Here is a 229,771-nt window from a genome sequence, read left to right as displayed (position 1 = left end):
AGGTGTGTGATTTTTCAGATGGCTCTTCTTTCTTCTTCATGATTTTTCTGCTGGTGTGACATGGTAGTTTGTTTAACTTTGATGCTGACAAAACAATCTCAACACATCTATGTAGTAGCTGTTGTGGAGCCATCAATAATTTCCTGCTATCTTCCTGAGCAGATGGAGTTTGCTCAGTTGTCATGGAATTGACTGTTGCTAAGCCCACCCTTAGTTACTGTTGTTATGCTTTTCAGTCTTTCCGTTCCTGTACAGTTTACAATGTTAACAGTGGCAAATACCTCTCAACATTGAAATGTTTTAAACAGCCACATGTCCTTGATTTCAGACAGAATTAAGACAAAAGCAGGTGTCTAGCTGGCAAATAGTGATTTTGTTGGCTGAAATAACAACTGCCTAGGTCAGTGGTTCTCAAACTTTTTCATGTCAAGGACCCCTAAACTGACACATATTAGACCACAGACCCCATCTAAGATTTTTGCTTTTAGATGTTTTATTACATAAAGTGTATCAAACCCATGACCAAAATAGTAATACATTCTGTCATTGTGTTACTTATGGAAGAAATTATAGTGAAACTCAATTATCCCCCTTTTTGCTGGGGACCACCTGGAACCCCCTCAAGGACCCCTGGGGGTCTCCAGACGCCACTTTGAGAACCACTGGTCTAGGTAGCTAACATTACCTTTATGAGTTGGTTGAAAAGTCTGTCTCCTGCTGACTTTTTCATGTTTCATTCTTTTGTCATGACTTGTTTTAAAATAAGAAACTTGTAAAAGGGGCTCATGCACATGATGGTTACGCACATAATGCACACAATTTAATCCAATACTTACACTTATGTTCTTATGCTTTTTTTGGAAAGGTAAGATAAAAGACACACCACCCTCCACAATCTTTAAATGCTGAGTATCTCTTTTACTATTTCCCTGTTGACCACTTCAACATGTGGACAAATGCAAAGCTTGACAGGCCCGCTACACCTTGTTATAGTTGCTAAGCTATGGTTGGACAATCACTGTTATGGGAAGCGATAGCAAACGGTCAACTGCAGATGTTCAAATTACATTTTTCTGAGCATGTTAATGAGCATGTTGGCTTCAAAGTTGAGATTGAAAGTTTATTCTTGACTTTGGAACAGTAGTTGACAAAACGATTTCACCAGAAGGTCCACTTAGTAGCTTCTCTTGAGCTTTCAGTTGAGTGGTAACTGGGTAAACTCCCATCTGCTGAGGAATATAAAAAGCTACTAAATAAACCTTGTAGTGAAACTGTTGTTGTCAACTGTTGTTTTTAAGGTCAAAAATTTAATTTCTATCTCAAAATTCACAATTATTGATTTGGTTCCACTTGAGTTCACATGCTCTGTGATTGGAAGGAATAAAATCTTCTGAATTTTAGTCTTTTTGAGTCCTTTATGTTTAAAATGCACTTCCTAAAAACTAAAAAATGATGTGACATTACTACAGTCTTACTTACTAAAATTATATAGGCCTATTTTCATGTTATGCACACACACATATTAAGATGCATCATTGTAAGACAGTAATGGCCTCAATCTCACCCACTTCCTATCTTCCAGCACACAGATGCATTGTCTCTGTGTAAACCCCATTGGAGAGTTTGGCTATTATCTGGTTTCCATGGTGACGAAATGGGTGCAATTCCCTGACCATCCGAATAGGAGGGTTTTTAAAAAAAAAACTAAAAAAAAAAACTGCCTGGCACCTATTCGGCCTGGCAGGCTGGATGACAGGAAAGTGCTTATGTAAGTCTTAAGTGGCAGTTGGATTGATATTGACAATAGAGGCTCAGGGGGGGCAGGTCAGCCACACTGCAGCACTGGGACATCAAAATATTCGATGGATTCATCTGTCAGTGTGGATGGATGGATGTGTTGCAACATGCAGAGTTAAGGTTTTCTGCTGTATTTTTCCTCAAGTGCAATTTACAACACTTTTTTTCTCACTTGGACTTAGTCTTACTTCAATATCTCTTCTGTCAATATATGAATATACTAAATATCAGCACTTCTCAAGTTAGTTTTCTCTGCTCCTTCTGTTAGACTGACTGATGTGTAATGGCAGAGGACCCGACAGTGAGATTTAACTTGACTGGACTTAAGTTACATAACCATAGAAGAGCAGGTCACAGCCCTCACGCAGGAGAATTTTTGCCATCATTTTCTCCTAAACACAAAACCTTTTCTGTGATTTTTTTTTTTCTTGTTTCTTCAGCTGATCACATGTATTATCTATGTGTCTGAGGTTATGATTTAATATGGAGTGTTTTGTATTTATGTGTGTGTGAGAGAAATAGAAGAGCCAGAATTTTTTTCTCTCTCCTGCTGCTAATTGTCCTCCCTGCTCTGTTGCCCAAGGGCAGCAACAACACTAATCTACTGCATGCTCAATGCCTTTCTCTCTCTTTTGTCTCTCTGTCTGTCTCTCCCTTTCACTCTCTCAATCACTCTTCTTCTCACCACGCCGCCCTCTCTGTCTGCATCGATTGGCTTGAGTGCTTTGTGTGTGTGTGTGTGTGTGTTATGTGAGGGCTCATGCAAGTCAAAAGGTCTACTGCATGCTTTAACCAAACATCTCTGGGTTTTCTCTGCCAGGTTGTCTGTTTGTGTTTAAACTGAATCACGACACAACAGCACTACAGCCTGTTTATATCCCGTTGAACTGAATGTTTACTGCAGCTGCAATTCACAGCTTCTTTAGTGATTCTTAAAGGTTCAATTCTGGTTTCATACGACCGTGCTCCTATTTTTATACCTACACGTTGGCGACAGCTGTGGCCAAATGCATTATGTTTTTGGGTTGTCTGTCCGTCCATTCAATTCTCATGAACACAATATCTCAGGAACTCCTTGAGAGAATTTCTTCAAATTTGAGGTGGTATTTTGGTATTTCTTTTTTTTTTATTTTTTCCATCATTCCTAGTGGTAATAATAATGTTGCACTACTAAGCAAATTAATCACTGAGATCTGGGAATAGACGAGCAGTTAGTTAGCTTAGGTTAGTCAAACTTATTTAGAAAAGAAAACAAATCCAAACTGTCCATTGTAAACATCCCTAAAATGAGAGACTCAAGGGTCAGGTGATCAACTGAGACAGGCTAGTTTTTGGTAGCCTTGCTAGCTTATCTACTTGTACTGTAAGAAGGTCATCAGTGTAGAAGAACGTAACACTACTACTGTCTGTGAAAATTTTGTAAAACTCTACAGCAAAGGGAAAATGCAGTCTTGCCAATCAACTCGCTTTGTTTCTTTATTTATTCATCTCCATTTAGTTCCATAAAATCCTCCATAAACTATGAACGCACACATAGTTTTCTGTGTAATGAGGTTTTATTACCAACATTTCAAGCGCACTCACTTTTGGTTTTTTACTCCAAATGTTTTGATTTCGAGAGAATGAAAAACATATTTCTTATTACACACACATCATGATCATATTTTTTTCTTATAATTGTCCTTTTTAAATACTTTTTATCCTCTCAGGTTTCCAAAAATTAGTCAAATTAAACAATTTGAGAAGGGAAAACAGCTTGTAATAAACTGGAATTTCCCAAACACAACCCTTGTAGCCAGTCGTTATTGACTTGTGTAGATAAGATGGAGGGAACCACCAATGGAAACCAATCTACATTAGATGCAGTGTAGACAGAGAGAGTGCACTGTTGCTGCTATCAACAGCACTCTATATATCTTCCCATCTTCCCTGGGGCAGTATAATGGCAGAATATACTGTGTGGCAGGCTTATGTAACTGCAGGAGGAATATTAATGGACGTCCACTCAGGATGGGGTGAAAGTGGAATCATATCGAAGCTCTCTGTCCAAACTGAGCACACGCTCAGTTAGAGCCTAAAACTGAGAGTTGCTTTTGGCTGTGTGTGAGATAACAGCTGAGGGTACAATGGCACTCAACATGTACAGAGGTCTATCTGTGCTGCTGCTTTAGCATTGTGTTTGTCATGCACACACAAACGTCTGCATGTTTGTCATGCTTGTATTTCCAGTGTCCAGTGGGAAGGCATCTACAGCATGTATGTGTTGACCCCAACATGGCCTGCACTCTCGGCCCATCTGCCAGGTCAACACACAGGAGCCGCAAAGATCCTGGGTTATTTCCACTGCTCCAACTAACAGTCAAATAACCTCTGACCCTCAAAGCTAAAATATGATGACTGAATTTAAGCCTCATTAGAGAGTAGGAGCTCATTAGTTGCTGCCTTAGATGTCCCACTTTACAACTCAAAGGATAAATCTGGCATTGTATTATCTTTTCATTATTATCAACAAATCCTATTAAAAGACCAAACCAACAATAATTTTATTCCACTAAAAGGAATCGTCTGTTGCCAGAGCCTGATGTACCAATGGGTGACACATAAAGGAAAAACCTGAATACATGAATGGAGAAATATGACAAATGCAGACACTTTCAGACAGGAAGGCTTAGATGAGGATGAATAATGATGTGAATCATATGCTATGGCCTTTGCAGTCACCAGATCTACACCCAACTGAGCTCCACCTTCATCAAAACACCAAACGAGGGAATGTCTTTTTAGAAAAATGATGTTCATCACCACAGAAGAGTTCAGAGACGAGGAGAATCTATGAATCTACTGACGTATCACCTATCATTTGCCAGTGTAGTTTTTTTTTTTTTTACATAACTCTTCAAACTGGCAAAGAAGTGGTACCACACAACTGTGCTCTTGAGAATGCTCAGTGAGGTCAATCTGCCATGAAGTTACTCTTCAGAGAGCAGTGGAATGTGTTTGAGATAGAGCCTAACCAATTTTGAGGCGGACAATCAATATTTTAGAGTTTAAAAATGTCATTTTCATTTTCCAATTTTCACTTTTTTACATAAGCACAACACAACAATTTTGATAGAGATCTTCTCTTAATGTTGTTATTAAAGAACTGTACTGAGAGGGACATTTTACAGTTGAAAAATTAACTTGTCAGTTCTCTCAGTGTAATGGAGATGCTGTTTGTAAAGTACCTCAAACCTCTCTGGCATTTCTGAACTGTGATTTCATGTTACTTATCAGCCAACTTACAGTATATGCAGAAACAATATATCTGCAATAAGCTAATATCTACTGATGCAACAGTTATTTGTGTATTTTTAATGTTTTTTGGATGATAATGGCACACAGACACTTTGGCTACACAGACAATACTGATCTGTGGGATAAAGTCATTGTTGGTTTTCATTTCTTTGGGGAATTGGTTGATAAAAAGGAGAAGAAACCCAAAAATCAGTTTTATCTTTTAAGCCTATTGTCTCTCAAATAGTCCAGACATATTCAGGTTTAAAATATTTGGAGGATTTTGCAACCTCAAAAGTGCATAAAACTTATATAACACTCAAAGGAGACCAATAGTGCCACACTATTAGTAGCAGGACTTTAGTGAATTACTCCAAAAGCCACATGTCCACAGTCACACTCATGACAGAGAGAGGGAGGTGTGTGGTAGTGCTGACACAATAAAACATCTGCCCAAATATGTCAATCCGGTTCCGGCTTTCCGGGGCTGCCCATTACTGTGAAATGTGTAATTGTCCATGAATTCAGACAGCTGCACACACACACACACACACACATATACACACACGACATCAACAACAACGTGATCGATAGCACTATGTGTTCATTCAGTGCAGTGCTGATGTTATCAAGACAGTCAATAATCTCACTGATGGGAATGTGGTTGCTTACGCTGATGACGCTTTGTTTATGTTCTCTTATTAGAGTGAAGTGCAATTCAGAGTGAGGATCAGTGTTCATGTATTGTTGTCAGAACATGTAGCTTTTTATAGACACTTCCTCATACTGTACTGTAGATGTTTGTTTTCCAAATAATGAACAAATGAGAGAGAACAATCTGTCACTACTGCAGCAGAATTTACAGGAACATTCGTAGCATAATTACAAGTCATTTTTCTGAGTTATACAGGCTGTACAGTATCTACAGGTCTCTAGAAGAGGGGTGATATCAGCTGACACAATTTCCTGACTGACATGTTTGCAGTACAGTATTCTTCACCTTTTCTTCCAACTGACTGGTTCACCTAATTTCATAGATTTAGGTTTTTCTTGTAGCATCAACTGCAGCGAGTGTTCACATGCCTGTTTTAGACTTTGCGTGAGAGCTGCTGTACTTACTGTAAGACCAGAATTTGATGGATCATGTGGCAAGTTGTGGCTCCCCAGGGGTCTGTGGTTTAATGGATTCACCAGTCTAGGCCAGCACAGAGCTGTTACACAGCTTAACAGATGTATCACTGTTCTTTCCCCACTCTTTAATTAAGGATCAGTATTTACTGTCACTGAGGTGAAGGCTGTGGAAGAGTAGTCCAGCCAAAGCTACACAGAAATACATAGGACGCCCTTGGCTTTCCAGTGCTGCAACCATGTGTTGTGTTTCTTCAAAAGATCTTAAGTTTAAGTTTCATAGTTAATGTGTTGAAGTCATGTGCTCTTATGTTTCAATCAGAAAACAACTCAGAGCCACTCTGATGTTGGACTATTGTTTGTCATTTTCCACTTAATACTTAGTAAGAGTGTCTTGGGACAAAAGCCAAGGAATCACATTTCCATTTTCTTTCACCATTTATTAATTCACCAAATACAGTGAAAATGGCATCATAATATACAATGACTCATTCTTAGAATGTCATGACATTTTTGTTGCTTTTTTGCTTCATAAAACGATGTTTCGTTATTGAAAATATTAAGGTTTCATGCACAACAAACCATATCCAGTTTCTTTAAAATAATGGTACAAAATAAACAAAATTAAAAAACAAAAACTGTAATGTCCAAAATCGGTCAAATAACAACGTGTTATTTGAGGATACTCGTAAACAGTGCAATATACTCTAAAACTGCCATTTTCTAACAAATTCATCAACGAAGCTCAAGTCACAGTATACGATTTCTTAATAATAGTTTAACATTGATGTGTGCAAAAACCCCAGACACATTCAGTTAGTCTTTAAAAAACGTCCAACCTCTGATATAGAATGAGACCAGTCGACCAAAATCTTAGATTCGCCTCTATGAAGCCTAGTCTCATTCTGTATATCCTCTCTGAAGTAGAAATATTTTTGTTGATGAATTGTAAGACGATTGACTAGCATATCATTTAAATAACAAATATTTAGATATAAAAATACAAATATGACTTTTGTTAAAAAGAAGCGTGCCAGGGTAAGAGTGGTGGCACCTGTGTTGGCACCGGAGTGAAAGTTCATGCAAATAGATGGAGAAAAACTTTAATTTATAGAAGACGAAAACACGAATAATCGCAAAAAATGAAAATACCCAAATTATAGAAAGAACATTTTTCCCATCAATTTCATGACTATTATTTTAAACATTTACTATAATCTCCACATCTCCGCTGGCTTCTGTAGATATTAGAGCATTGGAAAATGCAAAACAAAAGAAAAAGAGAGGGGGGAAAAATAAGATATGTGCAGGTGTAAATCAGCTACATGAAGGCGCCAACCTGCACCTTTAACCACTGATGGGTAATAATGCAAGAAGAAGAATGTAACCTGTGGTTCAGTTGGCCTAAATGCTGTTTAAAGTGTAGGGCCAAGACAAATAGGGTTCTACTACAGAAAAATATTAACATTGCACCGTCCTCGGATATATGTTTTTACATACAATGGGTCTCCTCTATTCAGTTGACTCTAGAGTTTGGTTGGTCTGTCTTTAAAAAGCGATAGCAGCAACAGGAATGCATTGGACCAGTGCTGAAAGGACAGCTCCCTTGAATGCACCGTCGCTGACTGAATCAACAAAGCAAAGCCTACGGAAAGGGGGAAGGAGGAGGAGGAGTAGGAGGAGAGGGGATGGGAGGAGGTGGGGGGGGGGGGTTGTCTGAAAGCTTAGCCTACCTACTGTACAACTTATTGAAATAGGGCTGGGATTTAGCTTCAGCCTCCAGTTGCAGTATTTTGTTGCTTACAGCGCTTTTGGAAAGGAAAAAAGAGAGATGGGCGTGAAGTAATGACAAGTTCATCCATCAATAAAGTCAGCAGAGGTTGAGATACAGAGCAGTGTCCGCCATCTCAACATCTTGCTGCGCAGCAGTAGTTAAAATCGGGATTCGTTTGGAGAATTGCCAGCAATCCCATGATAAATCTTGGTCTTTTCCAGAGTCTCTCTCTCTTTCTTCCTTTATACTTCTTTCTTCAGCCTTCTCCATTTTCCCCCCATTCTTTGCCTTTTCATCTTTTCATCATCCACAGCCTCGCTTCGTGCCGTTTTCGTTTTCTCCCGCAATCCTCGAACATGCACAGCCGACAAGTGCTTCAAATCGGTGATCATTAAATTAAAAAGTCTGCAAGGCATCGTTCATATTTTAAACGCCAGGTGAAGACTTGTCTGTCATCCCCTTCAGGACCTCGTCTATTCGGTCGTCCTCGATGACCACTGTGGAGAGAAAAAAAAGGGGGGGGGGGGGGGGATGTTTACTGAAGCCATAACAGCTCAGATACATGATGAGATTTCTATAACATCCCTATAGGAGCTTATTGAGGGGTTCACCACATTTCAATGATGTCCCATAATTGACTCTTATTCATGGCCTGCGGTAGAAAGGGGGTATGGCGCACTTCATAACCAAAGAAAGTGAGGGAAGTCTGTGGCGCGGTTGCAGGTGAATAAATTAATAAATATTAAAAAGAAAAAACACAAATGCAAATGCTCAACCTCTGCGTGCGCGCACTTGGTGAAAACAACACATTTCCCGGTAATGGCGACGAGCCAGGCTTTCTCCTTTACAGTATGTTTAACCCTCATGTTTGACGGGTGCAGCACGGGGTGTGTCCTTGCATGAAGATAATTTCTCGTGCATGCATGTAAACAGATTAAATGCCATTGATAACCACAGAGCTATGTGATAAATAAGTATATTAATCCTGTGGTGCATTTTCAAAGCAACAAATAGCTAGAATATTCTAGAGACGACACAATAAATCAAAAGAGAATCAATGGATTACAATAAAATCATTGAACTCACTACTAAGAGAGTATTCAAGTTCCTGGATACCTTGCAGGCTTATACTATTTATATATTTTGGGGCAGTTTGCGTCACATAAACATTTCTGGTCATGTATGAATTATAGTGAGGATTCTTTGTTTAACCATCCTTTACCTCGCTTGGCTCTGCCGATCTGTCCAAGCTTTGGGGGTCTTTTCGCCTGCGACGCAGCGAAAAAGGCGCTTGTGTCCTGCAGTCCGCAGCTAAAGGACATCTGACTGACCTCGCTGTCCGCCCCGTAGCCGCTCATTTTCCCCTCGTTGTATGGCAGCACCTCGGACATTGTGGCACGAAGGAGTTTAGAGTATCACCAGCGTGTGAAGGTTTAGAAAAAAAGTAGATAAAAGTTTTCCTCAGTGGCTATATCTTCAATACAGCCGTAGATCCCGTTTTGTGCGCAGGTTGCAGTGGTTGGTGTTTCTCCTGCTGGGATCCTTCTCAGAATATATAACTCGGGGTACAGCGTCTAAAGTCCGGGAACTGGTGTTAGTCTCTCTGTGGTCTCTGGATGCGTTGCAGCTGCAAGGAGAGAGTGTGTGTGTGTGTGTGTTTGTATGTGTGTGTGAGGGAGAGAGAGAGAGAGTTGTGTTCGCCTGTGCTGCTGGCTGATGTCTGGTGAGGGAAGTGGGAGATCCCGGGATCATAAAGGAAACCCAGGCAGAACGGTGAAGTCATCCATCCGGGTTTGAGGCGCGAGCTTGTGTGTGTGTGTGTGTGTTTGTGTGTGTGTGTGCGTGTGTGTGTGTGTGTGTGTGTGTGTGCGTGTGTGTGTGTGTGTGTGTGTGTGTGTGGCAGGGGACTCCGAGTGGTAGAGGAGCAAGAGTGACATCAACAGGCGAGGGATGTAATTGCTTTAGTGGAGGAGGATGTGTTGTTTCAAAACTCACATTGAAGCAGCTCTGAGGCTTGAAGATGTAGACTTTTACTTCAGTATAAAAAACCAAAACTCAAATACTGTGTCTGATAAAATGAATGTATACCTCTGCATTATATATTCACATAATATATAGCACATAATAATCATATTACAGGGTGTAATTTCCTTCCATAGTTCACTGTAGGATAATTAAGATTGCTTCTTTTGCCAGCAAGTGTCATAAACAGGCATTTCTTTGCATTGTAGCACAGTATCCTGACATGTACAGACTATAACTGAAAGCGTCTGACACAAAGACTGCATTTATGATCTATTTTTTAAGAAAAGACATGAAAAGATAAAATAAGATGATGCTGATAAGATAACACTTAAATCATCTCACACAGGGAAATTAAAGGGACCCTCTTCTGATCATGCACACACAATAAAAGTCAATTTACTGCTACTCATCCTGTGAAAACAGTTGTACAGTATAATGTATTTTGTGGCTCTGGTGGAGCTGTGTCCAGTCTGAGAAAATAACCCTGATGATGTCATCAGGGTGCGTAACAAACTGGGGTATAGAGTGATGAAAGATGCGGGAGTTTACCAAGGAGGAAGAATCTAACAAAAAATGCAATTCAGTGCATTATGGGAAATGCAGGATCCAGGGGTTTTTTTTAAGGGCTTGACCCAAAACTCATGAATAAGAGAAGTAATCCAAAAAAACTGGAAACCCTAAAATACTAATAAGTCTATACGTTATGAGCATCTACTATGTACAATAAGAAACACAAAAATGAACATAACAGATTTTACATGATGTAATTATACTACATAAACTTCCTATAAGAAATACAAAAGATAAACAGAAATATACATTTATATGTTGGATCATTTCAGCACCATGGACAGCACCATTATTTCTACATTAGCTACAATTTAAATTACGTCATTCTTCACTGCTTTCTTTTTGTCACAGCTTGTGTTACAGTCTGTCTACACAGCATATGGTGTCTCATAAAAAGCTAAAATAATGAACTGACAGAAAGCCTATTATTGGACCAAACCTGTTTTAACAACTCGGGCCAGCTGACCTGTCTATAAACATGTAACAACCTTTCCATTGAAGCCCTCTGATTTAGCAGCCAGTCTGCATAGCTGACCGGTGAAAGTGACCAGCTGACAGACTTGAGATCAGTGGCGTTGGAAAGGTTCTTGAATTTCCTGCGGGGATAAGACAAGGAGCGGCTGCAGAGTCAAAGCAAGCTCCTGCCTGTTGGCTGGCTGTGAGATCTGGCACGAAGTGTGGCCCATATACGCCCCTCTGTAAAACATGTTTCTGAGTCCAGAGAGCATTCCTGTTAGAAAACATGGAGCCAACATCTTTAAAGGTATAGAAACAACCCAAATGTCTATTTCCACAATCTACACAACAATCTAACCAAAGAATTTAACCAAGATGGGAGGGTTAAATTTGATCAGAAAACTGCTACTAATTAGTTTCTCTCTAATGGGATTTTTTTTATATTTGATGAAACATATATCTACGCTCAGCTCACATGGCTTTCAAATTCCATAACTTATAAGGCTACATAATGCACCAGAGATTGTAAATCTGCCACTGTATCCCAGTGTAATTCCCCAGGGATGACACACAAAGCTCCTTCTGCCCAATAAACTGCAACCTCCAGCTGTCAACAAGCAGAGCAGTCGATTCGTGCAGCAGGGTTCAAGCAACGGCCAGGGATTTCACATGTTGTCATCAGTCAGCGATGGAGTTTGAGGCTGTGGGGGGAAAATCCGACCTGCTGCCCCTACATGGTACCAGGTGCTTCCTCATGCTTGCTATTTAGGGCAAAAACATGCATGTGTTTTACCAACTGGGCCCCTTCTTTTTCTCAGTGCACTGCCTCCCTGCATGCTTTCATCACTCGTACATAATGTTGAAGCGAGCATGCTTAAGTGCAATGACTCCTCATTTGTTCTGTCTCTGTTTAGTTCAATTGATCTTTCTCAGTCCACATGCTGTGATCTCTCCTCCTCCGTCTCCCTCTCTTTCTCTTTCTCCCTCTCTGCCTCTTTAGCGGGCAGCAGATCTTTAATGATCAGGCTCACTCAATCAGTCCCATCATCTCTGACAAGGGCACCCACCCTTAAGAAATGTGTGTGTGTGCATATGTGTGTGTGCTCTTGAAGCACTGCCTCCAATTACAAATGAATCAACGTGCTGAGTCACTCACCCCCCTCCCCATCTCTCCCCCTCGAGCAGACCAAGCACCACTGAACTTACACACACAAACATCGTATATACACACTATGTTCCTCCTTCAGGAACACTAGCTGAGGAAAAACACCAATAACAAGGCCAGAGCTCAGAACAAGGACCAGTTCACTAGTATCAGCTCTCAGGATTTGTGTGTGTGAGCAGGTATATATTTCAGGGAAGCTAAAAATGTAAGTGAGCAGAAAAGGAGAAAGAGGAGACACACTATCTGCACTCATGGACCAAATGAAAATACTGTGTGTGTGTGTGTGTGTGTGTGTGTGTGTGTGTGTACACATTTTTCTATCCTAATTGGGACTATTTCTGGTATAAACCGTGACCTTCTTGGGACCAATAGTCCTCATGGGGACCAAAGCCCAGTCCTAATGCAGCAAAACATAATTTCTGAGGTCCTGGTTAGGCTGTACAAAATGAATGGAGTTAATGCAAGGTCCTAACAAGGATAGCTCCACAAACGTGTGTGTGTGTGTGTGTGTGTGTGTGTGTGTGTGTGTACACATTTTTCTATCCTTATTGGGACTATTTCTGGTATAAACCGTGACCTTCTTGGGACCAATAGTCCTCATGGGGACCAAAGCCCAGTCCTAATGCAGCAAACCGTAATTTCCGAGGTCCTGGTTAGGCTGTACAAAATGAATGGAGTTAATGCAAGGTCCTAACAAGGATAGCTCCACAAAACTGTGTGTGTGTGTGTGTGTGTGTGTGTGTGTGTGTGTGTATCTGCTCTCCTCGTCATGAAGATGGATGCTGTTTGTTTTTCAGCATAAACATCCTCCAAAAGACTGTGGGAACATTGGCAGAGCTCCTGCCCTTGGATCAGTGAGCACACAGATGAGATAGAAATGCTCACAGCTGTAGTCTGCAGCATACTGAAGCTACACAGATGCAGCTGTGCGCTCCGCCTTCAGCACCTCGTCCACAGGGGAGGCCAAAGCTGTGATCAAAGGTGTATGTTTCATGTTGTTAAGTAGCATACTGGTTAAAGTTTGTGGAGCAGGTATAATAGCAGCATTTCTTTATTTATTGTACTCAGAATACAGAGCAGATATGTAGATATATGTAGATGTAGATATGTAGCAGATAGTATTAAAGAGTTGCTTCCCCCCACAAAACTATTTTCTCACTTACCTCCTATATAGTGCAGTGATTCCCAAACTTTTTAAATTTCTGACCTCTTAAAATAAAACAATGTCCACTTGCTATCCCTTGACTGCTGTTGCAGTTGTGCACTAAGCAATATTTTTAGTGTGGCTCTATGGATGGTAATGTCAGCCAGTCGACCACTTTGGTCCAGACTGAAATATGTTAACAACTATGGGATGGATTTAAATTTTGTACAGTTATGCATGATCCCCAGAGGATGAATCCTTGTGACTTTGGGGATCTCCTGATTTTTCATCTACCCCCACCATGACATTGACATTTGTGTTTAAGTGAGATACAACAACCTTTTGGTTGGATTGCCATGAAATTTGACATTCATATTCCCCACATGATGAAGTGAGTCAACTTTTTGGCAATTCCTGAGCTTTTCAGCTTTTTCTTTTTAGCTTGATCAGGTCAAAAAATTAATTTCTCCAAAACTCCGGGTTATGATCAAATATCTACAAAATGAATGGCATTCCCATCAGCCTCTGCTGTTCTTTGCGGTCAGTCCTAATTAGCCAATATTAGCATGCTAACACGCTAAACTAAGACTGTGAACATGGAAAACCTTATCTGCTCTATACATCAGCATGTTAGCACCGTCATTGTAACATGCTAGTGAGCTGCAGTCTTGTCAGTGTGTGACCCTTGAAAACAAAACATCTACCTGTGACCTCTCATCTCTGGTTGCCATTTCGACTAATTCAACCAATGAGTGATTTTTTCTTTTTTTTAATTTAAACTGTACTAATGATACTGATATTTTCTATATTAACAATGGATAAAGTTGCTATGTGTAATGTGAAATGTGTTGCTTGCACTGACAAACCCACCAAGAGTAATAAACTGACTCAGCTTCCTGAGGAGCATTTTAGTGTTTTTCAGCTCATTGTTTTGGTTTTATGATTTTACTGTTTTGGTTCCCTTTCACCTCTCACATCAACCTCGTTTTCAGTTGCAGCGAGCAGCTGTGTTCATGAATGAACAGGAATGAATGCAGGATTTAAAAATGTTTTGATATGTAAGTTTTTACTGGTTTTGTCTGCATGGTATCTAGTCATGCAGATAACTGCTTGGTTTTTTGTCCTAGTTTTGAGATGCTTGCACTCCAATACAATGTCTAGTGAATTTCATTTGTGATGCTCAAAGCACTACAAAACAACATTTTTAAAAATTCAGCAGCAACATTTTTGCAGAAATACTCAACAGACCACACGGTCTTGAAAGTACTGAACTTGAAAGTACTGAAAGAAGTAGTCCCTATGAAAACTGTATGTTCTGTGGATTATCCAGAGCAACAAGGACACTGATTCTGGAAAGAAAAATGTAATTTTTCAAAGCTATGGGCACCACAATCGAAATTCCATTCACTTCCATTGTGTTGGGATGGTGACAGAAATCTCGGAGACTCATATGTCAGAATCTAAGCAGATGAAACCAGATAAGTGAGGAAATATGTTGTTTTTTGTTTGTTTATTTTTTGCAATTTGGGGATGTATGCTCATGTATCGGTTGATTTCCAATCAACCGAGTACAAAGTGGGGTAGTAAGTTCTTCTTCATCCATTGGAAATTTGTTATTTGTGCATTCAGAACCCTGTGAGCTGTGCTGTGAGCGCTGTAAAAACATTGCGATCTGCACAAACTGATAGGCCAAATTGAAAAATCTTTGTATCTGACCAGTGTAAATTTCTCTATGATAGCATCGCTGTCTCCCTTTCCTAAGGGAGGGACCACTTGGTTTGTTGACGAGTGGAGAAGCGCTGCAGTCACACTACTGTTCGAAAGTAGGTCACTTATCCCACGTTTCACTGCATGCCCAAAGCAGATGGGTGACAGCGGTAATTGGCATCAGGGACTATAGCATGCTGTGGTGGCTCTCTCTCCTGAGATACCGCATCTCTACCTTTCCTCTGTGAAAGTGTCTGCTAATGCTGCCAAAGTTAAAAAAGACACCTCCTCACACCCCTTCCTGTCAGAAACACAAGCACATAAGGTCATGGTGTGTCAGGATTTCAAAGATTTATTGAGACTTGTACTGCAGAACTGGAGCTATTCCATTTCCAGTTTACACCCCATTGTTTGCTAAATACAGCATTTGGCTTCATCTGCTTTGGTTTGACTGTAATCTGACAAACATTTATGAATCTAATACACACAAATGGTTGAAAGTAATTAAGTACATTTACTGAAAAACTGCATTTGTACAGGTACTTGTACAATACTTTTCACATGATTTTTTATTTTCATTTTATGATACTTTATATTTCTACTCCACTCATTTCAGAGGGAATAATGTACTTTTTAACTCCACATTTATTTGACAACTAGGCCTACTTGTTATTTTTCAAAATCTGACATTTAAATTCAAGATCTACAGATTTACAGATTAAAATTTTACATTAAAAAACATATGTTAAACTCATAAAATACATGTGTTGCATTGTTAAAGATTAAACAGCCATTTTGGCTTGTGTCTGGTTGAGGCCCTTTGCCATGCCTGAGATGTTTATGAGTTGTTAGCATCTGCAACCAGCCCTCAAAACTTCTCAGATGGTTTCATTTTTAAATGTCTGAGACCCAAGGGGAGTAAAATTATCCAATATTTAATAAAAAAGCAAAGATTACACAAAAGTGACCCATTGGAGGAGGCCCGTCCGATAGGTTGAGAACTACTGGACTAAACTACCTCACTGTGTATAAAGTAGTTAAAACAAGCTCCACCTTGACCAGCTCCAGCAGTGAAATGCTGTGTAAAGGATTTGAGTATCCCATCAGGATAATATCATATTATGTAGCACAAAAAAACACAGTGACATGTTAATAATTCCGTTCAATGTGACTTCATAATGTTATTTAGAAGGTATTAAAATTCATTATAATCTCTGACCAAGCTAATGCTGCCATTAAATCCCTGCATTTTAAACCAGTGCCCCTAATAAGTAAAGTTTGAGCCAACTTAACCACTACTATCTGCACCCTCACCATCACAAATCAAGGTCTACACCCGTGAAGCACAGCCCATTAGAGAATAATCATATCATCCAAATTGTTTGTCAGCTATCAGAGTGGATTAAACAGGATTTCACAGCCTACATTAATTGCATGTGACTTGGAAAGCATCCATTGGAGTCACAGTCAGCCAGAACAGTTTGCACCTCACTCTCTCTTGCGAAGAAAGATGGACACCTAGTGGTAGCAGCACCAATGTGTTTTCATAATTCAGATAGGCTTAAATGACTGTTCTGAAGCTTTGATCTGATCTATTTTCTAAAAGTAATCATGGCAATGAACACAGGCATTGAGGACAGAGGGAAAAGTCATTACTTATTTATATTTCAGAGCTTTTATCTCTATATGAACTGTGCATACATAACAGAAAATCTATACAGATTTTAGTCTCATTTTCATAGCATTCAATCTCCCCAGAGAGTATTCCTATCACTCTTTTGCTCTAATGCCTTTTTATCCATTCAATTATTCAACATGAACAAATCAAATACCATAGTTTCTTCCATGCCCTGAGAGGTATGGGGGTGCTTCAGTAAGTCTGTTCCCTGAGAGCCACAGCTGCTGTTCTGCCGTGAGAGCTCATGAAGAATTTGTCAAAGTGAACCCTTATGACCGCTGAGGAAGATTTATGGGATCCTGTGTCGCCCACCTGCTCCTTTTTCACCCCCACTCAGGCCTGATGCTGCACTCTTCACCTTGCCCGCCTCCCCAAACCCATACACACAGTCCTATTAGTTTTCTTTTTCCTGTGATACTGCTGAAAGAAAAAATATATATATGTATATATATATGTGTGTGTGTGTGGAGGTGGCTTTTCATCTATCTGCCATTCTCTACATCTTGTCATCACTTGTTAGAGATGACAGAAATAGTAAGCTTGATGACTCACTACACCCAAGTCTTTTCAGACACCAGGTGCTGTCAACAAGCATTTGTGCCTATGGAAAAAAGAAAAAAGAAAAAAGCCATCATGAATTCATCTCATCTTGAGAATCCTGTGAAACACGTGTATCTATTCAGACTTGAACTACTTTCCTAATGTTTAAAAGGGAGCAGCAACCATTTGATGTAACAGCTGTTGTTCAGAAGTCTGTGGATCATTCAGAGACGCAGGCGGGCAGTACGCCACGTCTTGAAATACATATAAGATGATCTGTACATCCGGAATGAACGTAATACAGTATTACATGTTACTACCCCACAGATCTGTATCCCAAGACGTAATTAAGTTTTATTATCACTCCATTACTCAAATAACTTTGGAAAGTGGTTGAAGGAACAGCAGGAACCATTAGAGTGGACAGTATGAAATAAAATACACCACACAAAATATTTAATGACTGATATTTTATTGAATGAATTGAACAAACCATCATTCTACACAGTCTCACCTGTCTATAATGTGCCTTAACACTAAAGCAGCTGGGTTTCCCTCTAAATATCTTGCCACTGAAAGTGTCTTTATTTCAATAACTTCCAGTGACTCAAATATGTAACTGAAACTAGCTGAAACAAGTTCCTTATGACCAGACTTAAGTTATTCGGATACACTATATAATCACTGTGGGATAGCAGCACTCATATAAATTAACAGAGTAAGGCACAGAATAAACATGTAGGAAAATAAACATCTCTATTGCATAAATTTACACCCCTTCTTTCCAATTACTTTGTTTTTTTTTTTTTGTTATAAAATTTGTCATTTTCCCATATAAAAGTACTCAGTGAACAAAGGGTTTACACAGTATTTTAATATTTCACATTTTGTCAATAAGTACAGTACAGTATGTTCCTCAAAGAAAAAAGTCATCTTTGCCCTCAGACCTTTAAGGTGTAAAGCTGGAACAGTTTGTATGGTGGTTAAGCTCCACTGAGGTCATATGTTCATACAGGTGCTTCAGGCGATGTAGAGAGGCAATACTCTGTTGATGGGCTGTCTGCATATGGGGCACAGGCGTTGTGGAAGGGCCTGGTAGCAGCTGTGGCAGCAGCATACATGTCCACAGTCCAACAGAATACAGTTACGTGGCTGACTGAGGCAAATCAAACAGGCATTCTCTATGTGTTCCTCATCCTCATCCAGAGGGTCCTCGAGGCCCCCTGCTGCATTACGTGTTCTCGGGGCTTCGGCCTGCCGTCTCTCAAATTCTCTCCTCTCTTGCTCCCGCTGCCAGTGAAGTTTTCGGTGTTTGTAGTACCGTCGACCGACCCAGAGGAGAGCCGCTGCTCCTGCTAAAGACAAGACAACAGCCAGTACCTTCCACGTCACAGCTGTGCTCTCCAGCTCTCCTCGCAGGGTGTCAAAGTCTGTGATGCTCAAGAAGTACTTTGATCCATTAGAAGGGGGTTGAAGTTTCAGGGTGCCGTCTGTGTCCAGCACCAGCTCACCTACACCTGTGAGAACTGTACCCACCTGGAAAAAGAGAGATTGGGATCAGTTTATGTTTATATTTGCCGTAGTTGTTAGCAAAAAAATGCTTATGCTTCGTCAACTGAATATGAATTAATTATTGTGTTATAAAATTTAGCAGAGTTAGTATCTCATCTAAGAACTGACTTTGAGCATTTCCTCGGTCTCCAGTTGCCCTTTAAGCTTCTCCCCGCTGAGGAATTGTCCTACGATGTCGCCCAAGCCATAATTAACCTGGTGGAACTTCTCATGGGTGATTTCCATCTGCACTCCAGAGGCCTGCAGAGGGCACATGACTTTGATTGCAGTCTCATCTGATCCCACTAACACAAAGGGCACTGAATTCACTCTTTGATGCAAGAGTCGCTCACTGTCCGTCCTGCAACAGGAAGAGAGAGGAACAATAGGTCTTTACACATATGATGATACAGATGACAAATATCAAATAAACTGGAGGTTCGGGTTTACCTTATTATGGCAAATGCATGTATAACCTCAGATTAGGCTATAAGAGAGTTTGCATTACAAATTGGGGCTGTATAGTTAAAAAGGTGTTTACCAGTCAATAAAGGATCTAATGCTACAGTCATGTTGTAAGGGAGTTACTGTAATTAGCAGTTTCTGACTTGTAAATCCAAGTCACATCAAGTTGTAATTATGACTGAGAATCTCGTACATTTCTGAAAGTTCCAATATATCCGACTTGCCTAAAAAGGCAAACAAATATGAATGCCTTTTGAAGCACTTTTATGTCAACCACAGTGCTTCATTCAAGGTAATTCATCCCAAATTTAATGAATTTAGTGTTATATTGTAAAATCAAGTATTCTTGATTCAAGCAACTCAATTTTGACAATCGTTAAAATTTGTCTCTTGTGAGTCCCTGAACTTTATGGAAGTGTTAACTAAGTCGCAGTTACTTTTTGAGTCCTAAAATGCAGAAAGTGCACAGTGTGTGGAAATTGTCTAGGCATATTTTACACACTACAGCATTGCATCTCCAAACTGCACCAGTGAAAAATGTCTTTAAGAATGGGAATAATAAAAGTATGATTTTACCAGTTTTTGTCTGATTTTGATTTGTTGTTACATGCAGTTATATGCATATAGGTACATATGTTCATCTGACAGCCAGTAGCTCCTCTGTCCTGACTGAAAAGCTCAGTGTAACAACCATCTTGACATAAGGGTAAAAAAATGTAAAGATGCCACAAAACAAAACAAAACATTTCTGATGTATAATAACACAATGCTGCACTGCATTATTGTCTTGACATAGTGCTCACCAAGTGCGTGAAAGGCCGTTCCACACCAGCCTGTGTTCCCTCAAACTGAATTTCTGCAACACTCCGACAGTTTCTTTTTGGAAGTGACTGTTCAGAGACTCCCCTACTGGTTGCACAGCACCTATATATACAAACATACACACACACAGTAATGGAGAATAAAAGGTAAGATCAGAGTACACATTTTTCAGTGAACAAATATGGATCAGCACTTGTCTGCGTCAGAAACAGTGAAACCCTGATTACCTTCAATGACAGCATACTGTAGACACACTCCTGGAGTTACTTTCAAAACGTCTTTGAGTTTTCCATCTATATTGAAGTGTGGAGCATCCTGACAACACAAGAAAGACACCATATGGATGTACAGTATTCATAATGTAGAGGACATGCTTAAACAGCATGAAAAACAAAATGAACATTTGCAAAATATTACAATATAAAGTTATATAAATTATGTTAATAACACATAACCCACAACTAACATTAAGTGTATCTGCTGTCGTCCGACTCTTCCTGTACAGATAGTAGCAGATGCCTGAGAAGGCAAAGCTGGCCCCAAGACACACCGCCTCGGAAACCTTCACAGTAAATCCATCCATTCCCTCTGGATCTCCTGTTACAGCCCTGCAATCAGACCTATAGTGTAGAAGGCAAACATATGAAATGTAATAACGTCAATACATCCGACAGTGTGTTGTGTCACTATGAAACAAAAGGTTCAAGACTTAACCATGACACATACGACAGTCTCAAAAGATAATATGCCTTCTTATTGACTGGACCAGCCGTATAACCACGGTTGTCTGTGGCTGAGTGAGTGATGAAGTTACACCATTGGTCTGCTGGCCGAGTGTTAGAGTTTTGCCATTAGCCGTTGCTCTTTCAAAATGAATCGGCGCGAGATGATGGAAGCAGAAGACAGCAGCATGACGCAGAGTGACTGTGTTTCCTGCTCCGAGCTCTGACGCTCTCAGCTCTGGTTTTAAGTGCAGCAAAGTTGGCTAAACTCCTGTTTAAACGGACGCGTACCAGCGTCTCTACCGTCTCCTCCTCTACCTTCCAGTGTGATCGACTCTCCAGCTGACAGTGCCATCAGCAGCCAGCAGGAGAGACGCTCCGTGCTGCATTTGGATTTTATAACTGAACTAATACCAGGACACAAGCTTTTTATTTCTTGGACGTTTTCACATCACAAACGATGAACAACAGCATTAAAACATGAGTCTTGAAGGTAATATATGAGACTCATGTAGGCAGTTATAACAGTTTAGTGTGGGGCTGCTGCGCTTGATTTGAGTGTAACTGCAGTAATCAGATGGAGATAAGCCTCCGGAATTTGCACCCAAAATGCTGTCGAAGCTTTCATTCTTTCATTTATAATTTCCACCGCAGCCTCCATGATCATCAACTGGGAAAGAGACAGAAAAATGGTGCATAGAGGCATGAGGAAGAGTGGACAGCACCCCAAATAACAATCACTCTGACAAAACAATCAATATAGAGTAAAAAACGAGAGAGTCCACATCTGCAGAGTGAGACAGATGAAAGAGAAGGGGGGTTAACAGATAGGTAATTAGAATAGTTATAATTAGAATTAAAATAAGTTCTCTTTCAAATCAAATATCCCAAGATATGAGAGGAAAGTATTGTTCTTGCAACTGCATTTATAACGTTTTTTTTTACTCAAACGTAGCTTTAGATTTCATATGATATCTTACTTCAGTACACTTTACCAGCAAATATTACTGGGATCACTACAGAAAATTGCAGATGATCAATTGATATCCGGGAATTCACAATTTGGCCACAATTTCACACATTGACCATGCACGGTCCAGCCAAATACTGTAACGTGGCTAGGTTTTGACCTTGTCTTGTTTGTGTTTGCAAAGCCTTGCCAATCTTAAAATACACATTTGGCCATAGAGAAGTTGGCCGTTTCTTGTAAGTTATACATAGAAATAAAATACATAAACAAGCCCAAAAGAAAGACACAAACACGAGAGCAACTCTTAACCACTATGACAGTTTGCATTAGGTAACATTATTAAATGTGAATAACTGCAAACTTGTAACTATTATACTGCAAACTGCAAACCTGTAACATTATAACTTAGCATTTAAGTTCGTGGACAAATAATGATAATACTATCTTTGTTATTTGTGCCATGGGTAACGTGCTAAACAGGTAGCGGTTAAGAATACATGATGCGTGCCACTTGTGTCACAATGTCTTTCACTAAGATTTTTTAAATATTGGTTAACTAAAGTTGGTTGCTAGCTAGCTAACGTTGCTAGGGCCAGCAGTGACCTCTACTAAACGTTTTTTTAAAGCTAACGTTAGCTAACCATATAATAAACAAATATTAATGTATAAAAGTATAAATGTATTAATCGTCAACTACAAACGATAACAAACATGTTTTATTTACCTGTCAGAGAGGAGAAATCTCAAGTTGACATTATTCGGCTGAAGTACTGTTCATGTCACGTGACGTAAGCGATGAATATTTTTGTCACGTGACGAAACACAACGGCGCATGTCCGTTGAGGCCTCTTTCCACGTCGCTGACGCCGCAGAGATGGCAGGAGGAGTGTTGCGGAGAAAACCTCCTGGTCCCTCGTCTCCTCTGTGGGGGACGCTTCATACACTGTGGCAGGACAAACATTTGGTCCTGTTCAAGACGGAATACACGTTACTGGTCGTTTCAGTGTTGTGGTTGCTGGAAATCGGGATCAATGTGTGGGTCATACAGAAAGTAGCGTGTAAGTAGCTGCGTGGCTAGTTAGCATGCTACAGTGCTTCATCATTTTTCTGAACGCCTTTGAACGCTAAATAGCTAGCGTTAGCAAACCCGCTTAATTTAGGCAGCCACCTGTCAAAGGAATTTACTGCCCTTGTATGACACACAGTCGTTCGTTCATTCATAATTTTCAGCAACTGTTAGTCCTAATGTTTTATGCAGCTAAAGGTTAGATGTTTACTAACGTTACTGTAAATCTTCAGAGGCAGGATAGTAACTTCTCACTATAACATCACCGAAACTATTTCAGGCATTGTATGTAATCTGTCATTGGTTATTTTAATCCTCCATCTAATTCAGGGCTGTAGCAGGTACTAATCTTAATTTCACTATGAATTAGTCTATTTATACGATTAATCAATAAAATCCTGAAAGATGATGAAAAAAAGTCCAAGGAGAAGTTTTGAACTTTGTTTGTTTGTCCAGCCAACCGTCCAAAACCCAAAGATTCAAGTTACGGTACGATGACGATATACAAACGAGAAAATCCATAAAACACAACAAAAAGTTGAGTTTGGGGGTTTTGAGTGTTAAGAGTTCGTTTTATGAAAACATTGTCAACTTTGTGAGAATATGTAATGGGCTTTTCTCCTTGTCATGCATAGAAAATGATCAGGAGACTGATTTGAACGCTGATCAGAGCTGCAACAGACGATTATTTTCATTATAGATTAATGTGTTAATTATTTTATCAATTAATCAATTAATCATTTGGTCAGTAAAATGTCAGAAAATGGTGAAAAATATTGTTGCAATGGCTTGGTTTGTCCACAACATAAAGATATTCAATTTACTGTCATAGAAGACTAAAGAAACCAGAAAATACTCACATTTAAAAAGTTGGAATTTGGATTTTTTCTCATAAAAATGACTCAAAAGGATTAATCGATTATCAAAATAGTTTACAATTAAATAGTTGACAGCTAATTGATTAATCGACTAATCATTGCAGCTCTAAAATTGATAATAAAATAGTAACAGTGCTGAGAGTGAAATTTCCAAGGTAACTTCCCACCATGCACGATGATTTATTTATGTCCTGTACTGCAGACACTGAGATAGACTGGAAAGCCTACATGGATGAAGTGGAGGGAGTCATCAACGGTACCTATGATTACACCCAGCTTAAAGGAGACACAGGCCCTTTGGTGTGAGTTTCAAAGGCCTGCAGTTGCTGTAGGTCTCTCCATACAGTGCTTACATACAGTTTTTAGTGCAAGAACTGCAGGATAAATTAGTACCTTTTTGTTGCAGGTATCCGGCTGGCTTTGTCTACATCTTCACAGCTCTATACTACATCACCAATCATGGGGTGAACATCCTTCTGGGCCAGTACCTTTTTGCTGTTTTCTACCTCATCACACTGCTGTTGGTCTTCAGAATATACTACCGCACTAAGAAGGTCAGTTTGTGGTTGTATGAGATGCCTCATTTAGTACACAACATTATAAATTAGCAACAATACACCACCAATCTGCAGAGTTTTGTTATTAGTTCTCATGTAGCTAGTTAAGTCAAAGTCAAACTTTATTATATCCCAATATCACAAAGTATGTCTCAAAGAGCTGTACATATAATAAAATAGTAATGAGCAACATTAGCAAATATATAAAAATGTGTAACAGTGAGATAAACTGCATAAAAAGCATTATAAACTATATATATATATATATATATATATATATATATATATATATATACATACATATAGTTTACTATATTTTAAATATTTAAAAATATATAAAAGAAAAATGTGAAGTAAATGAAAAATATATATGCACATGAGACTCCTGAATATAATTTTGTGTGTGTGTGTATATATATATATATATATATATATATATATATACTTAGATATATTTATGTACATAATATGCTGTTTGGTAGTGATTGACTTGTTAACATCTCAAGAAGCATAATTTCTCTGTAATGTTTCCAGGTTCCTCCCTATGTGTTCTTCTTCGTGTGTTGTGCCTCCTATCGGATCCACTCCATCTTTGTGTTGCGTCTCTTTAATGATCCAGTTGCCATGATGCTGCTGTTTGCAGCTGTCAACCTCTTCATGGATGGATACTGGACACTGGGCTGTGGCCTTTACAGGCAAGTGTTGACTGGAATATGTATGCTGATGTCAAATGTTTCTTGTAAATCTTTATACCATATCACTGTTCATATTAATTATCTGTGACATGATGAAATAACAATTCAATCTTCCTCTCTCTGACAGTTTAGCAGTGTCTGTGAAAATGAACGTGCTTCTTTTTGCACCTGGGCTACTTTTCCTCCTCCTGTCTGAGTTTGGTCTCATCAGGACAATCCCGAAACTTTCTCTGTGTGCGGGCATACAGGTAAATATTCCCTACAACATTTAATCAGGCACAGGTTTTACTGGCATACAAAAATATTTTGGGGCATTGTTCAGTATTGCCAAGCTTCATCTCTAAATTCGTCTGTCTTGATATCACAGCTTCTGCTGGGTCTCCCTTTCCTCCTGGAGAATCCCATTGGTTATGTGAGTCGGGCCTTTGATCTTGGACGTCAGTTTATGTTCAAGTGGACAGTCAACTGGCGCTTCCTACCAGAATGGCTCTTCTTAAACCGCTACTTCCACTTGCTCCTGCTGTCAGCCCACCTGCTCACCCTGCTGCTCTTTGCCCTCCGCCGATGGAAGAGGTGAGACAGACTTTGGCTGTGTTAAGGTCGCTGTTGACATTATAGTTGGCGATGAGCTGGAATAAATCTACGGTTGAAATTGTGCCAGTTTTTGTTCTACCACACCGCATGATAGATAATGGACCCTGGTGCAGTATTTTCAGATATTTAGATGAAATGTAACAACAACAACTTGGGCTGTTGCAAGTGGATATTCAAAAAGTACTTATTATATAAATTGTTGCTACAATTTCAAGGTACTCTTTATCAGTGAGCAAAGGGCAAATTTCACTCAACCATCCCATCAAGTATAATTTATATCAGTATTTTAATTGGCACTAAGCCAGTGAAGTGCTTAATCACAAAAAGTGATGCGAGGGACATTTATATATGTAATGAATAGCAGTTTTCACAAAGGAAAGTGTTAACATGTGCTACGTTGTTTACGTTTTAGTCATTTAGCTTGAAGTAATGATTTTTAAAAATGAAATGTGGCTATTTTTTTTCTATTTTTAGACCTGGAGAAAACATCCTTGAAATCCTCAAGGAACCGAGCAAGAGGAAAATTCCTGCCCAGAAAAACACTGTGGATCATATCCTTCTGATCCGCTTGAATCTATCCCCTGATGATGATAACAGACATAGGTCTGAACAGTTATAGTTACTGCTTGGTGTCAAATATAAATTAGCTAAATATGTCTGCAGGATATTTGTCAGGGAGTAAATGAATAATGTTGCAGGTATCCTCTGGCTTTCATGTGAGACCTTAACGGACAATCACAGATTGTGCTGATTCTGTTTACCTCTAACTTCATTGGCATGTGCTTCAGTCGTTCGTTGCACTACCAATTTTACGTCTGGTACTTCCACACGCTGCCTTACCTGCTCTGGAGTGGGGGAGTTAAAAAGCTGGCCCACCTGCTCAGGTAAGAGGAAAGCTGAGTGCTAAACTGAAAGTTACACTTTTAAATTAGTTTTAAACCAGATCAATCACATATTAATGCTGTATTGTTTTATCTTTGTATTCAGGGTTCTGATCCTTGGTCTTATCGAGCTTTCATGGAACACCTACCCCTCTACTAACAGCAGCTCAGCCGCCCTCCATGTCTGTCACCTCATCATTCTCCTCTGTTTGTGGCTGGCTCCGCCCCTGCCTTCAGCGCCAGCTGAAACACAAAAAGACGCACCTGCCAAGGACAAACGCCAGTGAGCCACAGCCTGAGTGGGCTGTATATCGTATTCGGTCTAATCGGCTGCCAAACAGCCTCCATCCTCCTCTCTTTGATCCCCACAACACCGGCACAGAGGGAGGTCACTGGGATAGACTGTTGTTAAATGAATAAAAGGAGCCATTTGATGCTTCTCATCTCAGCTCAGTGCTTAAAGTGAAGGAAGCTAGCGTGTGGGTGAACACCTACATGATGAAATGGCATGTCCCTTACAGTTGAAGAGATGAAAAGAGAAAGGAAATATGGATTCTCAGGTCATTCGTTTTCAAATACATAATAGGAAGAGTGGAGTACAGTGCTGAGAGGACATTGTGAATGTTATACAGTGTTGACAGAATTTGTTACATCGGCTTTATTTCTACTTATGTTAAAACTGCACTCTGCCCATGATTCATCTGGCCAAAGTTCTCCTAGTTCGATATCTTGATATTATCCAAAACTGTCATACACTGGCGTACAAATGATGATGTACTTTACATTAAGAAAGCAGTATATTGATGAATGTCTTTAATATCCCAAAGTTTTAGATTAATTATGTATCGGAGAGAAGCTTGTGGCATTTCCACTTTCCACAGTAGATACAGTGTTCTCCAGTACAAGGCCAAAACTCTCTTCCACAAACGAGTTAAACTAAGCTGTAGACAATCATAGCTACTTGTCTGTCCGGTTTGTTATGTAATTGATTCATCCTCTGTTCTCCTCTGAGTGGCTCACACCACTCATCAGCACATAAGTAGATTTAATGTGAAAAATATGCAGTTCACTGAAACTGCGAACGTGTGACGTTTTATATTAAACAGATGCCACTTAACCTTGATGTGTTTCTTCTTCTTCTTGCATGCATATCACAACAAATAGCTGAATTCCAACATTATAGTTTATTTTCCCGCACAATATTTCCATTATTTAAAGTAATTTTTCATTAGTTTATCAAATAATCATCAAAATCATCCTTATTTGACACTGACTGTGATTACACATTTGGCAAAGTAAGACATAATACTTGCTACAAGCTAAAATCTAGACTACAAAAAGCCCATTCAGCTGGTCAAGGCATTCTTGTGATTGCATAAAACATATTTATTATAAAAGGCCACTTGGTCTATGTCATGTAAAGGGTATTCCTGTCACGTAAATATAAAGTCTTAGATCAAAGATTTTGTAATGTGCAACTTAATATTAGAATGAACTTGGCACTGGGTTATGGTATTAGTTGACCCTGCAGATAAAATACAGGATTTACTTTTCCATGTAAAGGTGTTGCTTCTTTGGAGTCACTATCATTAGTAACAAGTCAATATGCTAATCAGATCTGGCTCAGTTTCCTCAGAGATGATTGTCTCACATATTATTGGGGTTATAGCACAGCATGTTTAGTTTGATGTTCTCATCCCAGTGGCGCAGCAGCAGGAACAGCTGTCTGGCAGCTCCCTTCAGCCCTGCTAGGTCCACTCCCTCGGGCAGCTCCTGACAGCGCAGCCAGAAGTCTGCTTTTGCTGCCACCAGCTCCCACTCCATGAAGTATCCAGCACAACGGTGCTCGAGCCAGGCTAGAGCCACAGCTGTGGCCCAGCTTGAGCCCTCCAGGTCCTCTTGAGCCAACTGGCTGCTCCCCTGCAGGTCAGCAGGCTCTGCCAAAGAGCTTTCACATACATCTGTCTCTGATCCGCGACCGCTATCAGCCTGGCCGTGGCTCTGGCTCTGAGAGTGGCCAACAGATAGCTCCAGGGAACCTTCCTCGGAGCTGGGGAGATCAGGGGGTGAGGTGACGGGGTCTCGGTCAGAGAGGTGCCTTCGGCGAAGCCTAGGTTCCAGCATCAAGGGAGTGTCATCTGGAGTGTGGTGAAAAGGAGGTGCAGTTGGTTTGGCGAGAGAGCAGGAAGAAGGAGAAAAGGTAACATGGTGAATAGTGGGAGGTTTGGCAGAGGAGGATAAAGTTGGAGCGCTGGGAGATGTGCAGCGGAAGGGTGGACTGAGGCTGCGGCGGTGGAGGCTGTAGGGTGAAGCCCTCTTCAGGCGGTCCAAGGAGATCTGGACACAGTCGGAGTAGATCTCTGTCAGAAGAAAAGCTCCTGACGCCAGCTGCAGGCGCACCTGAGGAGACACCGTGGACATGTGAATTAATTAACGCATGCTTGCTAGATTAGAGCATATGTTGCCAGTGTCTTCACAGCTCACCAGGGGTAGGTAGTCTAGAGCTTCAGTTTCAGGTTGTTTCTCAGTCTCTGCAGACAGACAGTGGGACTTGAGAGGAACCTGCTTTCCGGATGAAATAGAGGACCTGAGTCTGCCAAGTGGGAACCTGGAATATATTCAAAGGGTTTTGGAGGGGATTTGAATAAATATATATCTGGGTGTAGGCCAAATTGGTGCCAATATTGCTTTTCATACAAAAAATTATTCAAATTAAATAATAAATCAGGGGAACAGTATTGAAAATGATGAACACAAAATGAAACTATTCTACTGGGGTATGACGGACACATACTAATTCTGCTAATTGGCATTGCAATGGCCTAATAGGACCCCCATTTTTTGCAGGTTTTTAGTGGTTATTTAGTCACTTAAAGGTTTAAGACCTTTTCTGTTATGTGTTTTAAGTTTTTGGCTATTCACATTATTATGTCAAATTTACTGTTTGACTGTAATGTTTGACTGAGAACATTCTTTTAATGTGTAAGTCTCACCTGGTGCCAAAGAAGCTCTCCATCGACTTGCTCTCTATAGATCGCTGTGATCTAGTGCATGCGGGGCCTGTTATTGCTGGAACTGTAGCAGAGTAAGTGCTGCCCCCCATACCTGAGACAGCAGTGTGGAATAAAACATCAAACAGTATTGTTTCATCAGCACAGGGTTGAGTGAGGTTTCCTAACTGTTTAAAGCCTCAGTTTACCCAAATTACAAAAAATAATACTTTTGTCACACACCTCGCTGCAAACAGTTTTCAGTGGAACTGCTTTTGAAGAGAAATGATTGAAAGTGTTTTATGTGGATTATTCAGAGTACCAATAGAGGTGAGGAAGAAATTATGTTTGGGTTTTTTTGTAATTTGGGTGAACAGACCCTTTAAAAACTACCTCAGATTTTGTTTATGATCAAGTCAGAGGAGAGCAGTTCTGCTTTTTTTCTCCTTCCATACATACTCACCTTGAGTTATGAACCGTCTGTCTGGTCAGAAGCTGCTAACCTTGAGACTACACTGACACTAGAGTGTTTTCACTGAGCGAGTTGACAGCAGTACTTACTAGAGTCCCAGGATGTAAGGCTACAGGGTGAGGCAGGAGTGTCATCTCTGTCTGAGAGATACAAAGATTGTTGATGACCTAAAGTCTTGACAAGAGAAATGGGTGTTGGCATTATTCATTCTGTCTACCTGTAGAGTTCCAGGTGTCCTCCATCTCTTCACTGTCTCTACTTGTGCGCCGTCTGCCCAGACCTACAGAATAGGTCCTCTGCCTGCGGCTACCTGACTGGGAGCTCCGCCTGTTCCCCAAATGTATCCCTACACACACACATACACACAGCATATATACAGAAAAAGTTGTATTCAAGTAACCTGATCCACATAAGTTTACCCATGCTTTATATGAAATCAAATCTGTGTTTTTCCATGTAATTTTGACTATGAATGCTACAGTACGTGTGGTGTTGGTCAATGTTATGAACACCTGTATTTTGGGCGTCCATGCCCTCTGGCAAGCCTTTGTTGGTGTTGCTGTCAGTAGTAGTGAAGGCCGTGTACATACAGATGATGTTACAATGCTTGCTGGTCTGGATAGCCTTCATACGGTATCGCTTAGCTGAACCTAAGAAACCATCAAAAAAAACATCACGCAAATGGTAAGAGGTATACAGTATGTATATTGCTTAAGATAACTGTTAAATCAATCATGTTTGAAGCAGGTAAACCTCACCATGTCCAATATCAGTCTCCTTCTCTGCCATTTTCTCAAAGTCTCTTATAACTGAGCGAGCAGTCAGCTGGTGAATGATCTCCTCCCATGATTCCCCTCCTCCTCCTCCAACTTCCCCCCCTCCTCCACATCCTTCAGCCACTGTTGTCTCCTGGCCCTCAGGGATCCAAAGGTGCTCCAGGTCCACAGTGACCTCCCAGGATACAGGCCTGCCACTCAGCAGGCCGTGAATGAGGGAGCGGCACTGAGCTGGTGGGGCATTCTCAGGGGGAATGGCAGTGAAGAGATACTCTGGGTCTGTGAAGCTGTCCCAATCCAGTGGAGAGGCAGGGAACAGGAGTCCATCTGATGGTCAGATTAAGAAAGAGAGGGGCAGATATTGGATGAAGGGGGAAAAAAGGACAGATAGTACTGCTTTTCTCAACACTATAGCTCACTGGAGTCGGTTAGGCTTCTGCAAGACAGGGTCCCTCTTGATGGGGGCTTCGTCTCCCCATCGCTTTCATCCAGCCTTCCTCCCAGTGCTTGGTCGAAGGAGACTCTCTCCAGAGCTCTTCTCAGGCGATGCATCTCCAGCTCGCCCTGGGGGGAAGAGAAACTCCGTGCTGCCATGGTTGAACGGGCCAGCGCTTTTTGTCTCCTACGAGACTCCTCACCTCCATCCAGACGCCCATTCTGGTTGTATGAGAAGGAAACAAAAGGTAGTCTAGGCAGACAAAGAGCAAACAACATCTGTGAACATTTGTCATATTTTGTGATATCCAGGAGTTACTCTTTAAGGAACTTTTAAATTTTCTTTCACAGTGTACCCTTAACCTGGCTCATCAGGTATGGTTTCAGAACACTTTTCAACAACCCTCAATACTTATAGTCCAGTAAGAGCAAGACAGCTAGAGGTTGCACCCCTTTCTCAGAAAAACCAATATGTCTTATATTCTTGTCTATTTGTGGACAAATTGGTATCTTTCATTTTTCTACAATAGATTTCTCCCGGTATGATTGTTGAAACTTGTCACAAAGTAGTGGAAAGAGAAAAACAGACTGATGAAAACATTTTTTGCTATGAAACTATTGTAGCTGTGCTAGGGGACATCTTTTCATGTCATGTTATAGCAGTCTGTCAGTCATCTGCAGGAATGTAGGAATGTTACCATTACCTTTTTCACCCCATTACCAGGGGCTTCAGCTGAGAGGTTTTGCTGCCATGCTGAGTCTGCCCAGCGAGACAGGGATGATCTCTGTTCTGGAAGGGGCATCTTCTCAAGGCCTTGGGGTAAAGATCCTGTATCCAGCACTGAACCAGAGGAGTGCGGGTCAGGCAGAAAGGCCCTGTCTGCAGAGTCAGAGTTGGACGAGGCGTGTATGTGCGAGTGGGACTGTGTTTGTAGACTCCGCTCACAACTGAGGGAGCAGCGAGTGAGGACGTACTGCTCCTGGATGTAAGAGCTCTCCTGGATCCTCCTCCTCACATCACTGGACCAGTCTAGCTCCACACCTAGAGTGGACAAACACCAAGTGTTAATCACTGTGACATGAGGGGTTCAGGAGGCTAATGTAAGTTTTCCATTAATGTCTGACTGACCTGGGCTGGTGCCAGGGTCTGTGTCTCTGGCACAGGAGAACTCAGAGGAGATTTCTCGGGAGATCTCCCTCAGTGCCTCCTCCAAGTCAGCACCATCTGCACATGTCACCACCGGCATTAGCTCAGAGGCAGGAGGTGGTGAAAGCTCATCATTTGACTGGCAAAAATCTGAACCCGTGGAGCCACGATGTACACCTTTATAGCCCCGTCCCTGAGACAAAAATAAAATGTAAAAAAATATATATGAAAGTTAGATTTATTTTCCTCTGCAGACACAAGCAGAGGTTTACTTAATGAATGCACTGAAGTATACCTCTGTCTTTTTGGCTTTGAAATTTGTCATATCATACAGAGTACAATATCCAATGAGGCGATTTCCAGGGTAGAGTGGAGGGATTTCGTTGGGTGAAAGCAGAGCCTCCATGTTTTCGGGCAGGTACCAGTCAATCCGTACATCAGTCAGCACAGGTTCAAAGGCCTTTTTCAGGGACTTGATTAACTGAGGAGTTAGATTAATCACAATATTTTCAAATTAAAGGCTTTATAATGTATTGTTTTACAAAGGACTAGTGGCTAGTGACATGCAAAAAGTCAAATGCTTTATGTTTTCATCATTCAAAGTCAGATTATGCCTATAATTATTCTGCAAATATTATGTTCTCCAATAGGTGGCATTGCTGTAGTGCTGTAGACCTTGGGCTGGAGTCTCTCCTCATCATCCAAGAACTCTGTAGTACCTCCTGTCAGTTTGGCAACGCCCTGCAGGAGTCTCCTGCAGGCTCGGGGACCCAGGCCCAGGCCAAAGCATCTGCAGAGGTGATAGACATGTTACATTTTCATCACATCCCCTGAGAAAATCAAGGTATTATACCTCAATTATCATGTGAGAATTATCTTTCATCTTCTATTACTGAGTGGTCCTTGATGCTTTGCACTATACATACTGTACAGTGTGTGTTTTTCTGTCATTTGGTTTTACTATCTGAGCAAATCAAGCACCAGTCATTTGCAACATCTCAGATTTACAACAAGCATCTCTTTGTGAAACATAATGGCATACATAGACTTTCTTGTGTCCCAGGAGAGAAAATTTGGAGTCATCACACAGACAGAACTGTTATTTGGGCGCTCAGAGGGATCACAAGCTATTTGGCTAATTGAGAGTTTGAAAAGAGCAGGGGACAGAATAATTAAAAAGGCTGAGATCTTGAGTGTTGTCTCTAAAAACAGCAGATCTTTCTGAATGACTAAATACTGTTAGCGCTACATAAATAAGAAGACAGAAAACTATAATGATATAAAAACAAGACAATAAACCCTATTTTTGGTGCTACGGATAGAGATTGTAGTCAGTTTGCAATGTAATTTACATAATACATAATACGTTAAATTAGATGAATGACATGAGTGACAAAGAAACAACAACCATGTAGATAGTTTGTGCAGGGACAGCCAAATCACAGTGGAGAAAGTCAGTCCAACAGGAGAATACTGATGAGGGATAAATGGAGTTATTGTGCATTGCTGAAGGGCCTTGGGAAAACCAGAGGGGCGTGACTCTTATTGCAGAGGAGAGCACTTAACGGGATTACTGGGCGGGGCTGAAAATTACCTCAGCCCTTTCTTTTCTGTCTTTCACAGTGCTTTGGTCTCAGTTCTACAAGATGGCTGCTTCCTTGTCTCCAACAGTGATGCTTCCCATGTTTCCTATCACATGTCAGTTATAGAATAAATCTTTGTTGTTAAAATGAATAGACTATCCATTTTGTGTGTCTTTGCCTCATATTGGACATCCTACTGGCACCTCTGTGTAGAACACTTATATTTCTAATAGACAGCTTAGTCTCTGTACCTGCCAGCACATGTGTTTCTGCGGACCAGCTCCAGCACTTTAGCCACATTGGTGATGGATCCGTCAGTGACAATGAAGACCTGGCGAGGATATGAGCGCTGCATAGGCTGTTGGTACACCCAGGACAGTGCTCCTAGTAGGTTGGTGCCTCGCATGTCAGCTCTCATCCTCTGGACATACTCATATGCCTGCATTAGAGTGACCTACAGTATATATATATATATATATATATATATATATATATATAGGGAGAGAGAGAGAGAGAGAGGGAGAGAGAGAGAGAGAGGGAGAGAGAGAGAGAGAGAGAGAGAGAGAGAGAGAGATGCTATCAGATCTACTACAAAGATTAGAACATTAGAAGCAAAAATCAGAAAACAACACCTGTCCATGACGTTGCCTGTGCAAACATCATCTATGTTGTCAGGATAAATTCACTGTTTGATATCAGATGCCCCAATTACCCTGCAAGGGCAGGAAAGAATTGAATCGGACCTTCTCTAATAAAGAGAGAGCAAACATACACACACATTAGCACCTGCCTTAAAACCACCTCAAATCACACTGTGGACAAACATGCCTGACGAGAGAGGTGATGGAGGGACATCTCCTGCCTTACTGAAAATGCATGAAAGGTCACCATATGGTCAGGAGTGGTGTGCAAAGGCTGTTTGTCCTTGCAGCCCCTGGTCTGGATAAAACCTGATACTCCGCTACTAAGGCAACCCAAGGAACTGACCTATTGCCTGATTAGAGATGGACAGAGAACAGACAAACTAGAACAGACTGTCCTACATGGTTGACAAACATCTGCTTTCAGGAAACATGATCCAAATGTTCGATGTATTCTCTTTTACTGGTATATAATATATAATTTCTTTCGCTGGAATCTCTCTAAATAAATGCAGATTCAAATTATGTGTGAAACCAACATCAGTGCAGAGCTTGCTGGAGGTGAACAGGGGCTTGATGGTGGTGCCAAAGCCAACAATGTTGAGCATGGTGCCAGAAGGGAGACTCTTCAATGCTACCACCATGGCGTCCTGTAAGAAGAAAGCAACATCAATGCACAAAATTACAGTCCCATATATGTACACTAACCTCCTCTTCATTGGTATGTTTTTTTTTCTGTGCAGCTCACCTTTACACGACGGATGTTGGTTCCACTCATACTGCCACTACGGTCAACAAGGAACAGCAGCTCTCTGGTGGCTTTGTTCAGCTCCAGAGGTTCACACAGCAAGTCAGGACAAAAGTTCAGCATCAAGACGGGGCTACTCAGAATGTCCTTGTGGTACCGCTTCCTCACAAACTCCAGCTGCAGGCCAAGTGGAACATCGGCATGTTAGCTTTTATTACATGCAGTAACAGGGTTAGGACAAATACATATCAAAGAGAATGAGATATCAAAGGCAAATAGAGGTAGTAAAGCAGTGTGGCGATTCACTGACCTTCCTCTCAGGTTCAGAATCTTTGCGGGTGCAGCGAATGAAATCACGGCGGGAACAGATCAGCTGTTCATATTGGCTGAAGGAGAGCCTGCCTCTCTCTATAATGACCAATGGGCTGTGAGGTTCTGTGACAGAGTTGTGTGAATGGAAGTCACAGTCAAAAATCTGAAAAATAACAAACAAAACAAGGCAGGAAGAATATTTTGGGAGACAGCTTTTAAATTGCTCACCACTGAGGTGCAGAATGATCTCTATGTGTCTGTCATATGGATGCTCCTGAGCCAAGGTGATATAGGTGGCAGAGGCACTTTGGGCGCTCGGGTCTGCATCTGCCCTCAGGGCATGAGTGGGGCTCTCCAGTCCTGAGAATTGATTTAGGATAAGATAATAAAATGGAAAAAAGGACAGGAGATTACTTCCTCCTGTTGACTCCCCCTTTGGATTTGGTGGTCTGGCTGTGTTTGGATTCAGGCCCTCTCTGTTTTCTGATGAAATTGCCCACACATATTTTACTTTCAATATTTCACAAATGGCTGAGTCAAGAACCAGTGAATCAAAATGATTTGAGAGGAGAGGAAGTACCGGCCAGTAGGCAGGCCCCTCTGACCAGCAGCTGGAAGTTGAGTTCATAGGGTGCTAAGTTGGCAGCTGGATTGGTGAAGATGGCATGGGCACACTGCTGCTCAGAATCTAGGACCCGGTCTTGTTTTCCTGAGGTTGCACCAAAACAGCTGGTTGGTCTGAGGAGGATAGCAATGTAGGTTATTTGAGAAAACCAGATACTGTTAATACATGTTGAACAAGCAGTGATTAGTCTAGATTATATACATTTTGTGAAATGTACAATGTCAGATAAAGCATTTCAAAGTATTTTTACTTAGTTGTGACATAAATATTGTGGTGTACCCAATCTCTTCTGATTTCCCCCCATTTTCACTCCTGCTCACTGGCATCTGGCCTGTGACAATCGGGGTAAGCAATGTTGGGTAGACGATGCGGATTGCTCCGTTTTCTAACGTGGGGAGTTCAAGTGTGGTGCTTATGATAACAGAAACTATATCCATGGGGCCAATGACCCCTGTGCCCACGATGAAGGTAGTTCTTTCCAGGTCTTCATCCAGGATTAGATGCCCTGGAGATAAAATACAGCAGGTACTCACATGTTAAAACAGACAAAAGGTTAATCACACTTTCCTTAAATTATAAATAACCAAAGACTGTAAAAGAAATCCCTAAATTTGTGTGGTGTAGGCTGCAGTAGGGAAATTATTCCATGTTCATGATACCACCGTTTCCAATAAAATACTATGCACTTCAGGTTGATTTATGTTTGTACTAAGTGAACGCCATTTCACCATTAGGCAGGCAGCCAAATCTATTTGCCTCTGTTGTCTGTCCTTTCTATCCTCAGTGAAGCTAAAACAGGACAGAGAAGGGACATACTGTAGCTATATTTGTATTCATGTTGAGACCAGATCATTACAACAGCAGACAACAGTCCTCAGTGGATGAAATGATACAGTACAAATGACAATTTTTCTCTTCAGTCTTACCCAATTTATTTTCTGAGCTAAGAGATAATTGTATCATGTTTTATGGGCATTTCAAGTAAGTATTTCATTAATATATAGAGCTTGATACATTTGTTGATGTTCAGATAGTCCTCATCAGGTCTGGGTTTTGTAAATCTAGAGTGTCTGCAGAACAGAGTAGCTTTATCTGTAAGTAAATTAAGTTCATGACTGCTCATTTACTGTTGGGCTTATTTATTAGAAGGCTGATTGATGATAATGTGTAGCCCCAAAAGCATGTGTAATGTGATGGCTCAACATAAATGCATATCTAATGTCTTACTTGTTAACGTTATGAAATCATGTCAAATAGATATATATGCACATTAACATCAGATCTTCTCCCTCACCGCATTCCTCTCCCCTCCGCCACTCACCATTGGTGCATTGCATGTCCATGTTGGAGCTCCCACAGCAGCCCCACTCCCGGCCATTCCCACAGTAGCCTTCAAGACCAGATCCCGCGCAGCAATCCAAACAGCAGTCCTGCAGCTTCCCTCGGCTCTGGATCTGCACCCCCACCAGCCGGCCCGCGATCACAGCCTCAAAGCCCACCACAACCTCCTTCTCCCCCAGAGGGTACACAAACACACCTGGAAAAAAGAATACAAGATTTTGAAATACTTTTGTGTCAAACAAGAAAGCAATGAAACTACACGACTTGTAACTACAACAGTATTTCAAAGCGCGGCAGATATATTGTAAGCATGATAATTGTCTTAAGGGTTTATTTAGGTTTTTACTATTTTAATCACTGGTGCATTTCCCTTGCTATTAATCTTCATGAGCTAAATGCCCTTTATGATTGATTTTAGCTCTTGCACCTTTCTTCTTGTGCCTATAGTATGATAGAGTACTCACTGTGCTTGTTTTAATAAACACTATTGTCATTCTCATTCCTTCAAAGCAAAGAAAAAATACCAATCGTCCCTGACTTTTGTCTCTTGAATGAAAAAAGCTGATTCCCCAAAGAAGGCAAATTCTGCAATATCCAAGTCACCCTCAACATACTTAAATCCATCCTAAATCAAAAGCTTTATTCAGGATTAATATGTGTGTGGATTATTAAATCTGAATCTGAATCTTTCAACTAATCATCAGTTTTAGATAAACTTTATCCCAAATTGAATTCTCTTCTTGGTACTGAATATTATTGTTCTATTTTTTAAATATTTACTACTGTCTTTGTATCTCTAAACATGTCATAGTTCAGACCTCACAGAAAAAAAATGCTTGTTACCCATTAAATGAAGTAATGTCTACTTGTGACCCTTCATGTCCAGTAACACGTCTGCTGTTTGTGACCAGTTCCACAAAAGAGTGATTATGAGGTTACTAGCTTAGCCTACATTAAATAACAGCCTCTCAGATATCAATTGCTTGACATGACAAGATTTTATAGTGGTGAATTTAAATTGAATAAATTTGTTTTGCTGAATTTCATTAGCCTTTTTTGCTGAACAACTGCCATCCTTTCAGATAATAATGAGCTGGCTGATGAAATTATTACAGTCACATTTGATGCAGACCACTGTTTTGTCAAGTCATTTTTCTAGCCTGCCCTGTTACAATAAATTTTACTTTGGTATTAGTCAAAGCTTTCTAAACTGAATCTGAATGCAGTTTCTAGAAATTTACAGGTCTTACAAGAATGTATCCCCTGTGCACCCTCCACTCACCTTCAACAGACTCTATGTCTGCGTTGGCATAGGTAAGGTGTGCAGTGATGCCCAGGGAGCAGCCATTAGCACAGGATTTGATGCAGGAGGCCTTGAGTAGCAATGGTTCCCATGTAGAGCGGTTTCTCAGTCCCACCATCTTTTTAGGGCACCAACAAGCCTCTACTCTGCTGGTTGCATGAGAACACAGGTAAACAGACCAGTGAAATGGTCTGAGCAGACAGGAAGGGGAATATGTGAGTGTGCATTTTAATTCTCTCATTTTCCATTCAGTGCGCAATAACAATGATCTTTGCAAATCAAGTGTTATGCCAAACAAGCAAACTTGATTAATTCAGACCAGATATTTTGCTGCATTGATTAAAAGCATCTAAACTGCTTATTGGTTTCACACATTTTATGTATATATGCCTGCCTGGTACCTATTAGCATGTACATACAGTATTAGCTCTTGGACATGTAACTAAGCTATCACTTCTCCTCAGGCTCTTAGCAACCAACTGTGATAGTTTGAGTGTAAGAGGCTTGGTCAATCATTAACACTGCAGGTACACACTTACTACTCTATGCATCATGTCTTGCATATGCTATCAGTGGCCAATCTGTATGCAAATCTACATGGACTTACAACTGCTGTCATACTTTCTCTCACTGAGCTGCACTCTTCGCTGACAGTAGCAGGGTGGTAGACTCTTCTATTTATAGGACAACAGAAACTTGTTAACTAATCATACAATTTCTCTCAGAGTTTCCATGTAACTCAAGCAATAATTCTACCACTTAATAACTTTAAGTGCAGCAGGTGCAGGGGCCAGTGTGCAGATCACAGCTTGGTAGACTGCACAAATTTGTGTGTGTGTATGTACGCATGCAAGTTTGTGTACACACACGCGCGCGTCTGTGTGTTTGCTGTGATCCAGCTAATGGTCTTTTCACATCTACTGTTCTAAAAAGATCAACAGCCTCCATCTGGCTACTGTGCTCTCAGCTCATAACAGGCAAATAAATGCCTGGTTTGTCAAAGTAGGGCAAACTGGCGCTGTCAGAATACACACAAAAGGAAAAGTACAACATTGCGCCCCTCTGTAGACTGCTGAGACTCACAACTGTGGCAATGCTGATTAATAAGCTTGAGAGACTGTCTGTTGATTTTTAATAGTGTGAGAGAAGAGATGTGCTGCATAGATAATTACTTCTTTAAAATTCAGAGTTGTGTGTCATGTGCAATACCAGTCAAAAGTTTGGACACACTTTCTCATTCAAGTGCATGTGCATCTGTGTGCGTGCTCTTAATTACAGTATATTAACACTCAGTACAGAATGAAAACAGTACACATACACACATCAACCTTGGAAAGTTCTCCCTGAAAATGCAAAAAATAGTCAATTTATATATAGAAAAAAATACAGTCAATGATACATTTTGTTACTGTAAATGGCAAAGTTGTCATAGCAAAAAAATTAAAAGTAAACTCAAATCTTACAAGTGCATTCATTCTGTGAGGTTTAATTATTCTGTCTGGGTGTTTGCAGTAGCATAGCTGGCCAAGAGTTAGCTCTGGGCAACACTGCAGTCCCATTTTGTCAGTTACAAGCTGCAGATAACAAGCAAAATAATCATCCAGGAACACTTACTGTACTGTTCAGTGCAGTGTCTGATAATTTGCCTCTGTGTCCAGGCTCTGCATCACTCCACCATCACATCTGTTCGCAGGTTTCCCAGTGATACAGCGGTAGGAGTTTTCCTGGTATAAGATCCTGCTCTCTCCTCTCTCCCTCTCTCTCTCCCCCTCTCTCTCTCTCTCTCTCTCTGTGTCTTTCTCTCTCTTTCCACAAATCCACCAGTTGCCCTATAAGGAAAACAATCATTTCACAGAGTACAGTCATATGTCTGAATATGACTTTAGAAATATGGTATAAAACAACAGGATAAAAATAATCTGCATGTACAAACAGATTGTTTGGTCGGTTCTTGTATGAACTACCTTAAGACATATCTCCAACCATAATCTAGAGTAACTACATGAAATCAATTTCCAGTATGAGGCAACTGGTATGTAAGAATTCAAATATCCCTTTCAGTAGACCCCAAAGCCTCACTGCGTGCAGCTCTGCACTTACCTACATTCTCTGTTGATTGAAATGTCATCTGCTTACCTGCTCTGACCTAAACCACAGAGCTGATCAGAAACTATGATCGTGTACCTGCTGTTCAGGCACAAGCTAACACACAACGGTAAGTGAGGCAGAGTCTGCTTTTCATCCAGACAATTGGCCGTGATGGTAGCAGCACCATAATTCATGGCTAATGGCTCGGCCAGAGAAAGGAAGGAGGGAGGGGGGTAGATGTGCTTTGCCTCTCTCAACAGGTCGGTCAGACAGCAGCAGCAGCAGGCGTGGGTAGGTGAGACCAAAGAAGCAGCAGTTTTTTTGTCTTCTCTTCTCCATTTTACAGTAATGGGTCCAATTATCACTGGCTATCACTGGCTACACATTTGAAAGAAAGAAAAAACAGTAAAACACATTTTATAAAGAAAATAATGAGAATATACTGAATGGCATAAGGAGGTAATGAGACATTTTGTGTGTTGATTTTATATATATTATTTGATTATTTCACTTTATGCAGTACTTACCTTTCTTGTGTTGTTCACTAAATATAAGACTAATGAATGATCCACAAAGTATGTTATCACCACTTAATTTTCCCATATCTACTTACATGAGAAATCCTGTAAATGAATGAGTTAAGGTGAAAAAGCTCAGTAATTCACTCAATAAGTATAGAGAGCCACAGAATGAAAGGAACATTTGACATCAATGGTATTTTTGCTATCTAACACATAAAAAGAGGTAACAGACTTATTTTGACCAGGTTATAATAATCAGTGATGAGTAATGAAATAATTGCCTTGGCCAAGAGGGCAAAAAATAATTATAACATTTCTTTTGAACTGAATATCAAGTTACCTTTTTAATTAAACAGTATAATGCATAACAAGGGCCAGTAAGAACCAAGGACAGCTTATCTTTGTTTATTGAATGCTTTCATTGTTATTTGGCAGAAGGCTTGCAGGTGTGTGAGTGTGTGTGTGTGTGTGTGTGTGTGTGTGTGTGTGTGTGTGTGTGAGTACTTGTGAGACAGAAAAAGTCAGATGAAGAGAGAAAGGGGCAGCAAGGGTCAGAATATTTCCTTTTGATATTTCAGATTGGAAGCACTGTTTGTTTTGATGTTCATGTGCCGACAGCAATCCATCATTCTTCTTACAGCACAATTGTATTTTTTGCACTTTGGATTGATTTAGTATAAGTAAGCGGTGCAAGTTAAAATCAAGCAAACACATACAATAGACAAATCAAGCTCCCATATTTTGATTTGTGAAATGACAGCTATGGGTATATCACTAAAATCTTCACTGTCACTCTCTTGCTGTGTGTATTGAGGAGCAGTTAACTACATGTACTTAAGTAGTTCAACTAGAATTTGCAATAGTTGGGTGGTAGTTTAACTACATTCAAATCTCAATAGTTTTTTCAGTAGTTAACTACTTTGGCTCATGTACTTAAGGTAGTTAAATATAAACTACATATTCATAGTATTCTCATAACGTTTTTTGCAATACAATATGGCACAATGCCACAGCTCATTGGCCACCATTGTCATTTAATGACTATCACCTGCTTTTTGATTAAAATCACCTATGGTTTGCAACCAAGATGTCTGCGATTGAATACTATAAATTTCCCTAGAAATTTAGCATTTTCCTGATTCCACCTCAACAATTGCTCCCTATCCTCTCCTTAAAACACATCCTCTGGCTGCTTAACTGAGGACTGGCCTGCCCTAGTCCCTAAATCAAACACACCTACACTTTACTCAGTGTCAGTTCAGTTGTACCTCCATGTAACAATTTGAGGTTCCAGACTCAGATTGTGATAATTTCCCGTGATTCAGTTTGGATGTACTTGAACTACTTTTTGAAAGTGGTTTTAGTTTGAAAAGCTAAATTTTTTGGGTAGTTAAGATGTAGTTTAACTACTTTTCATTGTGAAGTGGCTGGTAGTTTGGTAAACTGCAGTTTTAAAGTAGTTTCCCCATACCTGTGTGTGTGCCCACATGTAATGGATGGATAGTGTCCCATACTGCCTCCATGTGGCCTTTCTAATCTTTTTCTGCCTGCTACAGCAACATGATCTTGTTCACCATTTTTCTACTTAATGTTCTCGATATTTTGCGTCCAAATAATTTCACATTCAAGTCATGCTCCACTCTACTTGGTTAATAATTTTTGTTATTAAATATTTGTCTTTAAAAATCCTGTGACTATGAATAATGAAAGTAAAAGGTCACCTGACAGAGACTGAACTTAATGTGTGTGTGTAAACTTAATGTGCATCAAATTTCAACTCCTATCATCAGACTTGACATTTTTTGTTTTAATTGTCTGAATGATTCTTTGAGACTGGTGAGTGTGAAATTTACTCAAGACTGCTTAAATTAACAACTTCGATGATACTACAGTTTTTAAACCATTGTGAATCTATAACTGTGCTTTAGTGGGTGGCATGAGCACATTTTAAATTAGCGCTATCGTTATTTAAACAGATTATTTGGTAAAGGTAAACTACAAGCTTCAATATTTGCCTAAACATACTGTAGGTTAGCCTTTTCACTTGAAGATTTGCTCTGAATAGATACTACTCAGTAGAATAAGTTACATACATGTTGTTTGATTAGATTTTTGTTGAAGGTTATGACAGCATAGTTTTGTTGCTACAACTGCAACGTTACTAAAAGTTGCTGCTAGCAAAGAAGGTAGCTTAACCATTGGAGGGAAACTAATGGGAGCACATAGACCAGACCAGGTATCAGTAAAGCTAATACTTTTACCTAGCAAGTAAGTAATCCCAACGTTGTTCTTACAATAAACTGTGACTCAGGTTAACTAGCTGTTAGCTAACTAGCTGAGCTACTTAGCATTACTTAGCAAGTCCCCACCAAAACCTAGCTTGTTAAATTAGCTAACACACCTGATTTAAGCAATACAAAACATGTCTATACTTGCTCCAGATATGGCCTGAGAGCAATTCAGACAGTTTGAAAGCTTGAGCACATCATGTTGTGCGTGTGAGAGTAACCAAAGGTGTGACCTTGGTCAGCCCTATCATGTCCATGTTACTCCTTCAAACACTGATGCATTCAAAAGGTAATGTAGGCTCAGAACAGTGCAGAGGAAAGTCTCTACCATGGTTGTATTCAGGAGACTCTACCAGATCGGACAACAGTTCTATTAAAAGAAGTTTCAATATTCTGACACTAGATGTCAGTCTTCTCATATCAGCAGCAGGTTGGACTCACCTGATTTAGTTTCTTCTTTCTTTTCTCCCCTCTCAGCTGTCTGCTGGTCCCAAGAGAGGCTATTTTCAACTGTTTCACAAAACCAATCTGCAAATACCTTTGTTGGAACAGAGTGACATCTGAAGTGTATTTGCTGTTTTTGGCAGCTTTAAAAACATTTCATTGCCAACTTGGCTGTAAAGGTTAGATGATGTAATTCTGTAATTACATTGAATTGCATCTTAGTTTACATTTTACACACTTTTTTCTATTATTCTACTCACCTTAGCCTTTACCTCTCAGGTTGCCCCACACTCAGTACATCTAATGGAGGACTTGGAGCTGGTCAGTATTTGCAGTTGAAGGGTTTGTTAAGCGGGTTGCACATGGAAGCTGGACAAGTGCAAGCAGCACTACCATTGCAATACATATCTTTCTACAGGATTATATGTAATTGTGCAGCTCTACTGTACAAAATTAGACATGAATGGTTGTGTTATTCTATTTGTGTTCACTGTGGGTTTAAATGCAGGAGTGAGGCTGTCTTCACCAGCAGAGGCCTGCTGGAAAGCGTTACAGCATGTTGAGACTGAGGAAGGATTAAGGAGAGAGTCTGATGCAACACAAAGAGGGTGTTGTTGATTAAGTGAACGGGCGTGAGTAGAGAGCCACATTTGAGCCTGACCCTCTTCCCTGCAGGTATGGCACATTGATGCGCAGTGGCTCCAATTCATCTAACACTCTGAAACAGCAAAAGGATGGACAGAGTTGTCATCAGATTTATTCAGAAGATTGAGGGCAGTCTTTTCCCTCAAACTTAGCACCAACTGCTTTTATTCATAAAAATATTACTTTTTATACCAAGACAAAAGGGCTTTGTTCATTTATAATCAGGAAAGGATTTTATCTGAGCTGTGTTTCCACATAAAGACATCAATCACATCATCATTATCAATCCATTTAGGTAAATTTGATATTTCATTATTAAACAGTTGGTGGTTAATATGCATTTAATGGCAGTTAATGTGATTGTGTAGGTCATAATAGATCTAATTAACAACATGACTAACAATGACCCAATATAGGCCTGTGCAGACGAGCTGCTTCTGCTTGACTATTGTCAGGGGGTTCAAGTGTCTGTCTGTGCTGAAATGTTGGGAAGCTCTTCTCCCTTGCGTACCCCACTGACCTAGATTTCAATTGTTTTCTGTCTGAGACAATGGGAGAAATGGTTTCATAACTGAACACAATACCTGGGTGTTATTCAACACGATTGTTGTTAAGGTTCTCATTGTGGTGTGATTTTGTGCCGACCATTGTGTGTTTTCTTTATGTAACCTGCTCATGCTGCCAGCCAGTGATAAGCCTGTGCACCCCATAGTAAATCACTTATAGATGGTTCAACAGATCATTTTGCATTTACATTAATTTATGCAGCCCAGCTCGTCCAATCAGTGCTGTTTAAAACATAAGCACACTTCTCACATGAGCTGTGAAAAGATTTTACCCATAGTTCAAGCATCAAATCTTATTCTCCTAAGAAATTTTATACTTAACAGTTATAACCTGATAGACAATTCATATTTCAGTGGCTAAAAAAATGTAGGACAAACCTGTAGGACAAAAACATCAAGAAACCAATATTTAAGTGTCATCTGAGTCTAAAAACCTAAATCACTTTGGGTATGTGCCACTCGTGTGTCACTTATTTAAAGTCCTCCCACTTACTGGGCATACTTAATGTTTCTGTATAAACCCTAGAAAATATGTTTGCACACTTGTGTGTGTTTGTCGAGGTCAGAATAAATAAACTCCCATATACTTGTCTCACTTACTGCTGGTTCATGTTCATGATTTTTCAGTCTCAAGAACCATCATTGGGTAGATGTCACAACTAAAATGAGTAAATATAAGGGATATTGAGTCATGAGTAAACTGAAAAAATGTTGTCTTCACCACTGAATAGAGTTCTGCCTGGTTTGTAAATACATTTTTTGAAAGTTTCTTTGTAAGAATCATTTATTCTTTAGAGAAATAATGCCTTGCCTTTTTTCTGTTATGAGCTGACATTTGCTTCCCATCATGATTGCTGATAGTCTTTGTTCCACAAAGACTTTTGCATTTATTAACCTGTTAACTGATGAGCTCTTAAGACAGGTGCATTCACTGGAAAGTTCAATTTGTTAAGGAGAAACACATATAGCACAAACATATGGTGTCTGCATAGGTTACCGAAGTATAACGATCAATATCTATGTCATTTCCAATAAAAAGGAGTTATCAACAATTATTAGTTAATTTATGCTTCTTAGGTTAGGCTATTCATAATGGATTTTCAAGTTGATTGTTTCAGATTTAACCATAAATGCTTAAATATTGTGAATGATGCCACCATTGGAAAAGAATAGAAAGGTAAAACATCGCCAGTAGAGATTGAGACAGGCCGGCAGAGGAAAAAAGAGAGGCCGAGTGCTCCATGCTTGGTGGCTAGATGAAGGAAGAGTGAGCAGAAGGCAAATTAATCAAAGGACATCAAAGGCAAATGGATGGAGGGAGGGAAGGAATGAAAGAGTGCCGCCCGTTTGTCCCATGCCGTTCCCGCTCCGCTCCGCCTGAGTCTGCTCTCAGATCTCAGGGCCATTGTGCCGCACGGGTGCATGGAGGGGGCTGAGGCACAATGCACACAACAAAACACACACACACACACACACACACACACTAACAAATGTCTGAAAGCAAAACTTGAGAGGGAAGAAATGTAACTTTTCTAACTCAGATCTGGCTCCATATCCTCTTTATTCTGTCTCTAATGCTTGTTTTTGTCACCCATTTTTGCATACGTATGTACTGTTGCTTGTAGTTTTCCCAACATCAAAGCATTTGAATTGACCAGAGTTGGCTGCACAAACTTTGACTGAAACATAAAAACACCGTCACACACTCTCTAACACGTACTGTATGTTGTTGTCAGTGTGAACTCTGCTGTCAGTGCTGGCTTGTGGCAGCAGTGGACGGCTCTCTTTGATAATGTCCTGCTAGATTCGGCCGCCTCTCTTTTTATCGTTCAGCCAGTTAGTTGGCTCAAAGTTGACTCCAATTTGTGCTCCCTCTTTGGGTAACTGGTCGGCACAGACTTTTTTTTGTGACCATCTAGACTGTGACCGTGTCCCTTTCCACTACCAGTGAATGTAAAGAACATTTTGATTATATCAGTTTTATATGAATCATTGCAGACCTTTCACCCACCCAGTGTCTGTAGTTAAACACTTACATGTAAAAATGAAATTTGTGTTGTAGAAAATAATTATGCAGATCCTCTAATGTCAAGAGTTATGCCGATATCATCTTGACCAAGTGAACTTGTATATTTGATGCATTACAAGTATCTGTAATATATTTCTGTTTAGTTATGATGTTCTTAATTTATTATTTTTTCCTTGTTGATGTCAATAGATCACATCTCATCCTTCACATCTCAAGTGACACCGATAATATCTCAGTTATTTAATAGTTGCCATAATATTCTGTACAGACATTCAAGGTTCCCAGAGGATAAGTCCTTATGATTTTGATGATCCGCTGACTTTTCCTCTAGCGTCACCATGAGGTTGACATTTGTGGTTATCGGACGGATTGTGAAACTTAGTGCAGATATTTGTGTTCCCCTCAGGATGAATTTTAATGACATTGGTGACCACGTAACTTTTCATCTGGTGCCTTCGTTATTTGTCCAGTACTTTGGTTTATGACCAAATACCTGTCAGGCTAATAACATTCCCATCAGACTCAGCTGTACTTTAGTGCTAATTAGCAAATGTTTGCATTCTAACATGCTAAACTGATATGGTTAACATGGTAAACATTATACCTACCAAAAATCCACATCATCATTGTGAGCATGTTAGCATGCTGATGTTAGCTTTTAGATTGAAGCATCACTGTGTTTAACTACAGTCTCACAGAGCCGCTAGCTGAAGACTTGTTCAATACACAGTGATTGTACAGTGAAGCTTCAATGCATGATGGTGGATTGCATGGTAACTTTTTAGTTGGCTTGATGCTTTGAAATGGAACGTTTTATTTGTTCTCTTCTCCTATTTTTCCATTTCTCCTCATGCATGAAGATTATTTGGTTAAATTGATGAGATCAAAGCTTTTATATAGATCCACCTTCATTAAACAAGGAGGAGATGCAGCTCAAATAATCTTACTATTTGACAAAGTCATCAGACATGTTGACATTTTCAGATGTAAGGACTTATCAGCTCATGTTATAGTGTTGATGAGTAAATAATTTGTCAGTTAGAGACTTGTTCTTGTTATGTGGCATCTCCACTTTTATAAAATAATAATTAATATGATGGAATCTAGACTCATTTTGTTGGAGAAAGTCAAGATGAGAAAGTAAAGTCAATTTTACTTTATTTTCGGCCGTGAAAAGAAAATACATCCAAAGAAAGTTGACAATAAATGCAAGAAGCTAAAACAAAAAATGTTTGCACTGGTTAAATGAATGATCACTTCTGGACTTTAAAAACACATCATGTTCATGAGCACTCTTTTACTGTATCTTTATGTAACAAAAGCAGAGTTCAGCAGAGAAAGACAAAAGTGATGTGAACTGACAATATTTTAATGGGGGGGATAAAAGACTGTAAGTGATCAATGGAGGCGGCGGCCAAGTGATGCCCGGGGGACGGCTTTGATGTGGGCATCCTCAGAGGGACGCCGGGGACAATGCCCTCTTTGAGGGGCACGGAGAATGGCAGACACTTCCCTCTCCCTCTCTCGCTGTCTCACACTCTGTCACTCAACCTCCCTCCATCTCCTGCTCTCTCGGCTTACACTGTGACCCTTCGATTCAGACGCTTGTTGACGTCTCTCTCTCTCTCGCTCTACATTCCTCTACTCCTGTGTCACATCAGCCCATATCCTTATCTGCATAACTTTCTCCCTCTTCCTCTCACATTAATTAATTCAAACAACACCCCCTTCCCTGCCACCCAGCCAATCACTCCGCCTTCCCCTTTTCCTCCCTCCCTATCTGTATCTCTCTCTCCCTCCCTCTGTCTCCTTTCATAGAACCAAACCTCTTTGTGATGTCCAGCCTTGGCAAGTTGCGCCCGATTTGCTGTCACAGTCTTAATGAATTCATCTGTTTGTGCATTGGCCATGGGAGCATTTCTCCCTCCTCCCTCCCTTTCCCTCTCTCTTCCCTATCCTCTCCCCCCTCCCTCTGACTGGTGTTCCCCTGGGGACTCTATATATACCAGGGACAACTCCAGGCACCTATTGTTCCTCTAAGTAAATTTACAGACAGATGCCCTGCACCACAGTGTGGGAGAGAGCCCAGAGAGTCAGGAGGAGGGAGACAGTTAGCGATTGCAGAGAGCCACCAGACAATAAGGACCTGGAGACAGCAAGGGCACTGCAGGCTAGCCTCATCTCCAGCACCTCTGCATCCTCTTCAGTCATCCCGCGTGTCTACTGCCTGTCTGTTTGTTGTCACGGTGGAGTGGAGGTCTGATGCTCTGACACCATGCTGCTGCTGATATCACTGATGTTTATGGGGCTGGACTGCTTGCTGGGAGCCCCAACAGGTAGAGAAGTCTACAGGATGCCCCAGAGTGCACTCAAAGGTAATTTTTCTAAACTTAGTTGTTTGTTGTTTCTTAATTTTGGCCATTTATGTTCAGAGGCGTGACAACTGTACCTGTCAGTGACTATAGTTGGGAAATCTGATCATAGCGTCTTCACCGTGAGTGTTGTAGACATTCTCAGAGGAGCACCTAACTGAATAAAAATCATTTGGGTAAAAATAGAGCACTTGCGTTTACACTGGACTTTAAATTTTATTGTAGACAAATTTTTATCTTTATATTCACTGCATCATAACAAGAACACTGCAAACCAACGCTGGTGATGCTGTGATGCCTCATGAGTGTGAGATTCCTCCAAGAGTAAAGCGGGAAAAACATCTGGTGGTATTACCAGCTTCATTGAGACTAGCAAGCATATTTTTATACAAATATCTGGTGCTAGATACTTCTAGAAACTGTAAAAAATATATGTACAAATAAATTGAATTTTGAGTCGTGTTATCAGCCTACATTATCATTTAGGTATATGTTTGGGTAAATATAAGCTTAAGTGTTGCTACTCAGGAGCACGAGGTGCCGATATTTAGTCAGTGATGCAACATATTGTATTATGTTACACCAAACATCATATGACATACTGAAACGCTTCCGGCACTTAAAAACAGTAAAGAACAAGAATGTTATCACCGGCTTATCATGCAGAGTAACTTGTCAAATCCTGCAGTAGAGCACAGTGATGGGAGACCTCTGGCCTTCTCTGGTTCAAGTGCTGAGTACAGCAGAGCCTTATACAAACGGCTGGTGATGACAGTGTGTGTTTGGAGTGTTTAGAACAAGGGACTCGGGGTCCCAGCCGCCCCAGGGCTGCCAGCCCGTGCCCCCAGGGCCTGTCCCTGCCCGCCAGCCTCTGCCCGCTCAGCCCTGGCCTTCTAATTAAGTCTTCAATCAGCATTGTTGTTGTTAGTGGCCTATCCTGTGATGTGGTGCGGCACAGAGGGGGGCTGCAGGGTTGGCGGCCCGATTGAAGTGTGTCTGTAGAAGCCTCACCAGCGCGCTGAGCGTTAGCTAGCTTCGCTAACACGCTGCCAATGAGCTCAAAGAGCAGCATGAGAAAAAGGGGACAACTCACACACATACAAGAAAGCCACACCAGTTCATACTAATGCTCACATGCAGACATAGTGTTCCCACAGCAAATAACAGTCTTCTATGTAATGACCTAGATGTCCTTCCTATTGACCTGTTGCCAAATTCTCCTTTCAAAACACTGGTAATATGGTCAGAATTCAGCAAATCTCAGAACATTTATTCATAAAAAATGTATTACCTTGAATAGTGGTGTCAGTCCTGTATGCACTAGAGCCTGACTGACTCTGGATTTGTGAGGTTATTACCAGTATTCATATTTATTTCATAAAAATCATTCTTGATAAAAATCCCTTAAATTTGGTTATTAAGGAATTGTGACCAATTGTGTGTACTGACTGGGACAGTTGACAAACTATGTAATGACGACATTATCTAAAGCTTATCTTTGTCAGTTCTGTGCTATAGTTTCTCGTTACGAATCACCCGACATATACACAGATACCAAAATCTGCATATCAGCCTGGCCACTATATCAACCTGGCCCTTGTGATGTGCACTCTATGTCTTCCTCTCTCTCTCTGCAAATCTCTTCTGTTAATTTTCTGTTCTTACATCTCTTCTTCTTCCTCACCTCTCTTGCAGCTCTGTCTGATCGTGGTACTGTGGTTCTGGAAGCGGCCATGACGAGTGCCCTGTCCGCTCTTGAGCGCGCATCATCTGAGAGGAGTCGGGCCGAGGCGGGCTGCAGGGGCTGTGTTCCCTGTCTGTTTCAGGACTGTGGACAGCAGTCTGGATCCTGCTGTAAGTACAATATTCCTCTTGGCTTTCACATCCTGTTACTCGAGCACCCTGAGCCACATTTGTGCAACATTACCAGTGAAAGCTTTCTTAGAGTGTCCAGTAACTCCTAGATCTCCCCTTGTTGCCCATCAGCTTCTCCTGCCAATGCCTTATCAGAGCCCAGCTGTGATGTCATCACCAAAGCCCAGAAGCTTCAAGATGAAGCTGAGCGGAGTTGGGCTTTGAGCCAGGCCTGTGCTTACTATCAGCATCGCTGTCCACCTGGTGACTTGGACAAGGAGAGCTGCATCAGGATCATGGGTGAGAGTTGCAGTGCTCGCGTCCTCCAGTGCAGCCTGCTTAACACAATGCAGAACCTGGAACCTGCTACACAGACGCACGTACAGGGTGAGTACAGTCAAGTAAGCCAGTGAAGAGGCACAAGTCTAATATTCAATGTTTGTCTGCAAAAAAGTGGAATTTGCTGCATTTCTTGACCATCATTGTCTATCTGTCCCAGCAGCAGTGTGCGGTCAGAGGTCGTCCACGGTGCAGAACATCACGCAGCCTCGCTCCAGGATTGTGGGTGGCTCCCCTGCTCCTCCAGGCAGCTGGCCCTGGCTGGTCAACCTGCAGCTAGATGGTGGCCTAATGTGCGGAGGGGTCCTGGTGGACAGCTCCTGGGTGGTCACTGCTGCGCATTGCTTTGCTGGGTAAGTGTGTATGTCTGTGTGTGGCGCTGTTTTCTGCAATTGGACTAAAATAATCAGTATATATATATAGAAATCTGTTTACATCATCAGAAATAATCACTGTGCCTCTTCTTCTCTCCCCGTTTGTCTTATTGTTCTGTCCTCCGTAGCAGCCGCAGTGAGAGCTACTGGACGGCTGTGGTGGGGGAGTTTGACATCACCAAGACTGACCCTGATGAACAGGTTCTCAAAGTCAACCGCATCATCCCTCATCCTAAGGTAACATTACATTCATTACCCAAAGTGGAGGAGTATAGCATTACCTCTTTCACTGCACTTCCCCGTTCATCCAATCACACAGCCAGAACATTCTGTAAATCATCGAGCCATTTAGTCAATCAATAAATCAAACTCTCCTCTATTTCTGCAGTTCAACCCAAAGACCTTTAACAATGATATAGCCCTGGTGGAGCTGACATCCCCTGTGGTCCTGTCTGATCGTGTCACCCCTGTGTGTCTCCCCTCTGGCATGGAGCCCCCTACTGGCAGCCCATGCCTGGTGGCGGGCTGGGGCTCCCTCTATGAGGGTGAGTGGAAGATGCTGTAAATGACACACATTCTCACTGTAGAGCTATTTATGGCTTTGTTTTTCTTTCTATGCATCTGTGAGGCTTTTTATTTGTTTATTTCCTTCTTAAGATACACATGCTGTTGATTAAGACTGTACACTTGCAAATTGATCAAAGTTATTGTGTATTAGCTTCATGAATATACTGTTTCGTTAATATCTTATTCTTGATTTGGTTTTTAGCTCTGTCCTGTTTTGTGCTACTACAATGAATGGACCCTGCAACCCCCTGGAGATCAATAATGTTGTGTTTTCTGTGTGTATTTTCTCTACAGATGGCCCATCTGCTGACGTGGTGATGGAAGCCAAAGTGCCCCTGCTGCCTCAGAGCACTTGTAAGAGTGCCCTCGGCAAAGAACTGGTCACCAACACTATGCTGTGTGCTGGCTATCTCTCTGGAGGTATAGACTCCTGTCAGGTGAGCAAAACAATTGAAGAGTTTAACTGAAGACTTTATAAATTGCTGCAATTGTATTTGATTGTTAGCAGCAACTGAAGCATTGTCTGTAATCAGTTTTTTAATTTTTTTGTCTGCTGTAGGGAGATTCTGGAGGCCCCCTTATCTACCAGGACAGGATTTCGGGCCGGTTCCAGCTCTATGGTATTACCTCCTGGGGAGATGGCTGTGGGGAGAAGGGAAAGCCTGGAGTCTACACTCGGGTGTCTGCTTTTTCCGACTGGATTCAGGATGAGATACAGAGTGAGTTTATGGCAACAATAATGCACCAGAGGAGCTAATGTGCAAAATGTTTATCACTGATTTACAACTAATACATATTGAAATGTTAAATTACTGTATATTTCAAATCATTCATACCATTTCTGTTTGTCCTTTTTAGAGTCATTTGGGAGCCGGGAGCCAACATGTCCAGAGCTTCTAAAGACAACAGAAATGACTGAGGAGGAACAGAGGTCTGAGTTCAGCTCTCTTTGTCGCTTTTACACTCTAACCTGTCCTCCCGGTCAGACTGCCAGCTCTTGCAGCCGAATGGCCGAGGACAAATGCCTCAACCGCTTCAAGAAATGTCGTAAGTACAATTTTTTCAAATGCTCAGCTTGATTATACAGAGCAAAAGTTGCTTTAAATATCATGTCATCATGTTCTGCAGAGGTTTCTCATATATTTTTTTTGTCATGCTCTGCCATCTAGAGTTGCGTTCGTTCCTGCAGACCCTGTTGGACTTGCTCCAGAGGGCTGAGGACTACATCAGGGACAAAGTTGACTTGACCTTCTTCACCCAGACTCTCCCTCAGCTGGTTGAGCACATCTACAGCACAGCTTTCACTCACACCAGAGAGAGGAGGGACCTGGGCCTGAGTCGTGGTCTCACGCAGATTGAAGGTACACAGCTGATAGATAATGTTATTCTATCTTCTGTCTAAGCTTCAAATGTATAGGTAGCTTATAGAGACAAACATCGCAAACATTGATTCAGAACATTAATTGTTTCGCAGTCCAACAATCTTTTCCATATGTACGAGTATATTAACAAATAGTGTTGTTGGACACTGCTGTAACAGGTGTTTTATTACTTGCAGAACAGCTAGGTGGAGCTGTGGTGCCAGAGGAGCAGGGTCCCTCTCCAGTTCCTCCAGCCTTATTCAGAGAGGTGGGCCCCTTGGTGGATGACTGGGAGAAATACCTGAGAGGCATAGCTGAGGACATGGATAAACAACACATTGACTCATCCACAGACGTCTCCTCTACATCAACACAACAGGAGGAAAACATTTTTATGCAGGTATATTATTTGTTTATTACAAGTGTCCAAATGAAGTTGGTGGTGCAAGACATTAAATCTTGCCATGTCATGTGATGTCGAGATAGTCACTACACAGTCTGATGTGTGAAAATAAGATAAAAATGTAAAAATCAATAATGGCTTATTGATTACGTTTCAATATTAGCCTTTCAATATCAAAGAAAGCCGACTTCTCTCTAGACTCACCATTTTGCACAAGCATTCAAAAGGGAAGAATTTTTTAACACTGGTACACTGTTTTTGATTAAGGGGCATTACTCTTGCTTTTTTGCAACTAGAATAATTATTTTTCCATTTTTCTCTGAATTACTGAATGCAACATTTTCTTCTGGGAAATATAGTATGATATAATGTTGTGCTGGGCATTTATCCGAAGCTAATCATGGAATCTGCTGTATTTTTTCATGTCGTTTCCAGGCAGGGGAGTCCTCGCTTCAACAGCTAGAGGGAGAATATAAATCTGCCATCTTGGCTCTGCGCTCTAAACTGGACTCAAAAGCTGCTCCTCCCATCCTGCACTTGGACACAACCTACCTCCAGGAGGAGTCTCCCAACACTTCACCTATTCCCACTTCTTCCAGTGGAACACAAGTCCACACCAGTCCCGCTGCCTCCTCCCAGAAATCCCCGGAGCCATGGTCACTTCTAACAGCCCTGATGAATGAAATTCAGACATTAAGAACACAAGATGAAACTGCGACAGAAGCTGAGTCACAAAGTGAAATGTCGTCCAGTAGAATTGTTTCTCCTGATGTGACGTGGGACGCCACATCGGATGATCTTACTTTTGTTGAGAATGGAGAATTAACATCCAGTCCAGTGCAGTCAACAACAGTCGTCCAGCCAATCACTGTGGGTGACGGCACGGAGACGACTGCTCAGCCCAGACAAACTGCACATGCTGTCAAGCCTCTAAGTCTCCACAGAAAATACAGGAGCCTTCTTCACAAGAGGCAGATACCTGGGGCCAGTGGGAAAAGTATGTGGCACACACAGATCTGACAAAACTTTCATTAAATAGTTTGTGATGTTTTGGTCTTGTGTAAATGTTATTTCTCATATATTTTTTTTGTTTGTTTGTTCCTATAGTTTGTACTGGGGTGAGAGAGTCCTCACAGCAAGTCAGCCAAGTCAGAGACTCTTACCGCTGGGTGTTAAGCATCCCAAGCAAGAACCTGCACATGAACTTCCAAGAGGTAAATAATCCTTCAAGATGGAGAGGTTTAGAGAAGTGAATGTGCATTGGTGGGAAAAAAATGAATGTTGTAACTTATGCATTATTTCTTTCTCTCTTTTGTTCAGGTGTTAGTTGATCTGAGCTCAAAGAATGATCGAGGACTTTACCAGGCACGGGTTAGAGCTGTAGTGGGAGGACGACCTTTGACCTTCTACAGTCTTGTGGGCCTGGAGAATGAATCATTCTACCGCAGTGTGCCAAGGATCATCGCTTTGGCACTGGAGGCACTCAAGACTTAACTTAATTGTAACACCGAGTGCAATCAGATGAAAGACAGAAGACTCAAACGAGAGATGATGGCACAAAGACTCTCACAGTTGTTGCGGGACTTAAAGTCACAACAGAGAGACGCACACAAAAAAACGCACACTCAAACAAAAATGTTTTTCTTCTGTGGTTTCCCGTGAAAAGCGTTCTGTTTTTTGTAGCAGTTTTTCCCCATCAGAGAGCAGGATTTGGGCTCTAAATAAAAACACAACCATGAATGTATCAATCCAACTATGAACCACCCATCACGCCACAGGTTTTTTTTTTCTATGTGGTTGGAGACACAGCCTTGTCTAACTTATGAATCTGTACAAATGATAAGTTATTCATATTGTCATAAAGTCTTTTGCAAAGGTTGAGCCTCTTGTGAAGAACACAGACTGTATATATTATTCATGTTATCTTTATTCATATCATATTTATTTGTATAGAGAAAATCCTTTGTATTTTTGTAAAAGAAAATCTATATATGAATAAAACTGTTATTAATGCTATTACATTTTGTGTTGAATGTTGTGGGAAACCTTAGGTTTTTAAGTCCAAATTGAATATTTGATAGGAGATATTCTGATTAGCTGTCAGTAATGCTGCTAATCCTGCAGTATTTTGCTGCTGGTCTACAGCAGAGGAGGGGCCAGCCATTCTGTTGAGTTTCTCCAGACATGTTTCAATGCTGATCGGTTTGTCTCTTGACCACAGATTGACCTCAGTCCTCCGACTCTTTTAAAGTAAGCTGTCCCATCAACACAGCAGCTGCTGTGCTGTGGTGACCAGTGCCTCTCACCTCCTCTTGTCTTCTCTCCTTATTCCAGGGGAATTTTAAGTGAATTGGGGGGAATTTTAAGTGTAATCTGAGCTAGGATGACCTTAGAGTCTCTTACTGTCTGTCATGAGTCACAGAATCTCATTTGCAGACAGCAAAGGAAGTTTCACTTTCAACTCGTACACAAGTCTCATCTTTGTTTTGTTCGTCTAAATGTAGTCAACAAGTCTTTGCTGCTGTTTAAGTGAGGTGGTGATTTGACCAAAGTAAGTTCAAAACTACAATCTCCTCTCAATTTGCTCAGCTCAAGTCCTGAAAGAGGGATATACAGGGATGTGGGTGTGACAGCTGAGTAAACACACACACACATACTTCTGTTGCAACACATCAACTACATTCCTACCTCAGGTTGTGTGTGTGTGTGTGTGTGTAGAGTTGTGAGGAAGGTGTGCCAAACCATGGTGGGAACAAGTACTCACACACACACACACACACACAAATGACAAGCCACAAATGTGTCAGCAATAGAACCCAATCTCCACATAGCCTGGTCAGTCATCACAGACGGTGGGCTGTAAATGGATGAGACTTATCACCTGTTCTCTTGTCCACTGTACGGCTTTTTTTATTTTCTCACTTACAGACACACACAGTGTTGCATTCTCTCTTCTTTTTATCTTCTAATCTTTCTGCCTTTAATTTTAGAGAACACCATGGTTTCTGGTGGAAAAACCTATTAAATAGCTTTTTATAGATTGCTGCTGTGATAAATTCGTTCACCAAGAATCCATGAGCTATTTTATTCTCTTGATGTGGATGCCTGACTGACAATAGCCTGCTGCACTGAACAGATCTACAACACAGTGTGTGATTTGATGGTGTACCTTAACATTGAGAGCAGAGTGCACTGTCCAAACTGTGTGTGTCATGTTACCCCGATTTGCGTGGGTGTGTGTGTTGTTATGACAGCTGGCTATGCAGTACTGGAAATACACTCTTGGATTTACCCTAACAATCATCAACCGTCCCCCCAACACTACCCCCCATCCTCCAACCCTTCCTCTAAACCTCACCCTGAGCCCTGACTTCTGCTGGGAAACGCACAAAGTCATACACACACATGGGCTGAGTGCCAGCAACCCCATCAAGTAGTGTCCATGTGCATCAGATTAGTGATCACAGCTTTGTCTCGGACAGCACAGCACAAACACACACACTGATGGATTCTGGACCTCCGCTCTCTCTGTCACTCCTCTTGGGGGTGTTTATGATTTCCACCACAGGTAGGAACACTGGTTAATCAGCCCGCTGACAGGTTGTTGCAGGGTCTTGTTATTTGCTCAGGATTTCCATGTGTGGGGTCTTTTCAGCACAGCCACACCAAACTCTGACAGATTCAGTAATGAACAATTAAAACAACAAGGATATACTTTTGTCTTGAATATATTGTTACATTATTGTGCTTCATTATTTGGCAGGGAGTGTACATTGTGTTTATTGTGCTGTACCATACTCGTGATGTATGTTAAATGTGTTCTACTGTACAGTCCATTGTTAGTCTTTGAAAACCACGCAGGAAAATGAGTAGATTAGTTACACCTGAGGGACCATCAGGTGTTTGCTGTGATATTTAATACACAGGATTTGAAATTATTGTAATACTATTATTGTAATTATTGTAATTATTGTAATTATTGTAATACATTTGTTTGTGGTTGGTAAGTTTTAGGTAATTTACTCATGACCATTAAGTGAGAGAAAAGTAATCTTTAAATGGCACTCAAGCGATTTTGTATTGCACGTCCAGTAAGTTATAGGGAGACTTTTAAAAAGAATGATCAAAATTGAGGCAGCAGAGGCCGAGATAGACTAAAGTTTTATCTTTATTACGAGTCAAACTCCAAAAACATCAGATCCTACATTTCCCTGTGCAATTTGATTGCGTCTTTCATTAGAAACCCCCTCCCTGCTTCCTAAATTCCCACGTCTTTCAAACCACACCCCTGCAATTTGTAATACAGGTTTCTGTTCAAAATTTTAGCCCAAGTTGAGATCCAGCTCCAAAACTTGAAAAATAAACCTGATGGTACCATCAGGGTTACACAGGCTGAGTAGTACTCCTGTTGAGTAAACTTTTGTCTTTCTTATTTTCTTGCTCTAACCTGTGTGGTTTGTCTGCAGCCTCAGCAGTCAACCTCGAAGGGGAACTTTTCAAGGATTTGATGAAAGGGTACAACAAGAACGTTCGGCCCATGGAGAACAGTGGGGACATCACTCAAGTCCAAATCAAGATGACACTCACCAACCTCATCTCCCTGGTAAATGAAGTTTGCATTGGAGTTTTTGATTAGAACCAGAGACTGCATGGGTTTCTGACTGAATGTTATTTAACATAATTAATGAACATCTCTATTCAGAATGAAAAGGAGGAGGCCCTGACAACCAGCATCTGGATAGAAATGGTAACCTAACACACACCGCGTTTCCTGGATTTTATCGCTGCTCTGCATGCAGTGATGATTATTTTTTAATACTTTATGCCACAGTGTATTTGAAAGACACGGTCAAAAGTGAAACCCACATCACTTCTGTTTGTAGCAATGGTGTGACTACAGGCTCAGATGGGACCAACCACCCAGGTCAGCTTTGTATGGGAACCTCACTTCTGAGCTACGTGTCCCTTCCAAGAGTATATGGCTGCCTGACATCATACTAGAAAACAAGTGAGTGTATTAACCTTCACATTTTAACTCAACATTTGATTCAATGGCAGCAAGCAGCTCCTTGTTGAGAAAGTTAAACTGAAACACAGAAAAACCATTATCACTAATGCCGTCATGCAGCTCACAACAGATTATTTTTAAAAAATAGTCTAAAAAATAGCAAATAGTCTACAGGGTCTCCGTGAAACAAGGTGCAACAGTACCCTTTATCACATTTTGTTTGATGAAGATAAGGGTTACTTTATAAAAAAAACCTTTACATAGTACATCTTTAATGTTTGAATTGGTTTTGTGTTCTGTGTGTACAGTATACACACAATAAGTACATTCTGTGCAGCATACAAGAATGTGTCTGTGTGTGAGCTCTAATACACAAAAATACATAAACAAATTTCAGTTTCTCTCTGTTCTTACCTGTGCACAGTGTGGACGGACAGTTCGAGGTAGCGCTTTACTGCAATGCACTGGTGTCTTCTAATGGTTGTGTGTACTGGCTGCCTCCTGCCATCTACCGCAGCGCTTGTTCCATCACCGTCAACTACTTTCCCTTTGACTGGCAGAACTGCACTATGGTGTTTCGGTGAGTAGAGACGAGATCTGCTGTGATTCGATGACTAGCCAGTGAGCAGTACACGTTAGGGTGTATTACACAAACACTAGACACTGTAACTCATCATTCATGTATCTTTAAATACTGTATGTTGTCATGTCAACCAAGGACTTAAGTATACAGTATATAGTGTTTAGTATATACTATTATAGTATGGATAACGGGCTTAAAGAATACATGGACTTATCAGCAATAGAGCAAGCAGCCTAGACCCTTCAAATAAAATCATAATGGAAAAAGTAATTTATGGTCACACATAAAGACATTAAGACATAAAATATTCAGTACTTGATTCAGGAAGAAGGATATGGACATTTTATATGTCATGTTATATTTTGTCACTCATTGTGAACTTTTTAATCTATGAAAAACTTGAAGGTTGATACCTCTGAGGAGACAGAGGTCATGATCTTGTTGTTTTTTTGGGGGGAATTTGAGGATTTTAATGACCTGAGGAGGAGTTTACATTTGACAGTTATACACAAACTACCCTAAATTACATATGGTGTATTTTAAAGGTGCATTCAGATATTTTTTAAGACTAAGAATCTTTAAATTTGACCGCTTTTAGCTATAAAATAATAATTCAGTCATGATACAGGGATGAAGTATTTCAGATTTATACCCTGGTGGTGTAGAGAAGGCTTTGAAAAAGTTAAATCATAATGTAGTAGGATAAAATATAATCAAACTGTTAAATTAAAGAATAAAATTAGAGAAAAAATACACAGGCCTTTGTCCACAAAAATGAATAAATTCCCAAAGAAATCAAGACATATTCCATCAATGAATATATCTTTAAAAGCCTTTATTATAATGGATATAAGATTTTTTTAAATGAATACACAAACCTTTGTTGGAGGTTCGTCAGATATCTAAGGGGGAGGGTTTACTCCTTGAAATTTAGACTGATGACCTCAGTATTTCCTGGCTACAGCCCTGTATGTTCACATGTTAGTTTCCTTTGTATTTAAGTAGAATCCGCAGTGTCCAAACCAGAGACAATAGTCCCATTCATGGTCCCTTTTCATCTTGCTGTCGTGTAAAATGGAATAGATGGTTGTGTTTGTTGTGGTGACAGACACTAAATCTTCTCCCCCTGTGTGCAGCTCCCAGACTTACAGCGCCAATGAAATTGAAATTGTTCTCAAAGAGGAGGATGACCACACGTTTGAGTGGATAAATATCGACCCCGAGGCTTTCACAGGTACAGCAGTCTAATGTAACAAGGTCAAATGAGTTGATTCGCAACATTTTTAGATCTTAGATAATTGTATACAGTATAAAACCATCTAAAGTGCAATAAAATGTTCTTCTGCAATGAAAACAGAATGAAATACTTGATTTTGTTGTTGCTAGAGAATGGAGAGTGGGTCATCAAACATAGGCCGGCCAAGAATGTGATCAACACTCAGTACACAAAGGATGAACGGGAGTACCAGGAGGTGGTCTTCTTCCTCATCATCCAGAGAAAGCCCCTTTTCTACATCATCAACATCATCGCTCCCTGTGTGCTCTTCTCCTCCCTCGGCCTGCTTGTTTACTTCTTACCTGCCAAAGGTCTTTTTCCTATTTTTCTAGCTCTATACGCCAAATATTTGCTTCGTCAGAACTCTGTCTCATCAACATTATCTATTGCGAGATTACAGATATTACAACAAGTAATTGTTTTCATGAACACAAAATCTCACCTTTCTGCTGACTGAATATTGTTTTGTGTTGTGCAGCCGGCGGTCAGAAGTGCACCATGTCTATTGCCACTCTTCTGGGCCAGACTGTCTTCCTCTTCCTTATCGCTAAGAAGGTTCCAGAAACATCAAAGGCGGTACCTCTTATTGGAAAGTAAGTCCATTTGTGTCACTCTACTGCAAGATTTCAACTCAGAGGTCAGATTATTTCACCTTATATGTATAATTAAGTTCAACCTTGACTGCAGGTATCTAATGTTTGTGATGTCAGTGACCACCATGGTAGTGATGAACTGTGTGATCGTTCTCAACGTATCCCTGAGAACCCCAAACACTCACGTTATGACAGACAGAGTCCGAAAGGTGAGACTTCTTAAGCTGTTGAATGAAAATACTGTGAAGTCAACACAGGCATATTTTCCACTGGATTAACCCTTTGACTCTGTCGCTTCCAGATCTTTCTGAACATCCTGCCTCGACTGCTGAGGATGCAAATGCAGCCCTGGACACCAAACAATGACAACACCTCAGAAACTGACAGTAATGATGTGTTCCCTGTCTCCTGCCGACGCCGCAGCTCCATGACCCTCATCACCAAGGCAGAGGAATATGTCATGAAAACTGCTCGGACTGAACTCATGTTTGCCAGACTCAAAGAGAGAAATGGATTGATGAGATCAGTGATGGAGAAGCTACGTGAGTATTGGAATGAATTTCTATATGTTTAAATGCAATTCAGAGAATATGAGCACATGAATATGTGGTTTGCTTTGCACCCAGATGAGGGGCTGGAGGAGGGTACAGCAGAGGAGCTCAGCGCTAGTCTGGCAAAGGTCTCTCCAGAGCTGAGGCAGTGTGTGGCCTCATGCAAACACATAGCTGAAACTGCAAGGCATCAGAACAACTTCCAAAATGTAAGTTTGACATTTGCACATTTATTTGTCCACTCCAGTTTAATTAATGTGAAGACTTAAAATAGATAGCGTCCAATACAATAATGGGATCCTTTTCTTACTCCAGGAGAATGAAGAGTGGTTCCTGGTCGCCCGGGTGATCGACAGGGTTTGCTTTATTGTCATGGCTTTGGTCTTTTTTATCGGCACCATCGGGATTTTCCTGATGGGCCATTTCAACCAGCCTCCCTCCTCACCTTTCCTTGGGGATCCCAAGAAGTACCTCCCTTCAATGGACAATCTCACAGATCTAACTGAGAGCGGGGTAGGAGCGGACCTCCTGGGGTGAACCACAACAAAAACACCAGATTTCATCCGTGTAACCAAAGTGGAAATCTGTCAGCGTCCATCAGTGATCTCCAGTAATAAATGGGAGAGAAGAGGTGATACGGCCGTTTGTATTTTCTGCATTGGTGTCACTTGCTGAAGTGGGTCTGTGAACCATCCATCACAGAAGTCCTGTTCATGGTGAAGACGGATCCACTGTACAGTTGTTGATGGCATGCATGATCCATAATGCTGCATACTAATGTCAGCTGTTACTGATCGTTGAGCTTGTACAGTGTCTTTGCTGCATACAATGCTGGGTAACAAAAAGCTTAATGTTTGCAATAAGTTTACTTTTTTACTGTTTACTGTGATAAATTCATCATTAGACACTGTAGGACACAGGTAAACAATAAACATCTGATGTCATTTACAGCCAAATGTTCTGAATGAATGCTTATATCAGTGAAAGTACTACTGTAATCATGCAATTACACAGCTGACTATCTCAGAAATTTCTTAATCCTGTGTTTGACACCTTTTTTCGAGGGGAACAGAAAGCATTGACCCCCCCAGGCTTCCCTCTAAATACAGACCCACTGCACTGCCCCCCACCTCTGGCAGCAGGATTTCAATTACATGGCTGAGTGGTGCCTTTCTACCCCAACAAAAGGCAGATCCGGCTGGTTGGGATGGCAACAGAGTCAGGGGGTGAGACAGAACCGGGGATAGGAGTGGGAGTGAGATCTCCAGACACACACACACTCACAAAGCCAAACATTACTACGTGAATATTCACACACAACACACAGAGGGGTAAGGAGGTTGGTGTTTAACCCCTCCTGATCATGACAACCCATGGGGGTTTGACTGGTCTCTTCTCTCTCACAGTTAGATTATCTCTGTCTGTAGATGCCTGGAGGTCCACTGATGGTAAGCAAGACACTTTTAATGCTCTATTGTGCTATTTTATGTCTTAATGCTCTGTTATTTATATGAGATGAGGGTGAGATGCTGCAGGAAAACTTGAGCACCTGTTGCACTCTTTTAGTGCACTGCATCTTTTAGCAATTACTGTCTATGCAGGGCATAAGGTAGGGCTACATTATGGTACTATCATAATCTTTGTTGTGGTGAAATACACATTGTTGCATGCAGCTGCAGAATGTAACCAAACTGTGAGTGTGTGTGATGTGATGTGAATAAAAAGGAGGCTCGGGCTATCTGCTGAGATGAAATCACTCTGTCTTAAGTTGAGGATGATGTGTGAGGATATTAGTGCCAAGAAACTGTCTGCCTGTTGTAAGAAACACAGTGTGGTAGAGGAAAGTCTCCTCATAAATTCAAGAGATAACTCAAATTTAAAGAAAGAAATCATAACCCTTCCTTTCATAGAAAAAAAACATCTTTTCTATTGAAGTTTGTATTCAAAGGACTTTTTACTTTTAAGCTCAAAAGAGTATGCACTTTTTTTTTTAACTAGCTGCAAGTTGGGACCCCACAAGGGGTCGTGACATGACTCTAAGGGGTCATAAGATGATTTCCATTTTGAAAAACAAACTTTTGCTTATTTTTCTGACTCACAATATTTTCTTGTGATAGTGAGTGAGTGTCAAAAGTCAGCTGTGAAGATACAGTTTTACCTCTTCAGGCATCTAAGAATTTTTCAAATTAAACTGCCTCAGAACTCGCAAGTAGACATCGCTTTGTATTTTAGGTCATACCCAAAAAAGGCTGGGAATAAATCTGCAAATGTCACATTTAGGAAATACACAAGAGTAACTTGGGGACAATTAAAATACTGTCAATTTAAAATTGCTATATCTGTAACTGCAAACATCCTAGTTAACTGTGTCATATGATTCTGGTATCAAATCCAGACGTAAAGAAGTGATGTCTGACCCAGATCTCATACACTCCTGTCACACGGTATGAAGTATAGTTGCTTCTGATTTACCTAACTAAGGCTGAAAAAAGTTTTGATGTGTCATTATTACACAATTGCTTAGTTATATATACAGCATGTATTTTCAGTTTTACACCATGTCAGCGGTGACCAATCAGCCTCTTCCAATTGGTCAACTGGAGCGAGAGAAACACATCCAGATGATCTTCAGAGCTTTCCAGAACAGGTGCGGACCTTCATGTGAGAGTCACAATCGCTCACCTGGACCCAAACCCGGTCAAACACCACCTGACTGGGCATCTGCTGAGCAGCTGTCAGGTCCTGCTCCTGAGATGAAGATAGAGAACGGCCATGTGGAGCCAACAGGAAAACTGAACCAGCCAGATGAGGAGGAGCAGTGGCTTGAAGGTGCAGAGGGATCAGACTCTTTGACTGTGCTGGATACAGTCAGCCAGATTCATATCACTGCCAGACCAGAGTTGCAAGGTCTGTAGGAATGAGTGGTTTTTTTTTTTGTAATTGTGTGTTTCTGTGTGTCTGTTTCAAGTGAATAATGCTTCCAACTTGTAGGTCCACAGTGTGTTCCCAGGAGGATCTACAGCATCGCCACAGGAGCCAGCAGGTCACAATTCCTTGTGGCGGTAGAAGGTACTGGTGCCTGTTCAGCAGCATTAACCGAGAACAATCATCTCATTTGTGTTCACATGTTAGTCATTTACTGTTATTCTCAGTATCTCTTGATCTCTTCCTCTCGTTAGAGAGCTCTTGTGTGTGCCTCCAGTGTTGCGGTCCAGCTCGGGCCTGTTCCTTGCAGGGTTTTGACCGTCAGGGCCGGCAGGTCTTTTATTTTGAACGGCCGCTCAGGGTGGACGCCTGCTGCTTTGGTTGCTGCCTTATGGAGCTGAGGGCCTACACACCTAAAAAGCATCTTATTGGCACTGTACACCAGAGGTAGGCCAAACTGTTGTATTTGTCTTGATATTAACCTATTAACTGTTTTGGTCATTTTGCTTGAGATGTGTTGTTTTTGTCTGTGCCACTCTCACTTGTCTGCAGTTGGAGGGGCCCAGTTAGAAAAAGGTGAAAAGGTCATGTTCAGTGCACCAATCAGGATTTAGTTACATCTGATGACAGAACCACACCTAATAAAGCAGATTAGCTCAGTTTTTCAGTGCAATAAAGAATAACTAAGGATGTTTTCTTTCCCTAACTTTTAACTTATATTGTTGCTTATTTGGTCGTGAATATTTTATGTAAAGAGAAATACTAAAAAAAGTAACCAAATATTTTAGGGGCTTTAATCTACTTTGTATAATTTGACACAACATTTGGTAGTAGAATTTCTTTTCAAAGACATATACAAAATAAGAATTTAATACTTAAACGTGATTTAAGGGTGGTTTGACCAAAATCACATCTTTCCACTAAAGAGTATGCTGACAGCATGTTCTGTGGATGATCCAGAATAACAGAGACACTGTTGTAAGTAATTTTTCTAACTTTTTTGGTCATTTGGGTGGATGAAGCCTTTAACCGTTTGAAACCTTTTATCAGAATCACATACCAGCAATCTTAATACTTTAAATTCTCAGACTGAACAATTTGTCATGTGAGCCTTTTTCCATGTCACTCCCAGCCTCTGGCCACCCTGAGCCATCATAGTTGCCCAGGCCTGTCTGTAAATAGCAGCGAGAGCCTTTAGTGTCCCACGCAGCCACGGTGTACTCTAAACCTGGGAATGCACAAAACAGCTGTTTGCTGGGAGGGAAGGAATGCGGCATCCTTCCTAATGGGAATGTGGGCTAATGGGAGGAATGGCAGCACCCTGTCTTCTGCAGTCAAACCAAAATACTTCCTTCTTCATCTGGCCTAAATCTGACTCCAGGGCTAGCTGGGGAGCCTTTGTGTTGCTGAATTTTGAGTTTTCCAGAAGTAACACATGTCCAATTAAGACTGACCTGGCAGAGGTTTCACTGACCAGAGATCTACTTGGTATAAATATTCTCTCAGTTGTGCTAGAATAAAGCCTGCCCCAGTTTGAACTCCTCTGACACCAAGCAAACAATGCTTTTCCTGCTGCAGAATCATGACAGCTGAAAATGTGATCAACCAAGCATCAAGGCTGGGCTGCGGCAGTGTGTGAAGTGTTTGCCAGTGTATGCCAGGTTGCTTATTGCATGATTACGTAAGGAGATCTGTTAAGTTGCTGAGTTTTGGCTGTGTTTTCAGGTGGAGCATGTTCACCCCGCTCCTCGAAGTGTGGGATTCAGAGGGAGCATCTACCATCAGGATCCAGGGCTCCTGCTGCCCGTGTCGCTGCTTCTCCAACCAGCAATTCCAGGTAATATTTATACAACCCATAATAAATGTCTATATAACCATATTTCCAGGAGTGTTTTCAAACTGTATTTTTGCTGTGTCAATTTCACCAGATTGTCTCCAATATTGGTGAGAAAATTGGCACAATATGGAAGAAATGGCCTGGCTTCAATGACGAACGTAACATGGACCATGAATATTTTGGATTGGAGGGTGAGTTTGACCTCTCAGTGTTTGGAACCACTGTCCTGATACATGTTTGATTTCAGTAATGCAGGCATTTGCGGTACCAGCAGCCCGTTATGCCCTCCACTCCCATTTCAAATAAATAAAACCATTTGTGAATCTATTTCAATGTTCCAGTGCCACCAAGTATGGAATCACAAACCAAACTGTTGCTGCTGGCAGCCACATTCTTAATAGTAAGCATGTGTATTTCTATTGACACAGTTGTAGAAAAATATATATTCTTGTGTTACAATATAATTAATTGTTCTCATTATCTCTTTACAGAATCATATGTTTTTTGAGATGAGCTGATCAACAAAAACAATCATAAGTAAGATGACACATTGCAAGTGGACTACACTACTGAGGCACGTCACTCACTCGAAGGCACAAGCATTCATCATGAAATTGTATCTGTAAAGCAAGAAGGGACTGGTGTGAAAGCTGCCAATCATCTCCAACATCCATTTATGAAAGAAAGTGAAACTGAACCAGTTTTAGCAGCAGATGCATAATTGACATTTATTGCTATAATCCATCAGGTGTACATCCAACAGTGCTTTTTCACTTTTGACACACACCTGCACCCATCATCACACCACCAAACATGGGCAGCATAACAGTTTCTCAACAAACTACAGGTGCTTTTTTTTTTTTTTTTGACATGGTTCCAAAAAATGCTCCCCTGGGCCCAGTCTCATTTCTTGTACTACAAAATGAAAAAAGGGAGTGAAGGTCAGTGTTTCAGACCTCCGTTACACCTATGAGTTGAGGACATTAAAGCAGAGCCCATTGGATTCTTTGAAGGCAGGGTAAAGACAACACTGACAGAAGGGAGAGCCGGTTCCGGTCGGGCTCGAGGCCAGGCACAGTGATTTAGGCAGCTTGGCAGTCCATTCATAAGATGCCCGTTGTACAACCCTCTGGCCCAACACAGGATGGTCCTCATCCTTTGGGATTCAACTTCCAGGTCAAAGATGGAGAATCATTGCTGATTCAATTAAGTGATCTTTGAAATGGACTGTATTTACAAATATATCGTACACAATTATAGTAATAATTCTAGTTCGAAATGTCCAAATGAATTGTAGTTAAAATACAGCACAGTAATAAAATAAGTTCTACCTGCAACCCTGTTTGAGTCCCAATAAAACAGATTACCATACACTTTCTTTAACAGAAGGACTTAAGATGTTATGTTAAACAATAAAAATCAGATCTAGATCAGTTTTGAAGTATTTTGTCAAGTACACTTTGTCGACAGCTATTGACCAGATGAGCAAACACCAGTCACATGGCCTCCCTCTGGTGGCAAGTTAAATGATGTTACAACTTGCATTAAAAAATAAAAGAAAAGAAAAAATCTGAGGCTTCAGTCTTCTCTGGTTGATTAAAAATAACGCGTATTTCTCTCTTCGGCTTGGTTCAGTGTTCTGTTGAACAGGTTCTCTCTTCATTTCCAATCTGACACAAAGGAGGAATGGTCTTCTCGCCTCTGATCCCGACCTTTGCTCTGTCTTCAAATTACACAGTGCCAATCCACGCAGAGGTATCCGTCCCTGGACTCGTCATCCCTCAGCACATCACATATACACACACCTACACAAACAGAGAAGTAACACGGGCATTAGAGGACCAAAAGTAAATCATAAAAAACAGTACAAGCTGATGTAGCAAATGACAAACAGACCCTTGCAGAGGTTCACTGTGCCAGGAACTTAACGTCCGCCGCTAGCATTCACCAGACCATGGAAGTCTTCCCATGCTCTGCAAAGACAGTGCACAGATCATTCACAGTAAAATAAGCACGTTCTTTATATATTTATCAACTGAGATCCCCAGCTGCTTCAATTTACTGCAAAAGCACATGAAATATGCTTTAAAGAATATATTTTCTATATCTTTATATATCTTAAATATTATCTATCTTAAACTATTATATATATATATATATATATATATATATATATATATATATATATATATATATATATATATATATACTATTATATATTATTATCTATCTTATCTAACTTAAACAATTAAAAGGAAAACAGATTGTGCCCCTTTTTTTTTTTACAGCAGTTAAGTTCTGTGATGAAAGAATTTAATTAGTGAATCAAATTTTCTGGGAAAAGTTGTGGTTTAGTCCATGAAGTGTCAGGAAATAAGTAAAATAGTAAAGAAATGCAGTTTCTCTCAACCCAAAGTAACATCTTCAAATTGCTTGTTTTTGTCAGACCAACAGTTCAAAACCCCAAAACAATATATTTACAAAGATATAAACAAGAGAAAGATGGCAAATTATCACATTTAAGAAGTTAACAGCACATGCAATTAACTGACTAAGTGATTAATCGACTATCAAAATGGTTGTCAATTGATTTGATTTATGAACGGTTTCAGCACTACTCCAATCTGATTAGTTTTAAGTTTGACACATCAGCACTGTTGGCTGCCACACTTATAATGCATAACAGTTACAATGTGATCCGACGATGCGTCTTGGGTGAGAAAATATAAAGATTGTGAGCATGCATACAGCTATGTGTGTGTTTGTGTGTGTAAGAAAGAGAAGTTGGAGAGAAAATAATAAAAATGTTGAGACATACATACTTAATGCTGTCTGTGTGTGTCTTGTACTCCATGATGGTGTTGGGAGGCAGGTTGAGGACTCTGCGCAGCGTGTCTCTGATGCGGGCCGTGGTCGCCTGGTCACTTGCTGTTTTGTTCCAAATGGAGATGATGTCCTCCTGGAGATATAAAAACCAGAAAGGACACGTGTTAGTATATTAGAGTAGGAAGTGCACAACATATTTAGAGTGTGTGTGTTTGTGAGTGTACCTGGAAGCGTACTGACACCACAGCCCCGCAGATCTCCTCTCCAACCATGAACTGCTCCCCCAGCATGGCCAGGATCAGGTTTTCCCAGCACCGAGACGCCAGGCCTTTCCTCAGACGGATGATCCACTTCCCACCCATCTTATTGGCATCATCCTAAGCACGATGCACACAGTTTCAGAATGGTCGTGCATTTGTAAAACCAGCAGGATTCAGTATATTATGAGGCACTGTGTTGTGCACATTTGGGGTACCCACCTCCCACATAGGTTTGATGCCTTCCTTGAAGAGGTGGAAGTCACTATGGCCTGTTAGGTCACCTGGCCGGATCATGTGACTATAGAAACGCCAGAACTGCTCCACCTTGGGAAGGGAAAAAGAAGTTCACATAAACAACTGTGGGAGAATGACTCAGGATGAGCTTGTATTCATAAATTTGGTCTATTTTATGGCTAAGGTGATAAACAGAAGCAAAGAGCTCCCCCTTCCTATCTATACTATGCCATTTCTAAATAAGTCTTGAGAAGAGACAGACCGAGGCAAAGCTGCCAATCTGTTTGATGTTCTGCTCGTAGCTCTGAGTGCTGGCTGGTCTCCCTGGGGTGCGTCTGGAGTACCAGAAGGTGTAGTTGTATTGAAGAGGGTGCTCTCCTGCCCCTGGTACAACCATCTACAAAAAAAAGAAAAAAAAAGAAGAAGAGGAAATCAAGTTAAATTCACCGTCAGAGGTTACAAATACATACGAGTCAGTCACTGTTAAATACTGCAGACTCACCTTTTTCTTGGAAATGTTCTGTTCCTTGTCCTCGTCTTCGGTCTTTTCCTTCTCACCGTCTTTCGGTGAACCTTGATCCTGGTCGTGGTCTCCACTGTCATCGTCTTTCAGACTGGATTTGATGGAAACACAGACAGCAAACAAACATTTCACTGTTTGACCACATTTCAATTAGGGCTAAGTATACCTAGCAGTCTGATACAACAGATCTGCAATAAATCCTATCTACATGAAAGTAATAGTGCTCAGTTTTTGTAGGGAAAACATTCAACTTAATGATGATTTTGGACGCTGTAGTTTGTGGTGCTATTGATAAGTGTCTCTAATATTAAGTCAACTCTCATTGAGATATGAGTAGACTAAATATGACACAAACTGCAGCCTTCAATACGGCCATGAAGGTGAACAAAAACGTTTCTACATCAGTTTTTGGCAAAAACTAGAGCATTGTAACCTTCATGGCGGCGGGATTTATTGCAGGGCTGTTTTATTAACCTACATTAGCTTGTGTTAAGCAAACTGGAAACAGGGTGTACTTTTTCTCTGGCTATGAACTGCAAAGGTGTAGACTGTTGAATGGTGAACATGTACACACCTCCAGCAACCATCCTGAACGTAAATAGCCTCCAGCACACTGCTAACTATCTGCCCGTGTTGTAGGGCCACGGGGGTCTAGTTTGAGCCGAGTGTGCGCGCACCTTTCCCCGCCTCTCAACAACTTCCACACCGCGGCTTCAGGGCCTGGCCGTCTTCCGCCAAGCTAAGCTACAGCTAACAACACAGCACACCGCCCCATTAAAAATCATTATTTACTCCCTGCTGCTGCTTCCCTTCATTTTAAACACACCTGTATGTGCGGACCTCGCTGTCGTGCGGGTTTATAAACGCACAGAGCATGCATTTAAGCTGACACACCTCTCTTTTTACACGCAACGCAACAGCTTTCATTGACGTTACGCTCCCCGGTTGAATTTACAGGCGCGACGGGGAGCCCGCTCTCTAGCACATATACCACAGAAACTTTTGAGTACTCACGCGTCAAATTTGTTGTTCATTATTTTCAAGGTGGCAGCCTTTCTGAGTCCGACCACAGCCTCCTGAATTCCGCAGGAACGGCGGCGCGCGCAGTGAACACGTGTACGCGCACGCCTCGTTGGGTGATGAACGTGGAGCTCAAACCGGTTTTTCACAACATGACTCACAGTCAACGAAGACATGTGTGATGCAAAGATATACAAATATTTAAACAAATTCACACAAAAACATCAGCACCGACTCATGTTTTGACATTTTTTATTATTCTTTACATCTCATTCATAATAAATACACTTTTCAGTACCAATCAGTTCATCACAGTCCCTGTAAACAGTGGCTCCAGTGCAGCAATAATCAGAAACCCTGTGACTTCGGTGCACACATACATGTGTACAAGCAGGCACACACACACACACACACACACACACACACACACACACACACACACACACACACACACACACACACACACACACACACACACAGCAGCCTCAACACAAAAAGGACCAGCGGCTTCTTCATATGAGCCGGCCTCTTCTGATGTGCCGCATCCCTTGTTTCATCCCCTCCATCCCTCCGCTTGTCATCTGTTCTTGCGGCCGCTTCAAACAGTGTCTCTGTTCAGGTCCAAGCAGAGCCGTGGACTGAGTCTGAGGGGGACAAAAAAGGGAGCTGGGGGCTGACGATGGAGTCAGCAACCAGGCGGACTTCTTTAGGTCCAAGTCTGACTTTACTGTTACTGAGGATGGTGGGCAGGCTTGAAGATGGAGGTTTGAGAAAAGGGCTGTTAGGAAACTCCAGAGACAAACGCTGCAAGCTAGATAAGGGGTGTCTGGGGTTGAGGGATGGCTGGAAAACTCTGGCATGGTATGGCATGGTATGGTGTGGTGTGGTTTGGTTGGCTATACAGTCGGAGACCATCCCCTCGCCCCTTGCCCCCTGTGCCTCTGTGAGGACCTTCATGAGAGGGCCCTTTGTTCTGGGCCGGCAGGCGCACCAGTGAGTGAATGAGCAAGAGCAGCGGCGGCCCTCTTCAATGGCGGCTGTTTGTTTACACCAGCCAGTCCCGTCATACTTCATTAGCAGCCCAGCCCACCGACAACCTCTGATGTCCTAATCGCCGATGAGTGTGTGGCTGCTCATCAACCCTGAGCCTCAGCGGTTCAGGATAAAGGGGTTTCTAGGAGTCCCGACACACACATTCCCACTAAATCTCTCTGCCTGCCTGCCTTCTCAGCCACTCGTGGTACACATACATACACACACACACACACATACACACACACAAGTCTCCATGGTGAGGGTGGATGGGAGAACTGGTTCTTTCATCATGGGCCAAGAGGCACTGGGAGGTGAGCCGACATCAGTGGAGCAGTAACAGTCCCAGAGAACTAGCTTTGCATCACAGAGATGTGAGAGACCTGCCGCCCAGAGAGAGACAGAGATATACAGACGGATTATTCAAGTGCTGCCATCTTCTGACCACAAGAACAGACTTAAAACATGAATATAAGCCACAGACAGCAACATTTATTTTGCCAAAATGTATCCCTTAGATGGGACTTCCTCTCAACATAACGTTTGATTTGTTGAGATTTGTTGGACGAGGTGCTGCCTGAGAGGCTAAATTTATTGAAAGTAAGAATTATTTTCATTATCGAGCTATCTGTTCATTTTTTAAAAAGTAAATCAATTAATCATCAAAATAATTTATTGTTAAAATAGTGACAAAATGGCAAGAGCCCAATTTGACATCATCAAATTGTTTTATTTGTCTGATCAACAGTCCAAAACACAAAGATATTCAATTTATAATGATATAAAACAGAGAAATGTTTAACATTTTTGTTGGATAAATGACTTCATCAATGAAATAGTTGTGCATCAATTAATTGATAGTTACCTCTTGAACGGCACTTCCCAGCCTCTCCTGGCTTCTCACCACTTTCCTGAAAGACACACATCGACTATAACTTCAGAAAACGTTATCCTAATATTACCTGAAACTATTGCTATAACCCATTCTGATTAAAAGATCAATAAATGAATGGCACACAGTTCAAGAACAGAGCTGACCTGCGTATTCTGCGGGCCAGGCTGAGGGTGAAATTTGCAGAGCAGTCAGGCTGATAGGTGGATGGCACTATGGTGTAAGCTCCAGGAGGAAGACTGTAAGACAGGCTGGCCTCCTGGGTGTAGCAGTGGGGGACACAGCTGGCCACAGGATCCTCCCTGGGTAACATCTGCCCAGATTCTTCTTCCAGGACCTGGATACAAAGTAAAAATCACTCAAGAACTACAATTACAGCTACTCATCATAAGCTAATACATGTATGATAATATGTAGTATAATAGAGATATTTTTTAGGTTTATGCAAACTGTCTAGTTCCTCTTCCTCTTTAGAGCAGTGGTGGTGTATGCAAGGTCAGCATAATTTATATCTGTACTCATGAATGAACTGACATTTTTATTGAGTCACCCTAATTTGCTTATGAGGTTTCATAACTTGCTGACTGTATTGTTTATTTAACATCATCAGGACAAAATATACATGTAGGTATAAGTGTAATATGTTATTTGTTTTTTTTTTACTATAGATTTCAACTGTTTTTATTTGTGTTGGATGTACAGTTGTGTTGAGGTAACTCTGGCACATTTTCATTGATGGTGTCAAAATGTCAATGTTGATTAATGTGCACTCTCCCATACATACAGTATATGTATTAATATATATGTGCTATGTATTCTATGTGTGCTATATAGTTCCTTCCTTCAAGAGAGGCCATGTGCTTCTGTTGAGAAAATCTTCACAGACATGAAGATGATTTATCACAGTAATAGCAAAGCTGGATTTGGGTGTTGTGTTAATTTAGTTTAATTTTATACTAGTGCTGCTCTGAGCCACATGTCACAGATAGAAATGTAAGTATCCAATATTTCATTTTAAGCTAGGTCAGACACCTTAAAGTTAGAGAAGTTAAAACTGACAAAGTACATACTGTATGGTTTGTTTTGGGGAAATGTACACAGAGGGAGATGCCCCATAACTCTAAATGACACCGGTACTCTCCCTTAATGTTTGACTGACCTTATAGACATGGAAGCCAATAGGGTGCAGGTCAGTGTCAGGGCAGCTCTGGTGCAGGGTAATCCTGACATTAACTCCTGATGTCACTGCTGGCTCATCACACACTGTGAAAGGGAAGCGGGGGTTTTGCCAGTGAGACGGGAAGTTCCTGCTTCCTCCCGCGGTCCTTCCCTCCACCCACGAGCCCCGGAAGTAACTGTTCTCCCATTCTCCATCTGTTGTTAGAGGCAGTGGAGGAGGAGGGCTTTTCAGGGCACTGAGGACATAGACAAGTTGTGTGATGAATATTTTAATCAGAAACATAAAATATATAAACACAGCCATTTATATTGTGAAAAATGACAGTATGAAAATCAATCTTTGTATAAAAATGCATGGAGTAACAGCTGGAAGTGTGTAAAAGGATTTTTTAAAACTTTAATTTATTAGTTGATACTTTTAAAGGTGCTTTTCAAATTGACCAGCAGATGTCACTCTTTATTTATAATCATTCACTCTTTTTTTTGTGACCAACTTTTTTTATTGCTTTTTTCCCCCCATGTAGTTTGGTAAGGGTACAGGGTACAAAACACAAATGGAATAGTCATGCAAAGAATATAAACTCCATCAGTCAAGATGTACCAGCATCTCTGTCCAGGGTCTTTACATTACCAAAACAACTCGACAAACAAAAGCAACCTGTATCCTCCCACCCCTTATACCCTATTACCCAAGGCTGCAAAGAGAAAAACAAATTAAAAAAAAAAAAAAAAGAAGAAAAAGAAAAAAAAGAAAAAAAACACCAGAAACAAACAAACACAAAAACAATCATTAATTTCTATGGGAAATCATAGAGTGAGCAGGTGTTGCACAGAAAAAAAACAAAGTTGTGTACACAAATTAATGAATTGTGATCTCAAATAATAATTCATATGCACAAATTAATAGAATATATCCATAAAAATATTGACATTTTAACATATGTTTAAGGAATGTCAACGATAACAACTTTGTTTAACAGGCAAAATCTAAATAATCTAAATAATGCAGTTTAATGTGAGCTATTGTTCATTGTTCTTCTATTAATTTGTGCATACAGTTTATTAATTTGAGAATCAATTTGTTATCTCTGCACTCACATTTGTTGTTTTTTTCTCCTCCATGATGACTCCAGTAGGGTTTCATGGAAAATTACACGGTTGAATGAAACCTTTTGAATCTCTAAATTCAAAATTAATTGTAAAAAACATGGCCTGGACGTGTTGCGTGTTTCCAGTCATTTTCACATAGACAAGACGGACTGTTTGACTTTCTCTTCCCATTATGTGGTCCTTACCTGAGGGATGTGGAGGAGGAGGAAAAGACCCTAATGAGAAAGCGGGCCTCAGCTCCTGGCTGGTAGGTGCTGGGGATCAGCAGATAGTATCCAGGCTCCAACTGCCTGTGGAGCATCACCTCTCTCTCATAGGTGTGACAGTGAGTAGAAGCACAAGGAGGTTTGTTTAACATCCTGCTCAGATTAAAACGCTTCTTCTCTACCTGGTGACAGAAAAATGCAACAAAAAAACTGACACAAAGCCACACACACACACAGCAACATTCGTTTTCCTGTGAGTGATGGCACAAACCTTCCACATGTGCAGGGCGATAGCCTGGTAGTGCTGGTGCTTTGTGTTCTTGCTGTCCTCAAAAGGTGTTTGTGCATATTTGTCCGTGTTCCTCCATTTCCTATGCTGCAGCAGGGTTACCAGCACCTCTCCTCCTTCACACACTTTGAGCCAAAACTTGGGGTTACTGCTGTAGCTGCTGCTGTTTCGACTGCCACCAGCGGAGTGCTCTTTAATCCACCGGCCAGCCAGCTGATGGCTGTGTGTCAGCAGATTTCCTGTTGGCGGATAGAGTTGTCAAGGTTAAGAAAAGCTGCCAAGAAGGGCACAGAGACTGACAGTTTAAAATCCTCTTTAGATAAATAAGGGAATTACCGGTATATACACTTTTTAGGTGTCCCTCCTCACTGATAGGGTAGCCCACTGTGACATCATCAAACTGGGACAGGAATTCTGTCTCATCCAACCAGAACTCGCCCTCTGCCACCTTGGCTTGTAGGTCCAAGGCACAAACAGAGTCTACAGAACTCCACCCCGCACCACTGCAGAGAGAGAGGAAGAGAGAGCAAATGCATATCAACTCTGACTGAGGTTACACACATCTACAAGGAGCATTACTTCACTGTGACACACACAGACAGGTCAACTATACCCTTCTATCCAGGCTCCTCCCCAGCAGCATCTCCCCCAGGGGTTTCTGATCCTGAGAAGCCGCACTTCACTCCCTGACACAGTCTTCACGTCCAACCACTCCATGACAGTCAGAGCATGGTACTGACCCAGCTCACTGGCACCTAAAACAGGCAAAGAGAACACCAGGTGATGCAGAACAAGATTTTAAAAAAAGCCCCCTTGTATATGCAAAAATAAAACACTTTTCAGACCTCCAGGGCTGCTGTGAGTGGAGCAGCTGAGCGTGCAGTCGTCTTTCACCGGGTACAGAAGGTTCAGGTCCAGCCTTCTCCTCCTGACCTGGTCACTGTCCTGTTCCGGTCTCTGCTCCTCCTCTGATTCAAAGTCTGCCAAGCTCCAGCGCTCCGCCAGGCCCCCTGTCAAATCCACCAAGGCCTCCGACACCTGCCCTGCCCACAGTCGCTCATATGAGCCGTGAAGCCTAAAGAGGATGGAATGGGACAGGTTAACGGGACTTCCACAATCCTCTAAATGCATTGTTGGCAATGTATGACCAGGTTAAAAAATCCCTCCAAAAGTTCCACCAAAAGATCTCTCCTAAATCAAAGTTCAGTGTAAGTAAACTGAGAGATAAGACAGGGAAATTCCACAAGCTACTCACTTGGCGTAGGCCTTCTCCAATAGGGCTACCCAAAAGGCATTGAGGGAGTGGCAGCGTGAGAAGCAGAGAGCTGAATTAATACAGGGCAGGCGGTCATCGATGGTCACCTCTGTCCAGTGTCCCTGCTGCCAAAAGTGAAACTGGAAGGAGCCCCTATACCTGCCATCACCCCACTGGGGCTGGTCTGGAGGCAACACCTACAGAGGGTCATGGAGTGAGCAAGTACAGCAGTGCAGGACCCAGAAAACACTGATAAACTGTTCACATAATTATTAAAATCTAAATGACAATACAGATACTGCAGCCCTACCTTGTTCAGTAGATGTTTGTTTTTGAGCAGCACGGAGCAGGCGCAGAGAAACCAGCAGTCTCCTAATAAGCCTTGTTTTGCATGAGCCAAGTTGATGTTGTCAGGGAAGAGAGCTGGTGACTGGCAGATCTCCTGAAGGTGTGAGATTGAATTTAAGATGGAATAAGACACTCTGACATACAGAAGGTGTGTGTTGAGCATTTAATGTTGATTTAAATAAATGTTAGATTCAAAGGCTTGAACCTGTCGTTTTGAACACGGAGATCAGGGCCTCTCACAGTATTCTTTTGTCACACTATTTGTGAGGCTCCTTTGGGAGTTTTTTTATTACATAATTTTTTGGGAGGGAAATACTCAACAATAAGTTTGAGCCCGCAGTGCTCAAATCAACAACCTGATGAGGGATTTCCTTCTTTGTTCAAACATATCCGCCTGTGACAGGTGACGACCACAAGCCAAAACGCTACACAATCACTTGATATAAAAAAACTCACACAATCATGCCACAACAAACCAAAACAAATATGGAATTCCCGGTGGCATTTCCAATTTCCCCTTCACCTGTGGGCGCCGCCAGGTGACATCTCCCTGCAGCCTGGCGATGGGCGTGGAGCTGTCAGAGAGCAGGGACGTGTCGTCAGCAGGGAAGTCCAGGTCCTCAAACAGAGCCTCCTCACCTGCACACTCTGCCCTTCCCTCTGCTTTCATGGCTCCTGTGTGTTTGAACCTGGGACTGTGCCTTCTGGGTCAGTGGGTGAACCTCAGCCAACTGTGACCATCCTCACCGCCCCCATGTACATTTTACACTTGTATAGCACCTAAAAACAATGTAACGTAATGTATGTGTTATCTTTTTTGCTGAAATCATACTGAAGCAGCACCAGAAGCATGCAAAGTTATGCAGTGCTGAACTTGAAAATCTGTGAACACACTTAATAAAAGCCTTCATTTAGTCCACATATATTCTTGATATAAATAAAATTATATTCCAATAGATTAGCTAGTTTTACATCATAGTAGATTTGTAAGCATGTTTGTTTTAGGGGGAATAAACCATATTTTGTTGATATTCGACAAGAGCTTGAATTCATCCACTAACACCATCGTAATAACAGCGAAATATAAAGTATAGCTATAGAAATTGGGTCTCCATGCTTAGGTGTAATGTTAGTAATACAGCAGGTAATTATCTGACCCCCTCCTGCTCTTTCTATTTCTTACCTTGCTCCTCTTTTAAGCATCTTTCCCCTCGCTGCTGTCAGCCCTCCTCATAACATAGCAGCTAACAACCGTTAGCTACAGCTAGCTTGTAGCAAATGCACAGATGTAACGTTAGCATGTCCATATCGCTTCATCTTATCATAGTTTCAGAGCTACCACCACCACCACAGCACAGCAGATATTTTTTATCCAAAAGCGTGGAGGATTTCGTTATGATTGGCGACATACGCGATGCAGACATTTCATGTTGCTGAATATGAAAACACATAAAGTCCCTTCCGCTTGGACATCCATAGGCTCATTCATAAGTGAATCTTTCCTGTTGGACACTGCTGCCGCCTACTGGTGGTAAAAGTACCAATTCAGCAATTATACTCATTAATACTCATTTCATCTCTGTGACTGATAAATTATTGTATACAACATCATTAGATTATTAATACTGGAGCATCACTGTGTAAGCAGCATGTCACTGTTGTAGCTGCTGGAGGTGGAGCTAGTTTGAACTACTTTATATACAGTAAACTAGTTTAGACAAGTGGTTCCCCACCTAGGGGTCAGGCCCCTCCAAATATTGGATCATTTGAACATTTATAAAAAAATGAAACCATGTGAGAATCTACTGGTTTAATCTTTAACAATGTGTCATACTTTAAAAGCTTGTTATATTATCCATTGTGTCAAATCTTCATCTGAAAAGTAACTAAAGCTGTCAGATAAATGTAGTGAAGTAGAAGTATAAAGTAGCATAAATGGAAATACTCAAGTAAAGTACCTCAAAATTGCACTTAACTAAAGCACTGGATTAAATATTAGTATATTGTCACTTTCCACCGCTGATTTTAAGTAACAGATTAACACAGAAACAGCAAATTATTACAAAAATATTAGATTTATTGACAAAAAAAAAATACGTTAAATCCAAATTGTGTGTTTTCGAGTTGATTTCCTCAGGTGAGTGTAGATGCAGTTCACGGTTTTCTATTTGGAGGAAATAGAAGGAAAACATTAGTCGATCCACACAAGATTGTTCAATCTGGACTCAATGTTGGTGTCTGTACTGTTTTACTGTTTAAGCAGACCGCTTAAATAGAGTAATGATCTTACCTTGGCAGAGATGCCGTGGCATTTTTCACCCATTCTGCTTCAGGATTGGCACAGACAAGTTTGTTTCTCACTGTCTTGAACCTGTATTGACACAAGGGAAGAAGTTCAGACATTACAACTGATCTGACAGTTATCATTTACTTTATAGTAACGTGTGTTGTTTCAGTTGCACTGAATGTAGATTTTTCTTACATTACTGCCTTGATGTTGCAGTAATCTGTGATCTCCTGGATTGTGTAGCATTTCAGTCGTCCCACTGGGATTGGTTTCTCCTGGTACTTTGTGCAGCAACTCCTCATGGAACCTTTAAAGAAGAGACACCACAAACATTTTAGCACGAAAGAAGTTTTTTTTCCTGTTTTAATGAGCCACTGCAATATGAAAACAGTACAAAATCTAGAAAAAAACAACAACTGTTCTCCTAAAATAATAACAGCAGTTAAATGTAACCATAGAGGTAAATCAGGTCATACTTACTGCTCTCATTCAGTGCCACCAGCAGCACCAGCAGTACGGAGACACACACAGCGAGCTTTGCCATCTTCTCTCAGCTTCTCTTCAGCAATCAGTAAATCAATTTTCTGATATGGGTCCTCAGATGGGATGAACTGGTTAAGTTTGTCTTTGACAATCAGGTTTAAATAGTCTGTCAAATGGAACGTCATGACTGCCACAAGATTAACTGGAAAACCGGTTAACACATGTAACATATGTAGTTCAAGTGCCACGGTAATTTTACCATCAGTGGTGGAACAAAATCCCCTCTTCTGTTTGCTGACAACGCATGATTGAGTGATACAGGATAGACATACATATATATTTGTTTGATGATGGCATGATGATGCTGTTATGCTGATAATGAATGATAATGAGAAAAATACATAACAATCAATTTTATTCAATGAATGTTGTTCATTCATTGAATATAAATACTATTAGACACAATTAATGAGTTTCAAAAGCGATTAGTATTATTTGTTTAACTTTATTTAATCAGGTAGTCTTATTGAGATCAATATCCATATTTCAAGAGAGACTTGAGAACAAGATACATACAACGTAGAATATAATACAATGGTTTGACAGCAAATCATAACCATACCCCACAAGTCAACATCCTGTGACCTTAATGCTGCAGACAAACAACATTATGACGCATACAGAGAAGACAACCTGGTCTTTGTTACAACAGCAAACCTTTTATCATCTTTTTTAATGTACTTGCATCCAGTTATCATCTAAACTTATGTTATAATTTGTCAGTAAACACTCCTGTGAAATATTACACATCACCATTGCTTATAAAAGTTTTTATACACTATAGTTATATACAAATATGCAATTAGAGTGATGCAGATGTGACTACAATGTAGAAGTAGTGATATCAAAGTTTTATCAGCACATTTTGCACAACAAACCATTTAAACATTTAAAAAAGTCTTCTTTGTCTCACAAAAAAATAAGTAGCAGTATATTTTTCATTTAAAATGCAACAAACATTTATGAGGTATTGAAATGAACTTTACAGGTAAAAGATAACTTTATAGATAAGATAACTGTACACCTACAGGTTAACTGCCTCTTCCTATTATTTGCTCACATGTTGTTTCTGATTTGCTTCAATGCACAGTTACCAACTGACAAAAAATAGTTGTGGAGGTAAGACCTGAACCAGTTCAAACCAGTGTTCAAGTCTGTCCATTAATATTTTATGATCAGCGGTGTCAAATGCAGCTGAGAGACTCAATAAAACAAATACTGAAACTCTGTAAAGTCTGTCTTAAAACAATACTCACATGCCATCATGTGTATATTGAAATAGTTTTTGTTTGGAGTTTTGAAAGAAAAAAACAATAACTTACTTGATCTGACTGACACAGAGTGTGAATGACTCATATTAGCTTCAGCTGATATAACACACTGAACACAGACTGTTGATGTCCATCGCTTACATTTGAATTACAGCAGGAATGATTACAGCGATCAGTAACTGTTTCAATGTACATATGGACATGTGAGTATTGTATTAAGATATGTGAAATTATCTGAAGCCGTCCTTTAAATCACATAGGAGACATTTAGCGTCACAGAAAGAACGACATCAGAAACTGAAGTCTGAATTAAAGGCAAGAATTGGACACTACATTGATTTATGGATGAAAAGTTAGAAATGCATTTTGGAAGATTTAAAGAAAGACATAAGAGATAAAGTGATGATCTCAGCACATCCTGCAAGATATCTGTAATGTGCAATGCGAGGGGGGGTTTTGGTGGAAAGTTCGACGTGCACTATTAGAGACACATAACTCTTATCATGACCTATTTTTATGCACTTTTTTCCTGTGATGCATGGTTCTCAAGTACATGGTATATGTTGCACTGACCTAGAAAAGAACCTTTGTGCAACCTCAGAGTAACCCACTTGAAGCTCCCCACGTCAAGTCAGCACATAATGAGGTCTGCAGTGACGCCTAAACTCTCCATCCTCTCTGAACTCTTTTCCAACTTACTTCTAAATGTCAAAGCTTTTGAATCAAACATATTCTTCCTTGATAAGTTTTATTTCCATTGTGAAAGGAACAGATATTAGTTACACCTTTTTGATGTTGGTTTGGTCTCTCTCCTGTGTGAAGGTGTGGTAATGAAAATACCTGTGTGTGATTCCACATCCCACATCATAATTTCTCTAATAAGGCCGTGAGAAGATCTCCAAATGTACTTAAAATGTAAGTGATGGAGGCCAAGATCCACAGCAAAAGTATATTTAAAAGTTTATCTGATGATAATATTAGGCTTCAGTAATCTGAGTTTCATTGTTCAGCTGCAGTAGAAGGATCATAACAAAAAGAAGTAATTTGGCATTAAAAAGACTAACTTTGAAAGATATTGACTTGATTTGACTATTTTGGACAAGTGAAGCTTCATTTTATCTTCAAATAAACTTTTAAATACATTCTTGCATGGAGGGAAGGATGTGAATTTTGTCCCCCATCACTTATATTGAAAGCACATTATGAAGGGATCTTCTAATGGTCAGTATGAACTGGAGGAACAATTACAGCAAAAAACATGTTTCAACCTTCGTATTTGCACCTGACTATTGTTTTAAGACAGACCTGAAAATTGTGAACCTTGAACAGAATTTAATTCACTGATTTTTGTTTTATCAGTCTTATGAGGGCACGTAAATATACTGGAACAATTTTATCTTCAAACAACATTCATATACATGGAGTTTTCATAATTGATATGATCTGCTGAAAATAAACATGTTAAAGCATCCCCCCACCCACGCCCCCCTCATCTTCCCCTTTTTCAGGGGAAAATGAGGGGGGTTTTCTGTGCTGGTGCAACCATGGGCAGGACTCATCCTTTCAAGAGAGGGTTTCCTGTTTTCAGAGAAATATATAAGGTTGCTACGTGTCACTACAGTCTCCAGCTCCACCTGAGGACGTACAAGACAACAGCTCAATCACTCCTGCCAACACAGAGGAAGACATGCCGTCAGTCAAAGTTCTGGTGATGCTCTTCGGCATTTGTCTGCTGGCCATAAACACATCTGCAAGTACGCACCGGATTTCTTTTCTCATGTCTGCCTCCATGTCTTTCTTTTTTTAAGTTTAGTTTAGTTTAGTATTTGTCATATAGTTTCATTACTTTAAATCCAAATTCCACTAGCCTGGCTGTGATGCATAGATGTATTTCACTGTTGCTCTTCTCCAGTATCTAATCAGATAGTCTTCTCTCTTGTTTGACAGTGAAACATGGATGCTGTACAAAATACATGACTGGCAGATTACCATTTGTTAAAATCAAGGGGTACTCAGTCCAGACTGTGAACGAGATGTGTCCTATCAATGCCATCATGTGAGTATCAATGAAATGACATACATTATACATGACACATTACTAATGCTTATCATAAGCGCATAAATATTAATCTTATTATTTAATCCTTCAGTTTCCACACAAATATGGGTAAAGCGTGCACCAATCCGTCTTTGGACTGGGTGATGAAGTATATCGACCGTCTAAGGTAAGATATGTCTGAGGTTTATTTTAGGAAATCGTTGTGACATACTCAACAAATAGTATAATTGTGTTGACTGTGAAATGCATTTTCAGAGCAAATAATAACTCGATCAATCATCATTGCAGGATCAAAGCACAAAGGGTTCATATGAACACTGCATAGGCGCCACAGTAAACTTCAAAGGTTTAAAGAAGATATTCTGCTTTTTGAAGGGGGGCGGTGGAGCCTCGCTACTGTGAACAAACAGTTTTATATCTCAGCTTTGCTTTTTCGCCAGAATTTTTTCACATTTTTTATAATTGAGTGAACTTCTGTCCAAGTGTGTCAGCTCAGTTGTACCAGCTTTGTAAGCTATTGTAATTGTTATGTTATGAAATATATAATTAAAGTTTTGTTGAAAAATAATAATTTGTCCAATTAATTGTTTTGTGGACTCATTGCAAAAGGGAACCATAATTTGAGTACGTACATCTCCTAATGAAAACATTCCTCTGTGTGTATTGTGTAACTTTAAACATACTGTAATTACGACACGTGCACACTTCCCTGATAACATACCGCCTTTTATTTTAACTTTCCTAAAAAATCCCAGCTCTGGAAGGTTTGTGTGACACAATGGTAACAAATAAACACAAAGTGGTGAAAGTCCTGCGACGTCAGCAGGAGGAAGTTAACAGAGTTGTTTATTTAAAGTACATAGCAGAACAAGTATTTCCATGTTGACATACACAGCTAATGTATTAATGCTGACATCAGCCGTATGGACTGTTGCATTTATAGGCTCCACACACTTAACGACAATAAATGTTTAAAAAGTACCTTGATAAGAATGTCTTGAACCAAGATTCCTCCTTAAATAGGTTTAAAGTAAAAAATAAAAATATTATATCATAATATAAAATACACTATACACAATAAATTCTGTATCTTCAGGTCCAACACTTTATTGATACTGTATGCTTACATTTTTTAAATATTCAAATCCAAGAGGCCTAATTTTTAAGGTTTCACCTTTACATCAAATGGGAATTTCCATTACACATTATTCAAACAAATTTTCCGTCCTTTAATGAAAATACTCATTGTTCAGTTACTTAATAAGTTTACAGAAGGGAGGACTTTTAAATGTGCATTAAGTTTAATGAGCAGTTGGAGCCTTCAGTCCGGACGTCTCAAATTGTTGTACCTGGGGGCCACTGGCCAGGTTGTTCTCTCCTGGGGGAGTGCTTGAACACTTGGCAGATTTAACTAAACTAAATTGCTTCCTTCCACAATCTACTTCAACCATATACACTTAAGCATCTTGAGTTTCACTCTCCTCTCCCTCTATATAGTATATTGCTCCTCATGACGAGTAATGTTGCATGAGATTGTATAAAAACAGCAGATTTCGTCTCGTAAATGACAGTCACACGTTACACTCAATAAAAAAAGCAATCGTCACTCTAGTAGTTCTCTGCAAGTTGTGAAATTTAAAAAAACAAAATGTATTCTTTTGCAGCCTTAAATGATTGCTGTAAAATAAATGGGGAAAAAATAAAAATATAAATTTTCAGGCCAGATGTAACAATAACAACAATGAAACATGAGATAGGCGTTGAAATTGTCTTGATGCCCCCATCTGGTTGTTAGTTTAAGATCCCTGCTTTAATTAAAATTGTGAGGACTAATAAAATATAAAAACATACACTGACAGTGTGTTTACAGATTACCTTTTATTAATGATTAAATCATATTTCTTTAAGCACATCTATATTTCTCATTTATAATATGATTGATGGATTTTGTTCCGGTAACTTCATTAAGATAAACTGTTACTTGGATTTAAGTATTTATCTATATAACAATTTAAATATACACAACCAAAACCAGGGTTACAAAGTATTGAACTGGCACAAGGCCTGGTACAAATGTAAATAAAAGACAACAGATCATTTAAAATCATCAATTAACACTGGTTGTACTGTGAAAATAAGTAATTAGCTGATTTTCCTTTTTTGCATAATTTCATTAATTCTTTTCCACAATAATCAGACTGAACGATCCGCGTCATCATGAACTCGTGTGAAAAACTCTTTGAACACTAGATGGAGGCAGCATCACTAGAACAAGTGCTGTGAACTAATGTTTCAGCAGCACTTTTCCTTTTGTTAGTTTTGTTGGTTCAGTGTTATGAAAAACGTTTCATCACACAGCATGACAATGTTTAGTGCTGCATCACGAGACTTCAGCTATGACTTCACTATAACATTTGCACAACAGGGTGAATCATGGGGGTATTTCAGGTCTTTAAAAATGTGGGGTTTTTTTCTAAAATTTAATCTGCATGATACTTGTATCATAAATGTGTCCAGTCCCATCCCATCATCATCATCATCATCATCACCACCATCATCATCGTCATCATCATCGCATGCCTTAGCTGTTGGCAACACCAACAAAGCTGAACAAACTGAGAGTTTTCTCCTGTCGCATGAATCCATCCCAAATGACAGTCCAGAGCCATGCTCCCAGCCACTATTACATCACCTCCACTGTTCTGCACCAGTGCACAGAGTGCTTTTCTATGAATAATACAGAGAGAGCGGGGAGAGAGGGACATGGACATGAGGCTTGGTTACTAAATGGCAGAGCGAGCACATACTGTTAGAGAAAGAGTGATAGCGACTATGGAAAGATGGAGTTGGAAGGAGTGAAGAAGTTGATTTAGTTATAGATGAAACTCACAAACCAAATAATCACACCACACACTAGTGATTTGGGTCTGATTTTACTTTATTGCATTTATTAATGAATCATGTACACATTCCTATGAATATGTGTGTATGTGTGTTTACATTACATGAAATAATGAAACAAGACAGAGTTGTTATAGAGAGGAACAATGAGAAACAGCAGCTGCATGGCCGGTCCCAGACTGTCTGAAGGAAGACAAGGTTATAGACTGCTTTCTCACAGGGGAGCTGGCTTTAGTATAGAAGGAAATAACATATTGCACTCTGAGATCAGCAGACAGGTCCTCTATCATAGCATACACGCACACACACACACACATGCGAGCACACACACACACAGAGGCAGGCAGGCGGGCAGGCAGGAAGCCAGACAGTCTCTCATGAAACTCAAACACAGATAATGAGACATCCTCAGCCGTAAAGGTGAAAACAATCTTCTTTCAGCACATTTGCAGCAGCGCCAGGAAGAATATTACACAAAATATACTAATAATTAGATAATCATTTTCCTGGTACTTTAATCTTTCTACCTTTTGGTTCCTTTGTCTTGCTTCTCTTTGTCCCTCGTTCATTCTTGCCAGCGCAGACGCACAGTTAACACAGAGTTAACTGAGCACAGTGTATAATTAGACAAACAAAAAAGAGAGGGATGAAACATCTAAAGGAGAAGAGACTCCAAATGATTACACATTCACTCCGCTTCCTTCCCCCTTGCTGCACACATAACCACCAATTAGAGGAGAAGAGAGGAGGATGAGGACAAGCAAGCAGCCAGAAGTCTATTTATGTCTCTATCTCTCTCTTTCTCTCTTCCCCTGAAGACTCCCAGCGCCGGGGAGGGAGGAAGAGAGGAGAAAATAGAAGTGAAAAACAAGAAGTATATAAATAAAGAAATCAGAGTGTTTCACATCCGGTCGGCTGATTGGCTGAGACGCGAGTCAGGCAGATCTGGGCCACAGTTGCACTCATTGTTCAGTGAGCTTTTCTACACAGTCCAACCCAGCGACAGCAATGAATGTTGATTGTGACCTTTGGTCTATGGGTACAGTGGAAACAGAGTGTCCCTTTTGTGTATGTGTGCATGCGTCATCGTCTCTGGATTTGCATGCGCCCACTTGCCCTTTTTTGTCCGTCATAGCTGAGCATTTTTTGCTCATTCCTGACGTTGTCGGAGCGAGCCGCGGGGCACAGTCAACGGTCGATGGTTTTTATGTGATCCATACCAAACTCACCGACAGCGTTGAATGTTCACCGAGGCAAGCAGGACCGGCAGCTGCTGAGCTGACAGACGAGGCAGGGCGTAGAGGAAGGAGGACAGACAGTCAGACAGACAGACAGGGGACAGGGGTAGAGGCGAGGATGTTGCTCACACTGCAGAGGTCAAGTCACACAGCACAGGGATGTGATGACACAGGACAGTGGCAGAACATGTCTGCTGTCCACAGGGCAAACATGGTTCTAGTTATGTTATATACACGATCATGAAATATATTTAAACTGGAAAACAAACCGAGAGGATCTGCTTTATTGCATTACCACCACCTCATTAATCAGAGGAACTTGAAGTCTTTCATCTTCGGCACAAAATTGGCTGTAACAGCGTCTGAAACACACATGAAAAGGAAGTTGTTAGCACTGATATTGCACAGCATTTTTTTTTACAGCATAGTGAGAATCAGCAGCTTAGAAAACATAAAGGATTTGTTAACCCAAAATTACATAATCACATATTTTCTCCACACATGCTGTGCAGATTGCTTGGGTTTAATTTGTCCAGGTTTTTTAGACATCTGTCTATGAGATTTCTGCCTCCAAACTAATACAAAAAAAAGGTGAATGGAACTTTGTTTGTGCTGCTCACGGCATTGGAAAAATGACTTTATGTGATTAAGAACTAGTTTCTGGTGGAGAAATAGTCCATATGAAAACTTTTGATGCTGTGTTATGTTGATTATTCATAGCTATGCTGACAATCGTTACTGTTGAAAATTTTCAATGCACAGATGAAATTTCATTCACCTCCATTGTATTGGGAGTGGGCAGAAATCTCAAAAATGAATATTTCAAAACCTGAGCAAATAAAAACTATATGTAACTAGCTAGATACCATTAGGGATCCTTTTTTTTGTAAAATGGATGAAATTACCCTTTAATCAGGTAGTTTGTACAAAAAATATTGTGAAATTAATGTTGTACTGTTGTGTTAAAGGTCTGCAAACACATTCTTTGGGGTTTGCCATCACTCAGAACAATATTAAAGAACTATCTTCGAGCCTGTCACGGTCCTTATGGACATCTAACCCGGAGAACAATGCTGCGATGTCCAACTGTGCAGCCAAGGTTTTAATACCCAGCCATCGCCGGGCCACCGGCTGAGAGCTCCCATTGTCAAAGGCAGGCCATTGCTGGGGAACAACTACCGACAGTGTCACTGCTGCACAGACCGGGGCTGACGTCAGGATGGTAAACGCTGATCTATGGACATTCATCACCCCGTTTCATCGGCTTAGGGCGCTGATGTCATTGAGCAGGCTAGACCTGCATCCATTACTGCGCCGGGGTGGGAGGCTAACGTCAGGCTACCGTGATAACACAGTAGCTACAATGGATGAGTAATGCGTCACATTATTGCGGCTATAATTCAGAAACTCGTAAACTAGACAATTTGGTTTTGTCTCGTGAGTAGGTTGGCTCTTTGAATTATCGCCTCTGCATTCTTTCACTGCGTGCTTTCCTCTATCAATATGTACAAATTAATTTTCACAATCATAAAAAAAGAATTATATTAGCCAGTAAGTAGTCAAATAATGTAGTATAATATTTACAGGCACATATTAATTAATATACACATTAACATAAAACACTTTTAACTGCATGCATGATGAAAAAAATACGTTTTCTGAGCTTTTTATGCTTTTAGGAGCTGCAGTATGTGAACTAGAAGTCTCTTCTCTCTGGAGGAGAAGCAGCCCAGCTCAGATAAGAGACTAAATTCATAAGCCATATTACATCTTCCCTACTCCATCACAGTCTCTCTCTCACATACACACACACTTTACACCTCACCCCACAATGAAAAATAGGCGGAGGGTCGAGGGAGAGGAGAAAAGGGGGCTTTGCCATGGCAACCCCAGTGTCAGCCAGCCATTTCTTCTTAATCCCCCCCAGTTCTATGTCGCACCCTCTGAGGGACCCCCTCTCTACAGCTGAATATTTCTTTTGTGTTGAGAGACTCTCTGCTTATACATATATATATATGTGTGTGTGTGTGTGTGTGTGTGTGTGTGTGTGTGTGTGTGGGAGGGAGGGATCACAGAGGCGGGAGGGATAGGGGTTAGAGGGGGGAGATCATAGCTAACCCAGCTTAAATGGGGGGCCAAACTGCAGGCCACAGAGTCTCAACGTTACACCGGGGGTACAAACCAGAGATCAAATCACACACACACACACACACACTCACACACACACGCACATATATGTACACATTTAAACACTATATTGATGGAGGGAGATAATCTTTTGAAATAGCAGATAATTACACCATATGGCAAACAGCCGGGCCTTTCCTTTCCGAGCCTATCACAGACAAACCCCGCACTTTATTTTTTTTTCTGCTATGAAACTCTCTCATGGTCTCTTGCTCTTGCCTGAACGGGCCACTCTACATTACTTACAAAAGCGGTTTTGAAGGAGTGGGTGGGGAGAGGCGTCAGCTGCTAGACAAAATAAAAAGGCTCTATTTGTTCCCGACAATAAACGTCCCCATCTTTGGAGGCTCCTCCACAGCTGCAGCCAGATAGGCTTTCATTTTGAACTGCAGACTAATAGAGAGTGATGTCTCCTTCCTCTACTGTAAGCGGATTTAGTATTCATGATAAAATTCAGGAGGTTTAGAGTCATCTTTCTGTGACGCTACTCCACCGAGAAACAGGACAAAGGAATGTGACACATGCTAAATATTCAGCAGTAGAGAAATTAAAATAGTTTGTGATTGTTTAAATGAGTAGTGCAGTATACCTGATGGAAACAGTCTTCATCGAGTCACAAAAGTCAGCACGAAGAGGCGCCATGTGACACCTATGAAGAGGAGACAGAAGCAAAAATAATAAAACATAAACAAAAACACTTAGAGGCAAAAGACACAATGGGCCTCATGCAAGAAGCACTCGTACGAACAGATTTGTTCTTAAGATGTACGTATGAGTGATTTAAGAACATTTGTGGCGTTCATAAATTTTTCTCATACGAAGGAAATTTATGAGTGGTCCTGACCTGTCGTACATATCATGAATAGATCATCTCTGCCTTTCGTCAGATGGGAGTAACACTTGTTTGACTTACAATTATGATGCTCTAATCTGAATTCATCTGCAGTTTAAATATGATACTGAAATTAACAAAAATTAAATATATAACTAAAACAAATTTAATGCATAATTAATACTCTGTTTACCATATTATCATCATCATGGCTGCCAATTTACTGAAAGGTTTTTTTAGAGTTTATGATTTTTATTGGCATATTTTGGTGCAGCGATTTCTACATTTCAGTAGTTTCTTGGAAACTTCTCTCACTCAGACAGCCGCCTCGCTGTCTCGCTGCAGCTCTCTGTCCGGTATCATCTACTGTTGCGGCTGACAGTGTAACATCACCTGTGCACTATAATATTCTCTTCTAATATCTCTGTGACTGTCATACGACCGCCTCCCATCATGGAGCACTGTGCTTTAGATAGATGCTTTTTTTAGCATCTACCTTCACGTCAAAGCTTTCCCTCTTTATTTCTGTCACAGTGCAGAGCTGCTCTGGTCGCTGGCAGCTGGATTCATATTTTCAAATTGTTTTAGGTCTCCAACTACTGACATTCCTACATTTCTTTTTTTTTTTTCGACTGATCTCTGAAAGCCGGACTTGAAGCTACCCAGTGTTTTGACTCCTTGGGAACTTTTATGTTAAGAAAACTTGCCCATGAACGGGGCGGAACATGGGGCCTTATATGGATTATGTTAATGATCACATCTCACAAACACACCCCTACCCCTGAACAAGCGATCTTCAGGCTGAAACGAGCAATTTACAACAAGTTCAGGCGGTTAAGAGAGTTTGTTAAATCCGACTTGGAACACTAGTACGAGCAAACCTCGCAGAAAAAAGTCAGAGAGTTTTAGAATAAAAATAGTAAAGTATTCTTGAAAGAGGCCCATTGATTTTTACATTAAACAAGAGAAAAAGCACCAGCAGGCTTGTCTGGGAAATCTGACCATCTATTATATAAATTCACAATTAATCTGATTTTCACCAGAAAGTTTCCTAATCAACAGACGATTAATGTCCAGTGCATCCTCCGGAAATCCCCAAACGCGCTTCCCCTGAGGCCGAGCAATGGAAGCAGTGGAGGAAGTGTAAGTGGTGTGTCTCCAGGGTGGTCTGATGTGGCAGTGGGCGAGGCTTTAATGTAGCTGCATGTCCACTCCAGTGTATACTGTACATTCACTCATAATGACTAACAGACCCGCAGTCTGCCTGCAGGGGCCTCACACGCCACTCCATGCCTACACATGCATATGCTCCACTTTAATGGCAGCCTTCAGACTTTATTTGAAGTGCGCTGTGGTGTTCAGAAAAAAAAAAAAAAAACATCTAACCAGGATTTTTTTCATGAAGGAGGAAAAATACGACTCTGAGGGCCTACAGTGCCCTCATTGGTCTAATATTTGACCCTTGTCGGCTGATTATATAAAGTGAGCATTTAAATCAATTCAAAATATGTGCAGTAATTATAGTTTGGCTGCTTTGTGGTGGTTCTTTTTCTACCATATATAGATCTGGGCTTTCCAAACATCTGGCTGGAAAATTACATGTGAGATAGGCTACACACGTTATTTTAAGGCAAACCTGGCCAAAGAATCAATTTGCACAACTTTAAAGCTTCTAGCTGATTTATTTCTGTTTCCTCCTCTTGTTTTACGCAATATTTCTTTCTGTGGAATGTAATTCTACAACAATGACAAAAAAAATCTCTTCCTCCAACACAGCCCCCAGTATTGTGAATTGAAACTATAAATACCTGAGCCAAAACTGACGAAAACGAACATTATAAAATAGTAAAAGTGTTTCACGCCAATCGAGTCTATTAGAGAGCAAAGGGCACATTGTAACACAAGGTGCAGAGTCTGTTCAACAAGTGCGAAGACATAAACCAAAAACAAAGGTACTGAGTTAGTGCCTAGGGACTGATTGGCAGGGTGGGGTCGTTGCTTGACCCCTGACCTTTTTAACCCAGAGGAATGTTGTCGTGCTGGTGCGTGTATTGTTCCAGCCTCCCCGAGGAGCCCCAGCCATGCATCAGATGAATGTGAGCGCTGAATGTTCCTGAGGGCTTCTCCTTTCCCTCAAAATCTCCTCTTTCTTCTCCTAACCCTTTCTTTTCTGCTCTTCATCCTCAGACTTCAACAAACAAAAGGTATCAACAGGTCTTAGAGTGGGCTGCTGTTGTCGGTCCGAAGTGCACATGCATGCAGAAAGGCCACTAAACGTGGGTGCCGGCCTGGCTCCCCTCGCTGACCTAAATGACCAACTGAGATGCAGTAAAAGGCGCCTGAGAAAACCACACTCCACAGAGAACCTTCTTTGCCGTATCACTCATCAAATAAACCACTGTTTTTATTGGTCCACCGTCCAGTTCTAAGAGAGGCAGTCTAAGAGTCTGGCTCCGGAGGAAGTCACCAGCAGTAGAAGGAGACTGACAGATGAGCAGGCCAGACAGACAATTACTGACCAGGTATGTCCTTTATACCCACCTAGGGCTGGTCAGAGGAAATGGAGGAATTTATGATGTCATAAAAAAGTACCAGAAGAGCAGTGCCTGAGAACAGGTTGTCTCTGGAACTGGAGCCATAAAAGACTCCTGTGGCTTCCGCTCCCTCCCCCTGACCACCACCCGAGATGATAACACTACGCTGAGCGCCACTAGGTTCGAGTAGACACAGAAATCATGAGTGTATGTGCATAATTCAGCTCAACTGTAAGAATGTAATAATGTAAAATATTGGTAACAATAAGCAACACTGTGCTCACTTACAATACAAATGTGTCACTGAACAAAAACTATGTGACTGAAAAATCCCAAACTAGAGGTGGAAAATAACAAAACAAAAGACTTTTGCTCAAGTAAAGTACATAAATAGCTTTTTAAGGCACTAGCACTTAACTTTAATCTTGTGGTACTTCAGACTCGTCCTCCACAACATTTCAGCAGAAAACATCTGACTTTCTAACATTCCAATAAGATTTTCAGATTTTAGATGCAAAACACATGGTGAGCACATAAAATGCGGAGCATATTTTGAACTTTTCAGAAGTAGGTGCCACTTGAACCACATACAGGATTTAAAATACTCCTACATGTGACACAATGAAACTTTCATTCTTTAGATTTTTACTGTATACTCACTGCTGGTATTAATTTGCCTTTATTCAGTTCTGAAGTATTTTAAATTGTGGTGTTGCAACTAATGTAAGTACAGGATGTGAATCATTTTTCCACCAAAAACCACTGAAAACCCTAAATGCTTTTTTAAGAATTACTTTTTTTCCGAACAATTAATGAAATGGGAATCATTTACATCAATGAAAGCTTTCTAACCCTCCCTCCGTTTAAACCACAACAAAAAACTAACTGTAATTCAGGAAACATCTTTAACAAGAGAAACACCATCTGTCGGCTCAAACTAAGCAGGTGTAGGGAAGAGCTAAAAACGCTCCACACAGACACGAAGGCCACCCTTTCCTCTTTGCGTGCGCACACACATTTATTCATATACACAGCACCGCTCTTCCCACTACAAAAAAAAGGATAGAGACACACTCTCACAGTCTCAGTGCTTGTTAAAAAAAGGAAGAGAGAAGGTGGTTATTTGCTCTACAACCTCACTAAGGAGGTTTCCCATTGTAAAAAGGAGTGGCTGCACAGCCCCGTTTCCTTTCATCCCTCTCCTTCAGGCACGCTGCCTTTGTCTCACAGAGGACAGAACAACCAGCCTCCCGGCTACGCTACACTGGTCAAATACCTGGGAACTACCACTAGCCTGGTGGGAAAAACAACAAGAGGAGGAGGAGGAAGAGAGACAGAGAAAAAGGAGGGGAGAATAAGGTGTGAGTGTTAATCTGAGGTACGGCGAGACCGAGCAGCTAAGAAAGAAGAGCTTGTTAAATGAAACCTGTTATTAAATCTCAAAAGGAAGGAGGAGGGAGTTGTGCAAAGCTGCAGAGAACAGATGAACACCTGGGACTAAAGTACACTTAAAAAAGATGTTAAACTTGTTGACATTGAAGAAAAAAATGTTGTATATGATTTAACAAAATTAAAACGTGACCACCTGTTTTTACTTTTCTTTCAGTTTTCAGTCAGTACCTTTAGTAAAGGTAGTGACTGTATGTGGGCAATTAGGATCTCTGAGGTTAAGGAAGGCAGGTCGAATGTTTTTTCTTCTTTTTTTTTTCCTCCTTCCAATTCTGCACTTTCATGCCAGCTCAGCAGAATGAAGGCAGCTCCTGTATACGAGGTACTGTATAGGGGTGAAGTGAGTTTAAGTCCTCCCCAAACCGACCGCAGCCGGCTGAATGTAAAGCTTTACGTTCCAGTCCACACAACCCTGCCTCGGCAACCAGACCTCACTGTCACACCTCATAAAGCAGAGCTGGAGCAGCAGGGTTGTGTTTAAAGCCAGGGGGGGAAGATAAGGCAAAATAAGGACAAATAAGGAAGAAAATAAGAATGCACCCATTCAAGAAACTGTAGAGAAAAGAGTGAAAAGCCCTCAACAAAAGCTCTTTAGCTGAAACCCTGATGGCATGTCTCCAGTGCGCTGAATAAGAAAATATACTTTGGGGACAAATTGCAGCAGGAAACATAAGAAAGTGAAAATGCCATTGAGGGATTGTTAAGACCATAATCCTCTCTTCATTTCTAGTTTTTGCTTAGCTGTCGAGAGGGAAGCGAGGACCCACGAAGTTTATTTTCAAACAGTCCACAAAGAATGCCTGTCATTTCCTGGCGTTCCCCACTTCCATATGAAAGCCTCCTTTCCTTTAGGAACAATGGGAAAGATTCCAAAATTTCCATGGGGAGTTTTCTTGCATGGCGATACAATAGAGAGAGCATGTTGTGACAGAATTGAGACCGGCTGTTTCTCTGGACTAATGCAATGTTTTTGTCTTTCTGTTAATTTAACATCTCATAAATGAGCTGAAGTCTAATGGCAGACCTGAATCTGTCTTTGACTATGTTGCTAACTCATAGTATGAACCTCTAGATAAAAGGAGCCTCTAACGCATCTGACAATCTGGAGAAAACTCTGACTTTTTGGAGAACAGAGGAAGGCTGAAATCACATTATTTCAGAAAGCAGATGTTCTGGGTTTAACGGGTTTTCACAAATTTCTCTAACCTCTTAACAACTGTTTTCTAATCCGTAAGTGTACCTGTAATGCTGATAAGTCACAGGAAAATTATTTCGAGGCTGACACTCACACACACACACACACAGTCACACACAAGGCGTAAGAGTTTCTTAATTACCAAAAGAGTGCGTTTGGTCCTGAAGTGGAAAGAGTTCAAATGTCATGTGCTCCCTAACAGGCCAACGGGCTCTTGAAAGCCACCTGGCTTGACCCAAGCCTGTGGCTAGACGTGAGGTCAGAGGTCATCCACTCATCTAGATAGGCAGTATGCCGTAATGCCTGAGGCCTTGAGCAGGGGTCTCCATTACCTAACCTTTCCATTTACCCAAAACCACGCACACAGGGAAGCACAAGCACACATATGGACACAGGTTCCCGCTGTTATGAACTCATTCAACCTTTAACTTCATTTACCTGTGAACACAATCCAAGTGTTTCTGCTAAACAGCTGTCTGCTGCTCTGGATTCATGGATGTAAATAAAGTCTGAGGTGGAAAAAGCAAGAAACACAAGACAGAGGTCTAACTCTACTTTTGTTAATTTGGTTCGATATCCGCTGGGCATCTACGCTTTTTATGTCTCCCAGATGACTCAGAAATAATGGATTAAAGAAGTTTTCATATTGTATTTTAATGATTGAGAAAGAATGAGGGGGGTCGTGAGCCTTTTTCTTCCTCCTCATTTGTGTGTTCACTGGTTGATGGCAGCAGGGAAAGAACAGGATGTCTGCTGGGAGTCATGTGATGGGAGAAGTGAGATGAGACTCCTTGATGCTCACGACATTGCATTTTCACAAACAGAAACTGTAGGAGCATTTTTTTTTGTTAATTTGAACTGTGCTATGAATACTGTCGAGAAAGAGATCATACGTATCTATGGAGAAACAACAGTGATCTGTGGTCTACTGTGATAGGTTGCACCTTGACATAATTGCAGGGCGCTGCTGATGAAACTCATCACGTGTGATAATGAGCTACACAGGAATGATGATCATAGTTCTAGCAGGAGATAAGAAAAACCAACATCCAACCACCCCTCTGCCCACATAGTGCAGTGACAGGAAGACAGCGGCTTCGCTCCATTCACTCATCCAACCCTGATAACTCTCTGAGAGCAACTCAAAACTGAATTAAACAGATATGCACTCGGACATTCGCTGCTCTTTGCTTTTTCTCTTCATGAGGGACAAAGCTAAAGTGAATTATGTGTAACTCAGCCCTGAGAAGGACGGAAGTGAGGCTATCACAGATGATCACATCAGCACCTACAGTACAGTCTATGCATCTCTCTATTTAGATTTATTTAGAACACTGATTTTTTTCCCCCTAAATAATTCATGTACAAGATATGTAAGTACAAGCCATTAAATATGTGTGAGCATTAGATAAATATTTTTTTTTCAGTAAAAGGCCATGCATTTAGTCTTTTCATTAAAGCACGCTGTGTATACAATCCATAGCCAGTAAAATGTAGTGCTGCTCTAAGCGTCTAGACCTACTATATCCAGATGGCAAAAGAATTTATGGAGACTGCCTCATTAACCTTAAGGCATATTAGTGCTTGGCACTGCACGCTGAGAGACTAGGCATGGCAGTTTCTAAAGCCTCCTTTAAAAAAAAAAAAAAAAAAGCCTCTCAGCTCATTTAAACTACCTGAAAAGCTGAGTGGCACATTAGTCCACTGTGCCCCCAAAATTTAGCCCGTGTTGCCTTTGATGAAGTGTGTTTATCTGGTCAGTGTGCATCCTCGCAGAGTGCCCACCCTGAAAATGGCAGTCTGGCTGTTTTTGCCATGTGCTGGAGGCCCAGATTCCGGGAGGAAGTCAGATGCGCAAAGACTGTTTCCGAGAATTCAGGATGCGCAAAAGCCATACTTGTAGTCCGCTTTTCCATCTACATTTTAAAAGCATCACAGTCATGCTTCATTATGTTGTTTTGCATCTGTTCACGTAAGCCTAAAATATTTTAATTGCAACCACTTTGCTCCGGTGCCTATTTATTTTTTTTGGCTACGTTACGCACCCATCCATCCACACAGACGTATCACACCATGAGTCACGGCTTGGCGAGAGACGGGTGGCGGCTCAGAATGATCGCTGTCTGTTTGCTGCTCTTCAGGTGTCTCACTCGGATTCTTTGGAGCAGGAGGGCTGCTGTAATGTCGATACAATGACAGATGGTCCACACAAAGCCGGTGCGCATTGTTCAGCTGAAAAATAATAGCCACCATTTATCAGTGTTCGCCTACTTTTCAGGGCCCAATAATAACTGGAGGCTGTCTGGTGAGTGAAATGAATCAAAGTTATATTGTTTGGACATCTAACAGGATTCCTTTGGGCTCCGCTGGCTGTTTAAACATATCGTTAAAACTTTCCAAGCAACCGAAACAGCGTGTAGCCTCTCTGTACAATATGTACCATATGCGTCTTGCAAAGCATTAGTATAAAAGTTGAAGTGTGCGTAAAGAGGCTTCATGTTGCACAGACCGACTGGATCTCACGTTTTTCTCCCACTCCCCGAGTCACACGGATGCCCTTACGAAATGACCGATGAAAGAGACGCTGTTTTATCCGCTGGCATGTTGAACAAATTCACATGCGCTGATTTTAAGAGACGTGAAGCCGCCTGATTGAGCGCCAACCCCAGAGCCCATCACAATTTGTCACAGAGTTTCACAATCATTACATGTGCATATTCATCAGAATAACCATACTGTCTTCAGATAAATGAATAAAGTAGCCTGGATGTCAAAGAAGCATATTTCCTTCTAACTAATGCATCTTTTTACGCTGGTTACACTGGATTAAACAAAACACTGCCTCTCCTATTTAAGGTTATTTTTTATGCATTTTACATGGTGGCATACTTACAAAGAAAAAAATTCCTTCAGGATTCATGGTCCTGGCGAGGTGGATTTTCTTCAAGTCTGCCACAGTGGTTATCTGCACTCTCATCACCTCCATCCGAGACCAACTCCACACCGACTGAGCGCCTGCCTCTCTGATCCACAGATTACGTCTGCTTGAGAGGCAGAAGGGAGGGCATCCGGTTTACAGGGATCACCGGGAGGACCGGGATTGGCTCAGAGGAGATAGCTTGATAAAATGCGCGTCTGCCATTGGACGGTGGGGCAGCGGGGAGGGGGCCCTGTCGTGTATTATTCAGGATGTGGGTGGGGAGTGGAGGAGGATACTCGGGGCAAAGCGGAGTATGCAGACAATGCCCTGTCTCCCTCTCTCTCTCTCTCTCTCTCTCTCTCTCTCTCTCTCTCTCTCTCTCTCTCTCTCTCTCTCTCTTTCTCTCTCTCTCTCTCTCTCGGTGGACAGTTTATGGCTTTCATCTCTTCATATAGACTAACAGTCTAAATTTGAGTACTGATGTTAACCTAAATCTGTCTGTGGTTGCTGTTCATAATGACCTCATACTTAATATAGACTCTAATATTCCCACAAGAGCAATTTTACTATAGGAAAAAATGATGTAGTATAGAGAAAACCTTAACATTTACAGAAATAGAACAGTATGTTTCCCTTTTTTTCAATTTCCTTTTTTTATTTGTCCTATTTTAAGATGAACCTGACTAAAATAAAATATGCTGGATTAACCAGTTTGAAGGGAACAGCTATAAATAAATCAAACGGCCATTATTGTGCAGCATAAAACCTCAAGAAAGTCCTGTGTGTGTGTGTGTGTGTGTGTGTGTGTGTGTGTGTGTTTGTGTGTGTGTGTGTGTGTGTGTTTCTGCTGTATGTAGGCTATGAGAAAGCTGGAACTGCAGCATTTTCCACACAGGAGTAGGGGAGGAAATGGTGCATGGATAATTCTCTCTTCAGATCCTCTGGTACTCACTCCGAGAGTACTCGGCTGAATCAATACTGCTCAAAGCTTTCTCATGTTCCCCTTCTCACATCAGTGCTATACTGTTGGGAGGCACTGTGTGCTATCGCAGGAGTAGACCAGGGTAGTCCATTTGAGGCGGGGGTTTTTTTAGAGATAATGCTTTGAATGGAAAAACTCCAACACTCGTCTGTATGGGGGTAATTACAACACTGCATCACCCCTGACCTGCAGGCCTCATGAACACACTCACACTCTCTCTTCTATTCGGTGGTCCATCGAGAGCTGATAACGACATCCACTCCTTTAATGGTGAGATCTTTGATAGCTGAACAGTCCTATCCAGGACCCACAAGCTCTCTTACATGTGGGGCATGTATATGTGGTGGTGGTGGTAACCATGGCTGTATTTCTCCTGGCTCTCTTCTGCTGTCTTCTGGTTGTCCGCTCCATCTCCAGCGTACAAACCTCATCCCTACACAGCTGTCGCCAAGTGCTATGGTCAGCAGCAACATCCTCCAGGTCCTCGATGGACAACCGAAGAGAAGAGAGAGTGTGTATGTGGCCTGCAGGTCAGGGATGATGAAGACACACACACACACACACAGATCCACATCCATAATACAGACTGTGAGTTGTTAACCTGCATACTGAGCCGGTGTGTGAGCAGACAGAGAAATCCTAATAACCACAGCAGGGGCTTTTCTCTGACCGGTAGCCATGGTGATTGAACACATTTCTCCACACAGCAGAGAGGTCTGTCTGTGCTGCACCACACAGGCCTTTATTAGGGCCAGACCCTTGGACTGGAAGGAAGGAAGCACAGACTGGAAGATCACACCCATTTCATTGTGACTCTACAATTTTACAGCAGTCAAGAAGCCGTCGACCACAAATTAGCTCTTTTTGGAAAATGCTCAGCTCTTGTCTCTGTTAAAACTATAAAATAGCACACTCAACATCTCAACAAAGAGGCACATCATCTGATTATTGTGCGAATTTAAAGGCTAATTTGCATAAGTGGTGGGAATGATGCTCTCAGAAGTATAGCACCTCGATTTATTCAGTATTCAGTCTAATTTCAAACATCCAAATGAGAGCAACAGCCTTGGCTTTATTTCCTTTAAGCTTCTAATCTCTCTTTCCTCTCAATTTAGCTGCAGCCTCAATCACAGCTCTTTCACAAACCATGTGGGTGTTTATATGTGTGTGACTGCTATCATGTGAAAACCTTGTAATTCCACATTTGGTGCAATTCATATTTTCATCATATGGTCTTTAATGGGGTTAAAGAACTCGGTACCACTTCTTGATGAGGTACCCTTTATAATGGGTCAATAAGTTGTAACTGGAGACTTTATTTACAGTTAATAAATCATATGGCTTATTAGAAAGTGAAAAAAGAGCATTTATTGATGGATTACCAGCATTGAGATTTGCATTATTACCATGTAGAAAACATAAACACCAGCCAAAGATATTAATGGTTTATAACTGTAGTATTGACTTATTGTACATTAAAGTAAGACTATGTAAGTGTTGAAAGAAGAAATAATATATTCTTTTTCTTCCAAGTGAAAAGTTAAATTCATATACAATAAAACAAACGCTTGCTTAATTCAATACACTCAGGAGGTTTTGCTGCCACAGCTTTACTTGGTCTGGAACGATCATAGCAGTTGCTAATGTTGGTAAAGCTTAGATATTATACTGTGTAACTGTCATTACTGGGTCAGTTCGCTGACTTTACGGCTCCTCTCTACTTGTGCTCCTGTTACGCTTCTTTTTCATGTCACCGATAAACATTTCAAGGTTTTATCGCAGAAGAGAAAAGTCAAAAGTAAACACATCATACCCTTTGACTGTACATAAATATGAATATCATGATAGACATGACAAAACATCTCGATTGCCCCCTGGTGGCTGGCTGCAGTATAGATCATAAATCCCACCCCTTCAATGTTAGCGAATGGGACATGAGCCAAACTAAAAAATCAACGTACACGTCAAATAAATTTTTCCCAAAGACGGTTTCTGTCATCTTAGGTAGTTATTATCACACTGATGTTTGTCCAATTACTCATTTTTCTGATAAGTTTGTTTTTAATTAGTTATTTGATTATATAAAAAAGGGGGTGTGACGTCATGATTGACAGCTTTCTCAGCCACTCTCAAACCTCCGACTATGGCTCTAAATGACATCACACAGGCAAGATGGCAGCTTCAGGAAAGGAGGTCTTTTGGCTTCACTTTTGCATAGTGGTAGGAAGTGGAGACATGTTGTCCATATTTACAGTCAACAATCAACCTCGCCGGGAGGCTTGTTTTAATTTTTTCCTGCTTTTGTTCTCATTCCACTCCCTCACAGTTAGTTTGCAAATGGGGTTGATATGTTTAAAGCAAGCAGGAATCTTGGGAGATTAAGGTAAACTCAGTGTGCTATTATCCTGTAATCGCCACTTGGGGACACAGTGGCTGTTTAGCAAAATCTACAAAGTTTCATTTAATAAAACCACTAGTAAGAACTTAAAATGTTTTATAAAGGGCGACTTATGAGAATGTGGTACAAAGAACACCTCAGCTACTTTGGCAAATGAAACTCCCTAAAAACACTTTGATAAACTTTAAAATGTGTCATCAATCTGAAATGAAGTTTGTCTGCTTAGCTCATGACATGACAGTGAAGACGTGCCTGCGTAAGCCAGACTGATGTGCGTATTTACTCTTATGACCATATGTGTGTGTGATGCAGACCCAAATGGAAAAGTGTCCAATGTGTTACTGTTGATTTCCATGACAACGTATTATGTCGAGGCTTAAACCACGGCTGTACCATACTGTGCCTAGTAAGAGTGACATCTCCCACTGCTTCAGTAATGAGCTGTCTAACATGCTGTCAGCTTGTACAGATGGAGTACATACAGGCCACTCAACACTTAGAATTATCCAGTCAGAAACACTGAATAGTTCAACATTTTGGCTTTCTTGTTGAGAGTTAGACGAGATGATGGATACCACTACACCACATGTCTGTCAGGTAAAGCTATACAGCTAGCACACCGTTAGTTTAACTTAGCACAAAGACTGGAACAGCTGGAAACAGTTAGCTTGACTCTGTCCAAAGGTAACAAAATCCACCTACCAGCACCTCTAAAACACATTAATTAATGCCCTATATTGTTTATTTAATTCGTAGTTGCTTTAGGAAGTGTAAAAACAACCCATTGTTAGGACTGGGTATCATTTAAAAAATTATGATACCATTAACAATACCAGTACCCTTAAAATGATACCAATACCAACAGAGTACTTCAGTCGATCTTTTTTTTCTACTTCATTCAATACCCATCATGTGAATAGAAGCATTCAGTGTGTAAAATGCCACCACTCCTCCTCATCCAAATGATTTTTACACAAATACATTTTGAAAGTGTTCAAATTATTCGAAAATTTATGAAACAACTGTACAAAACTGTACAATTAAGTATTATCATCACAGACTTATGGGTTGTAGCTGCTGTGGTGTTTGGCTGTGAGCAAAACCATACAAATAGTCATTTTTTACTTGATCTGGGCACAAAAAGGACCAAATTCAGGTATCGTTTGACTGGAGAAGTTTAGATACCACTTGGTACTGGGTTATTTTGGTCGATACCTTTAAAGTATCAAGTACCAATACCCAGCCCTACCCTTTGTGGTTTTATGTGGCGTTATATTCTGGAGTATTTCTTGGCCCCCATAAAACTGAGAATAATGTTTTTTTTATTCAAATTAAACAAATGGGATATAGCATGTTAATTAGTGAGCTTCAGAGGCTAGCTGGTTCCAGTCTTCATTCTAAGCTTAGCTAACTCGCTGCTGCATATAGCTTCATATCTCCATACCTGACCCAGCAAAGAGGCTCCCAAAATATAAAACTATTCCTTCAAAGTTTAACCATTCACACAAGATACATTTATCTTCAAACTTAAGTAACGTGCACATGACTAACAGTGCTGTGGTGCTTTGGGGGATTTGGGAATCTAGCTAGATATCCAGTTGTTACGAAGAAAAACATGGAACGGGGGAATCACTTTTTCCCCCTCAAAACGGTAAGTAGCTATAAACTCTGGATTGTCATTAGACACACACAGGTTTTGTTTACTTGATGGGTCAGAAAATCTTCATATAGCTGTTGTCTGGTAACTGTTCTCATACAGCTAATTACGAAACCGCAGTGTGAACACCTTATCTCACATCATCAACAGTATGGCACAGTCCCCACCAACTCCGGACTACCACCACCAATCCCGTGCACAACTCTACCATCACGGAGGCCTCCTGTCGGGTTTCATTCTTGCTCGATGCCAGGAGCGAATTCTCTGTCTCAATTAATCACTGAGTTTCTAATGGAATGCTTCCCTTCAGGATGAGGCCCATCACAGAGGGGGCTGTAGTCAGTGCCATCGGTGAAGCTGCTCTGATTGCCTGAATACACTCCCAGCTTTGGAGTCACTGCAGATGTCTGCTAATTGTGGTGATTATGGTGAACGGAGGGGGGTAGGAATATGTAATGAATTTCCCATTGCTTTCATGCCTCACATCCTTTGGTTATGTGCATCTGCTACACAAGCAGAGCATCCGCAGGGTTTGGAGATGGACAAAAGCGACATGGGGGATTGGGCATGGTTTTTTGGATGGGCGGCCATTCTAACTCCAAGTGCAACCAGATTGGGTCCACTTATTCTTTTAGTTCTGTTCATGTCTGACACAATGCAGGTTTTAATTCCTCTCCTCTCCTCTCCTCTCTTCTCCTCTCTTTACGAATCTGTGACTCGGTAGACAACTTTAATAACCTCTAACAACCCTTCTCATTGGCCAAAATTAGACTAAAATCACATTTATCAAGTCAAATAAAGACAATTTTATCTCTATAGCCCAGAACCCCAGATTTGTCTCAGAGGGCTTTTTAATATGTACAACACACGACAGCCTCCAGAGACCCTTGATTTCAATTAAGGAAAAACTCCCTTTTATCAAGGAAAAATGGGAGAAACTTTATGATGCGCAACATAAGAGGAACCCTCTTCCAGGACAAAAAAGACATATAGTATATACAGAGTACAGAGAAGTAGCAATAGAATAACAATATGGAAAGAAACAATGACAATGAGAAAGGAATGGTTTTCGGGAAATACGCTTTCTTGCCATGAGTTAAATGAGAAGCTCAATATTATGATCATACTTGTCTGTTAAATATGAAGCTACAGCCTGCTGACGGTTAGCTTAGCTTAGCACAAAGACTGGAAATAGGGAGAAACAACTGGCCTGGTTCTGTCCAACGGTAACAAAATCCACATACCAGCATATTTAAAGCTTACCAGTTAACATATTGTATCTCATTTGTTTAATTCATACAAAAAGTAGGGAGAAGGGAGTTCCCGAAGTCTCCGCTGGTTGGGCAAAACCCCCTGTAAAGCCCGTTTTTATCATCGGACCAGGCTAGCTGTTTTTCCCTGTCTCCCCTCTTTATGCTAAGCTAAGATAGCTGTTGCCGGCCTGTAGCTCCATATTTAACTGATGTATATGTGACAATAGTGTAAATCCTCTCCTCTAATTCTTGACAAAAATGCAAATGAGGGTATTTCCCAAAATGACAAATTATTGCCTCAAAGAAATAAAGTATAAACAGACAATATTAAGTAAATATTAAATGTTTCAGGCAGAGCGTGAAAGTGCTTGGCGTGTGTTTGTAATTTAAAAAACTGCTATAACGTCTGATTCTAAATGCAGAGTTACACAAAATCTGAAATCTGTTATAAAGTCCTCAATATATCAAAAACAAACTTTTATTTTTACACAGGAAAAATAAAAACGGCCGGCTGTGCTAATTTAAAATCCTGTATGTAAATTGCTTGTGCAGATTAACAACCTATTAAATTAAGAGGATTATACATGCAACCTGAATTTCTGCATATTCTACTATTTATGGCTATCATGCCACTCTGGACATGCTACTCTGGACAGTGAACTGGAACAAATCATATTCATACATTTAGCATATTAATGAAGTTAAATATCAGATATTCTCTCTCCTCTGTTGCAAATGCAGTGAGTTATTATGGATGTGCTTTTGCCAGGCAAGAGTTGTCTAATTCCTTTGGGGCGAGTGCCCTTCCTGTCACACTGATCAAAGACTTTCTCTTGATATGAGCATAAACTGCTCCATGCCTCATCACCGTCAATGTCTGTGCATGCGTGCAAGCTTGTAGTATGTGTGTTTGCGCAAGTGTATGTCTATGTGTGTGTGTCTGTGTATGAGAGGTGTGTGTGTGTATGTGTGTATTCATCCCCCCATCACCAGAGGCTGTATTATGCATTGTTGTTGGCATGGCCTACATGCTCACCCAAGCATGGTCCAGTGTGGTACAGTACACACATCTTCCCATCCCCACTGCACTCCCCTGTCGTGTCCGCAGGCCCGCTTCATTTACCTTTACTCCTGAATTAATGCTAGTTAACTGTCACATTAACTCAGATCTGTTTGCCCTCTTTGTCAACAACATAAACTAGCCTCAGTATGTGATAGCCGTGGTTATTTTTACTTTGATACACAGCACACGAATATATGTAGGCTTCCTAAAGCTGCATCCATCCATACATAACCTTTATCTTATCTGAACAAAATGCACTGATGCATAAGATTTTCAAGCTATATGCTACTTTGTTTTTTCTCAACAAAAAGTGTAGAGGATATGTATGTGAATGGCTTTATGGAAAACTTCTCTTGGGTTTCTGCAGAGAGCAGTGGCCGTTGTCGTGCAGGTGTTTCATTCAGTGTTTCAATAGAGGCTGAACTGTGGGCGTGGACGCTCGATTGAAAGAGTGCACGGCCTTGTATCTGTGTATGTCTTCACATGTACATGTGTGAGGAGCATATATTTGCCTGCCAGAAGTGAGTGTGTTAAATTCTCTTAGCATGTGTGACGAATCAAGTGGCTGGGAAAAGAGCAGCGCGTTGCATGGCCTCTCTCGGCCTCTCACAAACTGAATTCTAAAGAGGCTATCGATCTGTCAAGGTCTCAATACATCTTTTACTCTGCCCCTATCTCACTATCTTATCTATTTGGCTTTGTATCACCTCCCTTTCTCCATCTGTAGCTTCCACTGTGTCTTTCTTTGTGTCTTCTTCTTTATTTCTTGCTAATTTTGAATAGACATGATGCAGAATGTGGGAGAGAGATGCAGCGAGACAGATAAAAAAAAAAAGCGAGAGCATCCCCCACTCGTATGCCTTTCATCCTAATCTGTGGTCTCTGTCCAAGAAAGGGCCTCCTTTTCACTTGTCTGCCCTAAAGCCTCTTATATGTGACCCCTCTGTGTCTCCCTCAGGGCTCTCTCCCACGGCCAGCAACCTCACACACAAGCACAGACACACACATCTGTGCATTTTAGTTCATAGTGATCTGCTATGTGAAGGAAGAGTTGCATGTGTTTGTGCTGAATCAAAGTAATATTTCAGCCAAAAAACAAGCAGAGGTCAGAATGCATTTGCTCAAACACCAAAATTTTTTTAAAAAACAACAAAAAACTGGAGCTGTACAATGCCACGATTTGCAGAACTGACAGAGCCTCTTACTATATGTTTGTGCCTGAAGGTGAAGACCAATTTACCGCCAGGCTGACTAACACAGCTGCTGGGAGAGTGTGTCTCTCGTTAAAAGAACTGACCTCAATAAAGACGGACGTTTGGCAGTCCGTTATGTAACTGACTGAGGATGATCCTGAGGCTGTGTGGATGTGTGTGTGTGTGTTGTTTTTTTGTGTGCTAGTGCTTTCATGTTTGGGGCGGAATAAGTGTTTGCATGTGTGTGTATATTTGTGAGGGAGGTATACGAAGGCATATATAGTGTGAGAGTGTGAAGGAAATGTATGTGATTATTATGGCTGGTTAGTTGAGTTGAGAGGTTTGCTGTTAGCGATAGATGGGGGTTCTGCTTAAAACAACAGAGCTGTGGTTTGGGTGGCATGTGCTATATAGCTCAGCTGAATAGTGATATTTCATCCTGTAAAGAAACATACATACCAATGCTACAATAGTCATATTTATGGAAGGCATAGAAACCACACCCCCTATAGAGTTACTGTAATTCCTCAGAAGTGGTTGTACAGTAAATATATCAGACTGCACTCAGCACTAAGAACAGAGAGGCTCTCTGTCTACACTGTATTGAGGGACTTGATGTTGGCTTGCACTCTGCCTAGTGTGACCCCACCCCTGGTAAATACAGGGTTGGAGGTTTCCTCCGTGGATAAAAATACACTTGCCTCTCAGTACAGAGGGAGAAAATCCAGAATTCTTCTCTCTTCTAAGCCTATTGTGAACACAGAGCTAAAATCATCACCTTTTTTTTTGAAAAACATTTGCACTGAGAAATTAAGTTAACATATTGTCAACAAAGTACATCTTCTAGAGGTGAACAGCAGTGCTGGTGAATGTTTGCATTGTGAATAACATCTGTTAATGATGGTACAACTTTGTTAATTTGGTCCAAAAAAACCCCCAAACATTTCTGGTAGTCATGAATGCTTCTTCCTGCTTTTGTCTTTTGTCCATCATGGGCTCCCATACTTCACAGCTTGTGACATCATCATCATGTTTTTTACAACCTTGTTTCAAGCGTGCAGAGGCCTTCAACTGCCACAGGTACGGTTACTTGTTAACTTGTTGCCAAAAGTTTATAAAGACACACTCAGTGGTGTTTTAAAGCAACAAATGAGCTCTAAGAGCTTCCTGTGCAGAAAATAAAGTTTCCTACTAGTCGAACTGCACTGGAAGGGAGACACTATGAGTTACTTCCTTATTTGAGCTGGAAACACAGAACTCCCTGAACTCCATGCCGGTAAGTTATTGTCATCAAGTTTTTGATTGTCAGAAAATCATCTTGTTGCAACAATAAAGTTTGGTTAGTTAACTTTTATTTGGGTCACCATGTTTCCTACTTTTTGTAACACACTGCTGAAGTATAGAAAGCATATTATGTTATGACCCTATATGTTCACTGCATAATGTCTGATGCTTGTTTTTATCTCTTTGAAGAAACAAAGACGTCCATGAAATTGTGCATCTCTCTCGACAACAAAACAAGAAGATGTTGGAAAATTGAATGTGATTGTTAAAAACAAAAACTGAAAATGAACCTCGAGGGACAAGAAAATCAGGGGACCGGACTGAGAGACGTCTATGACATACTAGTCAAGGCGCCTCCGGAGCGACTGCTAAGCCTGACAATACAGCTGGGTGAGTCTCCTGAAGATAATATCATACATGCCTTGTGTCTGATTGTTCTTCGGCGAGAGGAGCAGGCCCTGAACAAACTCCAGATGCTGACGGACAACCACCTCGCTAACCATCTGGTTGAAATGTGGAAAATGAGTGGAGGTAAATTAGAAGATTTTGCAGTTCACTGCAACTCTCAGCAGTTCACAGGAGAATCTCTTGCAGCTTTAGCTCGCATTTTTAAAGTTTTGTCAGAACAAAGGCTGTGCGATCAACTTTTAAGAAATCTGGCATACAAGAGAGCTCTTTCCACCAACAGCCAAAAAACAAGCAACTGTGAGGATCGGGAATATGATCAATTCATAGACGAAGCTAAAGTTGTCTGTGGGCCCCAGTTTGCAGAATGGATGTGTTCTTTCAGGGACCTCAAGTTGGGGTCTTCCCATGATCCTCATAGCAGCCCGGATGAAGGAAATACAACTTTAAAAGTGGTTCTGTCTCCGGATCAGTCAAAAAGTGGTCTGCCCAGCCCGCTGCAGGCGAGCTCCTCACTACCATCATATCCTACTCATCTGGAGATAAGCATTCCTCCAACAGCCACATTTCAAGAGGACAAAATAACTCCAGAAACACCAGGAAGCCAACAAAGCATTGTCGTTGTTAATGAAGTGAAAAATGCTCCTGAGGAATCTAAGATTAAATCCAATGAGCCTCCTCTGTTTAAAGACACAAAGATGGATGCAGCGTTTGCAGCGGTGTGCAACCAGAAAGAGAGTCCAAACCAAACCACTGAACCAAAATTTTCACTACCTACTGCAACAAGCATTTCTCCACCCAAGATGACTTTACCAAACAAGATGTATGAAAGTAAAGGTGCCGAAGAGGAGGAGGAGGAGGAAGTATTTTACGCATTTGTTATCCTGCATGCACAGGAAGATGCAGAAGTAGCTGAAAAGATAAAAGAAAAACTGGAAACTATCATTGGTAGGGAAGGTGCTACTTTCTCTGAGGACTTTGCCATCCCTGGAAAGAGCACTTTGAGGTGTATAGGGGATGCTATCAACAACTCAGCTTTTACCCTTCTGCTGCTCACCAGTAACTTCAACACTCGTTTGCTGGAGATGAAGACAGACTCTGCCCTCATCAACTCCATAAACTACAAACACAAGTACAACACTGTTATCCCTCTGCTGCCAATGGAGAACCGTATGCCCAAACAAAGCATACCCATAGTTCTGCAGACTTTAGTTCCACTCGATGAGAAAAAGAGCTTTGACAAAAAAACACAAAAGACATTGTCTAAAGCAAAAATTGATAAACAGAAGAGAATTTGGATGGATGAGCAGAGAGTGAAAATCCAGATAGAGAGACAGGAGGCACTTAAGCGTTCAAACCAGAGTCAAAAGCAGTTTATCCAAGAGTGTAAAGCAGCACAGTTGCTAGAGCAGGAGACACTGAGCCTTTTAATGGCACGAGACTGCAATTTTGTCAGCCCATCAGCACGGCAACAACACCCAAGCATTCAAATTACAAATGCTAAGTACATTATGATTGGCAATGACTCTCAAATGACTGTGGATTATGGTGGAGGTGCAGAAAAAGATGATGCAATTCAGAGTGATGAGGAGCAATAAATGCAAAGATGGAAATAAAAAATTTGATTTTCTGGGGTGAGTTTATGTAAAAAAAAAAAAAAAAGAGAGAAATAATCATGTTTCCCGAACACTAAAATGTCAGAGCCACAGTGGGGTTTTCATTGCAGATTGTTTCATTGTATTTAAACTTGTTAATGGAAGAGAATTCAATAAAACTCTTAAAGTAAAAGATCAATTAAATACCATCTAAATGATTTGATACAACACTTTAAGAGAAAGTCTGTGCAGCAGAGGTTTGGATGAATAATTAGCTGAGGACTGCCATCTACTGACCGATGTGTGATTTATACTTCCTGACCTCTTCAGCTGCATGAACCCGCTGTCGGCACTAGGGAGCAATGCTGTCACACACTCCTCACTGCACCCCAACAGGATCTTCTGAAGTGCAGTGTCATCCAACGCCACCACTTCTTCTGGTATCTGAGAGCTGTATGAGTTTAATGAAATATTAATCGCTCACATCATTTTCTTTATTTCTTCAAATGTTCATGTTGGTGTTTTCAGGTTTCAGTCATTGTGGGAAGGTACAGTGCAAATCATCTGTTTTTGTACTCAGATCAAGTGTCCTATTCATCCGCTCATTTGGAATAAACCTTTTTTTTTTCACAATAAGGACTCCGGATTCTCAGGTTGTTTTTAATTCTGTAGGTCAGAGTGAAAATGAAGACAAACAGTAAAACAAGCTGAAGAAATCAAACTAACGTCTGCAGTGTCTTCTTTAAAAACACATTATTTCCTATATTTTTCATGTGTTAGTATATCTTCAGTTTTTCTCCTCATGTAAGGTTTTTAGTGATGCACTTTGTGACCTAATTTTGAAGTTTGCTTTAAAAATACATTTTATTGTTTTTCTTACTGTTGTCCCATCCATATGTAGGACTATGACGTTATATTAGTGATGTCTAAAGTCTCTCCATAACTGTTGCTGTATAGTTCATGTGTGTGTGCTTGTTTTCTACTCCATCTACTCAGTGCTGGAAGAGGTATTCAGATCTTTTACTTGAGTTGATGTAGCAGGAATATACTCCATTATCCTGCAGTCAAACTTTCCAAACAAGTAACAGTGAACAAGTACTACAATAAATCCTACTTAGTATTAAGATAAAATAATTTACTAGCTGTGTTCATAACATAATTTTAAGGATTAGTCATTATTGTCAACTGTATTCTGATGTTTTGAATGGTTGAGGTGAAGCCAGGTCTGGCTGTTTGTGAATCTAAACTACACTAAATGTGACAGATTGTCAATGTCAGCTGACATCTTACACAGTACCTCCAGGGTGTTAAACTCACACACTTCTGCTGAAGCACCCCGGGAGTGTGGCATTGGAGCAAAAACTAAGCATGTTTATTTCTACTTTTTCTACCATAAGGGCAACATTACTTGCATGGCTGATGCGACTTGCTGTGTAGCATATTAGTCTGTACATCAGTCAGGCTGGCACGCTGGTCTGAGTCTTGTTTATAGTGTGTTTGTGTGTGAGCTTAAACTCAATCCAACCTAGACTATTACAGCTTGTGCATACTCCTGAGGTCAGTGCAGGTACCCCTTTTAAATTTCAGCTCTCGCCTTGTAGCATTTGTGCACGTCACTGATATCTATCAGTGGGATGAGAAAATTCTTCAACCTGTGAAAACTATTACCTAATACTGTCTGATATTCTTTATATATATTGTAAAAATGTAGTGTTTTCAAGCAAAAACAAGGCTGTTTTCCGTAGCTCTGAAAAGTTGAGTATATTTCTACCAGGCAACAATAATTTGGGGGTTATCAAATGTGGATCCTACAGCTGTCAGTTAAGTATGAACCATCTTAAGCATGGTGGGGTAAAAGTATAAAGTCTTGCAAAATAAAAATATTCAGTAGTATCAGTGGCAGTTGTGTTTAAGTCTAAAATTAACATTTCTTCCTATTTTTTATCTTTAACCTCTTCTAACAGTATTCATATACAGCATCAGACATCACAACTAACAAAAGGGTGATAATAATAAAAAGAAAAATAATATTTTACTATGAAAAGAAATAACAAAAAAATGCAACAGAGGCTTAATGTGACTTTTGGCAATGACACGCTTGACCTTTTATCACTGGTTATTGATTTTAAAGAAGCCCTATAATGAGATAAGTCAAACAAAAATACTAAAAAAATTTAATTGTATGTTTATGGAATTTATGCAGCGGTGGAAGAAGTATTTAGATTCTTTACTTAAGTAAAAGTACCAATACAGCAATGTAAAAATACTCCATTAAAATTGAGTTAAAGTACATAAGTATTAGCAGCAAAATGTACTTAAAGTATTAAAGTAAAAGTACTCATTTGGTCCCTGTGACTGATAAATTATTATATATGACATCATTAGATTATTAATACTGAAGCATCAGTGTTAGAGCAGCATGTTACTGTTGTAGCTGCTGGAGGTGGAGCTAGTTTCAACTACTTTATATACAGTTAGCTGGTCTAGTCCAGTGGTTCCCAATCTAGGGGTCGGGCCCCTCCAAAGGGTCACCAGATAAATCTGAGGGGTTGTGAGATGATCAATGGGAGACGAAAGAAGAAAAAACAAAGTTCTGATACACAAATCTGTTTTCAGTTTTTGGACTTTTTATCTAATCTTTGATTTTTGGTGAAATTTTGGATCATTTGAACATCTACTGAAATTAAACCCTGACTACACACTACTTTTTGTAAGACGTCAAAAGCCAAAAAGGTTGGAAACCACTGGTGTCATCTTTAACAATGTGTTGTATTTTAAAAGCTTGTTTTATTATCCACTGTGTCAAATCTTCATCTGACAAGTTACTAAAGCTGTCAAATAAATGTGGAGTACAATATTTCACTCTGAAATGTAGTGGAGTGGACGTATAAAGTAGCATCAAATGGAAATAATCATGTAAAGAACAAGTACCTCAAAATTGTACTCAAGTACAGTACTTGAGTAAATGTACTTAGTTATTTTCCACCACTGAATTTATGTATGTTGAAGTAAAATCAAAATAACGTTTTTGAGGTGAGACTCAAAGTAAGCAACAATGTATTTCCTTAATTGAATGCTGTAACATCAGTCCAACACATCAGTTAAATATTCCTCTAAATCTTTCCAAAAACTTTAGTGAGAATCTACAGTTATAGAAGAAGAGTTGTCAGTGTGAGGCTGTCACATGGAATTATTGTTTGAGGAATTTTCTTTCTCCATTCCTCCATGGAAACATCTGGGATTGAGTCAAAAATCACGCTGCCAGTTAACTCCACCTTGATTTATATGAGACGGCCTGGATTGAATAGACTGGGTGGGTGGATCGCGCATGCGCTGTGCGCTCCATCCACCGATCAGTGCGGCAGGAAAAGCGCAGAGGAGACGCCGCGGAGAGAGAGAGAGCGAGAGAGAGAGGAGGGGGGGACAGAGAGGAAAACAGTTAGAAAAGAAAAAGAAGAACAACATGGACATAAACATCCTTGTCAGTGAGTGTGCGTGAAGCTGTCCTGTGGTGCGGGACCGGAGCCTCCTCCTCTGCCACACAGCTGCTCCGTTATGTCGGGCAACATGAGGATGATCATGTCAGGGAATGGAGGAAATCTTCAGAAATCCTGCCACTAAACTGCGCTGTGCTGTCAGGATTTTTAGGGGGATATATTACTGAAACATAAGGACATAAAAAGTGAGGATGAGGATGGTGTTCATGTAACCTAGGAGCGTCCTTTTGGTATCCAACTCGTCGTGCTCTCCAACATCAGGCCACGCGCAAAGTTTTTTTTTTTAGTTTTTTTTTTTTTCAGGAGAAGGGGGAAATTTTGCTGCATTGAATTCCTCCGGACGGGATGTCATCCGCAGCCAGGAGGAATTCCTCAGGCTGACTGATCCTCCAGCTGCAGTGTAAAGCAAGCGGGACCCCCCGACAGAAAAAGATGGGAGATGCGGCAGACGACAGAGGGATGAGACGGACCTTCATAGTCCCTGCCATCAAGAGCTTCGACCACTATGACTTTACCAGGGCCAAGATATCATGCAGCCTGACGTGGCTCGTGGCCAAGGCTTTCGGCTCGGGTAGGTGGCGCCTCCTAATCGTTTTTATTTCTGGATTGGATTAGTGGGAAACACGGTTAAGATAATCATCTGACATGTGTAATAATGTAGCCTGCTGTTGTGTCGGAATCAGGAGGTTTGGTTTGGACTATTTTGTAAACAACCGCCTGTAATCTGACACTCACTGTCAAACCCATCTGAGCCCATTTTTCCTGCCTGTTATTATAAACAGAAATAGAAATATATTCATTCACATTCATTTCATGATATGAAAAGCGAGTAATATAAAACTGATGTGAACTATAAGAGGACTCTGGGTATTTCAGGCTGAATTAATGCGTCTCTGTTGTATACACTGCCTTGTTTATCATATGGCAGTCCTTACGTGGAGGTCATAGGTCATATCCACTACATTACTGCAGGGTTATTGGTTTAACCTGTCTAGAGCTAATTATTCCCCCACTGCAGAAGACAGGCCAAACCTATTATGTAACAAGCATGCTGACACTCTTGACTACAGATCTGTGCTGTCACGCTTCACTGTTTGGCAGCTGATCAACAGTGAGAAGATTTGTAATTTAAGTTTAAGGTTGCGACTAAGGGTTGTTTTCATTACAGATGATTGGATTCTCCATAAATCGTTTGGTCTATAAAAGAACAGAAAATAGAAAATAATGCCCATTACACACTCCTAAAGCCTGAGGTGTTTGTTTTGTTCGACTAACACTCCAAAACTCAAAAGTATTCAGTTTCTGTTCAGGTAAAACAAAGAAAAATAGCAAATCCTGACAACTGAGAATCTGGATCTAGTGCACATTTGGCATATTTATGCAAAAAATGACCTAAACAATTAATTGATGAATCTCATGGTGGATAAAATGTCAAAAAAAACAGTGACTTCTGCTTATCACACTTTCCTACAGCTCAAAATAGCTCGTTTTTTTTCTGAGAAACAGTCCCAAACCCAAAAAAATGTTTGGTATTTTTGCTTTTAAAAATGACTCAATTGATTAATTGATTAGGAAAACAGTTGCTGATTAATTTTCTGTCCCTTTACAGTAGCAGCTTACAGGCTGCTGACTGTAATGTTTTGCTTTTCTTGTCAGTAATAACGGAAACCATCCAGCTACAGGACTGATTTCTTCATGTGGATTTGTGTGTCGATATTTTTTCTTTATGCGTGACCACATGTATGTATCCCAGCTCTGGCCTGTCTCCTGTCCTCAGTGTGGTCTGGAGGCAGCTCTGGCAGCCCGGCCTCATAAAGACTGAGTAATTCCAGCCTGCTCCGAGCCCAGAATGTTACCCCAGCTCCTAACGAATGCTTTTAACGGCTGCTCCTCCATGTACAGTAGATGGAGTCTCTGAGTGGCCGCCACACCGACAGACAAACCTAGAAAAAGAAAGACAGAGATCAAAAGAGAGATCTCTGAATCACAGTCATTGATCCACCAGCATGTGCCAAAAAGAGCTGCACAAGACTCTGTTTTTAATTGTCGGAGAGCGTGAAATGGTGGAGAGACATGCAAGGTAGATAGTGCAGCGACATGTGAGAAAGCCTGTCTCACTTCTACAAGACCTGCTGCTGCTGGCATTTTTTTTTCCCCTCCGTCCCTCCGGTGACACAGTTTCAGCTCCCAGCACCGCCGAGAACTGTGGCCCAATTCATAACCAGTCCTCAGAGCCTGGTCTGGCCTAGTTTGGACGTAAGAGCGATGGTTTGAATCTGGTGGTGCTCAGATGTAACACGAGCAAAAGTGAAAGTTTGTACTGAAATTTGCATACACCACGTGTGTGTAAGAACATGTACCACATGCACAAAGTGAATAAACAGTGGTGAGTTGGTGTGTAATGAATGTCAGACCACAGCTTTTTTCCTGATGTGTGTCCTGATCAGTGGAGACCATAGTAGCAAAGGACCAACAAAAGTTGTCTACAACAGCACTAGTGTAACTATTAATAGCCTAATGTATTTAAGTATTGTTAAGAATCAATTATTGAACAGTATTGATTTTTGTGTAGTTTGCTCAAGACTAATGTAACTGGTGGTTTCTGGTCACTGGCCTCAGCGTTGGTCCAGTGGTTCAGGATGTTCATTCACCAGAAATTTGTGGTCACAAACCGAATATTTAAACAAATCTGTCACTTTAAAATGATATTTGACAAATTGCAGGTCGGCCTATTCAAATGGAAAGGCTTAGATCTTGTAAAGTGATATGAGTTCTTCGCTGAAACTATCAGACTTTGAATTGCCAGACAAAAATCATAGCTATAATTTGTTGTTGAGTTCACACTTAGGGGTTATATCATGTTATCAGTTGCAGCACAGACCCCGTGATGACCCCCAGCTGGACTCAGCTGCACCATTCAGGTCACATCAGTGATGTAACCAGTGTCCCCAACACTAACTCTTCAGTGAGCTCATGCAGCAGATGCCCTCGGATGGCTGGCTGTGATGCATCTGTATCACTCAAAGCACAGAAAAGTGAGCATGCAGGTCCAAGAGAGTCTACTCTCTAGCTAGCGAGGATGAAGTCAGATGGTGGAGTGATTGGCTTGAATAAAAACATACTCCAGCCTTGAAGCGTGGCTGTGTTATTTTCATAGTTTTGTGCTCTGTGTTTCAGATGTTACAGCGCTTTGAGATTTAAATCTCATATTGTCTACTAACATACAAGGAATATAGAGAAGTAAAATTAATGTTGCATATTTAGCATATGGATGAATTTACCACCAGCCATTATGTAGCAACTTCGTTTCAAGAAGATCATTTGTAACCTACATACAATGTCGACTCAGCCGTTAATTGTAAGTGTTACTGGTTCGATCCCCGACCTCTCCAGTCCACATGGCAGCAAGATACTTAACCCCAATATTGCTCTCGATGTGTAGTGGGAAAAAGTGTAAGTGGCATTGGACAAGCTGCCAAATTAAAGGTGCCCTGTGTGGTTTTCTTGTATACAAACAAACAAAGGTTACATTCACTGTTACTCACCTAAACTCGTGTGTATCCTTGTAATCTACAAATCTTCAGCTGCAAAACAGATTTTCTTATTTTAAATCCTGCATTGTTTACATCTATGTTTACTGGCTTGCAGTCTTCTTCTTCTCTGCCTTAGTTGGTGCATTGCTGTGTTTCTTACCACATTACAGTCACCTGTAGATCAGTGGAATAGTGTAAAATGATTGATGGGACTGTGTATCGTGTCACCCATGTGCGCATGCATTATGTGCGTCTATGTGCGTGTGCATAATCCAAAAAGAAAAAGGGGCCCTACTCATTAAAACTGCTCCATAGCACTACTAAAGTTTTTTAAAAAACTCCACAGGAAACCTTTAATGTAATGTTGAAGTAATATTCAGTCAAGCAACTATGTGCAACATATAATCTAAAGTTAATTAAATAATCAGTAAATCATTTCTGTCAGAAATCATTGCCCACTGACTGAGCAGAAGGCCTGCAGAGATAAACACTGCTGATCGTGAGGTTGTGTATGCTGAGCTGTGATCTCAGGGGGTCTCCAGGCGAGCAGTCATCTCCATGCCTGGACTTCCTGTGGCAGCTACTTCCTGTCTGTTTCCTTTTTGATGGCCAACACAAAGGAGAGGGTTTTTTCCTTGACGAGGCAGATTTTCATGAACTCTAGAAAAACTTGCTCTCGGTGCTGTTGTAGCCTGGTGTTCTTTTTAATGATTCTTTAAATGATTTAATTCATCTTTAAGCATAGAGATCATTTGATTAAATACGAAAGAACTTTCGGGAGTGAATGAAAACTGCCGTTATCTGAAAATAAAGCTTTTGTGAAGAGTTTCTGACGGATTGCACAAACGTTGCTTCAATTAAGTTTTGTCCTCTTAAAGGCTGAATAACAAAAGTTCAATTTAATAGTTGTGACTAGATGCAGGAGGGCTTGTGGTGTTGAAGTAGTTTAACATCTGCCTGTTTTCATCACCCAGCGTGGGGGCATGGCGAGGCTGCTCTAACCACAGCCGCTGGAAAACTGCCGAGGTTTGATCACAAGCTTAATGGATTTTTTTTTTTTTTTTAGGACTGAGCTTTAAACATTTGATTTAATCTGTGGTGTTGTTGAATTCACTGTTGTTATTCTGGAGTATCAAAGAACAGAAAGCTGCACCTTTAAGATAGATTCCTTTAGTGTCCTTTGTTTCCCTCAGAGTGATTCAGAGGCGGGCAGAGAGGAAATGACGCCACAGGCCAGGAATACACACACTCATACTGGAGCACATAGTTGTGTGTCACAATACATACACTTACACGCTTACACATTCCTATTAAAGTGTCTTGTGTGACTAAAGTGATACACATGGCGGAGAGGTGCATAGATACAGTCTGTATGTTTAGTGACAGATATATGACTGGTCTACTTTAGCTTTGAGTCAGAACATGTGGTTAACAACAACATTATGGTGAAGACAGAAAAAGAAACAAAGACTGAATGAGTCCTGGAAGTCTGTGTGTGTCCTGCTATTTTCTTCAAATCAGATTTACTGGGTGAGGTAACAGGATTAGAGGTGACTCCATGCTTTGTAACATACACTTCCACCAACACAGAGTATACTTAGCACACACACACACACACACACACACACACACCATGGCTTTACGCTCACAAGACAGTTGTCCTGTGTGGATCTCCAGTAAGATAAACACCAACAAATACACACATGACATGTAATGGTGAAATGCTACTCACCATTAGCTTGTCTTATGACTTGTTACTTCTTTGACAACTCAAGGCCCACTGATCAGTTTTTTTCCCAGAGCTTTCAGCTGTTAACATGGTCTTCATCAGTGGCTGTAGTTTGCCAAGATAGGTCTGTTGACATGCAAGCTCAGCAGCTGTTATATCATCCACAGCACTTTTAGGACTTCTCATCTGTGTTGGCTAAGCAGCTAAACATCCTTTAGCTTCCCTGTGTATTTGATGTGTGTGCTTACAGGCCTAAACCCCCTGTGTTTGCCTGAAATTTACTTTGCAGATGATGATGTTCACAAGGTTTTGTGGTGTACAAGCTTTGAGCTGGTTGTGTTCATGAAGGCGAGGCTCTGAGCTACAATGTGAGGAAGCCATAGCAACAACAACAAAGGCTGTTAAAAATATAGAAAGAATAGTGGCATAGCTTCTTTTATTGTCTGCATGCATTCACTGTTTGCTTCTTTGTTGTTGATGGTGGCTCAGTAGTGAAAAAAGACTCAAAAAGATGCACATTGATCAAAACTAGCCCTAACCCATCTTCTCTCTCCTCTCTTGTGTCTTTCTCTCTGCTCAGATGCGGTACCAGAGGACCTGGTGGAGCCCTTTTACCGGGACCAGTACAACCAGGAGCACCTGAAACCTCCAGTGGCCTGCCTGCTCCAGTCTGCAGAGCTCTACTGCCGCGCAGGAAGCCTGATCCTCCGCAGCGATGCAGTCAAACCTTTACTGGGACACAACGCTGTCATCCAGGCTCTGGCCCAGAAAGGCCTGTATGTCACCGACCAGGACCGACTGGTGACTGAGAGAGATCTGACCAGTACGCCAATACACATGGTGAGTGAAGATGTATCTGACAGAGTACATGAGTGTATTCGGTGATAGAGTCATATTAAAGAAGATTTTTCTGCTGCTTTTATCCTTTACAGTTCAGCCTAATAGTTGTTTCTGTATGTGTGTGTGGACTTTAAACCTAGACTTTTGTATTTATTTAAGCTCTTGTTAATTTTGTGCTACTGCAGAGTCTTTTTTCAGTTTTGTCCTGCACATAAATCCACATTTTCCCACTTAAAAATACCAGTACATATATGGTCATAACTGTGGAGATCTATCTGATGTGTGAAATTAGATTGCTTGATTTAGATTTGAAACTTGAGAGAAATGCTGATCACAGTTTTCCAGAGCTCAAGATTACATCTTCATATTATTTGATTTTCTCAACTAACTGTCCAAAATGCAAAAATGTAAAATTTACAATTAAACAAAATAGAGAAAAGCAGCAAATCCCCACAAATATGTACCATATTTGCCTGATAAGTGACAACAAGATTATCAAAATCTGTGATAATCAATTCATTGTCAGCGACATAAACATACAGTCACACTGGATGCTGTTTTTTATCTTTCCCTGCATGTCTTCATATGGGGAATAAGTGTGTTATATGATAGCATGTTTGTGTGCACCGCTCCATGTGTCCTACTGTTAGACTGCCCTCCAAGATCTGTCCTGTTGAGAGAAAAACAACCGCTAATGACGGGTTTCCTATAGCAACCCTATTACTCACTGTTCGGCCTCTGTGTCATTAGACAGCACAGGGCAAACATGCCTTAGTTTACACCAGCCTAAGACACAAGGACATATTCAAGTACTGTAGTATGTTGTTGTACTGTTTTGTCATTACTGCATACAGCACTGGATGGAAGAACATAATATCCCAGCAACTTACAAGTACTTTCATTACCTATTAATGTGTTCATTATGTTTTGATTTATCTGTTAGTCTAGCTATTGTCAGACAGTAGTTAAATACGCTCCATTATAAGTTGTGTGAACCTAAACTGATGTCTTCAAATTGCTTGTTTTGTCCAGCTAAGACACCCTAAATCCAAATATACTCAGTTTACACTAAGATAAAATAAAGAAAAGCAGTAAATCCTCAAATTTGAGAAGCTGGAACCAATTAATGTTCGGCATTGTTCCCTGAAAAATGACTTGAATGGTTGTTAATTATCTGTCAGCGGAATAATTGACTAATTGTTTTAGCAGTAGAACATGATACTGTCACCTTTCTAATGGATGTGAGTAGAGTGGAATAGATTATAAGTTTGAGTTAATTTATGAGAGAAGGGTGAGTCTGTGGCAGACACACTGCTAGCACACGCATGGCTGGAGACCGGGTACTTCTGCTGACGCCAAAAGGTGTCTGCATTGCAGTGCACCCTCTCCTCCCCCTCCCTCTCCTGCTCTCTCTCTCTCTCTCTGTCTGTCTCACTGTTTCGTTCCTCAACTCTCTTGTCTTTCTCTCTGTTTGCCACCTGCCTCCTCCTCCTCACTGTCTCTCTAACTCTCTTTTCTTATCACACTTTTTTTTTAGCCTTTCCCTCCTCAGCTCCGCCTCATCTAAACTCTATTTTTGCAGATTAAATCAGACTGGAACGCTGTTATCTCCTGAGTATTTAATTGAGGCTTAAGCATATTTCATCAAGTCCGTCTGTGTCCACACATCTTTCTGTCTCCCAGGTTGTAGCCAGGATTTTATGGATGTTCTATAACTCATTGATTGAGGATCATGATGGGTGGAGATTTACTGCAACGCTTAATAAGCCCATGTCCCTTTCACACCTGTGTAGTCTGGTGTATGTCCATATATCTCTCTCTCATTCTCTGTAACTCTGTGGCTGCTGATTTACTGGACAGTTTTACTGACAATGTTAAGTAGACAAATGGAGCCTAAAGCCTAACACTATTGACCTTCATTTGTGTTGCACACAGCCAGGCTATTTGTTAATGTGTCCTCCCTTATTGTTACTCTGTGTCTCTCTGAATTCACTAGATTGGTTGGGAAAAGTAGAGGTAGCTGCTAGTAACTGTCTCTGTGTGTATTTGTGGACTCAGCAGGATCATTTCAGTCACGCCAAAGTCGAGGCTTTTCATTTTGGGTTATAGTATATCTGCAGAGAAAATGATGACCTCATGGTTTTCCAAATACTGTGCAAGAGAGGAATAACTCATGTCAGCAAGGAGGAGGAGGAGGAGGAGGAGGAGGAGGAGTGTGGCAGTCTGTCAGAGGACGAATAGATATAGAGGAGGGAGGGAGGGGTGTGATGGAGTTTAGGGGCTGCCATTTGGCTGATATCCAGGAGGAAGCAGGAAAGTGGAGCAAGAGATGAGAGGAAAGGGTGAATGTCTACAAGAGGATGAATGGAAAAGGGGAGATGGGAAAAAGCTATGGAAAGGCAGTTAAGGAAAGATAGAAAGGAGGAGAGGAAGGGTAAGGTATTGCCTTTTTGGCGGGCAGGATGACATGTGTGTGCCAGAGAACGAGTGGAAAAGACCTACTGTTGATGTGGCCATCTGGAAAGGGGGGAGAGGGTTGGGGAGGGGGAAGCAAGGGAGACGATGGGGGAGGAGATAGGAGCGGAGTACATGGAGAGCAGGGAATGTTAGGAAAGGAGAGGAGGGAGGGAGGAAGGAAGGAAGAAGACGTGATGTGCAATACTGCAGCACGGTAGAGGGTGGGGTCTCACAGTGAGTCAAAGCACGTCTGGTGCACAAATGAGAGCCCTCACCCCCCCCCACCCTAACCTCACCCCCTCCTATAAAACACACACATGAACACAACCCTCCAAAGAGCTGTCAGACCTCCAACAGTGTGCACAAGACCTGTGTGTCCATTTCTAGCTTTACTTTCCTGTTTCCCTGTTATTTTTTTTTTTTTTTTTTGTTCTCCTCTCCGCTCGTGCACACGCTTCACGCTGCCCTCCGAGAGTTAAAACACTGAGACGAGAAAGTGACGGAGGAGAGGGAACTGGAGCAGTAATTGAATGCGCCTGCAGAGGGGCGTGTACCTTCATCTAAAAGCTTTCTGCCGAATAACCCCTGAAAGATTTGGAAGGGTTTTATGGATGCGTGTGTGAGAAAGATAGCAAGACAGGTCATTCTTTTTAGTGGCAGTTTGGACAATATTGAGCCATAATTGTCAGTGGACACTAACATCTCAATAGAGCCAGACGTGTAGGTGTAAAGTCGTGCAATAAAAACACTTGTGTTGCTCAGATGTGGGTCAATTCTGAGTGTGTACCTGCGTTGAGCGGACACCTTTCATGTTTTAGGAGAAAGAGGCTACTTTGATTATCTGTTTGCTCAGCTGTATCGTGCTTTCCTATAGATGCCTTTGATCAAGGTTGCGCGCACACACACACACACACACACACGTGCAGCCATGTAACAATAGTGTGAATGAATGCTGATGTGCTTGTTAGTGTGCACGAGTGTACCGCAGTTCTTTACAGCTCCTTATGACCAGTGTCTGCTATTTCCACAGCCTTATAAGGTGTGCCTGTCACCATGAGTGGTTGAGACTTGCTTCTGTTCACACACACACACACACACACATTCACGCACACACACACGCACATACACACACACACACACACACGCACACTAAAGGTCTTTGTGAAGGGATAATAGACAGCACATGGCTTTTAAATCCATGCTGTAGTGTCAACAGTAACGTTTTTTTCCTGTGGATATGAGAGCAGTCTGTAGATATATAAGCTCAATATACTGTCTCTTGGGCATACACCTATATATACATATGCACACACACATTCATGTACATGCACACAGACATGCATGTTAGCTCTGAATTAAATGTCTCATTAGAAACAATGAGAAGACAGTGGCACAGACAAACCTGCGTAACACAGTGGGGAACACTTACCTTTGAAATTTGTCAAAAAACACAAATTGCAAACTTGTGAATTTAGCATCAGAGTTTCAGTTTCTTACTTTTGTAAAGACATTTAAAATATAATTATATGATTAATAATATTAACAATAACAACAACAATATTTTTTTTTATTTCTCCCTTAAAGTAGAGACTGTGTGAAAAGGATTTGGGTGGGGAGAGGGGGTTGAATCCTATGTTTCACTTTTTAAAATAGACTAATTAAAGGAATAGTTTGACATTTTGGGAAATATGCTTATTCTTTTGTTTCAGATTTAGATGAGAAGATCTGTTCCACTCTCATGTCACATATTACAGCTACCCTGGCTGTCCAAAGTTTAAAAATATGCCTTCAAGCACCTTTTAAAAGTCACTAATTAAATGGTTTGATTCATATGCAAACAGACACATGAAAACAACATGTTGTTGTTGCGTGCTGTAACTATTAAACTATCATACCCTCCCATGCTCTCCCGAAAAAACAAGACTACCCTCCCTCAAAAAGAAGAAGAAAGCACATAATCTTCCCACTCCTCTGATGCCATCCCCCATCATTTTCAGATAAAAAACCTGCAGTTTTGTCAAGTGATGGCTAAACCTCAATATACACAAGTACAAATGTCACATTCAGTGTTTCTAAAATGTGATTTTTCAGATGTTGCAAAATCCCTACTGAAAAAGAAATGATCACAAGTGATTTGTCACGCACATTTAAATTCATGTGGCCTCTCCGCCCAGAGCTCTGAACAGACACACACACTCGTGCGCACACACATACACACACACACACACCTACACAAGCTTCTTAACTACATTAAAGATTTAGGAGTTTTTATGCAAATGACTTCAGAGAAGCTTCGATCACAGCTCAGTAGGTTTTCATGAAAATGGTGTTTTCTGGATCTCTCCACCTCCAGTCTTAAGCTGCTTGGCCTGTCTCTCCCTCTGCCTGCCTGCCTGCCTGTCTGTCTGTCTATTTGTCTGTCTGTCTCTCTGCATGAGCTGCGTGTCAGTCAGGCAGTCCAGCTGTCAGCCAGACCAACTACAGCACCACTGAAGGAGAATGCACACAGTGTCAAATATTTGGCAATATCCTGAAGATGCAGGAATTCAAAACAGTGCCTGCAGACTGTTTGGCAGACAGTTCAATATCATGCTCATGTAATGTGGCAGCTCTGTGTTCAAGCAACAATGTAAGAACTCTTCTGTTTACGCAGGTGTTAGACTCAATAAAACATACATCATTACACAGGTCAGCTCGGTGTCAGTGTCTACAAACATCTATGTTAAACTCCCAGTAAGTTTAGATTTTATTAGGGCTTCAACTAACATTTATTTTCATCATCAATTTTTCTGCTGATTATTTTCTAAATTCGTTGTTTAATCGTCTATAAAATGTCAACAAAAATAGAGAAAAATGTCTGTTATAATTTCTTAGAACCCAAGGTTCAAATGTCTTGTTTTGTCCAATCAAGGGTCCAAAATCCAAACCTATTCAGTTTACTATCATGTACAATACATAAAAGCCTCAAATCCTCAGAATGGGAAGCTTGACAAGCTGCAAAAAGCAAATGTTTGGCATTTTTCCTTAAAAATTACTAAAAGGATTATTCAATTATTATTCGATTAATCAACTAATCGTTGTAGCTCTAAATTTTGTAGTTGTCATGTCTATTTGATGAATATATATTTCAGATCTAGTGCTAAAATGATTGATTACTTGATTGATTATTAGGGGGAAAATGTATTAACAATTTGGATCACTGATAAATTCTTTGAGTAACAAATCGCTGGATGTTCTCTGGTTTGGCAACAGCTTTTCTCTGTTGTATGTCATTGTAAATTGAACATCTTTGGATTTTGCTCTGATGATGTGACAAAACAAGCAATTTGAAGACCTTCACCTAGGCTCTGGGAAATCAAGATGGGCATTTTTCACTATTTTCTGACATTTTCTAGACAATGTGGTTCATGAGTTTATAAAAAGAAAAACATACAATCAATAATGATGATAATTAGGCTTACCCAGTTTGGAAGGATAAGCCTTTGGTGCTTTTTTTTAATTAAATGAGATTGTATGAATTAGGAGCAGTTAATGACAACTGCTCACATCAGGCGACACTTAAGTCAAGTTTTTTTAAGTATCTAAGCACTTATTTCCATGAGGAGTTTGTTCCCAACAGCCATGTTTCTTCTGAGCATGTTGTCTGTTTAGACTGGCAGGAGAGCAGGTGGAGCTGACGTTGAGCACCAGCGCAACTCAGAGTCGTTGCACCGGATCGGTTGTTCCTTTCTTGGGGAAACACATGGTCACACTGGCTGTTATATGAGGCTCTGTGGTTATGAATAGAGGCCTGTACTTAACAGTACGGATTCTGGTGGGACGATGAGGTGCTCACTGCTTGTTTGTGTCTATTGGCTTGAGTCACCTGGGTCATGGAGCACCTGACTCCAGATGTTTGTTCAGTTAAGTTGGACAGATAGATGCTTAGGTAAGCAACGAGCTCACTCACACTGTAAGCACATACACACAGAGAGTGTCAATGTTTTTGAGTAGACCTGTGGTGTGACAGGAAAGGGAAGGGGAGGTCCGCTGGTCTGACCGGCCTGGAATGGGATTAGAAAGGCCAGGAGAATGTCAAGCTTTGTGTAGGTGTTGATGGCCGGTAAAACTCACTTGTGTAAAATGAATGACTCAAAATTAAGTAACGTGTGCACGATAAAGTTAGTTCAACAGTTTCACAAGTGGTCAAAGATAAACTTTTAAAAAACCTAAAAACTTCCTTTTGTCCACAAAAATGTCCTTAGTTGACAGCACAAGACAGTGTAGGTTTAAAGCGTGATAGACTTACTGTAGTTACTGTAACTTACCCCCTGCAACAGACGCTACATTAAGCTAACAAAAGTTTGTTTGACACTTGTAAGATCTCTGCTTACATAGCAAACACTTGCACAGTGGCTCAGTCTGAAGATAACATGAACTCACACAGTGGAAGCAAAGCCAATGTGATGCAGTGGATGAAAGGTCAGTGTGGAGGAATATGTGCATTTTAAAACAAAACTCTCCATCACTACACAAAGACAGCTGTGGAAAGAAAGATTGCAGGCTATGAATACTTCAGGTGAAAGGTCTCACGTTTTGCCATCAGTTGCTTGATATTTTTCTTTTGGAATCCCGACCTGAAATGTGTTTGATGCTCCAGCGGAGCAATATGTTATATTTGTGGTAGACATTAGGGACGCACTAATCCAATAAACTGGATCGGTGTTGGCACAGATATAAACTTAATGAGCGGATCAAATATCGACCATATGTGACTGATCCTTTATTCAGTTGTATTGTGCTGCCAGCTGAATTTTGAGCACCACAGCAACCCCTCATGCAGAAACATGCCTTATTTATTGATATTTGCCAGCAGTTATTATTCCGTCACTCAGACTGTATCATTACAGCATTCTCAATAAATAGTAACTCATTGTTTCTTCTTCTACACTTAAGAAATGATGTGTAGTTAAATCTTTATAGAAAAATGACCAATCAGTTCCACACAGTGAGGTATACAGATTTTAAGTTGGGGAATAAAGTAAGTTTAGTTTAGATAAATAAGTTTAGATATTATATCAGTATCTAAATCAGTATCATATCAGTATTGGGAGAGAAAAAGTCACATTGATTTATCCATAGAGGACAGTTTTTGTCAATTATGTGCACAGAGGACACCTTTTGCATTATTAAGCACATTTATTAAATCAGCAATCAGTCAGTCAGTTGCTGTGGTGCAGATGGTGCTTTCAGAGCTGCATCCAAAGAGTTAACACTTGCACATCTTTATTTCTTTCTTGAGAACAAATCTTATGATAGTGTTCTTTTTTTTTTTGTTTTTTTTTTTTTGAATAAAACCATCTGTTTCAACAGTTTTTGGCAACTTTGCAGATAAAGAATACTAAGAAAGCCTACACTTTCAGCACTATTGTCACAGACAGACACGGAAATATAAAATGAGGTTTGGTGCTTTTGGAAAGAAAATTAAATGGAAATTCTAGATATGTGCTTAAATTCGTTTTTTTTTAACTTGCTGCTGCGTGTCTCCACAGAGTTCCCATCTGGCACTTATAGATACCCTGATGATGGCGTACACGGTGGAGATGGTGAGTGTGGAGAGGGTGATGTCCTGCATCAACAGGTACTCCTCTGCTGAACCTTCACACAGTGACGGACACATCCAGGAGCTGCCTTATGACACAGAGGACGCAATCACCACCTGGATCAACAAGGTATACACACACACACACACACACACACACACACACAAGCATATTTCTGTGCACACAAAACCACCAGAACACAAGCTTTCTCATTTCAGAGGAGAACAACTGTACACATCCTTAAGCCCTTCACACTGGTGACCTTTTATTTCACACACAGTTCTTTGTTTCACTCCGGATATAGAAGACACGAGAGGTGCTGGAAAGTATGTCAGCGCTCAAATCTTCCACTGCTGGTTGAAAATCTAATATGTTGGCAAGATAACCAACTGAAGAACTGGCAATAACCACATGTAATCATGACAGATTACCGAAGGCTAACTGACTCAACCTAACATCCTCCAGTCTGCTAAAGCAGGCTCGGAGAGTGAAGTCAAACCGTGAGTTTTAAGCTTTAAGAGGGCAGCGGTTAAGTCTCAGTGATTGCATCTTTAGTTTATTTCGTCATCTTACAGACTATTTACTCACTTAAAGTTGCTTTTACTGACCCTGCAGGAGATGGTTGAGACATTTTGTACAATTGTCTCAAAACATGACGTTGACCTAATTTTAACTCTCTAACATCATACATCTCTAACTAACATTTTCATTCCTCACTGAAAGAAGCTTATGTGCTTCCTGCTCCCATTTGCAGGCTGAAGGCAACAAGATACACATGAAGGATTCATTAAGAGACACAGACACTTAAAAAAACACATGGCAGATTGTCTCTCTATTTAGCTCTGAGACATTGCACGGCATGCTTGGGATTGTTCGATGCGGCTTTGTGTGTCCTCAGGCCAAAATGTTGCATCACTGTTTATATAGACCCTTTGAAGACAGGGGAGCAGTAATCATAAAAAAGAGGGCTTTTTAAGAAAAATACTATGACTGGAGTATTCTTTGAAGTTGTTTCTACATTGCGCTCTAATCGGAAGTCAGCTGAGTGCTTTTATATTAGGTTACAGTAATATTTACCGTAAGTGGTTAATGGGCAGAGGTGGTGGTGAAAAGTTTTTCTTTGATGTGTGGACTCTCTTGTTCTCATGTTCGAGTTTCTCCCCTCTCCAACACAAACTCACCATTCAGTCTCTCAGTGAGCACCAAATACTTGTGTGAAATGTGATCTCTCTCTCTCTCTTTCTCTCTCTGTGTGTGTCTTTCTCTTGCTCTCTCTCTTTCTTCAGGTGACCGAACACCTGCGGGACATCCTCGTAGAAGAGCAGAAGCTGAGAGAAGCTTCCTTCCAGGAGTCTAACACAACACACAAAGTAAGAGCACAAATGCATGCACACAAAATCATCAATCATCCAAACAACAGGAAGTGTAAAGGAATAGTTCAACATTATTCGCTTTCTTGCCAAGAGTTTGATAAGAAGATCGATACCACTCTCATGTCTGTACTACCAGTTAGTTAAGCTCAACAAAAAAAGCATCCGGGTCTGTCCAAAGGTAACAAAATACGCCTACCAGCACCTGAAAAGCACAAATTAACACATTTTATCCAAAAAACAGTGTAAAAACAACAAGTTATGGCTTTACAGAGGTAATGGATCTGACTATTTCTCAGCTGATTGATAGGCAACCAGCTGAGGCTCAAGTCACTGCACTGAGGCAACAGTCCAGCACTAAATTTGGTGAAAAACCACAGCCTTTTTACACCTCACTTTTTATGTGGATTAAACAAAAAAGACTTAATGTGTTGATTGGTGAGCTGTAGAGGGGCTGGCAGGTGTATTTTATTTTCTTTGGACAGAGCCAGGCTAGCTGTTTCCCCCTGTTTCCATTTTTTTATGCTAAGCTAAGCTAACTGTCTCCTGGCTTTAGATATGAGAGTGGTATCAATCTTCTTGTTAAACTTGTGGCAAGATAAGTGTATTTCTCAAAAAAATAATTAGATATGAAGCAGTCAGCAGGTGATTAGCTTGGCATAGCATACAGACTGAAAGCAGGGGGGAAACAGCTAGCCTGGCTACTAAAAGTTGAAAACTCTATATGCCAACACATGTAAATCTCAATAATTAGCACATTGTATCTCTATTTTAAAAACTGCATAGAAGCTGAAATATGCAAATGACAATTTGTGGTTTTAGAGGGCGTTATGTAGTATAACAATTTCTTGACAACAATAGTGTATCTATCTGCCCAGCACCTCTGTGTAGCTGCTTCAATCTGCATACAGTCTTTATGCTAAGCTAGGCTAATCTGGTTGCTCTAGCTCAGTACACAGATATGAAAGCCGTATCAATCTTTGTCATTTAACTATCGGCAGTGAACATATTTCCCAAAAGTTTGAACTATTCATTTAAGAATGAACAGAAGCAACAGTATTTTCTTTAATGTTTTTATCTAATTTGCTTTTATTAAGAGCTGTATTTTGTGCTTCTTTGTTTTCGTTTTGTTTGTATTTTGTCTCCTCTCTGTTAACGTTTATGGATTTTAAATATCCCCTACTCTTACTCATAGGCATGAGGACATGTCTGCATCCACACAAGGCACACAGAGACACACACACACACACACACAATATGTATACATGCACACACACTCACATGCACACAGTACAGAGACCTCCCCTACAAATCAGAGGAACAGATGAGCTCAGTCACAGACCAGCTGCAGAGAAATGTTGGCAAGAGTCGCAACAAGACAACGAAATGTGCGGAGGAGGAGAGAAAGGGTGACGGACAGAGAGAGGGGGAGAAAGACACAAGAAAAGTGAGGAGGGGATAATCTGAGCGAGGGGAGGAAAGGGGAAAAATGACACCAATGTGCGAGACATGGAGAGAGGGACACTCAGGAACTTTGTCAGCTGTAGCAAAAGAGAGCCAGCAGTGACAGAGACAGGGTTGTCATCCCGCAGGGCCTTGTAGTTATGTAAGGGCCGTGTGACACAACGAGTCAGTCCACTGGGACAAACACACAGCAGCCAGCTAGTGTCCTCTTCCACTCACTTAAAAAAAGCCACAGCACAGTGCCTTATCAGGTCACGACCCCCGCTTTTAGGCTCTAAAACAGTGAGTAAAGGTAAAAAAGGGAAATCAAATGTTATCTCACTGCGAATGTGTGTATAAAGGCAAATATAAAATTAATCTGTGGCAAATGGGAATGGGTAGGTAAACTTCCTGCAATTCAAAGAGGTAAACACTGACTGAAACACTGATTCAGCTGTATGTGTAAATAGTTTGAAAGATAGCTTCAGTTGACAAAAAAAATACGATCGTAGATTAATCTGTTGACATTCAACAGGTTGTAGGACGGCGGTGTCACGTGGCGAGAGTCTTAAAATTAACTTCAAAGAGCTGCAGGATGTCATGAGTGGCTAAATCAGTTGAGAAGCAGCGTTTTATCTGCTGTGGGAGTTTTGTCCCACTCATTGTCTGAGTTAATATAGTGAGAGGGATCACTGCTAAACTGCAATTGCTCTGTAAGCTGATAATACATATGGGATACGTGACCACTCCCACACTCACTCACATATACACTCAGCTTCTTTCAAACACAACACAAGTTACAACGAGAGAAGAAGAGAGTCTTTTAAGTGAGTGTGAGGGATACGCTGTGCGCCGTTAGTCAGCTGCTTTCCTACTCCATGCTCCATCACACAGCTCCCTCTCTGCATTACGAGCTTCAACAGAAGTCTATTCACTGAGTGCGACATACTCAAGAGGAGATAATTTCACACGTACACACACACGTACGCATGCACGCGCGCACACACACACACACACACACACTAATGGATGAGCACAATGCACTTCTCAGTAAGTCGCATCTATTCTGGGATGATGTGAAAAATCTTTAACAGTGGTCTTGTGACTAAGTGCTCAGCATTTATTATGTGTGGATACTGTGTGAATGTTTGTGCTTAATATGCTTACACATACTGTACGACTATAGTTTCTGATATTATAAAGAAGTTGTTAAGATTTTATTGCTTCTATTCAGAGGGTTAATTTTTCAGTCTTTTTGTTAGATTATAGGATATCTTAAAAAACCTTTTAGCTGACTTCAATTAAATTTGGTGAGAAGTGAGGACATAGACCAAGAAATCAGTAAATGCTTTTCCACACATCCACATTTATTAAAGGATGTTCTAACAGTACAAGATAGGACATTTTTTTAAACTTACTATAATTAAATGCAATCAGGCTTTGGATCAGCCTTGTGAACATGTTTGAACACTAGGAAGATTTTTAACTGAGACATTTTGCATGAGCATCTCTGGATTAGTGAAGTGAAATCTGTATTTAGTATGATTCATTTTATTTTAAATGTGGTTTATTGATGTTCGTTACAAACCTAAATTCCGAGTATTTTGTCTCATAACAAATAACTATAGTATAGATGCTTACAGTATTTATGAGGAACAATTCAACCAGAAGAATCAAGATCTCTGTGTTACGTTCAGGTACATTAATATTAGCAACAGAAACAGGTAGTTCTTCTGATTGAATAAAAGACAAGTGTAATTTTATACTGAATAAGTTATGTTCCTCTCTGACAAACATCATTTCATCACTAGAAAAGTATATAAAGAGTAAACGTGCATTTTGATGCAGATCTAGATACAGATTTAAACATTTTATATATTAAATTGACAAATGTATAGAATTTGCAGCCTCAGCAGAGGTGTACTTTCTGAGAGTTTGTCCCGCAGTCACAGTTTAAGTAGTGAAACTTTTTAGCCTGCTGTTGGCCTAACGCCTCTCCCACTCTCTCCTGTTGTTGTCCAATCATCATCCACCAACAAGTCTCCTAGCAAATGGTACAAGAGATTAGTACCTGTAAGTCCATACACTGTGAAGAATACCTCTTCACCAACCAGCCAACTTCCTCCTCTATCTAACCTGAAACCTGTGACACACTCTCACACACCCCCCCGCCCCCCAATCCTCAGTCCTCTTGTTTGTCATCGCATGTGGCCCTGAGCCCCATCGTGCATTGTTCAAACAACCCACCCACTCCAACCCTCGTGCCCATATGCCTTAAAATCCGATTAAATAACATAGAGACCATTTTAAGTTTGTGTAGGAAACTCTACCTGGAAGAGCAAGTCCAATAGCAGGTTCAAATGAGTACCAGGAATCAGCCAGTTTATTATTTTCAATATTTTCTCCTGAAAAACATATTAGAAACTAATGCCACTTCCCCAGTTTTCCTTCTTTTACACAAGATGCTGCTGTGGAAAAAAGTTCAAATATTTACTATATAACCTGTTTATGCAAACTAAATGGAACAAAGGACAACATTTTGCCCGACAGTCTACTGTACGCAGACTGAGAGGCTGTCAGACTGTGAGAGCTGCTGTGATTAAGCCTTCCTTCATATCTGTTATAAAATGCAGACGTGAAGCAACTCCTGTGTGTTTATGGGCAGACTGGGAGTACTCTGTGGTTTCCACAGGTCTGGAGAGATGCACAGAATATCTGCAGGCAGGAAGGATGTCCTAATGTAGCTTATTATTAAACTCTAAATCACATGTACTGTCTGCTACAGCACCACAGTTGAAGTTTAGACCCCCTCAGTGCCGCTGAATTGTACAGCAGATGTATGATGCTGCAAATAATTCATTTGCTAGCATGCATTTTGTTTCGGCCTCTCCTTCCCAAGAACTAACAGCTCCTCACAAGCAATCAAAGAGGAAAATAGTGATGGGAGATTGCTTTGTTTTATCCATTTACATTAAAGATGCTGCAGTAATTCTACATGTAGTTTATGCTAGCATCTGATTATTTGCATGATTAATTTAACCTGCATTATTCCAGTTGAGCCTGAAGCCCACCCTATGCTTGAAATTCCTCAATTGAACATTTTTTGTGTGTGTGAATGTGTGTGAGTGTTACTGAGTTGTGTGTGTGTGTTGGTGCATGCAGATAAAAGTGACAACCGGAGACACAATTGTACATACACATCCAACATGATGACACATATAGTTGATGTCTTTGTGCCGTTGCCATGGTTTCAGGCTCGCTACAGGCGGGAGCATGCCCAGCAGAGGAGTGCTCCGTCGCTCCCCCTGGTGGACAACCTGCTGAAGGACAACACAGACGGCTGCGCCCTGACTGCTCTGCTGCACTTCTACTGCCCACAGGCAGTCAGACTGGAAGGTGGGGTCCGCCCCGCAATCTGTAACCACACCCACTGTTATATGTAGCTACACGCCATTTAATTGTAGTTTTTCTATCAAGTAAACACACGAGACTAAAGTCAGTTCAGTTATGTGCTTAGAAATAGGAAAGAATGGCAAACAACAAGCACAAAGGACGCTGTCTTCAGCTCTTATCTCTGCTGTAACTCTCACCACACATTTGAATAGAGGGCTTCAAACAAAGAGTTTATTTATTAGCAGTTTACTCTGATATTCTGAGGCCATGTAGCCCTATGACAATGAAAATGAGATTAAGTAAAACAGCTCTTTGACATTTAAGCCTAACTTTATAGCATTTGGTAGGATCACATGTAGCATGAAGTGTTTTAAAGGCATCAATGAGCCAAACCTTAATCCTAACTTTAATGAACAACATATTGAAGAGATTAGGGACTCTGTTCTGACCTTCTGCATTTACCGTTAATGATATAAATAGAAGAGTATTTTGAGGATGATGACCCAAGAAGGACACCGCAAGGCAGAGAGCTTTGAGGGCAGACTTGGAGAAGGCGAGCGAGACAAAGAGAAACAAAGGCTCGTTTCCTCAGTGCTCGCATGCGCCCTCATTTCTAAAAATGCGCTGGGTTGGGTTATTATTGGTCACGAGGGATATGTGACATAGAACCGTTAGAGGAGTAGCTGGCTGCTATTTCAAAGATAAACAACTCTAATGTCAGCGCTCTGAGACTCTTGGGATTGAATGTACTTCACAGGGAGCTCACACACACATGTGCACCAGATGTGAAAGCTGAGTAAACTTCATTTAGGTCTGTAATTTGCTCTAAAAATAAAATAAAAAAAGAAATACAGTAAAGGACAGAATGACATAATACCAAAGAAGTCAGCTGCTGTAATGTTTGTTTTTTTGTCCCTGATCCGTTCCTTCTTGTAAGACATCCTACGCATGCATGGGCCGCCCTTACAGTAACGTCAGGGGATAGAAATTCTGATGATTCATCTAGAAGGAGATGAGGTTTGAAAACTTGTGTCAGGAATTGTTTCAAGGATTCTGAAGGGGTTTAAATCAGATACTGCATATGGCGCACATACAAGTGAGGGAAAAGTAGGGTAATTTTCTTCTCATCTGTTCTTTTTTTAAGCCTAAACTATGCCTTATCTTTTCCTTGTCTTCCTGTCTGGCCTTCGCTATCAACCTTCCCTTGTGTGTCTATGTGTGTGTGTGTGTGTGTGTGTGTGTGACCCCTCCCCTGGCTGAACAGATATCTGCCTCAAAGAGACCATGTCTCTGGCCGACAGTCTGTACAACCTCCAGCTGGTGCAAGAGTTCTGCAGGAACAATCTCAACCACTGTTGCCACTTCAGCCTGGAGGACATGCTCTACGCACATGCATCCATAAAGGTAAGAGGACGAGTAAATACATGTATGTGGAAGGTGCTATTTTTATAATGTGGATTGAGTTGAAGAAAGAGAGAAAATAAAAGTTATTTTGGGGGGAATAAGGAGAGAAAGGGTGGGAAATGACAAATAGGCAAAAATGAGTCATGCAGGGAAAAGTTTAATAATGATTGTGTGTGTGTAGCAGGCTTGGCTCTCACTGGGGGTTGTTATTGCATGTGTGTGTGTATATATGTGTGCGCATGTATTAGCAGGGACATAAAGATCATTTTGCCACAACGAGTATTGCTGTGCTGCCAGATTAAATGAATATGACAGTCTGTGTGTGTATTGGTGCATTTCTAACACAGATGCTGTAGGCCAAATGTCCTCCCGCTCTCAGACAGAGGGCAGATTCTGCTCAGAGGAGATTCATAGTCCTGACCCGTCTCTGCCTGCCTCTCTTGTCCTCTCCCTCCTCATCCCTGCTGTGTTTTTTTTTATCACAACAACAAAATCAGTGAACTTTAGAGATAACACAACTGCTGATTCACTCTGTCCTTAGGCGGTGATCTCCCTATTTCACACACGTTTGTCTCTGATTAATAAAAGACTTACTGTACATCTGTAAGAGGATCTCTGTGCCATCCAGACATTAGCAGCCAGTGTGGGTAAATAGTATGCGGAGAGCGTGGGTAGAAACATTCGGATTCAAGTCACGGTTGCAGCTGACTGGGACTTTCCATTCTACAAAACAACATAGCAGAAGGTTTTCACACTTGTGCAATCTTTGCTTTGTATTTCTCTCCTTTTTGCTGTCTTAGTCATTCTCTACATTGTTTATAGTGTGTCTGGATTGACTGGATTATGCTACAATAGTACAAGTAGGCAAAGGAAGGGAGGAGAGAGAGTATAATGGCCATGAGGAGCAGCTAAAGACTCTGGCACACCGCCCATTCACCACAGACTCATTCCCCCTGAATCTTAACCAGTTAGTGGGTGTCTATTCATTTAATATATTACAGCAAACAAAATGTCGTTTACACCATTGAGCAGTTTTAAAATGAAAGATCAACTCTTTGGAAAAAACAGTTCAGAGGAATAGAAATGTCTGCTTTTGTTGGTTTTGCCCTTGTGGAAAAGGGAAGAAAATGGTCTGTGTTCGCTGACAGAAAGGTTTCCTACAGACCTCCATCGTCTGCATAGGCTTACAGAGTCATTCTGTTTATTGCATGAACGTATTTATCATTGATTTGGATCACTCACTCGCTGCTTTGTGCATCCATCCGTGCATATGTGACATATTTAAACTAAACTCCAGATGGTGTTTTTTGGCTGTTTTCAAGGGGTGTATGGATTTGACATTGAACAACTCAGACAATGAAACATGTGCAGACGTTCGAGTACATACACACACACCTGATTCAGTTACCTAGCAACACAGGCTGCGACCTCATTGATCTGACAGAAGGCTGTATAATCGTGCGATTGTAGCTCATCTGGCATCTTTACAGATACAACTGTGGGCAAGGAGCTGCAGCGAATGCAAAGTGACAAATTTTGTGCTAATGACATTAATATATAACTACAAAAGTTTGTGTGTGTGTCCGTCTGTGTGTGTGTGTGTGTGTGGTCTTGCAGAGTAACTACCTGGTGTTTATGGCTGAGCTTTTCTGGTGGTTTGAAGTGGTTAAACCCTCGTTTGTACAGCCCAGAGTCTTCGACCCGAATGGTACCGTACGACTTAAAATAAAATCAGCATGCAATTTGTTCATTTTTTTGATGATTATTTGACAATAATAAATGCATGCTAATTGTGATCTCTAATAATTAACTCCAGGTTGCAGCTGAATATTGAGTATATGTCATGTGTTTCGCTCTGCAGCTTGTGAGCCTGTATCATCCTGCAGAAATATGGCTCCTGTGTCCAGCCCAGTCAAACAGAGCTATGCAGACAGACCTGACAGCCCAGAGAACATCCCTGCTGAGGGTAAATATCTGTTACCAGTTGGTGATGTGGAACAGGCTATTTGCTAATGCGTGACTGTTCAGTTGTAGTCCAAACAAATGTGCATAAAACAGAACTTGGATATAAACCACATGGGTCCTGTACATCACTCATTATTTTTATATCTTCAGATCATGAAGGCAGAAGTGTCAAAATGTGAATTTAAATGGGTTTATTTCCCTCGTATGTAGAAACAGCAGAAGCCATGTTCAACACAGTTCTGTTACACTTTTACAGTTCACAGTTTATTCTCTACTTTCTCGAATTTGCACATACAAAGCTTTTGTTTGGCTTTGAAAATGATATAAACATTACTAAAAGCAGCTTCCTTCCTGTTGCATGAATACAAAACAGTGAAACAGAATCTGGATGCTTTTTGTTTTGATACCTGAGGCCCTCTAGTGGATTGTAATCATCCATACAGTAGCTCTAATGCTGCCATGTTGCTGTTGAAACCTCTTACTGAATATTTTTTAGCTTATTATTTAGGAAATATTTTGGTAATTATCTGGGAGTAGTAGCCTGAAGGTGAGGTCTTGAGCAGGTAGTTCAGATCTTCTAACTAACTGGAAAAATCTTGGCCCAGTTTTGCTACTTTTAAGTTGCATTGTGAGTACATACTGTATGTAAGCCTTGTTCTTCCTGTCTTATCTGTCTCTCAAACAGGTGTAATGAAGAGGGCTAACTCAATGTCCTACATGGATGGCTGTGTTGGAACGTGGCCAAAGGAGAAACGGTTAGTACCTAAAGTTGCCCTACCAAAGCAGACGATATTCATTGACCTGCATATGTGAAGAGGTCTGTTGTTTCCTTGTTAAACTAAAACCAGATCTCCCTCCCTCTTCCTCCCTCAGCTCCTCCTCTCGGGGAATCTCCTTTGAGATTCCTCTGGATGGAGACCCGACCATGCCGCTCAGTGAAGCTCCCCCCCTCCGCGGCATGACCCGCTCCGCCAGCAGTGACGGTCTCGGTTTCAAAGTTCACTATGCATCTCGAGGAGGCATGAAGCGCCACCTCTCCCTCATGCCCGTCAATGTAAATGGCCAGAGCCGACACATACCAGAGGAAGATGAAAACTTCACCTCCCACAAACCCCTGGGGCGGAACAACACATTCTCGATTAAGAACCAAAGCAGGTGCAGAAGAATGTTAATTTAGATTTGGTTTATGGAGAATTTTGCAATTTTCCCATAAGAGACAAATTCATGGATGTTTTTTTATAACTCTCTCTGCAGTTTAATGGTACAGTTCAATGCAGTGTATGTTTTGTGATGTAAGGACTGTTTTTACTGCTTTTATTTTTCTTTGTGAAACAAAGAGGTTAAATGTATTAATTAGCCCATATTTATAGTTTGCAAAAAACTTCCAAGGGAAGAGCAAGTGTGATATGCATGCTAGCACCTGCAGCACCATTATACATTAGCTGCCTGCTCAGGTGCATTTTCTGTCCTGCTCTTCACCTTTTCACATTTCAACATCTAGAGAAACTTAACATATGGACTAATAGAAAATAATTTACTTAATTTTTGAACCCCTCCCTCCAAAAACTAAGATTCCAGGTATCACAGGAGTCCCAGATGTTAATTAAGTGATGTGAGACCCCTATTATTTAGAAAATTGGTTGAATGGTGATCTTAGCTTTGCTCACATCAGTTCATGAATGTCTGTGGGATGAGAACAGCTACTAGTAGGGTAGTACACCTTCTCCAGTGCTGAGTATGTGCCTGTACAAAATCAAAAAATTACAGAATAGTCAGAATTACTTTTTTCCAAAACATTTTGTACCATTCTTTTATGCTTAGATGTTTTTGTTAATAGTTAAATTAGGAACTTTCAAAACAGAAATTATGCGCTGTCAAGATAAACCAGCAGCCATCTATCTCTGCTCGTTGCAGTAAACATGTTCGAACTGCATGAAGGGCATCTACCAGTTTATCTGACTCTGGGGAAGTAGGAAAATCTGTAATCAATCATCAGTTAATTTGCCCAAACCTGTCCCTAGGTACTCCAATGGAGTCCTCCCAGACAGCAATCACCATGGTAACCACAGTGGTCACATCAGCCCATCAACTCCTCCGAGCATCGAGGAGGCCCTGAAGATCATCCATGACACAGAAAGGCCCCACGCTAGCCTCGGCGTGGGGGACGGAGACAACGGCTTCTTTCTCCACGGTGCAGAGTCTTCAGACCCTCCAGGGGCGCTGGGTCTAGGAGACGACCAGGGTTCAGCTAAGGCCCGGTTGAATGACCACGACCCCAACTCGGTCTCCACTGATGAGGTTGACACAGGCATCCACGTGAGGACAGAGGACATCCAAAGCTTGGACGAGGACTCCTCCTCTCTGAGAGACTATTCAGATATAGACCCGGACTGTGAGGCCGTGACCAGGTCGTGCCCTCTGCCTGACCAGGCGGAGAGGGAGAGAAACGGAGAAGGAGGGCTTACAGGGGTCGGTGATTCTAACCTTGAGGGTGAGAGGGGAGATGGAGTCGAGAGGAGCAGCCCCTGTCCCAGTTCAGCACCCACGCTCCCCAGATCCCACACAGTTAGCCCTGCCTTGTCCTCGGGTGGCTCTACAGGTGGCATGGTGCGGATGACGAGCTTTGCAGAACAGAAGTTCAGGAAGTTAGAGGGGAGGAGTAGTGGAGGAACAACACCAGAGAGTTCAGATCTCAATGTACCATATACACACCAGACTAAAATCTATTCTTCTCAGGTTTGTGTCAAAATTCATTCATTCTTTCACTCAAACATCCACCCTTTCTAAAATATGTGTGTCAAAGGCAGAAATGCAATTTGGAGCGATTAAGCTTGGCATACTAATTCTTCTCTCTTCACTCTAGATCTCCACACCCCCTTTGCCGATCACATCTCCCTCTCCAATAACGCCTTCACCCAGAGACCCCTCCCACCTGATTGCCTCAGAGATGATTCAACTGAGGATGAAGCTGGAAGAGAAACGCAGAGCCATTGAAGCCCAGAAGAAGAAGGTAAAAGTATAGAGAGAAAGAGAGACAGTCGACAGCAGAGCTTCAATATAAACATCCACGTTATGATGCCATCTTTCCATTTTCCAGGTGGAAGCAGCTTTCACTCGCCACCGTCAGAGGATGGGTAGAACAGCCTTTCTGAATGTAGTGAGAAGAAAAGGAGTCACTGCCCCGCTCAGCCCCGGCTCAGGGGGAGCAGAAACGCCTTCCCCAGAGCCACTCATGTCCTCAAAAGAGACCAGCCAGGGCAGCATGGAGCGGGCGGAGAGGTGCAAGCCAGACGGAGCAGCTCCCAAATCTCCCTGTGAAGATGGAGGTGAGTAGGGCTGCAACTAAGGATTATTTTCATTATTGATTAATCTGTCACTTATGTTCTGATTTAGAATTCATTATTTATGTATAACATGTCTAAAAAAATGTGAAAAATGCCCAGCACAGTTTTACAGAGAATCTTGAATTTGCTTGTTTGTGGTGATAAAGGTGTGGCTCCAGGTGAAATCGACCTTGCGGAATACACACGCTCCATTGAGAGGCTGAACACGTCGCTGGGCTTCCTGCAGACGGAGATGCAGCGTTTGGCTCAGCAGCAGGAGAAGATCATGGCTATGAGAGAACAACATCAACAAGCCTGGGTCATTCCTCCTCCTGCTCCATCTCCACACAGGTATCACTTACTGGTAGCTATTTATAGAAAAATCATTAACCATCATCCTGCAGACCCTCTTAAGTGTTCTTGTCCCCTCCTACACACAGGCAGCTCCGTGAGTTGCGTAGCAGCAGTGTCACAGGCCGAGGGTCGGGTCGAGGATCAGTGGGGTCCTTGTCTCCCATCTTGTCCTCTTCCGGGTCTCCCCGTGCTCCCAATCGTTCCCCTGCTGGCATCAAGCGGCGGCCAGCCTCCTTCCACGCCAGGACACCTCGCACTCCACGGCCAAATGATCTGAAGGTCACACCCTTCAGTCGAATGCTCAACACTCCCACCTCAGTGGACAGCCTACCCAGACTGAGGCGTTTCGCTCCGAGCCAAACACAGACCAGCTCGTTTGCCTACCTTGGCCACGATGACGGGACTGGGGAATACAAGAACCAGGAGGCCAGTAACAGCAAAGAAAACACTAAGGACAAAGAAGAGACGGCAGCAAGGAAGAGTGCAGGCACTCCTCCGTCTCCAACTAAAGAAGCAGCCAAAGAGAAGGAAGATGAAAGACCAGAGGAGAGGAGAGAAGCAAAGCAGGCTCAGTTGAAGGTCGAAGGCAAACAGTCGAGGACAACAGGGGTGTTGTGTCAGCCAGCGTCTGATACCCGAGGGGCCGCAGGCAGCCAAGGAGACTCCCAGGACAGGAGAGACCTGGTGGAGGTGACCATGTCTGGGCCGAAGCCTCCAGATAGCCAAGGCCAGGAGGTGACAGGAGAGGGAGAAGCAGGAGCAGACACTTATGGAGAAGACCAGAAGATGTGCTGTGGATTCTTCTTCAAGGTGAACTGAAGCTACAGAATTATATATGATAGTTATCATGCTCACGTAAAAAAAATTATCATTTTAATTATTATTATTAATATTTATCTTTTTAATATCAAGGATAATATTGATATTATAAATATCTATAACATGAATGGAATTCTCAAGCTGAACAAAAACACTAGGTAGAAGGTATAATGCTGAATTGGACACAGTTTTAGTCATAAATTAAAAAATATAAATTTGAGCTGCATAATTTAGTAAGACCATACTGCTTGTAGTTCTTTTTTGGGAAAATAGAGACCTCTGTGGATTTGGTTTCCTTCAGAGTGAGCCAGGCTAGCTGTTTCCCCCTATTTCCAGTCTTTGTGCTAAGCTAAGCTAACTGGCTGCTGGGGACTAATATGAGAGTGGTATCAATCCTCTCGTCTCTCTTTTCACCAGAAAATGAATAAATGTAACTCCCAAAATTTTGAGATATTGCTTTGCTTTGCCTGCTCATGCTGCTATATATCCACTTTTTTCTTTTCTTTCTCTTCTCAAAGGTTTGGTTGACTTAGCTAACCAGCTGCTAACCTATCCTGATAGCCTGCCATCATCAAAGCATTCTTGTTCTTTACTGTTCCCATATGGAGTATAGCAGACCTTTTGATTCAATGGCAAAAAAAGCACAGATGAAACGAAATACAATTATTTCAATTGTTGCAGCAATTATTATTAGTTGCAGTTATGTTTTACAGGACAAAATGTTGATTCAACATTCAACATTTCAATTTATCCATTTGGTCATTTGAGCCCTGCTGCAGTGACACTGCAGCCCCCTAGCAGGTCCCATCACCCACTTTGGGAACCACTGCAGAAAAACTGTAATCACAACTGATATGCACAGTTCATTACCTTCTCATAAATAATGCCATCTATACAGCCTTATGGTCCTTTATGCAGGTAGTGGCAACAGCAACTGTGTGAGCCTGGCACAACATGTGCAGTATCGTGCTTGTTGAGCCATGATCTGATCAGAGACAATACACGAGTGAATCTAGGCCAAAAAAAAGGGCCAGAACACAGACTCATCGTAGATAATTACACTTTCATTATAGAGATGCCAGATCTTTGCTGACAGAAGGTAATTAATGCCATATTAAATACTACTTTCCCCCATACTTATGTGTATTTTTTTTTACATCCATTTAATCTTGATAATTGATGATAGTAGTTTTATATACTATACTTGTTTTTGTGTTTCCCCACCCATCAAACACCAGGATGATATGAAAGGGGAAGAGGACATGGCAGCAAAGAAAGCAGCTCTGCTGGAGAAGAGGCTGAGGAGGGAGAAGGAGGCACAGGTGAAGAAGCAACAGCAGGAGCTGGACCAGGAGCAGAAGAAGGAAGCTGCAAGGTTCGTCTGTCTTTCTTACTTACTGTCTGTTTTTCTTAGCACCCTAGCTACTGATGAAGCATTGTTCTTTTACAAGTCAGTGAAAGAAGAATTTTAGCAGTAAAATCCTGGTGGTTATTGTTGCTTTACTGCAACTAATCTTTGTCTTGTCCTCCAGGTTGAAAGCAGAGGAGGAGCAGCAGAAGAAGGACGACGAGAAAGCAAGGAGGGAATACATCAAGCATGAGTATATGAGGAGGAAGCAGCTCAAGCTGATGGAGGACATGGATGAAGTCATCAAACCCCGATCTGGAAGTCTCAAGAAGAAGCCACGGCCCAAGTCCATCCACAGGGACGTCATGGAGTCGTCGACTCCCCCTGTGAGAGCAACAGGTGGGCGACGCACAAACAGACAGACACACATCACTGTATGACTGTAGTCACTAACTCATGCCTACCTGCGTGTGTTGTTATGGTGCAGGAGTGCGTCCTCGAGGCTTCTCCGTATCGAGTGTTTCTTTGGCCTCTCTCAATCTGGCTGACAATGACAGCAACAAGCCAGATAACAAGAAGAACAACAGGTAAGGCCCTCTCTCTGGCTACAGCCTGAATTTTAGACATCTTTCTCACCTTGCCTAGATTTACAAAGCAAAAGCAACTGTTCTACCGGCAGGCTTCGTACACAAGATCATATTTGTGAAATACACCTTTGAATCAAGTGGATCACATACTGTAGAAATGTTGAAATTGTTGGTGCATAACTTTTATGACCCCATGGATAAATTACTTACTTTACTTTTAAAATTAGGTGTATTTATAGTATAGTTAAAGCAGTTTGTTTAATGTGCTTCCCTATTTCATAGGAAGTACAATGATCTCATGAAGTTACAGCATATTTGGAGTTGATGAAAGGTCACATTTTACATCCTCCAAGTGTTTTACTTTCTACTCTTGGACCTCTTGTGGCTGATAAGTTCCACTTACTTTAACCTTCATCTTCTTTTGTCAGGTATATATATGAAAAACAAAAGCTGTAAACTAAACTCAGTTATTTTTTGCCTCTTACCAAAACTTAGTAGTAAGTAGTAGTAGGGGTGTTTTAGCACAATTTTGATCCAAAGTTGTCAGATGACTTCACTCTTCACTAGCATCTCATTTTCATACACCTTTTCCTCAAGCTGTCCACAATCATATTTACTCTTTTAAATATAAGTCTCACAATCTCTCAGTGAGTTATGTATGTTTATAAAATCTGCTTAACTACAACCAATATTTTCTTTCTTTATGTTCATTGCAACCTTTTCAAATTCTGTAATCAGTTTGTGCTATAAAGCATTTTGTTATTATTCTCGCTGTTGTGTTGTTCACTCTCTCAGTTCACCTTTTAAAATATCACAACTTCCCTCCCATATTTCCCTTATGTCCCAACTAGGCGTTATTATGGATCCCACTGCTTTTCTTGGCAAGACACAGCCTTCTCTGCCTCTGATTGGCTTATAGTGATATTCTTACCCTAACCAATCTCACTCCTCATGTGTAAACCTAGCCAACAAACCCAACCAACAAAGGCAAAGAGTACTAGCCAATCAGAGGCAGAATAGGGTGGGACTTGCCAAGAAAAGTGGGATCCATAACAATGCCACAACCAGATATCAAAAACTGTACTGTGATTTTGAATCAAGTGAATGTTTGATGATAAGTTTGTTGTTTTATGACGTCTTACACTCGACGTCTTGATTCTCTTTTATCCCTCTCCTTTTCCTCTATTTTGCATGCTTCCCTCAGAGGCAATAAAGTAGCTTCTTCCCATGTCCCGTTCTTTCTAAGCTCTCCCAAAGAGAGAAAGGGAAGGTTAGTAATGCCTCCGAAAAAGAAGTGTTTTAACCGAAAGTCTCAATCGGTGTATTAAAGTAGATGTGGCTCCATGTAGATACACTCTTAAACATGTAGATACACTCTTAAACTAAACTAAACTTTCATTAAAGTCTAGATGTCTTTCAACACAGACAAAACACATAGAAGTAGACAGATGTGTAAACAGTAAAGTAATTTCATTGTAGCTCTTGCTTCTGCCTTCAAGTTCATTGGACCTGCGTTGCTGAGCTGTTTCTGCCTCAGTTCTCCTGCTCTTTATCCTCTTTCTGTCTTTTGCAGTATTGCTCTCAGGCTGTTTGCTCTCTCCTCTATGCTGGCTGCTCTGCGCTTTACCACTGTGTTTGCTGTTTCCTCTACAAGTACCTCGGCTTGTCTCTAACAGTAGCCACAAAGACAGCACTAATACTTTGCTTTGCTTGGCTGAACATGCCTTTCTGTCCCCCCACTGCACAGCTTCGTAGGAGTATGTACTGTATGATGTAATGCAAGACAGCAGGCAGGGTTTGGAGAATTGTGTCACAGCGTCTGACCTTGATTTTCCACATCTCTCTGTGTGTTTAATATTTGTGTGTGTGTGTGTGTGCATGTTTGTACGTACAATCTGTCTTTGTATGCTTCCATACCTTGTTTGTGCTTGTGTCTGTCTACCTTTATGTGTTTGTTGGTATATTTTGTGTGTGTCATTTGTTGGTTTGTATGTAATCATCTCCAGGCCAGACTCTGCAGAAGGTTTTTCTTCTTGCCCTTCCGCTGGCAGTCGTAACGGAGAGAAGGACTGGGAAAACGATTCTACCACCTCCTCCACTCCCTCCAACACTGAGTACACAGGTATTAGAGATGCTGTTGACTCCGCTCGTTGACATTTGCGCAGCTACTGCAATGAGTTGACAGTCTGATGCCTGTGCTGTGCTTTCTTCCTCCAGGACCCAAACTATACAAGGAGCCCAGTGCCAAGTCCAACAAGCACATCATCCAGAACGCTCTGGCTCACTGCTGCTTGGCTGGCAAGGTCAACGAAGGGCAGAAAAACAAGATACTTGATGTATGTTTTGCACTTATGTGTTTGCGAACATGTCTTCCTGCATTTAGTTAACAGTCTGCACTCAACAATTACTTTTTTCTCCCATTATTCTCCGCAGGAAATGGAGAAATCTGAAGCCAACAACTTCTTGGTGTTGTTCCGTGACGCTGGTTGCCAGTTCAGGTCGGTGTACACCTACTGTCCTGAGACGGAGGAGATCACCAGACTGGCCGGCATCGGGCCAAAGAGCATCACGGCTAAGATGATTGAGGGCCTGTACAAATACAACTCAGACAGGAAGCAGTTCAGCCAGATCCCAGCCAAAACCATGTCCGCCAGTGTGGACGCCATCACCATCGCCAGCCATCTGTGGCAGACCAAGAAGCAGGGGACGCCCAAAAAACTGCACACTAAGTAGTGGCAGATGGCTGGGCACCATTTGAACATGCTTCTCTGGAACAAATACAGAAGAATTGGTGGATTTTTTTCCTTTTTTTTTTTTTTTTTAAAGGGGCACTGTTGTAAATCACAACTGGAATGTAGAACACAAGTGGGCCTCACAGACGTTTTTGTCATAATACAGAGCTGACTGTGACACTTAAATGGGGCACAAGTGTGTACTTGTCAGCATGTGTATCAATGTTCTCGTGTGCCAAAAAAAGAGAAGAAAATAATAGGCGGACCAATGCCTTACCTAGTTGAACCACTGAAGCACTGAATGTCACGCCTCCGAAAGAGGCCGTTTGGTTAAGTTGATCATGTGTGGCCTTATGCTTGTTTTGTGTTACATGGATGCGCTGTGAGTGTTGGTGTCATTTTGTCAGCGACTGTTGAAAAAGTCTGTTGTGATACAGGAGAGGTTGTGTGTACACACAGGTCTGGGATCAGATTACAACCCCTCAAGCCCAGGTTGTGCAAAGGGTGGCCTGTCTGATCAGGGATCAGGTAGAGGCAGCATTTTCTGATGAGTTTTGCTGCTTTACAGGCATGTTTTTTTTGTTTTTGTTTTTACATGTGACTGAAAACCTATAAACAGTTCAAATTTGTGTATGTGTGTGTATAGTGAAGTGCCAAGAAGAGTGAGGAAAATACCTCATTTTTTTGTGATTGCAATTACTTTCCACAAGTGTGAAATGATGAGATTGTTGGACATACGGAGTACCATCGAACAATTCTGGAAAGCACCTGCAATAAACTCTAATTTATTTCATTTAAATAATGCTTTGAAGATATTTTAAAAAGCGTCTTAGATTTTATTCAGAGAAACATAATATACAATACGTATATAAGTTAAATTAGTTTGTATATAATGGCAGTTCCATTCAAAAAAAATCAGCTTGTAGTAGCTTTTGAGTAGCTTTTATAATTTATCACCTGTGTGTATCAGTATGTTGTCGTTTGGGGCCTTTTATTGTGCTGCAAACACAAAAAGTGTGATCACTCAACAGTGTCACTGATAAGACTATCATCAGTAGTAGAAATGACAGAAATCCCTCACTGTGTCATCAAGTCTGTGCAATCTAAGAGTAATTTAAATAATCACCATTGACCTTGTTGCCGTTTAAACTAACAAATACTCAAAATGTCACTTTAATGTGCATATTGTCTTAACTAGTAGATCTTGATTACCTTCAAAGTAGTCCACAATTGTAAATAAATGATTTCACCTGTTATAGCACTTCAAGACCTTGTCCCCTTCCCACTGTCCCCGTCGAGTCTAATCAAAGATGTTTCATGACTGTCATGCTTGTTGCTTTACTTTTACATTACTGTTACACTTTTGTTATGCGTTCCTTGAGTATGTGTTGACACTGTACAGATATATTTTGGCATATAGAAGTATTTTTTGTAACGACATTTACCTGTTGGAGGTGTGTACTTTTGAGGCAGTGCAGTAGTTGAAGGAAGTGTGTTGAAAGCAACGTGTAGCTGCGGAGGAGAGGTGTGAAGTCTCATTCAGGCTTTGTTGCGGAAAAGTATCAAATCCAGTAAGTATACTGAAAAAAATCATAGTATTTTTTTTTTTCCAACTCTGAACTCATTTTCCTTTCATTTTACTAAATATGCTCAATTGTTCATGGATTTTTGTTGTATTTTTTTTTTTTTTTTTTTTATTCCTTTGAGCTTTATTAAAATGCCAGCTATCAACAGCATTCACGGTGTCTCATTTCACATTGTTGTCGTGATTAATTTGAGTGTAATGGTTATTAATTATCAGAAGTCTAGTTATTATATGTTGTTGTGTTGCAGTGTATTTTTGACTGATGAAACTTTAGACTGAAGCTATAGACTTTAGGCTATTAAATAAAATCTGTAGTTACTCAGAAAATCAGCATTTTTCTCCACAATATCTTCAAATTCTTCTTAGAGCTATAAATCAGTTGGACCCATATATAAGTTTATTGCAGATTAGGCCTATCTGACAGAAATGCCAAAGATATGTTGTTAAGTTTGTTTTTTTTTACTGTAAAATGCCCCATTGTATATTGGTCACCATTCTTAAATAAACTAATTTAAGGGACCCTTGTCAAAAATCTTAATGTTATGTATTTATGTTTAAAGGAGGATGACGGCACACAGACTTCTCTATTCAAACAGCATTATGTTGAATCAAAGCCCAACGTTTCAGCTCACACCTACTTCAAGGTGTCACCTGTATTGATACCTGTCTTCACTGTACACATTGTAGCTCCATCTTGTGGTTAAAGGATAGGTTCACAATTGTTTAAGTCTGTCGGTCTTAACACAGTTGTCAGGTGTCCATATGAACATTGAAACAGGTTTGGCTTGCTGTAGACATACTGACCATAGAAGATTTCCTTCAAATACACTTACAATGTAAGTGATGAGGGAAAAAATCCACTGTCCTCATTTGGAGAGAAAATGTATTTAAAAGTTTATCTGAAGATAATCCTCAGCAGTCTGAGTTAGTCAAATTAAGTGGATATCTTCTACAGTTGCAGTCTTTTCAGGAAAAAAAATCCCCCTTGTGTCTCGACAGAAAGTGTTTTCCCGATCAGCTGGAAGGATTGTAACAAAATGAGAAAAAAATACTTTAAAGATATTGACTTGATTTGAATAATTTGGATGACTGGAGCCTCATATTAGCTTCAAATAAACTTTTAAATACATTTTTGTACAGAAGGAGGCTTGTGGATTTTGGCCCCCATCACTTACATTGTAAGTGCATTGTGAAGGGATCCTCTAATGGTCAGTATGAACAGGAGGAATGATTACAGGAAAAAAAAAAAAAACGTGTCAATGTTCATTTTGGGCACCTGACTATTGTTTTAATACAGGTTTCAACATTGTGAACTTATCCTTTAAATCAAAACAAATCAAACCAGCCAAGAGAGCAAAGAAATCAAATTCTAGTATAATTTCCAACAAATTGTATGAAAGCTAAATTATAAAAGTTAAACTTGTATTCAAACACCACAAGTCCAGCTCTTCATTCAGTCCATGTGGCGATAGTGTGTTACATTTATGTATCCAAAATACACATTTCAGAAGCAATAGACCCAGATTGCCACCTCTCTTATTGCTATTCATTTTCTCAGTGCCTTGAAAGTGTAGACTAGAAATGAAACCATGAAACACCACTTTTGTTATAAGAGGCAATGATGATGAGCCCTGGTAACATCATCAACATCTACATAAACAAGCAGAACAGCAACTTATAATCAACCTGTCTGATGTTTATAGAGGTGTTTGGGGTTATTCTGTAGCAGCCTGGTGTTATTGGCACATAATTTGATGAAGGTAAACACAGAGTGAATGACTGTGCGTAATGACACTGCAGTCTGTTGTAGAACTCCTTAAATCAGAGGCTGCAGATTTATCATCATATCTGTCTTGCTGTCTTCAGATGCTGCAGATGATCTGAAGGAGTAGTTTTTCATACAGTATAAAGCAGCTATGGACAACAGATTAATTTATAAAATGATGCAGCCTGCTTTACTGACATCAAAGCTTCACTGTAATCACATTAATCTTTAATTTGTATGCTGATCTAAACACGTCTACTGGTTGGAGAGTGTTTAATCAAAATTGTTTATTCATATCTACAGCAAAGTTTGTTATTTTTGTGTATTTTTGCTGCAAGTATTTAGTTTGCTCTTGTTGATAAATCCCTAAAGTGTCAGCTTACTGATGTTGCACCAGAAACAGTCGTGGTTCGGAGATGCCTATTCCTGTTTAAATCATAACACAACTGCCTCATTTAAATGAACCTCCAATCTGTTTGCGTCTCTCCTCCCAGCTGTGCACCATGTATGGAAAGTTGAAAGGGGTAACTGAGATGAATTGTGACCCCTTCGGCCTGCCATAACTGGGCGCTTTGCACTGGGCACTAAAATACCAAAGAAGGGCAAAATGAGATTCAAGAACATACCAAACTTTGGGAGGACTGATTGTGCTGGTCATTGCAGTGCCATGAAGACAGAGCCCAACATTTCAAAAAACACAACAAAACCCAAAAACACACAAAGTAGGGACGATATTCCTGTTTGTGATCAGCCAGGAGTCAATTCAGACATGACCTGACCAGACTGGTCAGTGATAATAGCTATATGGAAGTAAGCTGATGTATTGACTGGTCATGGATGTATAGTAGGATACTACTGGGCCAATTTTGTTGTGTTTTGTTATTTTATTTTCTAAAATGTTTTGGGGTATTTGGTTTTGTTTTTGTCCTGTTGTTTTGTGAAATCTTATTGTGTTTTATGTTTTGTAGGTGTGTTTTCTGATATTGTATGTATGGTTTTGTTTTTGTGTCTTGGCCTATGTTGTTGCGTTTTGCACCTCAGGGCCACTGTATATGTCCCTTCACAACAGCAGCCCTTGACTTCTATACTATTGTGTGTATTGATGCTGCTGCTGATGTGAAGTTTGTGTATGTGGAGGATGGATGGAGGCGGTGCTCCTACAGTACAGGCAGCAGGCAGCAGGCAGGGCTGGGCAGCAGCAGACCCGCAGCGGAGCGGCAGAGAAAGATCCAGCAAGGAGGGGACACAGTCAGTCAGACAGGGAGGAGGGACAGCCAGGCAAGAAACAAACACCACCGACAACAATACTGAGCGGTACCGTCGTGACAGCGTCTGGTTACAGCACGGAAACACCCAGGAGACAACCTCTTTTTTATCCCATGTATTTTTAGAAACAGGTGAGTATTAATCGCAGATTTGTGTTGCTGGTGGGAAAGCTGTCAGTGCGCACCCCGCCCGCCCAGCTAACTAGCGGATGATGTCTATCTCCCCTCGGCCTGGCTAGCTCGTCTCACCGCCGGTTAAATTAGTCAGCTTTATTTGAGCTCTAACGGTAACTAGCTATTTGTTGTTTTTTTCTGTAATCTGGTCGCTAAATTGAGCAGCTATGCGAAGCTAACAAGTAGCTTAAGCTTCTTATACTGTTTGACTTGTGGCTTAGTGCCAGTGTTATTAGCTAACCATCTCTCATGCTAGCTTAGCAGGACTGCAGTGCTCGTCTTTCATTATGTGTAAGCTGGGCAATATTGCTTTTTCTGGTAGTTTTGTAGCTGTTGGTGTAAAGTATTGAAGCTCACTCACCTTGATAGATGAATGCGTTAAAGGCCTCTAACTGTCATGACTTCAGTATTATAGAAATAGCTGTTTCTTCTGTAAACACCACATGTGGAGCAGTGTGCATCCCTTTAAGCTAATACAGCGGCTATTCACTTGACTCCTGGCCTCTGCTGTCTTAATCTGTGAAATCGCCTTATTTGTTTACACATGTGCAAAAGATACAAGTTGATGTACACGGAAACAATAAAAAAATGTGATGGAGAGGTGCAAAAAAAACCCTCAAAGGGGCACTCTCCAATGCTGACTCAATTAAAAAATAAGTAAAAAATAAAAAAAGAAAGAAACAAGGTGTTTTTGGTCTGTGTTGTGAAATTGAGTCATAATAAATACATAAGAGTCTAAAGCTTGATGTGATGACAAGGACCAACATGCCCCTGATCATCTGATAAGAAAAAAGTTGGACTTAAAATCATAATAAAAATAATGGTGGTTAACCCACATGTAGAAAAGCATTGGAATACTTCCTGAGAAGGGTTTTTTTTTTAATGTGCTTGTTCAATCCATACAGATAACAGAAAATTTGCATGAGTAGATAAGGTAGTTGTATGATAAGGTGAATATGCAAACAAGAGGTTGTTGCAAATCACAACAGACTGCTGTGCTTTCTGATTATACACCTTTGATCTTTAAAACGTCAATTCTGCAGAGTAGGAGAAGAAATGCTTTGAGATTGATGACATGGCATTTTTTCTATGTAGCAGGTTTGAGCTTCATGCATGTAACTTGACATTTGATCAACCTCCAGGCTAGGATGAAGGAATCTGTATTTTGGCACAACTGCTTTTTAGCAATGCCTCATTTCTCATTGTTATTGGCACTGAACAGCTATACTTATACATCTGCATGTTAGATGCTTTCTTCAAGGGCAAATTGCCTCTAGAGCTGGGCAATACATCTGAAGTCATTATCACATTAACAACGGGGATATTTCCTGATAGATAAGGCAAATGCATGCACAATTATACATATAGAATAATCAAACAGAACTGTGCTACACTTTTATGTGGCATACATGAGACCAAAGTCTTTATTGTGTAATACAAAACATTAAAAAAACAAATTTTGTTACTTTTTAATAACATCTTCTAGGAATTTGGACAGAAATCATCATGATATGATTTGGCTGAAAGTCTTTCAACGATGATATTGAATTATTACCCGGCCCTACTTGCAAATCACATTTTCTAATTCTGGTCCATCATGTTTCTTGTGTGTTATGCATCATTGCCCATCGGCAGCCCGTCGTCACCATGACAGCGGAGGAAACCATAAACGTGAAGGAGGTGGAGATCATCAAGGTGATCCTGGACTTTCTCAACTCCAGGAAGTTGCACATCAGCATGTTGGCTCTTGAAAAGGAGAGTGGCGTTATCAATGGGCTCTACTCTGACGACATGCTCTTCCTCAGGTAGGTGAACTACACCAACAGTCACAGCAGACAGTCTGGAGTGTAGACGTCTCTGGTTTCAGCTCCAAAATCTGCTTACTGTGAGGCAGAAACAACAGGCAGCTGTTGAACGTTATACGTTTAGTGTTTCTGATAGTGTCCTCTGCACTGGAGATGCTGTAACACTGCACCGCTGCATCAGATATGAGATCTGCAGTTCTACTCAGCCGGAGTATTAAATACTTTTTGATATTTCACCTCCTGATGTGAAGTGTAGATTATAGGCAGTTTTATGTTGTTATGGTAAACATTTATTAATCTTTTATATTGTGTTGTGTTTATATGTTTCAACAGAAAAATAATCTAAGTTTACACATTTGTGGGACTTTTTATATTAATATAACATAATACTTATATTTATATAATAAGACATGATTCCACATGCTACCTGTGTATTAACACTGCACTGTTTTCTTTTTAGGCAACTGGTTCTTGATGGTCAGTGGGATGAGGTCTTGCAGTTCATTCAGCCTTTGGAGTGCATGGATAAGTTTGACAGAAAAAGGTGTGTTTAAAGTCTGAATCACTTTCATTGTGTTCAAGTACAAGCGTATGTCTGTATGTTTTATATTTTCAGTTTATTCGTTGTTTGACTTTCAGTTACGGGACCCAAGAGGTTGATGCTGACATAGCCTTCATATTAACACGGGAATAAATTTCAAAACAAACAGCTTCGACACTTAAACTGCTTCTTTTTGTGTCAGGATTTCTTATATCAACTCTTGGTACTGTCATGTTGCTCCCAGGTTTCGTTACATCATCTTAAAACAGAAGTTTCTGGAGGCTCTGTGTGTGAACAACGCCATGTCTGCAGAGGACGAGCCGCAGCACGTAAGTCAGAGCACTAAAGTTGGTGACTTCACTAACTGTCAGTATTTTTTATGTTATCTAAGCTTCCCAGATGACGACACAACTTTTAAAAAGGCTTTCCAACAGCACTGTTTTGTCTTCCCACTGACATGATAGTAAACACGAAGGCTCAAAATGTGTTTTTAATACATGCAGCTTGAACAAGGTTTACAATCTTTTCTGTTAATAAAGACGGGATCAGGCAGTTTGTGTGTGTGTGTGTGTGTGTGTGTGTGTGTGTGTGTGTGTGTGTGTGTGTGTGTGTGTGTGTGTGTGTGTGCGCGCGCGCGCGTGCGCGTGCGCTCAACAGTGGTTACATTTACATGCAAGTAATGACGAGGCTGTTTGCCACACTACAGCCAAGGACTTATCCGGATTAAACTGTTTATGTGCGCCTTTGATACGGCTTGATCGAGTATCCCTGCTTTATGTGATAAATATTTAACATATCTGTTTAGCTGTGATGTCACATCCACAGAAGTCACCAGCAAGCGCCAACTTACCGTTTCACTGAGAAGTAGATCCTGTAACCCAATATTACCCTACAAGTAACTATAACAGTTAGCAATGGATAGTGTTATGTGACACTTATAGTATATTTCAATGTAGGTTTGGATTTGCACTGATGGCACAATCAAAAAAAAGTAAGATATGACAGTGCATCAGTAACTGGTTTATAGGAGTAAATAAGTAAGTAGCATCTTAGATGGAACATTGTTTGGGTTATAGCTGAGTAATGATGTGTGCCAATCTAAAAACTCTTTACTGAATTAAACATACATGTAAATATAGCCACCCAAATGCGGAAATGCATCTAAAATTGCATTAACTTATAAACATAAACAGAATGCGTTCATTCAAGCTTCATTTCTATATAATTTATTGGTTTGGGTGACCAAAACAAATGTATTATGAAGTCTGCTGCTCATGAACCCTTTGCAGAAGCTATTAAAACTCTTAAAAGAAGTATTAAGAGGCTGGTCTAAATCACATTCTTAATTGTTAATTAAAAAAAAAAAAAAATCTGCCAAATCAATAAATCTAACTCGCAGTCTCTCATATAATCACACGTGCTGTGACATACTTGGAGCTCATTCTGCCCTCTCTGTTCATGCTCTTAAATTAGGCTAGCTGTGGGCCTACTGTCACATGGCATAGCTGTTACTGAATGCAGCTTGTGACACTGTGCCAGAGCTTTCGTGTCCTATTAACTAGATTAGGTTTAGACTTCTTTGGACATCTGTGGACATTGTGTGTGTGTGTGTGTGTGTGTGTGTGTGTGTGTGTGTGTGTGTGTGTGTGTGTGTGTGTGTGTGTGTGTGTGTGTGTGTGTGTGTGCGCGCTCATTGGCAATATTGTGCCCAGGGGTGTGTATTGGTCGTTGTGATATGGCCTGGATTGTGTGTTAAGAATGATATTCCAGGATGGTGAGAGACAATTTTTTAGGAATCTGTAGGTAAGGTGTTTCTTCTTCTCCAAACTAGTCTCTGATTTCTGGTGCATGTTAGCCTTGAAGCAGTGTGTTTTTTTTTCTCAGCCTCACTGACATTTAAAAGTCATCTGTGCCTCCAATGTGCTGCCAAAGAGATAAAACTCTCTCAAAAGGCACTGAGCTTTTCTGTCAGCTATTCAGAGAGAAAATTCTCCTTAATCACATGTGAGAGTCAAAAATATCTTCTGTGTTTTTCAGTTGGAGTTCACCATGCAGGAAGCAGTCAAGTGTCTTCATGCCCTGGAGGAGTTCTGTCCCTCTAAAGATGACTACAGCAAACTGTGTCTGCTCCTCACCCTGCCTCGCCTCACAAACCACGCTGAGTTTAAGGCAAGGAATTTGAATGTAGATTGAGGCATTTATACTCAAAAGTTTCTCAATTTGACTTTTTTTAACAGTCTGCTGTGACTCAAAGCATCTTTTTATTCTCTGATACAATCTTCTGCATCTTAAATAATAATTTTATAAGACTAAATGATATTACAGTAATATATTTTGTTGAGATGTTTGTCTCCATGTGTTTGGCATGTATGTTTCGTTCTGATTTCTCTGCTGGTGTCCTCCAGGACTGGAACCCAAGCACAGCCAGGGTGCAGTGTTTTGAGGAGGCCTGCACCATGGTGGCCGAGTTCATTCCTGCAGACAGGAAGCTGAGTGAGGCTGGATTCAAAGCAAGCAGAGATCGACTTTTCCAGCTGGCTCTTAAAGGAGTCCTCTATGAGTGCTGTGTGGAGTTCTGCCAGGTTTGAACTATTAAATCCAAACATAGATACAGTCTGAGTCAAAAGTTTGGACACTTTCCTATTCCCTTGAATGGGAAAGTGTGTCCAAACCTGAACTCTAAAAGCAGTTTGTGCCTCTGAACTGCTAAATAACTACATTACAGAGTGGTTAGTGGTTAAATTGCATCAAAATAAATAAGTTAAGTCGTTCTTGTTCGTTTGCAGAGCAAGGCGACGGGTGAGGAGATCACAGAGAGCGAGGTTCTCCTGGGTGTTGACATGCTGTGCGGTAACGGCTGTGACGACCTGGACTTGTCCCTGCTCTCCTGGATGCAGAACCTCTCCCACAGCGTCTTCTCCTGCGCCTTCGAACAGAAGCAACTCAATATCCACGTGGACCGTCTAGTCAAGCCAGCAAAGACTGGCTACGCTGACCTCCTCACCCCACTCATCAGCAAATTGTCTCCATACCCCTCCTCCCCTCTTCGCCGCCCACAGTCCGCCGACACCTACATGTCACGCTCCTTGAATCCAGCGTTGGACGGGTTGTCCTACGGGCTGTCCGGCCAGGATAAGAGAGCAAGCGGCGGGGAGGCTGCGCCAGGTAAAGGGGTCTCTCCCATGTCTCACTCGTTTGCCAACTTCCACTACCCCGGAACTGGGGCACAGAGCCTGAGCAGGAGTCTCATGATGGAGAGCTCCGACTGCCACAGCATCTTCGAGGAATCCCCTGAAACGTAAGGATTCAGATTAGTAGTTGACCATATTTCTGTTCATCTTAAAAAGTTTCGAGACATCGGTTTTACGCAGCACCTTGTCAGATGTCTTAGTTACGCTTATGATCACAGAAGCACAGCAATCCTCTTTTGCTTTTTGTCTGTTTTTCTGTGTGAAGCTCAAGGACAGAAACACCTGTGGATAAGATGATGAGTTCAGGTGGAGCTCAAAACGTGCGTCCTGCATCAGCTCCGGGGGAGGATGCACCTTCAGCTAGCTCCGCTGACAGCAGGAACGAGGTAAATCCGAAACATTACTGGCCTTTGATATTGAACTTGTTAGACCTGTTGTATGTCACACATCACTTATCAGCTGCTGTATTTTTTCCCCACATCCTTGCATTGTTTTCTTCCCTTGATGGGTGTTGCCTCCAGTGAATGTCTAAATATAGGCCAGTTCTGATGAATCTTTTCAGAGTGATGTGTCTGAGTCATCTTCCTCCAACATATTTGACAGTGACTCCAGCCCAGTCACTGTCAAGGCTGACATGGCTGCTAGGTGGTTGGTTTTTCCTTTTTTATTGAAGGGGTCCTGTGGAGTTTACCTGGTTACATTCAGCGTTATCCACCAAAATGCATTGTGTGTATCCTTTAGGCCTAACAAACATGTTATATGCATTTCCTTCCTCCATAAAGCATTTGCAATCATTAGTTTGCCTCCACAAAAATGTGTTTCTCTCCTTGTTACTTCAGTCGGATATTCCAGCTTCACTGTGCAGAATAATGCATGTGCAGAGTTTGACTTTCAGATGAACAATATTTGCATGTTTATAGATTCAGGATTTTTCGATGAGGGAGAAGGAATAGATGCAATTTTAATGGTTTTTAATGAGATTATTGAACTTTTTTTGTGGAAAAAACATATCAGACACAAATAATGATTCAAAGCAGAGTGTTTTATATACATCTTAAAACATCTGGACGGGATCTTTAAAAGTTTGAAACCTGCATTGTTTACATCCATTATTACATGCTTGCAGCGTTCTTCTTCCCTGCCTTTGCTGGTCTGCGTTTCTGTTTTTCTTGGCGCAACACTGCTACATGTGGATCAGTGGAACAGTGTGAGCATTAGCTTGTGCGTGTACACGAGAGCAAACAGAACAGTAGCCTACAAATAAAAGCTGGTTTCAAGGTTTATCTGCTGATGAACAGTGACAGTTGACAGTTTTTGGTGGTAATGTAGAGAGAAGTGTAGCAATGCGCAGCAAACTAGCGACAGCAAACTAGAAAACATGGATGTTGGACGATGTACTCAATTTAAAGTATTCAAAAAATAGTTTTTTCAAGTGTTTTACGAAGAAGGCAATACATTTAACACATTTGTTACACCTCAAGGATACACACAATGCTTTGGTGGCTTATAGATACAAATGTTGAATTAGTAACACCTAGTTTGTCAAAAAATATTTGTCAATTTGAAGTTCATCTTTCATAATATAGTGATTATATATTATATGATGGGATATAAAGCAGCTGTAGTTGTGTTAAGTAGCCAGACAGTAACATAGGAGACAGGGCAGCGCACTAACAGAGGAAAACAAGCCCAGGTGGGATATGATCTCAGGTCAGTGGGGATTGACTCCCAACCACCAAAATGAATGAGTCATTACTGCCCTCGTGTTGCCTGTAAACACAGTGTTAACACAGTATCTGTTTCTGTCGGCCTCATGCTTTTCTATTCTCGGCCCGTTGTGCAGCACAGTGTGAAGTTCGTGCTTCGCTCTGCCTTCCCCGTCACCCTGGAGACACAAAGAGGCCAGAAACAGAAGCAGACTTTGGGGCCTCTGTGATCTTACTGTCACACTCCTACCCTCTCTTTCTTGTTTTCCTCTCTAGCCTCCATCCTTTTCCAGAGCTGGCACAGTGCCCGTTTCTCTCCCCTCCCCAAACATAGATCTGTTCCCATCAGATTGTCAGGACAGGAAGCAAAGGGAAGAGAGGGGAAGTGACCTGTCCTCGGCTCTCAGTCTCAACCTTTGTCCTTCTCTATTACCTGAACTGACAGAAGAATGTGGTGGAGCTGGGTTCATCTGATCACAATGCTGCCTTTGAATAGTGTTAATAGGAGTTGGCTGTGGCCTGGTTCAGCTGTTAGCCTCATTTGTACAGACCAATCTTCATATTTTCACCTATACAAAATGACCTACCCTGCTTATTTAGAATTAATGCAACAGTAGGTTAAATACATGGAAGACTAAGAAGATTTATGTACAATACAAAGTTAAAATGTAATCTATGTATTCTTTCATAATGCATGAACGGTTCTGTGTTCAATCCTCAGCTTCGGGACTCTACGGAGAAGTATGAGGAGTATTATCGCCAGCGTCTTCGTGTGCAGCAGCACCTGGAACAGAAGCAGCAGCAGAGGCAGATGTACCAGCAGATGTTGCTGGAGGGAGGGGTGCAGCAGGACCCTCCACCCAGCGACATGCAGCATAGCCTCACAGAGAAGTTCCTCAACAGGTAAAATCACCACAAGAGAAAGTTAAAATGATCTTCATCAGTGATTTATAGACACCTCTCAAGTCACATTGGTGGGCTGCTATGTTGGGGTAGTTCTGGTTTAGCTTTCCTGAATTAAGCTTGCTAATTACTGCAGGGCTTTTAAATATCTTCATACAATAGAGGAGCAGCTGTCAGACATGAGGAGTTGTACATGTTAACGCCCTGATAATAATGAATCCCATGGGGCTCCCCCACAACAACACACACCTCCCCCAAAACCCATCTCCAGTCCACACTGTACCATCTGTGGACAATTGTTTCCTACAGAAATAGCACCTGTCTCAAACATCTACCGTTGCAACTTAAGCATGCTCTTAGCCTACTACAAGAGTACATTTAGATCTGACTCCATGACAAAAATAACATAGGGAATTAGTTTATTTTTTTGCTCTATCATCAGGACAAAGGCCCTTTGATTTCCCCCCTTGAGAGTTCCTTTCAGTCCCCCCTCTCCCTGTCTCTGTATCCTCTGCATTATTCACAAGGCTAGATGTGCATAATGATATCATTACTTCAGTTTTCTTTTGTCCTCTGCCCTTTATATTTTTAACTAGATTTAACTAGCCTGTCTACTACAGTCTGGAGGCAAAAGTTAAATGTGAGGTAGCTTTCCTCCTTTTTCTTATGTCAAAAATACAACAAAAGATAACAAGAGTAAGAAATATAAAGAGGAGGGGGGGAGCATTTATGGAGATGGATTTAATGAATGTGTGCTGGTGCTCCTCAGGTCCATCCAGAAGCTGGAGGAGCTAAACGTGGGGATGGAGAATTTAGGAGAGGAGGTGAAATCTCTGGCCCAGCAGTGCAATGGCAACGGGAACACAGCCCCGTCTGAGGACAATAACAACCCTCCATCTGTGACCACGGAGCAGAACAGGACCCAAGGGGGAGGGGTGCTCAGCAGCACCCCACAGCGCACCATAGGAGGCCGCGTAGTCCCACCCCCAGATGAGTCCCCTGTCGTCTCCCAGAGGTAGGGGTGACATCTTTGTTTTCATACCGGGGTTGGTTGCAGGGCTGAATTAGATGATGATTGTGTTTCGTGTTTTTTTTGGGTTTTTTTGACAGTGAGCAGAAACAAAAAGCAAGTCAACAAGGTGACTCTCCAGGCTCCTTAACCCGGAGTAAAGAGGTAGGGATGCACACAAACGCATCAACACAGCAGCCACAGCAAAAATAACCTTTGAACAAATCTGTCAGAACTGCCGTAAATAATTTATACTTGTCAGTGTTTCACTGCGCTGAGTAATAATCCTCAATTTATTTTTGTTTATCCACTGTTTTTCAAGGCTAGTTCGTCTCAGGTTGTCACTCATTGTCTCACATTTTACCTGTTATTACTGTCACAGTTACCCTCTGGTATTTAGCAGAAACAAGTGTTATCCAGGACTCTCTGAACGTCATATATCTTGATTTTAAAGTTGAGCACATTCCTCTTCTGTCATAATATAAGACGATCAAAAGTAATGCTCATTTCACTTAGCAGATTATAACATTTCATCTGAGCAGCAGTGATGTCTCGTTGGCATCATGACAGTATGGATGTCATAGGGTAGAGAAGATCAGACTAGATTATACCGCTAATTGCATGTACTCTGTGTATTTTTTTTAATAGGATGACAAACCAAAAAGCCTGTTTGTACCGGTGCATTCTCTAGAAGATACTCAGGCTGTTCGGGCTGTTGCTTTCCACCCGTCTGGAGCGCTCTACGCTGTGGGGTCCAACTCCAAAACGCTACGTGTCTGTGCTTATCCAGAAACACTAGACACAAGGTAACATGTGAGCAGTCAGCCTGAAAAAATGATGTTGAACTTTTTTGTTTTTCTTATCAACAGTAGGATAGAAAGAGAGTAGGAATCCTTGATCTTAAGGAGAAAGAAGTGTGCTTTTTTTTTTTTTTACCTTTTTTGTGTTGATGCCAAATTGCACTTCACAAGCTCCATTGCTGTAGGGCTCTGGTGAAGATCTGGTGACTGAAAATTTACACAATAAACTGTGTGTTTGCAAAGAATCTAAAACTGAAAACATTTTGACCTTTTTTTTTATCTTAACAAATGTTCTGCTGGAGCACCTTCTTGTGTTAAGGTAGTGTGCAGTAGCTTTGACATTTTTGTAGATTAAAATAAATTTAAATAAATTTACAACATACAGTAAAAGCAGGCACAATAGAATATAACTTTATTATCCCGCTATAGCAGGACATTTGTCTTTGTATCACCATTAACAACACAATAAAAAACAATGTAGAGACACACAAGGTCAGACATCAGCAGTACATCAATATACTGTCTGTGCAACAGTTATACACAGTACAGTTCAAGGAGATCCCCCAACATGGTGATATTGTAGTGCTGTTTGTTCATTATATTGATTTCATTTGGTACAAAGGATCCCTTGTATATTTTTTGTTGTCCTATAATGTCCAGAAGGCATTAACTCAAATTCAGAATAGTGGGGATGTTCAGGGCTATTAACAATAGACAGAGCTTTCCTGTATGCAGCAGTATTATACAAAGCAGCTAATGACCTTTGCTGGTGACCTAATATTGTCCCAGCTGCTTTTACAATCCCAGCTAATTTGTTTTTATTTGCCACAGTCTCTGCTACTGCTTGTTTCTTCCCTTCACTAATTTATTTTTCCTCGTCTCCGTTCTGTCTGTCCTCGGCAGGTCAAGTCAAACGAAGCAGCCAGTTGTGCGCTTCAAGAGGAACAAACACCACAAAGGTTCCATCTACTGTGTGGCCTGGAGCCACTGCGGGCAGCTGCTGGCTACAGGCTCCAATGACAAATATGTTAAAGTCCTGCCTTTCAGTGCAGAGACGTGCAACGCCACGGGTGAGCGTACTCTGCATGAATGCGCTATGATAGTCTTCTTTGATGGTGTCAGCACTCATTAAGAAGGTATCTTATTCTGGTTCTAGGCCCAGACCTGGAGTTCAGCATGCACGACGGCACTATCAGAGACCTGGCCTTCATGGAGGGTCCAGAAAGCGGAGGAGCCATCTTGATCAGCGCTGGAGCAGGAGACTGTAACATCTACACCACCGACTGTCAGCGAGGACAGGGCCTGCACGCCCTCAGTGGACACACAGGTACATTAACAGCTTCTCATCCTGAAGGCTAGAGTCAAACGTAGAGAGTTGTCCTCTGCTGTGAGTGGTGGGAAGTTTGATTTGTGGGTTTTGTGTCCAGGTCACATTCTTTCTCTTTATACGTGGGGAGGCTGGATGATTGCCTCCGGCTCCCAAGACAAGACGGTGCGTTTCTGGGATCTCAGGGTGCCCAGCTGCGTGCGAGTAGTGGGAACTGCTTTCCACGGCTCAGGTATGGTTCGTGCTGTGTGTGTCATGAGTTTCACCTCCGTGTTTGCAATGTCTTAGCTGGTTTTTACAGCTACACCTCTCTTCTTTACTCCACAGGCAGTCCTGTTGCCTCGGTAGCAGTTGATCCTAGCGGTCGTCTCTTAGCAACAGGGCAGGAAGACAGCGCTTGCATGCTGTATGACATAAGAGGAGGACGCATCGTTCAGGTGTATCGGCCGCACACCAGCGACGTGCGGTCTGTCAGGTTCTCTCCTGGAGCTCACTACCTGCTTACCGGCTCCTACGACACAAAGGTCATGGTCACCAACCTCCAGGGTACGTCTAACCTGCTGACAGATAAATGAAAAGCTCACGTTTCCATGTGTATACTTTTAGGGGACCTGACAACACTTGTTATGCATATGATCCATATGATGCAGCTTGCATGTCTTTATGGCATTTCATTATGTCAGCTGTATAGTAAATCAGTATGCAGGTACAGTAGATTTAAAGCTGTTGGCACATTTGATCATCTCCTTACACTCTGTGCATTCGTTGGCTTACCATGAGGTGCAGCTAAGTGCTTTATGTGCAGAAACATTAAGCATCAAACAAACGTTTTGCTGCAATGTGCACGGTTTTCTCACCTAAGCAGATTGTGGCTATTAATGGAAATACCTGCTGCATGTGCACATTATTTCAGCATCTATGATGAAGAAAAGTATGTTTTCCCCAGATTTTAGTTTTTAAAGATAAGCAGAAGAGAATTGACTTCAAGCATCCCTCTGGCTCATACTGTGTATTTCTGGGATTACTGATCTACTGTATTATTTAAATATAAATCTGGTGATACTCCATATTTTTGTTATTGTCAACAAAACAAAAATACCAAAATCAAACATTACTGTATTCTGTCTCTTAATACCTTCCATCTTCCCTACCCAGTGGTACTCTGCTCAAAGCCCATTCACTTCTACTGAAGCTGCAAATATTAAAAAAAAAAAGAAAAGAAAAAGAAAGTGACACAAATATATATAGTTCGATGTTTTGGGGGGTTGGAGGGGGACCAATTTCAGCTGCGGATTTGGTGTGCTTAGTAGGATCATTTCATTGTTGGTTTTGGTCTTTTCATGGGATTTGTTGATAATAAGACAAATATTAAATATCACCAGATTTGCTATTTAAAACATTACAAATATCAACTTTTGCATTTCTAACAGAACTCAAGTTATTGTGACTGATGTGACCAATATGAACCTTCAGTCATCCCCCACATAAAAATATCTTAGTCTTTAATCTAATGTGGGATGTGTGTCTTGATTTTGAATCTGTTTCCTGTATGTGTGTCCAGGTGACCTGACCAAGCAGTTGCCTCTGACCACGGTGGGAGAGCACGGCGACAAGGTGATACAGTGTCGATGGCACACACAAGACCTGTCCTTCCTCTCATCTTCTGCTGACCGCACTGTCACACTCTGGACACACAACCCATAACAAACACACACGCACACACACACACACACACACACACACACACACACACACACACACACACACACACACACACACACATTCCCCTAAAAAAAACAAAAAAAAAAAACACTTCTCCTCCCACATCACCAACACTGTCCCACCCTTTTAACACACTCGACAAAAAAAGTCACAAACAAAACAAAAACCACACAAACAGGTGAATGAGCCTTTCCCTCCTGTCTGTAGGAAAGCAAATGGATTCAAACACATCAGAAGCACATGCTGCATGTTCTCCTTTTTCTTTAGATCGCTCACGTTTCATGGATCACACTTATTGTCGTCATCTTGAGGGTCAAACGGCAGAATCATTCCTTACTGTCACTCATCACTTCATCCTTTAAATCCACGTGGTGACATCTTAAACTCTCACCTCCTGCACACACCAGTCAGTTGCTACCATTGACTGTATATAATATATATATTTATATACAGTTAATGGTCGCCACATGTACTTCTACTGAAGAGTTGTCGAGGATAGACAGGACAGAGTGCTTTGCTCATGACGGTGCCTTTCTTGAGTTTCCATAACAAAAAATGTTGTTAAAAAAAAGTAAATATGGTCATTTTAGAAGAACAATTTTGTTAAATCGTACATTCCTTCTTTTTTTTTGCATATCATTTTCTTACAGCTGGTGTTATGCTGCTATTGTTTGGGGAAACAAGTTGAATTTATGGTGTAAAATGTAATTTTTCAGTGTGTCAGTAGTGAGCTTTCCCTGTCGGGAGGCTGAGTCTGTGGCAGACAAACTATCTGTCGATCAGTCAGCTGTTGCTTCCCCCCAGTGGGATGTACTGATGTCTCATGTTACTGTATCCACTGCATCACTACGACTCAAAATGTGTAAATTAGCTTGTGCATTTGTTTTCAATTTGAAAAATCAGTGTTTTTGCGCTGAAGCTGTTACAGTGTCTTGCAATGGCTTGCTTGCAATGGAAGATTGTTATTATGTCGCCATCAAAGGGAAATACCAGTGTAATTTTTGGTTGAGCGCTCTAGCAATTCAGTTTAGGATTTTTCAGTGTTCAAGAGCTTTGGTTTGTCTCCTGCTGTATTAATGTAACAACAGTAGGTGGCAGTATTTACCCCTAACAAGGGTCTAACCGTATGCACAATGAAATCTGGATGGAAGCACGGGTGTTTAGATATTTAAAACCAGTATTTCGGGCATTTGCATTGTCTTCTTTTCTTGTATTTTACATGCGCACTTTGTCTTCTAACAACGTTTTATCTTCCTGATTTACTTTTAAAGATGCATATTTAAGTTTTTATGCTTATGTATAGTATATTGTTTTAACAAATAAGGCCAAACTAATGCGTACATAGATGTATTTATTTCAGTTGTGTTTATGTATGTACAGTTATTAGTATGTTTTTGAAATGCTAGTGGCTCTTGTATCAAGCCTTTCTAATTCTTGTTTTTAAAGGTGACTTTAATTAATTCAAGCTAACTGAATGAGTCTGCTGGTACGTTCAATAAAGTGTCTTTTACACAAGCTGTATGTTTTGTTGAAATGAACAGTTTACTTCAAACACTTAAAAAATCAAAACAAAATGCGTACATGAGAGAGGTTTTACTCCTCTGACCGCACTCAAAACATTTAGTACAAAAGAGTATAAGGGCTGTACACGGGTTAAATTCATCTTTTTATCAAACAGTTTGCTTAAAATAGCTTTTGTAAATTTAATTAGTCTGACTTCTGTAACTCTTAATCAAACATAAACCTTACATATATACAAAATACAGAGAGTGCTGTACCTGTCTGCACTGATGCAGACAACACTGTGAGTTAAACCACATTACTTGATGGTTGAAGGTTCGGACGGCAGTTAACAGAATCCTAACAATAATAAAAAAGTACAATAAATATAAACAACTGCAGTTGTGTATTGAAAAATACACAGTGTGAAATGAAATCATGAAAAACAAGGTTAAAAAAACAACACTTTTGTCCCTGACACCACTCAGAGTTTGTGGATGTTGTGCAAGTTGTGCGAAGAAAATTAGAAATTAGAGATTTTTCCATTCTGTTAACCACACACAATGCTGACAGTGCTTTGTTTTGTCCAGAAGAACAAATGTAGTGAGACACAGGACTTTCTTCTGAGTAACCATCTTGATGGTTTATCACAACGCTGTCCAAACCTTCATGAGATTCAAAATAAAACACCTGTATGTCCCTTTAGTGCTTAGTTCATTTGGAGCTGGAGCTGGTCCGGGCTGTAGCGTTCGCTGCAGACGGCAAGGTGACACGTTGCTCGTCCATTCGTTTGGCCTGAGAGCGCATTATGAGGCTGAAGAAGTCCTCATCTGGTACAGTGGGCCCTCGGACTGGAGGAGGGGGAGGTGCACAGCGCTGGTCATCCAAACGGGACCCCTGGTGGAGCAAGGAAGGAGGACATGAGAGTGAGTTTGAGATGTGGTTCAAGTTTTTTTATTTGTCTTCTGAAAGCACATTACAGTGACTGAGTACCAACTCAAATAGCCTTTTTGTTTAGACTCTGAATATTTGGTGAAAACACAGGCATGACCCACCTGGCACTTGACAAGCATATCGAAGAAGTCGTCATCAGGCTCTGTGTTGTCAGCGTTGGCCATCAGGTGGCTGAGCATGGCCTGGTTGCCGTTTTGATTGAGTCTGAGGCCGGGCAGGCTTCCCCCTGCTCCTGACGACTCACCCAACTGGCGGCCCTGGGCGCCTGATACGTTGGCAGACTCTGACACAGCTACAGAGTTAGAGATGATCGATGAAGGGGCAGAAGAGCAAGAAAATCAGTTTCAATGTTAAGTTTTAATGTGGTGATTGGTTGAATTTTGTGTGTGTGAATGAATAGACTCACATTTCCTAATGGCTCTGGGAGGCGACTCTGGGCCACTGTTTAATGAAAACCTGCTGCCCTTATCCTTTATTGAACAGCGCTGGTCATCCATACGGTTGCTCTGGAAACGGCTGAGCAGATCAAAGAAGCCCTCGTCTCCGAGCATGTCAGGACTGAGTCGCTAAAAAAAGGAAAATATATTGTTTGATAATAGCTGTAGGAGAATGAAAGAGACGTGTGTGTTTGTGTGTGTGGTTATCAGCATGTACCTTCTGTGGTCCCTGTGCAGCGGTCTGGCTGGTGTCCAGGGTGTTGCTGGTGTCCTGGAGGACCTTACTGGAGCCACCAAACTTGTACTTCTTCCCACGCAGACGGCTGACAAAGAACAACTTCGAGGAGCTCTTGGCCAGGGAAGGTTTGGACTGTTTGGTCAGAATATCACTGTTCCACTTCTGACCCTTCAGTACACAGGAATAGATTAGTTATCACAGTGCAGAAAGAAGTGAAGTGGGAATACAATAGAAAGCAGAACAGTTCTTACATTAATTTTGTCTGGTGTGAGTTTCATCAGCTCCAGATTCTCCATGCTGTGTCTTCTGCTCATCCTGGGCCTTGCTCCTAAAACATAAACAGTATTACCACCTTTTACACATACTGCACTGTTAAAAACATCTTAAATATAATATCTTGAGAGTTCAGGGTTTGTGATTTTTTTTTTTACCATGCAAGTTGTAGTCTATATCCTTATTCTCTGAAAAAGTGGAGTTATTTGTGCTATAGCTCAGACCCAGCACCGTCTGGAGATCAGACACGTTCATACGAGCTGTCAGCTCCCCACTCCTGTCTCCAGTCTGGAGGAAGAAAAAAAACAGACACACAGGAAGGTTAATTTTACAACTGAATGATTTCTTTACCTGTTTTTGATAAGTTTTCAAAGTGAGACTACATAGAATATTCAAGTGAAAGGAAATGTATGTTGCTTTCATTCATTTTGTGTACCTCTTTGCAGATTTCCAGGTGTTTCTCAGCAAAGTGCATGGCCTGGTCATGGTTCCCCAGCGCTGTGTGAGCGTTTCCCAGACTCCAGCATGCACGACCCTCCCCGATCCTGCAGAAACAATAAAACATTTAACTGTTTAATTGTATAAGGCATAGTCAAAATGTAGGAAACATCTGCATAAATTCTTCCTATAGTGAGTGTGTGCTGTGTGTGTGTTGGTACCGGTCATTGAGGTCCTGGGCTATGATCAGGTGTTTGAGGTGGTAGTCTATGGCTCTCTCATAGTCTTGGAGCAGCGTGTAGGTGTTGCCCAGACTGTAGCAGGCCTGGGCCTCCACAGCTCGATCCTTCAACTGCCTCGCCAGCTGCAGCGTCCTCCTGACAAACATGCAGACAAGCTGGTTCAAAATACTGCGGTGAGACCTCAGAATTTGCCTGTGGCTCTCCATATCAAAGGCCGTCTTTCTCAGAAGTCCAGGAACATTTTATACACTGAAGCACATATCATATCACACACAAGGGAAGCTTAATATTTGGATGGTGGCGTAACAATTTGTCTTTCAACAAAGATGATTATGTAACACCACACCCAACATTTAAATCTTGGCAGCAGTAAGTAGAAAAAGAAATATGATAAAGTGGAATGCATAACTTCATGTCTTTTTAGATAAGTCATACATGTAAGAGTATTTTCTTACTTATTCTGCACACTACTTGCTAAATAAGATTCTACATGTACAGATAATATTTTTTTTTTTTAACGTGTTGCAAGAGATGTCAAGCATGCAGAGTGGCCCGCACACTCATGCTGGAAATTAGTGTGATGGTAGTGATGAAGCCTGATGAGGCCAGCTTACTTGTAATGTTCAGCTGCCACTTCAAATTCCCCCAAAAAGATGTAGGCATTTCCTAGGTTGCAGTAAGCCCGTCTCTCCGCCGAACGGTCGCCAAACTCCTTTGCTATTTGCAGGCGCTGAACAAAGATAGAAACAGAATTGAGTTTTTATCATTTCTTTAGAATCACTGTAATTACAGAAGTAGTTTGTCATGCTTATTAAGCTTGTCTATGGTGTTGTAAATGAAGAAAGGATTTTCAGGGTTTCCTCTCACCTGTTCATGAGAAGCCACAGCTTTGCGAAAGTTTCCCAGTAAGTAGTGGGTGTTGCCTAAGTTGCCATAGGTTCGGCCCTGGGCAGCCCGATCTCCAAGCTCCTTCACTATCGCCAAGTTCGCCCTAAAACATACAAGTACAATCCAATGGTCAGACAGCAACCAGCTCAGTGATATAGATATCTAATAACAGTTGGCTGGTTAGCTGCAAGGTATCGTATCATTAATAAATAGAGCTGCAACAATTAGTCAATTAATTGATTAGTCGGTAATCAAGTAATCGTTTAAGTCATTTTTAGGCAAAAATGCCAAAAATTTGACGGTTCCAGGTTCTCAAATGTACTCAAATTTAATGTCATGTCAAAACAAGATATTCCAAGATGTTACATTGGGCTAAAGGAAATTGTGATGGGCACTTTTCACTGTTTTCTGATGTTTTATGGGACCAAATGATTAATAGAGAAAGTAATGAGCACATTAAGCGACAAGGAAAATAATCGTTAGTTGCAGCCCTATTAATAAATATCCTATAATGTGAGATTTATATGGTTAAAACACCCACACACACTCTGACTTACTCATAATACTCAGCTGCCTGTCTCAGTGCCATCATGACCTCTTCTGGGAAATCTCCAGGCTCAGCTCCGCTCCAACAAATACTTTTGCCTTTAGCATGGTACACGTTCCCAAAGTTATACAGAGCTCTTGCCTGACCCACCTGACACAAATCCAGGAAAAAAAAAACATACCTTACAATCAGCTTATTTATTTAACCAAGAAATCTCCTGAGATACATTATGTCTTTTACAAGAGGTTAATAATGCTACTACTGCAGCTGCCTCACCTTGTCATTAATGTCCCTCGCTATGTCCAAGTGCCTCTGACAGCAAACCACAGCCTCGTCAAACCGCCCCAGCACCTTCAACGTGTTGCCAAGGTTCCCACTGGCTTTGGCTTCTCCAAGCAGGTCTCCAATGGTCCTACGTAACACATATTACCTTAGTAAAATAAAAATCTGTATCTGTGATGACCTGTTAACAGAGTTGTGCAGGTTCTTGTGTAAGTCCAACCTGGTCAAGGTGAGGTCATGCCGGTGAAACTCCAGGGCCTTAGCGTACTCATGCAGGTGGAAGTATGCATTGCCAAGCTGGCTGTAGATGGCACTGAGCACCTGCAGGTCCTCTGTACCCACCTGGATGGCAGTTTCAAAGAAGGAGACGCCAGCTCTGTAGTCCCCCACCTTACAGAGACGCTCACCTTCCAATGCCAGCTCCAAGCAGGACACCTCCATCCTACAGCAGACAGGAGAACATTCAGTCGCTCAAGGGTTAAACACGAGTCTGGTCTGCTGTTTGAACTGGCTAAACCTCAAGAAAAAATGTACTGAGCACCATGACTTGCTCCAAAGTGCTGTATTTAGAACCAAAACTAAGGACCAAAGTTAAAGAAGTTGTAGAAAACTAAATCGTCTTTGGCTGTAACCTAAAGACAACTGAACGGACTTCACTCCCGACTGGTGAACAGCCTTTTTCGAAGCAAAAGCTTTAAACAGGGAATGTTGTTTAGCTACTTCCTTCCACCTACAGAGAACAATGGCTCCAACTGGGGTTTGTTTGTTATGGTAGCTCTCACATCCTTTTGACATGCGTCAGAAAGTAAAGAGGGTGCTTTTCCAGTCAGATGAAGTTAAAACTGGGCAGAAATGTTCATTACTCCCCAGTTTATTAGGCTGCAGGGTAAAACCATACCATTGGGTTTTAGATGAATTTCCTTCTTTTCATGCAAGCATTAGTTTCCATTCATGACCACAGAATAAAAATGGACTTGCAGAATTTTTTATTTCATTTGTCAGTTCAGTTTGTTAGACAATCCCTGCTTTGAAACACTTCCTTGTTGGTGTGTTCACAGATGCTCCAACGACTGAAATTTGTGACTTGGTTCTTAAAAATCAATCTTTTTAAGAGACAATAAAATTCACATTATCTCGAATTTCTGACAATATGGTGTGTGAAAGCAAGGTTTTCCTTCCTAACATTAAAGTAACTGTTCAGATTGTTGGTTACGTTTCAACACATTCTGAAATCAAAATGATGCAGTAAATGGCTTCCTATAGCATAAGAAATCAATATAGAAAAACTTAGGATGTGATTTTTTTTTTATGTGCAATTTGAAGTGTGTCCTCTAAGACAACTCAATAACCAAGCCTTGTGGAGTTACAAATGAGATAGGCTCAGGCATTTCAACGCCAGATGAAAAGACTGTCAGACAATGGCTGGCGACTTATCTGCAGATGGATTAACTTTAGATTAAGCAGCATATCATGCAGAGCAAAAGCCGTTAGCCTGCCAACTTTTGTTTTTCAGGAAATCAGCACAAAGTCACACAAAGTCTTTTCAGTTTGTTTATCTCAAGCTTTCCTCCTGTACCCACCCAATGTTTTGTTAGAAGCTGACCCAAATACATAAACTCTTCACATGAAGTAATAGCTTACATAGTCTATGATGTGCTACTAAAATTACACAAAAACACCAAACAATGCAGCTTGTTTCTTTCCTCAGCGAGGCTATAATTAACAAAGGCAAACATGGTGCCCTGAATGGTCCATAAAGTTTATGTAATCATTAGTCTTAGGCCTTAAATGAGAAGAACCTACTTTTTGTTTTCTACTAAGTTAACAACATACCATTCAACACTATAGCTGTGGTAAATACTAGCCTACCTGCTGGCCTTTCTTGTCTTACAACAACAACAAAAGCACATGGAACATCTGAGAGGCATCTAATGAGGTTTCCACTGCTGCGGCTCCTTCTCTTTCCCCGAAGCATGGAGAGATTATCTCAGACCAACTCAGTAGCCTATACTAAAATAAGATGAATCTTATTTGTTGTTCATTTAAGTCTAAAAAACAAGCTAAAAAAAAATAGCGTTCATCTCCTGTGACATAAAAGCCACTGGTCCTCTGACGTCACATTTAACACTACACGTTGGAAAACCTTCAAGGAGACGCGTGTGATGTTGTCACAGTATTAACCCCAAATGCAAGGCAGCAGGGAAACCGCTGAATCAGTATTTTCTGAGCTAATCTACTTGTCTCTCTGTCAAACTGTCCTCTAACCTGGTCACCTGAGATTACTGCTGTAGAGTATGTGCACCCAACAGATTACAGAGCTAAGTAGCTTTATTAGACATGCCAGACTCAAGCAGAGTCTGTAGTGAAGTCTAATGGAATCAGTTCATTGAGAATTACCATCCTGACAGTAGCATTCATAGGACCACAGAAAAAAACAGATCCTCCCACCAAGCATACGTCTACTCTATCCAATTAAGTTGCACACACATGTAGCAATAAACAAAGCCGGCAGTGATGAATTTTTCAGGGCTTGTTAAATATTGAAGGTAGCTGGAGCAGTTCTTTCTCTGTTTGGCAAGTCACACCTGCTTCCAGAGCTCTTTACCTGGTTATGTAGGGACAGCTGGCTGATACCTTTTTGAGAAACTCACCTGCCTTTAGTCAACAAACTCACAGGAAGCACTGTGAAAAAAAAGACTCCTCCTCTATAATTTAACTCAGGCCTCTATTTTCAAGCCCATATTACACTCAATACCATCACTTCCTCAACAAGTCAACACCAAATAAATCAATACCTCATCTGTTACCTGGCACTGACACATCTTACGTAACAAGCATTAAATAATCAAAAATATAAAGACCTTCTTCTTCTCTTCACCAACATTTAATGCCTTCATTTAAAGTCCCTTCTGAAATGAATTGAGTCAAAACAAAGAGATAAGGATATAAAAGATAAATACAGAGCTCTACAACTATATTTTAGTTGAGAGAGGAGAGATTCCTACCTGTAGCGAACATTGAAGGACTGGTCCTCAGCCCGCATGCTAACCAGTGAGCCGCTGGTATCCATTGAAGTGCATAATATGAGGGACAATCCCAATTTAGTTCCCGAAAAAATGGTTGCGTTTAAAAACAAGAGCCAACAAGAAAGAAAAAAAATCTTTGGTCAAAGAGAATCGGGCAACAGGAGGCGAACCGTACAAAAAAAAATCACCCAATTTGGTCAAGACTGCGATTGTCCCTCTGCTGAATGTGGACAGGGGAAGGTTACCCCATGCATGTTAGACAGAGCTGCAGAGTCCTGAGCGCCAGTCCACAGGGCTGCTTTCGTATACTGTGTGTTTTGCGTCACTGCCCTTCAATCTCTCATCAGCGGCCCTCTGTGAAGAGAACACAAGATGCTGCGTGTGAAGCCTCTTTCTGGGCCACGCGGTGCCATGGCAACACCAACCAAACAGCAGCATGCACCAGCGGGGCAGGCAGGAAGTGAGAGAGCAGGGCAGGAACGAAAGGGATGGGAGGGGGGGTCATCACAGGCGAGCTGTCAATCTTAAGACTGTGACTCAATTCGTCCAAGCTTGGAGATGTGTGTGAGCGCTCTAAAGGTGCTACAAGGTGCTACAAGGTGACCAAGCTATGAACACTTGATGATGTGACAGCTATGCAAGCAGAGATGAGAGGAAAAATATAATCGCCAGGGTGTGTAGATGCAAATCATAGGAAATCACCGAAAACTAACAGTACCCAACCAACAACTTATTGCATGATTTGCCAAGAAAAAAAAAATCACAAAATTTAGAAAAAGCAGCTCTGAAACAGTCCAGACACAACTGGAAAAATAAAAGAAGTAAAACATATGAACCTACTGTGTGGACGTGACTTCCACCAAAGGAAAGGACAGTGATAAGCAAGCTACATGGATAAGATGGATTGCATTAAGTAGAGACCGGAGCCAACCGTTACCTCATTTCTCCATGAGGTCATACTAGCCGCACCCACTTGTCCCCCAAGTTTAGCCTTTCAGCCCCTCCCCTCTGCATGGGAAATAGAGCAGGCAAGATATTTCCAAACTGGGTTCATTCTTTACATTGAATTGCAGCTAAAAGACAAAGTAGAGGTGATAAACAACAAGCAGCGTGTGCATCTAAAACCCTTTCAGAGACAGAGGGCATGGTGACAGTTGACAGTTACAACACATAGCATTACAATTGCATTACAGTTGATAGATTAGGCAATGTAAATAACTGTAACTGTGCTCTTTCTCCATCAAAATATCCACATCTGCATACAGGCCTCTAACTGGTATACTGAATTGCCTTCCTGTTATCTTAGCATATTCCTCTTATTAACGAAATGACTATGTGAAAAGATATAAAAAAGTACCTGACTGTATCTGACTGTCTACATCAATAATAAGCAGAACATTCTTAAGTTAAAATGCAAAAATGAGGAACAAAAACGTGTGAATATCAATCTTGATGATTTGTGAAATCCCTCCTTACAACAACCATGATGATTATTACTTTATATTTAATTTGCTTGCTTAAAAGTCAAAATGTTGTCAATCTGCAGAATTTATTATTAAATAAGGCCCAGTTCTACCTAGAAGAGGGCCAGTATTCTGAAACTATATTGGATTAGGAACTTTAATCTACAATAGGTTTGCTGGGCAGGTCCTTGTTTGACAAGTATTAGATCAGCACTGAGCTCATAGTGCAAGAAGAGCACAAATCTTAAAAACACACACCACATCCAAAACAACTCAAGCCTGTTTGAGCTCTAGTACAATACGCTACACTGTATGAGTGTCAGTCATCATTCAACACTAAATGTTTTAAATTTTAGAGCCCAATAAAAAATACAAAGACAGGGGCTTGTGTGTGCACATGCAAAAGTGTGTCTATGAGGCACTTTGCTACTGATATAGCACATTTATAGAGGAGAGCTTGTAAAATCCATGCTTTAACCAACAAAAACAGCCTTTGGCAAATTAAAGTCCACATATGTTGAGTACTTGTGTTTAAATCCAGCTGTCTGAAAAGAAAAAAATGGCACAAGATTGAAATAATCTTTTCGCCCAGCCTGTTATTCCTGCCGGTGCAGGAACATCGACAGCCTTAACACAGTCTGAAGCCCAGAGCTTTGGGACTCTGCACTGTTCATGTTCCTGCACATTTGTATAATTACCAATTGATGTGTGCCAGTGTTCGAGCAGCCTTTTCCACCATTGTATGCCAAATGGGTGTGTTTCCAAGAGACCTGACCAGCTCACAAAGCTACAGTGTTCGTGGACAAGCGCGAAACTGGGAGAAGTGATTCATGACTAGACGTACATCAAAGGAAACAAGAGCTTGATTTTAATTGACAGCTTCACAGGAGGTAATCACAGACTCCTTTTTGAGTCACAAACAGGACATGATTTCATCTTGAACACACAGCAGATCTATTTTCATTGTGCTTACAGCTCATTGATGCACTAAAATGAGTACTGCTTCTGACAGCAAAATCTAAATATGGAAACACCACTCAGCATTAGACCATGACCCAGCAAAAGCCTTCACCAAAACAAAAGAAAGCAAGAGATGAAACAACTAAATAAGTACTGACCGGTAACTCTTCCGCACAGGAACAGGAAATCGGGAAAGCCTGCAAGGAAAAGTGTGAATAACTTAACATCTAAATAAATTGGTGTTGTGGTTACTTAAGTTTGTGTATGAATGTTTGTGTATTTTGCCTCCCATGGTTATGATACAGGTATGATATCAAATTAAATTCACACTATATGCTTTAGTACAAACGATGATTAACACACTCAGTTGCCAGTTTGTTAGGTACACCTACAAACAGTAAGACTTAGTGTACATAGCCTAACCTTACCTAAATATTGGTGATATATCCCTGTATTACGCAATACATTTCAACATCAACTCAAACTACAGCCTCCAAAATCACCATGAATTTGAATTAGCACTTTTCCACAGTTTCGATACTGTTTTTTTTTACTAAACTAGCATATTAATCACATGATGTGACAAGTTGAAAGTGAAATGAAATCTGTATGAAAGTGCCCATAACTGTGTAGCTTAACACAAAATACACTTACCAATTATTGTAATTATTTATGTAATACTACAATATATATGATTCTGATAGACATGTCTACCGGCGTTGTAACAAGCAGTAACCATTGATTTTTCAAACTTTTTGAGACAAATCAGTAACTTTTAACGTTTTGATTAATCTCTACTGGACAAATAGCTTAATTCTGACAGATTTTACTCCACCTTGAGAACGATCGACTGGGAGCAGATAGCAAACACCAGACTGTTCTGGTCGGTACTATTGTCAGAGATTTTGTGTACCAAAGTAACATTACAGCCATTTCGAAGCAACAACCTCCGTTAGTGAATTCATCCCTCTCTGATTAATTACAGTAAATAACGTTATCACATCTAGCTAAAGATTAGCTAGTTAGCTTGTTAGCTGCTAAACTTACGTTAGACGATCCAGTTCGAACAATGGTCAATTCTCCTCGTCTTTTCTTCACTGTGTCATGAGTATAAAAAACTAGCTTCCTTTTAAAAAAGTGGACAGTTGTACGTTAAAGCAAGGCTATTTAATGTACAGCCCAAAACTACATTGTCCTTTTAACTTTTCTTAAACTTGGATTTAACTTCGATGAGTTGAGAAGCCCTGCTGCTGTACTACGCTATGTGTTTTTTTCCAACCAGCCAATCAGAGGACATCATTCAAAGGTAGCCACTCCCCCCCGAATAACCGTCATCTGACCAATAGATTTGAATAGAATAAACGATGACGCATTGTCATGATTTAGCTACTATCTTGTTTGAAATTTTGACAGTATTTCACTATTGCCGCTGTGTATCGTTTAACGACGTGAGGGTGTAAAGACCGCAGAAGAATCAGCATTATTCCAATCAGTACGACATAAATAGAAAATGTATTGTTATGTACTGAAGTTGATTGTCCCAATGTGTTCATTCTTGCCAATAAACTTCCTCCAATAACGGTGGTGACTCCACCGCTGTTACCCAGCAACTAGACCTCGCCTGCACGCTGCCAGCCCGGGTCCAGACGTGCAGCGCTGCCTTGTACAATATTAATGATGCCACAGAAACTAAACCTGTCCGAGAAGCCATATGTCAAGACAGAAAGAAAGAGAAATACTGTCGCTAGTAGCAAGATTATATCAAGAGTAAGAGCGTGGATGTGGATGGGATCAACTTAAAACTACAGTCGCATTGCTGAAGGACCTGTTCATTACCAGAGTAAGTTACCAACACTACTACTAACTACTAACATCACAATATTAGACTGCAAAACGTTGGTCAGACTGACAGTACTGAAACTGAAAATGTATTGTCACATGTATGGTCAAAATCTGCTGTAAAGTTTATATCACTTTCTGTTAATGCCACAGAGCTTTCACACAATAACACACACACATTGTCACACACATTGTCCTCTCTCACCAGGCAGAAAGTAACTAAGTACATTTACTCAAGTACCTTAAAATATTGAAATGCTTGTACTTTGAGTATTTCAATTTTCTACTTCTTTATACATCAACTCCACTACAATTCAGAAGGAAATATTCTAATATTGTACTGTACTTTTAACCCCACTACATTAATTTGCTATTCTGCTATAGTTACTAACTATTGTGCAGATTATAATGATATATACAAAATATATCACCTCATAAAATATAATGCATTGTTATACATTAAACTACCCAACAGTATATTAAATAGTTAGAAGTCTACCTACAACTCTGGCTCGACAATCTACAGAATTAAAATGCTGCTTACGTTACTATGTAATTAATGCATAATAATAACCCTATGTTATATTTTCTTATAATACAGCACTGACAGGGGCCATTTGGCTGGCTAATAAGTACTTTTACTTTTGATATTTTGCTGACAACACTTCTGTACTTTTACTTGACTAAGATTTAAAATGCAAAATGTAATTGAATGTTTTTATATTGTGGTATTGCTACTAGAACAGCCACGATTAGTCGATTCACTGATCAGTTGCCAACTATTAGATTAATTGCCATCTTTTTAAGAAGAAAAATCCCCAAACACTCTGATTCCAACTTCTCAATATTTTCTGGTTTCTTTAGTCTTCTCTGACAGTTAACTAAATATCTTTGGGTTGTGGACTGTTAAAAACAAGACATTTGAGGACATCGAAACAGTGATCAACATTTTTCACTATTTTCTGATATTTTATGAACCAAACAATGAATCGAGTAATTGAGGAAATAATTGACATATAACTCTGTAACAAAAATAATAATCTTTAGTTGTTAAAGAACCTGATTGCTTTTTCTCCACTGTCTCTCACACACACAAGTTCTTTCATCCACACAAATGATTGTTCACACCAACACCTTCCACACTCAGATCACGCAAAGCTCTGCCCACACAATATATAGATTGTTAAATAATTGACGGCTTAGCACATTTTGATCCAATGTTGTCAGTTCACAAGATGCGTTGCTAAGTGATGAACAGGTGCTCCATCCTCCTTTCTTACCCCCTTGCCTTACCGCAGAGGTTGTATAGAGCTTCCACTTAACATTTTCTGTTAGTGAGAAAGTGTCCATGGAGGGAGAACCAGAGGAATCAGACGAGGATATTCAGGGAGAGGACAAGCCCACTGTGCTGTGGGAAAAGTGCATCCAGCAGAGCATCTTTGTTGACCTCAGTGAGGATGAAAGTCTCCACCTCAGTGATCTGGAGGGTTCTTTAGCTTTGCATCTCTCACAAGCAGAGTCTGCTGCGTCAGAGGCCAGTATCCATCTCAGCGGTAAGTCCTGGAGTCACCACCTTTTGTATCTGTTTATTGAGTGTTTTTACTGGGTGAATAATTCTGTGTAGCGTCATAACACATATGTAGCCAAGTTTGTATTTAATAACAAGCTACACGTTTCTCACAGATTCACAGCAGTTCATCAGTGGCGATTGTAGGCTTGGACATACATTTAAATTCAACCACTGAGGACTTTGTGGCACACTGTTAATATGATACAGCAGTAACGAGGGAAACCTTATGTATTTTTGTTTTGGAATTTTTCTTTTTTTTTATGTCATGTAATGTGAAAAAAACACATATGATACAAGAGTAACTTAAAAGGACAAACATGAATTCAAAACAGTTTAAATGATAGCCTACATGCAATAGCATATACTGGCAATGGGGCTGTCGTTGGTAATGATAAGCAGTCTTTAAAAGTTATGGCAAACACCGAGGCTTAAATGAGTATATGTGACCTTCTAATTAGGCTTTTATTTTGTACTGGTGTTCATTCATTTTCAGGGAGTGCAGAGCTGTCTGCTTTGGATGACACCTCCTCAGACTCCAGTATTGTCAGCAACCAGAGCGAGAGGGTGGTAGAGAGCAAGACCAAGAGCCGCATGTTGCATGTGTCTGCACAAAGACCCAACACCATGCAGGATGCGGCACTAAACCAAAGGTATGAAGACCCGGGGCAAAGTACCAGTGATGAGGATCAGGAGGATCTACCTTATGATGGTGACCTTGGAAGCCCCTACTTCAACCAGACAGGAAGCTCTCAGGGCAACATGAGCTCCGATGGAAGAGAAACTGTTCATGCAAGTCCTGATGTGCCTGATCTGCATGAATTTACTACAGGAGACATGGAACATTTGGTTTCTGTTGAGCCTCATGCTGAAAAACCAGCAACTTTATGGCAAGAGGATGCCAACACCAAACAGGACGATGTCTTTGATGGCTCCAAGCAAAGTGAGGAAGTCCCATCATGTACTAGTCCTGCTGATGGCAACCAGCAGCCAGACATTAACCAGTTGTTACTGCAACACTTCACCCAGGAGGAGTTACTGCGGGCAGGTAGGCTGATCGAGGCAGAGACCCTGCCCGAGGTGTCCCTGCTGGAGAGCGTGGACGACACCCTTTTTAGCTGGGCTCCAACACACAGTGCACTAATTACTAATAACCACACTGACAGCCATGTGTGTAATTCTGAGATTAATCAGAGTTTCTACTGTGGCAGGACTGACGATAACAGCAATAATGCATCAAAAAATTCAAGTTTAGAGGAGGAAACAGAAATAGGAATTAATAGCGTCACCTCTGCTGCTACTGACAGCATTACATTAAGCTCAAAACATGGCAGCAGTGATAACAGTGCTTTAGATGTAGCGAATGAAGAAAAGTCTGCAGAGGATGGTCCAGTTCAGAAAGTCCCACTTGTGCGCACCAGATCCTTCAGCGAGATGAAGTATGGCCAAGGCCAAGTCCATTACCCGCTCCCTGACTTCTCCAAGGTTGCCCCCAAGGTAAAAATCCCTAAAGCCCCTAGTGGTCCAGTCAGACCTGTTCCCCAGGTCCCCAGCACCATGCACAGAGCCCAGTCCTCTCCAGGGATGTTAGAGGTGATCAGCAAAGTCCTGGAGGATTCGATCCAGCCATCAGAGAAGCCCTATGTCTTCAAAGACCCGGAGAAACAGACTGCTCCAGCACTGGTGCATCACCTACAGGTGGGAAGATTCAAGATTTTCTCCTCATAGTGCACCTGTACTCATTGTTTTGCTTGATTTGTTTTGTTCTTCTTCTCTTTAGGTTGAATATGATAAATTACTCACAAAATATGCTGAGGCAGAGAATCTTATAGATCAACTGAGGCTGGGAACCAACGTAAGTAAAATCTGTTTTGATTGATCTAAACCATCCAGGTGTAAAGAGAAATGAAAATGGGGTAAAAGTTAAAAATGTATGATTCTCTTTTTTGCAGACTCAGCCCCCCTCAGAACTGACTGAGCTTTTTTTAGAGCATGATGATGATGATGATCAGGGAAACTTAGGTGAGGGAAGGCATCTTGGCTCTTTGGCTCCTCACATTCCCCCATCAGGTACGTCTCTGTGTCTGACATCTGATATTATGAAAGGTCAACGCGTTGCTTCACTGCCACTGCAGATTATCCAGTGAAATGCTATTGGTTTCCATAGAGACAAATGGGGTCATATGACACTATTCTAGTTACACAAACATCTTCATCTTCACTTTGGAGCACTTTAATTAAGAGAAAAACAATGACTGTAAACCAGACAACCCAACCATATCAAAATATCAGTTGCTGTATATATTACTTTTGCACATTATAATGTAATCAGTTATGCGTCAAGTTTTTTTCTTCAAGAAGAACACCAATGAAGTGGATCAAGGTATCAGCTGACTGATCAGTTCCCCTTATCTGTTCTAATTTGAGAGTAGGAGATATTGTTATAGAAGTTTAGAATTAGACAGTTATTTTTAAATGTGAGAGCTTATAAGCTTACATTTGCTGTGTACCACTGCATTCTTGCTATATTTCAGAAATATGTGGTGAAAAAGTAGAAACAAACCACAAGAGCAACATTAAGGAGCTGAACACAGCTTCCTCCATCCAGCCTGATCCAGAGTGTCCCAGTGATGGCGAGCGAATGACTGCTGAGCTGAGAGACATCATCAGCCAGTTTATGCAGAAGGTTAGTTGTAAGATTTGCCAGATATTGCTTAACTACCGATAAAATAAAAATAAAAAACATGAAAATAGACATCGAAAATCATATACAAACGTTGTTCTATTCAGGTGGAAGAATTCAAACTGAGTGTAAGCAACATGTCAGTTAGCACAGCAGAACAGCAAATGGTAAGTATTTTTCACGTCTTATATGTAGTTCTTTATGTAATGCACAGAATATGGAAATATAGAAAATCTCAATTTTATATGTCTCCCACATGCATTATATAATATTTTGAGAGCAGTGTAGTTCCTCTTTTACTTCAACATGTGCGTGAATGTGAATCTTGTCCTTTATCAGATGTTGAGGAGCATGATGGAGGCTCAGGACCAGTTGGAAAGAAAATACATCAGTAAGAAGGACGAGCACAGAGCTCTGGAGATGCAGAATTACATGGGCCTGTCCAGGAACACTGGCACCTTTGACCCAAACAGGTTAAAAAGACCCCACTATTGCACCCATGTGTCAGTCTCATGTTCATGCATTCATTCATGTGTTCACCCATGTATGTGCGTGCAGGCTGGTGGAGGGAGACATATTCAGGATAGGGATGCACCTTGAGGACATAAAGGAGATGATAGACAAACATATGTGCGAGCAGATCTCCCCACCCCACTCATCCTCCACTCCTACGCCCATGACAGAGTTGCTGTATGTGAAGCCCAGTCCTCTCTGCATGCACACAGTCTCACCTCCATTATCACTGCATGAGGTAACCGACTCACAAACACATCCATTAACTCACCAATGCTGACTCACTTTCATTTTCACTAAAGATGGCTTGTCCACCACTTTGGTCCAGACTGAAATATCTCAGCAATTATTGCATGTATTGCAATTAAATTATGTTAAGACACTTAAATCAATCCCCTGACTTTTCCTCCAGTGCCAGTGTGAGAAATATCTGGACAAATATATGATGTGATAAATATATTATCCCCTGACTTTTCATCTAGTACGTCTGTATATATTGTAAAACCCTATAGGGCAAATTTGTGATTTGTGATTTTGGGCTGTATAAATAAAATTGACTTGACTTGACTAACCCTTTCTAAGTGTCAAGGTTCAAGGTTCATTTTAATTGTCATTATACAATGCAGGATTGTACTATGAAATTCAGTTGTAGTCCCATCTACACATATAGACAATGTATTTATGTATAAAAATATATATTTTTTAATTAAAATAGAATAAAACAATCAATATGGCAATAAAAGATTAAAGATATAGATTAAAGTATATAAAAGTAGAGCTATAGAAGAAATAAAAAAGGAAAAACTATATTATATACAGTCACATATATACATACAAATAGTATATGATATATTGATACCCACATGTTTTTACAATATGTGCAAAATTAATAATGATCAACTTAACCTTATGTACTTAACCTTATCATGGATGTTGTAAGTCACTGTACAGATATTATAGGATCATTGTACAGAGCCCAAAAAGTCAGTGAGATAGTACTCAAAATTATTTTTTTAAGTTAGCCTATAAAGTATAGCCCATCTCCTACTGCCTTCATTAAATATATTAGGCATAATTGATAAGAAAATTTAAGTCCAGAATTGCTTTTTTAAGTACATGTAACTAGAATTGATTCAATAAACCACTTAATGAAATGAGATACTAATACAGCGTAGTGGACACATTTCCTTATTTTAAGATGGACCGAGTGTTTCTCATTAGGTTTCTGTTAGGCGACGTAGGTAAATACTTGTTCTTCTGGAGGCTGATGGATCTCAGTGGTGAACTTAAATTTTATAGATAGCAAGCTGTTTAACTGCAATGACATTTGTGATATCAATAGCTGGCTGATACAGACACAAGACTAGCCATGATAGCTGCATAAGAATAAGAAATACTTTATTAATCCCAAGGGACAACAGCACGGTCCTACAAATCAGACACAACAATAGAATAAAATAAAATTAAATAGAAAAGGTTGTTATTATACATTGTGCAATGATTATAAACATAGTATATAATGAAATATGATAAAAAGATTAAAAAAAGAGTAGAATTATTATTACTATACAGTGTGCAATGTGAAATAGAAACATTGTCATTATTATACCTTGTGCAGAATGATAATAATTACATAGTGCAGTTCTTAACTAGCATATACCACCATGACACTAGAGGAGGCCATAGTTTTGTTTTAATAAAAGCATCTAAAGTTTTAACTGTGTTGCCATTTATATTGTACCATACAACAAAAATCTAACTATACGTGAACTACATTGTTTCAGAGATGTTATACATTTATTGAACAAAAACAAAGTCAAAAGTACATTTTAAATTTACAAAGACAGACAGAATAGAGGGGATCTCCTATCAGGGTTCATCGGTGCTCAGTTGCACTTCACATCCCTCGCTGTCGTGGCCGGGGACCTTTTTCACTTTCCTTGGACCATGAGCACACCTTGTATCTCTCTATTTTTTGGCAAAGTGCCTCCCCAATCTTGATGGCCTCCAGTTTGTCCGTTTCTGCCTGGGCCCTCAACTCCATCTCTTTTTCCAGCATTTGAACGAGCCACAGTATGTCGTGGCAGAGGCCTTTCTGCTTCTTTTCTTCCATGTTCAGCCTGGTGGAAAGAGTCTGCCTTTGAGTGAACTGGTCCTCTGAGACACTTTTAAGCTCTGTCAGTTCTTGGCAAAGAGCTTCCAGGGCCTCAAAATCCCTGAGGCTGTTGGTCTCAGTCTGGTCTCTCAAGTCCCTTTCTCTCTGCAGTCGCTCCTCCATTTCCTGTTGGAGACAATCTCTTTCTTTCCTCTCTGCCATGCACTGGTTGGCCATATTCTCAATTCTCTTTTCCAGTGTGTTGAGCTTCTGCAAGGCATTGTCAGAGAACTTCTTTGAGGATTTGACAACACTTTGCATATCCTCCATTTCTTTGCAAAGTGCCTCTGCGATCTTGACCGCCTCATGCTTGTCAGCCTCTGCCTGAGCCTTCAATTCTTTTTCCTTCTGAAGGAGTCGGTTCAGGTCTGCAATTTCTTGGTGGAGGCCTTCCACCTTTATTTTGAGCTCATTATGAAGTGCCTGGGTTGTAACTAAGGCCTCATTGGAGACATTTTGCAGCTCATCCAGTTTTTGGACAAGTTCATCTGCTATCTCAACAGCCTCACTTGCTTTGGCCTCTGCCTTGGCCCTCAAGTCCCTCTCCATCTGGAGCTGCTGGTTGAGCTCCAGGATTTGTTGAGAGAGAACCTCCCGCTGCTTCTTCTCCATTTCAAACTCAGTGGCAAGCTTAAGGCATTCAACTGAATGCTTGTCCTCCAGGTTTTGACCAGGTGCCTCCATTTTACAGGTGGAGACCCTCTTAACACTGGTCACATTGTCTACATCCATAGAGTTCACTCTCAGAAGCTTTTTCTTCAGTTGGTCAAGTTCTTGACTCAGGGCTCTTTTCTCCTTCCTCTCGTCTCTCAGCTTGTTTGAGTAGTGCAGTCTTATCTCTGCATTCTTCAGCTGGAGGTCATCGTGGTCTCTGGAAAGGACCTTCAGCTCATTCTCATACAATTCAAAGAGGGCCGTGGTGTGTTTGTGGCTCCTCAAGTTCTCCATCTTCTGATATCTTCAGTTCTGTCACTGAAACGGTTTGTCTCTACTAAAAGGCTAACAAGAGCTTTGTATTACGCACTGTAATAAATGGTTGGCTCTAATGACGACCTGTGGTTTCCCTTTGTTGAAGAGCTGATATGATGAATTCTAGAACATTACACAATGTTACACTATGTGGTAACGATGATATAAGAATTCTGTTATAGTAATGACTCAAGATGGCCCTTTTATTTACACTTTATTAGATTGCTTTTTTAATACTCTATTCTGATTGGTCAATTATGGCATTCTATGATCTGTTATTTCTGAATACCAGACTGCTGCTATGAATAACAGATCGTTGCTATGGATGCAATTCTGATCTGGTTAGTGCCTCACCTAGTTGCCTATCACTACATACTAAGAGATAGAGATCAATGAGGACAGAAACATCAACAACAGTATTCCCAAAGAAGTCCCATTCACCTTGTCTCACTTCACCATCAATAGAAATGTTCAGTTTAAAGGTTCTATATGTAGAATTGTGAGCAATTAACATTTATGAATGTTTTTTTTTATTGCCAAAGAGTGAACAGGTAGTAATGTAATGTAAAAAATGAGACCTTCCCTGACTTTCTTGGTTGTCTGTAATAGCCTGTGGACTGATTTCTATGTGAAGGACCCGGGCCGGGTTTTCTGCGATTTTCCGCGCTCCCAAGTGCCTTGTCTCTCTCCCGCTAACATCAACAAACGACCAGCATAACAACACGACGCAATAAAAACGGTGCTATCTGACTAGAAACACCCTGCAGATATTAGCTCTCCAGCTAACGAAACAGCTAGTTGCCTCCATGACACCCCTCAGTGACAAGTTGCCCACTCCCAAGCACACACAATTAAAACAACATTATTTCATCAACAAAGGAGCTGAAAACAAGCTCCAGAGTGATAGCAGAACATAGCTTACCCTTTTGTTTTTTTCTGTTGGTAGTCCAAAGCTTGTGATAAGCACACATTTCACAACAAAACCGCAGCACATTGCTCCCCAGCCACAGCACATTGCTTCCCAACCACAGCTCACTGAGCCTACCAGTGTTTTAATACAGTTGGTAAAAAATGTGGGTGGTTTACGGCTCGGGTCAGGTTCGGGTGGTTGATTAACACATATTTGTGCCAGCTGGGCGTTGCGGATTGACTCTTACTGGCCAGCAGCAACAGCAGAACAGGAGCCTCTGTGTGTGAGTGTTTGTGTGTGAGCACACGTACATACAGCGGGGGTGGTGTCATGAGAAATCTTCAGATGGGCCAATAAATCTTCAGGTTATTCACAACTTGGCATTAAACTGAAAATTTATGAGAGAGAGATTCAAAAAAATACACTTGAAGCTGGTAAAGTTCATTGTGAATAGGTTTACTGTGCATGAAAAACAATACAAAGCAAACTGAGGCCTTGATCCTGGGACAAAAAAACCTCCTGCAAAAATATAAAACATGATATTATTTACTTTTCACAACTCCTTCTATTGTGGAACTTATTTTCTAGACTCCACCTCATATTTTTATCATATTCAAAACTATTCTGTTATTATTGCTGAGTTCATTAGTGTCCTTGATGCTTTGGTAATAATCCAAGTATGATTTATCTTAGAAATAACACTGTCTCAGCATCTTCCACATTTCTCAAAATAAAAACGGGCCTAGCAGCCTTTCATCATCTTACACAGAGAACCAAAATGTTACACCACTGATTAGCCTTCTTTCTAACTTCCCTGGGAACTGTCTCCTATTGACACAAATGTTATCTTTGCACACTCACTATTCGTTTGATCATGGGAAGGCAGTTTCCACCACAGGGGTGAGAGATGCTTTGCTGAAACACGGTGCAAAACAAAACAAGAGAATGAGAGAACAAGAGATCTTTTATGTAACTATGAGAAGTGTAAGCAGGAAAAAGACATCACTTGAAATAGTCTCATGTCGCAAGCACATGCTGCGAGCATGCCAGCACGAGCACCAGAATGTTGACTGTAGCTCATTTAACAGCCACAGATGTAACTAATGAGAAGGAATTTCTGATTCCTACATAGAGAACCTTAAACATCAATTATAATGTTAAATAGGCTCATCTTAAGAAGGCTACAGAGTTTACCTTGCTATTGATGCAGTTCCAACAGTAGAATTTAATGGACTTTTTAAATCAATAAAATAATTTTTGAGTTAATATTTTGTGTTAAATGGCCAGTATGAACAGGAGGAATGATTACAGCAAGAAAAATCTATTTCAATGTTCATTTCGTTACCTGAATGTTGAAAAATTGTGAACCCGTCCTTTAATGTGGTGGTTAAAATATTAGGAACAATTTTCAATATAATGCACACCCACTATGACCTCAATAATAAACATAAAGTAGAATTATCACCTTAATGACAATGTCAGCAAAAACTGAAAATGTATAAGCTTTGTAAAAGTAGAATTTATGGAAAAGCTGTTGTACTGGATTGCATTAGATTCCACAAGTGTTCCTAATAAAGTGCTCTTTGAGTGTATCTTGACAACTATTAGATGGAATGCCATGACATTTTGTACAGATGTCCATGATCCCCAGCGCATGAACCCTAATAACTTTGGTGATCCCCTGACTTTTCATCCAGTGCCACCAACAGATTGACATTTTTGTGGTATTCTCACCCTGCACCATCATTCAGTTTTTGTGAAACTGAGTGTGCAGGGTGTGAGAAGTTGTCTCCTGGAGATAATGCTATGTGTGTAAGATTACACTAACCACAAATTATCGGACTGGGTCTGTCTCATGTTTCAGGGGCCAAGTGCAGGTTTTTCCACTGTGAGTTATAAGATGGAAACACGGACTGAGGAAGAGAAAGACGAGGAAGTGGAGGAGGCCAGTGAGATCCATGGAGAGGGTAGATTAGAGCAAAGCAGTGAGCTCAAAACCACCGACTCTCTACTGAAAAATACGGGACATGACAGCTACTGTTCACGGTACTTATTAAACTCCAGAAAAAACTCCAATAATACTATAATAATAATACTCCAATAATATTTATTTTTTATTGTATGATGCAACATTTGGTGGTAAATGCTCTGCTTTAATTATAATAATCTCTACTTTGTCCTTGAATAATAAATACAGCTTGTAAGTTTTGAATATACAAGCTGATCAGCTGTGTGAAACACTTATGTTCTTCCTGTGAATAATGTAGTAAATAGGTACCCGTGTTGATTCAATGCAGAAATTCAATGCAGGAGTTATGTTGGCTGTGATACATAAATAAAATACACCACTTTTGTACTGTCACTATTGTGTCTAGCTTTTGATGTTTTGAGTGGTGCTTTCATGTGTGTTTGTGCTCAACTAATAGGCACGTTCTCGGCCTTCCTGTGGGCAGATAGTGTTTCAGGTACAATGTTGGTGTTCGGTTCCACCATGCAGAGGGAACAGAGTGCTGGAGTCTGTATGTGCAGGATTTCATCTCTGTCTTTTTTCAGGAGTACACTGGGCTCATTTGAGGGACTGAACATCCCGACAGCTGATGATGAGGAGAACAACGAAGAAGAGAAGAGCTCTGTCTTGTCAGAGGGGATCGTTCATAGTAACATCTTAGCGTACCTGAGTGGAACCAGCTCATCCTCAAGACAGAGGCAGTGGACACCTGAAAGGTCTGTGTTGTTATATTGAAGTGTACATGAGAATATAACTAACTGTGGCTGCTCTATAACGGTTTGCTCTTAAATAATGTATGGCTCATACAACTAATCCATCTTGTAGTCCTATCGTGCTGTAAGTGAGCTACTTTTGAATATGTGTTGTCAATATAGTTAATAGGAAACGCCTGAAAAGCAGAGTGAGTGTCATCCCGCAGTGTTGTTCATGTCTGAAAGATGCCTCAGCTGTAACATTTGTCATTAACTAAATATCTTGATGGTTGTTGTTGCTGCAGCAGCACCCAGGATAGTGTCCTGAACCCAGAGGGTGAATGTGATCTGGTTGATTGCGTAAGTCTGGCTGTGGAGGTCTCCTCTTCCTCTGATGCACCCAGAGACCGAGACACCAACAGCCTCTCAGAGCCGCCTCTCAACACCTCATCTGTATCGCAGGTCAGTCGCAACTAAAAAGTCGTTTTGTTTGTCTGCATGTCATTGCAGGGTCTCCCCAAAAAATCTTGTTTTGTTGAATCCTTAAGTTGTTTGCATCAATAAAGTGTGTTACAGTAGTGTTTAAGATGCCTGGGTTACTTCATTTTAACTGATTTGTTTTTTATCTTGGGTGCAGAGGATTGTGAGCCCAGAGACAGACAGTGGATTTGGGAGCTCTTACTTGAGTCAATCAGCCTCTGGTGCATTTCAGCCAAATCTGCTCACAGAAAGGTACAACACCGTATAAACAGCAACAATACATAGAATTATCAGTCTACACATACCAGTATTTTGGCAGATGAGTTTCATAGTAGCAGCACTGTCTGGATCCAGCTGATATTGTGCCATATTGGATCACATTACATGGATAATATATACAGTACTCTTCTCACTCTGGTTTCCCATCTACAGTGTGCAGTCCCAGCGTGACGGTTTAAGTAGCTCAGACAGTGAAGCCTCCTGCTCCAACCTGCAGACAGCTATCCATCCAGTCAGCCAGTGGTGGGCTGGAACTCGCCCGTCCGTCCAAACACAGTCCTGTGGTGCAGCAGCTGCAGTGGAGCTGTGGGTGGAGAGTACCACCAAGGAGCCTTCAGTCAGGCTGCAGGGTGAGTAAGCCCTTCTTCGTAAAGTTTTCTTTTTTAGCTCGTCAATACTGAAATGATTAAAGTCATGTTTCTTCACCACCGATGGACCAGGATCCAGCCTGCCTGCCCAGCTCCATCACCACGTCTCTGAGCCCACACTCAGTACCACCATGGATACAGCACAGAGAGACAGCCATCTGTACTCCTGCTCTTGTAATAGGTCAGTAAATGTTATGTGACCACTGAGATGCTGAAAACTATCATTTCAAGAACTTGTTTTTTCAATGTAAAAATGTATTAAATCATCAGTAACACTTTATTTTACAAGTCCTTTAATTTTCTATTAATTTCATGGAAATTTTCTCAGTAATTTGCAGGTATATAACAGTTAAGTTTTAGGACATATTACAAAGACGGTTAGGCACTTTGGTGCAAATTTTAAGAAAAAGTGTTAAGTTGGTTTAGTTGGTCATTACATTTGGGTTCATACATAGTTGGTACTTTGTAAAACTTCTCAACTCTTTAAGTGACAGAAAATACTTAGTTTTCAGTGTGTGGTTTGGTGTGACAAACTGTATAATAGTATAGGTTGTTTCTCAAAAACTCTACAATGAGCACATTTCCTGTATACTACCAAATTACATAACCATTTCAAAGAAATGTCCTAAGAATGAACATTTACACAACAACTACTTTAGGACATTCGTGAAAAAACCTAATATGCTAATATAGCATTTGACATGCAAAAGTACACACTGAAAACTAAGTATTTTCTGTCAGTTAATGAACTGTCAAGAGTCTAATTTATCAAGATTTTTTGCAAATTCACAACTATCTATGAACACAATATGATGAGTACAACAAAACCAACTTAACACTTTTTTTTCTGTTTTTTCTTATAATTTGTACCAAAATGCACCACCCTCTCTGTAAAATGTCCTAAAGAATAAACTGTTAAAATCCTGCAAATTAGTATAAAATTAAACTACCTGTAAAAAAAAAAAGCATTACCAAATCATCTCCTTTTATTCCTGCCTGCCTGCTCACACAGTGAAGATCTCAATATCTGTGTGTGTGCTCATGTGTGTGTCTAGTGAGGCTATCCTGGCCTTGCAGTCAGAGGTATCCCGGCTGAAGAAGGACCTGGAGGAAGGCCTGGTCCAGCTGCCTCACTTAGCACAGAAGATGGACTACCTCACCTCCAAATGCAGACAGGATCGTCAGGAGCGCAGGTCCAAAACCAGACCCAGGATCCACCACAGACCAGCCTGTAACAGGTGGGGAGCTGGTCCGGCTGGATGGCATCAGTGTAGGAATAAAAGGATAATGGGCATTGTTGGGGGTGTATTAGTGTGGCATTTTATTTGTTTGATATTGACCTTTATTTATTATTGGATAGCAAGCAGACACACAAGTAGACCCTGCAACCAATAACATTTTAAAGGAAAGACTGCATGTTTGTAAGCTCATATGAGGAAAAGACAGCATATTAGATATGAGCACTTAAATCTAAAAATCCAGGATTCAAAGTCCTATTATATTTCTACCATTCAGTGATCATAATGACCATCTTTGTTATAACTTCTAGTGTGTGGAAAGCAACAAACAGCAGACAGAATGTGAGCAATCTCAGTTCCAGTCAGGTGAGGATAGAGGACTGGATTTCTTCAGATATGGACCCCAGCAAGAGCAAAGGTATTCCACCACCACCACAATACTTTAACAATATACGTGTGCAGATATTTCCCCTATCGTCTACAATGATTTTGATCGTTGCTCTCCAGGTACAGACAGTGATGACATGGCTGGCTCTGAGATCTCGCCACAATTCCACAATTCGCCTGTGGGGAGCCGGAGAGGCAGCAGCAGTGTTGTGCACTCTGGACCAGAGCTTCAATATAAACTTCAGGGGACACTGCAAGCCAGTAGAGGTCAGAGCCACAGCTATTTTTCACAGTATATTCTTCTTAATGGATATCATATGCATTGGGTTAAGTGGGTCAAACAAGGCAACATGTGTGTTGTACTCCTTTAGGGTCCGAGGGAAACTGCTCAGTGAAGACCTCTGGTCTGATGAGCTCTAGTTTGAAGGGGGAGAGAGACAGCAATGCCAAGCAGAGAGCACGGAGTAAGTGACTCATTTGATGTTAACAATGTTAACAGTTTGGTCAGAACTTTATTTACATAAGTTGCTTTTACTCATATGCTGTCATAAGAGTAAGAGCAACAACACAAAAAGCAGGAAATCAGCCAGAAATATTAAGTGTCTAATCAGGATTTTCAGCGTGCTGCATAACACAAACCATCGTCATTGGTATCACTATAACATTATGACAAATAATCACTCGTAAGGGGGTCCTAATTATTTTTCTTTACAGTTTTGTAACTGAAAAACAAACCAGGGCTGTAAATATGTGCAGCATTGTGTATTATTCGTGTACATACTGTAGTGCTTATGTTTCCGTGGCCAGCAGTCGTCATGGAGAATTTTTACTCCAAGGAGAGATGGTCTCTTCTCTCATCTCCATCTCTTCAGAGGCCTCTCCTCCAGGTCGGCTACGGCTCCTCCAGCAGCCTGCCTGCCAGGTAAACATGTGTCTTACCTGTAACACAAGCAGTTTTCTTGATAAAGTTGTTTAGTTGTGTGGTTCCATTCAAATTAAACCATTCTTCCTTGCTATCTGTCCTCAAATCCAGCTATAAAGTGAGGGAGCCACCGCTGCAGTCTGTGTCCCATCACCGGAAGCGTTCCACACAGTCGGACACAGCACTCCTGCCCAGCAACGTGTACTTCCAGCAGACACAGCCCCCAGTATCAGTGCTGTCAAAGACTGGCAGCAGGGCAGGCAGACGCAGAGGGAACAAGGTGAAATGAGTCCTCCTTTAATGTGCATCACTGCTGGGTATTCTGACATTTCAGAGATTTTCCCTACAAGAACATCTGCTGTTCATTGCACCAAAGAGTTTATGTTTGCTACTGTTTTATAGGAGGAAGAAATGAACAGGACTCTAGACAAGGCTATTGAGGTGGCCCGCAGCATGAAGAGGACCACCGACCGCATGGCCAAGAGCCTGTCAGCTGACCTGGCCAAACTGCACAACATTCAGCCACTAGGGGGCAGAAAACACCACATCTTATAATACCCAGACATCAGTCAACCCTGTAAACGACCTTCTAGTATCTGCGATACATGATGCAGAATATCTAAGTATTTGTTGGATGATGAGGGAATATTTTTTATTTATGATGTATTTGTTATTTAAGGACATCACTCTATAATAAGTTATTTCTCCTGTATATATGCACTGCTGTATATTTACAATAGATAGAAACAATAGATAGAAAAGCCTGAAATCACACTGTAAAAATAAAATTTTGATATGTTTATTTATATTTATGTTGTTTATATTCAGTGTCATTTTTGTATTGAGTACATTTAATTTGATTTGTGTAGGCAACTTCCATCCAGCATATAAATCTTGTACTTTAAATCATACTCATCAAATCTGAGTTTAGACCATTGCAACACTTTCTGCTTTCTCTGCCTCTACTAATAAAATTACTAAAACATTTAATAATTTAAAGTGTGTTTAAAATTTCATCATAACAAATACTTTATATCCTCTATAGTGGGCAAACAGCTTTCTTCTGTGTGTATTACTGTAAATGGAAACTCAGATGGAGGCACAATTGGATCCAGTTATGACCTTTAGTTTGGGGTCTACTTCAGTCACACGGCTAAGTGTCACTCAGCAGATGAAGCAATAAACAAACCTTTTTGTTTTGTTTTATATTTTATCTGACCACACTGCTTCCTAGCTGCTTGCTAGCCAATATGTTCAAGTAGCCACAGGCCAAGGAGATAAAGTGAAATCAAATTAAAAGTAGGTCAGATTGCTAATATAACATTTCAGGAAAATCCCTCTCTGTCTTTAGTTCGAATGAGTATCAACTTTTGTCCTTTTAGCTGATATGCTCATTTGATGCCTCTAAATTCTATCCTGCTGGCCTGTGGGTGCTAGCAGCACAGTGTCTTCTTACTGAAGTTTCTGTCAGGGCGCTTTGTGGCCCCGTTCCTGTCGAGGCCCCATCAATGCCTGCTGGTGTTGGGCTGTGTTCAGTTTTTGTTGTGGGGTGTCGAGTTTCCCTGTTGTTCTAGGGGGGTATCAGGGAAGGAGATGTGTCCAAACAACATTCCTGAACTGTCCCCTCCGATTATTGAAAGAACAGAAGAAGTTCTCAGTGTTTTTTAACCTGCAGGCCATCGACAAGACAGACCAGTCAGAGTGAAGCAAGCATGACTTATCATCCAGTGCAGTTTATCTCACATTTACACAGGATCACCTCCACAGAACCAGTACAGTTTACTCAAAACATTTCTGAGACAGTCTGGACAGTAGCATGTCAAAGACTCAAGTCTATCATGTAAAATAATCAAATTTTAGTTCAAGACTGTCTCTACTGAGGGATCTTATGTCAAATGTCCCCTGTATTTGAAATTTTAAGACTTTGTGCAGTTAAATAATTCATCAGCAATCAATCAGCAGCACTAATCATGATCACGACGGCATGATGATATCTTCAAAAATAATGATTATTACATCTGTTTGATATAATATGATCAGTTTGTGGATCATATTAGGAGGGCACACACACAGGTGTTAAAAGAAGCCTTCATCTTCCCTCAGGAGTATATATTTGATGTTATTTGGTTGGTCGTATGTGTGTGTGTACCAAAACAGTGGTGCACTGCAAAACAGTGCGCCAAATTCTGATCATATATTTTTCTTATATTTATATTTTGTCTCACTGATATATGAGGAAGTGGAAAAGTTTTCCCTGCACAAATATGAACATGACAAGAAAAGTTAAAGTGCTCTTAAATCCAGCACAGGTGAAACATAGTTTCACCTCTTTGTGATGGTCAGAAACTCATATTTTCTCTGTTATAATTATCTCAAGAGAAGATCAAGAGACTCAAGAGATTTTATTGTCACATGCACAGCAACACAGCAGATGTTAATGTTGAAGACAGTGAAACTTGGCTTCTTCGAGCTCTAGTTCCAGTTAAAGTATATAATAAAATGAGAGGAGAGGAAGATCTCTTTGTGATGGTCAGAAACTCATATTTTCTCTGTTATAATTATCTCAAGAGAAGATCAAGAGACTCAAGAGATTTTATTGTCACATGCACAGCAACACAGCAGATGTTAATGTTGAAGACAGTGAAACTTGGCTTCTTCGAGCTCTAGTTCCAGTTAAAGTATATAATAAAATGAGAGGAGAGGAAGATAAAGGAGAGACGAATTAAAATATATACAAATATACATTATATTACAAATTGATGCACAGGTACGGTGTTGCACGTAAGTGATGGGTGATAAATACATCTGAATATAAATTTTGCCTTGTAGGGAAGAGAGTATTTGTGTGTTTGGTAGGAGGTGAGTAAGTGTGTGGGAGAGAAAGAGAGAGAGACTGTGTGTGTGTGTGTGTGTGTGAGTGAGTGTGTGTGTGTGTGTGTGTTTGTGTGTTACATCTGTTTACAAAGTCCCAGAGTTCGACAGTCTGATGACTTACAGATAGAAGCTGTCTCTGAGCCTGCTGGATCTGGCTTTGATGCTTGATGCCTGATGGAAGCAGTGATAAGAGTCTGTAACTTGGGTGTTTGGGGTCCTTGATGATTTTTCCATCAATATTTTCCATTAATATTTTTAGACCTGGTGATGTGATGAGCAGCTTTGATGACTCTCTGCAGGGCTTTGCAGTCCTGCTTGAAGCTGCTCCGAAACCAGGCCGTGATGCAGCCAGAGAGGAAACTCTAAATGGTGCATCTGTAAAAGTTGCAGAGATCCTCCGGCCCATGCCAAACCTCCTCAGCCTCCTGAGGAAGAAGAGGCGCTCGTTTGCATTTCTTACCACTGACTCAGTATGAGTTGATCACTTCAGGTTCTCGCTGATGTGGACCCTGAGGAACCTGAAACTGCTGACTCTCTCCACAGGTGCCACCTGGATGTAGATGGTGGTGTGTGCTTCCTGTACCCTCCTGAAATCCAACACCATCTCCTTGTGGACGTTAAGATGAAGGTTGTTCTGACACCGTGATGTCAGGGCTCTTACCTCCTCTCTGTAGGCTGACTCATCACTCGGTGATCAGATGGTTGTGTCACCTGCAAACTTCATGACAGTGTTGGAGCTGTGTGTTGCCACACAGTCGTTAGTGAGAAGGGCGTACAGGACCAGACATAGCACACACCCCTGGGGAATTCTGGTGAGCATGATGTTGGAGGAAGTGATGTGACTGAGCCTCACCCTCTGGGGCCTGTTTGTTAGGAAGTCCAGAATCCAGCATCATAAGGCACAGCTGAGTCCAGCGGGGATGTCAGCTCATTAAAAGTTAATGTTTTGGAAATACATGGTTGTCACAGATTAGTCAAGGAAAGTTAATTTTATTTATATAGCCAATATCACAAATCACTAATTTGCCTCATATGACACCTTCTATCCTTAATCCCTCAAATCTGATCTGGAAAAACTCCCCCCAAAAAACTTTGGGGGATGCATCTTTATAGTGTGAATTCATATATTTCTCTTGTTTGTTTGTTCATTTATGTAGGAACACTCCCTCTGTAGAGAAGAACACATCTTAAAGCTTTTACTTAAACCAGGAAAATTTCACTCGGTTACACAACTTAAAGCAGCACAGTTTCATCTGCTGACCACTGAGCAGCTCCTCTGGAGCCGTCACTCGATAGCACCTCAGTGTTGGTTGTCCTTCACAGCTTTGATGGAGTCTACAACTCTAAAACTTTTGTTAAATTATCAATAAAGAATGAGGACTTAGATTGTGTGACCTAACAGAATGATAATTATATTATAATGTTCATGATGACAAACTAATTATTTAACTCAACATGCTATTAAAATAACGTCATTCATGTTGTTTTAAGTGAGGTAAGAACTAACAGTAGACAGCTGAGTCTGAGGTTTTCTTAATGGTCAGTGATTCAAATCAAACAATTTGCTTTGTTTATCACATATTGATTAACATGATGGGATATTATCTGTAAACAAAACAATTTGGTGATTTGGGAAATCTGACACTGTTACTTTTTGTTCTTTGAAGTCTTTCTCTTTGTGATGATTATCTCATTTGTGTGAAGTCAAATTTGATCATCTTTCCGCTTTTGGCTTTTATGCACAAAAGAGATTTGTCCATAGAAGGTCCTTTGGGATCCTCCCAGCCCATCTTCACGAGACACACCTGATGCAGATACTCGGCCACCGGGGAATACGCAGCTATTATTCTAACCTTACCATTCAGCAGCATGGATAAAAAGTCGCCTTTGTCACTTTAACTGGAAATATTAGCACATACTGTACATCTCTGTGGAGTACGGTGGAGCTCCCTGTAGTACAGCATGATGTATAAAGTTACAGTTATCCAAATGAACCAAACAAGTTTTCTATATGTGGTTACATAAGCAAGCTTGTGTACACTAGTTTGATTTGTTTTTCTTTGTTTTTGTTTTTTTTTTACTTCTAAGCAGATGAATTTACTGTATTTATGTCAGGGAAAATAAATAAGTGTATTACATACATCCTAAAGCAGCTAATACACTATCAGTTAGAAACACTATACTTCACTGACACCTGACCAACACATAATATATCACATATCTGCATTTACAGTATGCAAATCTTAAAGTGTTGTTTTTGACCTGGTTGACTTGTGTTTCTTCAGGCAATGAAAAAATTGAGGACAAAATGACAAATTGCTCAAAAAAAATGGTCTCATCTATCACAAGATATCACAGATGTTTCAACCGGGAGAAATCAAATATTGTTTGAATGAAACCTTAAGCAGCCATAAAACTTCCTTCCAGTCACACCTGAATCAGAAATAGGTCATCGTTAATATGAAATTATCTCATATTTCTCGGCTGGGACGGCAATTTAGTTTCTTTGGTGAACACAAAAATATTTAAGACTAAAAGAAAACTGTTGGCACTAATCAGTGTATTTTAAAGACATGATTGCAAAAACAAAATATTTTTTTAAATCTACATCCTCATCTAACAAAGTTTAGGCTCCTCTTCTGGTTCTGATAGGCCACCCAAACACCCCTGAGGGGAGGAGTTACAGCCTTTGGGCTCTTTGGTATTTGCTGAAACAATAAAGGACCTGTCGGTTCATCTGAGAGAGAGAGACAGAGAGAGAGAGAGAGAGAGAGAGAGGAAGAGAAAAAAAAAGTCAAATTTAAGCTTGAGCTGCTTCCCTGAAGTCATTTTGAGAAACAGCATCACACATCTCGCCTCCAGGCAGTGGCTCCGCAGAAAAACGCTGAAGGCATGAGGACAACACAGTTAAAGATGCTAAAACTTTTGCTTTTATCGGCCTTCGTAGAGGTAAGGGATGATCATTTCCTTGTTTTACACTGATTTTCTCCTAAATATTTGAACAAAAATACACTATGAGGAACATTTTTAATAGATTAATGTACAGTAGTTGGCATGATTTCCGACCTCAGATCTCACTCATGTTTTATAATATGAAGATGAATAATAGTGTACAGAGGGAGGACTTTTGAAACATATGAACACAGGCTCTTTTGAGCGTCAGTGCTTTCAACAAGTGTGTGTGGCATGCCCAACCTTAGCTCAATAGACAAATTCATTCCGACCTGAAAGAAATACCTGCACTGACCAGTCCTGAAATCTGTGTTGAGTGAAGGTAATGTGCAGCCTGCTGCCTCTCATGCTCCGAGAATATGATACAGGAGATAATTTGCCTCAGGATATAATGTGAAATACCAATTGCTTGCTACCCTTGGAATGATGTCCTTGTCTCAAAAATGCTGTGTTTCCTGTCATTTATCATCAAGTCATTTCCTTGTTTCATTCACTAACCTGACATGTTTTGTCATTTTCAGATATGTGCTGCTAAAAATGGTAAATAAGCCTCTTTTACATTTGCCTTAATGTATTTTACTTAAACTTAAAATGCAAACATCCAAAATAAGATTGTTCACAGTCTGACAATTATATTAAGGGATAAGATTACAAGTCTGTCCTAAAACAACAGTCAGGTGCCCATATGAACACTGATGCATGTTTTTCTTGCTGTAATAATTCCTCCTGTTCACACTGACCATTAAGAGATGTCTTCATAATAACACTTTCAATGTTCGGAAGTGATGGGGGACAGTCCTCCTTCAGTGCAAGAATATATTTAACATTTTATTTGAAGATAATATGAGGCGTTTGTCATCCAAAGTCAAAGTCAGTTAATCAAATCAAGTGGATATGTTACATAATAAGATAGATTTCAGTCTTTTTTGTGTCTTTTTTTAGTACCTCTTTTTGTTATCCTTCACTGCAGCTGCATCTGTCAAGACAGAAAGAGGGATTTTATTACTAAAAAGACTATAACTGTGGATGATATCCACTTTATTTATAACTGCTTAAGTCTCATATCAGCTTCAGATTTAACTTTTAAAAACATTTTTGCTCAAAATGAGGACTGTGGATTTTGTCCCCCATCACTCACATTGGAGGCACATTTGGAGGGGATCTTCTAGTGGCCAGTATGAACAGGAGGAATGATTTCAGTGAGCTAAACCTGTTTCAGTGTTAATCTGGGCACCTGACAGTAGGGCTGGGCAATATGGACAAAATCAAATATCACAATATTTTTGACCAAATACCTCGATATCTATATTGTGACAATATTGTAGGGACGACTATTTCACAAAATATTTACACAATGAGATTTTTGATAAATAATCATCAGTAATGTGGATATAATGACTAAGTGAGTAAGTCTGGTAAGTTCATAAAATTACATCACTTTACTGTAATGCAGCCTTTAAAACCAGGAAAAGACAACACTTTTGCCATATCACGATATTACAATATCCAAAATCTAAGATGATATCTAGTTTCATATCATAATATCGATAAAATATCGATATGTTGCCCAGCCGTACCTGACAGACTTGATAAATTGTGAACCTATCCTTAAGTCACCAATTTAAACCATCCCCAAAATGCATATTTCATTACCCTCAACCTTTTGTTTTAAACTACAATGCCAGGACCTGTAAGCCTTTATGACTGTATCCCAACATTATTTTCTTCCCTATCTCCGTCAGACATCACTTTGTCAGTGTTTACGGTCACGTCAAAGAGTATGACAGTGCAGTGGAGTGGACATACTGGTGCCAGCTCCTACAAGATCACAGCAACACCTAAGAACTCTCCAGAGCGGCCGGTCTTTGCTCAGTTCAGTGGCAACTCTGTGATGGGCTCAGTCAACTCCCTGTCACCAAACACGGTGTACACGATGCAGTTAGAAGCCATGGACAATGCTCTCAATGTCCTCAGCAGTGCAGCAACTGAGGAGACAACAGGTCAGTAACAGCAGCTGAGGGCAGCTGAGGAGGAAACTGACTCCTGGTGGAGATCCAGATACTTTATTATCTATTTTTTTGTTTGTGCAGCACTTTTATAATATATTAATAGATACAAGAAAGACAGAGATCCTTCTTTAACTTACTACACTTCAAAATCTCTAAATCTAACTGACTTTATATCTGTCATCTTGTTTTCCAGCTCCTGAAGTCCCCAGCATTGAGCAGGCCTACTCCAAGCACAGCGACAGCATCACTGTGGAGTTCACTGAGGTTTCCGGGGCAACCAGCTACATCCTGAGGGCAGAGTCACAGACCGGTGATTTCTTCTCTGAGACCGAGGTGAGGGGCTCACCAGGCACCGTGGTGCAGCTCCAGCCCTACACTGGCTACAGGCTGAGCGTCATGTCCGTCAATAAAGGGGGGCGGAGTCAGCCCTCATACCCCATCAAGGCCAGGACAGGTACGGATAAGTCTCTTGAGTCCTAAACACACTTCAAACTGTGGTTAGAGTATTTAAAAAGAAGACAAAAAACTGATCTAGTTTAGCAGGTATGATATGTGTGATGTATGAAAATGGATTAATATTGATCATTTCCACCCACTTTCACTTGTCCAGACTCTACACATAAGAAGCAGTTTACTCAAGATGGTAATCAGTGAATGAAGAGTGAAATGCAGCCTTTCTGTTGTTCCTGTGGGACAATAGCTTGTTATCTCACTCCGCCAGCCATAACGGCGTGTCATTTCACTGCCCATTGTCACACAGTCTCTACTCTTTGCAGCCAACGCAGGAGGTTGGAAACCGTATCCATCCCTTTGCGACATACTGTTATCATGATATGAAAAGAGAAACCATGAGAACTAGGTTGTCTCCCTTCCCGAAGGAAAACTGAGCGTAATATAATCACAGGAAAATTGATTCCATTTCACACCTCATACAAAAAAAAAAGCTGGCAGGGCAAGAGTAGAAGTAAGAAATCTGTGTCCATTTCAAATTTTTCTTCTTTTTTTTTAACACCACTCATTACTTGTATCCTTTAGTGGTGATGGCGCCCAAATTGAACACCACCTCTCCTAGCAACGACACCATCCTTGTGACTTGGTCCCCCGTTAAGCACGCCGTCCTCTACACGCTCTGCATCATCCAAGAGGGCTCCAGCACCCGCCTTAAACTGAACACCACTGACACCACGGTGACCTTTGATGCCCTTGAGGCAGGGACAACATACTGTATCAAGGGCACAGCCTGGGACTCTGAGGGTCGTGCTGGAGACGACCTCACTGTTTGCCAGATCACACGTAAGCATGATTGACAGCGGCAAGAATTAGGTGTGACAGAAAATGTCAATGTGAATGAAAAAAGGAAAATGTCTCTTTGTGTTTTCATTTCAAGGTCCGCCAAGCCCAGATGTGACCCACATTCAGGTGACTCAGGGACGGTCTCTTGGAATCGCTGTGTACTGGGTGAAGGTGCAGGGAGCAGAGACCTACGTTGCCTTGACCTCTAATAGCCAAAACTGTTCCACGATGGGCATCAGTTACTGTAGTATCTTTCCAGTGGAGTGTGGCCAGAACCACTCTGTCTCTGTCACAGCCTATAATTCAGCTGGACCCAGCAGCCCCTCACAGCCAGCAGACTACATTACATGTGGGTTTATCGCACACAAGCACAGTGACGTATTTGTATACATTTGGCATATCAGACACAAAATCCTGTGTGTAAAGGAATAGTTTTACACTTTGGGAAATACATTTATTTGCTTTCATTGTCAGTAGTTTGGTGAGAAGATTGATATCGCTCTCAATAACTGTGATATCAATCTTCTCATCCAACTCTCAGAAAGAAAGCATATGTAAACATATTTCCCAAAACATCCTCCAACAAGTGATGTTCGCTCTTGTAGCTTATAAACGTTTCTGTTTCTGTTAGACCCGTGTCCCCCAGAGAACATCTGGGTGGAGGAGCCCAAAGCAGGCAACTGCTCGGTGGTGTGGGACGAGGTGCCGCTGGTGGAGTACTACATGGCCTTCATAAAGCGGGACGATGGCACCGAGAAGTCATGTAACACCACTGGAACCACCTGCCCGTTTCTCTGCATGTGTGGCTACACCTACCTCACCACCGTCTTCCCCTACAACCAGGCCGGCTCCAGCCCTTCTGCACATGTCCGCAACTACACCACCAGTAGGACAGTCGCCCAAAAGCACCAGAATAACACCATCAATACATGTTTTTTTTCCCATATACTTAATGTCTGTGATACCCCTAAAGGACATAGCCTAATTCTAGTTTAAGCGATTAACTACAATTAAAAATCAAGTTGCCATGACACAAACGTTGCTTCAAAATGAAGTCACAGAGAAGATTTAATTACAATTACAATCGGTACAATTATTTTATTGTCATGTTGTAATGGACTCTCAAGCAGAGATTGTTTGGACAATTTGACCTTGTTGGTGAGTTCACGGAAACATTCATCTCTAAAGTTCCACTTGTGGCATCCATTTAATGCAGGAAACGCCCAAATCCACATAATCCTTTTCATAACTTGCTTGGTTTGGTTTGTAATCTGGCTTTGGTTCTTTGACATCATGACTGCAAGGCTTTTTGGCAGCTGACTCGAAAATCTCAGATGAGCTTACCTGAATTCTCCACCATGGCATTGTAGTAAAAATAGGCCTTTTTCACAGCAGATGCTTTGAGATGCAATGACAGGAAAAGCACAGGTGTAATTAATACCATTAAAAATGACTGTAATCCATTTAGGTGTGCCATCTCTCTCACAATACCACTTACCTGGTATTAAGCTCACTGGCATGGCTTTAAGGAAACATGAAACAGAGTCATGATTGTAGTTACACCTGAGCCAAATGGTGAAATTTTTTCTACAAAAAGTACTAGTTCCTGCTCACAACTGTACACACTTAAAGATGAGGTTCTGCAGTACTGCAATGGACCACCTAAGTTTCAAGTACAACAAAAACGTGTGAAACCACTGCTATGGTCCTTTGCCCAGTCTTAATTATTTTTCTCACCCTTTTCTGCACTTCTCCTCCCCCCACTCTCCCCAGTTCCTTGTTGCCCACAGGGTGTTTCCGTGAAGCTGGTTTCCACAGAGACCCTGGAGATCACGTGGTCACCAGTCAAAGGGGCAGAACTGTACGAGACAACAGCAGCACAGACCAATGATGTCATCCACTGTAACGACACAGCACCGGTCTGTGCGCTGTCGGACCTGCAGTGCAACACAGCTTATTCTGTGGTGGTCACACCTTGCAGCGAGTTACGAGGATGTAACCGCACCTGTACACCACACACACATGAGACAGGTATAGATGGGTTATTGCAAAAACACAAAGTAGAAGCCACATAGAGTAGCATCTCCCATCTGAAATATACACACACACACAATAAGAAAGGTAGGGAAGTCTATGAGGTAGGCTGATAAACCTGAAATATCGAACAGGTAACACATACCTGATTTAAAGTTAGTTTGACATTTTTGGAAATATGCTTATAGAAGATTGATACCAATCCCTTGTTTGTACGTTAAATATAAATTTACTACCAGCAGCCAGTTAGCTTAGCTTAGCAAAAAGACTTGAAACAGGGGGAAACAGCTAGCCTGGCTCTGTCTAAAGGTAACAAAATCTTCCAGGACCTGCATGACCCTTTTACAATTTTTTTTTTTTTAACCATATTACTGTTTTTGAATGAATTAAACAATCAAGACATAATGTATTAATTAGTAATTTTAAGAGGTGCTGGTAGGCAGATTTTGGTGGATTATCTTTGGACAGAGCCAGGCTAGCTATTTCCCCTGGTTCCAGGGGTGTTTCTGCTAAGCTAAGCTAAGCGGCTGAAAGTGGTATCAATCTTCTCATCTTAATCTCAGGAATAAAGCAAATAAGCATATTTCTCAAAATGTCAAGCTATTCCTTTAACATAATTTCTAACTTCGCATTTGTGTTTTTGATATAAACTTGTCTGTCCTGCTGCAGCTCCATGCGCTCCAGAGATCCTGAATATGACGCAGTCCAACAATTCCTCATTGAGAGTCCTTTTCACCACCCCCAACAATCAAAACACAAATTACACAATCACTGCTGTCGGACGCTATGACACACACACTTGCAATGCAAGAAACGGCTCCTGTGAGCTCACACAGCTGCCCTGCGGTTCAACCTACGAGGTCATGGCAGTGGCCACCACAGCGGTAGGACGGAGTCTACCTGGATACAGTAAACCTTTGGAAACAGGTACGACAGTATAACTGGTCAACACTAAGTTTAAATGTCAAGTAAAGTTGACTAATTTAACACAAAATCACACATTTTGGTCAGAGAGCTTTACAATCTGTACGGTAAGGAAAAACTCCCCAAAATCCTTTAAACATTACAGAGCAACTTAGAATTATACGCTTACTATGATCATATTGGACTGAAGGTCTTTACATCCCCTTTTACTGTCCCTGCTGTCATAGAGAAAAAAATTTAAAAAATTAAATTATACAAAATTTATGAAAACATGCAGCTACCAGCTAAAAACTGGGGACTCAGATGCTGATCTCACTGCTAATAATAAAGCTATTTTTTGTTTCCCTGTTTATGTTATAGAAATTTCAATATTAGAGACATCAAATCCTCTTATAATTAGAAATTAGCTTAAACTGGTTATTTTAAACATGTTTATCACTTGTGGTCACATGAATGAAAGAGAAAGCTTTACAAATGTTCACACCAAGTGTATTTCTCTCCCCAAGGTCCTTGCTGCCCAACGACTGTGAATGTGACCCAGGTCACACAGGCTATGACCAATGTGACCTGGTCAGCTGGCCGTGGAGCTCGTTCCTACATCACCACCCTGACGTCCTCACGTGGACATGCCAAGTGCCACACTCTGGACACCCACTGCCTGATGGGATGCATCACCTGCGGCACCAACTACAGCGTCAACCTGGAAGCTATCAGCAGCACCGGACACAAGTCAGAATGCAAATATCGTGGATTCTCATCAAGTGAGGACAAACACATACATGTAAATTTGAAATACTGTATATATCCAATAGTGGAAAAAAGTATGCCCATCCCCAAAAAACCCTCTTCAACAGGTGTTGGACACAAGCAGATGATATCATGGCAAAAAGTAGACTGAACACTGTTCTTTGCTTCCACAATGATTTCTTATTCTTTGTTTCAATCAATTAGATCCTTATCAGGCACAAAGCTACATTAACGTACATTACAGGTGAATGAACTTATAAACTATTGGCTGTAGCCGCAGGCAACCATGTACATATGCATAATCAGAAAACAAGTAATCATCAGTCACTGGTGACAAAAATCGGAATGCAAAACGATTCAATTAGCAGTCTGACAAAAACCCCAAGACGGAAAGAAATAATAAAAAGATGGAAAAGAAATGGAGTGTGTGAAAAATATAAATATATAAAGAGCAAAAAAATATAAGAAAATGTAATACATAATAAATATATTATATAAATCCTCATGCACAAAAATATACACAGGCAGGGTGGCTATTTGAGGGTGAAGTGCTTGATAACGTTTAACAATTCACACAAAAAACATACATTTTTGTAATATTAAAGGATCATAGCAGTGGTTTTGCATATTTGAGACTATTTACTACTCAAGACTTCAGGTCTGTAGTTAGTTTTTAAAACAGTCTCTTGAATTAACGTGCAACAAACTCTACCGTTTCCATACCATACAGAGATGAGAGGGTTATAAGTTTGTTATTAATGAGCTAAAACATCTAAAACCACCAATATTATATAATTTAAACACATGACACAAACTCCAGCATATTCTCAATCATTCCCAATCATTTTCTTGTAGATCCCTGCTGTCCAACAAGCGTCAAGCTCTATCGCAGGGCCAACAACTCCCTAAGGGTCTACTGGCGATCTTTGGGTTCTCAGATCCAGAATCACACAGTAGAATTGTACGGTACAGGAGCCAACTACACCTGTATCGCAGCTGCCGGCAGCATATACTGTGATATCCAGGAGGAAACCTGTGGGGACGTCTACACAGTAGTGGCTGCACCGGTGGGACAGAATGGGATCAAAGTCAGTTTCTGTCAACCAAGGACATACTCAGGTGAGTCATGAAGTGGACGGAGATTTATACTCTGAAATGACTAATATCACACATTTGAATCTGTATATATAATATAAAGATTTGTGCATAAATGTGTTCATTTTGTCAAATTCTCAGTTCCCTGCCCAGGAAGTAATGCTGGTATGGGTAAGTATCCTCTAGACTGTAAAGTTCACATTTTCTTTTCAAGAAGTTAAATGAATAGTTTGAAAATTGGGGAAATATGCGAATTCACTTTCCTGCCAAGAGTTAGATGAAATCTGAATACAGCCAGGAATTAGCTTAGCCAGAAGTCTGTTAGTTTAGCTTAGTATAAAGACTGGAACTGGGAAAACTGAGGTGTAAGTTGTGGTTGTGGAGTTAGTATGGAGTTCTTGGCCGGTTGCAATAACTTTCTGAACTTTCTGAAATCCTGGTGTTACTGTGAGGATTTCAGGAAGTAACGGCACTCGGCTCAGTCAGGCACATATATCCCTCATAAAACAGAAAATTGTCATTTTTACACTTCAGTTTTTGTATGGTCAAACAAACGAGATATAATGTGTTCATGAGTGAGCCAGACTGGCTTCTCCCTGTTTACAGTCTTTATGCTAAGCTAAGCTAATTGGCCACCGGCTCCAGCTACATATTTACTCTACAATCCTAAGAGTGTATCTTTCTTCCCATCTAACGCTCAGCAAGAAAACCTAACAAGCCAAAATGTGGAATTATTCTTTTAAACTCAATTTAAGTTATGAGCTGTTTGCTGCTACTGCACTGAAATCTCATCTCTCTCTTTCTTCAGTGATCTCTCGTGGAAGACGAAGCGTGGATTAAATGCGGTAAGTTTCTTGTTTTTCAACTCCAGTTAAGAACATACTGTCTTCAGACCTGAAAGAAGCGAGTTATGTAACAACCTGAGACAAGCAACATGCTCTCCTTTACATTACATGTCTTGACTGTGAATATGTGTGAAAGAAATTGATAAAAGCTGCTTTCTCAGGAGGAGTCCATTGTCCTACCGCACAGCTTGAGGCGTATCTTGTGACAGCATCACATGCGTCCATAAATTGACTGTGCCTATAGTACACAGGTAACAATAGGCGTGAGTGTGTGAGTAGAACAAGAGGGACGCAGAGAGAGAGTATAGGAAAGCACAGATGAGACTGATGTCGATCTGTCTACCTCTGGGACTTCTCGGATTCATGTCTGCCTGTAAAACATGGAGAGAAGAATGAGGGGAACGTGACTCAGGGAAATGAAGATGGAGAGCAGCTGCAGGAACGTGACTCAGGCATCTTATTGTGTCTGTAAGATGATAGATATTTAATGGCTCGTGCCTCTGTATGACAAAGCTGTATTCTGCCTCATGCATATAAAATTTCATAAAGAATATGATGATTTATTTTGCACAAAACAACCATTTATTGAGTATGATGAATCAGTACTGAAACTGTGATGAAATCTTAGTAATATCCAATTTTCCACCGATTGCAGATTGATTTGATTTTTCTCTCTCTCTCTCACTTTTCTTGCCCTACAGTGAACCAGCCCACTACCACAACAATAACACCCCCAACATGGATACTGTGTTTACACCAACAGCAACTGTGAAGATCCAATATACCCAGATGAAATATCACTCTTGTTTAGGAATATCTGTGCTGTGCTGTTACTGCTGTTTGCAAGAGAATCTGTATATTCTGACTGTTTCTGATCAATAAATATGAAAAAAACACAAGTTAAAACACTAAATAGGAACAAAAATAATGAATAAAAGAGAGCTTTGGGAGAAAAAATAAATCACACCGTTAATGATATTTATCCAATGTATTTGAAAATACTCTCCATATTTCTACTTTTTGTTGTAGGCTGCATGTTATTTGACTTTTTGCTCTCTGATTGCTCATGTTTAATCACTACAGTTGCTCTTTCATGAGTTGATGACTTTATGTAACCTCAACATGTAACGATATCTGGTAAAAAAAAAGTAAGAAAAAGCAGAAACTGAAACTTTACAGTAAAGCCCCACTTAAACATATCATGACAATAATCATTCAATCATTAAAATAAATAAGATCGTAGGACTTCTCCAAGTAGAAGACCTCCATACGGCTGCTGTATGTCTCCGGGTTGTAAAGCTGCCTGGTTGGTTAAAGTGGAGCAGCAAGTATCCATCATCATTAGCCTGGAGTCCTGCATGGCGTGTCCTGTGGATGATACGTCTGATCAGATTGCTGGAGATAGATTCAGTGTCACCTCTGCTTTCATTGGATTTGTTTGCCCCCAGCTGACAGACGACAACAATAAAACACATTGTCTTTGCATTACAACACCGTGTGCTGTCAATCATCTTGTGTGGGTGTTCTTTATGACGTAGAGATGTTTTGTCCCGGAGTGAGACACATGAGCTATAGTCAGTCCTCCAAAATAATCCAGAAACAAGTCCATCAGAGAAGCTTCCTAAAATAGGTCTCACTCATACAGCGAACCTGTTATGGAATACGTATGGGCTGACTTTCTCTGACCTTAAAAGTTGTGTAACTGACCCAAGAGTCTCTGCTCAAGCTTTTATTTCCGATCAAGCACAGTGGCCAAAAATTCCAGGGGTGGACTTTCAAAAACAATTACAGGGCTGAATCAACGAAATGTGCACATATTCAAGAACGTTTGGTTACCACATGTGGCAGACACAAGCTACTCGACACTTGGGCGGATACATTTCAGTGTGATGAATTCCAAGCTGAAGGCCAGACTTCTCATAATGGGACGTTGTGCTAAAGACAAACACAAGTAGCCGGGTAGAGGAGTCAGAGGTGTGAGCCTTTGTCAAGACCTGCAACACGCAACAAGCTATCACATTCATTTATGTAACACCCTCAGCAGAATTCACAGAGCTTGAAATTGAGATACTGTGCATATTATGAACAGGAAATCCCTGTAGCCAAACATTTTATCTGGTTATAGAGTTATGAGTCCATTATGATTTGTAGTTTTAATATCCCGGGTCACAAAAAGTATATAAACTATCTTTGATGTATTTCTTATGAGACAATCAAATTGTCAGAAAATCAAACTCTATTGATTGATGAAATTTGAATTAAAATATCAAAAATAAGTTTGGTAAGTAAGAATTTATGTCAGGTTTTTAAAAGGTTTTTAATAGTGTTTAACATACATACCTGTATTGTAATATTTTGACTACTTTACATACTGTGTTGTGTATCATTCATGGCCTTTAGTGAAGAGATTGAGACAACAAATCAAAAACAAAGTGAAGTTTAAAACATACTGTAAAACATTCAGCCTCTAAAACAGTTTTTCAAGGAAAAAGCCCCTAAACTGACACCTATTAAAATTTTTTGCTTTTAAATGTTTTATTACAGAAAATGTATGAAACCCATGACCAGAATAGTTAAATACATTGTCATTGTGTTACTTATGGATGGAAATATAGTCAAAATAAATTATTCCCCTTTCACCCGGGGACCCCCTGGAAACCCCTAAAGGACCCCTGATGGTCCGTGGACCCCACTTTGAGAACCATTGCTCTAAAAAACACAATACTCTCGCTTTGTAACATCAAGAATAACGTGCTCTTAATCCAAGATTATTTTACAATACAGACTGACAGTCAGGATTAAAGGGACATTTACAAATATCTAGCACAACACTTTATACTCACTATCATTTATCACTTGGCTGAGTACTGAAGGTAACAGCCCAAAGAGTCTTCATACAGTATATCATGCAGTATTAAGATTTGCAAAGACTTCACTTCTAACAAGACATACTATATAGAGGTAAAGCCATTTTTGGCCACCTTATTTAGGTAGATGATTACCTGCACTGCAGATGTGTGACTTGTTTCTCTCATTGACTGCTGGCGTTTTAGCACCTGAACACGTGGCTTTGTGATTCGTATTGGTGATTTTATAAATCTGTGATGACTGATTTTGATCTTCTGTATTTTGTTTTGTGCAATATTGTTTAAGGTTGTGTTTCTTTTAGTACACAACTGAAAAAGTCTTTTTAATCTCAATGAGACTTTCCTGGTTATATAAAGGTTAAATAAAAAGAAATCTTACAACCAAAACATTAACAGTGTAATGACTACAGGACACGTTTTTGTACATGGCTGTTTTGTACAGGGCAACTATTATAAAATTCTGCCTAATGACGCAGCATTTCCAAGAGAAATGAAGTCAATCCAGGAAGGATGTGGCTGGGGGTTTTGGGTCAATTCACTTCTCAGTAACTCCATATGTTGTACAAAAGAGATCATATTATGTTACAGCAGGCAAATCCTGTTTCTATATGAGGTGATCTGCATTATCAAAGAAATATAGATATTAATGATGAATATTACAGTTCATGTTTTCAAAGCTTAGCTGGTCCAAGACAGATATAAACTCTGCATTTATGAATTGTAACATGACTATATATGTAATATGAATATGATATGTGAAATATTCTGGGAACATGGAGGAAGTGCAGGTTGACCGTAAGGATGCCCCCACCTCCACCTAACAAGCCACATACTTTGTTTCCTTCTCATGATGACAGGGAGCCTGCAGGCGTCTTCCTGTCCTCATTTAGGACGTCCTGATTGGTTCCCATGAAGTTGATCTACAGCGCTCAGCCTGTAAAGATTTCAGATGAGCTGCTGCATGCAGAACCCACATATGGATGTAATGTACTGAAACTCTGACAGTTATCATGGATACGATGTGGACGTTTTATTCATCAGTCATCCTATTGTCTGTCATACAGGTAGTTATACTTTTTTATTCAGTTTCTTTTCAGCTTTATTTTTATTGTGTTATCATTTTGTAATAATTCTCTCATTAAATCACTTTTAAATTTTTTTTTAGATGCAACATGTTATGGCTACAGGTGAGTTTGCTCTAATCTAATACAATAAGTGACTTCAATGACTTGTAGTTGTTTTTTTTTTTGTTTTGTTTTGTTTTGTTTCCATCATCAATAAGACAAGTTAGATGGACGATAATGTTTTCCATTCATACATTGGCACAGTGAATTTCTATCTACATTATAACTGTATATTTCATCATAACAGATTTATGGCTCATAATACAGTATAACATCCTATTGTCTGAACTGTGGCCTCAAAACATGTAAAAATTGTAAGAAATCTGACCAAAACTTACTTTCTCAATGATATGGGCTCCGTCATTGGAAAACTACAGACATAAACCATATTGAAAAACTAAAGAAAATACCTGAGTAAGTATAGAAAATGACAAAAATCATGTAAATGTTGCTGCTGGTGGTTCAATGTTCTGGTAGTTTATAAATGCCAGTTAAGAAGAAGCCCTCCAGCTGACCAGTGAGTCAGTATGTGGATGTGATTCGAATGGTTCACCTCCAACATTTTCACCACACAGACACACTGCAGCTGACTGGAAGACCTGGAATTCATTAGACTGACTATAGATATGATTGATTAAATGATAATAACTGCTGAGGAGGTTTCATCACCAGAGGGGCCACTATAGATTAAAAAACTTCCCAGACAAGAAATCAATGCAACCATTAAAAATGTTTCTTAGTGCTGAAACTTCTTTAACATTTTTATTTTTATTTTTTCTGTCTTTCTACAAAAAATCTGCTTTTGATGTTACTTAAGTTCATCTATGGAAATGGATTTATTTCTCAAATCTGAGTGTGGGATGGGATGTTTTGCAAGCATGTAAATTATATTTTGCAGAAAAATTAGTTTGTTAATTTGGATAACATAAAAATCAATTCAATAATAATAATTATATTACATAGAATAATAATTATGCTTAAAATTTAACTACAAACAGTTGTATTTGTACATTTGTGGCATTTACCACTAAAACAAAATCACTATAATATTAAGTTTAAAGCATGTAGAAAAATCTCCAAATTAACTTAATTTTTATCTTTTTTGATTAAAAAGTATAACAATAAGATTTCAAAATACATAATATTGGTGGCATTCAGTAGTAAGTTTATATTGGTGTCCTTATGCTTTAATAATAATATCTTCAGTATTTTTATTGTCTCAGAGTATTTTATAGTAGATTACAACCTGTTGCTCTTTTCCTTATTGTATAAAAACATATCAAATCATACATTTTCTCTTTTTTCAGGATGTAATATTGTTTCAGTGACGTCTCCTTCAGCATCAACACTGAATGTGATTTGGAGCAGCTACACTGGAGCTTCAGTTTATTTGCTGGACTTGAGAGTTGTGAACTCTACCAGTATCGCCCCAGTGGTGGTGATGCAGTCTGCCCCCAGCACACAGAGGCTGATTCAGGGATTAAGACCAGGACATGTTTATCAAGTCACACTGAAGGTCTTTGAGTTTTACACTGTTGTGTGCACAGACACTGAAAACACCATGACAGGTACAGACAATTTAATAAAAAAGTCAACAGCTAAATAAATAAGAAGAATCCCATTGATGATATTAAATGCCTTATCTTACATTCCCACAGTGCCCGCCACATCTCAGATCACCTTCTCCAAAGCTGTTTCAAGTACGTCTATAAGGTTTGAGTGGTCCAGCGTGATTGGGGCGGACAGCTACAACTTGTTTGTGGAGGAGTTGTTTAGTTTTCCCGCAAAGAAATACAACTGGACCTTCACAACGCTTGGTGGACAGGTGGACGGCCTGACTCCCTCTACAACTTACAACTGTTACGTTTACTCCTCCAACAATGCTGGACGAGGTTCCAGAAGTAATATAAAGACAATCATGACGTGTAAGTCCACATAAGATGCTGGTTTCACTGGATTTTATTCAGAGGGGATCATTTATTTTATACAGAATTAGAAGCTTGGTACTCAGAAAGCTATTTAGCTGTAAGTATGTGCGAGCAGATCTATGCTAAAAAAGTGATTTGTAATTTATACATTATATCAACACTTGTATTTTTATCCTAAAAGTGGTGCAGCCACCAACTGGTGTGAGTCTTGTACCAACGGGAAAGAGCACAGCTCGAGTAACATGGAACCCTGTGAGCAAAGTCCTGCTTTATCAAGTGAGTGTGAAAGACAACGACAACCTCAGCAACCCCCCAGTCATCAGAAACACTTCAACTACATCGATGGATATCAGTAATCTGGAGCCCTGCTCCACATACACAGTGGGAGTATCATCGGTCAACATCTTCTTGGTGCCTGGGGAGCCTTCTAATGTTACACACACTACCTCTAGTGAGTATTTGAGCAACAGAATCGATTTGTCTGATTAAATATATTCAAACTTAAACATTTATGTTCTGTTGATGTTGATGTTTGGGGTCCCACTGTTGTATGTGTCAAAATAATCATCGTAACTGCAAAATCAACCAATATGTAGAAAAGTATAGAAGTGGAAACCCTTCCCTTCACCACAAACTGATTTGATGAAGAAATACAGAAATTCCCATAATGCATTGGTATTGCACCAAATATTTCCTGATTTATACATATTATGGGCTGTGCATGAACACATATATTTGCAAAACTCATTCATGTATGAATATGTGATCCTACATGACTTTACTTAAATCTGGGGTCAAATAGATGCCAGAGAGGTCAAATTTCTTATGAACAAACTGTTATAAAACTCCAACAACAGAAATCAAAATAGACTTATTTGGGAGTCGGGAGGACAATACTGTGTAAAAAAGTACTTTCAACAGTGATCACACATATACATCATTTGTATATCCGCTGTATTTTACCATGTTTAACAGCTGGAGTCCCAAAACAGAAGTAGCAGACATCTGAAACATTTCATCAGTTCAAAACCAGGTTTAGAAGCAATTCTCAAAATCTTGGTAAAAAAGCAAATAATGTGTCATCTGTTTACATTTTTCTAACTCCTTCAGCCATAAACCCGGTGACGACCATCTCCGTGGACTACAGCTGCTCCAGCGGCATGGTGACAGTTACGTGGGATTTGGTGTTTGGGGCCAACTTGTACAGGGCCACGGCTGTCGACGGCACAGGCGCAGCGCTTAACTGTACATCAGCCTCCACCAGCTGCCAGATCACCAGGCTCAATTGTGGTGAGAAGTACCGAGTCCATGTCACGGCCATCTCTGATGACTGCGAGAGCACCTCCAATGCCTCCAGCTTGTTCGAGACAGGTGAGTGGAGCACCTGCTCGTGTGGAAAACTACAAACCTGCCTTTTATTTGTCTGCCATTACCTTTTTAAAGCCCTCCACCTTTCCCTGTGCCTCATCACATGCCTTTATGTTTCCCATACGCTAAACACCTTCTCATTTTACCTCAGGTGCCTCTCACTGTAACACACACGAACTCTTCTAGACATACTTTATCACAAACCTTTCCCATAAGTCTGTCCTGTGGGAAGCTGTGTAGGTTCCTCCTATTGTGTCCTGTGCTCTTTTCTCATGCTGGGAGGTGAAACACACCCTCCCATTAGTCACCAAGAACAGCCATCCAACACCAGCTAATCTTTACAGTCTATTGAAGTCAGGGGGTTATCTCAAAGGTCAGCTATAATATCAGTCTGGAAAGTGAAAAGGTGAAGGAGACACACACAAAGTCCGTCCAGGTAAATGATCTAGAGTCTAGCACACATGCCTGTTTATTCCTATGAATGCAAACAAAGAGGCAAATGACAAAGAGATCAAATGTGGACTTTCAAACACTAGACTTTTAAGCTAATACTATGCAATGTATGATTCAGTGGTTAATATGGCTTTTTTCTATCTATCAGTATCTATCTTTTTTCTCCTCATTCACCAACATTTGCTTAAATTTCCTCGTTATTTATTGTGATGTAATTCTCTAATTCATTGTCTCATTTCTTCAGTCCCCTGTGCTCCCGCCAATCCTCAGACCATTCACGATTGCTCCAGCAATGCGATCGTCTTTAGCTGGCAGCCCACCAACAATACCTTCTACTACGTGGCCACAGCTGTGGATGACACTGGCAAAGTGACTGAGTGCAGGACGCCAGACAACATGTGTTTCTTCACTAATACGGGCTGCGGTCAGTTCTACAAGTACTCTGTGTACGCCGTCAGCTCTGAATGTAACAGTGAAGTCACCCAACCTGAGTTCGTCCGGACCTGTGAGTAGGATTTAGTTTGGTTGGATGTATTAGTCATTATTAGGTTGTCTATAATTAGGTTGCTATAATTATGAACTCCAAACAGATTCCTCGTTTCAAGAAAATCAGTTTTAGTTTAAATTTAAATGTAATTATATATACTAATGTGGCATCTATCCAGTTTCTACTTGTGGGAAGAATATGAGAGCATCTTTCTGCCTGATTCTTTTCTTGATTTGTTGTCTTTTTTCTCCTCTTTCCTCCAGCTCCTTGTCTACCGACAAACATAAAGACAGCAGCGGAGTGTCACTCCGACATGTTGATCACAACCTGGGACTCTGCTGCTGGAGCACTTTCTTACACTGTTGAAGCACAGGGGAACACTGGAGAAACCTACAACTGCACATCTTCCTCCAACAGCTGCGCAGTGACCGGTGTGCCATGTGGAGAACACCTCAGTGTGTGGATTGTCGCCTCCAATGACAACTGCTCCACCGACAAGGTGCTGGGAGAGGTGGCTCAGACTGGTAAGTGGTAGAAGCTCTGTGAGATACTGTATGGTATCATGTTTAGTTGCTGAGATATGAGGCATATGATATTGCTGCTCTGGGTAGCAGGGTATACTCTGTTATGAGTTGTTTAATGAGAAACAAACCTTTCTCCCTCTCTCCAGTTCCCTGCACCCCCACCAATGTGTCAGCATCAGTCGACTGTAGCCAGGATTCTGCCAGAGTTAACTGGACGACGAGCATCGGTGCTATATTTTACATCGCAGTTGCGCAGGATACCGCTGGAAATTCATACAGCTGCAGTTCAATGGGCACCAACTGCTTGATGGAAGACCTGAAATGTGGACAGAACTACACTGCCAACGTAATCGCCACTAATCTCAAGTGCAACAGCACTGACAGCATGGAGGTCACCTTCATGACAGGTATGTCAGAGGGTTGGATTACATAAAAATTGGATGTGTCATCAGGAAAAAAGCACTGATTATTCATTTCTTTATAGTCTTCATAAAAATGCACTTTCCTATAACTTTGCCAAAGATTTACTGTACAATACTTTCCAACCAATTCCTCTCCCTCTTCTCCAGCGCCATGTCCTCCGACCCACATCGAGGCGTTCAGAGACTGTGACGCCAACCATGCTCTGATAGTCTGGCAGAACCACCAGCCCACAGGCCTCTACATAGCAACCATAGAGGATCAGAGCGGAGTTCAACTCACCTGCACCAGCAACACTGTCAACAACTGTAAAATCACCTCTCTGCCCTGTGGAAGGAGATACAGCGTCACTGTCACCTACAATGATGGAAACTGCCCATCCACCTCAACACCTATCAGCATGGACTCAGGTACTGCACCTGTGTTGGGTCTGTATCTAAAAAGCCATAATAATCAGGATGTTAACCAGCAGTTCTTACCAATAATAAGAAAAACAGTCCAGAAAATTGGTTCAGACCTCGCAGCGAAAAGACAGTTGGAGAAAATCCAAACAAGAACCCAAAGAAACAAATACTTAAATTGAAACATCCTGAAAGCAAATATATGAATCAACTAAACTGGATCCAACATTTAGATCATCAAAAGCAGATATCAAGCTAAACTCCCTCACACAGGAGTTAACTGTAACTGAAAATGATCATGAAAATTATGAATGACTTATTATGTCTATGTTTTATCCCCTCTTCTTTTAGTGCCATGTGGTCCGGAGGATGTCCAGACCAGTGTGGCCTGTGTTACTGGTGAGCTGACGGTCACCTGGAACATCTCTGTCCCTGCGGAGAACTACACCACCATCATCTCCGGAGGGATGGGTCAGCCCCTTCACTGTAACTCTACAGAGACCCAATGCACCACGGCAGGGTTGACGTGTGGAAGCTCCTACACGGTGACAGTGTTCTCTGTCACCGGGACATGTTTCAGTCTGCCGAGTTCAGAGGTCACAGTGCAAACATGTGAGAGATGCCGATTTGTCATCATTAAGGATGTAGATACAGCAGCGGGAATTTCTTGAACTCAGTCTCAAACTTCTCCTTTTGTCTTTATTCCCCTTCAGTGCCATGTCCTCCCACCAACGTCACAGCTGTGCACACATGTCATCCAGATCCTGTTCCTGTGTCATGGGTGGCTAGCGACAGTGCCAAATACTACAGTGCGGTCGCTGTGAGCAGCTCAGGTCACAAATCTGAGTGCATGACCAATAAAACATCCTGCAGCTTCTCTGGACTCTTGTGTGGGGAGGTTTACACCATCGGTGTGGCAGGAGCAGATGACAACTGCACAGGCCAACAGGGCGACACTGTGTCTCTATACACAGGTAACACAACAATCAATAATTAGTGGCTCAATTATAACTCGCATGGAAGTGGTTTGATTTCTGTTGAATTGTCATTACAGTCTCAGTCATAAAGACCTCATCAACCATGATTGATGATTTATTTGTTTCTTCCTCCAGAGCCATGTGTTCCCTCTAATGTGTCCAGCCAGCTGAGCTGTGTCGTTGGCACTGCTCAGCTATCCTGGGCCCCGAGTCCAAATGCTGTGAGCTATGCTGTGAAAGCCACCAGCTCTGGACAGACCCTTACCTGCAACAGCCCCAGTCCCAACTGCACACTGAGTGACCTGGTCTGTGACAGCATGTATGACATTGTTGTGACAGCCACTGACGGCACCTGTGTCAGCAGCTACAGCACCCCCTTCAGACAAGACCCAGGTATTGAGAGAGAGGGCCACTCACATGTGAACGTCAACATGACGTCTCTTTCAAATTTAATGTGAAAGGTAGAAGTGATCAGTGCACGCCAAGATTTTCCTCATATGTGCTGATTAAAAGTGACACCCAGCATAATTTTTCACTGTTTGCTTGTGAAAAATCCCATGTGTGATACAAATATTCATACTTTGGAATCTCACATGGGGAGTTTTGTAAATTTGATGTATTTGTTTTCATGATCAGCTGAAAGACATTTAACCTGTTTGGAAAAGAAATGATCTTAATGCTGATGTTGATATTGTGTTGAAATTTTAAGTTGTCAACAGCATCAGTGAGTTTGATTAGTTGTTCTGCTAGATGTTAAAAGCTAGAGCTGCAATGATTCATTCATTTGATAAAAAAAAAACAAGGAATCAGCAACTATTTTAATAATCAATTAATCATTTCAGTCATTTTTCAAGCAAAAATGCCAAAAGTTCTTTGGTTCCAGCTTCTCAAATGTGATGATTCTCTGTTTTTCTTTGTCATATGTGACTGTTAGACAGACAAAACATGCAAATTGAAGACATCACATGGGCTCAAAAACATTTTTCCCCTATTTCTTAACATTTCATTGACTAAACGATTAATTGATCGATTGAAAAAAAAATTGGCAGATTAATCGACAATGACAATAATCGTTTTTTTGTAACATAAAATGAGAAATCTTGGTGGTTATGCAAGGAGTTTTTGTCACTCATCACTCTGTCTTTAAATGTATCTTCCACAACCTGCATATAAAAATACAGATTATGTAACTGTAACAAAATACATTAAAGAAATAGTTTGACATTTTGGGAAATACGCTTATCTGATGAATCAAGAATGTGTGGATTTTGCTTATATCCACTTGCCTGCCAGTTTTTGACTCCGTCTCACTATTTTCTGTCTCTGTTAGTGCCGTGTGCTCCAGTGAATGTGAACACCAACTTGCTCTGTGGCACCAATGAATTAATGGTCAGCTGGAGTCTTGCCTCTGTGCCCTTCAACTACAGTGTCACTGCTGTGCCACTGACTGCAGATGTAAATTCAGTCACCTGCCACACTGACAGCGCTAACTGTACTCTGAGTGGCCTTCAGTGTGGACAGACTTATAATGTGTCTGTAAAAGCTTCCTCCGGCAACTGCAGTGGGGCGTACAGCAACCCGCAGACAGTTCAGACAGGTAATATACTAAATGTTGGTGATGAAAGGATAATAATGTCCATGAATATATTTTCAAACTTTGACAACAACTTTTTCACACACTGTGACGTCCTCCTCCAGCACCCTGCTCCCCTCAGAGCTTAACAGCAGTGACAAACTGTGGCACAAACTCCATTCTGGCCTCCTGGAACGCCTCTCTTGGAGCTACCTCATACAGAGCGACTGTTACAGGCCCTGACAGCTTCTCTGAAACCTGCTCCTCATCAAACCTCACATGTCCTTTCAGTGGCCTACAGTGTGCCAGTCAGTACACCGTCACAGTAACTTCCCAGAACAGCCAGTGCACCAGCTCTCCGAGTCAAATGGTCATGACTACAGGTAGTTTTCACATTTTTTTGTAGATTTTATGTAAGTGTTTTCTTGTATTAAAACACATAATGTAACACATATCTTCTATCTACCTCTTCCTCCAGGACCCTGTGACCCCGTCAATGTGACCAGTGTGCTCCAGTGTGGCACAGACACAGCTACAGTGTCCTGGGATGCTGCTGCCGGGGCCGTCGCCTATACTGTTCTCGCTCAAGAGCACAACTCTCAGCATCACTCTTCCTGCAGAAGCAAAACAACTTCCTGTCAGCTGAACTACCTGCACTGTGGAAAAGCATACAACCTGACTGTGCTGGCTGAGGATGCCACCTGCAACAGCACTAGAGGCACCAGGGCAGTCCTGATGACAGGTAGGAGGGAGAGAAGCTAGGAAGAATGAAGCTCAACTTTCGTGGACATTTTAATGTCTTTAGAAACAACTAACACATTTACTCTCCCTTTCTTCCTTCCCTCTCAGCTCCTTGCTCTCCTTCTATCCAGAGCAGCACCCTGATCTGCGGCACCAACTCCTCCTCTCTCTCATGGATGCCAGTGGCCGATGCCACAGGTTACATAGTTAATGCTACAGCTACAAGTGCTCACACAGTTTCGTGCAGCGTGTCTACTTCTACGTGTACGCTAACAGATCTTCTGTGTGGTGAGACCTACACAGCCACAATCACTGCACGGGGAAGCCAGTGTGATAGTGCACCTGGATCCAGCACTAACATCACCACAGGTGAGTGTGTGCATGGGTGCCTGTGTTTGTACAGGTGTGTGTGAGAAATCAATAAGTGTACGTATGTAAAGGAATCTTTTCTTACTTCCGCCACTTACTGATCCCACATCTGTACCTGTTTTCTTTACAGCCCCTTGTTCTCCAGCTATCATATCTAAGCAGTACACCTGTGGCACCAACACAGCCTTGTTTAGCTGGACTGATCCTGTGGGACGCCTTGGCTTCTTGGCTCAGGTGGCTGGAGAGGGGTATTTGGATAGCTGCCAGACTACAAATACCAGTTGTGCGTTCCACAATCTGCCTTGTGGCTTGGATTTCAATGTTACAGTCCAGGCTCAGGGAGCACAGTGCAACAGCACCCAAAGTGTCAGCGAATCCCTTGAATCAGGTAGTCTTTCCACTGATATGATGGTTATAAATTAGTGTGGGAGAATGAGAGCCAGGTCACTATGACTTGGACCGATGCCGAACATGTCAGCCCACCAAACAAACACAAAACATCTGGAATATTGGGAAAGGGGTGAAGTACCCCCCACACACACACACATAGTGCAGAGACACCCACTCACATTTGATCAAAGTCCAAAATAAGTGAAATTAAGAAATGTCCCCCCCTTCTTTAGGATTTGGGATAGCCAAAGAGTCTGGTAAACAGGATGAAACCTATCCACCCAACACACACACACACACACACACACACACACACACACACAGCCTGTTTTCAGTATAAAAAGGCATGTCACATTCGGTAACGTTGCAAGATATCTCTGACTACGTTGTTAGTAGGGCCGCTGTGAATAAAGAGATTCCCCATCTGACACCTGTGTCTCAACGAACTGATTCCTCTTTGATCCACCTCTTTCTGCCACAACATTACTCAAAAATCCTCCAAAAATGATGAACTGATAGTTACAGAGGTGTGGAAAACAGGCGGAATTTAAAAAATTTGCATAAAGACTGGAAACAGAGCTAGCTTGGCTCTGTCCAAAGGTAACATACTATATACTATATAACTATAAAACAGCTAAGATATAGAAATACTGTTTTTATATACATATTTTTAAATTGTTGGAACAACTAGACAAATAAGATATAATAGAATCTTATAGAGCTTTAGAGGTGCTGGTAGGCAGATTTTGTTACCTTTGGATAGAGCCAGGCTGGCTCTATCTATCCAGATTTGATTTTTTAGTTACTGTACATATATATCTTGTTAATAGACACACACACATAGTTTATTTACACTCACATTTATCTACATTGGTATTCATACTTCTATTTATATTCTGCTTTTTTGAACACACATAGTCTTTATCATGTCTTATCATGTCAATATGCAAGCACATAGTACACTCCTACTACACAGAAATGTAAATTACTGTCCCTTTCTACACTGTTATGTTTGTGTTTATGTTTGTTGTTTAATGTTCATGTTTATTGTTCTTTCTATTGACATCTGGACCACATTGAATTCTTTGTATTTGCTACTTGACAAATAAATCTGATTCTGATTCTCCAGTCCCGTGTGCCCCGGAGAATGTCAGCGCCACTCTGGTGTGTTTCAGTCACTCAGCCCTGGTGTCATGGGCAGGAAGCCCCAGTGCTGTAGGATACAATGTGACAGCGACTGGCCAAGATGGACACATGCATCACTACCACACCAACGCTACCAGCTGCCAAGTACCTGACATCCACTGCGGTGAAACCTACAGCATCGCTGTCACACCGTACTCTGAATCATGTGTTGGAACCCAAAGTGCAGCTTACAGCTTTAGAGCAGGTGCAGAAAGACATGAAGTTATATATCCACAACTCTACATTTGAGTTCAAAGAAAAAGATTGACAGTAAGACATTAAACCCTTTTCACTCCCTTTTCTCCAGGTCTTTGCCCTCCCAGTGACGTCATCGTGTCTCCAGCTTGCAAGGACAGCACTGTGTCTTGGTCCCATGTGACTGGGGCAGAGATGTACATAGCAACAGCAACTGCAGATGACGGACACAATCACACTTGCAGCTCTAACTATTCAAGCTCATGCAATTTCACTGACCTCCACTGTGGGGAAACCTACGCTGTCACTGTTGTAACTGTGGACAGGGGCTGCAGGAGCGAGCCAAGCTCAGCTGTGGAACTGAGAACAGGTGAGAGAAAATTGTAATGAGCAGCTTCTGACATGATATTTCTCTCTTAAGGAGGGTTTAATCAGAAGGAATGGCAAAAATATCAATACACAGATGTAGTTTTCAACTTCCCTCTGTATTATCCTAGCTCTGTGTCCGCCTACTAACTTGACGGGCCAGGTCAGCTGTGATACCAGTACACTTACCCTCACATGGGACCACAGTCCAGTGCCTGGGGCCACCTACACCTTGCACACTGAGAGGATAGGCAGTACACTCCCTCCTTCAGTGCACACCACCGCTAATACCTCACACACATTGACCAACCTGCTATGTGGACAGAGATATGCTTTCCGCATCGCAGCACTGGATGGAACCTGCCGCAGCAGCTACAGCCCGCCCATAGAAATAAGCACAGGTAAGGCGTGTTTCTATGGCAACGGCTGCAAGAGATTGACCTGCTGGAGTAGAAATCAAAAGACAACCGCTTCAACATGCGTTAAGTGTCAGTTTTCTTCCTCCTTCAGCTCCTTGTCAGCCCACAAACTTCACTGCTCGTATGGACTGTGGGACAAACAAAGGCAATTTCTCCTGGGCTGAGAGCAGTGGAGCAGATTTCTACACTGTCGAGGTGACAGGAGAGCACGGCCACGTAGCATCCTGTTCCTCCAATGACACCTCCTGTGCTGTAAAACTTCACTGTGGCCGCTCATACTCAGCTACGCTGGTGGCCTCCACAGAGAGCTGCAACAGCACTAAACACACTGATATTCAGTTTGACTCTGGTAAGATATGGAGACAGTGAACAGTTTATTTACTCATTTCAGACTCCTCAAATATCCTCATAACTCCTCTATATGGCTATACTGGCAGCACATTAGCTCACCTGTAATCAAACTCTCCCCCATAGCTCCTTGTCTCCCAGACGATGTTGTAGCAGAGTTAAAGTGTAACACCAACGTGATGACTGTGAGTTGGACACAGACCCCAGGCTCAGACAACTACACTGCCTGGGCCATCAGCACTGACGGACACAGAGCCTCCTGTAACTCGACATCCAACTCCTGCTCCATCTATGATCTGCGATGCGGTCAGGTCTATGAGGTGGCCGTCACCTCCTCCTCCATTCACTGCAAAATCATTGCGGGCTCCGACTACAAGGTTCAGTCTGGTGAGTGCAGCTCTTTCATCATTATAACTTCAATATAAAATAAATATAAAACAAAATTTTTGCTGAAGGATAAATGATATGACTCTAATGGAGCATTTCTGCTTCTTTCAACTGCCTGTAGCTCCCTGTAAACCTGAGAACACCACTGTTGAGCAGAACTGCAGCTCCAACATCATGACAGTAAAGTGGAGCCAGAGCAGCACGACTCAGAACTACACAGTTAAAGCCACATCTGCTTCAGGTGTTAACTCCTCCTGTGACTCCACTGAGAGCAGCTGCTCCTTCCTGAACCTGAGCTGTGGTCAACTCTACTCTTTCACTGTGATGGGACACACCAATGTATGCATGAGCGAGATGAGCACCCCTATGGAGAAGCACACCGGTATAAAGAAATAAATTTACTTTGATGGTTATTCCTTAAAAGAATAGTTTGATGTTTTGGTGAAGGTCACTTTCATTGTCTCCCACAGGGGGAATTACTGCAACAACAACATAAGAACACATGTGCAGACATTGGCCTAAAAAAAGACCTAACCGTTAACCCTAACCCTAAAAAATATACTTATTAATTTATTCTTACTTATTCACTGGGGAATATACTTACTCACTTTCTTGGTAAGACTTAGATGAGAAGATTGATACCACTGTTAGACATGAGAGTGTCTATATTCTCCTGTAATTCTCAGCAAGAAAGTGAAAAAGCACATTATCCTAAATGTCTAACTTTTCCTTTAAAGTATATTTAGTGTCTTCATCAGATATCAGACTTTCTGCCTCACTATAACTCTGACAACTCCTCTATTTTCACCTCTTTTCCTCACCTGTACCTCTCTTCCTGTCTAGCTCCATGTCCTCCCACCAATGTATCCACTGAAATGAACTGTACCACACGTAAAGCTCTGGTCAGCTGGAACACAGCTGCTGCAGCCACAGCCTACAGCGTCCAGGCAACCTCCATCAATGGATACAACTCCTCCTGCAGTGGGATGGGCACATCCTGTAACCTAAACAACCTGGTCTGTGGACAGGAATACTCTGTTGTTGTGGAGGCAATGAATACTGGCTGTCCTGGTCCTGCCAGTGCCCCAGCCAGGCTCACTACAGGTGAGTATTATTCAAACCTTGCACTATTAATACTTTTTAAAATACTTTTAAAATACAGCTTTCCCCTGTTTTCCCACTGAAATAGCTTTAGGATTGAGAAAATCTTTGTCATCTTGTTCCAGCTTCAGTGAAGCTACAGAATACTATGTTGTTTACACTGAGTGACTTCAAATCCAACAGTCCAAACCCAATACAGTTTTTTTATGGCTGCACCATTTCAGCAAATGGAAATATCTGAGATCACTTCTGCATAATTTTACACATTTCCCCCAAATTTACACACATATGAAATATAAATTACATATTTGTTATGTCCACTTAAATTTGAATTCCAGTTTTGTGGGTTTGAGCAATGTTTGGCTGCAAAGTATGACTGGCCTACTTGGCAGTTTTGGCTTAGGGAGTCACATTAACCCAGTTAACACCCAGTGATGGTAATTATCTACTTTGAAAAAATCTCTACAGTGTTGATAATTTTGTTAAGAATGAGGCAAGGAAACTTTAATTTCCTCTTGGAGGAGATCAGTACAGATTTAATAAAAAGAAAAGAAAATTATGCCAGTGACCAAATTTGTGCTTATGTAACCATAAAACAATAATGAAATGAATATATCATATAAAATAACAATTTTATAGATGGAGAATAGCTCACCACATGTATATATTGTGTATGAGATCTGCTATAGTATCACTTATGTTGTCTGTGTCCATAGTGAATGATGATGACCACAGTTCTTGAGGTATTTTGCTTGAACAAAACTAAAACTAAATTGACCTTTTTCTCCCTCCAGAGCCCTGTGTTCCCACAAATCTCTCTGTCCACTACAACGTGAGTGCTGCCCAGGTGCTGTGGGATGCAGCAAGCGGCGCCAGATCCTACTCTGTCCAGGCTGTGACTGAGCAAGGCTTGACAGTCACTTGTAACACCACAAACACCAGCTGCTTCCTGAATGGCCTGCAGTGTAGTCAAATCTACAACGTCACTGTGACAGCACACAACCTGGCCTGCGACAGTTTGATCTCTGAGACCAAACACCTCATGACAGGTTTGTTACCTAATCAGGAAGAGACATATGTGAACATATTTACAGCTATGGCTTTTTTTTCTCATAATACATGTGTGTGTTTTCCCCTCATTCAGAGCCCTGCCCACCCACCAACATTCAGGCCAACATGGTGTGTGAACAACTTACTGCGACCGCTTCCTGGGACCAGAGCGACCTCGCTGTGGGTTACGTCGCCTACTTTGACGACCAAAATGGCCACTTAACTTCCTGTGTTGGCACAGATGCAGATACCAGCTGTGTTGTCTCAGGACTGATGTGTGGCACAGTGTACAACATGTGGGTCAAAGCTCTGGGACAGCGGTACAACAGCTCTGACAGCACAGTGACCTCTCTTACATCAGGTATAGACATACTTAATATATATAGACTTGCACATATTACATACATCTTCTAATGCATACAGACACCAGTACAATCACCTACGCAAGCACCAGCATCTTTAAAGGCAGTGATGTTTAATTTTCCAACTGTACTCCAGCTAGCCGACGATGACCCCTTAATTATTAAGTAATGATGCAGACTAAAGCCACTATGTGTAGGACTTGTTCCCATGCTAAATCCATAATATTATCAAACAAATCACCGTGGCAGACTATTGAAATGCTTTGAAACATGCTACAATTACACAAAAATGTTTGGACCAGATAACCATCTTGTATATTATGGGAGTTTTCCCAATTCTAATGTGTGTGTTTTGTGTTTTTTTCCCATTGTCGCAAGTCACATTGTTCTTGCACACTGAGTCAGAGTTGGTTTGCATTCTTGGCACTACCACTTGTCCTATTAATTGAGAGAAGAACAAGTTGACATTAGTGTTGCATTTCTGCTGTTTACATCATGTTTCTCTTGTTTCAACTCATAATCCGGGGTTGCCAATTGCTCCTAGTGAAGGAATTTCAGTTTTTCTGGGTTTTATTCACACACATTGGGAAGTTTAATTGTCGTTATGTAGGGATTGTATCAGACTAGATCAGATTTATCAATAACCAATGTACATTAATTATTGTTAGCCTCTGAAATTGATTTAAAAATGAATAAATACAGTATATTCCTGATTTACTTACAGTAGCTGGTGCAGCCTTATCCAGGTCCACACATACACTATGTTGAATTAATTTGTGCATGGATGTTCACCCTTGACCCTTGGTGTTTGGGAACAATATATAGTGAAGAGAATCTGAGCCCTTAAAGCTCCACTTAGTAGCGAAATGGAAAATGGAGCTGAATGAAGACTGTGAGATGCAGTTGAAAGCTCTAAATCATTAGTAAGTGAATCTGTGGGCTTTGATTCTCTTCACCATAGATTGTTAGGTCAATTTGTCTCTTTAGTATCTGATTGTCAGACTGGGTCATTATCAAAAGACACTCGCAGCTGTAAATGTTGAGTCATATTCTTTTTAACCCCGTAGGGCCTTGCCAGCCGAACGCCATCGAAGCTGTAATGGATTGTGAGACCTACTCTTCTACCGTATCCTGGCAACCCAGCGTTGGAGCTGTGTCCTATGTTTCTGAGCTAACAGCTTTGTCGGGCCACACCGCCAGCTGCACTGCCAACTACACCAACTGTCAGCTGACGTCTCTGCAGTGCGGAGAGGAATACAACGTCACTGTAAAGGCTGTGGGAGAAACCTGCAACAGCACCGGCCAAATGGCAGGATACTTCACCACAGGTAAAGTATCTGTGTGTGTAAATTTTGTGTCTTAAAATGTGGCTGACCAACCATTTGTAATTTCTTTCACACTGAATGTAACTATCCCTTTTGTTAACCTTTTCTCCCTCCAGAGCCCTGTGCTCCCATGAATCTCTCTGTCAACTACAATATGGGCAGTGCTCAGGTGTTGTGGGGTGCAACAAAAGGTGCCAAATCCTACTCTGTACAGGCTGTGACTGACCAGGGTTTGACAGTCACCTGTAACACCACCAACAACACCCACTGCTCCTTGACTGGCTTGCAGTGTAGTCAGATCTACAACGTCACTGTGGCTGCACACAACGTGGC

At 40.9% G+C, this 229,771-nt stretch overlaps 16 protein-coding genes and 4 long non-coding RNA genes across 41 annotated transcripts; 11 read left to right on the top strand and 9 right to left on the bottom strand.

The window, feature by feature from the left end:
• Positions 1-6,620: 6,620 nt before the first annotated feature.
• On the bottom strand, positions 6,621-9,756 carry camk2n1a (calcium/calmodulin-dependent protein kinase II inhibitor 1a). Its single transcript, XM_042429299.1, has 2 exons — positions 9,198-9,756; positions 6,621-8,472 (listed from the first exon to the last, which is right to left on the bottom strand). Exons 1-2 carry the CDS (start codon positions 9,364-9,366, stop codon positions 8,402-8,404), a joined length of 240 nt encoding a protein of 79 aa, XP_042285233.1. The 5' UTR covers positions 9,367-9,756; the 3' UTR covers positions 6,621-8,401.
• Positions 9,757-17,715: 7,959 nt separating this feature from the next.
• Positions 17,716-22,602, bottom strand: mul1a (mitochondrial E3 ubiquitin protein ligase 1a). Its single transcript, XM_042428063.1, has 6 exons — positions 22,515-22,602; positions 20,565-20,718; positions 20,326-20,413; positions 20,080-20,200; positions 18,941-19,172; positions 17,716-18,796 (listed from the first exon to the last, which is right to left on the bottom strand). Exons 2-6 carry the CDS (start codon positions 20,679-20,681, stop codon positions 18,281-18,283), a joined length of 1,074 nt encoding a protein of 357 aa, XP_042283997.1. The 5' UTR covers positions 20,682-20,718; positions 22,515-22,602; the 3' UTR covers positions 17,716-18,280.
• Positions 22,603-22,607: 5 nt separating this feature from the next.
• Positions 22,608-27,578, top strand: alg3 (ALG3 alpha-1,3- mannosyltransferase). Of its 2 annotated transcripts, XM_042428061.1 has the most exons (9): positions 22,608-22,848; positions 23,937-24,036; positions 24,141-24,288; positions 24,826-24,986; positions 25,114-25,234; positions 25,354-25,559; positions 26,055-26,131; positions 26,320-26,464; positions 26,568-27,578. In XM_042428061.1, exons 1-9 carry the CDS (start codon positions 22,623-22,625, stop codon positions 26,746-26,748), a joined length of 1,365 nt encoding a protein of 454 aa, XP_042283995.1. In that variant the 5' UTR covers positions 22,608-22,622; the 3' UTR covers positions 26,749-27,578. The 2 variants fall into 2 exon arrangements, with proteins under 2 accessions (XP_042283995.1, XP_042283996.1); XM_042428062.1 differs by lacking the exons at positions 26,320-26,464; positions 26,568-27,578 and adding an exon at positions 26,279-26,309 and having other exon boundaries at positions 26,055-26,183.
• A 57-nt stretch (positions 27,579-27,635) lies between these two features.
• vwa5b2 (von Willebrand factor A domain containing 5B2) lies at positions 27,636-44,347 on the bottom strand. Of its 10 annotated transcripts, XM_042428058.1 has the most exons (25): positions 44,173-44,347; positions 41,536-41,545; positions 40,449-41,300; positions 39,442-39,508; positions 38,814-39,025; positions 37,512-37,727; positions 36,470-36,695; positions 36,146-36,303; positions 35,794-35,925; positions 35,564-35,688; positions 35,254-35,430; positions 35,045-35,155; positions 34,116-34,318; positions 32,957-33,071; positions 32,577-32,762; positions 32,264-32,474; positions 31,839-32,176; positions 31,119-31,356; positions 30,682-31,026; positions 30,436-30,573; positions 30,141-30,269; positions 30,013-30,063; positions 29,455-29,566; positions 28,946-29,069; positions 27,636-28,861 (listed from the first exon to the last, which is right to left on the bottom strand). In XM_042428058.1, exons 5-25 carry the CDS (start codon positions 38,950-38,952, stop codon positions 28,109-28,111), a joined length of 4,227 nt encoding a protein of 1,408 aa, XP_042283992.1. In that variant the 5' UTR covers positions 38,953-39,025; positions 39,442-39,508; positions 40,449-41,300; positions 41,536-41,545; positions 44,173-44,347; the 3' UTR covers positions 27,636-28,108. The 10 variants fall into 10 exon arrangements, with proteins under 10 accessions (XP_042283992.1, XP_042283990.1, XP_042283989.1 ...); XM_042428056.1 differs by having other exon boundaries at positions 40,449-40,663; positions 40,935-44,347; XM_042428055.1 differs by having other exon boundaries at positions 41,450-44,347.
• Positions 44,264-44,775, top strand: LOC121908217. The gene is made up of 3 exons (XR_006099189.1): positions 44,264-44,354; positions 44,455-44,496; positions 44,684-44,775. It is a non-coding gene; the product is annotated as an uncharacterized LOC121908217 (long non-coding RNA).
• A 3,236-nt stretch (positions 44,776-48,011) lies between these two features.
• On the top strand, positions 48,012-56,639 carry prss56 (serine protease 56). Its single transcript, XM_042428967.1, has 14 exons — positions 48,012-49,790; positions 51,483-51,641; positions 51,774-52,028; positions 52,144-52,333; positions 52,483-52,591; positions 52,743-52,899; positions 53,216-53,358; positions 53,481-53,640; positions 53,780-53,968; positions 54,091-54,282; positions 54,480-54,682; positions 55,121-55,682; positions 55,793-55,899; positions 56,006-56,639. Exons 1-14 carry the CDS (start codon positions 49,691-49,693, stop codon positions 56,177-56,179), a joined length of 2,700 nt encoding a protein of 899 aa, XP_042284901.1. The 5' UTR covers positions 48,012-49,690; the 3' UTR covers positions 56,180-56,639.
• Positions 56,640-58,182: 1,543 nt separating this feature from the next.
• On the top strand, positions 58,183-63,233 carry chrng (cholinergic receptor, nicotinic, gamma). Its single transcript, XM_042428194.1, has 12 exons — positions 58,183-58,253; positions 59,152-59,288; positions 59,388-59,432; positions 59,569-59,693; positions 60,118-60,273; positions 61,413-61,510; positions 61,663-61,863; positions 62,031-62,145; positions 62,240-62,354; positions 62,447-62,687; positions 62,772-62,905; positions 63,012-63,233. The coding sequence occupies exons 1-12, from the start codon at positions 58,190-58,192 to the stop codon at positions 63,231-63,233; spliced, it is 1,653 nt and encodes a 550-aa protein (XP_042284128.1). The 5' UTR covers positions 58,183-58,189.
• Positions 63,234-65,254: 2,021 nt separating this feature from the next.
• Positions 65,255-67,990, top strand: LOC121908802 (phospholipid scramblase family member 5). Its single transcript, XM_042429092.1, has 7 exons — positions 65,255-65,603; positions 65,688-65,765; positions 65,876-66,068; positions 67,347-67,458; positions 67,550-67,649; positions 67,800-67,858; positions 67,950-67,990. Exons 1-7 carry the CDS (start codon positions 65,255-65,257, stop codon positions 67,974-67,976), a joined length of 918 nt encoding a protein of 305 aa, XP_042285026.1. The 3' UTR covers positions 67,977-67,990.
• A 166-nt stretch (positions 67,991-68,156) lies between these two features.
• eif4e2 (eukaryotic translation initiation factor 4E family member 2) lies at positions 68,157-72,446 on the bottom strand. 3 transcript variants are annotated; one of them, XM_042429090.1, is made up of 8 exons: positions 72,316-72,446; positions 71,281-71,392; positions 71,041-71,175; positions 70,764-70,868; positions 70,509-70,661; positions 70,277-70,417; positions 69,355-69,431; positions 68,157-69,263 (listed from the first exon to the last, which is right to left on the bottom strand). In XM_042429090.1, the coding sequence occupies exons 1-7, from the start codon at positions 72,333-72,335 to the stop codon at positions 69,396-69,398; spliced, it is 702 nt and encodes a 233-aa protein (XP_042285024.1). In that variant the 5' UTR covers positions 72,336-72,446; the 3' UTR covers positions 68,157-69,263; positions 69,355-69,395. The 3 variants fall into 3 exon arrangements, with proteins under 3 accessions (XP_042285024.1, XP_042285023.1, XP_042285025.1); XM_042429089.1 differs by having other exon boundaries at positions 70,281-70,417; XM_042429091.1 differs by lacking the exon at positions 72,316-72,446 and adding an exon at positions 71,876-72,099 and having other exon boundaries at positions 70,281-70,417.
• A 110-nt stretch (positions 72,447-72,556) lies between these two features.
• Positions 72,557-80,153, bottom strand: capn10 (calpain 10). The gene is made up of 13 exons (XM_042429088.1): positions 79,816-80,153; positions 79,156-79,412; positions 78,595-78,726; positions 78,285-78,481; positions 77,875-78,104; positions 77,643-77,784; positions 77,366-77,532; positions 77,012-77,268; positions 76,720-76,922; positions 75,405-75,660; positions 74,392-74,582; positions 74,219-74,264; positions 72,557-73,736 (listed from the first exon to the last, which is right to left on the bottom strand). The coding sequence occupies exons 2-13, from the start codon at positions 79,300-79,302 to the stop codon at positions 73,707-73,709; spliced, it is 1,998 nt and encodes a 665-aa protein (XP_042285022.1). The 5' UTR covers positions 79,303-79,412; positions 79,816-80,153; the 3' UTR covers positions 72,557-73,706.
• Positions 80,154-84,355: 4,202 nt separating this feature from the next.
• LOC121909194 (C-C motif chemokine 20-like) lies at positions 84,356-85,288 on the top strand. The gene is made up of 4 exons (XM_042429642.1): positions 84,356-84,487; positions 84,681-84,789; positions 84,884-84,958; positions 85,081-85,288. The coding sequence occupies exons 1-4, from the start codon at positions 84,421-84,423 to the stop codon at positions 85,115-85,117; spliced, it is 288 nt and encodes a 95-aa protein (XP_042285576.1). The 5' UTR covers positions 84,356-84,420; the 3' UTR covers positions 85,118-85,288.
• Positions 85,289-89,193: 3,905 nt separating this feature from the next.
• On the bottom strand, positions 89,194-100,148 carry LOC121909362. Its single transcript, XR_006099425.1, has 3 exons — positions 100,022-100,148; positions 91,708-91,767; positions 89,194-89,293 (listed from the first exon to the last, which is right to left on the bottom strand). It is a non-coding gene; the product is annotated as an uncharacterized LOC121909362 (long non-coding RNA).
• Positions 100,149-110,137: 9,989 nt separating this feature from the next.
• ticam1 (toll-like receptor adaptor molecule 1) lies at positions 110,138-112,073 on the top strand. The gene has a single exon (XM_042428852.1). The coding sequence runs from the start codon at positions 110,163-110,165 to the stop codon at positions 111,879-111,881; it is 1,719 nt and encodes a 572-aa protein (XP_042284786.1). The 5' UTR covers positions 110,138-110,162; the 3' UTR covers positions 111,882-112,073.
• Positions 112,074-115,231: 3,158 nt separating this feature from the next.
• camsap2b (calmodulin regulated spectrin-associated protein family, member 2b) lies at positions 115,232-148,377 on the top strand. Its single transcript, XM_042428953.1, has 21 exons — positions 115,232-115,946; positions 121,218-121,477; positions 129,466-129,645; positions 130,803-130,886; positions 135,584-135,725; positions 136,987-137,126; positions 138,744-138,834; positions 138,988-139,092; positions 139,777-139,846; positions 139,965-140,246; positions 141,113-141,827; positions 141,955-142,101; positions 142,189-142,417; positions 142,582-142,765; positions 142,855-143,578; positions 144,826-144,962; positions 145,120-145,334; positions 145,423-145,522; positions 147,529-147,644; positions 147,740-147,858; positions 147,956-148,377. The coding sequence occupies exons 1-21, from the start codon at positions 115,808-115,810 to the stop codon at positions 148,253-148,255; spliced, it is 4,479 nt and encodes a 1,492-aa protein (XP_042284887.1). The 5' UTR covers positions 115,232-115,807; the 3' UTR covers positions 148,256-148,377.
• Positions 145,231-154,669, bottom strand: LOC121908721. The gene is made up of 3 exons (XR_006099304.1): positions 153,405-154,669; positions 145,400-145,479; positions 145,231-145,319 (listed from the first exon to the last, which is right to left on the bottom strand). It is a non-coding gene; the product is annotated as an uncharacterized LOC121908721 (long non-coding RNA).
• Positions 152,688-166,068, top strand: wdr47a (WD repeat domain 47a). Of its 4 annotated transcripts, none has more exons than XM_042428959.1 (17): positions 152,688-153,001; positions 154,679-154,848; positions 155,309-155,392; positions 155,634-155,718; positions 157,427-157,558; positions 157,795-157,971; positions 158,176-158,687; positions 158,846-158,966; positions 161,008-161,189; positions 161,959-162,204; positions 162,300-162,363; positions 162,847-163,004; positions 163,902-164,068; positions 164,155-164,325; positions 164,426-164,557; positions 164,653-164,871; positions 165,887-166,068. In XM_042428959.1, exons 2-17 carry the CDS (start codon positions 154,691-154,693, stop codon positions 166,027-166,029), a joined length of 2,751 nt encoding a protein of 916 aa, XP_042284893.1. In that variant the 5' UTR covers positions 152,688-153,001; positions 154,679-154,690; the 3' UTR covers positions 166,030-166,068. The 4 variants fall into 4 exon arrangements, with proteins under 4 accessions (XP_042284893.1, XP_042284896.1, XP_042284894.1 ...); XM_042428962.1 differs by having other exon boundaries at positions 154,676-154,848; XM_042428960.1 differs by lacking the exon at positions 152,688-153,001 and adding an exon at positions 153,028-153,156.
• A 1,348-nt stretch (positions 166,069-167,416) lies between these two features.
• Positions 167,417-178,572, bottom strand: gpsm2 (G protein signaling modulator 2). 3 transcript variants are annotated; one of them, XM_042428964.1, is made up of 16 exons: positions 178,343-178,572; positions 177,454-177,492; positions 174,852-175,226; positions 172,067-172,288; positions 171,841-171,976; positions 171,575-171,714; positions 170,997-171,120; positions 170,744-170,859; positions 170,109-170,264; positions 169,886-169,994; positions 169,608-169,737; positions 169,428-169,504; positions 169,156-169,344; positions 168,908-169,067; positions 168,603-168,793; positions 167,417-168,444 (listed from the first exon to the last, which is right to left on the bottom strand). In XM_042428964.1, the coding sequence occupies exons 3-16, from the start codon at positions 174,914-174,916 to the stop codon at positions 168,262-168,264; spliced, it is 1,998 nt and encodes a 665-aa protein (XP_042284898.1). In that variant the 5' UTR covers positions 174,917-175,226; positions 177,454-177,492; positions 178,343-178,572; the 3' UTR covers positions 167,417-168,261. The 3 variants fall into 3 exon arrangements, with proteins under 3 accessions (XP_042284898.1, XP_042284899.1, XP_042284900.1); XM_042428965.1 differs by lacking the exon at positions 174,852-175,226; XM_042428966.1 differs by lacking the exons at positions 174,852-175,226; positions 177,454-177,492.
• A 70-nt stretch (positions 178,573-178,642) lies between these two features.
• On the top strand, positions 178,643-195,298 carry LOC121908716 (protein AKNAD1-like). 5 transcript variants are annotated; one of them, XM_042428955.1, is made up of 22 exons: positions 178,643-179,135; positions 180,470-180,687; positions 181,198-182,399; positions 182,482-182,556; positions 182,654-182,771; positions 183,236-183,387; positions 183,492-183,551; positions 183,724-183,857; positions 183,943-184,135; positions 189,796-189,977; positions 190,485-190,655; positions 190,937-191,093; positions 191,269-191,363; positions 191,544-191,740; positions 191,831-191,939; positions 192,814-192,996; positions 193,308-193,414; positions 193,504-193,650; positions 193,755-193,847; positions 194,170-194,305; positions 194,417-194,585; positions 194,708-195,298. In XM_042428955.1, exons 2-22 carry the CDS (start codon positions 180,483-180,485, stop codon positions 194,858-194,860), a joined length of 4,038 nt encoding a protein of 1,345 aa, XP_042284889.1. In that variant the 5' UTR covers positions 178,643-179,135; positions 180,470-180,482; the 3' UTR covers positions 194,861-195,298. The 5 variants fall into 5 exon arrangements, with proteins under 5 accessions (XP_042284889.1, XP_042284890.1, XP_042284892.1 ...); XM_042428956.1 differs by having other exon boundaries at positions 180,433-180,687; positions 190,940-191,093; XM_042428958.1 differs by having other exon boundaries at positions 178,644-179,135; positions 180,433-180,687; positions 194,194-194,305.
• LOC121908720 lies at positions 193,657-194,551 on the bottom strand. Its single transcript, XR_006099303.1, has 3 exons — positions 194,460-194,551; positions 194,165-194,322; positions 193,657-193,799 (listed from the first exon to the last, which is right to left on the bottom strand). It is a non-coding gene; the product is annotated as an uncharacterized LOC121908720 (long non-coding RNA).
• A 4,761-nt stretch (positions 195,299-200,059) lies between the features above and the next one.
• Positions 200,060-210,569, top strand: fndc7a (fibronectin type III domain containing 7a). Its single transcript, XM_042429183.1, has 14 exons — positions 200,060-200,128; positions 200,653-200,671; positions 201,874-202,131; positions 202,334-202,594; positions 203,176-203,433; positions 203,528-203,782; positions 204,065-204,319; positions 205,207-205,464; positions 206,137-206,394; positions 206,898-207,152; positions 207,994-208,257; positions 208,375-208,404; positions 209,042-209,078; positions 209,780-210,569. The coding sequence occupies exons 1-13, from the start codon at positions 200,072-200,074 to the stop codon at positions 209,071-209,073; spliced, it is 2,460 nt and encodes an 819-aa protein (XP_042285117.1). The 5' UTR covers positions 200,060-200,071; the 3' UTR covers positions 209,074-209,078; positions 209,780-210,569.
• Positions 210,570-229,771: the final 19,202 nt, after the last annotated feature.

Source organism: Thunnus maccoyii, chromosome 12, assembly GCF_910596095.1.
Source record: "Thunnus maccoyii chromosome 12, fThuMac1.1, whole genome shotgun sequence".
Taxonomy (NCBI): Eukaryota; Metazoa; Chordata; class Actinopteri; order Scombriformes; family Scombridae; genus Thunnus; species Thunnus maccoyii.
Note: the sequence above shows the minus strand (reverse complement) of the source record. Positions and strands in the feature narration are given on the sequence as shown.

Coding starts and splice junctions, on each gene's coding strand:
- camk2n1a (XM_042429299.1), bottom strand. CDS start 9,366: ATGTCCGAGGTGCTGCCATACAACGAGGGGAAAATGAGCGGCTACGGG. Junction 8,473..9,197: donor GATCGGCAGAGCCAAGCGAG/GTAAAGGATGGT, acceptor TTCTCTCCACAG/TGGTCATCGAGGACGACCGA.
- mul1a (XM_042428063.1), bottom strand. CDS start 20,681: ATGGATGGATTTACTGTGAAGGTTTCCGAGGCGGTGTGTCTTGGGGCC. Junction 19,173..20,079: donor AACGGCCTTTCACGCACTTG/GTGAGCACTATG, acceptor TTCCTGTTGCAG/GACGGACAGTGAGCGACTCT. Junction 18,797..18,940: donor AGACCGAGGAAATGCTCAAA/GTCAGTTCTTAG, acceptor CTCTTTTTCCAG/GTGGGTACAGTTCTCACAGG.
- alg3 (XM_042428061.1), top strand. CDS start 22,623: ATGTCCGTTGAGGCCTCTTTCCACGTCGCTGACGCCGCAGAGATGGCA. Junction 25,235..25,353: donor CTCTGTGTGCGGGCATACAG/GTAAATATTCCC, acceptor TTGATATCACAG/CTTCTGCTGGGTCTCCCTTT. Junction 25,560..26,054: donor GCCCTCCGCCGATGGAAGAG/GTGAGACAGACT, acceptor TTCTATTTTTAG/ACCTGGAGAAAACATCCTTG.
- vwa5b2 (XM_042428050.1), bottom strand. CDS start 38,952: ATGGTGGGACTGAGAAACCGCTCTACATGGGAACCATTGCTACTCAAG. Junction 31,027..31,118: donor CAGAAGCCTAACCGACTCCA/GTGAGCTATAGT, acceptor TCTGACCATCAG/ATGGACTCCTGTTCCCTGCC. Junction 30,064..30,140: donor GGACACCTGGAACTCTACAG/GTAGACAGAATG, acceptor TGTATCTCTCAG/ACAGAGATGACACTCCTGCC.
- prss56 (XM_042428967.1), top strand. CDS start 49,691: ATGCTGCTGCTGATATCACTGATGTTTATGGGGCTGGACTGCTTGCTG. Junction 53,641..53,779: donor GATTCAGGATGAGATACAGA/GTGAGTTTATGG, acceptor TGTCCTTTTTAG/AGTCATTTGGGAGCCGGGAG. Junction 55,683..55,792: donor ACCTGGGGCCAGTGGGAAAA/GTATGTGGCACA, acceptor TTGTTCCTATAG/TTTGTACTGGGGTGAGAGAG.
- chrng (XM_042428194.1), top strand. CDS start 58,190: ATGGATTCTGGACCTCCGCTCTCTCTGTCACTCCTCTTGGGGGTGTTT. Junction 58,254..59,151: donor GTTTATGATTTCCACCACAG/GTAGGAACACTG, acceptor GTTTGTCTGCAG/CCTCAGCAGTCAACCTCGAA. Junction 59,289..59,387: donor TCACCAACCTCATCTCCCTG/GTAAATGAAGTT, acceptor ATCTCTATTCAG/AATGAAAAGGAGGAGGCCCT.
- LOC121908802 (XM_042429092.1), top strand. CDS start 65,255: ATGTCAGCGGTGACCAATCAGCCTCTTCCAATTGGTCAACTGGAGCGA. Junction 65,604..65,687: donor TGCCAGACCAGAGTTGCAAG/GTCTGTAGGAAT, acceptor TCCAACTTGTAG/GTCCACAGTGTGTTCCCAGG. Junction 67,650..67,799: donor TGAATATTTTGGATTGGAGG/GTGAGTTTGACC, acceptor TCAATGTTCCAG/TGCCACCAAGTATGGAATCA.
- eif4e2 (XM_042429089.1), bottom strand. CDS start 72,335: ATGAACAACAAATTTGACGC. Junction 71,176..71,280: donor AGAACATTTCCAAGAAAAAG/GTGAGTCTGCAG, acceptor TTTTTTTTGTAG/ATGGTTGTACCAGGGGCAGG. Junction 70,662..70,763: donor GCATCAAACCTATGTGGGAG/GTGGGTACCCCA, acceptor CATCGTGCTTAG/GATGATGCCAATAAGATGGG.
- capn10 (XM_042429088.1), bottom strand. CDS start 79,302: ATGAAAGCAGAGGGAAGGGCAGAGTGTGCAGGTGAGGAGGCTCTGTTT. Junction 77,533..77,642: donor GGAGGAGCCTGGATAGAAGG/GTATAGTTGACC, acceptor CTCTCTCTGCAG/TGGTGCGGGGTGGAGTTCTG. Junction 76,923..77,011: donor TCGCCCTGCACATGTGGAAG/GTTTGTGCCATC, acceptor TTCTGTCACCAG/GTAGAGAAGAAGCGTTTTAA.
- LOC121909194 (XM_042429642.1), top strand. CDS start 84,421: ATGCCGTCAGTCAAAGTTCTGGTGATGCTCTTCGGCATTTGTCTGCTG. Junction 84,488..84,680: donor GGCCATAAACACATCTGCAA/GTACGCACCGGA, acceptor CTTGTTTGACAG/TGAAACATGGATGCTGTACA. Junction 84,790..84,883: donor TGTCCTATCAATGCCATCAT/GTGAGTATCAAT, acceptor TTAATCCTTCAG/TTTCCACACAAATATGGGTA.
- ticam1 (XM_042428852.1), top strand. CDS start 110,163: ATGAACCTCGAGGGACAAGAAAATCAGGGGACCGGACTGAGAGACGTC.
- camsap2b (XM_042428953.1), top strand. CDS start 115,808: ATGGGAGATGCGGCAGACGACAGAGGGATGAGACGGACCTTCATAGTC. Junction 121,478..129,465: donor CCAGTACGCCAATACACATG/GTGAGTGAAGAT, acceptor GTGTCTCCACAG/AGTTCCCATCTGGCACTTAT. Junction 147,645..147,739: donor CTCCAACACTGAGTACACAG/GTATTAGAGATG, acceptor TTCTTCCTCCAG/GACCCAAACTATACAAGGAG.
- wdr47a (XM_042428959.1), top strand. CDS start 154,691: ATGACAGCGGAGGAAACCATAAACGTGAAGGAGGTGGAGATCATCAAG. Junction 155,719..157,426: donor CAGAGGACGAGCCGCAGCAC/GTAAGTCAGAGC, acceptor TGTGTTTTTCAG/TTGGAGTTCACCATGCAGGA. Junction 158,688..158,845: donor TTCGAGGAATCCCCTGAAAC/GTAAGGATTCAG, acceptor TTCTGTGTGAAG/CTCAAGGACAGAAACACCTG.
- gpsm2 (XM_042428964.1), bottom strand. CDS start 174,916: ATGGATACCAGCGGCTCACTGGTTAGCATGCGGGCTGAGGACCAGTCC. Junction 170,265..170,743: donor GTGGCAGCTGAACATTACAA/GTAAGCTGGCCT, acceptor CATGTTTGTCAG/GAGGACGCTGCAGCTGGCGA. Junction 168,445..168,602: donor ATATGCTTGTCAAGTGCCAG/GTGGGTCATGCC, acceptor TTGCTCCACCAG/GGGTCCCGTTTGGATGACCA.
- LOC121908716 (XM_042428955.1), top strand. CDS start 180,483: ATGGAGGGAGAACCAGAGGAATCAGACGAGGATATTCAGGGAGAGGAC. Junction 191,741..191,830: donor GCCTTCAGTCAGGCTGCAGG/GTGAGTAAGCCC, acceptor CCGATGGACCAG/GATCCAGCCTGCCTGCCCAG. Junction 193,651..193,754: donor GACACTGCAAGCCAGTAGAG/GTCAGAGCCACA, acceptor GTACTCCTTTAG/GGTCCGAGGGAAACTGCTCA.
- fndc7a (XM_042429183.1), top strand. CDS start 200,072: ATGAGGACAACACAGTTAAAGATGCTAAAACTTTTGCTTTTATCGGCC. Junction 202,132..202,333: donor AGCAACTGAGGAGACAACAG/GTCAGTAACAGC, acceptor CTTGTTTTCCAG/CTCCTGAAGTCCCCAGCATT. Junction 206,395..206,897: donor CAGTAAACCTTTGGAAACAG/GTACGACAGTAT, acceptor TCTCTCCCCAAG/GTCCTTGCTGCCCAACGACT.